Source organism: Leopardus geoffroyi, chromosome B2 (genome assembly GCF_018350155.1).
Source record: "Leopardus geoffroyi isolate Oge1 chromosome B2, O.geoffroyi_Oge1_pat1.0, whole genome shotgun sequence".
NCBI lineage: Eukaryota > Metazoa > Chordata > Mammalia > Carnivora > Felidae > Leopardus > Leopardus geoffroyi.
The window spans coordinates 3,491,572-3,713,112 of NC_059332.1; the positions used below are offsets into that span (position 1 = coordinate 3,491,572).

A 221,541-nucleotide genomic window follows, 5' to 3' on the forward strand; every position below is an offset into this window, starting at 1 on the left:
AATAAGACGAAAGAACAAACAAACAAACAAGCAGGAACAGATCTATAAATATAAAAAGCAAACAAACTTATGGTTGACAGAAAGAGGGGGCTGGAGGGGTGAGCGAAAAGGGTGAAAGAGAGTGGGAGATGCAGGCTTCCAGTCATAGAATGAATAAGTCACAGGGATCAAAGGTACAGACAGCATAGGGAATATAGTCCAGGGTATTACGATAGTGTTGGGTGGTGACAGATGCAGCTACACTTGGGTGAGCACAGCCCAACAGAGAGAGATGTTGAGTCACTATGCTGAGCACCTGAAACTAATGTAATGTTGTGTGTCAAATACGTTTCAATTCAAAAAATCTGAATTGATTAAAATTAAAATGGACAAAGGATTCAAATAAAAACTTCTCTAAAGAAGATGTACAGGGGCGCCTGGGTGGCTCAGTTGGTTAAGCATCCAACTTCAGCTCGGGTCATGATCTCATCGTTCGTGGGCATGTGCCCGCATTGGGCTCTGTGTTGACAGCTCAGAGCCTGGACAGCTAAAGAGACTGTGTCCCTCCCTCTCTCTCTGCCCCTCCCCTGCTCATGCTCTGTCTCTCTCTCTCTCTCTCCCCCCAAAAAAAACATTTAAAAAAAAGATGGCCAGTAAGCGCATGAAAAAATGTTCATCATTACTCATCAGAGAAATGCAAAACAAAACTACAATGAGATATCACCTGCTAGGATGGCTAGAATTAAAAAGAAAAGGGAAATAAATGTTGGCAAAGATGTGGAGAAATTGGGACCCTCGTATAATGCCAGTGAGAATGTAAAACGTAAATTGCTGTGTAAAACAGATGACTTCCTCAAAAAGCTAAACATAGAATCACCATATCAGCTAGCAATTCTACTCCTAGGTATGTACCCAAAATAATTGAGAATAGAGACCCACTCAGATACTTGTATTTCAATGTGCATTGCAGCACTGTTCACAACAGCCAAAAGGTAGAAATGACACAAATGGCCATCAACAGATGAATGGGTAAACCAAATGTGGTGTGTATCATATATATATACATATATATATATATATATGAGATACATATACATGTACATTTATATATGTGTATATATATATATGATAGTATCCAGTCATAAAATGGAAGTTTTCATACATGCTAAAACATGGAGGAACCTCAAAAAGTGAAATGAGTGAAATAAGCCAGATACCAAAGTATAAATATTATACGCATCCACTTATATGAAATGCCTAGAATAGGCAAATTCATAGAACAGAAAATGGATTTGAGGATATGAGGAGTCAGGGGAAGACAGGTATGAATGGGTTGAGTTTCTAGTTGGGTGATGGATAAAGATTTGGAAATAGTGATGGTTGGAGAACATTGTAAATGTAATTCATGTTTTTAAATTGTACACTTAAGAGTGGTTAAGATGGTATGTTTTATGTTATACACGTTTTACCACAAGAAATTTTTTTTAAGAAGAAAAAGAAATTTGGTTTTTTGACAACATCCCCAACATGATAAAATTAGTCAACATTGGAAAAAAAAAAAAAAAGAATTCTGCGGTGGCAAATGGCAGACTGCAAATCGTTGCCTGAAAATTACTTAAAACCAGCTGTTTTTTACACAATCCACTTGAAATACGGGGAAGGAAAAACAGGGTGGTGGTCTGGTGGTTTCTTCTCCCAACCCCTCTGATCCCAGCTGTATCCTAAACTTGGGCTCGTACGTTTATTTTAGTCTGCCTTGTGAAACAATTGTACTGTACAGGCACTCAACTGGGGGGGAGGGGCAAAATCACAGGGATATCGAGGTTTAGAAACATTGTGTAGGTGTACATGGGGTTGTACAGAAGGTTTCCCTTACTCATTGGAGATGAGAATGAGGCCCTTTAAACCTCCTTCTTATCCAAATTTGAACCTAACTCCACAAGAGTAATGGACAGACGCAGTGGAACAGACACTTCTATAGGAATAGAACTCAGGCTTCTCCCTGAAGGAAGCCACGAGCATAACCACCCACACGCATGCAAAACACACAAAGCACAGCACACCTCTCCGTGCAAAATGAACAAACCTTCTGGAATCTCTAAAAGTAAGAAAGAGAGTTTTCTTTGAGCCCAACTTAGGGACAGCTGCCGGGGAAACCTGTTCTTCGTGGGGAAGAAAATGTTCCGGAGAATGAACGGTCTTTACAGGGCGATATGCTCTCTTTCCCATCTTGTAAGAGCTCAAAAGATTGTAGACTAGCCCAGAGGCGGGAATCACGTGTGTCGTCGCCACGGAGCGGAGTGAGCAGGAGCGCTGACCGCATCTCCAGGACAAGACGGTTTCCTTACACTACTCATCCACGGAGGAAGTACACGATGCACGGTGGCCATAAACGAGGCTTCGGCTGTGAACAAAGCTTGTGAACAGTCACACTAACTTAGAAACTTACAGTGGCTTCCCCGCGGGGCACCTGGCTGGCGCAGTGGGAGAGGAGCATGCGCCCGAAAGCATCGAGAACACGTCGGAAGCGTGAGCTCCGGCTTCCCCTTCCTGAGAGCTCGCAGTGCTCGAGGCCAGTGGCTTTGTTGAACCTCGCCTGGTGCCCACGAACGCGGCCGACCCAGGCAGCTGCTTCTGCTGGCCACTGGCCATCTCGACCTCTGCGGTCCGCCCCAGGCACTCTTTTCTGTATGGTTTCACAACAAGTAGACAAAAACGGGACCCTCGAATGTGCCACCTGTGACTTTGAGGCACCCGTTCATCTTCCTCTTGCTTGGGTGTGCTTCAGTGAGAAAACCTGAGAAGTCCTAGGAAATCAAGAGATCGGCCAAGCTGTCCCGTTGGAATTGTTCAGCCATTAACATGGTGACTTTTTAAAATAGGCTGTTGGTTGCTATCTTTGGATTCGAACAAACAGAAGACACTTTTGTGAGAACATAACTCTGCTGAATCAGGGTTTTGGCCAATGACTCGTAGAACAAGTTGGAAACCTGATGCATAGGGTACCTGTAGCTAGTTGGGATTCCTCCCTCCACACCTGAAAAGGGTTTCTGAACAAGACGGAGGCAGCGCAGGTGTATTTTCCTTCCTCTGATTTGCCTTCTCTGCTGAAAGGATCATCCCTCCCCAGTATTTCAGACCCCAGGCCCTCGTATTTCCTGCGAGGCCTCAGATATCCCTCTCCTGAATTTTCATTCTGTTGACATTTTTCCTTTAGCAACATGTTCCAATCTCTTTCACCCTGGGGTTGTAGGACCTTCTCCCTGTGGGTGTCTGATGTTCTACAGTAGAAATGGCCTTTCATTGTTCATTTTTATAGCCCAGCTTCTGGAAAGAATGATACAGCTTGTGTCCCCTTCTTCCCTTTCCGTCACACTCCACAGAAGCAGAAAGCCAGACTGCCAGGGCTTCAATCCCCATTTTGCCACTTACCAGCAGCACGATCTTGTACGAAACACTTAACTTCCTTGTACTTCACATCCCTCATCTGTCAGATGGGGTTGCTGTGACGATTAAACAGCATAGGTTCTCGGATGACTGCGTTAGTACACATGAAGACCTTAGAACATGCCCAGAACATAGGAATTCTCAACTGACCTCTACGGTATGTGACATTGCCATCCCCCACCTTTTGATTGAAACTCTCCTCCCTTGGTTGCCCTAGATTACGTCACTTCTGCCTCTACTACACCACTTACGACAGCTGCTGTCTCCGTGCTAGGTGGGAGCCGTTAGAGGAATGGGACTGGGTCTCATCGGCCTTTAAATTCCTAATAGCCACTGTGCAGGCACATGAATTGGTAGTGCTCCATAAGCATTTGCTGAATGAATGACACAAGAAATAAAATGAGCACTCTGGGCCAGCGTCTCTTGGAAGAAAAGGCTGAAGAGTTCAGCACTTAATGAGACCTTCTCACATGCAGTGTGGGGATCAGAACCATTTGCTCGATTTCTATTCCAGAATATCCCCACAATACACTCAACCACTGCTGAGGTAGCCTTCTAAGCATAGTGAGCGCAAGCACAGGCCCTGGGATCAGACTGTTCATCTTTCAGCCTCATCAGTTACCAAACGTGTGCTCTTGGGCAAGTTACTCCATCTCTGGGCGCACCAGTTTCCTCCTAAGATAAATCATCATCATAATACACATCTCATAGAATTTTTGTGACAGGTTAAGGGGATAACACATGGGAAGTGTTTAGAACACGGTCTGGAACGTACCACCTACTCAACTTAAAAATTACTATTTCAAGTATTAAGCCGACTCCCGGTAGAGCATTTTGGCCTTGCTCAGTTTTCATTAAAAGCAAACATGAAACGAAAATAAACCGCAGCTCCCCCGGAGAATCCCAGAATTAGCAACATGATTCGCTGATCTTGAACGCGTGACTGGTAAACCCTGAGGATGTTCTCACGGCTCCCGGCCCCCAGTACTTTGCTCACAACCCAAGTCCTTGGTTACACCGCCAAGGACTCTTTGCCGTCTGAGGGCTTCTTAAAAACTTTTGCTCACTCAACAACCGAGCAGGGAAAGCAGATCTTCCTCGGAAGGAATCTGCATTCTGCTCGAACCCAAACACAAGGGATTAGTCTTAGCGGATTCCAGCCCAGGGCTGGGGACCCCGCTGGCATCAGAGCAGTCCTAGCCTCCTCCGCTGCAGCTGTCTCCACCTACGCACGACCACCACCACCCCTCTGAGAGCGTTTCATCCAGCTCGCGGGCCACATCCTCTGTGACCGAGCGCTTCCGCTGCGCTGCGGGCTCCTCCATTTCTCCCAGGTCCTTCGGGGTGTTTTTCGCGGGGTTCGCACTCGTCTCCGTGAAGCTACTCCTAGCTCGAGCCCTCCTTTAACTGCCTTGAGGAAAGGGCACGGAAGTCAGACACTGTCATTTAAACAACGTCGTTTCCTCTTAGACCAGGTGGCCGCGGAGCACCCACCTACCCCCTCAGCCCAGGACCCCCAAGCCCCCGAGGAACTCTCCATTTCCTGGCCAGCTCCGCCCCGAACCGCCGAGGGCCCGCAGCGCAGGCGCCCCGGGGCCCCGCCCCGCTACACGGGCTCAGCCCCCATTGGCCCAGAGGCTGGGGGCGGGACGCCCCAGCCGCCGAAGCAGGGGTGATCATGTGACTCGCGGGGGCGGGGCTGCGCCGGCCGCTTCCCAGCCTGGCTGAAAGGGCTCGCGTAGCCGGCCCTGTCGGCCCTTAAAGCGGTCAGTGGGCGGCCTGGCCCCAGCTCCCCTCCCGAGCCGCGCAAAGGGAGCTGCTCCTGGCTCTCGTCCGCCCCCCAGGTTTGCTTTCCTTCCCTTCCCGAAGGTGGGCCCCGAGGTCCACCGCCGCGGAGGCTGCGGCCGCCGGGAAGCCCAGAGCCGAGTGTCCGGAGACTAACCGGAAGTGCGGTCCCAGGCGGAGGGGCGGTGCCGGCGGCTGCCGGGGTAAGCGCGGCCCGCGGGGCCTGGGAGGGGCGCGGCCGCGGGGCCCGGAGGGAGTGGGAGGGGGGCGGCGGGACCAGAAAGCAGCCCCCGCCGCCTCGCCGGCCCCCGGCCTCCGCAGGGCAAGAGCAGCCTCTGCTACTCGCCGCCGAGCGGGGTCTGTGACCCCCAGCCGCCCGACGGCGGACCGAAAGACGGTCAGTGAAAAGTTGAAAGAAGAGAAGCTCGGTACGGTCGCTCCTGGAGATGATAGTAAATATTAATTACCAGGCACTTTTCTAAGCGATCTGTATCTCTTCCTACGGGGGGGGAAACCGAAGGACCTTGAAGTCCACCCCCTCCCCCAGCATCTTAAAGGTAGAGATTAGTTATATTGCACTCAAATGTGCAGAAGAACAGAACCATCTGGTTTTCAACCACCTTATAACTATTCTTGGAAAGCTACGTTGTATATAAAATGGTACCGTATACACTTGTCAACTACGTCTTGGCGTGTAGAGTGGTTAGAAGAGTGGGTCCTTGACCTTAGAAGTTGAGGTAATGCAAACGAAAGATAATTAGCAGAAAGAAAAATTTAAACAAGCAAGTGAAACAGGACTCAGGGCTTTCTTAAGTTAAAGTTAGTCATTGTCCAGAAGGATTCTTGGTGTTTTGTCTAGAGCTGGTTGGGAAGGACCTGATGGCCGCCAGCAGCAGGTGCCTCTTGGAGGAGAAACAAAATGTAAGCAAATGTGGGGAGAGGTTAAGATGTGGTTGAAGGATGCTGACCAGACTGGGGAGTAAATGGGAGCAATATTTAGATGGCCAGTTCCAGAAAAAATACAAATTTCACCAAAAAACTATACATTTCTGCGTTATTGATTTTTCCTCCAGGAGAGGGCAGAATTGCGTGCTGTGAATACTTATGGACCAGAGACCTTTTGAAGCCAGAAGGAACACTGTCTCGAGTCTTTGTTGTTACGGTAAGTGGCATACCAGGTTGCGTGTTTCTAGATAGATGTGGGTTTGGGAGGGGGAAGGAGAGGTGGGACTGAGGGCCTGCCTAGGATTGGGAGAAGATAACATGAAAAAGGGATTGATACTCTCTTAGCTCCTGAAATAGCAAAGTGATAAAACTGGATCCTATTCCACTAACCTGAATGTATTTTCTACTTCTTTCCAACATGGATACTCGCAACAGGCTTGTAGTAATTGCTTCTTGGTTGATTTGCGGCCCAGAACAGGCAGTATGCTCAGTGCTTGGGCAGACTCCGTAGTTAAAAGATCGAAATGTAAATCGTGGCTCTTCTGCTTACTAGCTGTGAGTTGTTGGGTAATTATTTAACTGCCCTAAGCATCAGGTTTTCTATCTGTTAGGTGCAAATATTGGTATTAATACCTATTTTATAGAGTTCTTGGGAAGATTAAATGAGACCGTCCATGCCATCAATTAAAAATAAATGAAGGGGGGGGGGTCAACGGGGGGCTCAGTCAGTTGAGTGTCCGACTCTTGATTTTGGCTCAGGTCATGATCTCACAGTTCTGTGAGTTTGAGCCCTGAGTCTGGCTCTGCTTGGGATTCTCTCTCTCTCCCTCTTTCTGCCCCCTCCCATATCTCTCTCAAAATAAATAAATAAGCTTTAAAAAAGTAAAAGAAGGGGGGTAATCCCTAGCCTCAGGCCTGATACAGTTGGCATTACCTGTTTTTTAGATTAATATTCTATCGCCTTTGTCTGTTTGTCTCATGCATCCTTAACCTTGCGCTTTGAAGTTCTAAACTCAGTTTCTCTGCCTGGACTTTTATTGCCTGCCTGCTTACTCTGCATACTGTGACTCTACCCATGGAAGAGAGAACCAGTGTCTTGCTAGGATGAGATAAGAGAAACCTCTTGGAAGAGGGTACCCTGAAGCTAAGACTTGCAGGATATGTTTGAGTTTGCCAAGTGGACCAGCCTAGGGCTGCTAGCCTAGCCGGTTGCATTGCCATGGGGGTTCTCAGAATTATGACGGCCCTTTTTTTTGTCGTGCCGTGTAGTCATAGGTTTCATTCAACGGCGTAGCCTAGATCCTGGGGATATTGCAGGGGACAATAGACTAAGGCCTAACCCTAATGGAAGTTATATTCTAGTGGGAGGGAGAAACAAATGAACAGGTATAAAATATATTCCACATCGTTGGATGGGAAGTGCTATAAGAGAAATGGAACAGGATAAGAGGACCCCGCTATCTTACATAAAGTGGTCCAGGGGGTGCCTCCTTTTGAGGAATTGACGTTCAGAGACTGGAATCAAAGAAGGAAGCAAGCTACCGGGGGGGGAGAGCATTCTAGGCAGAAGGAACAAATGCCAGAGTTTTGAGGCGGCTCGCGAGGCTGAAGGTAGGCAGGGGTGCCACAGGACATAGAACAGCGAAAACCAGGCTTTGTTCTGAGTGTGCTACGAAACAGTTGAAACATCTTGGAGCTAAGGAAGTTTGGACAACTAGACTGTATTTTGTCTTCTAGGTGCTGACATCTAAAAGACTGAGATGCGAATAAGAAAATGATTTCCTTATGTTTTAAGTTTTTTCTTCTTGGTGCCCCCTGTTTTATTGGCTACTTAGGGCAGATAGGCTTCCCTGGCCTGATAAGTCGGCAATACTCTGATTTCACTTACCAGACTATGACCAGACTCAGAATTCTTTGTTTCCACTCTGCTCCCCTTTTGACCTTAGCAGTCATACTGCAGTAATACACATTTTATTTTATCTTTTTAATGTTTGTTTATTTTTGAGAGAGAGACAGAGACAGAGACAGAGAACGAGCAGGGGAGGGGCAGAGCGAGAGGGAGACACAGAATCAGAAGCAGGCTCCAGGCTCTGAGCTGTCAGCATAGAGCCTGATGCGGGGCTCGAACTCTCGAACCGTGAGATCACAACCTGAGCCGAAGTTGGACGCTTAACCGACGGAGCTACAGGCGCCCCACACAGCTTAAAAGACAGAGCATTCAGGGGCGCCTGAGTTATTGTTTATGATTTAGCTAATTAAGGTTAAATGGGCTTTGAACAAGGCTTTGCACAAGAGACAGACACGGAGGATAGACTCGATAAATATTCGGGTTTTCATGTGTGTGAAGATGGAATGAAGAAAGTAATAGAGCCTGTCATTCATCGAGCATCCCTTGATTCTCAGGCATGGAGCTGGGGCCTTAGTGGCAGCGTCTCCGTTGTCATGGCAGCTCCTTAAGGCAGGCCATGGTACCTTACATACTTTATCACAGGGGAAATGGAAGCAGAAGGAAGGTAAGTACTTTCCTTACCCAGGTTCGTGCGTCTACAGGGGAGCACAGTGGGAATTTGAACCAAAACCTGATTCCAGAACTTGAACGTTCAATGTCAGCACAATATATCAACTCACTGCTACCATGTTCTTTAAAAAACAAACTAAAATATCTGTTAATTTGGAAATAATTTCAGACTTACACACAAGTTGCACAATCATACAGAGGAGCCCTGTACCCTTTGCCCAGCAGTCCTAAATGTTACCGTTGTACTGTGTTTGCTTTACGACTCTGTGTGTGTCTGTATTCACCTACATATGCATACATGTGCGTTTTTTTCCTGAACTTTTTGAGAGTAGGTTATAGCCATAATGATTCTTGTCAAACTATGAGAGAATGAAGCCCTGAAGTCTTACGACATGCTAAGCCCTAAAGTCTTAAGAGAATTAAGCCCTAAAGTCCTAAGGTATGTAATGAATTAACTGCTTTCTTATGCACGTACAATGCTTCTAGCTCCATGCCATTCTTGGGAGAACTGAAAAAACAGTTACTCAAATCATTTTCTGTGGAGCTTCATTCTTTCCTCGAACCCCAGGTGAGAGAGCCTGTCCTAAACACTCAGTAGTTCCTGTCTTAAAAACAAGGCTGTTCTCTTACCATTACAGCTATCAAAGTCAAGATATTAGCTCATATAATATTATCTTATTCAAATTTAACCCATTGTTCCACTAATGGCCTTTTCAAGAAAAGGGAAAAACCCGGTTCTTACAAAGATCAATCCACCACCCCCCCCCCATTTCATTGAATTGTCATGTCTTCTTGTTTGTGGCACACATATCCTCAGACTTTGTCTTTCATGGCCTTGACTTTTTTAAGAGTTCAGGCCACGTATTTAGTAGGATTTCCTTCACTTTGGGTTTGTCTGATGTTTCCTCATGATCAGATTCAGGTTGTACGTTGTTGACAGGGTGGCCCAGGGGTGCATTCTGTACTGCACATTCTAGTAGGAGGCAAGTTATACACCATGTTAGTGGTGACAGTGACTTTGATCACTGGGTTTAAGTCGTGGTTTCCAGGTTTGTGTCCTATGAAGTTACTCTCCTTGTCTCTGTAATTATTAAATATCTAGTAGGGAGACATTTTCAGATTGTGTCAATATCGTGATCTCACAAACTTTATACCCACTAGATTTTTACCTGAAATAATTCATATTCTTCTTTTGATTGGACATCGTGACTTTTAAAATTACATCTTTTCTTCTACATTGAATTGTTGGCTTTTTCGTATAAGAAAAACTCCCTTCTCTATTTGTTTTATATATATATATATATATATATATATATATATATATATATATGTATAGATTCATGGATTCTTACTGTGTTACTAACTTATTGCTTGTTTTGATGTTCTGTTTGTTCCGGATTTGGGTAATAGCAGCCCCCTCGGCCTGGCTCCTGGGTCCTTTTCCCATCTTGTCACTACTTTCTGAGCACTTGCTTATTTTCTGGCACAAGGGGCTCCGGGCTCATCTTGTACTTTCTAAAGCCCAGAATCAACATTTCTCCCAGGAGCCCTGATCGCTTTCAGGGGAGAATGGTGTTTAGAAACAAGACCTGAGTGCTTGGTGTGCTCCTTACTACTAAGATTTCATGCTTTCTGTGACCTTTCAGCAGACATTATTAGAAAGATAAACTAAACGTGCACTTTGACACATACATGCATTTCTGTGTTCTGTATATACTTAAAAACTTGATCTCTGGGGCGCCTGGGTGGCTCGGTTGAGCATCTGACTTCAGCTCAGGCCATGATCCCACAGTTCATGCGTTCGAGCCCCACACTGAGCTCTCTACAGTCGACACAGAGCCTACTTTGGACCCTCAGTTCCCCCCCATCCTGCCCCTCTCCCATTCATGTGCTCCCTTGCTCTCAAAATAAATAAATAAACTTAAAAAATGTTTTAAAAAATTTGGCCTCCTGATACTTCTAATTCCAGTTAAACACTAGAGTTCTCCTTTCTATATTTGTCACGCCCTTCTCTGACGATAAGGAATCTGTATGCCATTTTGCCAGTAGTATATTTACTTATTTGTTCCGTCCTAGGGTATACAGTAGGTAGTATATCTTCACCACCACAGGGGGAAATAGCCCTGCTAATTAGAGTGCAGTAATTGTTCATAGTTCTTTTTATCTTCAACTTGGGTTTATATTCTTAGTATCCTATTAAAGTGCGATTTGAGTTTGTCCCCTTCTGGGTATTCTTCATTTGAAACACTCGTTTGTTTCGCTTGTATTACATTGTAACATTTTGCTCAGGGGTCTTGCCTGTTTACTTACTGAGTGTGTGGAATGTAACAGTTGTGAAAGTAAAAACGGGCGTGTTACAAACAAGGTAGGTTCGCAGAAGCTGACTCTCCCTCCATCACCTGTGGCCACCAGTTCCGGTTTCCTGTGCTCTTAACTGTGGGTTCGCCCCCCACGGGATACTAGCCACACGCATTAGTGCCTCCTTTCACCTTTTCCAGAGCTGTCTGTGGCCAAATGAATAGATACATGTGTAAGTTTTTTATTTCTACTTCATTCTTAACACAAAATGGAGTGGATGTTTTTCTTTTTTCCTTTTTGAGGGTGGGGGGAGGGGCAGAGAGAGGGAGAGAGAGAACTCCAAGCAGGCTCTGTACTGTCAGCAACGAGCCCGATGCGGGGCTCAGACCCACAGATGGGGAGACCGTGACCCGAGCCAACACCAAGAGCCGGACCCTTAACGACTGAGCCACCCACGCACCCCACAAAATGTGGCGTGTGTTTCTCGACTGTTGTTTTTTGAAATTTATGGTATATCCTGAAAATCATTTCGTGTCAATTCACGAAGGTTGTCTTCCTTGTTACAGGTGAGTAGTACTCCGTTATACCAGGTTTGTCCAACCACTTTGCTTCACATGGGCGTTGAAGTGGTTTAAATATTTTCAAACTGCAAACCTTGGCTACGGTGCGCAACTTCATGCTTGTATATGTTTAAATTGTTGGAGATGTATCTTCAGAGCCGATTTCTAGAGATGGGACCGCCGAGTCAGATATAAATGCAGATCCAGTTTTATGAGCTCTGCCAAACTCCCGGCCAGAGCGTCGTGTCAGTTGGCCTTCCCTCTAGCAACACAAGCGTGTCTGTTGCCCCACAGTTTTGACAACAAAATGCGCTGTCATACTTTTCAATGGATGCCGGCCTGATTGGTGAGAAACAATATTTCACATACCTTTTTTAATTATTTCCTTTTTTTAAATAGACGTTTCTGAGAGTACTCATAGGTTCACAGCAAAATTGAGTGGAGAGTCCACGCAGCTGCCTTACGTCCTCCACCCGCCCCGCCCCCCCCAGCCTCCCCAGCTGTCAACCTCTGGGACCAGAGTGCTACATCTGTTACAAAGGAGCCTACATTGAGATGCCATTATCACCCAAAGGCCTTGATTTACTTGAGGGTTCGTTCTTTGTGTCGTACATTCTGTGGCTTTGACAAATGTATAATGGCGTCTGTCACCATGTATGGTGTCACAGAAGAGTTTCACTGCCCTGCACATCCTCTGTGCTCCGCTTACTCATCCTTCTCCCCAACCCCTGAAACCACTGATCTCTTTCACCAATGCCATAGTTTTGTTTATTCTAGAATATCATGTACTTGGAATCGTACAGTTTGTGGCCTTTTCAGGCTGGTTTCTTTCACTTAGCAATATGCGTATAAGGTTTCCCCAGGGCTTTCCCTGGGGAACATTCCTATTTCAGCTCTAAGCAATGTTCCGTTGTCTGGATGTGGCACCGTTTGGTTATCCTTTCATTGACGGAAGGGCATCTTTGGTGCTGCCGAGTTTTGGCAATTGTGCCCAGAGCTGCTGTAAACAACCTTGTGCAGGTGTTTGTGTGGACATCACATTTTCAGCTCCTTTGGGTAAATACCAAGAAGCACGGTTGCTGGATTATGTAAGAGTGTGTTTAGTTTTTTTGTGTTTTTTCTTTAATGTTGATTAATTTTTGAGAGAGACGGTGTGAGTGGGGGAGGGGCAGAGAGCGAGGGAGACACACAATGTGAAGAGGCTCCAGGCTCTGAGCCGTCAGCATAGAGCCCAACGCGGGGCTTGAACCCACCAACTGTGAGATCATGACCTGAGCCGAGGTCGGACGCTTAACCGACCGAGCACCCAGGCACCCCAGAGTGTGGTTAGTTTTGTGAAAAACCACCAAACTGCCTTCCAGAGTGGCTGTACCATTTTGCGTTCCCACCAGCGATGGACGGGAGTTCCTGTTGCTCCACGTCCTTGTCGGCATCCGGTGGTGTCAGTGTTCTGGATTTGGGCCGTTGTTATTTTTAGTGGTATCTCGTTTTAACGTTCAGTTCCCCAGTGACGTACGATGTGGAGCATCTTTTCATATGCTTATTTGTCATCTGTACATCTTCTCTGGTGGGCTGTCTGTTCAGATCTTTTGCCCTTTTTTCAATCAGGTGGTTCCTTGTTGGGTTTTAAGAATATAGAAATGCATTGTATATTTTGGGTAACAGTCCTTTATCAGATGTCTTTTGCAAATATTTTCTCCCAGTCTGTGGCTTCTCCCAGTCTGTGGCTTTAGACTGTGTCTTTTACAAAACAGAAGTTTTTAACCTTAATGAAATCCAGATTATTTCTTTCATAGGCCATTCCTTTGGTATTTTATCTAAAAAATTGTCTTTATTTCCCCCCGTGTTATCTTCTAGGAGTTTTATAGTTCTGTGTTTTACATTTAAGTCCATGGCCTATTTTGAGTTCATTTTTGTGAAAAGTGTAAAGTCTGTCTATTTCGTATTCTTGCAGGGGACGTCCAGTTGTTCTTGCCACATTTGTTGAAAGACATCTTTCTGTATTGCATCGCCTTTGCTGTTTTGTCGAAAGATCAGTTGACTGCATCTATATGAGTCCATTTCTAGACTGTCTTCCATTGATCTGTGTGTCCTTTTACCAATACTACATGGGTTACTGGAGCATTGTAGCAAGTCTTGAAGTTGAGTAGTGTCAGTCCTTCAGTTTTGTTCTCTTTCAATAGTTTGTTGACTATTCCGGGTCTTTTGCTCTCTGTATAAATTTTAGAGTCAATTTGTTGATAGCAACAGAATAACCTGCAGGGATTTTCATTGGAATTGAGTTCAACCTGTAGATCAAGTTAGGAAGAATTGGTGTCCTGACAGCATAGATGTCAGCATATCCATGAACATGGGATTTCTGTTCATTTATTTAGTTCTTTTTTATTTCTTTCATCAGAGTTGTATGTTTTCTTCATACATACATAAGTTAGATTAATACATAAGTTAGATTAATACTTAAGTATATCATTTTGCATAGGTGCTAATGATGTTGTGTTTTTAACTTCAGATTCATTGCTGGTGTGGAAGAAGGTGATTGCCTTTTGTATATTATCTTTGTATCCTGCATGCTTGCTATAATCGCTTAATTAATTCCAGGTTTTTTGTGGATACTTTTGTATTTTCTACACTGACAATCATGTGATCTGGAAGCAAAGATAGTTTATTTTTTCCCATTCTGTATAATTTTTATTTTCTCTTCTTGTCTTACTGTATTATCTAAGACTTTCAGTATGATGTTGAAAAGGAGTAGTAAGAAGGGACATCCTTACCTTTTTCCTTGTCTTAACTGGAAAGACTCGAGCTTCTCACCATTAAGTATAATATTAGCTGTAGTTTTCTTGTATTCTTTATCAAGTTTAGAAAGCTCCTGTCTATTCCTAGATATTTCATGTACTGTTAATTTAAATTTCTGTAAATATAAGTGAGATTGAACATCTTTTCATATGTTTGAGAAACATTTTTCTATCTTTTTTGTGTATTTTTTTGCCTATTGTTCTATCAGGTTTTTAGTGGTTTTTTTCCCTCAATTTTTAAGAGACCTTTATCTAATAGATGTAAATATTCATTTGTCTCAAATATATGTTACAAACATTTTCTTTCAGTTTGTCATTGACTTTTGACTTTGTTCTTTCCTTTTTACATGCAAAATGCTTTTATTTTAGTCAAATGGCCAATCTTGTGTCATAAGCTGAAAACCTTTCTATACACTGAGGTTATCTGTATGTTTCAGTACCTGTGTGGTTTCAACGTGTTAAATTCAGATCCCTGATCAGTTTGGAATTGATTTTGGTATGTGATGTGGGTATAGATCAAATTGTATCAGTTTTCATGTGACTATCCTGATGTTCTGACATCGTTTATTAAAAGTTCAGCGCCTGGGAGGCTCAGTCGATTAAGTGTCTGACTCTTGATTTTGGCTCAGGTCATGAGCTCAAGCCCTGCATCGGGCTCTGTGCTGAGAGTGCAGACCCTGCTTGGGATTCTCTCTCTCCCTCTCTGTCTCTCCCCCACTCATGTGCTCTCTAAATAAACAAATAAGTAAATAAATAAATAAATAGTTTAGCTTTTCCCTGGTAATTTGAGACATAACCTTTATTGTACACTAAATTTCTATGTATGTTGATATCTGTTTCTGGATTTTTATTCTATTCCACTTATCTTTTTATGTATTCCTGTACCAGAATATTAACATTAGAAGCTTTAGACTATATTTTAATGTCTCATAGAGTTAGTCACCCCCCAGTCTTTCTTTCATTGTTTCCTAGTGATTCTTGCATGTTGGTTTTCCCAAGTGAATTTGAGTACTAACGGTAGCTCAGGCATTCCTGATATGTCTGTGAAGTGTCAGAAAGTATGTACTTTAGGTTTTGGGGGCCATATGGTCTCTGCTCACCTATTTAACTCTGCCTGTGTGAAAGAAGCCATGGGCAATATGTTAATGAGTAAGTGTTACCTTGTTTCGGTAAAACTTTATGGAAACAGGCTGCAGGCCAGAATTGACCTGTGGGCCATAGTTTGCTCACATTTGGTCTGGTTCCATGAAGAAGCATATTATTTTTTGTTGTAATTGCATTAATTCACACATCTTTTTATGAGGAACCAACATCTTCATTATATTGAGTCATTCTATCCAAGAACAAAAGATACCTTTCCATTTGTTCAGGTCTACTTTTAGGTCCTTCAGTAGTGTTTGAGAGCGTTCCTCTTCTCTATTTTACAAAATTATTTATTTTTGCGTATTTCATATTTTCTGTTACCGTACAAGGAATATTCTCTATCATTGTATGCTCTAGTTGGTTGTCTGTGCACAGAAAACGGCTGTTTGTTTCTGTGGGTGAGTTTTATATCCTGCTGCCTTACTGAATTCTTTTGAGTCAGTTTTAATGTTGATTCTAGAGTTTTCTAGTTATACTCTCCTACATCTCCAAACAGATATAATTTTACCTCTTTTCAGTTATTAAACCTCTAATTGACTTTTCGTTCCTAATTGTGTTGGCTAGTACTTCCAGCTCAGAGTTTGTTAACTATGGAGATAGTGGTCATTCTTGACTTGTTCCTGATCTTATTGGAAATGACTAGTTTTTCTCACTTAGGTATTGGCTGTAAGACTAAGGAGTGTATATTTTTAATTTTTTTTTTTCAACGTTTATTTATTTTTTGGGACAGAGAGAGACAGAGCATGAACGGGGGAGGGGCAGAGAGAGAGGGAGACACAGAATCGGAAACAGGCTCCAGGCTCTGAGCCATCAGCCCAGAGCCTGACGCAGGGCTCGAACTCACAGACCGCGAGATCGTGACCCGGCTGAAGTCGGACGCTTAACCGACTGCGCCACCCAGGCGCCCCAGGAGTGTATATTTTATCGTTTAAAAGGGAGTATTGGTATAAAAAATAAAAGGAAGTATTCATTAATTCCTACTTTCTTGAGTATTTCATCAGGTGTGGATGTTGATTTCTGTTGTGAGTTCCTTCAGTATCTATGGAGATAATTATGATTTTCCCCCATAGATCTGTTAATATGCAGTATTATGTTAATGGATTTCCTAATATTGAACAAATCTTGCATTCCTTGAATAACTCCCACTTTTGTCATGATATATTACTTTCCTTAATGTGATGTTGGATTTTTGTTAGTACTTTTCACTTTAATACTGGGCTACAAAACATCTTTGTACTCTTTGTCAGGTTAATTGTCAATGTTAAACTATTTTCACAAAAAAATTAGAAGTTTTGTTCATTTTTAAGCGCTCTGGGAGATATTTATGAAACATTAGGTTTATTTGGTCTTTGTAAGTTTGTTAGAATACTCTTCTGAAATAATCTAGGTGCAGGAGTGCCTGGGTGGCTCAGTCGGTTGAGTGTCCAACTTTGGCTCAGGTCATGATCTCACAGTTCGTGAGTAAAAAAAAAAAAAAAAAAAAAAAAAAATTTAATGATCTAGGTCCAGTGCTTTTTTGTGGGGTAATTCCTTAACAACTTTGTTTATTCTGTGCATATTAGTGTTCTAAAACTTTCTGTCTCTGAAGGGGGTGATTTTGGTAAATTGTATTTCACGAGGAAACAGTCTGTTTCATAGACTATCACATTTATTTGTGCAGAAGTCTGCAAAGTGATCTGGTATGTGTATGTGGGGGCAGGGTTTGTTTGTTTTAGCTATTATTTATTCCTTACTTTGTAAGCGTGTACTTTCTCCCTTGTTTCCTGATAAAGTTAGCTAGTAGTTTATCAGTTCTTTACGTTTTTTCCAAAGTAAGATTTTGATTTATAATTAGGTTGTTTTTCTCTTCAGTTTCCTGATTTCCGTCTTTAATTTTATTTTCTTCCTTAATTTCTTTTGATTTACCTTTTTTTTTTTTAGCTTTTTTGAGCTGAGAATTTAGTTTGTTCATGTAATTCTTTTTATCGATGTAAAAATATTTAAAACTATGAATATTCCTTGGTCACTGCTTTAAATTTATTCCATAGATTATAATCTGTAATATTGTTAATTGTCACTATTTAGAAATTTTGTTTTGTCTCCCCATTTGCTGAAGAGTTGTTTTATTAGTTTATTTTTCCCCATTTAGGAGGGGCTTTTTTAATTTGATGTTTCAATAAATTTTTAGTTTGATGTCACTTTATGGAACTTACTGATGCTCTCTTTGTGACCTACTATATGACAGAATTCTGTGACTGATTCATGTGTGCTTGAGAAGAAAGTTTATTTCCTGTTATTAGGAGATAACTATCCTTAGCTATCCGTAAGATTTACTTACTAATTCGATCAAGTTTTCCGCATCATAACTTATTTTTGTTCTACTTTGTATGTCCATTTACTGACCGTGGAATGTTAAGTTTTCTTATTAATAATGTGTGTATCTCTATTTCTTGTTATGTATTGTGGTTTTTGCTTGATGAGGTTGACTGCTGTGTGATTTGGTGCAAAACCATAACTGTTACAAGTCAAGCTATAGTATATGGGTTTCAACATTAAAAGGTGCCCTTTATCACGTTTCATGTTTTTTGGCCGAATTCTCTTCCTGATATCTTAAAAAAAAAAACAAACAAACCCTACTTTTATTGTTTCTATTTGCCCCGTGTCCTTTTTTCTGTCCCTGTGTTTTCAGCCTTTTCAAATCTTTGTTTTAGGTGTCTCTTGTGTTTAGCATATAGTTGGGTCTTGCTTCTTGAGCCACAGTAAAAATTTTTTAATGGGTGAGTGAGTCGGTTAAGCGTCCAATTCGGCTCAGGTCATGATTTCACACCTCGTGGGTTTGAGCCCCGCATCAGGCTCTATACTGACAGCCCAGGGCCTGGAGCCTGCTTCGAATTCTGTGTCTCTTACTCCTATTAAGATAATAAATGTATTTATTTTAAATATTACAATATTTAATATTTTATTCAATAAAAATAATAAATTTTTAAAACAATTTTAATGGGTGAGTAAAACTCCTCATTTATTGATATGATTGATGTGTTTGGTCTCAGCGTGATCATATTATTTATTCTTGTTTTTTCAACTGCTTGTTGCTTTTCATTAAAAAAAAATCTATGGGGCGCCTGGGTGGCGCAGTCGGTTGAGCGTCCGACTTCAGCCAGGTCACGATCTCGCAGTCCGGGAGTTCGAGCCCCGCGTCGGGCTCTGGGCTGATGGCTCAGAGCCTGGAGCCTGTTTCCGATTCTGTGTCTCCCTCTCTCTCTGCCCCTCCCCCGTTCATGCTCTGTCTTTCTCTGTCCCAAAAATAAATAAGCGTTGAAAAAAAAAAATAATAATAAAAAAAAAAAATCTAGAATGTTTCATTTTTGTTATAATGGCTACCTTGGAACATAGATCTTTGTAATGCCTTGGTACCATTTTCTTTTTCTTTTTTCTTTTCGTAGTTTTTTTTTTTTTTTTAAGTTTTATTTATTTATTTTTGACACAGAGAGAGAGTGGGAAGGAAGGAGAGAGAGGAAGAAAGAGAATCTCAAGCTGATAGGACACAGCCTGATGTGGGGCTCAAACTCACACCATGAGATCATGACCTGAGCAGAATCCAAGAGTCAGACGCTTAACTGACTGAGCCCCCCAGGCACCCCCTTGGTACCATTTTCTTATTTAGCCTTTAATTATCTGGTTTTTCAGGTTTTGGTAGTATCCCTTAACTCTCACCTGCCATTAATACAATAATCAGTGAGGTTATATAATTTTTTTGTTTCTTTTCCTAGTTTTTAGTTGAATTACGTCTATTTTACTAGAATGTGAAATATTTAAGAAGACTGCTAATTCAGCAACACTTTACCACTTTTGTCATTGTGGTAAAGTTTTGTGGCATTGTTTTTCTTTTTTTGTTTTTTCTTTAATGTTTGTTTATTTTGAGAGAGATCGAGTACATGCTCCCAAGCAGGGGAGGGGCAGAGAGAGGGAGAGAGAGAATCCCAAGCAGGCTCTGATCTGTCCGTGCAGAGCCCGACACGGGGCTCAGTCCCACAAGCCATGAGATCATGACCTGAGCCGGAATCCAGTAGGATGCTTAACCTAAGACTGAGCCACCCAGGGGCCCCTAGATGGTATTTTTATTTTCCTTTTTTCTAAAAAACTTTTTCCATCATCTTGAAGGACCTTACATTCCTCTCTGCTCCTTTTCTCCTTCATGGTGCAGCCCAGAAGGTTCCTGTCCTTTCCTTTTTACTTTCCTGAAGGATCGCCACCCTGGGACTGCCTCTTAAGTGTGTGCAGGCTGAGTCCCTTCCTTCTGTCCTGCTCTGATCAGAGCTTGAAGAAAACATTTTCTACTTGGAGTGAGTTGTGTCCGTCGTAGACTGGTTCCAGCACCCCGGCCGGCCCGAAGCCTGCGTCTTCAGCCGGCCCTGCTCCCCTCGCCCTGCTGTCCTGGCCCTGCTCCCCTCACCCTGTCCCTGCTCCCCTCGGCCCTGCCTCCCCTGGCCCTGCTTCTCTTGGGCCTGCTCCCCTCATCCTGGCTCTGCTCCCCTCAACTCTGCTCCCCTCGCCCTGGCCCTGCTCCCCTTGGCCCTGCCTCCCCTGGCCCTGCTCCCCTCGCCCTGGCCCTGCTCCACTCGGTGGCTTGCCGCTGAGAGCTCACCCGAGGCATTTGGGGAAGGGGTGTGTTTGTTCGGTGCATTTGTTCTTGTCCTTACAGAGCTAGAGGCATGCCGGGGCGGTGTGGGTGTGCGTGTGGGTGTCTGCAGCACCGATACCCCCTCTCTAACTCTCTTTTCTTTCCGTGTTCTGTGTAGTTCTTCCAGAAGCATTCTGTTCTTTTTCCATCTTTAATCCGTTTTCTGCCCCTCGACCGAAGTTAGCATGAAGCCCTTGTCATGGAAGCGCATAGGTTTTTCTGAAAAATCTAGTTGAACTACGACCTACGGCTTCCCTGACCTCTCGTTTTGGCCCGTGTGGGGTTCAGGTCGGGGGCTGCTAAAGGGAACAACAGCAACAACAACAACATCAACATCAACAGAAATTGGGTTGTGCTTGAAGTTCCCGTCTTTCCTGACCTGCGTGCCGTTTCCTTTCCAGAGTCCTCGGGCAGCTGGCCTGTGCTTCCTGGCCAGGTTTCACGAAGATTCCGAGGGGGGCCGAGGATGGCCTGTGTTTACCCCGTCTTACCTGGAGCCAGAGCCAGGAAATAGGTCGTCTGCGTGGTGGCAGCTCTGGACGAGTGTCATGCAGAGCCTCTGCCCAGCCCGTGTGTTGTCTGGGTCTGAGCACTTCCGCTCTGGCTTCTGATCCCTGGTGGCAGCAGGACCCTCGAGGGACCTGAAGCCTCAGTGGCCCGGAAATGGCAGGTCCAGGCTGCTGAGGGAAGGAGTCGGGGACCGGCCTGGGCACTCTAACTCTCGTGCCTGTCAAGTGCCCGTCATCGGCCGCCTCCTGAGTTGCATGCGGCTGAAACAGAAGGCGGCTAGGGCCGGTGTAGACTCTCGATGCCCCAGAGCCTGAGGCCTGCCCGCAGCACCGAGTAAAGTTGGGCCTTGTTGCTGTGCAGGTTGTCCCCACGGCCGCGGATGGGGCGGCCTGCGTTCCTGCGGCCAGGGTGTCACCTTTGCGTGTGTCTCTCCTGAGATTTGGCCTTGGGGGCCCTTCCCCTCCATGTCAGAACCCCGAAGAGGACGTAGATTATGCAGATGGTTTTCAGATTCTTGTCCCCTTTCTGGAGAGCCACACGGGATGGGTTAGGACGATTCATCTCTCAGGACTCAGTGTAAGGGCTTGTGGGAGAACACCCTTAAGTTTTCTTAAGGAAACTTTACCCATTTTCGGAGTCGTCGAGTGAAACGCTCTAGGGCCAAGTCCACTCGCTTGTGACCGTCCCTGTCATACCCTCATGTCTTACAGAAGGCCGGCTGCCGAGAGAGACCGGATTTGCGGGGCCAGGAAGCCAGGCGCTCTCCCAGCTAGCTCCCAGGTAAGCCGCCGTGTCTGGGCCTCAGCAACGTGCGTCCTGTCTCCGGGACTGAGCCCAGGCACAGCGGCACTCGGCCCCCTTCCTCTCCCACGGGGACACAACAGTTACGGGGGGAGGGGGGGGGCAGGGGGAGTGGCGCATGCACCGGAGGTGCCTGGTAAGCACCTGCCACACGGCAGAAAGCGCACGGGAGAAAGCGTGTGTGCACGGGAGAAAGCGCACACACGACACCCAGATATCCTTGTCGCGCTCCAGCCAGAGGCCTCAACGACCCGAGTACATCACGTATCAGAAGATGGCAGGCGCGGTGGAGAAAAGCAAAAAAGGGGTTGGGAAGCCGGGAGCGTGCGGGCAGCTCCCTGCTTTAAACGCGGGGGTCAGGAGAGGCCTCCTGGGAAAGAGACATTGGAAGAAACAGAGGAATTGAGAGGGCGCCGGGCACACCCCAGGAGGAGAGGAAGAGAGCTAGGGACCAGACCGGGAGGGGCAGAGGCCCTGGGGAGCGTGGGTGAGGACAGCCCGGAGGCCATGTGGCCAGGTGGGGACCTGCGGGGAGCAGGCCGGTGAGAGAGCAGGTGGGGTAGGCCGCGGGGTCAGCAGAGCCGCAGACTGTTCGTCGGGGGCACAGAGGACTTGCCCTGTTGTCTGGGCTTTTTCTTTGTATCTTTTTAGAGAGAGTGTGAGAGGAGAGGGGCCAGACAGGGAGAGAGAGTCCCAAGCAGGCTCCGCCGGGCTTGATCTCAAGACGCTGGGATCATGACCCCGAGTCATGACCTGAGCAGAAACCAAGAGTCAGAGGCTTAACCGACCGAGCCCCCCAGGCGCCCCCACGTTCTGTTGTTTTAACACGAGTTCCGCTGGCCGCGGAGTGGAGAGTCTGAGTGTAGGAGGTGGTGACGGGAGGGTGGCCTGAGTTCTGGGGCTACCGTGACGAAGTGCCACAGACTGAGTGGTGTAAAGAGCAAATTTATTTTCTCCCGGTTCTGGAGGCTGACGGTCCAAGATCCAAGCGTCGGGCTTGGTTTCTTCCGAGACGTCTCCTTGGCTCGCAGCCGGCGAGAGAGGCAGCTGGGTTCTCGTTCTGAGAATGGAGCCAGCGAGTCTGCTGATGGCTCCGTTGTGGGGTGTGAGGGAGAAGGTCACAGGAGGACTCCAAGGCTTTGGCCGAGGACCTGAAAGAACAGGAACGGAGATCGGGCGGACGGGGGCGGAGGAGGCCGGTCTGTGCACCACCGCCCCGCCTGTGCCGAACTTGTCTTTGACGGTCAGTAAGGCGGGAGCAGACACGAGGCGTTTCGTTGCAAACCCTACTGAATAAGAAGCTCCTTTGTGACACTTCAGGCTTTGGGGGTCAACGAAGGCAGCCCCAGGCTACTTGGTGCTTCGTGCGCTGTGTGTTGTTGTTGTTGTTGGTAGTTTCTGGATCACTCTTTCCGAAGAGGCCCCCGGTCCCTCCGTGACCGCGTAAGTGTCCCGCTGCAGACACCCGCTTAGCGCTCCGAGACACGCGCGCAGGAGTCAGCGAGGTGACCTCTGGCGCTCGGCGCGCTGGTAAATAATAGGAGTATTCATTCTCTCGTGAGGACAGAAATGGGCTCACCTTGAAGATATTTTACTGGGTGGCAGAGGTCCATTTGATGGATCAGGTTGGTGACCTTGTTCCCTAGGGTACCCATCATCAAACGATCTGGGAGTGTAAGGAATTCTTAACGCTACCGCGAGAGTCATCTGGAACTTGTAGTTTGGACCCCCAAAAATGTCACGTCTGGAACGGCTTTGACGATCACGGTGACGTGATAGATTTTTTGAAATCGGAGGTGTACACTTAACCGTATTTAGCATAAGCGTGCTGTCTCTTGTTCAAGCTCACCTCCTTCCCCTGCTCCGAGCCATTGACTTCACTGCTCTGGTAGCCGTGCGTCACGTTTCTGTCTCATTCTGTCCTCCTGCTGTGGTTTCAGCATTACATTTCTTGTGGACCCGTGTCTGCACTCGAGAAACCGCACTCACTACTCCCACCCCATTCCGTTTTCTCTCATCCCCTAAACCTAAACATTAGAACTTTTTTGAGCTGACATTTGAAGCCGTGGTATTTCTTCTTATGTTTATGAATAGCTTTTTTTTTTCTATCACAACAGCCGTCTCCGTGCCCTGCACATGGAGAGCTTACCGAATTGTTGCAGGGAAATTGGAAAACTGATTAGCAGACTGATGACACAGAAAGCCCTCCACCTTCTAGATCCTTTTGACTCCTTGTTTCGTCTGAATTCAGGTGGCCACTGCTGCTGCCGCTTCTGGAGCTGTTGTGTTTTGGGTTCTGGTCCGTTACGCCTACTAGCGTGCGATACTCAACCCTCCTGCTGTTTTCGTGTCACCTGAGTGTGCGGGTGCCCAGTCCTACGCGTCACAGCTGAGGAACCATGGACTCTGTCCCCAGAAGAGTGTACATACACCAAATAACCTTTGCATCAACGTTTTCGTAGGTTACTTTAGGTGTCTGTGGATGCAAAATAACTTCTGTTCTAGCTTTGAGCACCTATTATGCGCTATGAGGAGCTGTTAGGCCTCTTGATTATTCGGTTGAAGTGAGGGGAAGGGGAAGAACCCTGGTTTTGAGATCACCCAGGTTCATAACAGAAATAATCCTGACCGGTCTTTTCCTCAGATGTGTCACTGACCGGTTTCGTATTAGAAAAGAGGAAAACTAACTGGGGCACCTGGGTGGCTCAGTCGGTTGAGCGTCCACCTTCGGCTCAGGTCATGATCTCACAGTCCGTGAGTTCGAGCCCCGTGTCAGGCTCTGTGCTGACAGCTCGGAGCCTGGAGCCCGCTTCGGATTCTGTGTCTCCCTCTCTCTCCGCCCCTCCCCTGCTCGAGCTCTGTCTCTCTGTCCCAAACATAAATAAAAACATTAAAAAAATTTTTTTTTTTCTTTAAAAAAAGAAAAGAGGAAAACTAACTGATTTCAACCCTTGTGAAAACTAGAGCACTTATGGACTCTGATGGAGAATTTCTGTCTTTTTTGCAGTGATTTTTAACTTTGAACATTCTTTTCTTAGTCACAGGAATATAGATAATATTTCTTCTTTGTCTCACAGGGTTGAAAATCCCAAGTAAGGAATTAGTGTATAGGATGCTGGAAACTTGTAGTGACGAACTGCTCATGACTGAAGGGCCTAGAACAGATGCATCTTTCAAGTTCTTACCAAGAAAACAGCTATGAAGAAAATGATGGGTCAAGAAGACCAGTGGAAAACTCCCTAGGAGAGAGCCATAGAAAATGTGCGCTTCGGAAGAGAGATATAATCAGAGAACTCAGAAAAGGAAACTATATCATGTATGCCCTCAGAAGGGTAAAAAGATTTTTATTCATGTGCACGAGATTACGCAAATAGATGATCAGCTATACCAGTGCCTTGAACGTGAGCAAAACTTGTGTGAACGCTTAGCTCTTATTATGTGTGAGAGATCCCACACTGGGGAGAAACCTTACAGATGTGATATGTGTGAGAAAACCTTCGTCCAAAGCTCAGAGCTGCTTTCACACCAGAGGGTCCACAATTACGAGAAACCTTATAAATGCAGCAAATGCGAGAAGAGCTTCTGGCATCACTTAGCCCTCTCGGGACACCAGAGGACACACGCAGGTAAAAAATTCTATACCTGTGACATCTGTGGCAAGAATTTCGGCCAGAGCTCCGACCTGCTTGTCCACCAGCGAAGCCATACAGGCGAGAAGCCGTATCTGTGTAGCGAGTGTGATAAATGCTTCAGTCGAAGCACGAACCTCATAAGGCACCGAAGAACTCACACGGGTGAGAAGCCGTTTAAGTGTCTGGAGTGTGAAAAGGCTTTTAGTGGGAAGTCAGACCTCATCAGCCACCAGAGAACTCATACTGGCGAAAGGCCCTATAAATGCAACAAGTGTGAGAAAAGTTACCGACACCGTTCAGCCTTCATTGTTCATAAAAGAGTTCACACTGGGGAGAAGCCCTATAAGTGTGGCGCCTGTGAGAAGTGCTTTGGCCAGAAATCAGACCTGATTGTACATCAGAGAGTCCATACGGGCGAGAAGCCGTATAAGTGCTTGGAGTGCATGAGAAGCTTCACGCGGAGCGCTAACCTGATCAGGCATCAGGCAACTCACACTCACACTTTCAAATGCCTCGAATATGAGAAAAGCTTCAGCTGTGGCTCAGACCTTATTGTGCATCAGAGAATTCACATGGACGAGAAACCGCCCCAGTGGTCTACATGTGAGGGTGGCTTCCTCCTAGGCATGGACTTCGTGGCCCAGCAGAAAATGCGAACTCAGACCGAAGAGCTGCGTTACAAGTACAGCGTGTGCGATAAAAGCTTCCACCAGAGCCCAGCCCTTCTGCAACATCAGACAATCCACATCGGTGAAAAACCGTATATCTGTAATATGGGTGACAAGGGTCTTGAGCTCAGCCCTCCCCATGCATCCGAAGCCTCACAGATGTCTTGATCAGACAGGGAGTTATAATCCCATAGAAGGTGTATGTACGTGTCCGAGAACTCACAAGATAAAGGACTCTAGGCGAATCTCAGACTCTCCTCGGAGCTCAGGCTTCCGTGGGGACCAGAGAATGCAACTGTGGGAAGTTGAGAAATGGTTTGCCCAGAGAGCTACCCTAGCAGGACACTTTTATCAGTCACTCGAGTGAGAAACCTTACAAATGCCCTGAGTTTTGGAAAACCCGTAGTCCAAGCTCACAGCTGATCACCCACGAGGGGATTCGTACAGGTGGGAGACCTTGCAAATGCAGTGAGTGTGAGAGAACTTTCTAGCGGTGCCCGCCCCCCCCTCATCCCACGAGAATTCACACCAGAGGACTTTCTAAATGCCCTCCGTGTCAACAGAGCTTCAGACAGTACGCACATCGCATCGGATGTCGGAAAGCCCACAGCGGGGAGAAACCCCAGCGAGTGTGTAAAAAGCTTCTAACAGAACTGTGACTTTTTTTACTCTTCAGAGAAGCCATACTGGTGAACGTGTGTCTATTTGTCTTGAATGTGGCAAATCCATTCATTGGGAGAGCCTCCTTGGGTTTGCACCAAAGAAACCCAATCTGAGGAGGGACCTTACAGAGTCTCTGAATGAGAAAAACTTCTGTCAGTGATCCGCTCTTGTGGTATCCCGGGGCACTCACACAAGTGAAAAAGCCCCTGGAGTCTGAAAAAAGCCTTGTCAGAAACTCTCCTACCTTATCGGGTCCCAAAGAACGTACTCTGCAGAGAACTTTTTGCCAGTGAGAGATCTAATTGTGTGGACTGTGTACATATAATAGGTATGAAGAGAACTGTTCTCGTAGTTAGTTGACCCATATGGTAGAGATGACTTTTAATGGAGTCAGTATGTAAACAGTTTTTAGATCCCCAGGAGCTCGTTCTGGGAGGAGTGAGGGCAGATCGCGGTAGGCCTCATGGGTAACTCAGGTAAAGATGCTTTTCTTTTATCTGAACCACTTAATGATTACTTTCGCTTTTTACAATTTGGAAATCCAATAAAGGAAAGGACCGTAACCTTGTGATAGAAGGTGTGACCTGTGTTACTGTTGGGGGAAAGGATTGTATTGACTTTGCCTCTGTCCCGTTTTTATTCTTGACCAGAATGGGGACTAGCGTGTTGATAGTAGCCTGGGAACCATTTGCTAGTAGTGAAAAGAATTGAACGGCCAGGGAGTAGTGACCCTAGATCGAAACTGTCCCCCCAGGTTCCTCCTTCGGAGGGCCAACCTCATAAAAGAGGCAGAATAGTCAGCTTTTGTATTTTAGTGTGAGTTAAGGCATCCCCTCAAAAGTTTCCTTTCCCTGAAATACCTTTGAAATGATCGCTGGTTTTCGAAATCTCCGCTTTAGAGATTGATTTCTTTCCAACTCGGAAGTGCAAATTTCAGCAGAACCGTCATGACGTTGCTAGCGTGCACGTTGTTGGGACCTTATCACGTCTCTTTCCGTGATGAGACCTGCTCTTCAGATCCTCGCAGGCTGATTAAGGGAAACCAAAAGAAAGGTTTAAGCCTGAGCAGGCACAGAAAAGAACACAGAATGATGCGTTATTAATGGAGGAGCTAAACTTCTTGATTCTGATTATCCCGACTCCAAAGCTGGTGTTCTTTTCACTCTGTTACCCTGCTGTTGGTAGCAAATCAAGCCCCATAATGATACGCTTTTCGTTTATTTCAGTTCTGCCAAGAAAAGAGAATACTTTTTATTCCCAGGGAAAGGATTGCAGTCACCACAACACAAGGTATCTGTTTGGCTTGGAATGTAGGATTCTAAATGCTAGAAGGGAAAAGTAGTTGGCAAATTCATCAGAGGTTTAAGGATGAGCACGTATCTGCAATTTACTAGATAATTATGATTATCTTTAACATTCTCTAGAAATACTATAATTAATCCAGGGATTATTAATGGACAGTTCTGAGAGTTTTTTTCCTTCTCTCAGATTAAAAGACATTTAATATAAATCCTTAAGATTCCGCCAGTATTTGGGACTATAGACTGATGAGTCAGTATGTTGTTGCTAGTCTGGGTTCTCTGGTTTATTTTAACAAATCCCCGAACTCCAGAGAGTGTTGGCATTCGGACTCATGGGTGGCCAGTGGCTACCTTGTGTGTGGCTCTAAGCTTTGATCCTAATGACTGGTTGATGATCTTGATAATCTTAGGGTCAGTGGATAGAGCATATAGTGACAATAAGGAATCTGATTCTAGGGGATTTTTTGTTTGTGTTTTCGTTTTTGCTTTTTTGTTTTTTTTGTGTTTGAAAACAATTGCTGGAAGTTTATTCGATCTGATGTGTTTTAGTAATTTTCATACACAGCTCTTACACCATGAAAAGTGGCCCAGTGTGACAAAACACGCAAGATGTATTTGTTTCTCTTTGGTGCAAATCATGCCCGTCACTAGTATATGTTTGACAGTTGTAATACTTAAAATAGTATTGGGCGTATGGCCTGGTGGTGATGACAGTTAGTCCGTATGGCTACTTGTTAGTCATTAGAACTTGGAGAAGGGGACAGAGTTTGTATCGTCGCCAGGGCAGTGACTCGCCCCTTCTTTCAACTAATCTTACCGGTAATTGTCTCTCGTCTTTAAGTAAGTTAAGGATGGACCATCCCTCAAAAGGAGAACATTAGGAGTATGAGACAGGTCTGAGGGTGAGGGCTTTTAACTGTGGGGGAAAAGGTGTTGGTGTTGTTCATAGAGCATAACCTGAGGTTGGAGAGGACCACTTGGGAGCCTGTAACCAAAACTAGAAGGTAACTTCTGGGATGGATGGAGGTTCTCTTGAGACAGTGCCAACCTAAATCTACCTCAGGTAAGTAGTTAGAGTACCTTTCAAGATTTCAGACCAAACGAGACACTTGTATTCAGTCAATGTATTCCTATGCTTTAATGTTTTTGTTTTCCCTCAATTCTGAAATAAACTTTTATTCTGAAAAACTCTATTTTTGTCTCTACTAAGAAAAGGCATTTCCCCTACACTTGCGTTAGAATAAAGCCGATATGGACGAATCCTTCCACAGTGGACACACATCAGATCATTGCAATGCCCACGTGAGTATCTTAGAATGTTGCCAGCTCTACCTTAATTAAATACACAAAACAAAGGACTAAAGTTGACATTCACATGGCCCTCCGGCCTGGTAGAGGCGATCAGGGCCATTAGAACAGCTCTAGAGTTCCAGGAGTTTTTGAGGCGAAAGCGGAGAAGTGAACGGAAACCTGGAAGGAATATTGTCTCTGCTCTGCTGTGGATGTTGGATCCTTCTGGAGCCTCTGCCGGGCATTACCTAAATAACACAGGAGAGAGTCACCGCTGAAACTGACCATATTTGGGGCTAAAATTCAGTAACAGCAAAACATCTGTTTATGTGAGTAACCTGCAACCTCAAAATCAAGACAAATTTTGAATTTGAAGTTTGAATTTAGAATCCGCCCTGGGGCGCCGTTCTACCTCTCCCCTTGGCGGAGTGGTGTCGGCGGGGTGGCTCCGAGTTTCCCCCCGTTGTCACGTGTGCCTCCGTTTGTATCTGTTTGCTCCCCTAATGGAATAGGTTTCAGGGTTTTAAGTGGCTTTTTCATTGTGAGGAAAGAAGAGGGAGGTATGACAGCCAGCGGACGAAAAGGGGAAGGGAAAATGGCCCAGCTTCGGCTTGTCTTCCTTCTGGCTTGCGGGTAGAGAGGTGTGCCCCAACGAGGCCTGCAGCCCTCCTGCTGCTCTGTCCCCGGCCCGACATTCAGGTGGGCAGTGCTGAGCCGAGCCTGGGGAAGCAGCCATTTCCCTTGCAAGTGACGGGGACAGAAGTGATGTCTCTGGAAGTGGAAGAGCGAAGGTGCGTCCCAGCGCCCACAGAGGCCGTAAGTGTTTGTCGAAAATGGTTCTTTCTCCTTGAGGGAAAAAACAGCTTGTCACGCAGTAGAAGCTTGCTCGTTTCATGCCCCAGGCGACAGCTTTGGCCTCGCCTCCCAGTTGGACTCTAGAAGCAGTGGGGCAAGCTGAAAGCGGTTGACCCTTGCCGGGCCGTCCTTCCGTCCTGCCCGGCAGGGGAACCTTGACACGGAGGGGCTGCACCTGCTAAGGTCAAGTAACTGGCGGTTAAGGTCTAGCGAGGAAAGGAGAGGACCCGTGGGGTAGCTCCTGTTTATTATGTTCCGTGCCCATTTTGAGAAATCTCCGCAGCCCTCGCGTACCTTAACTCCTGGCTCAGAAGGTTGCCTTAACATATCTGAGAACGAGGAGGAGCCTTTGTACGAAATCCTAAGTGGACCTTCCTGGTTGAATCCAGCCCCTGTTCTAAACGGGGAGCCCCGACGTGCGGGCGGAGGACGTTGGAGCTGCTCGTGGTCGGTTCGGGGGCGGCAAGGCCTGAGGGTTCGCCAGTGGGCGGTTCAAACCCTGTGTTTCTCGCCGAGCGGGGGACTGACGGAGTTTGGAACAGTCGCCGCTGGCCTCTGCCCTCCTCGGCGCCCCCATCGGATCACCTACACGGAAAAACAAAATCTGGCAGTCAGGGCCCTCCTGACCGCTTCAACCCAAATCTTTTTATCTGTCCCGCCTTTCTTCTCCCAGAGGAATAAATGTGCTGACTCCTTTAACCTGCCCAGCCCATGCTGCCACCGCCTCTGGAACCTACTTCATTTGTCTTTTCTGTAGGTTTTTAAAATTCATTTCCTTCATGGAGATTTTCCCTCATGTGTTCAAATATGTGCAGATGCCCTTTTGTACCCGGTTTAAAAAAGAAGAAAAGGTTTGGGTTGCCTTTAATCGGCTGGTGTTTTTTTTTCTTTCTTTTTCCCCTTCCAGAATTTACCAGCTTAAAGTCTATACTGCTTCCATTTCCAAGTGTTCATTTCCTATCATGCTACAATCTGCCTTCTCTCAATTTTCTACTTAGCTGCTTTCCCAAAGATCGCCGATCTTTCAGCCGAAGTGCAAGATGTGCTCTCCAGTACTGCAATTCATCTGCCTGCCTCTTTTCTCGTCTCTAGCAACGGGGGAAGGCATGGATTCTCACCCCGGCTTCCTTCCGGACGTCTGTTTTCCTCTCCCCGCGCCCTCACGCCCCCCACGCCTTCTGGCCACGCCCCCAGCCCTCTGGCCACGCCCCTGCCACCGAGCATCCACGAGGGGATGAGCTGATTCCTCCCCGCCCCCCAGCGATTCTGTGGCGGGTGAGGAGGCTTCGTGTTGCCCCTGCCATCTAGGGCTTGTGGTTCGCATTTCTCCGTCCTCCTTTCACGCTCCCCTTACTGCGGCCCCTCCACGCCTACTCCCTGTGTCTGTGTGTGGGGCCGAGTTATGTGTGCCTGAGTTCCTGTGTGTGTTTGTGTCTGAACCTGTGTCCCTGTGAATGGGGAGGGTCTCCCGGGCTGGCCTGGCCGCAGCTCTGCGATGAGAACCACATGTATAAAATGTGTCGTGTGCTTCCGCTGAGTTCTGTGTGTATATATGATATGTTTAAAATCTTGTGCATTGTTTTGTCGGTGTTAACAGTGTAAATTAAATGGAAAACCACTGGAAGGTGTTCACTACACGCACGGAAGAGATCAAGAGTTCCTTTTTCTCCAAAGACAGTAGATAAAGCAAAACGCAAAGTGCAGAAACAGATCTGCATTATATAGGAATTTACTGTACTTAAAAAGTGTCATTTTGGATTAGTGCAGAAAGGATGAGTCACTCAGTAAATGGTGTTAGTCAGATAAAAGCTTAGGAGAAAAAATCAGATCCCTACCACCCTGAGTGCAAAAATAAAGTACAGGTCGGTTAAAAGATTGGAATTCTAAGCCAAACTCTTCCATAATAAAACCAGATGGCCTTGAAGAAAGTCCCTTAACACCTCTGAACCTGAGTCTTCCACTCTCTAAAATATTTACACCATATATTTGCACTATTTAGGTAGCTAGCCACATGTAGCTATTGAGCACATAGAATTTTAGTCTAAATTGAGATATGCTACACTTATATGATACACACTAGATTTGGAAGGGTTCGTGCCAAAAAGAGAATGTAAATTATCTCCTTAATAACATATCAATTTCATGTTAAATGGTATTTTGGATATATTGTGTTAAATAAGGTATATCACTCAAATTACACTTGTCTCTTTTTTCGTTTTCCTTTCATATGGCTACTAAAAAATTTTAAATTGCATATGAGGCTCACATGATATTTCTTTTGAACAGTATCACCGTGTAGTATTTAAGGCCATCCCAAGCTTTGAAAGCCTACTGTTAGTATTTTACGGTGATTCCTTCTATTTGTATGGTAAATTACATCTTCTAGAGCTGTTTTTTGATATATTGTCTCATACAGAGTTCCCAGGAACTCGGAGGATAGCAGTGATTTCCCCAGTCTGCAGATGGTGAGGAAACTAAGCCTGGACTAAAGGTCCGTATGATGGAGTCAGAACTAGACCAGGTCCCTTCTCTGCTGGATTCTGTCACGTTCCGTTTTATATCCATTTGTATGGAACTCGATGCTCATACTGGAGCTGCTTTGAATGTCTGTGGTCGTCAGAGGCTGGCCGCAGCAGGACTGTTGTGTGAGGGGTGCTGGTGTGGGTCCCTTCTTTTGACCTGCTGTTTGCCTCCCTCGTGGGGGAGGGGGGTGTGCAGTAAGCCTCAGAGTTAAAAATCAAGCGGAAGGGAGCTGGCCTCTTCAGGTAGGAACGTCCAGCTTCTGTAGGAACCAAAGAGAAGACATAAAGAGGCAAAATCCCAGAGCAACAAAAATGAATCTTGAAAGAGGCCTATGTGAGTAAAGCAGCAGCTAGGGCCGCTCCATACAGGTTTCCTAACCCGCTGCTCTCTCTACGTGGAAGGTTCCACTGCCATACTTAGAAGAGATCAAGGGTGGTTCTTCCTCCAAAGGCTGTGGAATAAAAATTCCAAACAACTGATCAGTGATTTATATAGCAAGGAATTTTTTTTTTTTTTTTTTTTTTTTTTTTTTTTTTAAGTAGGCTCCTCGCCCAGCACAGACCCCACTGGGGCTTGAATTCCCGACCCTGAGATCAAGACCTGAGCTGAGGTCAAGAGTCAGAAGCTTAACCGACTGGGCCACCCAGGCGCCCCCGAAGTAGTTTATCTTTAAATTGGTATTTAAGTCATGGAGAAAAGGATCATTCATTTGAAATGTGCTTAACACATTAAGGGTTGGGGAAAAGGCATTAAATTCCCACCACACCCAATCTAAAAAACGGTCTGGAGGGGTTTCATTAGAAAAAATGTACTATTTTCTTAATGTAAAACATAACATCATGGTTGTGCCAAAATAAAGTTTAGGATAATTTAAAAAATAATAATCCTTTGTTGTGAAGGCCTTTCTTCACATAATATCAGTGTCAGAAATTATGAAAGAGTTATCAGACTTGACAGTATAAAAACTAAAAACTTAACGTTACTTAATTGCCCCATAGACCAGATGAGGAAGTCTACTCACCATATGTCACGGGCCAGTGTTCCTATTCATGCTATAAAAGAGCTTCTACAAATCAATAACTAAAAATAGGAAAAGATGTGAACAGGGAGTTACTGAGGGAATAAAGTCAATATACACTTGAAAAGAGAGTCACATTCATGAGTAGACACTTTTCCAATGACATCCAGATGGCCAACAGACACATGAAAAGATGCTCAACGTCACTCATCATCAGGGAAATACAAAGCAAAACCACATTTGGATACCGCTTCACACCGGTCAGAGTGGCTAAAATGAACAATTCAGGAAACTGCAGCTGCTGGTGAGGATGTGGAGAAACGGGAACCCTCTTGCACTGTTGGTGGGAATGCAAACTGGTGCAGTCGCTCTGGAAAACGGGGTGGAGGTTCCTCAAAAAATTAAAACTAGAACTACCCTACAACTCACCAATAGCCCTGCTAGGAATTTATCCAAAGGATACAGGAGTGCTGACTCGTAGGGGCACATGTACCCCAATTTATAGCAGCACTATCAACAATAGCCAAATTATGGAAAGAGCCTAAATGTCCATCAACTGATGAATGGATAAAGAAGATGTGGTTTATATATACAATGGAATACTACTTGGCAATAAGAAAGAATAAAATCATGCCATTTGCAGCAACGCAGATGGAACTGGAGGGTATTATGATAAGTGAAATAAATCAGAGAAAGACAGATACCATATATTTTCACTCATGTGGAACTTGAGAAACTTAACAGAAGACCATGAGGGAAGCGAAGGGGAAAAAATAGTTTCAAACAGAGAGGGAGGCAAACTGTAAGAGACTCTTAAATACAAAGAACATACTGAGGGTGGATGGGGAGGTGGGGGAGAGGGCGAAATGGGTGATGGGCGTTGAGGAGGGCACTTATTGGAAGGAGCACTGGGTGTTGTATGGAAGCGATGAACCACAGGAATCTACCCCCAAAACCAAGAGCACATTTTACACACTGTATGTTAGCCAATTTGGCAATAAATCATATTAAAGAAAAAAGAGTCACTTAATATTCAAAGTAATGTAAAAGACTTTGATTATTCTTGAACTTTCCAACTCTTGGTAATGTTTCGTATTAGCAAAGATTAAAACAGTAATAGCCGTATTGGTGGCAGTTTGGAAAAACAGAAACCTTTATAGATTGAATGTTCGTGTCTCCCCCAAATTCTTACGGCTTCATGGCGTTTGGCAGTGGGGCCTTTGGGAGGTGATTAGGTCATGAGGGTGAAACCATCATGAATAGCGTCAGTGCCCTTATGGAAGAGACCCTAGAGAGCCTTCTTGCCCCTTCGGCCATGTGAGCGCCCAGCAAGAAGACCGCCATCTTGAACAGAATCGGGAAGAAGGCCTTCACCAGAACTCTACCATTTTGGCATCCCCGTCCTGGACTTCCAGACTCCAGATTGTAACAAATAAATTTTTGCAGTTTAGAAGCCGCCCAGTCTATAAATAGACTAAACCACTCTTGTACATTACTAGTATGAGTACAAATAGTTTATGTTTATATATGTATATACAGTCTTATTGGAGAAACAAACTTTACACCTGAAATGGTTTGAAAGTAGGAGAATAGTAGCTTTCACATTTAATGTATATATTCTTTAACCCAGCAATTACACTTAAAGGATGTTCTATAAATATACTGATAACAAAAATCTATGTGTCTATATCTACATGGATATTTATTGTAGCCAGCTTGTGATATAGCAAAAAATTGGAAACGATTTAAATGCTAAGTTAAATAAACTATTTAAATCAACTGCGGTGACTCCATTTGATGAAATGCCCAAAATATATTTGTGTAAAGACTATCAAAGTAGGATGTACATTATTGTAAAAAGTGGTATGTTTCTAAATGCATAGAAAAATTCTAGGAGGATATTGAGAATAGTATTTTTATGAATGTTAAAAATAGAGGACATTTTCACCTCCTAATTTTTATGCATGATATATCATCTCATTATTTAAATGTTAAAATTCGGAAAAAACAGGTTGAACAGAACATTAAGAATACAACTATTTAACTGGAGTTGGGCAACTCTTAGAGCATAGCTGTACCATAAACCACTGGGACTGTTTACATGGTAGATCATGGTACTTAAAACCCAATGTCTTTTTTTAGTCGTTCATCTTTTTCTTCTGTCTGTTCTAGAGTTATACCTACCTTTGTTTTCCAAGGGATTTCTCCCTTAGTTTTCTCAACACTCTCAAATCCTCTTGGATTTGATCTGAAGTTATTTTAAGGAATATACCATTAGGAAGCAATTAAAAGTGTGACAAAATACACATACAAGGGGGCACCTGGGTGGCTCAGTCGGTTAAGTGTCCGATTTCGGCTCAGGTCATGATCTCACAGTCTGTGAGTTCGAGCCCCACGTGGGGCTCTGTGCTGACAGCTCAGAGCCTGGAGCTTGCTTCAGATTCTGTGTCTCCCTCTCTCTCTGCCCCTCCCCTGCTCATACTCTGTCTCTCTCTGTCTCAAAAATAAATAAAAACATTAAAAAATTAAAAAAAAAATACACATACAAGGGTGCTTGTCAAAATGAGTCGTAAAATGTATATGTCTAACACTAAGGGATATGCATGATACATTGCAAAAACTAAAAGGCAGGTTATACAGTGATATGTACTGAATGACTCCACTTTAATATATATAGACATGTGTAGGAAAAACATTGGGAATATGCTCATTAAAATGGTTACAGTGATTATTTCTGTTGGTTTATAGGTCTATTTCCCAAATATGTAATAGTGAACATATTTTTGAAATTGAAAATGCAAAATCCATGTTTTTTAAAGAAATTTCATAAAATATAACATAAAATTGACCACTTTAACCGTTTGTACGTTTACAAATGAAGTACATTCCCATGGGGTGCCTGGGTGGCTCCCTCGGTTGAGCGTCTGACTTTGGCTCAGGTCATGATCTCGCAGTTGGTGAGTTCTAGCCCCGCGTCGGGCTCTGTGCTGACAACTTGGAGCCTGGAGCCTGTTTCGGATTCTGTCTCCCTCTCCCTCTGTCCCTATCCTGCCCCTATCCCACATGCACTCTCTCTCTCTCTCTCAAAACATAAATAAACATCAAAACAAAATTAAAAAGGTAAAAAAAGGTAAGTATATTCCCAATGTTGTGTAGCCATCACACTGTCAATTTCTAGAACTTTTTCATCCTCCCAAACAGAAACTCTGTTCCCATTAGAAAGTAACTTCTCATTCTCTCTTCCTCGAGCCCCTGGTAACCTCTCTCGTACTTTCCGCCCCCATGAGTTTGCCTAGTCTAGGTACCTCCTATGAGTGGAATCATACGATATTTGTCCTTTTGTGTCTAGCTTATTTCACTTAGCATAATGTTTTCCCGGTGCATCTCTGTGCAGCATGTATCAGAATTTCATTCTTTTTTAAGGATGAATAATCGTCTGTTGTATGAGTACACCACATTTTGCTCATCCACTCATCTGCTGATGGAAAGTTGCGTTGTTTTCACCCTTGAATCCACGTATTTCAAAATAGTTCTTCGTATAGCTTTGAGGGCCTTGATGCAGTGAAGCTCTTATGTTTCGCCTACGAAATTTAGCTGCCAACTGGTCTCCTTTTTTTTTTTTTTTTCTTTTTAAAGATTTTACTTTTAAGTAATCTCTGCACCCACGTGGGGCTCGAACTCACAACCCCAGGAGTCACATGCTCTATCGGTGGAGCCAGCCGGGCGCCCCTAAATCGTCCTTTCTTAAAAAGATGGCCTCGTATGTCGGTAAACGTCCGGAGAGGATTCTCTGGTGCTGTGTCCCTCAAGTTCTTCTCATCTTTTTCTCTCTTAGGTATCCTCAACGTTCAAGATTTTATACGGTTTCCTTTTACGGGGGAAATAAAACTTACACGCAAAATGCTTTTAAAATAAGAGATCAGCCAAGAACTTCATTGTGACACAGACTTTGTCCAGGCGGAATTCAGAGGAGGGAGGCATCACCCAGCCGGACCCCTTGTTAGGAAAACCAGTTCTGGAAGCCCCATCGCTCAGCGACAGAATCTCTGATGGGACTTCCCACCTGAGGGCCAGAGCCTCTCTGCTGGAAGTGTGCAGTTTTCGTATACATCGTTTGTGATGTGTTCCTGTGGAAATTTCCCCACCGGGACACCCACTATCCTAGTAGGTACTCGAAAGATTTCAAGTATTAGCTGGAGGAAATGAAACACCCGCAGGGAAAGAAGCCTCCCTAGAGGGAAGAGAGGTGGAAAGGAGGTGACATTTGTTAAGCACTTGCTGTGTATGAAGTATGATCATTTCTTTCCAAGAACATTCAAATCTGGGAGTAGGACAACCACCGGAAATGACGCAACCTGGCGGTGGCTTGGCCAGAAGGCGTCTTATTCGGGGTTTGCCTGAACGCGCGGGGCTGTGAGTAGGTTGAATGCGGCCCGACCACCGTGGAAGAACTTTTTCTTTATGTAACAAATGGTTGCTGAGGCTGGACATGATTGTAGACAATGCGCAAATATCAGTGAAGAGAACGTGCATTTGTGAAGTTTGCATTGTGATAGGAGGGTGGGGTAAACACCATAACAAACGGTCGCAACGTTCACACGGCCTGGTTTCGGGGAACAAGTCTGTGAAGCCTGGTGTGTTGTAAAAAGAACCCTGAAAGAGAATCAGGAAGTCGGGTGGTTAACCTTTGCTCTTCTGCTTATAAGCCACATGCCGGTGGGTAACACATGTAGCCTGTTGGGTCCCCATCTTCTTCTTCAGTAAGATGAGTGGAATTCAATCAGTTGGTCCCCAAAATATATTCTCCTTAGCACTCTGTGATTTCTTCACTTTTAATTTAACCAAAGTTTACAGCATTGCCTCAGCACCCCCTCCGCCCCTCCACCCCTCTGCCTACCTCTCCAGAGAGGTACATTCCGGTACATTCTGAAACAAGTCTCCCGAACTGAACAGTCTACGAAATGTATTAACTCCGAAGTGAATTCTATGGGGAATAATAGAACAGCAAACATGATTTGTTTTATCTTATTACGTCCCTCTATGGAACTTAGCGGATTGATTGCTATGACCCAATAAAGCAAGAGGGAGATATTAAAGATGCGTCACTGAATGAAAAGATAGACTAAGGCTACTGTCACCTTGAGTTATACTTTGCAGAGCAAAGGGCATTTTGGGAGAATTCCAGGTGTGATCACTGTGTCCTCACCGTAAGACCAAAGGTCCATTTCCGGGATCCTAATTTGAATACAGGTACAGGTAACAGTGCTCGAGAAACTTCCCTTTGATCGTGTTTTGAGTCTGGTCAGTAACACCCCTCCTTTTTCACATGATTGATTGACTGATTGACTGATTTAACTTAATAGACTATTATTTAAAGCAGTTTTAGATTTGCAGAAAAAATCATCACTGGGGCACCTGGGTGGTTCAGTCAGTTAAGCGTCTGACTTCAGCTCAGGTCATGATCTCACAGGTTTGTGAGTTCGAGGCCTGCGTCAGGCTCTCACCGCCTGGAGCCTGCTTCGGACTCCGTGCCTCCCTTTCTCTGCCCCTGCCCATTCATGTTCTTCTGTCTCTGTCTCTCAAAAATAAATAAACATTTAAAAAGTTTGTTTAATCAAAAAAGAATAATCAGAAAACAGGGAAAAAACCCACAAGAAATAGAGTTCTCACATCCCCCATCCCCCTCTGCACACAATTCCTCCCGTTTGTCGCACTTTGTATCACGCTTTGGCTACTTATTATTACTCTCCAAGCAAAGAAAATTACATCACACCTTAATTTTTCTGATCGCGTTTTCCCAGCTGGGGCTCTTTCCACGGACACATTGCTGCCTATTTCGCACTACGTTCCAGCCTTCCAGACCTTTCCATCTACGCTGTATCCCAAAATACTCAAGTCTGTGCTGAGGACCCTTAAGTGGATGTTTTGACTTTGGAATCTCCGAGATCTTATTTTACTCAACCGGCATTTTAAATTCTTCATGTTTCGTTCCTTTTTTTTTTTTTTTTTCCCTGAAGAAATTCTGTCTCAAGACTGTGACACAGAAATCCTGCCTGAGTCCCAGCTTGCCGGCCAGCTCTATACACATCAGCCCATCAATAGGTAAGGGATGAGATAGACAGACGATGGATTGACTGAGGACTGGTAGATGGATCTAGAAGAGGGGGAGATCTCTAGAGAAAGGAACTGAGATAGAGAGATGAGAGAGAGAAGAGATATTACATATGTTCTGCTTCTCTGGAAGAGCCATGATTGAAACAGTCACTCATGTTTTTCAGCATCTTGTCCCACAGCAATAGCTAAATGGAGCAAGGAGGCCGGAAGTTATCAAATGACATCCAAGTTAATCCTTTTTGGCCAGAATGTCATGTGGGCGTGCCCGTGTGACTCACCAGGAAGTGCCGGTGTTAATCCGCCCCATTGTTACTGATGCTCAATTTGATCCCTGGTGTAAGTGGAGACAGAGGTCATTTTGTAAAGACTTTTCTCTTTGCAGTTAGCAAGAGATCTCTGCGCTGCTGCTTTGGTACGTGAGAATATCCTATTTCCGGGCAAGTACACTTTTACCTGATCATTGAAGGATCCACTGATGCGCCTTCAGACTGTCCCCTAAATGGTTTTCCTCTCTGCGTTTCTCTTACTGGAATCTTTCCCATTGAAGGTATCTTCACCTGTACAGAACCCTTCCAGGGGCTTCCCTATCAACCGGAGTGTTAGCAAAAGCTCTCTTATCGACCTGAAAAGAAATTCGGTCCAGATGTCCTTCACTACTATTGTTATTATTATTATTAATTATTTTATTATAATCACACTTTCTCGGGGTAAGCAGCAGTCCCGCGCCCAGCTCCCCACCCAGTCAACACTCTGAGGTTCCTCTCTAAGAATAATATCTGTATTGTCAAAATTTGTTTTCAAAACATAGGAACAACAGAAACCAGGAAACGAGGGAAGATTTCTTCAATATACATGCCCGGCAAAAGGTTCGCTTCGTGAGTATATCCCACGGTCTGGACTGGGGAAATGACATGATCACGTTGGACAAGCGAGCTCCTCGCGTCCCCGTCTCTGTGGCGCAATCGGTTAGCGCGTTCGGCTGTTAACCGAAAGGTTGGTGGTTCGAGCCCACCCAGGGACGGCCCTTTCCCTTTAAGGACTCCGGTTTTCGGACATTTTGTCGGACAAAATCCGCTTGTGAACATTCTCACAAATAAAATGAAAACCGAGCTAACGTAGCTCCCCAGGGCGTCTTGCGACAGAGGGAGTGTTCCCGTGTTCCCGGATTATTTGCTTGAAAGCCTTCAGGATGCAGCCAGACGTGGGCGCGATCCCGTCATTTTGTCCCTAATTCTACTGAATTTGTTTCCAGATTCCTTCTCCCTCAGCTGCGTTGGTCCATCCGGCGGCGTGAACCCCGGCCGTCCACACCCAGCTGGCCCAGGCTGTCCCCGAGTCAGGTCCTCGGGCTCTGGACGTCGGGAATGGGCCGCGGAGGCAGAGTGCAGGCTTCCATCGAAATCGTCTGACTTTCCTCGCTTATAATCCCCCAGAGGGTCCCTGACACTTTCCATAAAAGGCATTTTGACAAGATCTACCAAAATTACTCTGCAAATCCACTTCTGGGAACGTACCCAATTGCTGCATTTGTACAACTAAAATTGACCCATGTCAGGGTTACTCGTGGCAACATTCAGAAAATAAAGTTTTAAGTGTAAAAGAAGGTATTTTCCTGCCCTCAAAGGGCTTGGTCTGCAGGGAATCAAGCTGCCGGTTCCCCAGAAACTCATGGTCTTCCACCCATTCTTATCTTCATTTCTCGCTCAGCCTGTGATTTACGAAGTTTTCCAGGCTGCGGGTAAGCTCTTTGTGCGAACTACTGAACCGGAGCCTTGGATGCTGACCTTGAATATACTGACACCCGACGCCACCCAGCCTGAGAAGTTTATCTCATTCAAAAAATTCCGAAGCCCCATGTTTTACTTCCTAAATTGTTAGCAACCTAAGGGGAAGAGATTTCTCACTCTTGATATTCTCTTTATCTACCAAAGGTGACAGTGGCACTGGGAATCCTGAATAAGTGAATATGACAGCTTGTCAGATTCTGACACGGCATTTATCTCGCTCACTTGGGAAGACATCATGACCTGAGGAAGCGACCCACAGGAAACAAACTCATGAGAAATGAACACAAACAGGGGTATCAAGTTCCCAAGACTGAGGGTGTAATGTTACACAGATGTTTTTATCAGACGGGGATGAGAGGGTTAGGGACGTGGGAAATGTGACAACCGACAGCCATCATTTTGAACCGTGAGGTCATTTTTATTCTCCCACATAAAGCGCACCTATCGAATAAAAGTCGTAACGGGACTAAGATTTTATCATTTTAGAGCCAAAGAAGTGGATGAATCTGCTTCACCCAAACACACGAGTAATTATATTGAGGAGCGGCGGTGGGGGGGGGGGGGGGGGGGCAGGGAATTAAATTGCACAAGCAAAATCCATTATTATTATAGTCACTCTACTATTTCCTGTAAGTTTAACAGACTGGATGGCGACTAGTGCTTTTTAAGACTTTTTCAGTGATCTCTACACGCAACTCAAGATCGGGAGTCGCTCACTCCATGGACCAAGGCAGCCAGGCGCCCCGGACCGGTTTCGATTTCCAGGAGGCTGCGTCCAGGTTTCCGAACACTTCAGTCTTCCGTTTCTCTTAGTGGCTGCCATGGATTCTGTGCAGCTTCTAAAGCTGCTTTGGTGTTGTTTGTGAGCCCTCCCCCTTGTCTAAGCCCTGATTCGTAGAAGACCACCCGAAGGGCACCGTGCCTAGCTCCTAGGCTTTGTCTCCCTTTACAGTGGTTTGAACCCAACGCTCCATCCATGGAGCTTTGTTTCCAACAACAGGAGTACATCAGGCTCATTCAGATTTCTGTTCACTTTCCAGGAGCGATATGGAAAACTTGGTGAAAACTGACCCCTCTCTGAAGAGTGTGATGAGGGATCAGCTTCATAGTAAGCACTACTTACCTTCCCAGATAAACCAAGCCCTCCCATGGCTCCTCCTCCAGCCCTTATATATTTCTACACGATGCCTGTAGTACCTCTGGACATTATTTCTTGAATATGTCCCTTTCTAGTGGCCTACAACTCTTAATGCCAAGGGCCGTGTGTTATTACCTACTATCACTATGTCCTCATGTAGTGACTTGGTAAATGTGGAATTAGATCATTGATAAAGTGGGCTAAGAAATTAATCTGATAGACAGAAAAGAGTTCAGACTGAAGGTGGAGAGGGAGGGGGAGGTGGCTCTGAGACCAGGAGATGACATTAATGGGACATGAGGAGACAGAAGTTAGAACTTATAAAATGCACCCCCCCACCCCGCACCAATAAACTACAAAAGTATACAAATATATATATTTTTTCTTTTCTATAAATACATTTGGAAGGTGGCTCCCACCCAGTCCCACCCCATTAACCCATCCCTGTTAATCTTTTCTAAATAAAAAGGATGTGGCCGCTACCCTTCACTTACAGTTGGTAAAAAAGTTGCCTGGACTACACATTCCCACTCTAGCTTGAGGTAAAGGCTCTTCCTGAGGCCAGAAAGTGGGATTTTTAGAGGCTCCCACTGGGCAGGAGGCAGACGGCCAAGAATCAAATGAAACAGGCATGTGCAGTAGTCATACTCATGCTAGTATGAATTAGGGGCCTTTGCCAGGCAACAGGAGTGGGAGCGGGGAGGAGAGGCCCACAAAAGGTCTGTCTGAGCACTCATCAGAGACTCCTGGTCTGAGAAAGATAATAAAATGTCTGCCTGAATAGACATTATCAGGGCTACGAGATAGAAGGGGTCTCTCTGCCCTTCATGAGTCCCTGGCTAGTGAGGGTTCTTCCACGCTCTCTGAAGGTGGTGGAGCTCCGAAGATCTTGGCAAGCAGCCCTCGGTTGGAGCGAGCCTGGTCCTGGACGTTAGCCAGGCGAGCCCGTTCACGTCCCCCGGGCCGAGCTGCCTTCCGGGCTCTCAGCTCCTGCTCAGTAGGACGCTGGGCAAAGGCCCAGGTGCCATTCGGGCGGGCGGAGTCCCCATCAGCAGCAAGGAAGCGCTGTCCCCGTTCCACGCTTCGAAGGTAGAAGTCAGTCTCACGCTTGGCCTGGGCAACCTCGGCCCTCAGGCGCTGCCTGCGTACCTGGCGCTCAAAGGCAAGATGTTCGCTGAGGTGGGACCACGTGAAACGGTGCAGGTACTGTGAACAGCAACAACAACAACAAAAACGAGAAAGGACGTGGGTAGGGCGTGGCAGGAAGGCAGAGGAGAGGAGAGCGAGTGGGGCCAACGGGAGGTAAGGGAGCAGCCCCGGCTAGGGCTGGGAAGGCAGACAAGTCCGCCCCTTACCTTGAGGTTCCACAGGTCGTAACGGAAGGGGCTGCGCCGTCGGGCTCCCATGGGCGTGTTGTGCAGACTGGCCGCCACGCGCTTGGCCACTCGCTTGTCCCGAAACTCCACCCAGCCCTCGGTGTAGTCCTTGCTGTACTTGGGCCGCTTTTTCCCTCCCGTGGCCGAGGCTGCCGCCGCCTTCTTCTTGCGCCTCACGAACCCGTCTGCGCGCCGAGGACACAGCAGAGGTTTAAGGGGCCCACGTGGCTCCCAAGGAACTTCACCCCCCACTCGCCCGCGGGCCAGGATCCCACCTCCAGGCCTTTGCCCGGGAAAAGGACTCCAAGTTCCATCCATTCCCCGTGCACCCTTTCCCCACGTCTAACTCCTTTCCTCAAACGTCAACTCCTGCATCAGATCCGCTCCGAACATTCTACTTACAACTCTCACACGCCCCCAATCCCGATTCGATTAGTGTCCGCGCGGGAGCTGGGGTCAGCTGACCACACAGTGTCTAGACCCGGGCCGCGATGACAAAGGGGATGGGTTCAGTGTGTGAAAAAGCCTCTGAGACTTTTATTCAGGATGTACTCACTCAGTAAACTGGTAAAGCTGGTTCAGGAAAGAGGGCTGCGCGGGGTCGACATCAGAAGCCAGAGTTCACCACCCGAGAACTACCCATCTGTGCTCAAGGCGCTACCCACACCTAATCCCGTCTCCTTAAAGGCTTGCGCACCACTCGTCTCCCCGGGCGACGGCCTCGAGTCCCGTGCCCCACAGCGCCTCGGACGCGCACAGCCCGGGCCACGCGACGCGCGGGCGAGTCCACCCTGCTGCCCGCACAGCCAGGGCCTACGCTCTTACCCTCGGGCTGGAAAAAAACGCGCCCGACCTCGCCATAGGCGCTGAGGAGGTTCCGTACGTGCAGAGGCCGAAAGCGGGGCGGAAGGTGGCCCAAGTACACAATACCCGGCACTACCCGCTTCTTGCCGCCGCAAGCCGCCTCTTCGGATTCCTCCTGCTCCTCCTCCGCTTCTGGTTCCTGGTCTCTCGCTTCCGGGGGCTCCTGCTCCGCAGCCTCCTTCTCCAACTCCTCGGCCTCCATGCTGGCGGGGACCAGAAGCACGACAGCCGTAAAGCGCCGCGCCGCGCCGGCTGCCGCGCACCGAGTACGCCGGCCGGCGGCGAGGGGGCGGGACCGACGCGGGCGAAGATAAATGGAAGAACCAGATTGGGTGGAGAGAGCGGAAGTGGGGGCCGAAGCGGCCGCGAGATCCGAAGCTGGCGGGTGGGAGCCGGGAGTCGAGCAGGCCCAGAGGCAGGAGCCGAGCGGGTGGGTTCCCAAGTGTTAACGCGCCCTAGAGAACGCCTTGGTGAGGTGTAGAAAGGCGGGAAGCAGGCTCTTCTTGGAAATGCTGGAAAACTGGGAAGTTGGGAGAGGTTTCTGTGTGTCAGCGATCAAAACAGCATTTTACCCAAGGGACCCGGCTGTGCCTCCGGTTGGGGGCTGTTCCACCTTTTACAGTTTACTGCAGTTTTTAAAATTGTCTTGAGTTTTGAAATTTGAATTATTTTTCCAAATTTAGCTGCGAGTGTTGAATGTTTCTAAGTTTTGGAAATGTAGCTTCGCAAATACAGGTTTTGGAAGTGAGATTTGCATTTGGAAAATTTCAGTTGTGACCTCAAGTAGTTTACAAGTATTTTGTTTGCTTTAAAGTATTCATTTTAGATTTGATTTCGTAAAGATGTCCCCCAAATGTTCATGTGTAACAGTTACTGCCCTAACGTTAAATACGTGCTTGGCGCCTATCATACATTTGTACTGATACGTGATGCGTGTTTATATTATAAACACCTGTTGGCACCTATACACGCGGCCCGGAGTCTGGGGGCCCCCCGGGCGGCGCGCTTAACCCTGGTCTCGCGAGACCTGTCTGTGCGGACGGCCCCGCGGGCGGTCTTGGCACTCCTGCTGAGACCTCTCTCCCGCAGGTGCCTGGCTCCGCCCTGTCCCGTCGCACGCGGACGCGCCCAGCAGGGGGCGCCGTCGCCGTGCTCTTGGAGCCGCTGTTCCTTCCACGCGCACCTGCAGTGGGGCGGAAAGGGGCGCGGCCTGGAATGCGGACAAACCCTCCAGCCCGCTTTCCGGAAGGGGCCCGGGGCGAGTTTAAGCGTAACTTAGACCCGCCCTCGCTGCAGCCGGACGGAAATTCCCATCCCGCTGGAACAGGCGAGGGCGCCGAGGAACCCAGAGGACTGCAGCAGGGGGCGCAGGTGTCCGTCCACAAGCTACCTTCCTAGGTGACAGCTCCTGCCAGAGAGCCTCCCAGTATATTCCTGCAGGAACGCAGCGCCACGCTCTTCCTGGAGTGGGCGAAAGATCTAATAAACTCGAGTTCCTACACGCCGGTTTCATTAATGTTACGAAAGCAAACTTTATCATTTGCCCGCCGCTCCTTTTTTCGAGGCGGGAGAGGGCGGTAAGAGGCACAGACTCGGTCCCGTATGCCATTCTTCCGTCCTCGAAGCACCGAGCAACTACGGATGAAGTGAGAGCACATCTCGGCACTGCTTCAAGAGGCCGGGGTGGGAAGGGGGGCATCTGCGGAAATAGATGCTTCCTGTTGTACCCATGTGATGGCTGCGATGGTAACGTATGCTGTTTTCTCGACCTTGTGTGTGTTTCAAGTTGCCATTAATTAAATGTTTATGCGCTTAAATATCAGCATAACAGAGAGTTCAGAAAGACCACCGGGCCTCCAAAATGAATTGTAAACTTTGGGTCAAGACGTCCTTCCGGTTGTCCGCCCTCCCCATGACCCTTTCCCAAACTCCATGAAAAGTCAGCCTTCCTGGAGACCCCGACTTACATAAGCAGCTTTTTGTGTACGTATGTGGGGGTCGTTTACTATTGTTTTTATCATTTTTCAGTCCTACGAGTTCATCTGTCCGCCCAACTGTAGTTGTTCAAGTTTTCCTACACCCGCTAAGGGACCAGGTGTGCAGTGTCACCGAAAACCTTTCAAAAAGGCCAAGTCCTTCGAGCCGGATTCGAACCAGCGACCTAAGGATGACCACAACCACACGCCTACAGTCCTCCGCTCTACCAACTGAGCTATTGAAGGCTTGGTGGTAAGACTTGTTAGAATACCTTAATGTTTCTCCCAATGGTTTTGTTTGGATTCTATTTTTAAAATCTAGTGGGGATTTTTTTCTAGGGTGCTGGAAATGTTCTAAAACTGATAGGGGTCGCGATCATAGAGGTATATTAAAAAATCAATATTCATAAAAACTTAAGTTTTGTGCTTTTTACTGCTTGTTTCAGGTCTTTAAAAAAGGAAACACCACCATCCATGTTCTATATCCTGCTCCCTGAGGCCCATCACCCTTATCCCTACTGCAGCCCTGCTGTCCCGGCCACTTAACGCCTGTTATAGTGGCCAATAAATGATAACTTATCCTAAATATAGATAACTGGGTTGAAGAAGGCTCTACTGTCTTAAAGCAGAGACACTGCCAAGTTCATTTTGGAAACATTGCATTTCTCCTTGTTGAAAGACAAGGAAAGTGTACAGACGGAAATGTGCTAGACCCAAACCACGAGGGGCATCGTGTATGCGAGTGTATGTCTAGGAACTGAGTGCCTCATATTAGAGTGGACCAAATAAATGAAATACGCCCCTCCCCAATTTTGAGAAGAGCAATGTAGACATTTATTGGGGGGGGGGGGGGGAGATGCTATCATGCATTGCTAATGAACACCTGTAATGGTATTTGGCTTCCTGGTTGAACACGGTTGGAGAAAACAGGAAGCCATCTGGACAGACATTTCTCGATGATGTATCCTTAGAAAAGATTTCTGGTAAGTTTATCTATAAAAGAGTATTTCTTATTTAAAAACACTTCGTAACTGTAGCCTTGAAAAAATACATTTTTCTTCAGAAGATCCTACCCGGTGACTTCTATGAGAAATCTGCCAACACATAATTCATATTAAATGTAGTTATTCTGTTCCCTCTCATGAGAAACTAAGAATATATGGTCTAGTACATTTCTCTCCTTTTTTTTTTTAAGTTTATGTATTTATTTTTAAGAGACAGAGAGAAAACGTGGGGGAGGGGCAGAGAGAGCTGTTTTCAAAAGATACCACTGAGAAAATGAAAAGTCAAACCACAGACTGGGAGACAGTATTTGCAGAACAAACATCTGATATACAAGACTTTTATCCAGTATAAAGCATTCTCACAACTCAATCAGGAGGCAAACAATTCAATTTTTTTAAAAAAAGGGAAGGATCTCAACAGACATTTCACCGGAGATGTGCAGATGACCTATAACTACCTGAAAAGGTACACGTCATTAGCCAGGAGGGAAATGCAGATTAAGCCCCAGGAGATGCCTCCACACATTCATCAAAGGAGGCCGAAATCTAAGACGACCCCAAGATTTTCACCCACCTCTTAGAATATCTGAATAATCCCCTCCCCATAAATGTGGGTGGGACATGTGAATGTGTTACAGTGTTCGTTATGATTCTGAATGGCCAATATTTAAAAGACTGTGCTAAGATGTGGAGAAACGAACTGCAATGAGAATGTAAAACGGTATGGCCCCCTTGGATAACAGCTGGTAGTTTCTTTGAAAGTTAAATACACACTTCCCATAGGAGCCAGCAGTCCCATGCCTATGTTATTTACCGAAAACAAATGAAAACGCACGTCCACACAAAGACTTACATCCGAAATATTTATAGCCACGTAATAGTCGGTGAGGACCGCCATGACAACGCGCCACAGGCTGGGTGACTCAAGCAACAGAAATTTATTTCCTCACAGCTCTGGAAGCTGAGGCCCAAGATCAAGGTGTCAGCAGGGTTGATTTCTTCTGCGGCCTCTGTTTGGCCTCAGAAGGGTATCTTCTTGTTTCTTCCTTCCACGGTAGTTACTTTGTACTCACATGCTCCTAGCGACTCTCTCTGTGTCCTCATCACCTCCTCTTATAAAGATGCCAGCCAGATCGGGTCAAGGCACACAATGAATGCAGTAACGTCTTTCAGGGTCCGTCTCCAAGTACGGTCTCATTCTGATGTACTGGAAATCAGGGCTTCAACATAGGAGCGGGGCGGGGGGGTGGTTATTCGGTCCATAACAAGCAGTTTTGTTATTAACAAGAAAACCAATAACAACTTTCATTAGCTGGTGAGTGAAGAAACAAATCGTAGTACATCCCTACCATGGGCTACTGACCAGTAAGAGGGAATGAACCATGGATATACACCCGGTGAATCCCAACAGCACTGCTAGGTAAAGGAAGCCAGGCTCCCAGCCGCACACTACGCGAGTCTCTCTCGAGACTTTTGCAAAAAGTACTGCGACGGAAAGCAGATCAGTGCTTCTGAAGGCGGAAGGAAACTTTTTGGAGGGATGAAAAGGTTCTATGTCATGATGGTTGTGGTAGTTCTATGACTGAATATAATTTTCAAGACTCACCGAACTATACACTTAAAAAGACTTAAAAGGAATGGATTTTACTATGTGTGTGGGGGTTTTTTTGTTTTGTTTTGTTTTAGAGAGAGAGAGAGTGCACAAGCAGGGGAGAGGGGCAGGGGGGAGAGAGAATCTTCAGCAGGTTCCGACACCAGGGCTCGGCTCGATCTCACACACCACGAGATCCTGACCTGAGCCAAAATCAAGAGTCAAATGCTTAACCAACCGAGCCCCCCAGGAGCCCCTGACTTTTACTGTGTTTAAATTACATTTCAATAGAAGTAATTAAAAACAAAAGAAAACTGGTCATCCATACGGAAACTTCAACACCAACTCGATGCCATTGCTAAGCAGTCTGTTTCTTGCTGCCCACGGCCTCCTTAGCACCGATTCCCAACTTACTCTGTTTACTTGTTCTTTTACCCATAGTACTTACTATTTGCAGCGCATTATGCAATTACACAAATTTGTGTTTATCCTATTTTTAAATCTCCAGTGCGTTCAAGCTGATGTTTTGTATCACATACAAGAGTTTTAGTCGTCCTAAATGTCACATTTGGACAGACCTAGTTGCATTTATGAAAAGCCGCGTAGAAACAGATGCAAATCCTTCACCAGCGAAGGAACCAGCGTGCGTCACTCAGAGATGCTAGACTTTCAGCAAACTGACGTTCTCATGGACTTTTATGTTGTCTCCCCCCAGGGGAAGCCAAGCGTGTTTGGCTTTTAGGAAGGAGGGTGGGCAGAATCGTTGGTGGCTGCGTGGTGAGCTGTAATGGACACTATTGGTTTTCAAAAATCTCCTGACATTGTGTTGTACCATATCTAAGATTAGAGTTCTTTACTCCTTTAGAAATAGATGTGGCCGTGTGACACAACTGTTTTGACAAATGAGATGTCCCTCCTGGAAGTTGGAGAGCCAGTGAGCCATCCACCACACCCCTCTTGACCCTTCCCCTGACAAAATATGATCTGAGTTGTTGGGGATCCACAAGGAGCCCACTAGGCAAACCATGACTGATTTATATGACGCCGAAGAGTTTCCGGTTACGAGCCATCATGATTTGCAGAGGGGGAATGCTTGTGACGGCAGTGTAACCTACCCTACTCAGGCGGACACATACAGGAAATGTGCAAGTCTGAATCCACGCAGAAGGCTCATTCTCCTCCTAGGAAAACACCCAACAGAAATGTGTGAGCTTCTGCACCAAGAGATATGTATGGTAAGAGGGTTCAAAGATTCGTTGGTTGGTTGGTTTCCAATTGTCCGTGTTCTATCGCTGAGTGAAAGAAAAGTTCAGTGACGTTGGCCGAGAGTCTGCCTGCCAGCCTAGTGTCATTTTGTATTACTTTAAGAGAGGTGAGTTTTTCTTCCAGTCACTCCAAGAAACGGATTCCAGGAAAGTATTCGGGAAAAGCTGCTCGTCGTAGGCTCAGGCTCTTTGTGGAATTTCTAAATGTGTTGAGCTAAAAGTGGAGCAAATTTATCAGAGTGAATCCAGATCTTGGATGGGATTTGAAAAGGCTGTGGCAATTTTTCAAGACTGAAAACTGCAGTAGTTGGGACTCCGGCAAAAAGGATGTAAGTCGTTAGACACGAGGCGTTTCCCCTGCTCTGTCCTGCGTCGCGTGGGCCACAGGACTGCCCTGTTCTCCTTTCCTCTCTTGCAACAACATTCCAGAATTCAGCCTGCTTAAAACTTGGTAGCTTCTACCGGCCGTTTGGTTGCTGGGAACAGGCTTCCCCAAAGACAGACTGAAAAGGACAGCAGGAATCTTCAAACCCTCCTAATTCCTTGCTGTTCCTGAAAATTACCATTCGAGATCATTTTGAAATGTTGGGTTTTACACCAAACTATTAGCAAACAGGCTGAGCATGATATTCTACGAGAAGCTACACAACTGTCTCAAACATGCATGCCATGTCTAAGTTCACGGCCGAAAGCTAGAGGAAAGCTGTGGGTGGTCTCGTCCCCCTGACGGCGCGCAGCAGACAGGGCTTCCGCAGGCCCAGCTCCTTCGAATTAAGCAGTATCCGCGATCGGCTGGGAGCAGAGCAGGTGTCTTGGGTCACGAGCGAACCCGCGTGTACAAGTTCGACCTCCTCGTTTGTCTGCACGCGTCCCAGCGCGGGGACATCCCCAAGGTGCAGGCGGCCTCCCACCCGCGCACTCGGTTCATCTGAAAGGTGATTGTCCTCCACTCCTGGTGTGTTTGCAGAAGGGACAGGAGGCTTGGGCTGGTCCTGTCCGCTCTTCCGTCCTTCACACCGATCTCTGCGAGACACAGGAGCGGGAGAAAGGAGAACACATCTCGGGTTTGTGCCCAAAGGTCACAGGTTGCGGGCAGGGTGTGGCTCTGGGGTTAGACGGTGCCACGGTGGTGGCCGTATCTGGGCGGTGGGTACGATGGGAGTTCGTTATGCTGTGTCCTGGGTGTGTCTGAAATTTCTCCGACAGAAGGCTTCTTCAGACATCACCGGGCTAACAGGGCCCCCAGCGGCGGGCGCGCACCCCAACGTCGGAGACACTCGCGCGCCCTCGCGGTTGCGCGGCGCGGAGCCGGCGCCGGGGCCGCGCGCGGGGAAACGCTGAACCTGGAACCCGGGACGGCCGCGCGCAGGGAGCCCAGGGTCGAGGCCGCGCGCGCGGAGCCGGGCGGCCCTCGCGAGCGTGTGAGTTTCACAGGCGAAAAGGTGAACGGAGACTCGTGGGAAGGGCTTCCCCAGCCCCTTCCCCCCTTCCCTAGAGCCACCGCGTTGGCAGTCTGTTCCAACGCGCTTTGTGCTTGTAAATAAGAGAGCGCGTTCAGGTTTGAATCTCAATTAAAACCTGAAACTGCACAGCGCGGAAAGGGACTATTCCCTGCGTTCAGTAAGGGTCTAAATGTTGCTGTGGCGTCGCTGGAGTGGTCTACGATTTCCAAAATTGTCGTCCTTCGAGCCGGACTCGAACCAGCGACCTAAGGATGTCCAACTATCGCACCTACAGTCCTCCGCTCTACCAACTGAGCTATCGAAGGACTCCTGGGAGGCACCCTTTCAGGATTCCTAAAATAACGTCGGTCCAGACGGTCTCTGTGTTGGTAATGTTCACGTGCACTTTTCACAGTGCAGCCTTAAGCTGACTTCCTAGACCCCGAATGTGTGATCTGGATGGACAGCTGGTTCCATGGGTTTATAAAGACATGAAATTCATTGGGTTATACATATAAGACATTAGGATATCACTTACGTAGCTCTCAAGCAAAACCCCTAAGGCTGTCCCCTGTCCTCCTCCCCCAGGAACAATATAGCTGAAGGTAGTGCCCTCTTATTATGGACCGATTTCCTTCCTTCCTCTCTGGTTACCTACTCCTTCTCTCCAAAGTGTCAAAGTTTGCTCAATAAATGTTATGGTTGCCCTAAATACAGACAACTAGGTTGGAGAAGATCCCTGGGTTGTGAACAGAGCAAGGTCCCATGCATTTTGGTACATTGCAGTACTCCACAGTGAAAGTCCAATGGGAAATCGTGTCTATTCTTAACTCTAATGATGAAAAATGTGGAGTGTTGTGTGTGTGTGTGTGTGTGTAAATGTTCTTAGTTGGATAAATATGATCTGGGTGGTTCACATCCCACTGCATAATTATAGTAGAGCAATTAAAATGAAACAAAAATTCTTAAAATTCTTAAGTGGAAATATAAATATTCCTTACCCAAAGAAAATCAGACAACATTGAGGTTCAACAGAAATTGATCAGTTTCCTTGCACCTGCTACAGAAACAGACACAAGTAGAGAATTTGCTAAACTACCTGGAGCAAAAAGGCTTTCCTTTGTAATATATTTAAGGAAAAGATTAAGTGGGTTTCTCTATAAAATAGCTGTGCTTCTTATAATAAAAGTTCTACGAAACCATATTATTGGAAAAAAAAAATCCAAATTTTTCTTCAAATGGCAATTGCCAGTGCCTCCTATTAGAAACATTGAGAGCTCATAGTTGGTAGGGAGCTCAGTAATTAAGTCCCTTTCCATGAGACGCTAATGAAACGGAACCTAGTAACGTTCCTTTCAATGTTCCTAACCTAATAGAGGATTAGCAGCTAGAGAAAAAGGGTCCTAAGAAGTGGACGGTTTCTCTTAACATTATCAGGTGTCCTTTCTGTGCTTTGAATACCAAGTAGAAAACGTTGCCAACAAGTGCTGAAATTTCAGGATGGTGATGGATTCATCGCTGGGGCCACACTTAGAGGAACAGGAAGTTCCCGGAAAGGACACAGGAAGGAGTAAGCCCACCTTTCCTCCTTCTCCAGCCTTTCATTCTCCTCCTAGCTTCCCTTTTGGCAGTAAATCAGCAATGTGGTTCACAGACTCCCATCTCCTTTATCACAAGGCAGATTAAAAAGGGGTTTTTGTCTTAGTCTGCTCAGGCTGCTGTGACAAAATGCCACAGCCTGGGGTGGCTTAAACAACAAAAATTATTTTTTTCTCACAGTTCTGGAGGCTGGAAGCCCATGACCAAGGCCGTTCAGTTCCTGTGACAGCTCTCTTCTTGGCTTGCAGATGGCCCGTCTCCTGGCTGTACCTTCACAGGGCAGAGAAAGAATGGGCTCTTTGGGGGCTCCCCTGTAAGCCACCAATCCCAGGGGATCAGGGCCCCGCCCTTACAACCTGGGAAACCTTAGTTACTTCCTTATTCCAAATACAATCACCCTGGGGGTTAGAGCTTCAACATGTGAATTTGGGGGGAACGCAATTCAGTCCAGAACAGAGTTTAGAGTGGAGTCTGGTAACAACTGGTAAAACGTCCATGTGAGTTTTAAAGTAATATTCTTGATTTTCATTTGGTCTCTGTGGAAGCCGAGTGTTGGGAAATGTAACACCCAACACAGTGGGACTGGAAACTAACTCCCAGCTCATGGCTGCAGGCCCCCAGACAAACCAGTCGCTGCCGGTGCGGTCAGTCATGCCAGTGTTCCGTCCATGGACCTGAGCTGTGGAGCAGGCCTACTTTCTGTCGCTAAAATTCCACACCTACACCCTTCGTAGAATCATAGGGAAAATAAATAGGGAGGAAAAAGTGAGCGGAGGCCAAATGGACTTCTGCAGCAGGGTGAATTCTGTCCAGGAAAGAATAGGGGAGACACATCCAGATGCTGGGGACAGTCAGGGTGGGGCTGGCCTGGAGCTAAGTTTTGAACTGAACGGTGGGTTTCTACACACACTCGGAAAACCCGAGTTGTGAACTCTCTTTCCTAAGTTGTGGGGAGGCAAGAAGGTGGAAGTTTTCGTCAGTCAGAGGGCTATTCATCCGCGTTTTTATCAGCCCTGATTGCAAAGAAAAAGCAAAAAAGGAGAGCAGACGTGAAGGGCATTTTAAGGATCTTGGAAAGGGCTGTTCTGCATAGGGACGGAGAGTCACTTTCTTAATTGAGATGTTTCTCCTCCGTTTGAATTTTGATCGCTTGCTTCAATTTCACTGAGACTAAAAAATAACACTAAACCAAATAGAGGAAGTCTCTAATGATGGAATATTAGGCAAAGAAGTCGAAGGTGTAGATGGGGCTGAAAGCCTTCATATGGCTTTCCTGCACGTGATGGGCTCCTGGCAATGCCCAGCGAATCCTGCTCTTCGGAGCTAGCTCTGTACAGTAAGCAGCACCTAGTACAGTACCTGGTACTTAGTACCCAATAAGTCCTGAAGAAAAAGAGGTGACTACTGCCTTTGTCTTTTTGCAAAGACTCTAGGTCTCAGCCTGCAGGCAGAATTATCTTAGCATCCGATTAATGTTTACCTTGGAAAAATGCAAAATAACTTTTACACCCTTTAATCAAAATCAGAAATATAGAAGCCAGAATGAAAGGAGAAATAAACTGGGACGCGCGCCCCCTCGTGGCCATGTATCCACAGGCGGGGATTTTCTTTTTTTTTTAAGCCAGTTTTTTTAAGGGGTATTTTTTTTTTTTTTTTTTTTTTTTAAGGGATATCTGTGGGGACTCCGGAGAGTCTGTTTCTGAAGCCAGCAGAGTCAACTGGTGGAAAATGTAGGGGTGCAGGGATTGTCAGGGCCTATTGCGAAGGCCAAAGCCGAGCCTCTTTGCTCGAGAAACTTAGTTTCCCCTCCTGGATGCACCTGCAATTTCCTTCCATTCCCTGTTTCCACAGATGGACGTCCAGGGTTAAACTCTTGCCCAATTTCTAAGACAAGTGTTTCTGAGGACTCCACGGCCTGGATTCCAGCTGCAATCTGAGCTCTTTTACCGACAGGGTCCAGAAGCGTAGGACAGGTTGTAGGTGGCGCCGAGGGACAGAATCGCCATTGATCTGCGGCCCCGCACCCCAAACAATTGGCTAAGACCGACTACAAACAGGTGGCGCGACACGTTCTGAATGGCCTCCAGATTTCAAAGTGGGGAAGAGAGGCGTGGCGGCGTGTCCGGACGGGGAATTAGCTCAAATGGTAGAGCGCTCGCTTAGCATGCGAGAGGTAGCGGGATCGATGCCCGCATTCTCCAGTTTTGCGTTCTCTTCCCCGCTGGCTTTTGCTTTCCTGCTCCTCTAAACAGACGGAGATGATGGAGACATCACCAGCTGGGAGCAGGGCCCAGGTCATAACAGGGAAGGCCTTCAGACAGTGCCAGGATAGGAAGGCTGAGGTCTTTAGGATTTGGCAGACGTTTTGCAGATTTGAATATTGGTCCCTGCCACGTGGACTTACGAATCGACACTTCAATTATTTATGCATTAATATTGTATTTTTATTCTCAATCTATTTCCCACACATCTGACCTATGTAGGGCCACCTCAAGTTCTTAAAACTGGAAGGAAGGATTCCCATTTCTTAGTGAGATGGTGAAGAGCCACATAATCAAGTATATTTTAGACTTGTTTTTTTATGTATGCAGTTTTCCTCCTCTGGAGTTGGGCGGCTATATCTTTGGAGGTGGTGGTGATGATGTGGATACTGATACCGGGCTGTGGCAGAAAATGGCCCAGTCACAAGAGGGTGGAGAACCTCGGTGGTGCCTTCAGAAGCTCAGGCCAGGACTCTCTAATACACTTTGCATCCAGAGCCCAAAAGTTATCTTTGAAAAGAAAATCGGACCAGTTTTCTTCTTTACTCTTTTGCCCCAGTTCGCTTTCAAAAAACAAATTTCATCAGGAGCTATCGGTTAACACCAATCTTCAGCCCTTAATAGGGATAGTTTCCAATATGGTTTAGGCAGTGGTTCTCACACTACCCCAATGCAAGAAGCCTGGGCTTCTGTGTTCTGGTATACACCAAAGCTTGAGAATCATTTAAGACTAAAAGTTCTGGAGCACAGGAAGGAATGCAAAAAATTCAAAAAATACAAAAAATTACCAAGGACAAAATTCGCACACAACTCTTCTTTACTTGATCTAATTAGTATCTTTGTAGTTGAGGACTCTCCCACTCGGGAAGTGCTCGGTATCCCATTTTTGAGACAGGGCGCAAGTGGGATTAATATATTTTAATGACATTGGCGCAAAATTAGCAAATGCTTTCTGTTGATAAGCGGAATCTCTATCTTTTGAGCTGATTCCCAAAATGGGTAGAAAGTCCTACCCATTTCTCCCACCTTGTCTGTTATTTTTAATTCTAGGATTTTTGTTTCTCTTCTATCCGTGGTTCTCCACCCCTGCGGCACATGAATGCCACCTGGGAATTTTTAAAACTACCAATGCCTAGGTCGCACCTTCAAAATGGCCCAGGCAGAGGCGCGTTGTAAAACCTGCCCAAGTGATTCTGTGTCCACCGACTTTCCTCAGGCAGGGTTCAAAACCGCTGTTACACAATTAAACCGAGAAGGGGGAGTAGTACCCCTGAATCCCCGAATTTCATCCGGCCCTGACATTGTGGGCGGCTGCCTGCAGTCGAGCAGGAAAAACACCGTCCGGGAGACTCGCGACTCAAATTCCACCAGGGGGCGCGCGTGCCCCACCGATTACCCGCAGGTCGCGTCCTTCCTACGCAGGTACCGTCCTTCCTTCCCGGGTCCCGGGTCCCCCCGGTGGGAGAGCGCGGACGCGTCAGCGGACCCCCAGCCCCGTAGGGCCGCCTCTGCTCCGCCTCGGCAGGGCCCAGGACTTCTCTGCGGCTCCCGCTGTATGTGAAGTGTGCGGCTGAAGCCTGTCTGATCGCGCGTATTAGTCGTCGTTACAGAAACCAGTAATTTTAAAAATTAGATTCGTTGTACAACGGGAATAGTCTTAGGAGACGCACACGGGGATATATGTAGCTTAAATGCACCTTTTTGAGGGTGAGGATTCAAAAAAAAAAAAAAAAGGACGCAAAACACGAATTCCTTCGAGCCGGATTCGAACCAGCGACCTAAGGATGCCCGAGGAGCATTCGCCACTACAGTCCTCCGCTCTACCAACTGAGCTATCGAAGGAATCACACTGCTGAGCGTTCCCGCCGAGGATGCCTTCTCTGCGCGCGCTTGGGAGCCCGTAGGCGCTGGTCCCTTCGCTCGGCCGCGTGGTTTACGGGTCCGCCCTGGCCGCGTCCGCTCTTCTGTTCTTAATCCCGCGCCCCTTCGCGACGGACGCTCCAAGGTCCACTGCCCTGGACGAAGAAGGAAACGGGAGCCTCCACTGGTTTGCAAAAAGCAAAATAAAATAAGGAGGCACAGAAACGGCTAAGGACTTAGCGATGAGCGTTTTCTATGATGAGGAATGAATGTCAGTAACAGATTTTGACTCAACTTAGAAATAGGATTTGAAGTGACTTAAATTCTAACAGGGTCACTAACAGAAGGAGGGGGAGGAGGAAGAAAAGAAGTAGAGGGTTAAGCTCTCCGAAACGCTAAATGTCCTTTCATTGACATTTGTCTTTGTAGACAAAATGGTTTATCACACGAATTCTGAACTCGGCAAAAACATCGATAGGGGGCCAAAACCACGTTTTTAAATTCTTCTCTATCTTCACGCAAGGTAGAAACTAATGTCTTTCAAATACTAGTTAATTTTGCAAAGTGTGAGGTTCTGACCAAGTTTTCTGTGACTGTCTGAAGGTCAAAACGGTCGGTTACTCTCTTGTTACTGAAATCGACCTGCGGTGGCCTCCGACATCAGGAATGTTTTGTCCTTCTTCACATTCCATTAAATGTCATTACACTGTCACCCGATGGAGCCACACAGATGGGGCAAATGACCCCCCTTGGGCAAGTAGATCCTTGAGACCACCTGTGGGACAAAGAAAAAAAAAATTTTTTTTTTTTTTCTGAGTAAGAATGAAAAGCAAGTTAATCACTTAATTTGGCCATTAACCTCTTCAAGTCTTCACGAACCATCTACTTGAAGAGAGGACAGTCCGAATGAATTACATATAAAATTTTATCTCCACCCTAAGCCCAATTGACTAAATGTTATTTTATAGGTGTATTTCATAGTATCCATTTTGTCAACGCACACCTGTCAAAAAGTTAAATGCATCGAAATGTAATAAAAAGCTGCCTTTCATTTTGTCCCGCTCCACGTGAGAAAAGATTCGGAGATGAAAAAGACGGGCCTGAAGGGAGCCTTGAGAGAGGGGGGCAGGTGGCGGTACAGGCAGTAGATGCGAGGGACGCTGAGATGTGTATTTTTGTAGGTGAAGAATCTTGCCTGATTCATGTATGTGAATCTATAACATTCCTTTCTATAGATCTGGAAAATAAAATGCAACCCGGGGTGAAACCGGTTAGAAGCAGGAAAGTTTTGGGGTCCCTTTACGTCCTTCGGGAGTGTTCTCAGACGCAGGTGAGCGTGCGCGCGCCGAACTCCCGGACGCGACGGTCGGAAAGCGGCAGGAGTTCGGGGGACCTGTCGGGGGGCAGGTAGGCCCACCCAGGAAAAGAGAGCGCGCCAGGGCCCCCCTCGGCCGAAGGGGCTCCACACGGCCGCGCCCCGACGGCCGTTTTGGGCGCCCGCCCGGGGGCACTCGCTCGGCCGCCCACTTTTCTGGCTTCTTCACCCGCCCCCTCCGGACGCCGTGCTCCCTTCCTCCAGGTCGGGAGCCGGGGCCGGGGCAGCGGACCGCCGGGCCGCACGGCGGACGGGTGGCCGGGGGTCACGTGGCGAGCGGCGGTCACGTGGCGGGAGGGCGTGGCGCGACGTGCGGCGGGGGCGACCGGGGCCGCGGAGCCGTCCTGAAGGTTCTGTAGTTCGCGCTGTGCACTGCGTAATTTTCCGTCAGATAAAGGTCCTTTCGTGTCAGGTGGGGCCCACGCTGCCTAGCGACAGGTCGCTCTTTCCTTTGTCCCTGCAGTAAGGTTTCCCGCGCGCGCGCTGGCCGGGGGCCCCCGCGGGCTGAGCGAGCTGTGACCCCGCCCCACATCCCGGGGAGAGGGAGGTGGGGGGCGTGCCGTAGTGACCCTGGCCCGGGGGCAGAGACCGGCTCGCCCCAGGTGCAGACTGCGCGTGCCCCGGGGGGAGTGCAGAGCCGCTTCTGTGAAATGTGCTTTAAAGGTCACTGCGTTGTAAGACTGCAAGTATGGGCATTGAACCCTCCTGTAGGTAGGCTCTGTTTAACACAATATAAAAGTAAATAACGAATTTTTGTGGTAGAAATTAGGGCAACAGACATTATTTAGTAGCGTGTATGGTATAATGGAAAGAACAAAGGCTTTGGGGCCACTTAGGCCACTTGGGTTTTTTTTTTTTAATTGAAGTATAAACAGTGGTATGTTAGTTTCAGGGATACAGTGTAATGATTCAAAAATTCTATGCATTCCTGTGGTCACTATGATGAGTGTCGTCACGATCTGTCACCGGACAATATTATCGTAATCGTATTGGCCATATTCTCAACGCTGTACTTTTCACCTCCCTGATGTAATCTTCTACCTGGAAATTTGTACCCCTTTATCTATTTCACTTATTCTCCTGCCCACCTCCCCCTGGCAACCACAAGTTTGTTCTTTGCAACTTGGCGTATTTAAAAGTTTGCTTTTTTGTTGTTTCTTTGTTTTGTTTTTAGATTCCACACATAAGTGAAAGCATATGGTATTTGTCTTTGAATTATGTCCTCTAGGTCCATCCACGTTGTCACAAATGGCAAGTTCTCATTTTTTTCGTGGCTGAGTAATAATCCATTGTATATACATAGTACATCTTCTTTATTTGTTCATCTATCGATGGACGCCTGGGTTGCTTCCATATATGGGCTACTGTGAATAATGCTGCCATAAACATAGGCGCGGATATACCTTTTCAGATTAGTGTTTTCATTTTCTTTGGGTTATTAGCCAGTAGTGAAATTACTGCGTCATAGGGTACTTCTATTTTTAACTTTTTGAAGAACCTCTACTGTTTTTCCACAGCGGCTGCGCCAATTTACATTCCCACCAACAGTGTACAAGGGTTCCTTTTTCTCCACATCCTCGCCAACACTCGCTGTTTCCTTGCCTTTTTGACTCTCGCTGTTCTGACAGGTGTGAGGTGATATCTCAGTGTGGTTTTGCTTTGTATTTCCCTGATGATGAGTGATGCTGAGCACCTTTTCATGTGTCTGTTGGCCATCTGGATGTCTTCTTTGGAAACATGTCTGGGTCCTCTGCCCATTTTTAATCATATTGTTTAGGGTTTTTTGGTGTTGAGTCGTGCAAGTCCTTTATATATTTTGGATATTGGCCCTTTATTGGACATATCACTTGCAAATATTTTCTCCCGTTCGGTAGATTGCCTTTTCATTTTGTTGATGGTTTCTGTCACTGTGCAAATGCTTTTCGGTTTGGTGTAGTCCCAGCTTACTTTTGCTTTTGTTTCCCTTGCCTGAGGAGACAGGTCTAGAAAAATGTTGTGCGGTCTGATGTCAGAGAAATTATTACCTCTGTTTTCTCCTAGGAGTTTTATAGTTTTAGGTCTCACATTTAGGTCTTCCATCCATTTTGAGTTTGTTTTTGTGAATGGTGTAAGAAAGTGGTCTAGTTTCGTCCTTCTGCATGTTGCTGTCCGGCTCTCCGGGCACCGTTTGTCGACAGGCTGCCTTTTTCCCATTGGATATTCTTGCCTCTTTTGTCCTAGTGGGCCATATACGTGTGGGTTTATTTCTGGGTTCTCTATTCCATTGGCCGATGTGTCTGTTTTAGTGCCAGTACTATTCTGTTGTGATTAGTACAGCTTCGTAGTGTATCTTGAAGTGTGTATATGTTATATAATGTACATGGTATATGATATGCATGTTATATATGTATATATACATATATATATATCTTGAAATATGAATTTTATGGGTTTATGATACCTCCAGCTTTGTTCTTCTCTCTCTAGATCGCTTTGACTCCCGGTGGGGGGGGGGGGTCTCTTGTGGTTCCATACCCATTTTTTTGCATATTCCATGGAAAACGCAGCTGTGTTTTGATAAGGCTCGCATTCAATCTGTAGATTACTTTGGGTCGTATGGAGATTTTAACAAGATTGATTCTTCCAGTCCGCGAGTGCGGAACATCTCTCCATTTGTCTGTCTTGCCTTCGGTTTCTTTCATCGGTGTTTAAACAGTTTTCGGAGTATGGGTCTCTCACTTCCTTGGTGAAACTCCCTAAATTTATTCCTAGGTTTGTAATTCTTTTTGGTGCCATTGTAAATGGAATTATCTTCATAATTTCTCTTTCTGCTACCTCATTAGTGTTCAGACCACTCAGGCCACTTTTGAATCCTGTCTCTTCCCCCCTATGTGACCTCTCTAACTTCCCAGTGCCCTGTCCAGAATGGGGGTGATGATAATAAAGATAATACAGGTCCTAAGAGGTATTGTCGTGAATATCCTATGAAATAGCATTCGTAAAGCAGAGTGTATGGGGTGAACTGCTCAGTCCCCCCACCTGCTCAAGCAGGGGAGCCCTCACAGGGCGCTTTGAAAGGTTTTCATCTGGGCCACACCTTTGGGTAAGTCAGAGTGGAAGGTTCAAGAACATACCACATGAAACAAAAAGGTAGCAATAGGTTCAGCAGTGGGGGCAATGCTTTATCCTTCATGAGACCCCTGTGTGACAGGCCTGAAAGAAGGAGGCAACGTTCCAGGGTTGGTTTCATTGTTCTTTGGCGCCATGGTTTAGGCCTCTTTCCCAGAGGCCACGCCCTCCAGTCCAGTCACGTGGACAGATCTCTTGAGCCATAATCTCTGAGAATTGCTGCAGTCCTTCCTTACATTTTCCTTATTTCCTGTTCAGAGAATGATACTGTTCTTTGTTTCTGGAATGCCTAGGCGGTTGTCCCCGGGCTGCTTGCATAGATGAGCACGCGTGCCTAGAGGGTTCTTCCTTTCTCCTGGACCTGTGGCCTCTGACACATTTCCTCCTTTCTTCCTTTCCTCTCCTCACCTAGCGAGGCTTCCAGAAGCACGCCTGACAGATTGCTGTCGGAGCTTCCGGAACAGGCTGAACTAGAACCTCCTGTTGACAACAGTGTGGTTTTGTCCCCCTTTGCTTTTTCTCAGAGACTGACCTCCCGAGTTCGGATCTGTCTCTGGGCTTACACAGCCTTGTAGTCGGTGCCCTCAAATTACGGGCTGATTTGTATTTTCTTTTGTCTCTTTCCTATCTGGCTCCATCCAGCACCATTCCAGCTCTAGTAATGAACAGTCTTGCGTTCCGCTTCCTGAGTGTCTGTCCTGAGGAAAAGCCACCGTAAGGCGGTTTTTCAGCTAATTTAGTCGTGTTTATCATACACTGTTAGATGTATAGAAGGTGGGGTTGGGTTTTGTACAGACAGTGCAGCTAAATCATTCCTTCAACAACCGTTTGACTACCTGCCATATGCCAGAGAAGCTTCCGAATTCCAAATGCCACAGTGTGTTTTGGGTGGGGTTTTTTTTTGGGGGGGGGGTCTCCCCAAAATTCATGTGAAAGCTTTACTGAAGTTTACACCGAACCTTCAGCGTGGCTGTATTTGGAGTAAGGAAGTCAATCGGGTTGAATGAGGTCACGGGGATGGGGCCCTGATGCAGTGGGATTAGTGTCCTCACCGGAAGGGAGCTCACCCCCCTCGCCCTTCTGCGCAGGGACACGATGAGAAGGCGACGTCCACAAACCAAGAAGAGAGCTCTTACCACAAACTGAATCAGCTGGCCCCTCGACCTTGGACTTCTCAACCTCCAGAACTGAGGAAATAAATCTCTGTTGTTGAAGCGCCCAGTGGTGTTTTGTTTTGGCAGATTGGCATAACAAGACCCCCCACTCCCCCGCCAAACACCCTTTGCAGTTCAAGTGTTTTATCGAAGCAGTTAGGTTAGCTGCTCAGGGACAGCCTTGGCCTTGGAGGTGATGCCACAGGTCTTAGATTCAGATATTCAATTTTCAAGTATGTCAATTCAGTTTTAACAATATAGCCAAGGACTAGTAAGAATAGGAAAAAGCAGTCCGTTCCAAGCAACTCAAAGGTTGTTTATAAGCCAGAAATGCAATAAGTTCATTGACAATCGGGTGTGTTTATTAATATTAGCACTATTTGTTTTATCCGTGATAACCCAGTATAGTCCTCGTGGCACCCCAGAAGCCAAAACATTCAGCAGGGGTTGCAGGGTGAGGAAAGGCGGTTCAGGCTTTCCACTAAGACTTGGGGTTCGTCTGCCCACAACACGTGGTCCGGAAATCCTCGGTGATTGTAGACTCTCGCAGGTAGAACATCCGAACCAGATACGAGGTCTTTGTTCCTCGGATTTTGCTTGGTAAACCCGGGTGATTTCGTAACTACCCGGTCCCGTCACCGTCACCTACTTCTTTAAACCCGCCACGCCAAGCCCCTTCATTTCCTAGCGCCAGCTCAAACACAGCTGGGGGTTTCACTGCCACTGAATCAGTTACATTCTCCCAGCGGGGAGATGACAGGCTTCTTGAAGGCCCGGACCACGCTGCGTGTGTTTTCATCCTGAGCGTCCAGCACGAGAAGGGTGTTCATCCGTTGGTCTGGAAGACAGTCAAGGTCAGTGTACCCCTCTAGGAAAGTTCCTTCTTGTTCATCCATGTCATGTCGACTCTTGATTCTCGGTGTCATTGGGTACATGACGGCGGGATCTCCAAACTCTGGGGAATCCACGTGGCGTAAAACATGTGACTCCCGTGCCCGACGACAGATGCAGTTGAGCGGAGCAGGTGAAATGCTGAATAGTTTGGGGACTGAGTGCAACATCACGGGGAGCGAGTGATGGATCAGGGATAGTCATCCAGGCGCCTGGATAAAGAGACAAGGAAGCTTTGGAAGGGGGCGCGTGGAGAGCGGTAATTTGCGGTGACTCCACGGCGCCCAGAAGTGGACAGTCTTTCCACACCGTGATTCCGCGGGGCTGGCGCCAGCTCAGTGGGGCACAGCCAGCCAGCAGCACCGGCGTCTTTACAGCGACACCAGCAATGTTACCGTCTCTTTTTGCTCTGATTATACCCTAGCCGACCTTTCATATGAATTTGGCCTTCACACACACACACACACACACACACACACACACACAGGGCCCCCTAACAGTTTGTTTCTTGGTGTAAATCTACCAAGTCGCCCTCTGACTTTAAAAGTTTTTCTTGACTGTCGTTCGCACCCCCAGGAAGTCCCAGAAATCAGGCCACTTCTCCGCTCCTGCCCTGTGACCCCTCCGGGCTGACTTGACACCTTTGGTCACCAAGAGCCTCCTGACGTGGTCTCCTTGTGACCGCTATTGTCCCCTTGAGATCTGTTCCCGACACGACAGCCAGTTATCCTTTTCAGAGGTGGGTTAGACCCTGTCACTCTTCTGTACAGAAACTTCTGAGATGTATTCCTGCCTCACTCACTCGAAGTCCTGACAGCCTGCAAGGTCTCACATTTTTTGAGACCACACGGCCACAAACATGCCTTTGCCTTCGGCCTGAGTCCTCTATTTAGAAACTCTCCTCGAAAATGACACCGTGGCTCCTGTTTGCTCAAAAGTCCCCTTCGGGAAGCCTCACCTGACAACCCCGTTTCCTGCGGCAGCGTGCCCCCGACCTGATCCCAGCACCCTGACCACCCTCTAACGCCGCTTTTCGTTTAGTTGTGTATTTACTACGCGGAATGTAAGGGGCAGGGGTCGTTGCTTTGTCCACTGATAAATCCCAACCCCCAGCGCACCGCCTGACACAGAGTGGCGCTCAGTGAGCGTGCAGAACGAACAAAGGGACGGGTGTGTTTCATTTGGGGGAATCGGGACCCCATCCCTGCGGAGTCTCCATGCCTGGGAAGAGGAAGGGAGAATGGCAGAAAAGGCCGGCGACGTCAAGTTTCTGAACCCGAGACACCGAGAAACAGGGCTTCCAGTAAGATGCTGACCCCTCGTGGTACTCCAGCCGGGCCAGGCCACCGAATCCGTCGTGTTAAAACGAAACAAACCCCCTCGGAAGCCCTGGTTCCTAAAGCATCAGAGATTCAGCTTCACTAGGGCCGAGCTGGGGCTCAGGACTCAAATTTGCAAAGCTCGCCAGGTGACTCACATGTCCAGCCAGATGTGGATACTCAAGTGAGAGCATTTTCATGAGTTGTCCTGAGGCCTGAGGAGAACATCGGGTCAAGGTTAGGGAAGTGAGAGGAACGTATGTGGTTCATTGTGCTGTGAGAATCAATGAAGAGCTGTGTATGTGTGTGGTTTCTCCATCACGGTCATGGCTGTTTCATCAGTCACTGCCAGTGAATCCACGAACGCTTCAGAGGAATGATAAAGTAAGACAGGCGTGATGGAATTTTCCTAAAGGGACATTTGGAAAAGTCTTGGTCAATTTGACCACGGGAATGGTTTTCAAGTCAGTCAGTGGTGGCAAAATCCACTCCTGTCTGGGGTAATATCGTCCATGCACAGAGCTGACTCGACCTAGTCCCAACCAACATGGATTTGTAGGAGGAAAAAGAGGACACAGTGAGCGAACCTCGGTGGCTGGACTGGGCAGGTTTATTCTAGAGGGTGGAGAGCTCAGAGGAGTTGGGGGTAGAAATGCAGTTTGGCTTTTGAAAAACAAGCCAAAATAGTTAGATGTTATTTTGTAAGCAGTTGCAGTCTATTATGGACTGTTTGGTACCTTCCACAATTAGGTGTATTGTGCTGTCTGGGTGCAGGTGATCAGAAACCGAACCAATGTGTAAGGCAGTGGAAATAGCAAATTCGCCTCCCGTTATTCCGGAATGACGCTTGGGCCAGAAAGTGGAGTTGCGTATCTCAAAAGTCTGCTTGGACATTGTCACCTCTGACCTCTGCCCATCAGACTGTTCCCTGTGTTTGGATCGTTTTTTTCTCCACCTTCAGACTTTAGCTTTGCCAACATCTCTGCGTCCTTCTCCCGCCATCCTAAGCCTTTTTTCGTGCTTCAGAATCATCCCAGGAGCTTAAAAATACAAAGCTCATGCCCTACCACAGACTTGCAATGTCAAGGCAAATCTCTAAGGGGCCAGAAAAATGCATTCCCCGCTAGGGGGAGATGAGGCCCCCTCTGCAAGAGTAAGAGAGCAGGTTAGGCGTAGCTGAGCAGAGCCGTGAACCGCGGCCGCTGCCGGTGATTCCATAATTCCACACATTTAAAAGCGTTGACCTCCCAAACTCCTCTTGCTTGACACTGGGGGGACCTTGCTTCGGAGGTGAGTGGACGGGAAAGGAGTTGAGAATACACAGTGAAAGGAAAAAGTAGCCGCCCAACGTGGGGCTCGAACCCACGACCCTGAGATTAAGAGTCTCATGCTCTACCGACTGAGCTAGCCGGGCAGTTGGTCACAGGTCTTCCCCAATCTATTATGAGCACATACGAATTCTTGGCCCTGTTGCGACTGTAGGGTTCTAGGTCTTGTCTGATTGTTTTTGTCTTCCAAAGAAGACGACGTGAACGTCAAAGTATATAAGCATTATCTGCTATTCTTGCTGTGCAAACCGGCTCACTTTCCCTACCTCGCCACCCTCCCCCCCCCCCCCCCCCCTTCTCACCGACCTGCTGTGAATACGGCACAGAAAGTTTCCCGGATCCGAGGGCCGGCATCTCTGGGTGCTGCGCGAATGCACCCCCATCGCTCTTCCAAGCCCAGGCGCCCCTGCGCCCTCTTTGTGGCCCAACGAGGCACCTCTGGCTGTGGATGTGGCCCCGCAGGCAGTCTCTGCGGGCTTCTCCTCCCACCGCTTGTTCATATTTTGTACTTCCCCACCATCCAGGCTCACACACGCAGAGAAGGGAAAGGGGGTGCAATTTCATTTTAATGTGTGTTTTGTTTACCACTGACCTCAAAAGTTCACTGAACATAATAGATGGTAAACAAATACCTGCTTAGTGAATGTACCAAGAGCACCCCCCAGGAAGCGAGAAAGCGTCCCCTCCCAACGAGGAGGCAGAACCTCAGTCTCCTGAAAGACTGGGGAGGGGGGGGGAGATAGTCACCCCTGTGCGAACGAGGAAAGCCGAAATATCCTGGACGAAGGTTGCCAGAACCCCAACTCTAGAGCTCATTGTCTTATTTTTCCATAAAAAAGTGATGAATGAACGATGGACGACACTGAATGGAGATGTGACTATCGTCTTCCTGCACTTTGATCGGATCACAACCGTGGAGTTGGAACTAACTTGGAGAACCAGAAACATCTGCCTCTGCGAGAGTCACTTTAGAGCCGATGGAACACGGAGTAAAAGCCAAAATTAAACAGTGTTTGTTTCTTTTTAGTAAAAGTCACTTATTGGGATCGAGAGCGTATGCAGCGAACGCGTTTTCACGTGAAGGTCGAGTGGTTTCATTGAACCGTAGCTGCACCCGTTTTTCTGTAAAACAAAACAAAACAGGGCTCGTCCGGGATTTGAACCCAGGACCTCTCGCACCCTAAGCGAGAATCATACCCCTAGACCAACGAGCCGCACGCTTTCTGGCTCTTCTGAATATATTAAATATTTAGTGAATTTCTTTATTTTATCTTTTGCATTTCATTCATATTCGGGTAAATATAACTACGACCGACCCTTACTCTGACCCTCCCGCTCTGTGGCTCCCAGAACTTCGCCGGCTCATCTCGCGACCCAATAATCCCTGTAAGGAGTGAACGGAGCCTTGTTTCTCAAGGGCCGCCGGCCCATCCACTGTAAGAAAAGGCCGTGGCCGCTGAGAGGGCAGCAGAAGCCGGTGCTGCTTGTCACCTCGCGGAGCCGGTCTGTGGGACGACCCCCGGCCGGCCCCCTGCTCCCGGGGTCCCCCGCAAGTAGCCGAGCGCGGGCGTGGCTCGGGGGGCCGTGGGGACGCGGGGTCGAGAATTCAGAGGAGATGAGCTGTGTGGGAAGCGGGGGACACAGTTAAGGAGCCGAAAGCCGGCCGTGGCGGAAAATGAGGCGGACACAGGGGCGTCCCGTCCAGAAATGGCCAGAACGCAGGGGCCGCGGGCGTCGGCAAGCCGGCCCCCAGGACGCGGACGGAAGCAGGGTGGGTTGTGCCCAGCGGCTTGGTCCTTCCTCACGGGGACATCCATTCAATGACGACAACAGGCTTCTCTGCACTCGGGTTCCTCCCCCGCCTGCGTGACCAGCGCTGCCTTCAGTCCGCACGGACGCGAGCCCGCGCCGCGGTGACTGAAGACACTTGTTTGCTCTTTTCGGGGGCAGCGTTCGGCGACGCCGTTTTCCGCCTAATGAATTGAATCACCCCTACAGCGTCCCGGTGCCCTTCTGCTTCTCGGGGCAAACTCTCCGAGCGTGCCCGCTTGCCGAGATGCGCGCCCGGGGCTCCCCTGGGGTGGTCTGCACTTGAAGCAAAAAGCCGCTGTCCTCCCCCGGACCGTGGTCCCCCGCCGCCGCCGCCGCCTCTCCGGGGGACACAAGGGGAGGTCAGCATTCAGGGCGAGTAGACACCGAATGGAAAACGAACCGCTGGCCCGTACGGGGATCGAACCCGCGACCTTGGCGTTATTAGCACCACGCTCTAACCAACTGAGCTAACCGGCCAACTGCGGCAACCGCCTTTCCAAAGTCCTTACAAGAATGTACTCTGGTTATTGTTTATTTTTTTATACTGTAAGTGATGTGGTGTATCCAAGACGTTGAATTTGGCCCCACCGACCTAGACTTCGTCATTCTCCCAAGACTCATCCTACTTTCTTCCTGCGGTGACGCAGCAACGAGGTGGCTAGCAATACCCCCTTATCCTCCCGCCCACCCCTCTGTATTTTCAGGCCAAGATTATCTCTGCCTTTAAAGGCCAGCCAGATACTACAAATAGCCTTTTATTGATAGGTCCTGGGCTGATTGGCAGGTTGCTCCGCTTAGGCCATCTCTTCCCTTGGGTGTTTTTTTCTCTAAGTTGCCAGTTTTATTGGTTTCAGATAAAGATTTCCCAAAATACCTTAGAGTTGTCCTGTTTCCCTCTCTACATACATGATTCTGTATGCAGTGGCTATAAGAACGCCTTAGAAAGTTAACGAAGAGGAGGATACGAAGTCTAATGATAACACATTGTAAAATCATAGCCATAGCTTCCGATGGGGCAGGGAAAACAGTTTGGAGATGCCGGGGATCGAACCCGGGGCCTCATACATGCGAAGCATGCGCTCTACCACTGAGCTACATCCCCAACGATACAGAGCATCTCTTTATAACTCTTCCCAATTCTTTCAACCTTATTTTTTTTTTCCCCCAGCAATTAAGATTTTCTTCAATACTAAAGTTAAATTTTCCTTTATTGCTTCAGCAAAATCATGAAATGGTTAAAGGGACAACATCAGTATTCCGAGCGGAAGAAGCTTTCCGGCCATCGGACCCTTGTCAAGCACTTAACCTAGAGATCGAAGGAGGGAACCAACGACTGAAAAATCTGAGAAAAAGGAGAGAGGACCTCTAGTTTCAAAGTTTCTTCCTTTCCTTTTTTCCTTTCCTTAAGGACGGCTGAGGGGCACTGCAGCCACGTTAGGCTGACTATGGGCTGATAAGATCACTGCAAATTTGCAGCTGAACTGAGAGAGAAGTGGAAGAAACGAATGAGCCCCAGAACAAGGGATATATGTTTCCTTGAAGATAATAAACTGGCTCTAGAATTAACTACCCGAGGAAAGCCTTCCGCCTAGATAAAAGGATACTAGTAATACAGGGGGCTCGAGACCGCACAGAGCAGAAGGTCTTCTAGGGTCACAGTTTGCCTTGGGACTCAGGGCGTCCAGGGCTAAAATTGAGAAGCTTTAGTCACCCCACTCCCCTCTCGGCCACTCCCACAATCCAGAGTTTCCAGCCCAAAGCCCTAAGCGGGCTTCCAGAAGGATGGACCTCCTCTCCTCGCGCCTGGCGCCGGAGGCTGAGAAGACGAGGGAGGAGTGGGGCAGCAGAAGGCCTCCTGCTTTCTCTTGGACCCTTGTTCCCAGCCCCTGGAAATGTTAGGGTGCCCTAGAGTCTGCAGGGCCCGTTTTCAGTGATCACTAGAATCTCTTGCCCAAACTGTGCTGGTCCGGAAGGACACCCACTGAGAAGATGATTAAGTAAACAGAGATACCTAAGTAAAGCTGCGACTGGTTTGTTTGTTTTTTAAGTCCTGAAGTTTCAATTCTATGACGGAAGTTTCCAGGGTATATTGTTCAGGAACTTTGAAACACCTTAATAGATGCCAAATTATAAAGAACGGGAGAGGGAGCATAAACCCCAAGTTCAAGACAGTGTGTATCCGGGAGAGATGAAGAGATAAACGACCCTGGAGGGACACACGAATGTGGGTCATTACTGTCTAAGCTGAGAAATGCACACGCGGACGTGCGCGGTATTCTAACTGGTGCCCTTTAAAGTGCATACACGTGTAAGGTGTGAGCAACAGAGGACGCTGGGTATGTGGGCACTCTGTATGTTTTTGCAACCTTTTGGCACATCTAAAACTATTCAAAAATTAAAAGTTTATTTAAATTTAAAAAGTTAATAAATAAATAAAGACAGCGGAGACCCAGCACAAAATCAAACCGCTTCCTCTGGCTCTCGACCCATATTCAGATATCCAAAGTGCCGCCTAAAAGGTGATTTAATTGCCCCTTAAAGCGCTGGTGTCATGTTGGCTTCCTTTGGAAAGTGCTCTATTTGGGCCCAAATGTAGAATATTTGAGATATTTTTCTGGGAAGCCTAGAAACTGAGGACCAGTTGCACAGAATTCTATACAGTATAATATCTAGTATTGATCCATGTATATAGAGAGAAAGAAAACATTATAATAAGGGGCAACATTATAATTCATATAATATAGTTAGATCAGGGTATTAAAGAAGACTTTCATTGTGACTGAGTTTCTATGCTAATTAGGGTATTAACAAGCATCTTGTGAATGAATACCTCTAAACCGGAATCACCGGTGAAACTTCCAGAAGAGTTTTCTCCTTCAAGTTTGCAGATAAATTGACTATAGTTGATGTGTTAAGGCTTCAGCATGTGAGCCCGGATAGCTCAGTCGGTAGAGCATCAGACTTTTAATCTGAGGGTCCAGGGTTCAAGTCCCTGTTCGGGCGTCAGCACTTTTATGTTGTGTTTGTTTCGTTTTGTTTTTTCCCGTCTCCATTCCTGCATTTTAATCCCAGTAAATAGTAACAGGAAGGAAGATAATCTCAAATCACAGGCTCTGATGTCACTAAAAAATGAGAGGGGATTCTGAGCACAGCACAGAATAACCTAGGACCTGTTCAGAAAACAAGAAGGGCCTTTCAGACAGGTGTCTGGAAGGCACACCCACAAAACATTTCCTCCAGAGCATAAGGGAAAGTCTCATTGACAATGGTCACAAGTTATCAAAAGTCAAACTCTTATTTGAAAAGCAACAAAAGCACAGAACTGTTCCCTCCGTCCCACGCCGGAGGGCTCCTCTCTGCCGCGGCTCTGCTCGGCTCCGGGGAAGCCCAGGTAAACTACTGGGCTACGGGGTCAGCACTTAGAACTCAGGGGCTGGTGGCCTCGGCTTCCACACTTTTTTGGCCATGACTCGTTTGAGCTTTAGTTTACATCTGGACCCAGACGTACAAAGACAGGAGGAAGAAAATGGCCTGAATTACCACTTACTCTTACGCATTCATTGCCTTCTGATATTTCAGACTCTATCCTCTTCTTTCCAATTAAACACACACCATTAAACTGATTTTGCTCCCCCCTCGTTGGGAAACACGGGGCTTGGAGAAATCACAAAGATGAAATGTGACATATAGCACAAGGTGACGGGTCCTGTGCTGCATAACCTGTCCCTTGCCCTAAATCCAAGTCCCCTCTCCTAGAGTGACCCCAAACCTCAAGTCACCCGAGCTCACTGCCATCAACACCATCTCTGCCCTGCTAGGAACCACGGAAGGAACAGAACTTGAAAGCCCCTGAAGGAGACTCCATTTGGGAATCGCCCAAAGAAGAAATTTCATCCTAAGTGATCCAGAGGATGTCAGAGAAAGGGGATTTTACAATGCTATGAAAAAAAATCACCAAAGTTGCTACGAAACCTCTGGAAAACCCTAACAGAACACTTCTTGTCCGGTGCCTTGGGGACACCGTAGGCAGAATGTCAGCTTCATCATATGAGGGCCTCGGGCTCAATCCTCAGAAAAAGTATAGCACTCTGCAAAAACAAACAAAACACAAAACTGCAGAAGTAATCCAACACGATCGTCACTCTTATTGCCATTAGAGTCACACAAGAAATATCTTCTCTAAGCGCCTGTCGCTTCATGAAATTGTTTCCTGCCTATAAGGAAACCCACTTGGGTTGTGACCCCACAACGTTTCTTTATAACACTCAGAGCTTTTCAAAAGGAAAAAACACCTCCATTAACGTGACCTAAACACAACAGGGCAAGCGTCTCTCACAACCTTTTAAAAATAAGCAGCGGGAGGAAGTCACAAAATCGAATATTAAATCCAAAAGGATTGCAACGTGGTCTCAGGGCACCAGGCGGTAAAAATAATAAATGTTGAGTGGCTACACTGTTCAGGAAGACGAAGGACTTACCAGACAGCAGTGCGTGTAGTTAGACGAGAGTCAAAAGACTTCCTTTCTTTTCTCAGTCTTTGGGGGAAGCTTGGGACGGAAAGAAAAGGCAACCCCTTGAACTTGCACATCTTGCACCCTGGATCTTTAGTGGGCTGAGAGAGCAGCCACAGGGTGGGTGTCACCTGGGCTCCAACAACAGGAATCCACCTTCTGCAATCGCTTGATTGACCGACTTGCCAAGAATGTTGTTCCAGTTCCAGTAGGCAAGCGACTCATATAAAATTATAAAATGGCACCGGATTAAGCTAACAGACGAACTGTATTTCCATTCGACACTATTGTCCCGATCTCTTAACGGGTTTCCATCGGTTTTCAAACACCGAATACTCAACTAGTCCTCATCATTTGCTTTACCAGACAAAACCACATGTGTGGCTGGCACCCTCCGCTCAAGAGACCCAGCTACCCTGAGGTTGGTGCCCAGAGGAAAACAGCTACTAGAAATGCCCATGGGTCATTTACCCTTCTGTTGGGCAGGTGAGTTGAGGCGAACCATCAGATTTAAACTCCCCAAGCCAAGTTTTCTTTCTATTGTTTATTGAAATGTAAAACACACAGCAAGAGTGTACAAATAACAAATGTACATCTCAATAGATCTGTGGATGTTCTTTGATGCTTCTGGTCTATTGTATTGAGGAGAACATACCCTCCACCAACTCATCCAGTCTCTGAAGACTTTGTGAAAGAAAGAAAGAAAGAAAGAAAGAGAGGGAGGAGAGAAAGAAAGAAAGAAAGAAAGAAAGAAAGAAAGAGAGAAAGAAAGAAAAGAAAGAGAGGGAGGGAGGAAGGAAGGAGGAAAGAAAGAAAGAAAGAAAGAGAGGGAGGGAGGAAGGAAGGAGGAAAGAAAGAAAGAAAGAAAGAAAGAAAGAAAGAAAGAGAGAAAGAAAGAAAAGAAAGAGAGGGAGGGAGGAAGGAAGGAGGAAAGAAAGAAAGAAAGAAAGAAAGAAAGAAAGAAAGAAAGGGAGGAAGGAAAGAAAGAGAAGAAAGAAAGAAAGAAAGAGAGAAAGAAAGAAAAGAAAGAGAGGGAGGGAGGAAGGAAGGAGGAAAGAAAGAAAGAAAGAAAGAAAGGGAGGGAGGAAGGAAGGAAAGAAAAAGAAAGAAAGAAAGAGAAAGACAGAGAGGGAGGGAGGGAGGAAGGAAAGGAAGGAAAGGAAGGAAGGAAGGGAGGGAGGAAGGAAGAAAAAGAAAAAACTCAACTGGTGAAGCAACTCGGTGTTGGGACGTAATCCTTCATGAATCTCTCACATTTCTTCATGTATTGCTAGCAAGGCAATGAATGCCCCCTTTGTTCTGGATTTTCTTTCCAAGGATGCTTGCACAGCAAACACTCTTGGAAGACAGACAATGTCTCTCCAGAGCAATGGACAGGCTTGCTTACATCCATGGGTTTAGGGTTTCTCTCTTGTAACAGAACCCACACGTGTACAGATGCCATGGTTTTGCCCTCTGCAAACTAGAGCCAGGGAACCAGAGGAAAAAATGCTGATAATCCAGTGATTGCTATACTAGAATAATAGACTTTCCATTGTCTCGGACCCAGGAGTCTCGTGAATTACACCAGCGTCCGTGAAACTGCATGCGGCAGGTTTAGCTGGCACGTTGGGTAAAACTTTGGACCCTTCACATTTCTTGGTGCTCATCAACCCCACGCTCCCTCCTTCCTTCTGCATATTCCTTACCTTGGTTAGTTACACAACCACCCACATGAATCCAAAGCTGGAAGTTAGATGCCCTCTCAGACTCCTTTCCTTTCCTCGCCCCACTCCTCCGTATCCAACCCATCACCAAGTCTACCCTTTAAATACTCAAGAGGAAGTGGGGGCAGAGAATTTTGTGAAAAGTTCCTTTCCTGCTCCCATCCTATCACCCAAATTCAGGCTCCCGCCACCTCTGTGGGGAGTATGACAATCATTGTCTAGCTATCTTTTTCAGCAAAGGGGACAGCTGATTTGCTACTTCCTCATCTCTAGGGCTGAATAAAGCAGTCTATTTTCCAGTCAGGAAACCTCTCCTTCCAACATCCTCCCTCTAATTCCACCATCCAAAGCCCAAGTGACACAGAGGTTTTTGTGAACTGCAAGTCTGGACAGGCTTTCCCCCAGGGCTGAAGCTTTTAAGACAGACGGGATAAAATCTGAAATCCTTCGCAGGAGAAAGGCCCTTTGTGAATTGCTTTGTGTCTAATGTATTCTCCCCCATCCCATGCCTCTTTGCGCTTGTGCGTTATCTAACCACAGCTTAACCGGTCGCTGCCGGGGCAGTGGAATCAAAGGTGGTGCTTAGAGCTAAGTCCTTTGTGCAAAGGCTCCTTTAAGTCTTTCTTCGCAGGGATGTATGATTTAGAAACTGTGGAGCCAAACCTCGGAGCCTTTCACTTGTGTTTTTTTTTTTTTTTTTTTTTTTTTTTCCTACTTTTCCTCAGATGGGAGAGCTTTTTCTCCACCTCTGGAGAAAGGCCTTCTCACTCTCTGTTGAGGACAAGGCCCTTGTGCCTGAGCTGTAGCCGTGGCCACGATCGAAGCTCTCTAACTGCTGAATAAATCAAGGGATTGCCCCCTAAAATTATGTCATCATGCCTGAGTCCCCCCTTTCTCCTCACTTTGCAACCCCCGACTCCCTACACCCACCAAACTTTCCCTTCCCTTATCCCGCAGCTGGAGGGTGCGGACAGCACTCCTTAGCACTCACATCTAAAGGCATTCGTACACACAAGTAGATGCAGATATGTTATTTACATAGCGGATTACACATTGAGGTCGATGCACAAGTAACCAAAGTTCATGCAGTCAATAATACTCTATTACACAGCTGCCAGTTTTGCTAAGAGAGTAAATCTGGAACATGCTCATCACCCAGAAGGTTTTTTGTCACTGTGTAAAATGACAGACGTTGGCCACACAATGGCAGCGATCATTTCACAAGGTGCACAGACACCGAGTCCCTACGTGGGGCGGCTGAAACTAACACAGTATTCGTCAACTGTACCTCGGTCAAAAAGTGAATTAAAAAACGCCTGAAGCCATGGGCTCCATTCTGATTCATTTTGGGGTCCCTCCAACACTTCATGTGATCGGCGTTACCCCGGTTCCCCGAAAGAAACCTGAACGGGCACAAGCAAAGTAATAAATTGCCACTATCCACTTCTCTGGGGGTCCCTCAACGGGCCAGACACCGCGTTAAGCGCTTTTGCAGGGTTTCTTACCTTGGGGACTGGTGAACATTTGCACCTTTCAGATCTCCGAGCTGGAGCTGAAATCTGGCTGTACCCTTAACCTAGGAACGTAGGGAGCCAACCACCGTCAGGAGTGTCTGTGGTTCCGTCACCAGCAGAAGTCACAGACATTTTCCCACTGAGGAGAACAAAGGCAGGAGAAATGTGGCTTCAATTACACCTTCTCACGACCTGCATCCACTGCTAAACGCCTGAGGCCCCCGGAAAGGAACTCACCGCTGCCTTGCTGTCGCTGTTGTATTAAAAACAAAAAGCAGGGGCGCCTGGGTGGCTCAGTCGGTTAAGCATCTGACTTCAGCTCAGGTCATGATCTCACGGTCTGTGAGCTCGAGCCCCACGTCGGGCTCTGTGCTGACAGCTCAGAGCCTGGAACCTGCTTCGGATTCTGTCTCTCCCTCTCTCTCTGACCCTCCCCTGTTCATGCTCTGTCTCTCTGTGTCTCAAAAATAAATAAACATTAAAAAAAAAAAAAATTAAAAAAAAAAAAAAAAGCAGCCTTAACCACAGCCAGGCCCCCAAGGCCCTGCAGGCGCTGCGTTCAGCGGACAGAAATTTCCTTAGAGACTCAGGTTATCTCTACCTTCCCGCCCTCCACAAACCCAAAAACAGAGAACCCGGCACTCCTCGCAAACCCCAGGGCAGCTCTCCCTGCCCACGGGTCCTGTCCCCGGGCGGTTATATACAATCACCTTTTGGCACCCAAGACGTCTCCAGACTTGTTTCTTGGCCGCTGGCTCACGACCCCCAAACCGCCCCCCCCCCCCCCCCGCCAAACCCATCTACACTGCAGGCCTCACTATCTCCAAGTCTCACGGACGGGACCGGGACGGGCCCCGGGGGGCGGCGCCAGCACGGGAGGCTCTGAGCAAGAGAGGAGAAAACGTGGGAGACCAGCCCGGAGTCCTGAACATTCTGTCCCCCGGTTCCCAACCGGCGGTGAAACTTGGGGGAGGGGAACCCAACCCCTAGGGGATGGCGGCTGTCCTCTCTGTCTCTGTCTCTCTCGAGCCGCCTGCTCTGGTGTCTCGAGATCGTACTTTTCCCTTTTTTTTTTTTTCAACGTTTATTTATTTTTGGGACAGAGAGAGACAGAGCATGAACGGGGGAGGGGCAGAGAGAGAGGGAGACACAGAATCGGAAACAGGCTCCAGGCTCGGAGCCATCAGCCCAGAGCCCGACGCGGGGCTCGAACTCACGGACCGCGAGATCGTGACCTGGCTGAAGTCGGACGCTCAACCGACTGCGCCACCCAGGCGCCCCCGTACTTTTCCCTTTAATAAACTTTCCCGCTTGTGTGGCTGGTTGTGCTGCACGCCTGTTCTTGAATTTCTTGTGACAAGACCAATACCCTTCGGGGACTCCTTGGGTGGGTCTTCCCAGGTCACCCCAGGGGTGGGTGGAGTCCCCAGGCCCCGGGGTCTTCCCAGTTCACCCCGTAACAGAACCGGGAGGGACAGGGGTGGATCCAGAAAATACGTCTCCGTCCTTCGGCTTTCTGGCTCTGCCAGGACCATTGACTCACTTTCGAGGGTCAGAACTGTCATTCTGGAAAACTCTGTATCGCTCCGTCTATTTGGTGTCAGACACCCACGTGCTTAAAATATTCACGGACCAGGGTGTTAACTGAGGAATTTGCAGACAGGAAAAGTGGGCAGAGAGGTTTCAGGACCGATATATTATTTCCTAATTTGCTCTCCCCGCTTAGAAATATTTGGCTAAGACCCTAGCCTCTCTGTACAGAAAAAAAATAATAATAAATAACCCTTTTCTAGCTTTGTGGTGCTAGAGATACGCTGAAATTCTAAATTCCATATGACCACTTGATGAGGGAAACGAAGGCAAGAGAAATGCCGTTTAAATCTCCTTGCCTCTTGCAGCCGACTGCTAGATGTGCAGACCGTGACCTTGAGGACCTCATGGCCGCCCTGCTGCCTTAATGTTTTTGTTTCATTAAAGACTAAAAGCAACCTTATCTTAACAGCAGCTGCCCCTCAACGTCCTGAAACCTTGCTTCCAAATTCCTCCGAGACTGACTTATCCTCACGCCCACTGACTTGAAAGTATGTAGCCAGTCACTCCTCACAACCCCCCCCCCGGGGCAGCCCTCTCTGCCCCCTGGGTCCTGTCCCTTTGCTGCAGTAAAATCACCTTTTTCCACCAGAAAACACCTCAAGAATTCTTTCTCAGCCATTTGCTCATGAACCTCACTTTATAATTTTATCACTGTGGCTCCCTTAGGTGGGGCTGTGAGTTTTTTCATCTGGACTCTGAGCCCCAGCGCTAACTTGGTAGTTCCTCTCCTCTTTCCTTTTATTTCAGGGGCTTTTGGAGGAACAGTTTCATGTCAGTTGCTCAGGCTGCAGGCCTCTGGTGCCCTGGCTCCTCTGCAGGGAGGAGAAAGGCTGCCTTTTGGCTGGAAGTTAGTACCCTGGCAGGAATGTTAAGACCAGAAACTTGATGCCCTCTCTTTATTCCTGTCCTTATACCAAGTTGTCCGTCTTGGGCGTGGGACAGCCACCTAAGTCACCAGGACGGCTGCCACTCTTAAGACTCCCTTGTGAGGTTTCCTCCTCATTGGTCTAATGTGGGCCCCTCCAGATCCCTGGTCTAGCCGCCTGTGGCCCAGAGAACGCCACTCAGAGCCGGCCGAAACCAGTCCGTGCATGATTAAATTAGATCCCAACTGGGGACTGTTTCCTAGGGAAGTCGGCTGTAAGGACGACATGTGTTGGAACGTCTCTTAGACCCTGATGGGTTTCTGTCTTTACTATTTTTCATCAGGGCCCCTACTGACTACTGAAATTATCATTCCTGCAGGAAACCAAACAAATAGACTGAGATACCCTATGTCCAGCTGTGAATGGCCCTAAATCATGCCCCGGATTTTAAGGCCTCTTGTAAAATGTGTTTGGCCACTAACCAGGCTGATAAACTCCCTCCTGATACACTGAGGACTGTCTAAACAGGCCTCCTCTGTAAGGAGCCCCCCCCCCCCGGGTAGTGGGTAGCGGGAGTCTTGTTTCATTCTCGCCCTAATAAATTTGGTGCCTGTGCCGCTCTTAACCTTGTTCGTGGGTTCCATCCTTCGGCTCCATCAGAACATGATCCTGGATTTTTAAAAACGCAGTACATCCCCCTGGACTTTAGTGTCCTTTCATTACTACCTGTCTTCGCTGGAAATCACAACTGTTTAGCATGTGGATAGCTTGCATTTGATTGTTTCCTAGTGGTTATCTTGGGCAACTTCCTTAATTTACTCAGAAACTGGATGGATTACATTTGAAATTTATACCACTGATCTTTCCAACAATGAGGGGCTTTCTAACCCCCCGAGTGGTAGACCTGGGTCTTAATAAGGATTTTACCACTCACTGCCTGACCTCAAGGCAAATTATTTAATCTGTTTGTCTCAAGTGTCACTCGCTAAGTGTAAAGTAAAACGGGGATAATAATATTCAGCTCATAGGGTCATGGAAATAAACTTACGCATGGAAATCACTGGACACAGTGTTTGACACACAGTGAGCACTTGAGAACTTCCTTACTGTAAAAAAAAACAAAAAACAAAACAAAAAAAACCTGCTAGAATTTACTTGGTGATGCATTTAAATCATTCTTTGGATTCAACAATTTATTGACCACCTACTATGCACCGTGTTCTCTTAACCTCTTTGCAAATGTCATTGCTCTTTCTAGAAGGCTTTCTTTCCCCCACTCCTTCTTGCTTAAAGGACTTCTTGCTAGACTAACTCCTGTTTTCATTTTGCTGCTTAAGTGTCAAAACAACCCAGGACCCCTTCCTGCTCTGGCATCACGGTCAGGATCTTCTGCGGCATTAGCCCCACACCAGGCACAGTACCGTGTGGTGACTTTACTGCATTTGCCTTTGGACTCTGAGGACAGGGCATGTTTTTCTTTGACCCCGATCTGTTGCTTGGCAAAGAGAAGTCACAGATACATGTTTGCTGGTTACCAAGCAAAATGAGGTGGGGACAGTTGAGCAGGGGGACAGTAAGACAGCTTGATAAAATAGTTTCATGCTACTCAGTGACAGCCATTTAGCGGATCTTCCTCCAACTTTTGTCCGTCCCTTACAGCCTATCGCCTGCCCACACATCGGTGCCCCCACACCCCCCTCCACAACTCAGATTGTTACTCTCTGTCTGAAACTCTAACAGTACCCCATAATGTTCAGAGATACTCTTGTCCACCCTCTTTCCAATTCCTCTTCTGCTTCCTTGTTCTCCCTCAGCGAGCCAAACAGCCAAACACATTTTCACCTCCTGCCTGCATTTGCCGTTCCCTCTGCTGGAACGCTTTTCCCTCCTGTGGACCTCTCTTGTTCCTTTATTTCATTAAGGGTTCCGCCCAGGTGTCATCCTCATCAGGGAGGACTTCCCTAACCACCCTATCTACTTAGCACCCACTTTTAAGGCCCCTCGTCACATAAGTTTGGGTATTTTCTACCCCTCCCCCCACCAGAATAGAAGCTTGGCGAAAGCCGCCTTTGTTTTGTTTGTTGTTGTGCCCCTAGCAACTTGGACGATGCCCAGCGTTAGAAAGAGTAAAAAAGGGAATAACATTGTGTAGAAGCAAAACTGTTTGCATATACACAACATATGGTTTACTTATGTAGAAAGCCCAAAAGAATACACACACATATTACACGAATGAGAGTTTAGCAAAGATGCTGGATACGAAAATCAACTAGCTAGAAAATGCAGGAACTAAAAACATACCACAAAAATAGCATCAAAAAGTATAAAGTCCCTAGGAAATATTAACAATAGACATTTATGGAGAAAATTATAAAACTTTATTGAAAGACACTTAAAAAGGTTAAATAAATGAAGAGCTACATCATGTTCAAGGGAAGACTCAACATTGTAATTAGTCTATGAATTCAATAGAAGTCCAATAAAAATTCCAGCATTTTTGTTTTGTTTTAGAACTGGTCAATCTAGGGGCGCCGGGGTGGCTCAGTCGGCTAAGCGTCCGATGTCGGCTCAGGTCATGATCTCGCGATTCGTGAGTTCGAGCCACACATCAGGCTCCGTGCTGGCAGCTCAGAGCCTGGAGCCTGCTTGGGATTCTGTGTCTCCCTCTCTCTCTGCCCCTCCCCTACGCACACTCTGTCTCTCTCTGTCTCTCAAAAATGAATAGACATTAAAAAAAATTTTTAAATAAAAGGACTGATCAATCTAATTCTAAAAGTTGTAGCAAATCGAATTCTAAAAGCCGTTAGCAAACGGCTGAGGATGGCCACGATGCTCCCGAAGAAGACAAGTTTGGTGGAGATTTTATTTTGGAGGTGGGGGTGAGATTTGTCCTGAGATACCAAGACCTCTTTCTAAAAGCTGTAGTGCTCAGGACTATACTGCACTGCCGTGGGGTTGGGCAAACTGACCAGTGAGTCAGAAGAGAATCCACGCCCGCCCTGCCCCGCACCCACCCACCCCCAAGAGACTCCGTTTTCGAAAGAGCTGGTGTTCCAGATCCATGGGCAGGAATGAACTCTTCAGAAAATGGTGCAGCGACGACCACTGCTTATCCACCTGGACAAAATATTATATTGAACTTCTATCTCATACTTTGCACGCCGATCAGTGCAGAGAAGACTGCGGACAAGTGTGAAACGTCAAACTATGTTTAAGGTGCAGTAAAGAACATCTCTAGGGCTGTGGGTAGGAAATGATCCCCCTCCCACCAAGCTAATACATATTCAGCTTTTATAAGATACTTTTCAGGACCAGCCACTTCCAGGAGGACACGGGTGACAATCAATCCACACAACACCCGACAACATTCAAACTACCCCCCCCGCCCCCCCCAAGTCAACAGTCTCCTGTTGCTCTTCTGAAAAGGTGACGTTCTCGGGAGGCGTGGATATTTCGCATGAGCTACGCGAGATCTTTTCACGGGTCAACTCTGACGTGGGGGAGAGGAGCTAAAAAGTCCAGGATGGCCACTGGGATCGCCCGCCAACTACACACAGGAATCCTGGCTCTTTGGGGCAACGCCATCTTGACGTTCCAGCCAGAAGGCCTGAGTGTGATCACCCGACAGGAGGCTGGGGGTGCCAAGGCCGCGTCATGACTATTCCAGGAAGGCCAGTGTATGCTGCTCGCCTCAGGAGAGAAGCCATGAGGTTTTGCTTCTCCATGCCGGAAGGCTTCTGAGCCCCGGGGGGGCTGACAGGAGACCCCTCCCGGGAACCAAGAATAATCTTCAACAGTGAGGACACGAGGCGCCATCTCCCCCCATTTCAATCGGGCCCCGGAGACATTCTGTCAGCGGGACTTGCACTTGCCACAGGGGACAACAACAACGTGTCTTGTATGCCAACGGCGGAAGTTGGAAATAAGAGCCCAAGTTCTACACTTTTATAAAAGTTGATTGAAGACAGACAGTATCTCGAACAGCAGAGTCGCTAGAAGTTGAGTTATGAAAAAAGTACATTTCATTTGGCGTCCCCGCTGCCTTCTGCTTTCTGTGACGGGGCCGTGGAAGCGTCCGGGTTCTTCCCGGCCTTGTCCCCGGCCTTGTCCCCAACTCTGTCACCCTCTGCTTTCCCCTTTCTCCCCTTGGGCCGCTTCTCGGCCTTCCTGGCAGCGGCCTTTGGAGGCCTGGCTTCCGGTTTTGGGGGAGCGGGTTTGGCAGACAGCCGCGCAGATCTCCTCTGCGGCTCACCCTTCACCTTGGCTTTGTCACCTTTAGCATCGCCTTTTGCCTTTCTCTTGGGCATGGTGGCGGGTGGCTTCGCCAGGCCAGGGAGGGCGGCGGCTTCTGCCTTCCTCACACTGCTTCCGGGAAGATTTCTGTAACAAACACAAAGCGTGTAAGCCATTACGGGATGGACGGACAGACGGAACTACTTTAACATTCAAGGTTGACTGTATTAGAATGAAGAACTTGTACAAATCGAAGATAGTATAAAAAAGTAAAAGGAGGGGCGCCTGGGTGGCGCAGTCGGTTAAGCGTCCGACTTCAGCCAGGTCACGATCTCGCGGTCCGGGAGTTCGAGCCCCGCGTCGGGCTCTGGGCTGACGGCTCAGAGCCTGGAGCCTGTTTCTGATTCTGTGTCTCCCTCTCTCTCTGCCCCTCCCCCGTTCATGCTCTGTCTCTCTCTGTCCCAAAAATAAATAAACGTTGAAAAAAAAAAAATTAAAAAAAAAAAAAAAAAAAAAAGTAAAAGGATAGGTTCCAAGCTGGGCAAAGATATTCCTAACACACAGAACTGACAAGGGATCCGAATCCAGAATATACAAAGAATTCCTGGGGCGCCTGGGTTCAGTCAGTTGAACCTCCAACTTGGGCTCAGGTCATGATCTTAGAGTTCACGAGTTCGAGCCCCGTGTGGGTCTCTGTGCCGACAGCTCGGAGCCTGGAGCCTGCTTGGGATTCTGTGTCCCCCCCTCTCTCTGCCCCTCCCCAAGTTGTGCTCTGTCTCTCAAAAATAAACATTAAGAAATTAAAAAAAAAAAAAAAAAAAGAATGGCTACAGATCCATGAGAGAAGGGCAAAATGAAAATTTTACAACAATGAGCAAAAGTGTTAGCAAGAACTTCTTAGAAGCAGCACGAATGGTGAATAAGCACGTACGAGTATGCCCAACCTCACTAGTAACACAGAGAAAGTCACACTGACATTTCACGGCCATCAAATTGGTGGAAACTAAATGGCCTGACAAAATCAAGCGCCCAGCAGATGCGGAACAATTAAAGCATCATGCACTGCTGGGCTGTACTGTTTATTTGTGTGTAAATTAGTGTATTAAATTTGAAAATATCCTGAAAAGCAATTTCACTTCTGGGTGTTTACCTAGAGGAATTCTTGGAGATGAACACAGGAAATCCCTATGAGAGTGTTTACGAACGTCTACACCACCCACTGGCCTTTCGGTAGCAGAAGAGATCAATCCATTATTAGCATCACTGCAAAGGAACGCGAGTCAGCAGCACAAACGAAGAGATTAGGATGAATCTCAGGCACGTAATGTTGAGCAAAAACAATAGATTGCCAAATATGTACAGTATAGATCCACTGACAAGCATACAGCCAAGCGACATGTCTACATCGCAAGCGTGTAGTAAAACCAAAACAGAAAACAACAACGACAACAAAAGAAGGGATAAAGGTAAAAATCGGGACAAGGGCCACATGGAAGGGCGTCGAGAAAGAGCCGGTGGCTGGAGACGGGGTGGGGGTCCAGGGGAAGGGGTGAGGTAGCACTCTCTTCCTTGGGCTGGGGGTGGGACAGGAGCGCACAGAAGCACACAGAACAGAAGGTGATTTATTTGGGGTCGGGTAATTAGGACCCGGGGCTGTGGATGCCATTCCCAAGTGGCATGGGAACTCTTTTAAAGCTTTAGGCCAAGTCCAGCGGCTCAGACCTCTGCCCACCCCCCACCCTTGAACCATTTCCTGGGGAATTCTGTAACCTCTGCCCTGCCCCACTCCACAACGTTTTGAGGAAAAAAAAAAAAAATTACCTTGTCCCTAAACTGCTCCAAAGTTCTGTTGTGTTGTTTTTGCTGGACCTCACTATCTAGATACCTTTGTGGGCAAACCTGATCCTTGAGCAAACCTGGTTTTGATTTTATGTTCCTTGGCTAACAAAAGGACCCACCTGTAAATCGTGCTAAAGTATCAAATTAGCCAGTTTTCTCCCCACTTTTTCACCATGACTAGAGCCGCTGAAAATTTTGTTTCTCCCTTCCTCCTTGTGCAATAGAGGGAGAAATATATTCGCATGAAGAAGAAAGAGCCAAAGTGCCTGAATCAGTCAGTATTGCCCTTGGCACCTGGTAAGGGACTTTGGGAACAGGGAAGGATATGAACAGGAGGGACAGTTGTATTCTCACGCTGAACAGCAATGCAGCGAAAAGCTAATGTGAAATCAGCAGGACCCTTCTCTCCCCTTGCAGCCCTTCGCCCGCCTCTAAATATTCTAAATTCCTGAGGGTCACGAAGCCCCTGCTGCCACAGAAGCCCAGCATGGGTCTGCTGGTCCGGGGGACTCGCCCGCCCTCGTCCGAGGACACGCGTCCCCAGACATTCCGTGAACTTCAGCCTAATTTATCCTCTTTTTATTTCCTCTCCCAAAGGCACCACTAAAGAAATGCTTGAACAATTCTTAGAGGACAAAAGGGATGTGTGTGTGCGTTTTAACCCAAATTCTGGCGCAATACGGAAAGTGATTTTTAAAGAAAATAATTGAGGAGGCTAGAGATCCCACAGGCTAACGCTGCGTGTGGTGACGGTGTGCCTGGAAGAGGGACAGGCAGGGAGGCAGCTGCTCTTAAGATGAAGGAACCAACGTTGAGAGATCTTTTACGGCATGAAAATCATTTGGTCTGGTGCTAGGGTGACTGGGTTTATCCCTGTTGTCCTGGTATAATTATTTTTAAAAAAGTTTTTTCTTAATGTTTATTCATCTCTGAGACAGAGAGAGACAGAGCATGAACAGGGGAGGCGCAGACAGAGGGAGACAGAATCCGAAGCAGGCTCCAGGCTCTGAGCTGTCAGCGCAGAGCCCAATGCGGGGCTCGAACTCATGACCTGAGCCGAAGTCGGACGCTTAACCGACCGAGCCACCCAGGCTCCCCGGGTACGGGGGGCTTTTGAGGGCAGTGAAACCATTCTGTATGTTACCGTAATGGTGGATACGTGTCAGACAATAAAATATAGAATTCACAGGGCGACAAACATTCCATCGTGTACGTCAGAGGGAAGAACTATTACGGGCTGGCAGATAAATCTACCTAATGTTGTAACTGCGGGAATCCAGAAATAGGACTTTCCATGGCTATCTCCAGGGCAAGAAATGATCAAGACACCGCAACAATGTTTCAAGTTTTAGGAATTTAACAGTCCCCCTTTGGGAATACAGCTTTGTCCTTGGAAGTGCTATTGCAACAGAGAACAGAACAGGAACCCAGTGAGACTCTCAATCACTGTCTCCCACGTTGCACACCTCACGGAGAACTCTTCGTTTAACCAGAATGCTTGTTCCGCAACGATCAGGCTCTCTCTCCCTCAGCAGCCCCCGGGGGAGAGGCAACATCCTTTCCTTAAAATGCTTCTGTTAGCTACGAAGATGTGCATTTGTCCATTAGCAAGAGACCTAGGAAGTTGAAATTAACTGGCAGAAATAGCCTAAAACACCTAATAGTCAAATGAAGAGTAAATCCTAGCTTTCATGTGCAGGAGAAACCTGCTAACGCCGACTTCGAGGCAGCTGTGCTATGATCCTCTGGGAGACGCACTGCTGGGGATTCTCCAAACTGTGTCAACAGGATACGTGATACATCCATCTCAGCCTCCAGAAGTGAGCTGAATTTGCACCCCCCCTCCCCCAATTCATAGGTAGAAGTCCTGACCCCCAGGACCTCACACTGTGACTGCAGTTGGAGGCAGGGCCTTTAAAAAGGCAGTTAAGGTAAAATGAGGACGTAAGGGTGGGCCCCAATCCGACAGCATTCCTGTCCTTATAAGAGGGCATCGGGACACAGACAACACAGAGGGGTGACCATCCAAGCTAAGGAGAGAGGCTTGGGAAGAAACCAAACCTGTCAACATCCTGATGCCGGACTTCCAGCCTTTAGAACTGGGAGAAAATACATTTCTGTTGTTTCCGACACGCAGCCTGTGGCATTTTGTCACACAGCTCCGGCACATTAACGCAGGAGGAGCGAGTGCAAACACCCTACTGACCTAGAGCACATCCCGGGTGAGATGCCCTGTGAGGTTTGGCACAGCTCTCAAAATCCTCCCCCCATATGGTTTTTTCTCTTTCCTCGCAAGCCTGTCTCCAGTATCCACGGAGCAAATCCCGCCCCAGCCAATACATGCCCCACCCCATTCCCAGCAGACTCGAACAGGGCGCATCTTACCAGCATTTACTGATCTGGATTTCTGGGAGCCAGTTCTAACTTGGGTTCTGGTCTCAATCCCACCCCCAAAGTCGCAAGGCCACCTTCTCTCTGCCTCTTACTCAGGGCAAGATAGTGCTTTGGGGTTGGACGGGAGGCCTGGAAGAAGGCTGCTAACACCAAGTTTGGGGAAGGGAGAATAAAGGACATGACCGAAGAAAAGATGGTGTGCAAGGTGAGCCGCAGGACAAGAGCCCACCCGGCGTCAGCCGCCATCTAGGGCCTATCTGTTCTCCACCTGCCAGACCATGTGATCAGTCAGGGCCTGCAGCCCGGGCTTCCATCTGGGGTTAAGTGAGGGGCACTGGGGGAGGGAAAGGTGAGAAAGGGCAGAGTGGCTAAAAGGGTGGGGCAGCTGCATCTTGCCAGGGTTCTCCTGGTCTGAAGAGAAGCAGAGAGCCACGGGTTTCTAAACGAAACTGTCACCCATTTGCAACTGGTTGGCTTGGGGCACCCGCCCACTGGCATCCGAGGACAAATCTCCGACATCTCCCAGGCCCCTGAGACCCCGGCCTGCTTTCTGGGCACATTAACTCCCTCCTATTTCTGAGTGGCAGGGAAGAGACTGTAAATGAAAATGTCTTAGATAAATTTCTATCGGCCACCTGCCGAACCTTATTATCTTGCTAACAAGGGAATTAACAAGATGATAAAATCATGTCTTTTTTTTTTTTGGCAGAGACAGGATGAAAATGGAGGAGGGAGAAAGAGAAGGAAAGCTCATTAGGTACAGACTGCCCTTTCTTATGCCCATAAACACATCACATTGGCATCAGTCATTTCAGGGAACCCAGAGCCCCGCGGACTGGGAGACTAGGCTTGGCCGACCCTTAAAAGCAGCCGTAATAGAAATAATAAAAGCAGTGGTGGTCGTGGTAGTAATAATCACCTACGAAGGAAATCCTGAGGCTGTCGGGTGGGATACCAAGGCTTCTGTGCCAGAAAAGCCTTTGATGGATCCAATTAACACGCAAGCAGACCAGGGCTCCGAGGTCAGAGGCCAAACACCGGGGCTCAAGACCCGATTCCGAGCAGGTGCGGCCCGTGACCCCAAGCTTCGAGGCGACACGCAGAACCCACCGCGGGTCCGTTTCTTAACTTTCTTCGGGCGGGGAGGGCAGAAGGCCAAAGCGCAGGCAGACCCGGGCCTCCGGGGTCCCCGGGGCGGCGGGGAGGGGGACTTCCCGCAGGTGAGGCCCCCGGGAGTGGGGGAGACGGACGCCGAGGGGGGTGGGCCAGGCCAACCCACCCGCCACGGCCCGGCCGGCGCAGTCCCTTCGGCCCCCCGGCCGCCCCCCCCCAGGTGTCCGCCCCAGCGTCCGGGCGACGCGCCGCCGGAATTCCGCCCCTTCCCAGAGACTCACGCCCGGGCCGGCGGACACACCGTGATTCCGGAGGCGCGGCGGCCGGAGGGTCCCCGGTACACGACCGCCTCGGCGGCGCACCCGAGTCCCGCGGCCGTCCGACAGGCGCGGGGCTCCCAGCCGCGGCCCGGGCGCCGGTGCCCTCGGCTGGGGCGGGGCCGGCGCGGGCCGCGGGGCCGGGGGCGGACGCGCCGAGCGGGCCCCGCCGGGAACAGGAAGGCGGCGGGCGGCGACGAACCGCTTCCGGGGCTGCGGGCGGCCGCGCGGCCGCGTGCGAGCCGGGGAGAGCCGCGTCTCCGCTCGCGAGACGTCAGGCCGCCGCCCGGGTCCGCGGGACCCCGGCCCAGCTCGGGCGGGGCCGCCTCCGCACCACGGCCCGGCGACAAGACGACAGAAGGCGGGAACGTATGAAAGAAGACCTGAGAGTTTTAGAAAATAAAGGAAACAAAATGTTAAGGAATCAGCTACAAAACGGAGAGAAGAAAAGGAAGGCTTGTTTCCGCCCGGTTTCGAACCGGGGACCTTTCGCGTGTGAGGCGAACGTGATAACCACTACACTACGGAAACACGACGGCGGGAGGCTCCCTGAGAGAGCAGTTCTCCCTGCAGAACACGCCGCCCGGCCTGCCCGATTCCTGCAAACGAGCGTCGTTTGTGTGCGCATGCGTCCGTGCCCCCGTCTTGTTCGCACCACACGAGACCGTGAAGAGCGCAGGCCAAAGCCTCCCAGTGTACAGACTTGAAAACAAATCCCTAACAGTTTATTCTGGAAATGCCCAGGTTGGGAGAAAACAAGAGAGAGGCTTCAGTGCTCACGAGTGACCTTTCTCGGTTGCTTCTCAATCGGAATAGGCGCGCCCCGGGACCGTGCACAGGCCTCGGGCTGCTCAGCGCCACCCCGTGGCCGAGACGCGGAACTTGCTGTGCAGGGGCGTGAGGACCCCCCCCCCAGCTGGGGTAAATGGGGCGCTCTTTGGCCCCGGAGAACCTGCAAGGCAGATGTCGCCGTGCCCGAGTTTTCGGGCTCCACGGCGTGCCGCGGTGCTCTGCCAGGGAGAGGCAAAATAGCACGACCCGCCTCGAGCCAGCCAGGAGTCGAACCTGGAATCTTCTGATCCGTAGTCAGACGCGTTATCCATTGCGCCACTGGCCCGCACGGAGGCGTTTGCCGCCGCGGATACTTTCGTGAGGACGCAGGCGCCGGCGGGTCCAGGCGAGGCGCGCTCGCGCCCGGGCCGCGCTCCCCGCCGCCCCGCTGGGCTCCCGGCCGGTCACCTGCAGCCGGCTGCTCGCTCCGTGGCGTCCGTGCTCCCCTCCGCGGCGTCTTCTCCGCCCGCGACACCTCGCCATCCACGCGTTCGCCCCGCAACCAGGGTTACCGTCGGAGGCGCTGGAAGTGGAGCCCTGAAGAAAAGCGATGTGGTCCCTTGTCCATCGACAAGATGACAGGGAAGCACTACATAAGGAGAATAATCATGATGAGCGTTTGGAGGAAAACAACAAGACCGGGAAGACCAGGAAGGCCCGGCGGAGACGGTGATTAACGAGAGAGAAACGCGGGTATCAGGGAAAAGAGCCTGGAGGGGCGAGAGCGCGCACAGACCCCCCGCTTGCGGGGACCGTGGATGTGATCTGTTGGGACTTGGAGGTCGTGGTGGGGTGGCGTGATCTGGCGTGCTCTCTTGTCTCTCCTTCGGTCGTTAAAAAATGTGTTTCAGTACTTACCAAGCAAGGCTCTGTGCTAAGCACCTGCTTGCCTGCGCGCCTCCCGCTGGGCCTGCGACTCCCAATTTGACACCTTTGAAAGGGGCGTCGTCAGCTCGCACGCGTGACTGCGCGGTGTTTGCTTTCTCAGGAAGCGAGTAAGCATCTCCCAGGTGTGCGTTTCAGTCTCCAGAATTCTTGAGAAGTAATCGTCGTCCCCATGCCTGGGTGAGCATCGCGGAGAGGTTGACGGCTGTTAACCGAGTGAAACTGCCTGACATTGAGAACATATCCACTGAGTGTAGAAAATAGTCGTTTTCAGTTCATAAGGTTGCATCGGCCCTTAAGAATAATACAGGTGTCCCTGCTCTTTCTGCATAACCTTATAGTAGACCGAGTTAGGAATCTCCCCCTGGACAATGGAACAGGAGACCTCTGGCCAGGTTTTCTACTTGTGTGCCTAGGGCACTTTGCTGGTTATGGACTGCCTCACAGAATAATCGTTTCGGCTAGAAAGAAAAAAAGATAAGTACGTACGATTTCAAAGGGAAATCAATTACATTGAAATAGGTTACCAAAATATTAAAAACGTATGCTGTGGCAATATTTTTGCTCCTCTATTAATGCACTAACAATGTACAGCAGGTCTAATCAATACCGTAATTTCAAAGCACTAATGAGCATCCAGGATATTTAAAGAAATTTGTAACAACTGTAGTTTGATGTGAAATACTTGTGATCTCCAAAAATGACAACATAAAAAGGGCTGAGATACAACAGTACTTTGTTGCCAACACTCAAGATGGAATAAAACACAAAGTTTCAGTATCAAGTTCGTCAAGATAAATATTTATTTTCCCATCCGAGTTCACAGACTGTCGCCTCCCTATAAGAAGCAAAAGGAGATTTCTGTTCTCAAGAGCAGTTTGGAAACATGAGCACTCACGCTTGAATTTTGAGAAATGAAGCACACTGGGGTACTTCTCGGTTCTAGTTTACCCTCATCGCATACCCAGGATGGGCAGGCAGGCCAGACCCCAAGGGGTCCCTGGAGCCGCGGGTCGCGTCTTGCACCTCTAAAATGGGCTTCAACTCAGCTAGCTGGAGGCCCCGTCCACATGTTCTCTCCTCGGTGTCTGCAGAGACCTCCCTTCGTTGGGCAGGTTTTGAAAGCTTCAGCGGCCTCCAAGTTCTCCGCGATGCTCACAACCTGACATGAGCCGAGGCATGCTTTCACTTTGTTTTTGGAGAGCTTTCTAGGGGTCACCTTTTCTGAGAGTTCCAGTTTCTAGCATTCAGTCTTTTCTTCAGTGGTTGTATCAGTCAGAGAAACAGAGTCCAGAAAAAAAAAAAAAAAAAAAAACCAACAGAACTAGTAAGAGAATATGAATGAATGAATGAATGAACGAACGAATGAATGAATGACTATTTCAAAGCCTGGCAAGTCTGAAATCTGCCGAGCAGGCCTGTAGTTTAGAAAATCTCAGGCAGGAGCTGATGCTACAGTCTTAAGACAGAATTTCTTCTTCCTCCGGGAAGCCTCCATTTTGCTTTTAAATAAAGCCTTTCACCTGGTTGGAAATAATAATTCATGGGAAATAATCATTGGTTCGGCTGGCTGGCTCACCCGTATTACTGAGGATCTTACAGTCAACTCATTGTAACCACGTTAACCCACGAAGATATTTACAAAGTATCTTTACAGCAACATCCAGATTAGTGTTCAGTTGAATAACTGGGTACTGTACAGCCTAGCCAAGTTCCCACATCAAGCTAACCATCGCAATGCACTGTTCTTCCGGTTTCTCTCTCAAGCATGTGGACCATGGCACTCTCTGCCCCTCCCGTGTTTCTTTACATTATTGTCAGCAGTCTGTGACACAGAGATCCCCACCTTCTCCAGTTTCAGATGCGAGGAACAGAGCCAAGTGTGAGAGGCCCTTCCACGGGCTCTGCCGGCCACACTGGGGATTGCGTAGAGGAGAGAATTCGCACCCAGAGTTCTGGAAGCAATTGTTCTAAGTCTCAGTTTTCCCCCCACGATTTGTCTGCGGCTTGTTAAACAGCCGCTTTGACTTAGCAGCATTTCACTGCAGATTTTGACCGCTGGTGACCAACCAAAGGAAAAACCCCGACCAAATACTCACCGCTCTGCTGTCTCTCTGATAATCTGCCACAGTTTGGTCAAAGCCATAGTAGGTGTGGCTGTGCTCTTTATGTTGGCTCCCAGCACACTAATAATATAATGGCTAATCTTATCATATTAAAGAACTAGGTGCTTATTTCATGGAGGCTCAAACCGATTTCATGTTTCATAGACTTTCAGGGTTTTTACTACAATGAGAAATCTAGCAGAGTCATGGGCTTTTATACCCCAGCCCTCCACTGTGTGGAGGCGGTGGTTAAGTGCCAAGGGCTGCCTTTTAGAGTGTGACAGCGAAATCCTTCAAATGTGGATACAATTTAGAAATACCGAAAGGCTGATTTCAGCATTATCCCCAGGAGAACAGATTTCGGGCAACACAGCCAATCGTAATTAGAGGTTTCATCTGGGAAGTTACATTCTCGAGTTATGGCAATAATTTGTAAACTCTTGGGAGTTGCACTAACGCCCTTTGTTCAAATCTTATTCCCAAGGACAGATTGATTTTACAGAGAATAGAATAAATTGGGGAAGAGTGACAAACACACAAGTCCCCATGACAATATAGAAGTTCTTGTGAATGCTCTCAATTTGACATCTTAATCAAAACAAATCCTTTGCACCAGTTTTAGGACAAGAAAGCTTCTCTCCCTCTGTAGCTGTGGAGGAGAGGGGGCTGCTTCTCTATCTCTTGCTAAAACTAGATGTTAATTATGAAGTCTCCTATTTCTAAAGGTGCGGCTGTGGGATTCCATTAGTTAGCCTTATAAGCAGAAGCAGGCAGGTGGAACCCAATTTTAGGGAAAGCCATGGGGTAAGGAATGACTGGAGTTTTCATTAAAGACCGTGACACTCAGAACACAGAGCTCGCTTCCCGAGGGAACGGTTCTCGGTGCTGGAGGAGTTGTGGTGGAAAAGCCGGGCGTCCCCTCCCTGGGGCCCCGGGTCACACTCCCCGCGGAGGCGTGAGAACCGCCCTCCCCGCAGTTTCTGGGACAAGATGCCTTCCGGCGCCTGCGGGAAAGGGCGTCAGTTTTCCTGCAGCCGCGCAGTTTCTTAGGTCTTCTGGGGGCGAAGCGGGGACTGATTCATCTTTTGGGCCTAGAGAAGCCTCTAGGCTGCTCCTGACCCTCAGTGGTGGGAAAATGCACACATACACACAAGGAAAGCAAACATCATTCCTTTTCTATGTCGATTTGGAAGCAGGCAGGCATGCCGGCTCCGTGGCTTAGCTGGTTAAAGCGCCTGTCTAGTAAACAGGAGATCCTGGGTTCGAATCCCAGCGGGGCCTTTTGTGGTTTTCCCGCTCCCAGCAAAGAGAATGCGCGATCAAAGTATAACATCAGGGGTGAATTCCCCTATGGAATTTCGTCAAAGTGTTTTATGTGGGTCTCAGGGTGGCCACTCTGCATAGAGAGAAAAGAGTTTGCGTTTCTTTCAGGAGAAAGAATTTCCATCTTCCTTTGTGTCAACACTTATTTTACACTTTTTTTTTTTTTTTTTTTTTTTTTTTGCAGCCAATACTAGAGGAAACTAAGGAAAGCAGAAGGCAAAATCACCAAGTTGAAACTACAAGCAACATCATAGTCTCTGGTCACCCGATCCTCTTTCCTGGGGGAATTCCAAACCAATGCACTCTTACAATCAGCGGGCAATATTTGCAGAAAGCGCAGCCTCCGGAATGATTGCTACATGTGCAGCATCTCAATTCACAGCAGCCGCTAAAATCCAACCACATCACGCAAGCCGCAAATAACTGATCTAACGGGTGGTGTTGTGCTCTGACTTTTTCGGAAAGGAGCATCAAACTCAAACTATTTGTCACCGGTGATTTCAGAAAAGAAGGCGTCAGGAAGAAGCAACTGTCTGTACGTCACAGAGTGGATGGATAGCCCGCTGGGACAGGCGGACTTGAAAATGGCAGCCCCAGGCTGACTCCAAGCCGTCCAGGAAGAGCCAAGGCGCAGACTCTCAGGCTGAGTCATGGTGTAGACGTCAGCACTAGAACACTACTTCACCCTGCTCCTGAATTTCACTTGACCTTCACCCCCTGCTCCATCAGGGTCCAGGAACACCTTTACCGGGATGCTTCCAGCCCAGAGGCCCTTGACAGAGTGCATGATCTGTACCACTGAGGTAATGGTGCTGGCTTTTGGAGCTCTAGAATATTCCAGGTGAGGACTCTAACCATCTCTCCCCAAAAGCTTGAAAGCCTTTCTACCTCTCCATATATGGACCATGAAAGTGATTTATGTGTACAAGTGGAAATGATTTACAATCCAATGTTTGTTTAGCCCCCCGGTGCCTACTTGTCCAGAGCCAGTTCTATGGCAAGCGCCATGCCAATCGCACGTGGGTCATGAATGGTGCTGTAAAAAGCCTGGGGGGGAGGGTGCGGGGTGCGGCAGACAGTTCAATGGCAGTTGCAGGGTAGTGGCGGGTGATAACACTGGGAGTGGGGGCCCTGGGGGCCGCAGTTCACTAGCCCAGACTGGTGGAGGAAAGAGGTGGGGGAAGACTTCACGAAGAAGTGACGCCCATACTGCGCATGGAGGAGATGTAGAGAGGGGGCTGGACAGAAGGCGTGGAAAAGATGCTCCTGGCAAAGGGGACCGTGGGTGGCTACAGGTGAAGATCCGAGGAAGCAATGGCGGGTGGGAGGAGAGGGGTGGACTGCGTGGTTGTGTGTGCAGATCCTGAAACTCTCATAAAGACCACAGATGGACTTGACCTGACCGTAAGTCATCAAATGCTTCATGGGATAAATTTGTTTGCTTGCTTGCTTGCTTGCTTCATGTTTTGTTTTGTTTTGAAAGACCACGTGCTACTGGGGCACCTTGGTGGCTCAGCCGGTTAAGAATCTGCCTCTTGGTTTCTACTCAGGCCATGATCTCATGGTCATGGGTTCAGGCCCCCGGCGGGCTCTGCTCCGACAGTGCGGAGCCTGCTTGCGTTTCTCTCTCCCTCTCTCTCTGCCAGTCCCCTGCTCAAGCCCTCTCTCTTTCTCTCAAATAAGGGCGATCTCCAATCTCCAGAGTTCAGCACAGGCCCCAGCAGAGAGCAGGTGCTCTATTGTAACAAAAAATATCATTTATCAGGTGTTCCTGATTTTCCAGGCAAATAAAGTGTTCTTTGCCAAGCACTTTTTATCTACTAAGTCACGCAATCCTCACAGCCTACTTATGAAGTTATGTTCAGTTATTTCCTTCCCTTTACAGAGGAGGGCACCAAGGCACGGGCTTACAAAGTCACTTGCCTGGAAGGTCACATAGCTCATCAGTGGCAGAGTCAGGGGCCCCTGTAGCCTGAAGACCATTGAACCCGTTCGCCCTCCAAGTGTCTCTAAATGCTTCTCTTTGCACCTGTTGGCCATTTCCTCTTTTCTCATATGTTGCCAGGGCCCCAGGGAGGACACTAAATGGGCAGAAATGGACTGGGTGTGTGGCCACCTGGGCGATAAGGAGAACCCTCGTTTGCTTGTTCTTTTCTAACCTTACTGAGGACAGTCTTTCTAAGCAATACCAACTCGCTTTTCTTTCAGTGTGTGTATGAAGGTTTCTGTGAATTTTGAGGAATTTGGGAGAGGGCAGAATGATTATCAGTGATCATAAAACAGACTCCCTCTGTTTTCTGTCCTTGTAACCTGGGATTGGATCGGATTTCTTTTAAAAATGGAATGGTGAGGAGAAAATTCCAGTGGCCTGTGCTTTTTGATTACTTGGGGCTTTGCAAGAAATTATGTTAGAATAATATTCACTGTCTAAGTTTTGAGTTCAAAATAGAAGCACTGTTAATATTTGTAGCTGTAACTATTGATGCTTAAGATAAGCAGTCTGAACATCAGGAAACTTGAATTTGAGGGATATTTCTGAAGATGTCACTAAACGTGCATTTCTATGTGTCTAAATCACATTCCCTGGGTCCTAGATCCAGTTCTGAAGTCTAACCTTTTTAACTGTCAGACCCTCATCACCTGTCATTTGCTCCTGCTCTATGTCAAGGAAAGATTCATAATGGAAAACATAGGAAGACATTCATTGATGGCATTTTTTTTTTTTTTTTTTTTGTGGTGGCCAGGCGTTGAACCCAGTCTGGGAGTCATCCCTGGGTGAGTAGGCAAACCCACGCTTGCAGATCTCTGTGCAGCAATTAAAAGCAATGGTCTAGATGTGCATACGGCAACATAGGTAAACCTCAAAACTGTGGTAGGATGGAAATGAGGTAAACATTGAATGGGATACGATGGATGAATGGATAAAGAAGATGTGGTATATCTATACAATGGAGTCTTACTCGGCAATCAAAAAGAATGAAATCTTGACATTTGCAGCTACGTGGATGGAACTGGAGGGTATGATGCTAAGCGAAATTAGTCAGAGAAAGACAAATATCACATGACTTCACTCATATGAGGGCTTTAAGAGACAAAACAGATGAACATAAGAGAAGGGAAGCAAAAATAATATAAAAACTGGGAGGGGAGGCACCCGGGTGGCTCAGTTGGTTGAGCTTCCTACTTTGGCTCAGGTCATGATCTCACAATTTGTGAGTTGGAGCCCGGGTCTGGCCCTATGCTGACAGCTCAGAGCCTGGAGCCTGCTTCAGATTCTGTGCCTCCCTCTCTCTCTCTGCCCCTTCTCCACTCATGCTCTGTCTCTTTCTCTCTTAAAAATAAGTAAACATTAAATTAAAAAAAAAAAAATAGGGAGGGAGACAAAACATAAGAGACTCATATATGGGGAACAAACAGAGGGTTACTGGAGGGGTTGTGGGAGGGGGGAGGGGCTAAATGGGGAAGGGGCATTAAATATACTGGTGAAATCACTGTTGCACTATATGCTAGCTAACTTGGATGTAAAATAAAATAAAATAAAATAAAATGGAATAGGATATATGAAACAGTGTCATTTATGTGGATTAAAAACGAAAGCACTGAAACCAAAAATATATGTTCCACAAAAACATTGAGAAGGAAAAAGATACCCTCTCTCCAGAAATTTCTTATGGGGGTGGAGGATGGGACATGAACTTGAGAAAAGGGTATTATTAAAAAGAAATCTATAAGCAAACAAAAGAGGGCCCTGCCGACATCGGCGCTTGTAATTTAGGGGTAGCATTCATTCAATTCCTCGAATGTGAGAGGAGAGACAATTGCAGAGAAAGGAAATGAAAACTACCAGGCCTTACATCATCTTGTACGTACCGAGTGCTTACATTCGAGAGCATAGACAAGAATTTTTTTTTTTTTTTTTTTTTTCAGTTGATCATTCCGCTGTTGGAATATTGGAAAAAGTAGCGGGCCACCTTCCATAGTAAGGATTCGAAAAAAAAACGACCGTTCTGTCAGGAGTGGGATTCGAACCCACGCCTCCAGGGGAGACTGCGACCTGAACGCAGCGCCTTAGACCGCTCGGCCATCCTGACTCGCTGGAGAGCGGGCTTGCTCCGAATTTATTTGTGTCTCTACCCACACACCAAGCAGGTCCGGATGCGGAACCCTTCCGGGCAGGAGTGAAACGAGCGCTCCTTCGTGAGCCGCGCGCGGGACGCCGACCCCGGCGTCCCGCGCGCAATAAATACCACCCGGCTCGGGGCGCGGCCGAGTGGCACCTGCCGTGCGACCGCGGATTCGATTCCAGGCCCCCGGGAGGGGCGGGGCGGGATGCCCGGGGAGAAGGGCGCCCTCCCCCCACAGGGGGCAGAACCCTGCTGAACTCGTGGCACCGTGTCGCTGGAATACGCGCTTTCTCCCGGGAGGTTTTGGGCCGCGGCAGGTGCGCGCAGGCTGCAGCCCTGCCCGCAGGCGCTCGCTAACCCTCCCCCTCCTCCCAGCGGGCGCCGCCCCGGGAAGCGGCGTTAGCAGGCGGGCGAGTGGAGCTTCCCGTTCTGAATTCGTTGAACTCTCTACACTGAGGATTTGCCGGCATTACTGTGTGGATGTTCTACTGCGGGGCACAGAAGAAGTTTCTGCATCTAGGAAACCTGGCACAGGGGCCCTCGATGCCAGGCCTCTACTGCAGCAGCTTCTCTAAGCACACTTCACGTCTGGTGGGACCTACCTCGGGGCTTCTTGCCCAGTGTTAGCGTCGGGATGCTGTGGTCAGGACATCGCCGACGGGGAGTCGGGGAACCTGACCGTGAGTTTCAAACAAAGGACTAGTGAGTCAACTGGCTGGAGGCTTGCGGACAAGTCGTTTGGCCCGTGTTGGCCTGAGAAACGGCTTTCCTAACAGTTTCATCTAAATTTATTTGAAGAAATACAAAGCTTGAGCGCTTAAATGAAGCATCAAATCCCCGTCCCGAGAGAACCAGTTAGACGCAAGTAATTCTCAGTCTCACCCAGACCTACCGAGTCAGACATTTGGGGGGTAGAGTCCAGGAATCTGTGTGTAACCAGCACTCCAGGGGATTCTGAGATGTGCCCAGGTTTGAGAGTCACTGGCTGGAGGCACAGTAACCCCGCAATTCTTATCAGAGAAACTGCTCTGGCGTGAGCAGGTGCCATGTGAAAGCGCGCTCATACTGCCAACATCCTCCCCGCCTCATCGAATTGGGGTGCCTGAGAGTTCCACCTGGGGACTGTATTCCTTACGGTGCCCCCTTCACCCCCGGGTGATTCTAGTGTGCACCCAAGTTCGAGATCATTACTTTAGGATTTAGCTTCAGAAAAGGGCTGAATCCCTTAAGGGTGAGGTGGAGGGGCCGCATTCAGAAAACGTGTTCAGGCCTCCGTGGCACAGGGCTCTGGCCCCAAATATTTGTAAAACGTGGAGTGCCGCCGGCCAAAGCACAACTCACGGGGGCTGTTCATAGGCTCCGTGTGTGTGCGTGTCCACCTGCGTGGGATGTCTGAAGGTGGATCGTGGGAGATGGCCAGAGATGATCATCAGCAAAGGAGGGTTTTCCCCGGCACCTGAAATGCCAGGGCCCAGCCTTTCCCAGAGAGAAGATGGAAACGATCGAGAGAGCACATTCCAATCCAATGGTCGGCGTGGTTGCACGTGAGCATTTTGTGAAGACGAATAGATCTGTCCGGGATGCAGATACGCTTTCCGGGTTCCAGAAGCCCAGCAACACCCAGGCTCGTCTCTTTTAGGAGATTCAGGAATAAAGCCAGAACATCCGGAGACTCACCGTTTCCTCCAGGCCCCGGTAGCCGGGTGCCAGCTGGAAAAAGAGCCTCAAGGCTCATCAGATAAGTTCTTCCTCGAGGGTGTGCTTCATGCAAAGAGGCTAGAGCTGGGGGTGGGGGGGTGAGGGGGAAGGAGGAAGGACACAGACGTTTCCCAGGAATCTGCGGTCTGGTTCGCACTGTGCCTCGTGACCGTTTTCCTTGAATGGTCAGGGAAATCATGGATCCTGGGGAGGTCAAGAGTCCTGGGGGGAGGGGAGGAGAGTCAGAGAGCTGATTAAAATCTATGGCTGTCTGTCCTTCTATTCTCAGAGACGGGTTCTTGTGGCAGCGCCGTCTGTTCTCGGTGAGGTTTCACAAATACGTCTCCGGACGCACATTATACGTTACACCAGCAAAGCAACTGCCTGAGGCTCCCAAGTATTTTTGAAAGACCTGAGACTTTTTCTTCGACTTTCTGAAAGTATAATTTGAACAAACATGAACACTCGAGTCGCGCTATATGATGTTTTTCTCCCAGGGGTGCCGTGTAGGGTGGCCGGCCTGGGGAGGACAGTGTGGGGTGAGAAGTGTTTGAGGAAGGGGTGTGGAAAGGAGGGCACTGGGTGTTGGGGGAATCCACGAAATGATGGAAGGGGCCCTTTCTGTCTGGCTCTCCAAGTGCCCGCCCTTGGTCCAAGTACAAGGTGGCACACTTACTCTTTTCTTCTCCTGACCCTCTTCATGCCTAAGAAGCTCCTGAGCCAACGGGTCCCACCTTGATAATATCTCGGAGTCTTTAGTCCTCCTACTCAACTATAGTTTGTTCAGTATAAGATGTCCTGGACAGATAGCAAGGACACCCGCTTTCGGGTTCTGGCTTAGGTACAGACTATATGTTTTAATGAATCACGTTATGTCAGGGGCGCCCGGGTGGCTCAGTCGTTGAGCTTCTGACTTTGGCTCAGGTCATGATCTCACACACTCTGTGAGTTTCGAGCCCCACGTCGGGCTCTGTGCTGACAGCTCGGAGCCTGGAGTCTGGTTCAGATTCTGTGTGTCTCTCTCTGACCCTCCCCCATTCACGCTGGGTCTCTCTCTGTCTCATAAATAAATAAACATTAAAAAAAAAAAAAAAAAAGAAAGAAATCACTTTATGTCTCTTGGCTTCAGACTCTCATCTCTGAAAGGAGGCAGATGGAGTTAAGTGTTGACAGTCACTTCTCATGCATTAGAGTTTCTTCTTGATCCCTTTCCCAAATACCACCTGTGTGGTCGCCTGATTTACAAGCCTTTATGCGGAATGACTTTACAATAATGCATATGTGGAAATGTCATTATCTAGATATTGTTATGTAGGTCTTGAACCCCAAGTCCGTAGGAAGACACTGAAACCAAAACCATAATCAAAACCTAAATGGAAATGGGGCCTGGGAGGTGACAATCACAAAGGTGAGTGAGAGTTGTTGACAATATCACCTGTCACAATACACAGTGAATGTGATGGTAACAGACCTGTCTGGTGTTCAGAATTTTCCCCTAAGAGAGAATGCTGGGTTTTAAATTTGCCACAATCCTCTGTGAGGGTAGTCAGCGGACTGAAAATTTAGAAAAGTTGGATTTTATCTTAATCATGAGAAATATATGCGGGGCAATAATGGAAATAATATGTTAGTGTGGATGTAATCGGGATCTGGATTTCTTGCTTGACCCGTAACGGATCTGACTTTGATGACTCCTTAGCAGAAGCCACGCATATGAGGTGATATGCCCACCATTTGGTGAATCTTTGGAGACTCACGTTCAGAGCTGGTTGAATTGCATTAAGGTCGGACCATGTGCGAAGGAGACCGCTCCCGATCCTTGCTTGCTTGGGGCAACACAGGGGAAAGCGTTCAGCTCACTGAACTACAGATGTCCTCAGGTCCTCCTCAAGTGGGAATCCACAGGGCTTCCCCTCTGGGGGAGTGGTTTTTTTCTTTTCTTTTTTCAATGTGTATTTATTTTTGAGAGACAGAGAACAAGCAGGGAAGGGGCGGAGAGAGAGAGAGAGAGAGAGAGAAATCCCAAGCAGGCTCCACACCGCCATCCCAGAGCCCGATGTGGGGCTCGAACTCACGAACCGGGAAAGCGTGACCTGCCTGGGCCCAAACCAAGATTTGGACGCTTAACCGATTGAGCCACCCAGGCACCTCTGAAAGAGGGGTGTCTAAAGATCACCCAAGGTTTTTATTTTTATTTTTCCAATTACTAGGCCCTACAATTCACAATTTCCCCAATATTTCCTCCTCCTGGAAAAGTACTGTTAAAATTTCAAGAGGTGGCTTCACTCACCGACACCCGTAGTCAGTTACCTCTTCAGCAGTCGATATGGGGTCACCACCCACACAGAGGCTGAGGGGAGGCAGCGACTGGCACCCTGGCCTTTCTGTAAGCAGCTAGACCCTCCTGGGACGATAGCCCTTGCTCCGGCCTGCCCTCGGTGAGCCCACTGCCGTCAGGCCTGCGGGTGAGTCTTGGCTACCTAGAACCACGCTGCCGCGGCCGGGCAGCTGCACTCCCCGGCGGTTTCTTTCCTGTTCCTGTCTCGGTTCCACTTGTTGGGATAAAGAAAGGAAGGTTGCAGATGCCGCTTTCAGCAATCAACAGACTTATTTATTAGGTCAAGACCACGGGCGACACCCATGCTGGAAACTGGAAGAACACCACGGAAGTAGAAGGGGTGAGCCCAGATACACCTGCGGTCCGTTGGCGTGACAAGCCCCAAGTATACGGGAAAGCGCAAACACAAGCAGGTGCGGTCAGTCTAGCTGTGTCGAGCGCAATGACACAGCCTCCGGGGACCCCGGGGAGAACGGCACGCAGGAAAGCTGGGCGGGGAGAGTGACCGGTGGCGGGGCGTGGGCATGAGCTGTGTGGGGAGCGGATGGAAGGGGGGTTTGAGGGGGCCAAACCAGACGTTGGGATGAGGGCTGAGGGGCCCTGAGGCCGACACCGGCTGCTAGAGAGGGGACATCACTGACCAGGGTTTCTAGAAAGGCTCTGAGATGGAGAGATTCTAAGTCAAAAGGAGGAAGAGAGCTGGAAAGTTGTGGGGCCCAGCAAGTGAGGCTGGAATGACTCCAGGTGAGGGGGAGACAGGAGGCCGCAGAGAGGAAGGCAGGATCCGCGTCGTGGCGACGCACACAGCTTGGGTTTTGTCTCCCGTTTTCTCCCGGGATCAGATCTTCTGTCCGGCCCCCAGCCCTGCTCCCTTCATCCCTTCTCCACGCCCCCACACCATTTTTTTCAGATCCCACAGAAGCAGGGCCAGTTCCCTTTACTCTGTAGGACATGTCTTAGAAAATCCGAGAGACAGGCCCTAAAACTCTAGGAGCAGGCCAGGTATTCGTCATTGGCCTAGGTTCCCCTCCCTTTCCTCCACGGCGATGTCCCCCCAGGTTCCTTTATGGGACTTCAGCCTCGAATTTTCCCTTCCCAGAACCTTTTGGGTTTCCCGCTTGTGTAAAACCTGTTCCTCTACTCATCCCTCTTCTGGACACCGAGATGTTTCTGTCGTAACCACATGCCAACCTAACCCCATCTCGATAGCCGAGCTGTCCCTCCCTATAGATGTGGCCTGGGGGGGGGGGGTAGGAGGACACTAGAAACAGCTTCAGAGTCACGCGCCTGCCCCCCGAGTACCAGTACAGAAACAGATTAGGAAGGCCCTACACCCCACGCTCTCTAACAGCAGCAACATAACCTTCCCAAGACCAACTGATCCCTACCCAACAGGAAGAAACAGGGGCTGGGTGAGGTCGGGGGCTGGCGACTCAGAGAGGACTGAGGGGAGGGCTTAGCATCAAGGAGAACGGTTTAGCTGGGAGATTCCTTAAGGTGCCCCTTGGCTGGGCTGGGGAGGGATTAGCTTAGAGTGGAGGGTATCCGTATCCCCAGAGGCAGAGTCCTCCCCCACAGGGGACAGCGGGATCTCCTTGGCAAAGTCCTTGGCATCGACAACTACTGTGACTCTCTCAGGCCCATCAGTGGGTGGGCAGATGGTCAAGGGCTTTTTACCACAAGACCACAGGCAGAAGAAAGGCCGAAGGGGACCAGAGAAGGAGGCATTGGAGAAAGCGTAGATATGGGCTCCGTTGGCCATGTTGTAGAAGGAGACGTCTCCTGAGTCATAGTCCAGGAAAATCCCAACCCGGCGGGGGGGCCCTGCCAATGGGAGAGGGGTCCGCTGTGGGGTGAGGGCCCAGTACCCGTTCCCATACAACTCCACAGCCCAGAACCCGTTCTGAGGAGTCATGGGGTCAAACCCTTTCTTCCCCACGTTCTCCCTACACACCCCGACCGCCCAGTCGGCCCTGTCTCCCACCTCCACCTCCCAGAAATGTCGCCCTGACGTGAAGGTCTCACGACCCAACACACAAGGCCAGGAGTCAAATCTCTCTGGTTTCTCGGGCAGTTTCTGGCGTGAATCTTCTAGCCGGACAGATTTTGAATCCTCGTACAAAAAGAGGTGGGGATGGGCGGTGTCTGGATCCAGAGTCACGTCAACTAGGGACGGAGAGAGAGCTGGTCTGAGCATCAGTGAGCATTAGAGGCGACAAGCATAGTCTTTCTTCTCAAAAAAAAAATTATATATATATAGGGGCGCCTGGGTGGCTCAGTTGGTTGGGCGGCTGACTACAGCTCAGGTCATGATCTCACAGTCTGTGGGTTCGAGCCTCACGTCGGGCTCTGTCCTGAGGGCTCAGAGCCCGGAGCCTGTTTCCGATTCTGTGTCTCCCTCTCTCTCTGCCCCTTCCCGGCTTGCTCTCTGTCTCTCTCTCTCTCTTTCAAAAATAATAAACAATAAAAAAATTAAAAACATCTATCTATCTATCTATCTATCTAGACTGTTCTAGACTTTGGTAGGTCTCCTCAGGAGGGGACGTGCTTGGCCTGTTCTGCTGTCTCTATTTTCCTCTTCCGTCAAAAGCCACAAGGTGATGTGTGAGTTGACTCTCCCCAGGGCCTCAGGGGTGCCTGTTTCAGGGGCTTGTCTTCGAAACATGTTCCAAGGGCCCTCTCTGTACCTCGAGGAAAATGTGAGGCCCGTTTACACCATCTTTCCCCTATCTATCTTCACCACGAAACCGTGTTAGTGTTTTCATGTCCAAGTATTATAGAATCCCTGGGTGTCCAAGTATTGGACTTGGGTGTTTTATGTCCAAGTATTATTTGAATCCCTGGGTGATAGAGCCTCAGAGCCCTTGAGAAGCTCAGTCACTCACCTGCATGCAGGGTGGCCTTTTTCTGTTCTGCAATGAAAGAGAACGAGATGGCCATTGACAGGTTTCTAGTAAGAGAGGGGACACCTTGTTGGTGAACTAACGACAAGAAGAGAGAACTTACTGAGCTCTTCCAGGAGTTTCTCTGGAAAACAAACAGAAATACCTTAATGACAAAGGAATAAATGGTTCATCTCTACCTGAATACTGACGCTTTATCAATAAATGAGGAACAAGGATTACGGTTTATTTATTTTATGTTTCTAAGAAATGTGCAGGAAGTTCCTACTGGCTGCGGATCAGATCTTTAATCTCTACTGGGAAACTGAGTTAGAAGTGAGGAGAGAGTCTGAGGGTGGGTAGTGAGTGCACATCAGGTCTAATATCTCAGTTTGCATTGGTTTTGACTGCTTCTGCACCCCAGACCTTCATATTGGGGATCAGCGGCTTCAGGTGCCTTATAACGACCCCCCATCTTGACTTCCAGAATTCTAGACCCAAATATCTTCTGAAAGGACTTGGGTCCACCCCCAGTCGGAAGCACTCCTGACAAGTGGCCTGTGACTCACCTTTAGAGCTGAATTCATCCTTTCTCTGTCGGGCTCTTTCCCTGTATAGTCTCCAAGTGCCAAATACGGACCCAATTGTAAGAAGTCCCAGGACCATCAAGATGACAGCCACTGCCACCATCCAGGGAGTCAGCCGTGGGAAGAAGGGAGCTGAAATGAAATCCCCAAGAAGGACATTTGTCGTGCGGCTCTGAGCAGGTCTGCCTCTGCTCCCGATTGCAAAGGGGGCTGCAAGAGAGGACGGCCTGGACCTCCCCCGTTCCTCCCACGGCAAAAATGAGTCCTTCCAGTGCTGCTCTAAGCTTTTCAGAAAAATTTTGATCTCCGGTAGGGGAGGGCAGTGAAAGAGAGGAAGGAGCAGGATGGGAGCCAAGGGGATGCAGGAAGTAAATAAGGAAAGGGACATGTCACCTCTGTGTGCCACAGAAAGGGACTCAATGACCAAAGAATAAGGAAAGGTCCCTGCCTGAGCCAGAGATGGTCGGGGTTGGGGGGGGGGGGAGGGTGATGAGAAGATCTGCTTTCCTGAGGGCCCTCGAAACCTAGACAGAGCTCTAGCATGGGAGGGGGGAGGCCAAGGGGCAAGGGTGGAAATGGGTTTTCCTGTTACTCAAGGAGAGAACGCTCTGGACTAGGAAGGCCCCCAAGGACAGAGCTTCTGTATCGAAGATATGTCTCCTAAAATGGAAAATCTGGGATTTCGATGAGATCCAGGGAGGGTTTATGTGTTCAGAATCCCTATTCTTCTGATGACGTTGGTGGGGCTCCCTCACGTCGGGGATCAGGAGCTGTGTCATGAGGGCATGGCTTGGGCAGGTGCCCTAGGTGATGTGGCCCTAAAACTGTCACGTAGGGACCCAACGCTGATTTCACTGACCTGGTATGGAGATCTCTGCTTCCTTCTCCTGGCCCAGAAGGAGGTTCTGGAAATGGCAGGAGATATTCCTCGTGGAGGTGTCCCTGATGATCACGGAAGCCGCCACCGTGAACAGCCCTTCTTCATCAGGATTCCTAGACTCTGATGTGGATGGAAACCACTCTCCCTCGGAAGTTCTCCACTGCACCTGGGGCTCTGGGTACCATCCCACGGAGGTACACTCCAGCCGGATCTCTCCGCTTTCTTGAACTTCCATATGGATTTGAGGAGCAGAGCCCAGAGCTACGGAGAGAGAAGCTGGCCTCACTCCTTTAGTGGACACCCTTCTGGGAACCTTATAACCATAGGGTTACACAGTCTGAGAAAGGCACACAGAGACTAGGAACGAGAGGGATTCATGTTCTGTTTCATGACACGAGGAAACAGACATCAGTGAAAGGAACGTTATCAGAGAGGGATGCCATCTTGGGATTTAGTGTTTGAAATGTAAGCAGGAGTGTGAGGGACAGACATAGGAACAGAGTCAGCGGGAACAGCAAGACCGATGGCTTAGAGGCAGGTTAGGGAGCTCCAGAGATGGGAGAGGGCTTTGTGGTTGGAAGTATTATGAAAAGACTTCGAGGAGGAGAACCAGGAGTGGGTATTTAACACAGAAGATGTGAACAGAGAACAAGTATCCCTGAGGAGAAGGGGGATTGGAGGTTCCCTGCATTAAGATTGTAGCTGACAGGGGCGCCTGGGTGGCTCGGTCGGTTGAGCGTCTGACTTCGGCTCAGGTCACGATCTCACGGTCCGTGAGTTCGAGCCCCGCGTCGGGCTCTGGGCTGATGGCTCAGAGCCTGGAGCCTGCTTCCGGTTCTGTGTCTCCCTCTCTCTCTGCCCCTCCCCCGTTCATGCTCTGTCTCTCTCTGTCTCAAAAATAAATAAAAACGTTAAAAAAAGATTGTAGCTGACAATTTAAGTTTCCCTTCCGTGTGATACTGATTCAGGAATTTTGTTAAATGGTTTCAACCTCCTTGCCCCAGTGTCCTAACATATATCAACAGAAAGCTGTTCTTACCCTTTCTGTTTTCAGCCTAATTATATTCTTACAATTCTACAGAGTATAGAAAAACACCAAGCTGCAGAGGAGAGTCCTTAAACACCTGTCCACAGCTCTTAGTTTAAATCCACCTTTCAATTTGTGTGTATATGTGAAGATGCGTATTCTTTTCATGAAAAGGGCTGCCTGCCACTTTCAGGAGATTCTCAAAGATGTCTATCACTTTAAAAGAGTAACAATAACAGTTTCATGTATACGCTGTCTCACTTTATTTCATTCTTGCCAAACCTTGTTTGACAGATGCATTGCCCAGTTTTATAGCAGGAAATAAGGCTCAGAAAGAGATGAGTTTGATGGCATTCCAAGTAAGCGGGAAAGTCAGACCTCAACGCATACTTTCCTCCTGAATGCTTACCATTCTCCTTAGTTTGGAATTTGGCTTGAAGCAGAGAAGGGAAACAAAACCCAAAAACTTTTCTAGGTGGATCAACAATGTTAGCGAGCAGCCACCTCTAGGATCCTGGGAAGCCCGTCCCTAGGCACGAATCCACGCGGCAGCCTCAGGTTGCAACGGAAAAGCGCGGCACAGCGTCCCTCACCGGAGTGGTGACAAGCAGACGCAACCTTCATGTTGGGGCCTGGGGCTGGATCGAGCATATTCTGGCGCGCTAACTAGAGAGGATGTTGTGTAGCCTCGCAATCACAACATGGGGCCATCTCTCCAACGCCTTCCCGCTGACCTCCCACCCTCGGCCCGCCAGCCTTTTCCGCCCTACAAGGGATTTCTCGGGACGACGAACGCGGTGGCTTCCAAAGCAAGGGAGCCGCGGGAAAACGGACGCCGCCCGGAAGTCACCGGAGAGGGTCGAACCCGCGCACTCACCGGCCACCTTCAGGTGCACGCTGGCCTCCCCGTAGCGTCCGTCCTGCCGGAAAAGGCACCGGTACTCGCCGTCGTCCGAGGCCCGGACCCGGTGTATGCGCACGGCGACGCGCCCGGCCGCGAGGTCGCCGTCCAGCAGCGTGGCCCTGCCGCGGTACTCGGCCGTCTGCTCGGCCTCCCGCTCACGGCCGTCCCGGCGCACCAGCACCGCGGCCGCCACCTTCCCGCGGAACCACCGCAGCTCCATGCGCTCGGCGCTCACGTTCGGGGACAGGCGGCAGGGCAGCTCGGCGTCGTCCCCCAGCGCGGCCAGGACGGGCTCCGCGGGACCGATCACGTCGAAGGGAGCTGCGCAAACCGGGCGTGCAGGGGGGAGCTGAGGACTCACACGGACGGAGGGCCGTCTGCTCCACCCGGATCCCGGTCGAGGTCGGGGCGTGGCGGGGGGGGGGACCCCAGGGGGCCAGAGACGGAGCCCGGGGGGACCTACCCGAATCGGGCCTGGACAGCTGGCAGAAAGTGAGTACGAGCAGGCACGCGGGGAGGCGGGAGTTTGGAAAAACTGCCATGTCCAACCTTCCTGGGGCAGCAGGTCACCGGGTGTCCTGCGGGCGTCAGAACTTGCGCCTGGGAGATGCAGGCCGGGAGATGGCTCTTTCGACGCCCTTCTCCGGCCTCCTCCCCACCGCTCTTTCCACGCGGATCCGCCCGCTCGCCCCCTCCCACCGCAGACTCCCGGTGCCAGCGCACACCGCCCCGTGTGGCCGAGCAGGTGCACAGCCGAATAGGCCCTAAACCCCTAGAAGAATCCTAGGAGAAGGGAATTGGGAGGCATGGTACCCATTAATGGGTTGCGTACCAATGTACCGCCTGCTCTAAAAAGCCTCCCCTCCCCCCAATACAGTAATTTGGTATTTGCTTTCAGGAATGATAATAAAGATGAAGCGATGGAGGCAGAGATGGAAACCAGGGGACTGAACCGGAGGAGAGAAGACGAAAGTCGGGGGAAGGGAGGGGAGCTGGAGAGTAAAGGGCAGGGGGTAGAGGGCCCAGGACGAGGGAGAGAAAGTGCTCTCTGGGGGGGGGGGGGGGGGAACCAGAGCGGGCACAGGCACTGACCTCTGATCTTGGAGGAAGAGGCACCCAGGAGCCTGGTTAGCAAGTGACCAAGCTGGCTGTGGCCCCAGGAGCCAAAGTTAAAGGCGGGGAAGAAGGAAGCGGGAAGTGATCTCAGGAAAGCCTGCCCCCAGCTCCCAGGCCTTGGCTCTGGGGGGTGGGGTGGGGAGGGGAAGTTTTCCAGAGAGATGAAGGGTCCCTGTCTTTGCAGTCTTCAGCTCAAAGACCAGGATCCAGAAGGATGGGCTGGACTAAATAAAAGGGGATAGGGCAAAAAGGGAGGGTCAAGACAACACTAAAATGAAACGGAAGGCGTTGGGCTGGTGAATTTTCCCCCTCAAGCCTCACTTCTTTTATCCCGAAGTTGGGGAGGCACTGGGAGCCTTAAATGAGATTAAGCCTGTCAAGTGATGGTAAGGATCGAGAAGAGGGGAAGTTGTTACTCTGTTGTTTATGTGGGTTGAAAGTTCAAGGGTAGACTGGGAATGCACGTGTGTGATTCAGTTTTCACTGCCTCAAAGTTGCCTTCCTGCAAGCAATTCGGCCTGCAATTCCTTATTTTGGGGTTAAACCTCTTATTGTCATGAAAAAAAAAAATTAAAAACATGGGAAAACATTTTTTTAGTTATTTTTTTTAAGATTTTATTTTTAAGTAATCTCTACACCCAGTGTGGGACTCAAACTTACAACCCCAAGATCAAGGCTCTCCTGCTCCACTGACTGAGGCAGGCAGGCACCTCTGGAAAACACTTTTACAAAGCAGAAATCACTCATAATGTCACCAACCAATGACAGCCTCTGTTCACATTCTGGCAGAATTGAAGAAGCTTTTGCATAATCGGAAACATTATTTATACTTACATAATACCATATTGTAGGTTCCTGTAATACCCAAGATTGTGGGACATCTTAGTGGTTTTTTTTTTTAATCTACTATAATTAGTGCACTTTATAAATACATAAATCTTTGTCCCCATCTTTAATACTTCCTGACAAACTTTCTGATAAATTCCCAGAAAGATAGTCATCGGGTCTAGGAGTTGAATTATGAGCATATTGCCAAAGTTAAACCCATCACACTGTTAATGGGAATGAGCCTCTCACCTAATTCCTGCCAACACTGAGAACAATTATTCCCTAGTCATCACTAATGGGATGGGTGAAATGGGTCAAATTATTATTTTACTAGACATTTATAGGACAGCGAGGCCGATCACTTTTCGTATTAACTATTTAATATACTCTGGAAGAGATTTTTCCAGGCAAATTGCCCCCCCCCAGACATTCTGATGCTGTTTCCTATTCTTCTGTATGAATTTTTTATAAATTAAAGCTGTCAACCCTGTATTATATTTGTGGCTCATATCCTTCACCACCCCAGTTTGTACTTTGCCTTTATTTCAGGTTATGATCAAGACCAACAAAAGAGGGGCGCCTGGGTGGCTCCGTGGGTTGAGCCTCTGACTTTGGCTGAGGTCATGATCTCAGGGTTCACGAGCCCGACCCGACCCGCATCGGGCTTGAAGCTGTCAGCGTGGAGCCCGCTTCCAATCCTTTGTCCCCCGTCTCTCTGCCCCTCCCCCGCTCACGCGCGCGCGCTCTCTCTCTCTCTCTCTCAAAAATAAACATTAAAAAAGAAAAAAATGACCGATAAAAAATAATTGCTCCGGTTGACTTACAAGACTGCTAGAATGGCTTTTACTAAATGGAAATCGGATCATGTCACCTCTTGCTTCAAAACCCCTCCATGTCTCCTTAGTGGCCCCAGCACCAAATTCAGACACTTAATCTGGTCAAGAAAATGTAGGATCTAGTTGTCTCCCGGATTCCTTCCTCTCGGCCTCTTCTCCCTCCCCTCCGATGGCCTATCCACCTCTCGAAGAATTTGGAAGATGGGGTAACCTCAGCCCACAGCACCTTTCCAGGCCTCGAGGTTCCGGTGCTGTCTCCCCTCTTCCTACAGCATCTGCAGGACAAAGTCCTGCTCCTCCCTCAGAAGCTCATTTAAGGGCAACTTCTTCCAGAAGCAAGCAGGTGCACCCTTTCTTCTAGAGCTGCTCCTTGGTTCCCTGGGCCGGACCTCACTGTGGTCCCAGCCGAGCACCCTAACCAGAGGGGCTTCAGGAAGGAGCTCCCAGCGCTGCCCAGCTCAAGTGAGAAACACTCTTAAAGTCTTGGGGCTTACCCATAAGTTTGAGGTAAATCACACCATTTTACTTCATTATATACGAGATTTGTTTAAATGTGACTCTGGATAACCTAGGCCCCCTCCCAGCAAAACTGAGTCTCCAGGACCTGGGCCTGGTTTATCCTGTGACACAGAAAACTTCCTGGTCCTCTCTGCTGGCACACAGCTGACCTGAGTCCTACTTTGACAGGCACATGTGTTTAGTTTTGTCTTTTGTTTCCAAGTCCACCTTCCTCTCCTAAACTGAGCTCCCCTTCAAGTTCTTACTCTCTGACTTCTCATCAGCACAAAAGCCAAAATAGAATTTGCAGCTGACATCAAACTAACTGGTCGTTGGCCTTCCTCGTTTGAAATGCTCCTGTCTCATTCTCAACTCCCCTTTGTGTTTAACTTCTGAAAAATGTCATCTATAATGGGTTTCCTCTCCTCAACACGCTATGACTAGACTCCTGACCCCTACTCTACGTTGTCAAAAAAGTCTCACAGGGAATTTTGGGGGGGAAAGAAAAAAAGAAGAGCTTTCTCCTGCACCCAAGGGAGCTACACGGAACAAGGAAGGGGCCAGGGAGATAGAAAGCGATGGTATCTAGAACTCAAGGTATGTGGCAGCCCCAGTTTTGACGGGGTAACATCTGAGTCACTTCTACATAAAGGAACACCTTGGCTCATCCCAGGCAGGATGTCTGCGTCAAGGCTCACTCCGGGAACAGAGATGCTAGACACCCCTGTCTCTCCGGGCTCGCATTGTTTGTGAGATGCCTGAACCATGCGGGGCTGCTATGGGGAAGGTCCTGCCACGCCCAGGGCCACTGGAGACCCGAAACAGACTTTTCCCTCTGAGACGCGAAGATCAGATCGTTTGGGCCGAGGCATGTGACCCGCTCCCTATGGAGTGAATCTCATGGCCAAAGGTCAGGACTTATCTCTTCGGCCCTTTCCCACCACTGCTCAGATTTCCCAGTGTCCTAGACTAGTCAGAGCCAGGGATTACTCTCATCCTCGTTCTACGTGACCTTCACCAGCACTTGACTGAGGCAACCACTTGCCCCTTCTGTCTTTCTTTCAAGTTTATTTATTTATTGTCTTAAGTAAGCTCTGCATCCAGCATGGAGCTCAGACTCCCAGCCCCGGGATTAAGAGTCGCGTGCTCTTCCCACTGAGCCAGCCAGGTGTCCTGCTTCTCTTTCTAAAACTAGTTTATTTTTCATTTTTTAGAGGAGCGAGCGAGCAGGCGAGAGGGGCAGGGAGAGAATCTCGAGCAGGCCCCATGCTCAGCACGCAGCCCGACGAGAGGCTTGAGCCCGTGACCCCGGGATCATGACCTGGGAGTCAGAGTAAAGCAGGTTTCCCTCAACGACGTGGACGGGCATCATCCAATCCATGGAGGGCTGAGTAGAACAAAGACGGAGGAAGCGTGTTTGCTCTCTGCTTGAGCTGGGATGTCCAGCTGTCCCTTCCCTCAGACGCTGGCTCCCTGGTTCTCAGACCTCGGGGTTTGGAGCACTTTTCCAGGGGCTCCAGCTTGTGGGGGGCAGAGCCTGGGGCTTCTCTGCCTCCACAGTCACATGAACTGGTCCCTCGTAACACATCTTTTTCTAGATGTCTGTATCTACCCTGTTGGGTCTGCTTCTCTGGAGAACCCTGATACAGTTCTTTTACATCACCGCTACAGATAGGTCACTTTTCTTCACTCTTTCCAACTCCATGGTTATGTAGCCGTAATCTTATGGAAGGGCCAACACAGTTAGAAGCAAAGAGTCCCAGAGAAATGAAGATCCGCTGATGTGCGTACCATTGCGCTCTTTGCGTTCTGCAGTAACAGGGAGGTTTTATGGTTTTATAAGAGGTGCAAAGCCTTATTGATGGAACCATGTGGGAGAACCCCAGAATTCTCCAGGCTCTTGTAGGAATTTCTTTGGAAAATAAATAGAACTAAAGCAATTGAGATTTGAGTTAAGACGTGGGAAGGAGGAGGGGATGTGCTTGAGAATCATACAATGGAGTGACTGTTCCCTTCTGTGAATACTTGATTACCGAAAAACTATCAATACATCACAAACAAGGAATGCTTTTTGTTGCAGTTTATGTTCTTAGAAATCTGCGGGAAGTTCCTTTTGGCTTCACTTGCTAAGAGAGGTTGCTGTATCTAGGGAACTTAAGTGAAAGTCTGCAGCCAAGTTTGGGATGGATGGGTAGGAAGGCTGGGAGACCGATAGGGGCTCTGCCCTGTCCGTGGCCACGCTGGAGCCCAGCAGCCAAGGCGGACCTGTGGCCAAACCCAGTTAAATTTGATGGTACCTGTTACCGCAGCACAGATCTCACACACTGTGGGGAGGCTGGGAGCTGGGGTGTCTCAGTGAGAGGGGTGGGAGGGATTTATAGGATTTCAGTTTGTGGTGGGGGTTTGGGAGAGGGTCAAAGAGGGAAGGGTTGCTCTGGATGAATGCCGCTGGAAATCGGGGGACTGGTGGCAGGACTGAATATTCTGATGTTTATTAGGACATGGAGGAACAGAGTGGGCTGAAATTGTAATGGGTAAAGAAGCGGTTAGCTGAGACGGGGACGTGTGGTCGTTCTTGTGGTTTGCCTGTGGTGTTGCATTTGTGTCTGCATGCCGCACATGATTACACAGGGGACTTGTCTCACTCCGTCCCAATCCCGGAGTGGTCTTGTCCGTTCTGGGAAGCAGCTGTCATACCTGATTTTGCTTTCTCAGAGCCCACATTCTCCTTCAGATCTAAAGGTATTTGGGGTTTTATTTATGTATTATTTAATATATTTGGGGTTTTATAACCTTTAGAATCCCTTCCAATGTTACATATGTATGTATTTTGAGAGAGAGTGAGAGAGCGAGCGAGCAGAGGAGAGGCAGACAGAGAGGGAGACAGAATCCCAAGCAGGCTCTGTGCACAGAGCCCAACACAGGGTGCGAACCCACGAACCACAAGACCATGACCTGAGCCGAAATCAACAGCCCGACATTTAACCTTAACCGACCGAGCCACCCAGGCACCCCCCTCCCTCCCAATTAAAAAAAAGTTTCTTTATCTATTTAAGTAACTGCTACACCGAATGTGGGGCTCAAACTCACAACCCCAAGAACAAGAGTCACCTGCTGCTCTAGCTGAGCTCCCCAGGGACCCTGAATCCCTTCCAATTTTGAAAAGCCTAGAATCATAGTTCTAGACTCTAGACGGGGATGACTTTTGACTAGAAGTCATCTTAAAAGGTTATGGAATTCGAGCATGTCTAAGGTTTAAATGCCCACAAGGCACAAACACCCTGCTGAGCAGCCTCATCTGGTGAAATATACAGGACTCAACCTCAGCCTTCCTCTCTGGGTGCCTCCCATGCCATTTCATTTCCAAAATAATATTCCCCAAATGAGAAGTCTCAGGCATGTGATGACCACTGAGCAGAGAATCAGTTTTAGATGTAAGAGAGGAAAAAAAAAAAAAAAAAAAAAAGGCCCTAGACATTTTAATGATGAAAAGTAGAATAGGCCACCCAAAATACACCATTTTGTCACAGAAATGATTTTGAGCTGAAGGCAATTCTAGAAGGGGCCAACAAAGATTTCAGTAGAATTTTAGTCCTGAACACTGTGGGGAAAATGCATTTTCTTCAGAATTACCCATTATGTGCATTTAAATTCTGCCAGGAAAAACAAACAAACAAACAAACTATTTTGTTTTAAACTACTTTTTGTATTTAGTAGCTTTTTGTATAAATTAAACAAAAGGTTTTTGAGTCAGGGAAAAAAAAAAAGGCAGCCAACACAGGAAAAGTTCTTTACTTTCCCCCTGTTTTGCCTAAAGGCAAGATATACATTATTTTACCAGAGACTGACATTTACCAGCCCAGAGAGGAACCAGGAGAATCTCCACACCAACCATTCTCCATTACTTTCCTCCCTTATTAGTACCTTCCCAGCTTGTTGGCCTTGGGGCCTAAAATTGTCTTCCTTTGTCCTATCACCTCTGCAAATGTACTCTCCTTTATTGAAGATGGAAAATAAGTTGGAATTTTGTTACCATCGTGAGCTTGTTTTCATTTAGGTTTCCCTTGCGATGTGCGCTGTGTGAGTGAACTGTTTTTCTCTTGTTGGTGTTTTCGTTAAGAGTCCTAGCCAAAAACCTAAGATGGGAAGAGGTAAAGTTTTGCCTCCCCTCCAATGATATAGAGAGAAAGGGCAGGTATCACTCTGGCAATATTGATGATCTTAATTAAATAAGTTACCTAGGAAGTAGTGCAAGGACACTCACACCCTCCTCCGTCCCGCTGAAAGCAGGTAGCAAATCTCCCATATGAAATATACCCTCCCTAACAAGTAAACAAGTAAAAAGACAGCCACATCACCAGGGACCGGGACTTGAGAAAGAGCCAAGAAAGAGGAACCGGCGGGACTGTTCTGGACCCCAGGGTTCTCTAGCTCTCCGCAAAAACAGAAATTGACACGAGGCCAAGAAACGGTTCAGGCAGCGTTTATTGGGGGTCTATGCTCCAGACCAGAGAGGCGCCGGAACAAACGTCCCAGCCGGCTCCCGGAACAAAGGCCGGCAAAGCCCGCAAGGGGGCTGAAGCGGGGAAGGAGGGACATCTCAGCAGGTGGAGGTGGAGACAAAGGAGGTTGGGGCGCAGGCGCAGTGGACAGAACATGCTTCCGCAGCACGTGTCTTATTAGCATGTTAAGTATCCACCCACGGCGGGGAATATTGGTATTCTAACGAAGAAAAAAGTAGGTGAGGGTCCGTGCTGGGGTCCATCTTGGCACAGGCTTGGTTTAGTTTGGTTTCTTCATTTGAGTTCTTTCTGGAAAACATCCTGCCCCCACATCCCTATGAGATATAATGCTCAAAAGCATGTAGCTCTCAGCCTTTTCTCCTAAGGTGACAAAAGCACAGAGCAATGGGCATTGTGGTTAGGGCGGGGAGGGGGGGAGGTCCCAGACACAGCCCCTGGTCTACCTCACCCCTCCCCACCTCCACCGGAGAGATTTTACCCTCCTTATTCCTAAGGAGGAGGGGCCGAAGGTCTCATCTTCTGAAACTGCTTCTTGCTGAGCGGGGCGTCGTCCCTGTCCTACCAGGAGGAGTAAAACTCTCCCGCTGACTGCTCTCACGACCTGTAAGGACCTTGTGCCTCTTGGGGCGGGATAGGTGGGGCCCTTGTGCCACTATCTGTTTGACAAGAAAGTGCCGTCCTCTAGAAGACTCAAACTTAACCAAAAGATTAAGGAGGTAGGGTCTGAATAGTAACAGAAGAATTTTTTTGCCACAAGAGGGCCCAGGAAAGAACGGAATCAGGCAATGTTAGGCATATAACCTCTGAGTCCTATATAGTTTGGGCACTGGGGCTCTTGAACCCATGCAACGATCTGGCTTGTCTGTAAATCTCCTGGGTATTTAGTTCGACCTCCCCAGAGGCATTGATGTACGTACAGCATGTGTCGTTGACTACCGCACAGACACCCCCTTGTGTGGCCAGAAGATAATCTACAGCTAACCTATTGTCAAGGGAATCTAGGGACGCCTGGAGGCCCTCTGAGGTGTCGCCAGCGCTTGAGGCCAGGTTTTCGATGACCTGGGTAAGGCTTTTTAAGGTCGTCTCATGATAGGCAATCCCCTCCCGGGGGGCAGCCGGTCCCGTGGCTTCTCCAGCTGCCTCCAAGATAAGCCCGAGTGCTCTCTTACGTCTGCCTTGAGAGGTGACGTTATATATAGTGGCGCCTAATCCTTCTGGGCCCAGTCGTCCCACAGTGCATTGTCCCCGGAAGTGGACATTATCTAAACACGCGTAGGCCACTGCCCGAAGAGGCCAGGAGAAGGAGGAATCGGGGCTCCCTTCATAGGGCAGTTTATTTTGTGGCGGCCCACAGAGGAACAGATATCCAGGGGGGGCACAGGCCCGGCGGGCTGAAGAGGAATTAAACCAACTTCGTAAAAGGGGACCCCACTTAGGCGTGCTCTTGCACCTGGGGGACAGGGGCCCTCCGTCCATCGGCCCCCCACCTAGCTCTGCGTCCTCCTCTATTCCCTCGTGGCTATCGAAGGCAGATGGGGTCTGATAGGTGAGCCTCCAGGAAGGGGTTGCTGTTCCTTTCCAGTGAGTACAGGAGAAGTTAGGTTGGTCGCCCGGGGGAAGCAGAGAGGAGTCCACACACCAGTGAGTCTGGTTGGGGACACACGAAGAGCTTGCAATGGAAAAGGACATGGGATAAATGGAGGGCGAGCTGCCCGCACTGGAAAGGCAGGTGTTGGTCTCGCAGGGGCAACAGGGCCGCCCCTGTTCTTTACAGAGAAGAGGGCGCTTCACCTGGAGCCCAGTTTGGTTCCAAGTGTCTGTAAGGGTCACACACGTCATATCCTCGCGGTCCTTGAGTTCCGCCACCAGGAGTGGTGTGCTCCTAATGGGTCCGGAAGTCAAAGTGAGAGGCACGTCCTCGTTTGTAGGTTCGAACTGGAGCTTAGGAACCCCATCCCGTGGGCTGGGATGGCAGATCCAACAGTTAGAGAGATTATTTCCCGAGGCCACGATGCTGGAGAAGTTGACAAGTGAATTTTCTCCCCAAGTTTCCCTCCCTTTGTTATTTCCTTCCCAACTCATCCCCAGGAGAAGGGCCAAGAGAAGGGCCCACATTATGCAACCCATCATTGGTTCTGGTCTTCTAGACCCAGCAGGGGCAGAACAGGTGTTTGCCAGAGTGGAGTGCCCCGAAATGTACCCACAGAGAAGAAAAAGGAAAACAGAGGCAACAAAAAGAAAGGTCAGCAAACCAATCCACCAAGATAGAATCACTTATCTGACTCTGAGGCTCGCTTCTTGAACCAAGTATCTGAGGTCTCCCACAGGCTCACGTGAGGAAGATGGTTCCAGGCCTTCCAGGCGTTTCTGAGGAGGTCCAGGAGAAAAAGATTTTAGCCTGGAAAGATGTCCCCAGCTAGGGATTCCTTGCAGCTTAACTGCCACTGGCGTGACTAAAAATCACCTGGTAAGGACCTTGCCACTTGGGAAGCAACTGATTTTTTTCTGGGGAGCCCTCCTTACAACTTGGAAGGAAGGCCTGACCCCCTGGATTAATTTGCAGAGGTGAGGGCTCTTCTAAATCACCTCTAGGGGTGCCGGCAGCCTATGATTAGCAGAAGCCCAACTGGCTTTTGGCACTCGGCCTAAACAAAGTAATCAAAGGCCGCAAGTTCTGGCTTATCTTCCCGCGTGGTGTAATACGGGCTGGAAGAAGGGTCTCCCGTGTCATTTCACTGGAAGAAGGGTCGCTCCTGTCATTTCAAATGCGCTGAGTCTTAGGGGTGGTGGGAATCCTGAGTGGTGTGAGAGGAAGCAATTTGACCCAAGGCTCTTCAGTTTCTTGACAGAGTTTTGCTCGCATCTTTTTAAGGGTCTGATTCATCTTTTCTACCTTCCCTGAGGAATGGGGGTGCCAGGGAGCATGTCATTTATAACTTATTCCCAGGGCTGCTGAAAGGCTCTGGGTGACATTAGCCATAAAGGAAGGCCCGTTACCACTTTGGAGAGACTTAGGAATTCCCTTTTAGGAGGGATTTACAGACCTCAGTTGCCTTCCCAGACCCGGGTGGGAAGGCTTATACCCATTCAGTAAAAATATCAACAAACACGAGGTAATATCTGTAGCCTGCTTGTGATGGCATCTGGGTAGAATCCACTTGCCAATCTTGCCCAGGAAATGCCCCCCGGTCTTGGACCGGCGTGAGAAGTGGGGATAGATTGGACGGCTCTGTGGTTTATTTTGGGTGCAGAAGTCACAGGCAAGGGTAACTTGGTTTTATTGTCTACGTCCCTGACCTAGAAAGACCTTTTGCGCCAAGTCCCATTGGACATCTCTGCCATAATGGGTGGCATGCATCATGTCAACGTTTGAGCTTTTCTTGTTGGGCTTCCGGAATGAGAATTTTGTCCTCTCTCATAAGCTACCAGCGCTTTATTCGTATATTCCTGTCTCTCTGTGTCCTCCCATGCCAGCAGGGAGCATTGAGGGTGGCCGGGGAACTCAGAGCAGCCAACTATCAAGGTGGTAATTTGATCTGGGTTTTGTGCTCCATGGACTGTGAACAGCTGATCGGTCAGCCTGACTATTATTTTCTTTGCTTACAGAGGTCCCATCCTTCTGACAACTTTTACAATGGACTACAGCCACCTAAACGAGAAGCTGTACTGCCTCTACAAGAGTGAAGATTGGGTTCTTACGTTTTATTGGTGAATTCTTGCTGTTAACATTTTCCTGTCTTTCTGGACGACCGCAAGGGCGTGTAGTACATGGAACCCATATTTTGAATCAGTGTAGAGATTTCATCTTTTTCCTTCCCCCAACTGCAAGGTCCTAATTAGGGCTATCAGTTCAACCTTTTGGGTGGATGAAGCGTTGAGGTGAGCTCTAGCCTCAATGACCCTACTTAGGTTCACGATCACGTACCCTGCCTTCCAGATGCCTCTCCACAAGTGTCCTGTCCATAAATGACACCATATCCAGATTGTCAAGGGATTTGTCTTGAAGGTCAGGTCTGCTAGAAGTCTGTTCTACTGTCTCCATACTGATGTTGGAGACCCTTAACCTCCAGGGTGAAGCAGGGTGCAGTCCAGTGGACCTTTAAAATATCTGGGGAATCTGGCAAGAGGGCCCGATACTTAGTTAGCCTTCCTCCAGTCAGCCCGTGGTGCCCTCTAGTTTCTAACATCGTCTGAACCTGATAGGGAGTTAGGCTGACCCGGGGTAAGCTTACTGGCCTCGCTAAGAGAGATGTGGCCATCACTGCTGGGCCGTCCCTGTGCAACTGGGTCTAGTTATTTTGAAAAGTAGTCTCTGATCAGGGTCCAGCTTTTGAGTTAGGACCCCCAAAGCCTGCCTCTCATGGGTAGATGAGGTAAAATGTTTATCCAAATAGGGGAACTCCAGTGCAGGGGCTCCATCCAGCCCCATTTTCAAGGCTTTAAAAGCCCCCCAACACAGTCTATTGTAGGGGTTCCCTTTCTTCCCCCTTCAAGGCCTCATATAGGGGCTTTGCATCAGGGCCGTAACTGGGGAACCAGATACAAGAGAACTCTCTCGTGTCAAGAAAGCCACGGAGTTGCTTTCTAGTTGGCAGTATGGGCAGGCGCTGCTGGTCCTCTTGGGATCCGTGGCCAGGACATGGGTGCCTGGAGATAGGATGAAGCCCAGATATTGGCCCTGTTGTTGTGATATGTGAGCCTTTGATGGGGGAGACCCTGTATCCTCTGTTAGCTAGAAAACATAAGGTGTTTGCAGTATTATAGTCCGAGGACTGCTTAGTCAAACTGGCTATTAACAAATCACCATGTTGTAAGAGGATCCCATCTCTCAATTTTAATTCTTGTAACTCTTTTGCCACTATATTTCCAAATAGATTGGTGGGGGGTGTCTCTAAGGCCCCAGGGAAGCACCATCCGGGTGTGCTGGGTAGTGTCTTGAGTATCAGGGGTTTTCCATTCGAAGGCAAGTAAATAGTGGCTCTCCTCATAAAGGGATGTGCAGAAAAAGGCACCCTTCAGGTCCAGGATGGTAAAAAAAACTTAGCATCGCCTGGACCCTGGGTAAGCGGAGTATACGGGTTGGGTACTACCAGGTGTACGAGAACAGCTTTATTTATGGCCCTCAAATCCTGTACAAAGCAATATTCTCCACTGGGCTTCCTCACTGGGAGGAGTGGGGTATTACATGGGGATTGACAAGGCTTGAGCCATCCATACTTGAGAAATTTTGAAATTATCAGCTGGATTTCTCCTAAAGATTTACTTTTTACGGGAAACTATTTTTTTCTAGACATGCTGCACTAGGTTTTACCTTTCCCTGAATGGGGGAGACTTTTTTTTTGTTTTTTTTTTGTTTTTTGCCTCCCCTGGGACATGAGTCTACTTGGTTGTTTGTCCTCAGGAGTATCTGCGGCTCAAGCCTGGGACGATCCAGTAGTGCCCACGGATGAAATCCCAGTTTCTGGTCTATCTCCATTTTAATATCACCCTTTTCAAGGTAAAGAGTGGCTCCAGATTAGTTTCGTAGATCTCTCCCCAGCGGCAGGGCAGAGCATTCCGGGACCTACAGAAAGGAATGCGTAGAACAGTTGATCTGGCTTCACAGGCGAGGGGGAAAGTAAACGATCTCACCTTTGGCCACATCTCTCCCAGTTACCACATGTCACCCTTGGGGAAGGGCCTACAGGTTGGGTCAGGACAGAGCAGGAGGCTCCAGTATCTATACGGAATTTAGTTTTCCCACCTGCCACGTCAAGGGTGACCGAGGTTCCGCTAGTACAATGGTAAGGGGTCAGGTGGGTGCTGGGGTGGGCGGCTCCTGGGGCCTCTTTGTGGTTGCGCGGCCCCTCTTCCGAGAGACTGGCCGGGGGTGGGAGTCCGTGTGTGCCCTTGGCTCTCTGGGGCGGGCAGGCTCAGGTCCCCCCGCCTTCCTGCCTGCATTACGCACACTTGTTCCGATGGTTCTGGCAACGGCCTTCTGGGCCTCCTGGGGTCACCCTGAGCAGGGCAGCCAGAACCTGTGCCTGTTTTGCTACCCTTGTCTTTACTGGTCTCCTCTGCGCTGTCTCCGTTATTAAAAACCTTGAAGGCCTACTCCACCGAAGGTGACAGCAGGGACTGAGAACCTGCCTCTGACGTCCGTAGCTTCCCCCTAAGATCAGAGGCAGGCTGGGCGATAAAGCACACAGTCAGTAAAGACCTCCCCGCGGCGACTCTGGGTCTCCATTTGGGCGTCTGCGGAAGGCGTCCATCAGTGGTTTAGAAAGACAGCTGGATTCTCATCCTTTTTGCCGAGTTATTTCCCTCCCTTTGTCATAATTAGCTGGTTTGGCTAGGCACTTCGTCATCCCTTCAGACAGGCAGGTAATAAAGTGCCTCTGCACCCTGGGGGTTGTGCCCTCCTGATCCTACTGTGGGTCCCAAGCAGGGACAGCATTTCATCCGGCCCCAAGCACTCCGTCCCCTGGATTGGCAGACCCTAAGACCCCAGGCTGTCAGCATAATCCCCAGCCTTCCGAAGGATCTGTCTTCCTCATCTAGGGTGCAACAGTAAGGCCTGGGATGACATCTCATCAGGTGTTTGTTTGTTTGTTTGTTTGTTTGTTTTGGAAAAATGACCCAACTTTTCTTTACACAGAACCAGGTCTGTAAGCAAGACAGGAAACTCTGGTAATCCATTCCTCGGGTATGTCCTTTCCCTAAGGGGAAACAGATCCAGTTGGGGCCTGTGGTGGGTGGGTGGGCACTGTGGGTGCTAGTGGGACTTACTCCAGAGAAGGGAGAAGGATGCAGGGGCAGGGAAGCTCCTTATGAATAAGGAGGTGGGGAGACCTTGGAGGAAGGAGGGGAAGTTGTTGGGGTCAAAGTCGCAGGGGTAGAGGGGGTTTGGGATGGGACTCCTGCAAAGGAGTACTAGGTCCCACTTGACTAGAACAGGGGATTGTCTAAAATGTCTGGTTTTGGGGTGCCTGAGTGGCTCAGCGGGTTAAGCGTCCAACTCTTGACTTCGACTCAGGACGTGATCTCATGGTTCGTGAGTTCGAGGCCCACATTGGGCTCTCTGCTGACTTTGCAGAGCCTGCTTAGGATTCTGTCTTCCTCACACTCTGCCCCTCCCCTGCTCGCTCTCTCTCTCAAATAAATAAATATAAATTTAAATAGATAAGTAAATAAATAAAATGTCTGGTTTCAACCCAGCAGTGAGAGGGGTGCCGGTGGTAACGATCTGAGGCCACAGAGACTCTGCAAGAATTCCTTAATTTGGGGTCTTGGTGTCTCTCCCTACTTCTGAGATCTTTTGCAAAACAAATCCAACTGCAAGATAGTATTAAAATTTAAATTTGAGCATACAAATTTAATGGTCCATTTTGGAGCCACTGTTCCTGGTTCTTGTTCGCCTAAGATATTGGGGCCAAACAGTGCCATGCAAAAAAAAAAAAAAAAAAAAAAAAAATTTGTTTTCCTTTTCTTCAAACCATCCAATTTAAACTGATCCCAATTATTTATTTACTTATTCTTAATGTTTACTTATTTTTGAGAGAGAGAAAGAGTGCAAGCAGAGGAGGGGCAGAGAGAGAGGGAGACACAGAATCTGAAGCAGGCTCCAGGCTCCAAGCTGTCAGCACAGAGCCGGAGGTGGGGCTCGAGCTCACAAACTGTGAGATCATGACCCGAGCCCAAGTCGGATGCCCAACCGACTAAGCCACCCAGGCGCCCCTGATCCCAATTATTTAAAAAAAATCCTAGAAGGGAGTCCTTTGTCCCATTTAAGGTGTTGCACATGTTGGGAAGTTGGATGGGCCTGGTGACTTATAAAAAAAGAAAAAAGGTGAAAGCTGACTAGCAGATAGAGTCACACTGTGTGATTCTGGGTGAAGCCTGGGTGATTCTGGGTGAATGGACCTCTCCTTGTCCCAGTTGGGCCATCGGTAGAAGCAGGCCAGTACGACCAGAGAAGCCTGATTTCTTAAAACAGGCGGCTCCCCGGTACACAAAAAGATTAACCCTGAGGCCCCCCGAATCCGGACCAAGGTCTGGATTTCTTCAACCTGACACTGGAACGAAGTCTGACTTCACCAGGAATTCTCCTTCCCTCTTAATAAGATAAGGTACCAGATGATTCACAAGACAAACAAAAAGGAGAAAGACAAGATGGTCAGGGTCAAGCCAAGACTGACTTAGGAAGTTAACACTTACACAAAGACAACACAGAGTTAGTTCTCAGGGCCACAGCCCCATTCGGAGAGACAACAGGTAAAGAACACAGATCTGACCCCAAAGAAAATCACAAGAGAGTCTGGAAGTAATTCCGGCTTTCCAACACACCCAGGAAACTGAAACCAGCCCCAAGGAAAGCCAGCGGAGAGGATACCCAGGCTGGGCTCAACCCACCAGAGGCCCTCCAGTGAGCCTGCAGGGGACCACCACTGGGGGTTAGTGTCAGGGGACCGAGGACACTCAGGCTGAACCCACCAGAGAGCTCCCAGTGACCCTGCAGGGGACCAACGCCGGGGAGGTCAGAGTCGGGGGACCGGGGACACCCGGCCCCGGAACGCTGGCCCAGACAACCTTGCTCCGTCCGAGAAATGCAGACTATAGTGACAGTGACATTGGGAGACGGGCAAAACCCGCGGCCGCCTGCGCGGCCTGACACGAGGGGCAGAGTCCCGGCGGCGGGAGGCACGACTTACCGCCGCGGGGACGCGGGACTCCAGCTCCGAGCCGCTGGTGAGTCGCACGGCAGGAGGGGCTCCCTCCGCGGTCCGCAGGCTCCGGGTCCTCGGGCCGTCACCGGGGCTCCCTCTCGGGGTCCCTGCGTGGTCGCCAAAGTACGATCCCGACCCCACGGCTCTTTGGCTCTCGGCGCAAACAGAAATCGACATGAGGCCGAGAGAGGCGCTTCCCGGGGCTTATCCTCCGGCACCAGCGCGGCGCCAGGCGCAGAAGTCCCTGCCGGCCCCCGGCACCGACCCGCGGTTGGCAAAGCGGCTGAGGCGGGAAAGACGGAACACCCGGGCTGGCGGGGCGGGGAGAAGCTGGCGCGCAGGCGCACTGGGCAGCACGCGCCGCCACCTGCCCCGCCTGTCTCATTAGCATGTTAGGTCTCCACCCCTGGCTGTATTTGCGTATTATAATGAGGAGAGAGTAGGTGAAGGGCCGGCGCCGGGGTCCACCTGGGCGCGGGCCGGTGTAGTCCGGTTTCCGGTGCTGAGTTCTTTCTGGCAAACATCCTGCTTCCGCATTCCTGTGAGGTCTCCGGCCCTAGAACGTGTAGCTCAGCCCGCTCTTCCAGGGGGATAAGCCCAGAGCAGCAGCGAGCTCCGTGGTTAGGGCCGGGTGGGGGGAGGGGACCCAACACAGCCACTGTTCCATCTCGGACTAGTTTAGCCGGCGAAGTTAGGGAGGGCCTCCCAGAGGAAGGGAGGGATTTTCAGAGACGGGAGGACGAGGCAAGCACCAGCATGTTTGGGGGCCGCCTGCCCAGGGCCCCCGCATTACTTGATGAGGGAGCCAAAGGCAAGCTGACACCCCGCAACACCTCACTACCCACCCTCCCCACCCCCACCCCTACCCCCCAACCGCCAGGTGGGATCTCTGTGACATTCCTCAGGCACCGGGGCTGCCCAAGAACAAAGGAAAGGGGAATGCAAATGGTTAACCGGTAGAGATCACAGTCGTGCAGGACGTGAGTCTACATCAGTTTACAAAATGTCTTGGTAAAGGACAAGAAAAAGGCAATCTTATCAAGAGTCTAATCTTCAGAAACTTATATTTTCAGTTTCCCAGAGCCCCAACGTGACCTTCCCCTCCCTAGCGATGTGGGGAATAAAGGCAAGAAGGAAATGGTAAATAACATTGAATTTCTGTGTAACCTGCGGCCCACTGACAAGTACTTGAGGCAAATACAGAGTCTGACGTTTCTCCAGGAACCCCCTCCCCTCTTAATGTTAACGCCTTACTAGAGGGACAACAACCTTAGCTTGACCGTGGCCGGGGCTCCGGTATCTTAAGCGCCCCCTGTAGTATTTGAAAGTCCTTCTGGGGGCCTCCCTGCCTTTTACCTTGACCTCCCCCAAGTCCCTAGTATATGACCAGTCACTCCTCACGACCCCAGTGCCGCTCTTCCTGCGCACGGGTCCCGTCCCCGTGCCTTAATAAAATCACCTTTTTGCACCAAAGACGTGTCAAGAATTCTTTCTTAGCCATCAGCTCCAGACCGCCACCACTCCAAGACCCCATTAGTAGTAATCATCATCATCATCATCATCATATAATGTTTTTGCTCTCAATCTCTCAAAGTTTTCAAGATGACATGACTTGTGATACTCCAACACTGAGCACAGCAGCAGCTGTGAAGGTGCAGCCCATCTTTTAGGAGAAGCCAGACATTAGACTTGCAGAAACCTTAAAGAATGCCACATTTCTCAATAACATTTATTTTGCTTTGGAAACAAGTGATTTTTCGTAAAACATGTTTTTCCTATTAACTTCTCGTCGGTTTATTATTGCTATTTTCATATAAATTATAAATACAGTTTTTAAATGCTTCAGTTTCAACCTTCAATGCCATAAATGTTCACAGCTATAACCCGAGTGAGCAAGACTCTTTGGGGTCCTCAATAATTTTTGAGGTATCTTACTTAAGTGGCCTGAGGTCAAAACGTTGGAAACTGCTGCTTTGCCCACTGAACCTGAACCTTGCGATCCACTCGGGGCAGTTCTCACCAGCTCAGCTGCGACCTTAACCCTTAAGCCATACTCAGTCACTGAGTACTGACTCCCAGTTTATTGAGGGGACACCCGAGCCAGGCCAACATGGGTCTTCATTTTTCATCTTTCTTCAGCTCAGTTCTAGGCTAGGAGTGCAATCTGGAAATCTCCGGGTGGGGGGTGGGGAGGAGGGATAGAAAGGGGACCACCAGCTCTCCAGCCCCCATAGCTGTAACTGAGGCTGGACAGCACCCAGGCCCTTGTCCCCTCCCACCCCCCAGGCTTGGCTTCCCCGTCCCTGACCTCCTGTTATGGTTTCCCTCCCCTTACAGTGGGTCCTGTGTCCCTCACCCCGAGTCCACAGAGCCCGGTGCCCGGGCATCAGGCTGACTGTGTCACGCTGATGTTAAAACCCGTCACTGTCTCCCGCTTTCTTCCGGGGGTCCGGCCCGTGCCCCCGTGGTCACCAGCAAATGAATCGGGAAAGCAACAGCCTGATGAGGGCCAGGCAGGGCTGGGCCTGAAGAGGGTGTCCAGGAGGCCTCTGGAGGCGGTTCTTGACATGACCCGTTTCCTGCCAGGGGTGCCGGGGCCCTCTACTTGGCTCTGAGACCAGGGAACTGACCCTGGTGGCTGCGCTGGGTCCCCGTCCTGTGAAGGATCAGGCCGCCCTCGGGCACCGCGACCCCCCGGGCCCCTGTAAAGGCTGGGCAGATGAAGAGGGGGCTGTCATCAGACCCCAGCCTGAAGAAGGGTCTCAAGGGCCCAGAGAAGGGTGAGTGGGGACACGTGTAGATGTGTGACCTGTCCCTCATGTTATAGAAGGAGATATCTCCAGCTTCATAGTCCAGAAAGATGCCCACGCGGCGAAGGCGCTCTTTCAAGGGGAGGATCTTCTCGGGGGAAGACAGGACCCGGTATTGGTTTCCGAACATCTCCAGGGTCCAGAAGCCATTCCGGGGAACCAGTAAGGCCTCTCCTTTCCTCTCGACATTGTCTCTACAAAGCCCCAGAGCCCACACCATCACGTTTTCGACCTCCACCTCCCAGTAGTGCCTCCCTGAGGAGAAGCTCTCCAGGCCCAGGACACAGGGCCGGCAGTCGAACCTCTCGGGGTTGTCAGGCACACTCTGCCTGGAGGGGCCTCGCCTCACACCTCTCCGGTCCTCTGTCAGGAACAGCTCAGGATGTGCCGTGTCTGGGTCTAGGACCACGTCAGCTGCAGAGGAAGTCTCCCGGTTAGGTCTGGGGTCTCAGGAGACGGTGCTACTCCCGGACCCCAGAGAGGGCCCAGGAAGGTGGTGGGAGATCCCCGTGGGGAAGGCCCCCTGCCCCTGCTCCCGGGCAGGAAGCCGGCTCACAGACTTGCTGGGGCTGCTGGTCTGTCCCCCGAGTGAGGGGACACTGCCTCAGGCCGGGGACAACCCTAAACAGTGGGGGAACTTTAGCAAATGAACTGAAGTTAGTGGCCCCTGCTTTCTGTCATCATCCTCAGATCTGCCCCCTTGTCTATTCAAGACGGAAGGTGTCTGGGACTCTCTTTACCTAGGAAGTTCCCAAGCGGGGCCTAAACCAGCCAAGAGGCCCGCTCTCCCAATGAAGCAGTTAAGGCCAGTTTTTCCCTGCGGATTCCTGGGCGGCAAGAGGTCCTTTCGCGGGTTGGGGGTGTTCCACCAGCTTAACCGGGCGACAGCTGATTGAAGTGACTCACAAGGGCATCCTTCACAGGGGACAAAGACAGGAGAAGGTCTCCACAGGCCACCCTGCTTCTACTTTATCAACACGGGTGTGAAGTCTCCGTCGGTGACCTCTCTGGACACGGGGAACGCTTGGGCCGCCTGCCATCCCGCGGATGGCTCCCCACCACGGCTGTCAGTACTCAGCCCAGCTACATTTCTATCGCGTTAAAGTGACTTTCTCCCTTCCCCGCGTTGTTGATATGCCTGACTCTGACAGTTTGGAAGTTTACCCAAAGAGGAAAGGTCCGAGGACCATGGGATCTGGAACCTGGGAAGCAGAAAGGCGTTTCTTAAGAGCTGGGACCCAGGGCTGCGGGGGTTACTGCCAGGGAGCTGACCCCAGCGCCCCCCCCCCCCAGCTGGCCTGCACCCCAGTTTGTGTGCGCTCATCGGCCCCGGTGGCTGGCCAGTGGGGAGGAGTTGTGGATGTGAGGGAGTGTCGGAGGCTCACCGGCATTTAGCAGGGTTCTTCTCCATCCTGCAACAGAGGGACAGGCAGAGGTGAGCTCCGGGAGGGGGGACAAACGGAGCAGAGCACCGACGACGGCACGGGACACGTCAGGAAATGCCACACTTACGCAGTTCTTCTTGAAGTTGCTCTGAAAGATAAACAGACGCACGTGAGTGTCCTCAGTGGAAGAAATAAGAGAATCTGAGTTTGAATCAAACGAGGAAGGACGGGCCTTTCGTGGACACCACGGGCCCCCTCCCCTCCTGCCTATGGGACTGTCAACGTTCCACAAGCAGTCTGTGAGCCCGGGGGGGACCTTCTGTGTATTCGTGGGGTTTGCTTCTGTTCAACAAGACAGCCCTGTGGGCAGGGGGGTGGCGGGGCCTCTGCAGAGTGGGAGCAAGCTGCGAGGGCGGGGCGGGTCACAAGACGCCACCGTTCCCAGCCCCTTGCTGCCGCCTCTGTTTCTGGCCTCCCTGTGCCCGGGCTTCTAGCTGTCAGAGCTGTGTCCCCCTGTGACCGTGACCTGTCCTCCTACTCTTTTACCTCTGATCTCACGTTCTTTCTCTTTTTCCACATCTTCTTTCCCCAGCTCCTGACATGCAGTTTCTCTCTCTTCATTCTCAACCTCTTTTTCCCGGTGGACCTTCCTGGCGAGACACAGGACTCCAGCGACGAGGAGCAGCAGAGAAGGCGGGAGGGCAGCGAGGCCCGCCATCCAGGGGAGTGTGCTGGGGGGCAAGGATTCTGAAAAGGGAGCCCGAAAAGCCCCATGTCGTGAGAAAAAGGAGCCCCAGGATGAGAGAGCCCCATTGGAAGAGCTCCCTGGGGTCCCTGCTCTGCTGCCTTCGCTCTCAGAAACCCCAGAGAGGGCCCCTGGCCCTACCCCGGCTCATCCCGCGGCGATCGCCGGGGCTGGGGGCCCCGGGGGACAGAAAGGCAGCACACCTGAGTCACCGTGGGAAGGATCGGGGTGAACCAAGCTAACTGGCCACCACCAGGCACGAGCTACCGTCCCTCCCTTCCTGCCTGAGATTTTGCAATCCCCTATTCTGGGCCGCTGTCCATACTGTCTGCAGTCTATCCTCAGCACGGCAGCCAGCGCAAGGTCATGTCGCTTCTCTGCTTAAAACCTTGCAGTGTGTCCTATCTCACTTGGACCAACTCACTGACGTCGCCCCGCCTGCCCACAAGCCACACCTGCCCTTTGGGGTTCCCCCAAACTGCTAGACAGGCCCCTGCCTCAGGCCCTTTGCATGTGCTGCTCCTGCTTCCTGGGTTGCTGGGTCCTCAAATATCTGCCCGGTTCATTCCTCACTTGCCCAACCGCCGTCTTTTCAGCGACAACTTCCCTGAGCATCCTCTTTGTAATTACAACGCCCCCGTGCCCCCTGGCGCTCCCCTCCCTCCCCCCGATTAATTTTCCTACGCTACTGATCGTCATCTGATATAGTCTGCAGTTTAATTAATTATTTCACTTCTTGCTCTCTGCTACTCTAGAATGAGGGTAGGGCTCTTTATGTATTTTGTTCACTGATTTATCTTTGCTTTCTAGCACAGGGCCTTGAGCACAGGTGATGCTTGCTAAGTATCCGTTGGACGAATGTGTGTGCGTGTCGATAGAGTCCCGCCCACCCCTCCATTCCCTTGAGAAATTCCACCGACAGGAAGGGAGACCAGGCAGCACCTCCGGGTGTAGGTAGCCACTTGTCCATATCATTCTCCACTTGTGACTGTTCTGAGTGTTTAAACATGGCCACAGGGGCCCCTGGCTGGCTCAGTCAGAAAGAGCAGGTGACTCTTGATCTCGGGGTCATGAGCTCAAGCCCCACGGTGGGTGCAGAGATTACTTAAATACATAAATACACTTTAACAAAAATAAAACAATACAAATTGCTGCAGGATCAGGACCAGAGCAGAGAAAAAACCACCAGATCGACCCCCAGAGAAGACTGTGGTTTTCCCCTTGGGACGAGGGGAGCGGCCTCCAGCTCCGTGGGGCGCAGGACCCCTCTGCCCCACGTATCTACCTCCCCAGGCTCCAGTCTGTCCGTCTGAGGATTCTGCCTCCACCTGATGGGCCTCCAGAGGGCAGGGAACCAACCTGGAATGAAAATCACAGTTCCCTTCTCCTGGCCAAGCAGGGTGTTGTTGACGGAGCAGGACGCGTTCCTCACAGAGCAGTCCCTGATGATCACGGCCACGGTGACCGTGAAGAGGCCGTCGGCGTCCACAGTGTAAGCCTCCTCCAGGGCGGGCATGATCTCACCGTGAGGGTCCCTCCACACCGCGTGGGGCTCTGGGTACCACCCTACGGATGTGCACTCCAGCCGGATGCCCCCGTCCTCATGGCCCTTCATTTCAATGAGGGGCTTGGAGCCCAGGCCTGGGGACAAAGACCAGGGCTCAGCTAAAAAGGCAACAACAGTGTCTTAGCCAAAGTGTCTTAGATCAGCTCCCAGTGAGGAGAGCCCAGGGAAGGAGACAGACGGCCAGTGGCCAGTGGCCAGAGAAACTGGTTATGCCCACAGCGCCCTTGCCATGAAGGGGGGGGGGGGGCGGAGGAAGGGAGGGACAGAGGGAAGGAAGCAAGAGAACACCAGGAGACCAAGAGGCCAATGGATCGTGAGAGCTCTGAGGACAGGATGACACGGCACTTTGCTCTGTGCTCTACCTATGACCCCATCACAGTGGCACGCATCCGACTGTCTCCTGAGTGTTCGTTGACCGATTCGATTCAGTGAGAGAGGTTAGTTTGCTCACTGCTGGGTGAGAATGTGCGCTCTGGCCTGAGACGGGCAGGTTGAGGATTTCACTTTCTGTCCTGGGAGGACTTCTCAGTAGCATTGGCTTCCCGAAGCTCCAGAATCACATGACAAGGACAGAAACCTGCCAGGCCAGCAGAGTCTTAGGAAGCTTTTGACCTCGAGACACTGTCCCTTCTCTCCTGGCTAATTAGGGTTTCACACGACCGCAGGTCATAAGGAGTGGTTGGATTTTAGGAGAATGGACAGAACTAGAATATGAAACCTACCCTTCCCCCGATTCAGGGAAGTTTACCTCCCGGGGGGCTCAGTCAGTGAGGTGAGTTCCTTAAGTCCCTCCACAACATCTACCTAGTAGAAAGATCTGGATGCTCGTGGGATCCTCGAGAAACAATATCACATCTTCAATGTCAGCAGAACATCACACAAAATCCTGAGCCCAGACTTTTTCAACTTACTCTATCTTTAAAAGAGAATACTAATGCAAGACCTGAAAATGCACAGTCTTAGGAGACTTCTGCCCCATTAGCCAGGGGTCCAGCGATCATCCAAACTGTTTTATTTTATTTTACTTTATTGTATCTTATTTTATTTTATTTTTATTCATTTTAGAACAACAGGGCAAAATAAAATTCCAGTTTATTGCTGGAATTATTGTCTCATCCAAACTTCTAAGTAATTCGTTTGTTCGGGCTAAACACCCAATTAAAAGATAAAATTGAGACAAATTAAGAGGCAAAAAGACAAAATTAAAGCAGTTGCTTAAGCCTTAGTGCTACCTGCTGCATCTGATTTTTTCCAAGAAGAAAGAAACAAAGAAACAAAGAAACAAAGACTAGTTGCGTATGGAAAGGCTCACACAGAAGCTCTGAAGCATGACAAGACTCAAAAGAATTGGGCAGGTTGGAAGGAAATTCTACAAAACTGGGTTCAGGAAGGGCAAGCATTAGACAGCAGACTTGAGGACGAAACCAGCCAGCCAATTAACCAAATGAGAAAACAAGAAACGAACCAACAATTCCACAATTCAGCTCGGAGCAGGGCAGGCCAGGCCAGGGTCGCGTTTACAGGGAAAGGACAGAGGGTTCCCACCGCCTACAAACCCATCCCGGTCACCTGCGCAGGGCTGCTGTGAACAGAGTCAGAGCACCAGGGTGAGAAATCTTCCTGCCACAATATTTTCTATTAACTACATACAAGGTTGCCCTTCTCAGTAACAAAGATGGGGGTTCCTACCATCTGTGAATCGAGGCCTACTTAGCGGGGACCTCACTGTCCCCTAAGCCTTACTTCCATGGGTCTGATCCACTGAGATGCCATTGATTTATGTGTATCTTAAAGGCTTTTCCAGTCTTCAAATGTTTCTTTTAAAATATAACACACTGGCCCCGACGGTGAGATCATACCTTAAAACCATTATTAATAAACTCCTAGAAATCTCGGTTTAAATGCCACTTCTAGGGGCGCCTGGGTGGCGCAGTCGGTTAAGCGTCCGACTTCAGCCAGGTCACGATCTCGCGGTCCGTGAGTTCGAGCCCCGCGTCGGGCTCTGGGCTGATGGCTCAGAGCCTGGAGCCTGTTTCCGATTCTGTGTCTCCCTCTCTCTCTCTGCCCCTCCCCCGTTCATGCTCTGTCTCTCTCTGTCTCAAAAATAAATAAACGTTAAAAAAAAAATTTTTTTTTAATGCCACCTCTATTCTGAAACCCTGCGAGATTCCTCTCGGTTCCATTCCCACGGCTTTCCCTTGGGGTCAGCAGGCGTGGTGATTAATCACACTGTAATGAACTCATCTGTACACATCAGTCACTCTCACTACGGTCAGTATTTGGGCAAAGCGGGGGAAAAAGGCAAAATCAATGTTTATCAATGGGGCGCCTGGGTGGCGCAGTCGGTTAAGCGTCCGACTTCAGCCAGGTCACGATCTCGCGGTCCGTGAGTTCGAGCCCGACGCTCTGGGCTGATGGCTCGGAGCCTGGAGCCTGTTTCCGATTCTGTGTCTCCCTCTCTCTCTGCCCCTTCCCCGTTCATGCTCTGTCTCTCTCTGTCCCAAAAATAAATAAACATTGGAAAAAAAAAATCAATGTTTATCAAGACAAGGGATGTCCATATGTCATAGTTTGCTGGACAGCCCTGGTGGATTCCAGTTGTCCCCATGCTTCTTACTCTCAAAATCAGACAGTGTGAGTGACAAAGTACGTGGTCCCCCATCTAGACGCCAGGGGCCAGGGGCCAGGTGCGGTGCCAGATGGGGCCTCACACCGGGTCCCTCTGCCCAGAGGGGCACAGCTCACCCCCTCCGTTCTGCTTCTGCTCAATTGCCATCCTTGCAGGGAAGCTGGCTCTGGCCATTCTCCCCACCCCACCCCCCCAGCACTCCCAACCCTTTCGCTGCTTTCTTTTCTCTACAGTGCTCACCACCACAGGATATAAGATCCAGTGTAATTAATTATCACGTTTATTGGCTGTCTGCACTCTCTAGAATGTGAGCTCTATGAGGGCAGGAAACTTTGCATATTTTGTTCACTGATTTATCCTCGGTTTCTGGGAACAGTGACTCGAATATAGGAAGGGCTTGTTGAGCATTTGTTGAATGAACTTGCGAATGTCTGTGATGAGAGGGAGCCCAAAGGTAAATTTTCCCACTCTGAAATTTTGATATCAGCAATTTCTTTTTTTCCACTCATTCATTTTACAACTATTTTTAAAAATATTTCTTAATGTTTATTTAGTTTTGAGAGAGAGAAGAGAGAGCAAGCAGGGGAGGGGCAGAGAGAGAGACACAGAATCCGAAGCAGGCTCCAGGCTCTGAGCTGTCAGCACAGAGCCCGACGCGGGGCTGGAACTCACCCACCACGAGATCATGACCTGAGCCGAAGTCGGACGCTTAACTGACCGAGCCACCCAAGCACCCCTACAACTATTTTTTAAGTACCTACTAGATGTCAAGCAATCCGCTAGATGCTGGAGATATAGTGGTGAATCACTGCTGGTGTTACTCAGTTCCTGATTGGTTCTGGTTGTGATTTGGACTATAAAGCTAAAAAAAAAAAAAAAAAAAAAAAAAAAATCCGGTGACAAAAGCCTGAAAAGGTACTCTGGTGCCGTCCACCAAAAATTTTCAGTTCACCTGGCCACATGGTTGGGATTGCGTTTCCGCTCTCCTGTGCGGTGAAGGACGGGACTGGCTTTGGTCAATGAAATGTGAGCGTAAATAACATGCCGCCCCTCACAGGCAGAGGCTTTGTGAGCCAGGAAGGGATTTGCCAGGCTCTTTCCTTCTGCCAAGGGGGGAACTGCAAAGCTCCAGATCCCCGAGGAAGGTCCCTGTGAAGTCGAGCCCCACCTGACTCATGAGGACACGTTTCATGGTCAGCAACGGACCTTTGTTATTTTAACGTACTGAGTGCTGAGGGCTGCTTGTTACCAGAGCATCACCCAGCCTGCCCTGACTAACACACACATCAAAGACGATTAAAAATTTGGACTGACCACAGGCTCACAGGAAAAGGTTGAGGAAGCAGATCGGAGGCTCAGAATGAAGACAGTGCAGGCATGAGATGATGAACAGCACCTAGGGCCTCATGCAGCATGTTCATGTATCCATTCAATTACTATTCGTTAAGCACCTACTATGTCCCAGACATGGGCATACAACAGGAGCAGAATAGGAAAAAAAAAAAAAAAATCCCTCTAGTGGAAGAGACATAATAAGCAGGATGAATAAGCAAAGTGCATACTACACCAGAAGGCTATACGTGCTGAGGAGAAAATTCAGGAAGGGGAGTGAAAAGGGTCAAGGTCAGTGTTTGACCCTCCCAGTCATGAAAAGCAACTGACTAGAAAGAAGAAATGGGTTGGGGCGCCTGGGTGGCTCAGTCGGTTGAGCGCGGCTGACTCAGACTTCAGCCCAGGTCACGATCTCAAGGTTCGTGAGTTCGAGCCCCGCGTCGGGCTCTGTGCTGACCGCTCGGAGCCTGGAACCTGCTTCGGATTCTTGGTCTCCCTCTCTCTCTGCCCCTCCCCCGCTCATGCTCTGTCTCTCTCTGCCTCAAAAATAAATGAGTATTTTAAAAGAGTTAAAAAAAATTTTTTTTTCAACGTTTTTATTTATTTTTGGGGCAGAGAGAGACAGAGCATGAGCGGGGGAGGGGCAGAGAGAGAGGGAGACACAGAATCGGAAACAGGCTCCAGGCTCTGAGCCATCAGCCCAGAGCCTGACGCGGGGCTCGAACTCACGGACCACGAGATCGTGACCTGGCTGAAGTCGGACGCTTAACCGACTGCACCACCCAGGCGCCCCGAAAGATTTTTTTAAAAAAGAGAGTGAATTGAATTCAAATGTGAAAAGCTTGTCTTCGGACCTGATGGCAAATGTATGGAGCACCATATACTATTGGTAAGAGTATATATTGGTACAAGCATTTTGGCAACCAGATTTGTCGTATCTCTAAAAGAGGAAGCTGAGTATTTCCCATTATACAGCACTTCTGGGAACACGTGTCAGTTGGGGGTTTTGAGAGGGGGCATGTTATGAACTGAACTATGCCCCATCCCCATTCACGTGTTGGAGCCCTCACGTCCAATACCTTAGGCTGTGAAGAGATCAGCACAGAGAAAGATACCAGGGGTGGGTCCACACAGAGGAAAGGCCACGTGAAGACACAGAGAGAGGACCACGCGAGGACACAGTGAGACGGCAGCCATCTGTAAGCCAAGGAGAGAAGCCTCAGGAGACACCAAACCTGTGGACGGTTCGACCTTCGTCCAGAACTGTGAGAAAATTAATTTGTGTCGCTTAAGCCGGTCTATGGGGTATTTTGTTATGGTGGGCCGAATTCGCCCGGTCAGGAGAAGGCAGGGCTCTATTCGTCGATATGAGTAGCGGTCACATGGGTTACAGTTCATAGTAATCCGGTAATCGGTACATTCATGTTTCATAAGCTTTTCTGTCTGTGTATTGTATTACACACTAAAAATGTCGAATTCTAGAACAAGTTACTAAGGAAGACCCCCAGAGATCTCTGAGCAGGCATAAGAATTATCTCTAGAGGGGCGCCAGGGTGGCTCAGTTGGTTGAACATCTATCTGGCTCTTGATTTCCACCCAGGTCATGAGCTCGAGGTTCGGGGGATCGAGCCCCACGTCAGGCTACACGCTGACTATGCAGAGGCCGCTTGGGATTCTCTCTCCCTCGCTCTCTGCCCCTCCCCCTCCCTCAAAATAAAACAAATAAACTTATTAAAAAAAAAAAAAAGAACTATCTCTAGGGACTAAACATTCTCCCTGGCTCAAGGCTGTAGCTGAGTCCCGTGCCTACGTCTCGAGAACCGATGCCCACAGCGTAGCAGGTGGTTGATGCCCACAGTGGTCCTGGGGCAGGAGGAAGCCACTTTCCCCGCTTAAAGAGGATCCGAGGCACAAATGTGCCGGTCTGCCACGGGCCTGAGGTGAGGAGAGAAACCTTCCCTGCGAGCGACACTGAAAAAGCCACCGAGCCAAATGAAAGGACACACCTGCAACCATCAGCCGCATGATGGCCTCATCGTAGGACCTGCCTTCTTGGAAGTAACAGTGGTAGATGCCATTCTCGTGCGCTGTGACATTGTGTATGACGAGCGCCACGCTCCCCTGTCTGATGCCGTCGCTCACAAAGGTCGTCCTTCCTCGGAACTCCTCCAGCTGTTCCTCGGTCCTCTCTCGTCCACCCTTGTACACGAGCACTGCCCGCGAGAAGTGAGTCCGGAACCACCGCACCTCCATGTCCTCAGCGTTCTTCTCGGGGGACAGGTGGCAGTGAAACGTGGTGTCTTCTCCCACCATGGCCAGGACTGGGTCAGCTGGACCCACGACAGTAAACTGGGCTGCGGAATCAGACGGGGCACAGCCATCGGATATGGAAGGCAGGAAAGGAAGTAGATACTCTGGGGGGACGACTTAGGCTTTCCCAGGGCCCAGGGGCTTCCTGAGCTGCGGATTCTGGGGGCCAGCAGCCCCCAGCAGCCGAGGTCTGGGCACCAGACACCCGGTGGGGTTCTCCGCCCCTGGGGCTGCTCCTCCTTTGTGAACGAAGTACCAACAGCACATCCCGAGGACCTCCCAGACCCCGTGCTTGCAGACACGGTCCATCCCCCAGTCTAGCACAGGGCCTGAAGTGTAGCCTCAACTTGAGCGAGTCCCAACTGAAATGTGTTGTAAATGCAAGATACACGCGCACGCAATGCGGAGATGTTAGAATACGAAATGTTGTCTATCTCACGGGGAGGGATTTCCCATCAGCTCCAAGTTCAAATAGCGCTGGTCGGGTTATTTGGAGTTAAGCCAGATACCCTATGAAAGCGCACTTCGTCTGTTTTCTTTTTACTAGTTTAAACGTCGCCGCTCAAAAAACGCAAACCCTGTGCGTGCAGCCCGCCTCTGGGGCTCTCACCGGCGGCGCTGGTGTGAAATCAAGGAGCCGGTGCAGAATGGAAGGTGCTTGACCCCAACTGCAAGACCCTCCCGACTCGGGCGTGCATTTTCCCCTCTGCAAGGCTGCGGGAGCCGGGGCGCCCCCTACCTGAGGGCAGGGCACACCCGCAGAGGAGCGCCAAGAAGAGAAGCGAGCCCCGCGCGCGGCAGCGGGGGGCGGCCTCGGGCTTCATCAGCGCCACCGACCAGGCACCCGGGAGAGTCAGCGCCCGACCGGAGGCCTGGGGGCACCAGACGTGGAGAGACCGGCCGAGGAGACGGGGCCCCAGCTCCGATCCAAGTCCAGCTTTCCTGTAACCGCGGGGGGATCGTCAGCGCGCCCCACGTTGTCTCCGGGTTCAGGTACCTCCCGACGGATGGACTCATTAGACGTTCCCTGGATTAAGCCAACGACACAATGATCGGGGAGGCAGTTTTCCGCCCTCCCCGGCTCACTTCTCCGGCCAGAGTTGAGTTTCTTCAGCTGTCACCTGATATTTTTCCATACCCTTCCCCTCCCCCCCCCAAACCCCCCAGGAATCCCGGGGTGCGCTGGGAGGTACCACCGGGAAGCGGCTCCTCTCCCGGGGACCCCGCCGCCCACAGAGTGGGTTCCCACCTACCGCCCCACCCCTGCCCCCAGAGGGGTAGTGCTACCCCTCCTCCCTCCCTTTCCGACCTTCTAGAATTAACTTCTGCGTTCTCTGTTCTCCTCTGACGCTCAACTAACTGATGATTTTCCTGTGGTCCGTCTTCTGTCTAATCTCATAGTCACAAACAGAGAACAAACCGCCCTGAAATCGGAGAAGAAAAAACAAAAAACAAAAAAAATTTACCTTCGCCTTCCATTACTCGCGGAGTGCCCAGCGGCAGGACCTGAGACTAGGTCCACTCTGACCGCAGAGTCCCAAGATCTCAATGAATGGTCTAGAGCCCAGGATTGGCCGACTGTGGATGGGCCCAGCCAATGGTATCCCTGAGCCTACTCTCTCACCAGTTACTAGGCAGAATACACAGACAGTTTTAAAATCTCACTGCTGCAGACAGCCTTTTGAGATGAGCTGACCTTTTAAAATTTCCTTTTCTGTTTTCCGAAAGCAAGGTAACCACCAGGAGAGATATCTGAGTGTGCAGCGGCTGGAGTTGGGGGTGATGAGACAAAGACAAGCAGCCCTCTTTCCAAAGCCAGAGGAATCTGTCCCAGTTGCTGGGTTTGTGGGGAGCAGGGAGGAGGGCACTGGAGAGAGAAAGAGGGAACGCAGGGAGGGGTGCAGAGGTAGTAAAGAAGGTGCCGTGGCCATTACGGGTGCCCTGTCATTCATTCAAAAACTATTGAGTGAGGGATGCTAAGGATGCGAGTTTGAGATGCTGAGTCACCCCCGGGAGGTGACATACCAGCGGGGACAGAAAGGTGGCACTGAACAAAGGCCTTCTCCTTGGGCGTCACGCTCTGTCGGTCTGGTTGAGTCCGACATCCTCTAGACCCACACGGGCCCCCCTCCCATGCCCCGCAGACCTCAATCCGACCGTTGTATAGCTTTGTTCTAAAGTCACCTTCCCAAAGCACATCTCTTCATGTTTCCCCAAGGGCCCAAATGCTTCCCCGAAGGCCTCCAACTCCCTTCTGCTTCGATTCAAACCTGTGCCGCTAACGCACCAGCAACGGCTCCCCTGGCCTCCTACCCCGCTGCTGCCGGCCCAGCTCTCCCTCGCCCAAATCCTTCTCCACTTCCGCCTCTTGAATCCCCGCCCCGCCTTCTTGTCCCCTCCAAGAACGACTCCCGGCGTTCCCGGTCTGGAGCGTCCTCAGACTCTTCTGACCCCCGAGACTTTGCCTGTTACTATATTCTGTCCCGCGTTATCGTAGGTGAGGGACCTTGCACCTCCCCGCAGGTAACTTGCACCCTGGGATTCCTCTGTCCCCCTCTCCCCTGCAAGTCCCAGCGGGGGGCGCCGCACACGGCAGTTGTTCAGTGCGCGAGTGAAACAGCTAAGTGCCACGCCATGCCCCGGCGGGCAGTCAGATGCGCAAGGCCTGCCCTCTGGCCTGGCCTGGGTAGGACGTCCCCACCAGCTCCGGTCCATGGGCGGGGAGGGGGCAGCGGGGCCTTATCACAGGGACGCCTACCGGAAGACAGGAAGTGAGCACGGCTAAACGGATGGGAGTGGAGGGAGGGCCGAGGGAGCTGACCAGGCATTCACTGCACTCTCGGGGGCAGAGCCTTGTAAACAGATGCCGACGATGTCCAATCCCACCCCCCTCCTCCCCGACCCCCTCAGGCGGAAGGTTCCTGCAAGGTGGCTCCCCAGGGGCCTGCTTTCCTTCTTCCCCCCCTGAGAGCTTTCTCTAACACAAGGAGGCTTGCTGCTTGGCATGTACACAGCCTGCCCTGGAAGTGCAGGGGAGTTAACCCCCCCAGGGGCGGATGGGGCTGTGGGTAAATGGCCCAGGCTCCCCCCACCCCTGCTGCGAGGATTCTGAGAACACTGGGTGGGATTGAGCCCCATTGCCCATATGGTAACCAACTAGTTAATGTACCCTGTATGCCATTTTTTCACTTGGTTGACTTTTTTTTCCTTGTATTTATTTCTGAACTTGGTTTCCCGGGGGGGGGGGGGGGGTCATTTCCCAGGTCGACGACCTCGACCTTGACTCAAAAGTCAGCTTTTGGGGGCACCCGAACTAAGACGGAAGGAACGAGGTGGAAACGTTGTCACACGCTTTGTCCAACAGCGAGAATGATCGTTTCTGGAGAAGGGCGCTCGGACGTATGTGCCTGTTTTCTCTACGGAGTGACATTGCACACCCTGTCATGTGTCATTTCCTTTTCTGCGAGCTAATAATTTATGTCCTGTGCTCATTTCTCTACTGGGCTGTTTTCTATTGGAAGGAGATTCGATTTTTGTGTAAGGTGTGAGTTGTATATATCCCCCCCCCCCCCTCCGTTTTGTCATGTTGTCTTTGCTGAAGGATCTACTATTCACCACTTCTCGTCGCCTGTCACAGATTCTGGCCCACAGGCAACACGCAGGAAATGTTTGTGGGGGGAGACAGCTTGGTGGGGGAAAGACATCTCTGGAAGGAGAAGGCTGGGGATTGCCGTTCTGTGTCTCACCGTCCCTGCGAAGACACAAGTCACCGGCAGAGAATCCACAACCTCCTTGGAACAACCGCTCTACCCGAGGCTGCGCGGGGTCCCGACCTGTGACGCCCGTCCCAGGCCCCGGGCTGTCCCTGCCTGGCTGAAGGGGGAATTCTGATGATACAGGACACGCGTGCCCCAGCGCTCTCTGCAGGCGCACAGACCCTCTCCGTCTGCAACCCTAGGCACCGCCGAGGCCCGGCAGACTCTCTCCCTTGGCCGGTCTCCACTGTGCCTGGGGCTGGGGACACAAGCCGGTGGACGTGCGCTCCAGGCGGATCCTGCCACCTTCATAACCCTTCGTTTCAGTATGAACCTCTGTCAGAACCCAGCGCCGGACAAGGAGCTGTGAGCCAGCGTTCTCGGAGCCACCAGCATCAGCAAGACTCAACAGGCATCGGAGGGGACGCTCACACTGGGAACTTCAGGAAGGGGTCACTGAGGAGCTGTTCACAAAAATGCGGGATGGCGCTATACCCAGGGCCAGGAACAGGGGACCCGTTACCACCCACCCCTAACCCAAAGGGGAGGAGGCAGAGAGGCCGTTTTGGAGACCTAAAAGAAGGCGGTCGTGCAGGCAGGGTCTCTTAAGAGGAGCCGCGAGCTGTGGAGGGGAGTGTGGCCAGCGAGCAGTGGCCCTGCAGGGACAGAGCCCAGGGGGATAGTGCTCCCACAGTGCTCCCTCCTCTCCCCTTCTTCCATTTTCTGCCCTGGCTCCCCATTGACCAAACCCAGCCAGAAGCCACAGGCCAAGAGGGCGTCCTGAGGAGAAATGCAACCCTTGGACATGGGCCCGGACTCAGTGTCCTGATGACCATAAGCGATTTCAGGGAACATCGACATCAGACGTTATCACTGTGACGGATCCAGCCAAAAACGAGAGACCCCGCGACAACTGCGTCCGAACACGGAGAAAACCGTGAATGCTGTTCCACACCGCAGCCAGGCCCAGCCATCCTCCTGTCCTGGCTTTGAGAGACCGCTGCCCCTCCTCCAGTGACAGCTTTAGCCTCAGGAGATGCAGCCCTCCCCCAGACAGGATTTATGAAGATGCCCACCTGCAGGACCGCCCCTGCCCCACCTCCCTGACAGCATCCCCTCCCTGAACCCTCCCCCAAATTCCCTAACATGAGCCCAGACTCCAGGCCACGTTTTCTCTGATGCCTTCTTGCTGAGACGGGGTTAGAGGCGTCGGAAACCACTTCTCCACCGCAGAGGTGTCCTGGGGGGCCTTTGATCCGAGAGTGGGCTCAAAGGCGTCGCAGAAACAAAGTGGGAAGGCAGCACAGGCTTCCTACTCGTGACCAGCCGGGGAGTGGGGGGGGGGGGACGAGTTTTTGGGTGCGTCTGGAGCAGGAACTCTGCATTTGTCCCCAGGTCCCACAGAAAAACGAGCAGGAGCCCTGGGGGCCGCGTGCCCAGATGGTGGGTCTGAGCAGCCAGACCAGCTCTGGACTGCTTTGCTTACTTTGTTATAATCTATCCTGTTCATCCTCCTCTTCATCCGTATTTCTTTCTTTCTATGAAAAAAAATTGTAAATGTCTATTTATTTATTTTGAGAGAGAGACAGAGAGAGAGAAAGCAAAGAGAAATTCGGAGAGAGAGAGAATCCCACGTAGGCTCCGTGCTGTCAGCACAGAGCCTGATGTGGGGCTCGAACCTGTGAGATCCTGGTCAAGAGTTGGATGGTTAATGGACTCCACCACCCAGGTGCCCCACTATTTATTTATTTCCGGCCCTGATTGTTTGTTTGTTTGTTTCGTGCCTTTTAAAGTAAGTTGCAGACATCAATGCATTCCGCACCCCGCCCCCCCGTGACTTCAGCACCCCTGTCGTAGAACACAGTTCTGAAATGCTCAAGGCACTGACACTGTACTTGAAATACGTGTAGGAGTAACTCGCAGTTTATGCTCTAAAATGATCAGTGAGGGGCGCCTGGGTGGCGGAGTCGGTTAGGCGTCCGACTTCAGCCAGGTCACGATCTCGCGGTCCGTGAGTTCGAGCCCCGCGTCGGGCTCTGGGCTGATGGCTCGGAGCCTGGAGCCTGTTTCCGATTCTGTGTCTCCCTCTCTCTCTGCCCCTCCCCCGTTCATGCTCTGTCTCTCTCTGTCCCAAAAAATAAATAAACGTTAAAAAAAAAAAAAAAAAAAAAAAGATCAGTGGGTTGTGTTTATCTGGGCACCCTTGGCTCTTACATGCCTGGCCATTCCCAGCCTTGTCTCCAGTCTGGCCCTAGGTACCTGGCCTTTCCCAGTAAGAGTCAGGAATGCCTCCAATAGGCTCTTGTGAGCAGGGGGCCTCGGGGACTGCCCCTTGGGATGCCTTCTGTCCAGTCTTTGACACCGGCTGGGAGAAGCGCTCCCTTCTCCATTGACATCACAAGAAGGGACTAGATGCTCTTGAGGACCTGTCCGACGACGTAGGGCCCCACAACCCCCTTGTGAACGAGTGAGGAACGACGGAGTTCAGAGATACAATAACAGGGGAGTGAGAGAGTATGAAGTAGCTTGGAATGTGGAAATCTGCCCTTCCAGGCCTCAGGCCGGGCTAACAGACAGGTTTGCTGAAGCCAACTGCCTAGTTAACAGGAAATACTGTTTCCTCCAAAGTCACGCTGTCCCTGCAAAGCCGCACACAGCCCCCTCCTCTGGGCGCTTCCTGCTTTGTCACTGGGAAACTGTCTTTAACTTTCACACTCTACCAAAAGCTTTGATGTTGGAAATCGTACCGATAAGAATGAAACTTTCTGGAGGACCCCCACTAGTTTGACCCAGAGAAGCAGCTTGATTTCCAAACTAGATGCTAAACTTCAGGTAAGGGCCCCCAAAGGTGCATTTCTGCCCCCCAGATACTGGGTAACTAACATACCAGAGTCCCTGACTGTTGGTAAGGTCATGTGTGTGTTCTTGGCCCAGGCACGTTGATTCTAATATGAATTTGCCAAATCTTTCTGATGTTTTTAGATTTTTTTTTTTTTTTAACTAAGCTCCATGCCCAACGTCGGGCTTGAACTCACAACCTTGAGATCAAGGGTCACATGCTCTACCCACTGAGTCAGCCAGGAACCTCTGGGTTGGGGGCTATTTAAAGAGGGGTGGACCAAGCCGGGAAAGTGAGGAAACTTTTGGAAGTCCTACCTCCCTGAGGAACCATTGCTATTTCTATGTATTCTAGAACATGAAGGTATAATATATATATATATATACACCGCTTTGAGTATCGTTAGTCGCTGTAACAAATATATTCCGAAATATCAGGGGCTTAATTCAACAGTCATTAACGTCTTGCTCACATCATTGTCAGCACGGTTGCCCCTGGTTGGCAGGTAGGTTTTGTTGTGTGACTCCTTTCATCTGTGAGTCCCCATCCCTGACAGCAGAGTCCTTCACATGTGGCCGGAGAGAAGAAGAGAGAAAGTGGCTTTGGCCCAGAGGTAACGCACCTCACCTCCGCCCATGTTCCCTCGGCGAGAATCAGTCCGTGGACCCACCTAGAAGCAAGGGGTGCTGGGAAACGTATTCCCAGGCCAGATGGCCAATTACCAGTGACAACTCCATTCTGTGGGAGGAAAACCCATGAATTCTGATGGACAGGTTTCTCAGCTTCCGTGGGGAAAGCTGTTATTCAGAGCACACCTAAAACAACAAGCCCCACTGTCCAATGATCTGCTGTGGCAAGAGCAAAGACATCTGGCAGACTGTCTCTTCTGCTTCTATTTTTGTTTATTTGGGGGGCTATTGTTAACCCAAAGAGGGGTGCTCTGCAGAAATGTTGGTCTCAGCCCCAGGGATGGTAATTTCTAGCTGGCAGAGTCAGAACACTTGAAAAGGCTCATGGGAGGTGGGGGCGCCTTGGTGGCTCAGTCGGTTAAGCATCTGACTTCTGCTCAGGTCACGATCTAAGGTCATGATCTAACGGCCAATGGGTTCTGGCCCCGCATCCGGCTCTGTGCTGACAGCTCAGAGCCTGGAGCCTACTTGGGATTCTGTGTCTCCCTCTCTCTCTGCCCCTCCCCCGCTCACACTCTGTGTCTCTCTCTCTCTCTCTTAAAAATAAACATTAAAAAAGTTAAAAAAAAAAAAAAAGAGAGAGAGAAAAGAAAAGGCTCATCGATTCATTGAATGGAGCACATACCTTTAGACCCTATTTCTGTTTTAAAAATAGACTGTCCCCGAGGCCAATTTGCGGAATTTGAGAAGTTTGACTTCAGGATATCCAGTCTCCTCTTGGTACTCAGTTTCAGATGCCCAGGGCCTGCTGACTTTTTAACCCTATCCCTTATCAGACAGACTTCTGTGAGGCAAAGTCTCTTGTATTTCACATTTGCATCCTTGAAGGAAAATGGAGTCAGTGCCTGAAAGACAGGGTTTGTGCCCAAACCGATGGTTGAATAAAAACAGAGATGAGAGAGAGAGAGAGAGAGAGAGAGAATCATTATCTACCTTAAAAACTCATCTGCGCTTTTATATCGCATTTGAAATTTCTTTTACATTGCATTTGCAATCTGCGATTTCTAATTCTTGGATAAAAGGCTATCTCCCTCATGAAATAGATTTCAGGCAATAGTGAGCAGGTTGGAGATAAAGTTTCAGGTGCTAGGGAGTCTTCTCAGCCCTGGGATTATCCTTCATCCAAATCAGGCCCTGGAGTTAAGCCTGTTTTCCAGGCTTTCCCTGGGGCGGGAACAGCAAGGACCCTCTCTCCTCAGGTCCTGAACTTCACGTTCAGCAAGATGATTCAGCTGCTCAGATTCACAAAATAGGAACCTCAGACATGGACAAACTAGTCCCCCACCCGATCAATGGCAAGGATTTACCATTATATATATAACAATGGTACTAATATTTACTCTACAGTGGATGTATGCATATTAGACAGGTTTCTCTTGGTTTTGTTTTTAAGATTTTTAAAGCTAACTTACTTATTTTGAGAGAGAGAGAGAGAGAGAACGCTTGCAAGCAGGGGAAGGGCAGAGAGGGTGAAAGAGAGAATCCCAAGCAGGCTCCGACAGGGCTCGCACGCATGAACCCAGAGATCATGACCTGAGCCAAAATCAAGAGCCCGATGCTTAGACGCTTAACCGGCTGAGCCACCCAGGCGCCCCCAGACAGGTTTCTATTGTAAGGATGCCTCAGATAAACACCGAACATCTCGGGCGATTATATCAACATTTATTTTCTCTTCCGTGGGTGTGCAGGTGTCTGGGGTATAGCTGGCCTGCGTGGGGCCGACTGGGTTGGACTCCAGGCTGGACGTGGAACTCCGGTCAGCTTAGAGGTCTCTCTATTCTGACAGCAGGACCTACAGGACTCGGGTGTCCCCCGTCCCGGCAGGTGGCAGCGCTAGGGAGCCACGCCACACCCTGAAAGCACATTCGGAGCCCTGGAGCATTTCCCCGACCTTCCGCTGGCCAGGCCCAGAGGTAAGGAGCAGGGCACCGCACAGACACCCGCCTGGAGCGGGGACCTGGGGGCAGGGGCCCGTGCAGCACAGGAGAGCCTTGTCCGCAGAAGCAGCGTGTGCTAACCAACGCACGCACGCACGCACACACGCAAGCACGTGCATGCACACGTGTGCACGCAGGCACACACATGCAAGCACGCGCACACGCCAGCGCGTGCGTGCATGCACGTGCATACATATGCACGCACGCGGGCACACACAAGCACGTGCGCACACGCATGCACACGCAAGCACACACACGCGCACACGCATGCACCCCCCTCCCCCCAATCCCACCACCAAAGGAAACACAGTCGAATCACTATTCTCGTCGCCGGCCACTGGGCCATCCGGTCAAACCAACTCTGGAAAGTCATCCCCGCTCCTCCTGTCCTCTACCACCAGCATCGAGCCCACCAGCAAGTCCTGGCGGGGCTACGTCCAAATAAACCTGATTTACATTCTGTGATTCCGTGGTTACCACGTGGTCCAAGCCTGCATTTCCATCTCCGTTTTTTGAACAGTCTCCCTCCTCCGCACCTGGCCCCAGGTACCGACACATCACAGGAGAGGGAGGTTCGACCTGGCAGGCTCCCCCCAGGTCCCCCAGGGGTTCTTGTGTTAGAGTGGGCAGTTAGTTACTGACAGGATGCCCGGAGGCCAGCACGGAGGAGGCCGTGCCCAGCTGCAGGGAGGGTCAGAGGCCCGTCCGGGCCTCACCCCCTGAGAAGCCCCATCACACCAGATGGCCCCAGATGGCAGCACCAGGACAGGAAGCCCCCAAGCAAGCGAGGAGGAACCCCCCCCCAAATCCTGCTTCCTGCTCTAAGTTATATTCTACCCCCTAGTTAACAACTGTTAAAAAAAAGGTAGAAATCCCAACCCCCAGGGCGCTGAGCTCCCTCTCTCTCTGTCTCTCTCTCTCGAGCTCACCCGCTCCCTTCTCATGAGAGTGTACTTTTCACTTTAGTAAACTTTCCTGCTTGTGTCGCCTGTCCGCTGTGCTATGTGTCTGTCCTTGAATGCCTTCTCATGACAAGACAAGACCAAGAACCTTTGGTAACCCCTTCAGGTCTGGTTGGGTCCAGGGTCCAGGGTCCAGGGTCCGGGCTCTCCCCAGTTCATCCAGCAACACTTGCAGCTTAAATAAGACCCAAATCCCTTGCCATTCTCCAGCGCATGCCTCCCTCACTGAAATAGGGATCTCAGTGGTCTGGGTGGGGACCTTATTAAAATGCAGAGTGACTCAGTAAATCTGGGGTGGGGCTTGAGACTTAGCATTACAAAAAAAAAAAATTCTTTTTTTTTTTTAATGCTTATTTATTTTTGAGAGAAAGCCAGAGACAGAGTGTGAGCAGGGGAGGGGCAGAGAGAGCCAGAGACACAGAATCGAAGCAGTCTCCAGGCTCCGAGCTGTCGGCACAGAGCCCGATGCTGGGCCCGAACGCATGAACCGTGAGATCATGACCTGAGCTGAAGTTGGACGTTCAACCGACTGAGCTCCCAGGGGCCAGGAGACTTGAAATTTTCAGTGAGGTTGGTGCGTGCATTAGACTCCCGGACCCGGGGTGGGGGGGCGCCCTCTGTGGTCTGCCCCCCACTTTCTCTTCGGCCACACCCCTTCCAAGGCCTTCTCTCTATTCCTTTTCCACTGAAGGCTTTCCTGCTCCAAGGACTCTGCCCCCTCTGCCTGCACAGTCTCCTCTCAGCTCTGCACTTGGCTTACTCCTCCTCAGTCAGGTCTCAGCTCAACCGTCACCTCCTCAGATGAGCTACTCCTGACCACCCCATCTTGCTGGAGGGTTTCTCAACCAGCACTGTCCACATTGTGAACCGGACAGTGGGGAGCTGTCCCGTGCACTGTAGGACGTTTAGCAACATCCCTGGGCCCTCCCCTCTAGGTGCCAGGAGCCCCCCTCCCCCATTAATAATCAGTCATGTCTCTGTATGTCGCCAAATGTTCCCTGAGGGGGTGCAAATCATCCTCAGGCCCCGGCTGCCGCCACCGTTTTATTTCCTTCATAGGTTTTGTTTACTTGTTCTTGTCATTGTGCAGTGTGAACTCTGTGGTGGTCTTGGGCCACCTCTTTCTCTGGCACTTTGAACAGTGCCTGGTATATTGCAGGTGCTTGGTAACTATTTGTGCAATGGAACGACGAAGGAATGCATCTTTCTTCCCAAACGAGCACTTCATGATTCGTGCCCTGCCATTTTATAATTCAGCAGAGTACTGGGAAGGTTTTCCTGCCATTTTTTTCAGCATCTTAAAAAATTTTTTTTTATCAAGGAAATTTTCAAACATGCACAGAAGTAGAAAGAATCGTATAAGGGATTCCTCAGCCGTCCATCCCCGGCTTCAGCAACCTTAACGTTCTGCTAGAATGGAAAGCATTCATCTCTCTGCCCTCATTTTTCTCCCCACACACCATGCGATTTTATCCATAAGGATAAATCTTTAGTAGTTAAGGACTTGTGGGGCGCCTGGGTGGCTCAGTCGGTTAAGTGTCTGACTTTGGCTCAGGTCGTGATCTCGAGGCCCGGTCATGATCTTGCAGTCCGTGGGTTCGAGCCCTGCGTCGTCGGATTCTGTACTGACCGCTCTGAGCCAGGAGCGTGCTTTGGATTCTATGTCTCCCTCTCTCTGCTCCCCGCCCCCCCCCCGCCACCCCTCCTGCTCACACTCTGTCTCTCTCTCTCTCTCAAAAATAAATAAACATCAAAAAAAAGTTTAAAAAAAAAATAGTTAAGGACTTTTTTCTTACATAACCACAATGCCTTTATCATGCCTAATAAAAATTAAGTCTACTGTAGTTTCTTTGAGTCATCTAAACCCAGTCATACATAAGTTTCCCCAATTGTCTCAAAAATGTATTTTTACAATTGGTTTGTTCAAATCAGGGTCCAAACAAGGTCCGGTCATTGCCATTAAATGTGTGTCACATTCAATGGTGTGTAAGAGTCGGGATGAAAACTAGCTTTATTAACTGCTAATTGCTGCTTACTCTTTTATAGGCACTACGCTACTGTTTTTTTTTTTTTTTAATTTTTTTTTCAACGTTTTTATTTATTTTTGGGACAGAGAGAGACAGAGCATGAACGGGGGAGGGGCAGAGAGAGAGGGAGACACAGAATCGGAAACAGGCTCCAGGCTCTGAGCCATCAGCCCAGAGCCCGACGCGGGGCTCGAACTCACGGACCGCGAGATCATGACCTGGCTGAAGTCGGACGCTTAACCGACTGCGCCACCCAGGCGCCCCACTATGCTACTGTTTTATCGATGCATTATTGCATGGAATCCTTAAAACACCACTTTTATTTTTTAATTTTTAAAATATAATTTACTGTCAAGTTGGCTAACATAACGTGTATCCAGTGTGCTCTTGGCTTCAGGAGTAGATTCCTATGGATCATTGCTCACATACGACACCCAGTTCTCATCCCCACAGGTGCCCTCCTCAATGCCCATAACACATTTGCCTTTGTGCTCCCACCCCCCCAACAACCCTCAGTTTGTTCTCTGTATTTAAGAGTCTCTTATGGTTTGTCTCCCTCCTTCTTTGTTTGTACCTATTTTTTCCCCTTCCCTTCCCCCATGGTCTTCTGTTAAGTTTCTCAAGATCCACATATGAGTGAAAACATATGATATCTGTCTTTGACTGGCCTATTTCACTTAGCAGAATACCCTCCAGTTCCATCCACCTTGCTGCAAATGGCAGGATTTCATTCTTTCCCATTGCCAAGTAGTATTCCATTGTGTATATAAACCATATCTTCCTTATCCATGCATCAGTTGATGGACATTTGGGCTCTTTCCATAATTTGGCTATTGTTGAAAGCATGGCTATAAACATCGGGGTACAATTGCCCCTGTGCATCAGCACTCCTGTATCCCTTGGATAAATTCCTAGCAGGGCTATTGCTGGGTCACAGGGTAGATCTAGTTTTAATTTTTTGAGGAACCTCCACACTATTTTCCAGAGCAGCTGCACCAGTTTGCATTCCCACCAACGGTGTAGAAGGGTTCCCTTTCTCCACATCCTCGCCAGCATCTCGTTTTCTGAGCTGTTAATTTCAGCCACTCTGACCAGTAAAACACCACTGTTAAATAGTACATGGTGAGTGCATTCTACAGTAGAGACATCTGAAGCTCAGAGCCACCAAGTAAGCTGCTCTCCTCACAGACAGAGGAACAGGGTCTCAGATCTAAAGCCAGATGTCTCATCCCAAAGTTTCTGCTTGCAACTGCTATGCTGTTTTCATTATGCATGATAATAGAGAAAACAGTGGACAATCATTTAGGTTGTAGATGTTAAAACACAAAGGAAAACATTTTCAAGGAATATTTTTGACTTTATGGAAGGAATGCACAATGCATTATGCCACCAGCTGGCTGTGACCATGATGTAACATAGCAGGTGTATTTCCGCTATACGGTGAAACTCCATGCTTAATCTCCAAAAATGACCAGCCGAAGAATTCAAAAAGGATTTGTTGAGTCACTGGGCATCATTCAATACAGGTCAGATTAATTTCTGGGTAAATTTTAAGTTGAACCATAAAGTTTGATATTTGAAAAGAATTCTAAACCTTGGCCACCTGAGATGCCCACAAAATGCAGAAATCCTCTCAAGTACATCCTTCACCGGCAGGCATCAGATCTCTGCTTAACCCCCCCCCAACCCCCCCCCCCCCCACCACCAGATTGGCAGCTCATTACCTTACAAAAGGAACAAGGCTAATTGTGAGAAAGCTTTTTCCCTTACAGTGCAAAATCCTCGTACCTTTTTTCCATCTTTTGTTGTAGCTCTGCTCTGTGAAGCTAAAATATTAATCCAATCTCTGAAACAGTATAGCCCCAGATGTCATGATTATAGTAATAAACTCCCTGTCTCTCTCAATTTCTTTTTTTATTGTTCACACTTAGGGAGCGCTCGCTAAGGCCTATGCTAACTCATTTGTTCCTCATCAGAACCTTGAGGTGGCGCTGCTGTTCTCATTTTACAGATGAAGAGACGGCTCGGAATCCTGCCTGATCACTCCCTCCTCCCCTGCCTTTATCTTTCTTCCATGTTTATTTTTTTCCGCATAACATATGGGTCACCATCCTTGCTAGCACGTTCCTAGTCTATTTTCTCTCCCTCTCACTAGCGCCGACTCCAGGAGACCAGACGATCCGTAAGGTTTGGAGCACTGCTCTAGCCTTTTGTCTCCGTGTCTGAGCTCCGACAAGAGGACTGCACCCTTGGCATGTTGTCCAGAATAACCACAGAAATGGATTTAATAAAACTGTAAAATACTGGGAAGGTCTAGCACTCTTGATATCCTCACCCCGAAAATGTGCCTCCTCATGGATAGAGCAGGCTTTCTGGTTTTAATCCACAATATTTCAGGCTGAAAATAAAAGTGTTAGGAAAAAATGAGACAGCATCTATAACACGTTGTTAAATGTGGCAACAAGGAAACTACAGACCCCAAGCGGAGACACTTGGGCGGAGTCACCAAACCAGGGCTTTCTTTATACCTAGCCTGAAACTGCAGTTTCAACCTCCCCCAGACAAGCAGTCTTAACTGGTCACTTACGAATTTTCTGGTCTCCACCAACGAGGTAATCTGCTACAGGGGTCTCTCCATCCGCCACCCCCTCGCCTAACAGAAGGTGACTTTGCGGGAAGCAACCTTTCCTTTTCTTTTGCTAATAATCGCCTGGCCCCTCCTCCCTCCTGGAAAAGCCTCCCATTTCACACAGCCTCTCAGAGCTCCCCCTCTACCTGCTGGACGGGATGCTGCCCGATTCGTGAATCGCTTACTAGAGCCAATTAGATCTTCAAATGTACTTAGCTGACTTTTTGTTAACAGATGCGAAGTTTCCTAACTGCCACCAGAAAGTTATGATTTCCCTGCAATAATAACCTGCTTTCCCCTTCCCTTGCTCTGTCCACCTCGGTCGTGCTTTTCGGCCGACCTCCAGCGCTCTTTCTCCCCTCCCCCCTACTCTGGCCCCCGCAGGGTCCCCCTCCCCCCTCCCCCGCAGGGCCCTCCTCGCCCCTCCTCTCCTCCCGCCCCGCCCCCCCCACCACGCTCAACGGCAGGCTTCTCCGCCCCCTAGTGGCCGCCACGCGTGTCTGCACGCGCCCTGCGCGGGGAACAAACCACCTCTCCGCCAAGATCACCTCTGGTCCCGGAGGTGGCCGGGCGGGAGCCCCAGGGCATCCCCAGGACCGAAGAGTTTGGGTTTTGCCCTTAAGAACGTTATAAGGTAGCAGGATTCCCGCACAGAGAGTCGAGACACCGAAGCTTTTTAATTTCCAGGAAGCAGCTTTATTCGCGCTGGCCCCGCTTCGTTGGGTTCGAGCGCCCAAGGTCACGTGGCATAGTTTTTAATATATTTTTTATTTCTTGGTCTCCCATATACGGTAACACACACAAACACCTCGTCTGAGTAAGTGGTCTCAGCTTACAAGGTCACGAGGGGTGTTGCACGGAGGCGCATAGCCAAGGTCACCTTGAAGTTTTCTGCCCTTTCTTCTCTCTCCTTGGGGAGCGGGCCCTACCACAATAATAGAATTAGGAGAGCCGTGGATAGGTTTGAACGCTGTGGGCCACACGCTCAGGACTTAATCTGGGGGCTCCCTGTTTCCTCGGAATTGAATCCCACGTTGGGGATGAAGAGTTCTGACCTGTCCAGGGGCGGCGAGGAGTCACCGGTGGGTGAGTGCCTTCTGCCTCCCCAACCTTGCGCCCTGGTTTCTCAGAGAGCAACCACGCAGATCCTGTCTTCCCTCCGCTTCCTGGCGCGGGGGTCGGTGGGTCCCCTGGGCCTCCACAGGACAGGTCCACACCTGGAGGGAACCCTGAGCAGCGTCCCTCCGTCCTGTCGTTCTGCTCCCTGGTTCCTATGTCTTCGATCTCACATAATCTCACAGTTTTGTTTTTGTTTGTTTTTTTTTTTTTGTACTGTGACGCACAGTGAGAAATACCTTTTATATTATAACTTGGGACACACAATCAAATTTATAGATACTGTACACTCTTTTTTTGTCCTTTTATATTTGAATTTGCTTATCTATCTGTCATCTCTCCTGTCTACTCTTGATGTCACCTGGGGCTGGGGAGCCAACGGTCAAGGAAGAATTCTTGAGATGGTTTCAGTGCAAAACAGCGCCTTTATGAAAGCACGGGGACAGGACCGGTGGACAGAAAGAGCGGCACCTGTGTTGGTAGAAGCGACTGGAAGGTGTTGGGGGCTGGGGGCTAAAGATAGCGCAAGTCTCTAAGGAATCTGGCAGCAGTTTTAAGCACCTTGAGGGGCCAGCTGCTGCTAAGGTTAAGTTATTTACTCCTGCCAAGTAGAAGGTCAGTCGTGAGCCCCCTAGGATGTGGGTCAGCGGGCCATATGCTCCGGGAGGTAATTGCAAAAGTGACCCAGAGCTAGGCTCTGGTGGTAAAGCAATAAAGGAAGTCCTCGAGGGCTGGAGGGGGTCACAAGCTGCCTGGATGCTTGCCAGCCACAGCAAGTCTGGCCATTCATTTTCTCTGATCCCTCTTCTAATCCATTCTGTTCAGCTTGCTTAATAAGAATCTGCCATTTTGGGGGCACCTGGGTGGCTCAGTCAGTTAGGCATCTGACTTCACGGTCTGTGGGTTCAAACCCGGGGTCGGGCTCCTGCTGACAGCTCAGAGCCTGGAGCCTGCGTTAGATTCTGTGTCTCCCTTTCTCTCTGCCCCTCCCCCCCCCCCCCATGCTCTGTCTCTCTCTGTCTCTGAAAAATGAATAAACCTTAAAAACAAAACAAAACAAGAACCTGCCATTTTTAACAGTTTTGAAGTGTAAATTCAGTGGCAATTCAGTGAGACCATCACCAGCCTCTATCTCCAGAACTTTTTCATCATCTTTTTTTTTTTTTAATTTTTTTTAATGTTTATTTATTTTTGAGACAGAGACAGAGCATGAATGGGGGAGGGGCAGAGAGAGAGGGAGACACAGAATCGGAAGCAGGCTCCAGGCTCTGAGCCATCAGCCCAGAGCCTGACGCGGGGCTCGAACTCACGAACCGTGAGATTGTGACCTGAGCTGAAGTCGGATGCTCAACCGACTGAGCCACCCAGGCGCCCCCTTTTTCATCATCTTAAACCGAAGCTGTCCCCATTGAGTAAGAACTCTGCCCCCTTCCCTCTTAGCCCCTGCTGACCACCATTCTACTTTCTGTCTCTGAAGTTGACTGTTCTAGGCTATTCCTCGGGTAAGGGGAGTCATACAGTATGCTACAATGTCACCGGCTGTATCATGTAGCTGCCCGAGTCCCTGCTTCCAACCCTTTTGCCGATATACCTAGAAGTGAAATTCCTGGGTCAGATTGTAATTCTAGGTTTCATTTTTCAAGGACCCACAACATCGTTTTCCACGGGGTTGTGTCATTTTACACTCCCACCAGCAATGCGTAAGAGTTCCAATTTGTCCATATCTTGCCAGCACCTTTTTCTTTTTCGGTAATAACCACCATAATGGGTGTGAATCTTTTCCTTAGGTTTCAAACACACTTTAATGACACTTGACCCCCGTCGTCTACCCCTTAAACACAAATTTATGTTGGCATTGCAGAGGCGGTCTGAATCGTGGCCTACCTAGTAGGGTGGGGAGGGGAGACTCAGAGGGTGGCCCCCTGCAGGAATCAGGAGAGAACCCAGCCCGGGGGAGGGGAGACGACCCCACGGAGGTGAGGTGGTTCCATGAAGATTTCAGCAATGTGTCTTGTTAAGGAGGGTGTCAAGTCCTCAGTAATGAGACGTGTGAGAGGAACAAAGACGTTTGGAGACCCAGGTAAGTACTGATTCCGCGGGGGAACTGCCAGCAGGTAGGGGATGGGGGGCAGGGCAGGAGACAGTGTGGAGGAGGGGCCTGGCAAGAACCAAAGGGTTTATTCCTGGAGTCCCTTTCCTTAGATCTTCAGGACTAGATCCAAGCTTCTGGACCAGATACTAGGAAGAAACAGAAACCATGGACACAAAGACAAAGCCAGCTATCAGAACCATGCTTCAGGATCATAACAAACAGTAAGGGTGATTCGATGCTAAGACTGCAGCTTTGAGGGGCCCTGAAAACTCTCTCGCCTGAGCCTCACGTCGTCGGAAGAAGGTAATTAGCAAAATCAGGACTATAAGGCCTGGGATCGTGGGCCTCCCGCTTTGGGAAAGAAAAGGCTACCCAGGCAGCAAAACAAGGCAAGAGGGAGAAGCAGCTTGGAGCTCTGGGAACTTGCTAGGGAGAATGGATAACAATTTCATTTTAAAATATGATCCTGAATTCCTCCAATATTAGCAAAAATGGATTATAAACAACCAGACAGAAATCAGCTGTGCTGTGAATGAGCATTAAACACGAACTAAAATACAGGAACCAGGAAACTTTTATGAGCTGAAGTGTGTCACTGAGTTTTAAGTCTCAGCTGCCAAAAATAAATAAGAAACAGACATTCGTAAATTTCAGGCGCGGGTCTGAGTTAGTTCACACACTCATTTGCAGCCCCCTCTGATTTTCGCCATAACTTGGGATGATAACAATGTTACTTTTTCCCCCTGATTTTACTTATTTTTTTTTTTTAAAGGCGTATTTCTAACACCCGAAATAAGCCAATGCATTTAATTCTGTGTGATGACACGGAACTCCAAATCTGTGGAGGAAAGTAGCAGCGGACACGTGTGAATTTTACCTCCAGTCTCCGGCAAACCAGGCTGTGAGCGTGCCAACTTCATAGGGGTAGTAATCGCAGTACCATCTACTTCTTTAAAGTTTATCTACTCTTAAAATGTCCCCCTGCACCGACCGTGGGGTTCCAACTCCCAACCCCTAGATCAAGAGTCACGTGCTCTTGTCGCTGAGCCCACCGGTGTCTCCTACACTAACTAACCTTTCCTGAGAGCTCATGCTGTCCGGTAGGCGTCGTTCTAAACATATGTGAATATATAAGCCCGTTTCGAGCACATTGCATTTATCAACACCAGCCTAGGAGGTGGGCACTACTAACATTATCCCCATTGTATAGGTAGGGGAGGAAAGCAGAACTTTGAACTTTCGGTCGACTATGGCCACACTGAATTCTCTGCCAGCAGCGCACCTGTACCCCCATTTCTTTTCCTAAGTGGCCTCAGCTTCTACCGAACCTTCGGAGGTTTGTTTTCTGAAAGCCTGGTTCACCTCACCTCCCCATGAGGCGGGCTCCAGCATATCCCTCGCCCGGGTCCCTAATCTCGTCCCCCCACCCCACGGAGTGACTGCACCGGACATAACCTACCAAGGGTGCACCGCTACCTGCGAGGTCCTTCAGTCCTGTATCCAATGTCCTTTACAACTCCTAGCCCGCACCCCGGGCGCTGGGCCCATTTTTCAAGATTAAGAAAGGGAAACCCTAATTTCCAGAGACAGGTACGGGGATCACTTTCCCGCATGTCCTTTTCTAGGAGTTCAGAGACACCTCTCGCTCTTTGAGGCGATAGATGGTCTGCGTGATTTCACGTCTGCAGAAAACGTTCCCTGAGATGCACGAGCGGGGTGTCCAACTTTCAAGACAGGTGCTTTCACCAGCCAAGCCCCGGCGCCAGAATGGCCTACTTGCTCACACGGGAAGAGAGTTCTTGCTCTTTTTCGGGGGCAGTTTGAGACCCAGTGAGAGACCCTGAAGGACCCCTGGCAGCGGGAAAGCAATCGCGTCTCCCCGCCGCGCAGGACAACGGGGGGCGCGGGGTGGGGGCGGGGGCGCCGTGGTCCGCCGGCAGGTGCGGCTCGGGTCCCCGCGGGCCGCCCCGTGTCAGTCTCCGCCCCCCCCATCCCCGAAACACCGCGGGAACCTACGAGCAACTCGGGAAACAGATCCCAAGCCCGCCTTGGTTGCACCTCTGACTTGGGCGGGGGTGGGGAACACAATTTTTCTTTGCTGTCTCCCCCCCACTCCTGTCCGGAGCGACCGACCTTCGATAGCCATATTTCTAAAAAAAGACCAAAACAACAAAACTCTCGCAAACGTGTTTTTTTTTTTTTTTTTTTTTTTTTTGGTTTGTTTGTTTTTATAAAGATGGAGAAAACCAGGAGTGAAATAGAGAAGGAAGGACCGTCAAGTAGAAGCAACTGGGACGCAGAGTCGGGGAGTGATTGGAGGGCCCGCGTTCCACCCGCGCGGTCCTCACCGGGTGCGGAAAAATCGATTCCACGGATCAGGTTGACAGGTAAAGAAAACGCACGGCCCGTCGGGGACCTCGTGGCGCAACGGTAGCGCGTCTGACTCCAGATCAGAAGGTTGCGTGTTCAAATCACGTCGGGGTCAGTAGTTTTAGTCTCTGGGGGAGGCTCTGGTCTGAGAAGGGAGACGGATGGGGGTGTAGGAAGGTGCCTTCTTCAGCTTTCTCCGGCCTTGGAGCCCCTCCTTAAAATACCTCTAAAATGTAAATAAAAGGCGAGCATACGCAGGAACGTACGATATTGTTACTGCATCTGGGGACCCATAGAGACCCACTGCAAACGTTCTCGATTTCACTTTTCACCGGCTCGTCCGTTAATATGCCCAACCCTCCCTGCCTTCTCTCCACACGCTCACTTCCGTGCTGGCAGACCCATCTCTTCATCTGTAGGTCCCTCCAACCTTCGCAAGCTTAGCAGGTGTTCCCAGACGACCGCTTCTGGTAGGCGACCTTAGCTCACCCGCTCCACACATGGGCCAGCCTTTCCAGACCGGGGCGGTCGCATCGCCAGGCCATCCATCCTTGGCTCTCTGCGATTCCCTACCACTGCGAGGCACAGGAGAGGTCAATTCCTTTCCAGACGCGAGAAAACCTGAACGTTTTTGTTTGTCAGATTGAGTCTGTAGGGAGTGAACCACCAATTCAGAGAAAGTCTTCGGGGCTGGAAGTTCCGCGAACCCTCTGAAAGTCAACATAAAGTATATGTGCGGGAATGTGCGTTTTCCTCTCACCTGGGGCTCAAGACTTCCGTCCCCCCCCCACCCCCCAAAGATTATGAACCATCACACCACAGCACAGGGGAAAGTGCAAGCACGTTTCCTTCATCAGAGTCTATTATTTTGTATAACTTAGAATGGCTTTAAGACACGACAGTGGGATACAGGCAGGCATTCTGTTCCAGATCTAACGTACACATTCACACAGTACACAGTATCAGATGTCACATCGAATCACGCCTTTGTGCCCCGGAGAAGCATACCCACAATAAGCTTTTCCATTTCTTCTTCGCCCTTCTGTTGGGCGTTAGTTCAGGCCCAGGGCTAGTGAATTACAAAAGACAAATCATTACTACTCCAAAGAGAAAAAAGAGAACCCATTTTCCAATTCCACAGGTTGCAGGGGCAGCGGGAGGAATGGGCAAACCAGACAGAAATTGAAGGTTAATTATGAAGAGGGACGGCCCCGGAGCAGAGTGGCGCAGCGGGAGCGTGCTGGGCCCATAACCCAGAGGTCGATGGATCGAGACCATCCTCTGCTAAGTACGGTCCTTTTCGTCCCAAAGCAATCTTTAGCTCAGCGAGAGGGAAAGAAGAGATTGTTCATTCTTGTTTCAAATCTAGTGCGATGTTTGACTCTTTAAATTATATGCATGTAGAAAGGAGGCTAGACATAAAAACCTAACAAAATTTCCCATCTGCCGTCTATATGCTCGGTGATGTCTGTTAAGGCCCTTTTTTAAAAAAACCTATGAAAAGGTGCTCCGCATCACATGCCATGAGAGAAATGAAAATTAAAAATCACCTCTTAAAATGTCCAAAGTCCGGAACACTGACATCAAAGGCTGGCAGTGATGTGGGACAACAGGAACTCTCATTCACTGCTGAAGGGAAGGCAAAATGGCACAGCCACTGTGGAAGAGGGTAGTTACCATACCGTCCAGCAACTGCCCTCCTTGTCATTTGCCCAAAGGAGTCGACATATGTGTCCACACGGAAACAGGAACACAGATGTTTGTAGCAGCTTACTCATAATTGCCCAAATTGGAAGCCACCAAGATGCCCTTCCGTAGGTGAATGGAATGAATAAATTGTGGGACCTGCAGACCCATGGAAGATTGCGCAGCATGAAAAAGAAATGAGATACCAAGCCACGAGAAGACACGGAGAAAACTTAAATGCCTATTACTAGGTTAAAGAAGCCAAGCGGAAAGGCTACACATGATATGATCCCAACTGTATGACGTTGTGAAAAAAGTCAAAACAACGAAGACGCTAAACGATCAGTGGTGGCCCGGGCGTGGTGGGTGGGTGGGTGGGTGGGGGATGAATAGGCAGAGAGCGCAGAGGATGGGGGAGGGGCGTGAAAAATAACTCTGCGCGGTTCTGTAATGATGGATCCGCGTCATTACGCATCTGTCCAAACCCGCAGAATGTATAACACCAAGGGTGAACTGTCACGTCCGCTATGAACTTTGGGTGATTGTGATGTATCCAAGTAGGTTCCTCAGTTGTAACAAATGTCTCCCCGCTGGTGGGGGATGTCGGTAACAGGGGAGGCTGTGCACGTGTGAAGGCACGCGTGGGTACCGTCCTCTCAGTGTCGCTGTGAATCGAAAACTGCTCTTAAAAAATTAAATCTTGAAAAAAAAAAAAAAAAGAGAGAGAGAGAGAGGAAAAGAATTGGTATTTAGAAATACTCTTTTTTGTGAAACTTCGATGCCTTTGAAAGGTCTTCCTTCTATTTGATATTGATCATCTCACGTGAGGACTAGTCGATTTTGAAAACCATTGACCGATGTGATGTGAAGAAAATTTACATAGGCAAAAACAGAAATATGAACTACAGTTGAGGCGTGTCTTATTAACATTTTTGTTATTTTGTGTCATTACAAAAGAACGTTTTAAAAGGGCTTAAAAATATTTATATATATAATTACAGCGGCCTAAAGGAAGATGGAGATTGTGAACCTCCAAAGGGGAGGTGGATAACCAAAATGGCGAGCCAGCCAGGAGTCGAACCTGGAATCTTCTGATCCGTAGTCAGACGCGTTATCCATTGCGCCACTGGCCCCCACGCGTGCAGGCACGATTTACACTTAGGGAAAAAGGTGGTGGTGGAGTCACTAGGTCGCTCTAAATATGAATGTGTGGAATCTTCTCTTCCAACTTCCTTTGTCCCTGTCACCAGGATTTCCAAGCCCGAAACCTCAGAATTCAAACGAAAGCGTTCTATTGGCTCTTTTGTTTTAGTTCACTCACCCAATAGGATTCCTTCGCGGTCAGTGAGAATTCCTCCATTTTGATGTGCCGTGCAAACGTCTGAACGGATGTTTAATGGTTTTAAAAGTTGGCTGTAATTGAAGATCAAGTACAAGAGCAAATACATAAAACTCGCCCGTCGTAGTCGGCAGGATTCGAACCTGCGCGGGGGGACCCCAATGGATTTCTAGTCCATCGCCTTAACCACTCGGCCACGACTACGGCTACTGTAACGCCTTTTTTCCCCCCCGGCTTCCTCCATGTTACCATATATCATGTATTCTAGGCTACTTCAGGATTTAGTAACCCAAGAGGACGAAACAAACGATCCCCTCTAATGACACCAGAGAAGACTCACCCAACCTGCGTTCCAGCACGTGGCCACCTGAGAATGCTTTTTGGGTCTTTTCTAGAATGCAAATCAGCGATTTGTGGCGATAATCCTCTGTAAAGAATTGCCTTCGAATAATCCTTTAAAAACCCTCGTATTTTTGCCGCAGTAGGACGTTAATTCTCAGCGAATCACCGGACAAAGATGTCGTCACAGACACCCCATGTCTTCACGCGCCGAACCCAGTGCCTGGAATACAGCAAGGGCTCAATAAATTGTCAGCTGCTATTGTAACCATCGCGTTCAAATTCAAGAAAGGGGACCCATCAAAATGTTCCACAGGGAAACCCGTCTCTTGTGCCTTGGTAAAGCTCAAAAGATTTTAAAGCGGCTGATGGAATGTTGCTGGATGGGATAGGGAAGGAGAAAATATTTCTGGCAGTCAAATCTGCTTCACTGCATGGGGCCCTCTCTCCCAAGGGGGAAAACAACTGTATCTGATACTCTGTGGATGATAGTTAAACCGTATTTGCAAAGATCACCGTCAGAGCGAGAACAGATCCCCAGGATCGCCGCGTTTCTGAAACTACACAACGATTATTATCACAATCTTATCTGTATGTGTAGGAGCGTGGGTGTATTAGTGTGCAAATAGGAGATTCTGTACCTCATCAATAAGTCCATTCTGTGAACACAAGAAGGATAAAACATGACTGATCATCCATGCTCATGTGCTGAAAATAATCTCCAGCCCAGGCCTTTCTTCTGGGCTTCATAATATATGCCGGCTTGGTAATTTCTTTTTGCACGTGCATGGGCATCTCAAAAGCCCTATGTCCCAAAATGAATGCTCTTCCCTTTCTCTGCAAACTCGAACCTCCTTCAACAACCCAGATTTTATCGGGAGCCAAAGCCAAAGACTGAGAACTCCCCCTAACTTTCTTCCTTTCTCTACTCTCTCCCCACAGCCCGTAGATTGTCAAGCCTTCAGTTCCACCTCCTAATTTTTTTTTCCTCAAATCTGGCTCTTCCTCCCGAGCCACAGGCCCTTTTTCTTAGGTCGGGTTCTTACAGTTTTTCATAGGAGTGATTGCAACAACTTCTTAGCAGTATTTTGGCCTCCAGGCTCTTGTCTCTGAATGGGTTCATTTCTTCATTCTTTGAAAAATTTTATTCTGAGCACAATCACGTGTCATGCATTCTGCTAGGCGCTGCTCATTCAGTGGAAAGCAAGAAAAATACAGCCCCTCCTTTGAGGGCTTTCTAGAGTAAACAATGGTAGAAGTGAACATTTACAATTGGGTATGGCAAGTGAGAGGTCCAGGGAGCCACGTGGCCTATTGGAGCAGCGCTAGGTCCCAGACGTGACCACCTGGGGTGGTTGCCCGGAGAGTCACTCATTAGACTCCGAGTTGCATGAAGACAGTTTCCGGTTCTGCCTTTGTTACCTCTGAACGGGTAAATGGGTAATCAATGAATATATGTGGAATGAATCATATTCGAGCTCAGATCTGAAGGATGTGTGGGAGCTGGCCAAATTGGAAAGGTGCATCGTGTTCTAGACCTAAACCTCGAGGAATAGGAGAGAAACTGAAGAAAGTTCTGTCTGGCTGGAGCATGGCATTTTGGAGGGGCCCAGGGAGGGGCAGCGGTGAGAGAGAACACCAGAGACGCAGTTTGGGGCAGATGGCGTAGGTCGGGCTGGGTCACCACCGATCGATGTCTTTACCTGAGCGTGCAAATCTGACTGTGTCCCTTCCCTCCTTTAAAGTCTTAAAAGGTACTTTGTGGCCTATAAAAAGGGCACAAACGGCAGAAGAGGCCCTCGTCATGGGAGCCATCTGACCTTCTCAGCTTCCTTTCCGGCCGCGCTGTCCAGGGAGCCCGGGAAGTCCTGAAGCCAGGAAGCGTCTGCTGGTCCTCACAAGGTGCGGGTTCTCGGTGCTGAGCCTCTGCCTTTGATTTGCGACATTTCCTTAGTCCCTTTCTGTTTAGAACAGCATCCCAACTTCCTGTTGCTGTTACTGTTCTGACAGTGACTTAAAAAAAAAAAAAAAAAAAAAATCCAAGCCGGTTATCTTCTAAAACGTCTCACATTCTGACTCTGTCTCCCTGTCTCCGGAGGCAACTTTTAATTTATTCCTCCCTGCTCTCTAAACCAGAAGTTAAATCGCAGTGATGGATTAGATCGTTTTGATTCGAGGACCTAGTTCCCATGCAAAGGCGTTTGTCGGGGCATCCAACTGACAGGGAAGCCGGAGCGGTCCCCTCCGAGCTTTCTTCTCCTTTGCAATTAGCAGGGAACCTTGGGGGTGGTCCTGTACCACCACGCGCGTGCTGTTTCCCGCTAACCCTGTTAAGGGTTTTAAGATCCTTAATGCTCTTTGCTGAGTCTCTTAACTTCTCTGGGGATTGCGGACGGTGGTGGGTCTTCTAATCCTACCCCTTGCCTACATTTGTTAGAGGCTGCCGTCGAGCGTGACCTCTTTCCTGCCTTCCCCAGCCTCCGGTCTTTCCTGGGGCGCCCAGGGCCGCCGCGCTTTCTCCCGCGTTCCCGGGGGTGCAGGTGGGCGGGCGCTCAGCAGCGCGGGGCGGGGTCTGGGGCGGGGCCTGGGGCGGGGCGCCGAGCGGGCGCGGGGGGCCGGGGAGCGCCCCCTGCAGCCGGGCTGGAACCCGGGCTCCCAGACGGGCGCCCCGCCGAGAGGGACGGCGACGGGCCGGCAAGGTCCGCGTTTCCGAGAAGCTCCCGGGGGGCAGCTGCCGACCAGAAGAGGGGGTGGGCGACATCGAGGGCCAGTCACTCGCGGGGAGGGCAGCGGGGTCACAAACGGAGGCGGGGGTGTGGAGGAGACCTGGGAGGAGGGGGTGGGGGGTAAAACTATCAGGTTAGCGTCAGAAGGAGAAGAATCTGTTCACGGACTGAACCGAGAAAACAGCAACAAGTAGCAGGAAGGGCCTGGGGTGTAATAAGTGAGCCCCGCAGCAACCACGAAGGGATTCGAACCCTCAATCTTCTGATCCGAAGTCAGACGCCTTATCCATTAGGCCACGTGGTCCTCCTGCGGCATGAGGGGGTGTGTGGGGAACATTTGGGGAAGGAAAATAATCTTGGCGCTGTGACTGCAACATCGTGAAATCATTATTGCAAAGCAAGGCGTTTCCAAGGCCTCAGAAGTCGGACAGTCTGGACTCCTGACTGTAGGGAACCATCCAGAGGTTGATGGAGGGAGGTGGGTGCGGGGGTGGGTGAACCAGGTGACAGTCATCAGCAGGGCACTTGTTGGGAGGAGAACTGGGTGGTGTGTGTAAGTGATGAATCCCTGAATTCTGCCCCTGAAACCAATATCACTCTGTATGTTAACTAACTGGGATTTCAATAAAATCTCGAGGACAAAAAAAGAAATCTTACAGTCTAGTGGGGGAAACAAGTTGGGCCGCAGGGTCAGAAATGTTGTCAAGTTTCCAGCAAGATAACTGCGGAGGAGAAGAAGGTGAAGCGACAATAACCAACAGACGGTGCTTTATATTTCGACCGCACCTGGGAGCAGAGGCCACAGCCCTGAGGGGACCGTGAGCGCGGGGCTGAGCCGGGAGAGGCAAAGACCAAACCGGATTGCTCCCTGTGCCCTGGGACCACCGTGGCAGGGAGAGATGGTGGGATAAACACAAGAACTCATTTCTGCGAATCCCTCTCAGAACAACTCCACAATAGAAGTTCCGATGGGACAAGTTGGGGACAGGAGATAACGGCCACAAGATCTTGCCATCTGGAAGGCCGAGGGAGGTTGTCAGACTCCAGAAAGCGGGGGCCTAAGCAAACAGTGTGGGAAAAGCAAAGAGGCAGTCGCATTTACCCGTGAACCGTCCATCCTGGCACCCCAGGGCGGGGCTCAGGAATTGTCAGCAGGGGCTTCCATCTGGAAACTTCCAAGTCAGGGGCAGAGCTGTGTGTCCCACCGGCCCCCCTTCACGATGTTGAAGGCCTAACCCCCAGCCCCTCAGGATGTTACTGTATCTGGAGGTGGGGCTTTTAAAGACCTAGACAAAGCAGGGGAAGGTCATATGGGTGGGCCCTGATCCAACGGGACTGGTGTCCTTCTAAAAAGAGATTAGGACACAGACACGACAGAGGAAAGACCCAGTGAAGATATCGGGAGAAGACACCATCAGTAGACCTGCTGACAGGGTCGATCTTGGGTTCGTAGTCCCTGAAAATGCCAGAAAATAAATCCGTTGCTTAAAGCACCCAATCTGTGGCACTTAGCTGTGGCGGCCCCTGCTGGCTCAGACATTGTCCATCCTCCAACCTGGAAGGGGATGATCTCCAGGCCGGAGCAGTGATTTTCCGCCTTTCCGCCGAATCGCAATCTCCTGGAGACCTTGTTGACATACAGGCAGCAGAGGCCCACCCCCAGAGTCCCCGCTTCGGTAGTTCTGGGGCGTGGACAAAGATGTGCCTTTCTAGCAAGTTCCTAGCTGAAACTGATGCTCTGCTTCAGGGGACCGTGTTTTGAGCCTCACTGTAGGAAGATCAAGCACAGGCTACTAAAAAGTGGGAAGAGCTCGCGATATAGCCACCGGATTTGAGTTGCTGCTCATGTACAAACTATACAGACCAGAAGGCCGCACATTCTGACGGGGAGGAGCCGGAGCCGGGAGAATTTCCAGAAGTGACGTCGTTTACGCTGGGCTTTTGAGACCCAGCAGCTTTTCAGCAGGTCGGGGTGGGCCTGGCGGGTGCTGAGAAAGGCAGGGAGGCGGGCCGGTGCGGGGCCAGGAGTCTGTTTCAGAAGGGGGAGAAGTCTCGTGAATGACGGGTAAAGCAGTCGTGCCAAGTTTTTGGCCATCACGATTCCTGTTTCACTGCGGATCTAAATAGTAAGCACAGGAGAGTTCTCAAACCAGGAGAATTCTGAAGAGTTGGAAGGACTGAGCCTGAGAAAGCACTGAGTTTTCCTGAGAAGGGAGCATTTGGGTTTTTGTATTAATATTTAATGTGGTCAGTTCCTTTACTTTCTTAGCAAGGCATTAGCCAAGCTGTGGATAGTGGGGAGAAAGCTGATCCAATCCACCCATCAACAGAAGAAAATCTTTAGAATCTGGAGGAGAGGAGACAGGATTATTTAAATCCTAATTTGGCAGATAAAGGGCCTTTTCCCCGTGGCCTCGTGGCGCAACGGTAGCGCGTCTGACTCCAGATCAGAAGGTTGCGTGTTCAAATCACGTCGGGGTCAATTGCAAATAACCTTTTTTAGGGTAAAGAAGCGAGGCGATTTCCCTCCAAGGTATACCCAGTAGGTGACTTTGAGAGGCCTCCCAGGAGTGGTGATTGTTAAAAAACAAAATTTACTGGGCCAATTTTGAAGATCTTACTGACTGTATTCAACCTTTCAACCCCGGGGCAGCATCCTCTGTAGTAGAGAGAAAGGAGCTCCAGGGAGCTGTACAGAATGAGACTCTTATAGGCAGAAGGGCCTGGGAACGAGGAAGTTATACTAGCATAACACAGGCTGGTTCAGGCAGAGCCCGTTCCTTTACGGGACGACGGGCGTCTATCAGGCAGGTTACCTACCTCGTGCTGACCCAGGGATTTCTCGCTGACTGGTTCAAGATTCCATTTCTGGGACATGCTAACACTGTAACTGGTAAGTCTAGGTCTCGGTGTGGCGATTGGGCTTAGCACAGGTGACTCCATCTTGGGCCCGTGGTCCTGTTTTTAACATGACAGAAAGGACAGAATATCGGAGTTTTGTGGCACGCGTTGTGATTCTGCTTTTGTCCTTGGCTTGCCAGGGGAATCTCGCTGGGGGAAGAGCCCCCCCCCCCCCCCCCCCCCCAATGGACAGTGCGTCCTTTGCAACCTTCTTTAAAGAAAGGTTTCATGGAAACACTCTCTTGGACAGTCACCACGTCAGGGGAGGCACAGTCTTCTGTTTCCCTCTTTCTGCTCTGGTTGCTTTCTGGACTGTTCCTTCGCCCGGCTGACTGCAACAGGGTGTGCCTCCTTCTCTGCTTCATTCCCGCCCCGCCCCCACCCAACCAGGAATCTAGAACCATCCTGGGGACGTCCTTTTCTTCACTCCCAGGTCTGAGCAGGAGTCCCACTGAGTGTGATTTCCTAAAATGTCACAGCCCATCTCCTTCTCTGTTCCACCAGGACCTCTTTTCTTCCATCAACATCTCTTGCCCTGGGTGTTGACAGGGACCTCGTCCCAGATCTCCTCGTGTTCCGTGAAATCCGAGTCCTTATGGCGCATGTTTGTACACGCAGATCTTGTCTTGATTATCCTCCTCCTTAAAACCAAACAACCCAGCGTCTGTCGCCCAGGCCATTCGGTTCCTCAAATACCTGTCGCTCCTTCCCAGGACAGGGCCTTTGTCCTTGACCTTTCCTCTGAAAGGAATGTTCTCCCTGGTTTGCTGCATGATTCTGTTGCCAGGTGAGCCTGGGCCTGGCCTCAGCCAGCTCCATGGGCCTCGCCGAAGGTTCTCGGTCTTGGTCACCAGAATGAATTCAAGGGCAGACAAGTAGCACAGGAGTGGGAAAGTTTATTAAAGCGGAAAGTACACTGTGGAGATGTGAGAGCAGGAGAAGAGGGGGTGGGGAGAGGAGGGGGAAGGGGGAAGGGAGAGAGCGAGCACTCAAGAGCGAGCAGGGAGGTTTGCGCTGGAACTGCCCATGGGGGGTTGTGTTTCTATATATATATATATATATATTTTTTTATTGACAGTTGTTAATCGGGAGCCGAATATTTATTCCGTGGGGGTGGGAAGCAGAGTTTTGCTCTTTCTTCCTCACTTGCTCGGGGGGCTCCCTGCCATGGCTCCTCCCTTCGGCCCCCGCGTGATGGGGCTTCTCGGGGCGTTGGGCCCGGACAGGCCTCTGGCCTTTTCCAAATCCCGGCAACAGAAGAAAACAAAACTGGACCGTATGAGCCCGAAAACTCCACTGGATCAAGTTGCATAGCGTGTCCGTTCCCCTGGCCGGTACCGGCTTCCTCCATGCTGGCCTCCAGGCCTCCTGTCAGAGCCTAACTGACAGCCTGGGGGGACACAGCCCCACTGACGTGAACACCAGTGATGTGTGTTATACTGAAGATATCTGCTTCCGATAGAAATACGGTAAAATGTCTGACGTTCGAAGGTTCACTAAAAAGTTACATGGAATAGAAACCAGTAACTAATATTTGACGGGTGGTGTTATGTTGTTTTTCAAACCACTTTAATGGCCATCCTCTGAATTTACCTTCGACGCCCCTGGAGGAACGTAGGCACCCTTTAGGCACGAGTAAACAAGAACGAGGGCATTACGTGACTTGATCAGGTTGATTTTCTGAAGAAAAGGTGCAAAGAGATAGAGACCAGAAGGAGATAGAGGCGTGTGAAAAACTGGCTCTCACATGCTTCGTATCATCCGGACTATCAGAGCCCATTACCTCCCAGAAAACCAAACTCGAGGCTCACTTTGGTAAAGATAATTTTCATGGGTCGTCAATGGTTTTCTCTGTGTTGGCTTTTTCTCCAGACAAGTGAAAAGTCCTCAAAAGCAAGGGATATAACTTCTATTTATTTCCAGGTCCCGCTTGGCTTTTGGTTCCCAAGCCCCACACCGACCTCGGCGGCCAGCGGCCACCCTCCAAAGGGCAAGTCACGGGGACGTGTGTAAGGGATAGGATTCGGGAGAATTCCTACTTTCAGCATTTTCTGTACCATTCTCGCGTCTGATGACCACAACCTTCTTATACAAACTTGGGTCTTCACGGCAGAGTGACGATAGGTCTTTTTTCCAAAATGTGGTAACTTGTTTCAACCTCGAATTGAGCGCTTTGACCCAGTAATTAACCGAATTGGCTTGCATCCTAACGGAGAGATTTTTGGAATTTGTTTTCATTAACGATGTAAGGGGGGAAGCGGGGGATGGAGAAAAGACATTTTTATATGTTGGGTATTTATACTTGTTTTTCACCTTCCAAAGCCTCCAAGGGCCGCATATCAGCACTTTCACTTCTTCTAAGTCACAGGTTTTCTTAGAATGTTTAGGTATAATTTTTTCTTTGATTGGGTTTAGAAAAATCCTAGGGAAAAAGTGTACAATCTCTTCGCTCTACTTTCCAGAGACTGTATAACTGTAGCTATAAGGACAAATATGGGGCAGAACACACGCAGAGCATTGGTGGTTCAGTGGTAGAATTCTCGCCTGCCACGCGGGAGGCCCGGGTTCGATTCCCGGCCAATGCAGCGTCCGCATTTTACCCAGCGCGCGGTTGAAAACATTTTGACCGAAAACTTACAAGCTAAAAGTACCTTAAAGTAACAGTGTTTCTTGTATCCCCGTTTGGCTGAGAAAGATCAAAGCAAGCCCTCCTTTGGCAATTTCAGCTTATAAATGATGCCAATTGGCATGCATTTGGTTTTCCCCATGTCCTGAGACATCATCCTGCTGGAGCTGGCGTGCACTCCGACCTCAACCGGTCGGTCTTTGCGGGGCGAATTGTAAGCCGCTGGCATTTGAGGGGCGGAGCGTGGCAGTGCACGGAGCCGGGGGTATCCTTTCTCAGTCTTCGAGGCAATCGCTGAAAAGCATCCAGACGTCTCCTAAGTAAGAAGGCGCCAAAATTTACTGCCTTGAAATTCAAATTTGAAAAGCCAGCCTGGTGTGGGGAGCAGAGTGGCGCAGCGGGAGCGTGCTGGGCCCATAACCCAGAGGTCGATGGATCGAAACCATCCTCTGCTATCTCCTCGGCACCCTTCTTTGGCTCAACCTCAAATTTTAGAAAAAGGGAGTGGACCAGATCTGGAGGTGTAAGAATCCCCAAGGCAATTTGGGACAAACACCTGCTTCCTGTCTTTGCTTCCCTTTGGTCCCTTGTAACTCAATTTCTGTGTTGGGTACCCCCGCACCTGTTGGATGGAATGCGACGTCCGCAGGGGCTTTGGTATTTCCCACGACAGGCAAACGTTACAATTTGTAATAACTTCTGTTATCAACGACTCGATATTCAAAACCTTGTTCTTTTTAGTATGATGACAGGTGGTCCAGAGCTGTTAGACCAGCAGGAAAATCAATTTACGAACAGGGAAGATATTATTCCTCATGGGAATATATCCAGACAGCTGGGGAGCAGTCGCGTAGTCGTGGCCGAGTGGTTAAGGCGATGGACTTGAAATCCATTGGGGTCTCCCCGCGCAGGTTCGAATCCTGCCGACTACGGAGTAGTGTTTTCTTTCCAGGTGTTACACCTGCTAGACCAACTTTGGAAGCTGCAAAGCACAAAACAGCACGAAATACACCGTCTTCCTGGGTAATATTATCTTTGTCCTTGAAACTGTAAGCAGGTAGTTGTCCTTTAGTATCACAGCGGGGGAAGAAAATTTTTGAAAATGATTGGGGAAAACATTAGGGATTTCTTCTGAAACCACTATACAGATGCCGAAAAGTGCCCAGGCTTTAATCTTTTTTTTTTTTTTTTTTTTTTAATTTCCAATTCCCTATCCAGCTCGGGTCTGACTTCTGAAACCGAAATCCGAAATTTGGGCACATCCAGTGTCCACTCTTTACTCGTGAGCACATTTGATGTTTTGGAATCAGTATCTCAAACAGGAGATTTCCAATCTTCCCTCCTTCTGGAGCCCTCTTATTCCACTTAGGAAGCCAGAACTGCAGAGAGGATGCACAGGATAGAGAATTTTCAAAACCGTTTTCAGTTTTTCAGACATTGGCTTTGTTTTCAGACGTTGGCTAAATCTTACTAAGAAAAAAAAAGAACTGTGGTGCTTGATAAAACTGGCAGATACACAATACTGTATATGCAACAGAAATAAGAGTAAATATAACAAAAATTAATCTTTTATTACACTTGCAATTGATCCACTAGAGAAAGCGGATAAGCAAAAAGAACGACGTAAAAATACTTAGAAATGTAGAAGTTCTTCTTAATCCTTGAAATTAAATTCCCATGCTACCTTTAACTTTTTTTCTTCTTGAGTTTTCTATATTCGTACATGTCCGAAGAGATATTTTAAGCGTTGACACTTTCCTCTATAAGCCTATAAAGGCAGACAAACGTTCATCGTCCAGGTTAGGTATTCAGGAAATGCACAGTTTTGATTTCTCTAGGAACATTGGCACTCAAGTCCTCTGTGGGCCCTGGTGAAAATTCTAAGCAAAGACGAGCTCTGTGGGGCTTTCCCCCCCGTGGCTGAACAAGTCTGTTGCCCCCTTGGATCCAGAGAACGTGGACCTTCGGCACCTGTTCGGGACAGACATCCAACCACGCGTATGCGCTGCGCTGCAAAGAGCTTCCAAACACTTGCCAGGGGACACGGCTGTCATCGGCCCCATGGTGTAATGGTTAGCACTCTGGACTTTGAATCCAGCGATCCGAGTTCAAATCTCGGTGGGACCTGCCAACCTTTTAGTATCTTCTCTTCTCTTAAATCACCCCCGTACCTGGACTTGGCCAGAGACACCTGTGTACTTGGGCACCTCAGCACTCAGCATCCCAGTTAGCAGGGCGACACTGCCCTGCAGAGCTGCGTGGCTTGTGCGCTTTTCTGGAATTCTGTGTCCTCCTCTGCATCGCCCCCCCACCCCCCCCACCCCTTCATTGGGAAACCAGGTTATCCTCTGGATGCCCTAAGTACTCCTGTGTCACACCCCGGACCTCAGTTCCGGGTTTGGGTTCCAGCAGGTTCTTGGTCTTAACATTGTTTACGCATGCGAGCCCCAGTTGTCCTGTTTGTTTTGGAGCATCTGCTGTCTAGCAGATTTCCCACTGATATTTAAAAAATATAAATACTGCAGTCCGTAACATGCTGAATAGAATGACAAGCCCTGCATTTAATATTCATAGATATTCCCTCAAAACACACGTGTGGTGGCCCCATGGTGTAATGGTTAGCACTCTGGACTTTGAATCCAGCGATCCGAGTTCAAATCTCGGTGGGACCTGCTTTGGTTTTGGTCGCCTGTCCCCACGTTTCAATTTGCCAGTGCATCCTGCTGTGTGTGGGGGCATGAACTTTACACTTGAGCTTTCTTCCCCAGAAGAGCCTCCTGTGATCCCTTACTCTCTTCTCAGACTTACGAGAAGCGAAGTACTTTGTGTCCTCGTGGAAAGCATTCTGGTCTCCCTGGGTTCCTGAGGTCAACCTGATCCTCTTTAGTCTTAAGGCCCTAACGGCTCACGTATCAGACGCCACCCCCCACCCCGCCTTTTCTCCCCCGCGGTTCACACAAATGGTCTGGAGGCTAACGCTGACCTTGAAAACGTCCAAGCCGTGGAGTGAGACCCCAGCCACCCCTTTCCAATTTCTCTAGACAAGAGGCTCTCTCTTAACGTTCCTTAGATTGAATTTACGCCCGAACATCTTGAAGATCAAGTGACCAGACTCAAGAGGATACGCGTCTTCCCTTGAAGGTTTGTTATACAGAGATCCCGTGGTGTGACGGTTAACCCTCTAGGCATTGGATCCTTCCGTTGCCTCTCCTGTCCTTAGTTCGAGCACATCTTCCAGTGATCTCAATGACAGCAAGAGAAGAGCCTCTATAAACTCCTCTGGCCTCTAAACAGTGTTCCGGAAAAAGCCCTGCAAAACTTCTTCACGCCTATTAAGCCCCAGTCATGGTCATGTTTTAGAACCTCTGTATTAGTTTCCCCTTGCTGCCATAGCAAATTACCGCGTATTTAGTGGCCGAAAACAACACGAATCACCCTTCTTACAGCTCTGGAGATCAGAAGTCTAAAATCAAGGTGCCAGCAGGTTTTCTGGAGACTTCGTTGCCATTTTCAGCTTCTAGAGGTCTCTTCCCCGGATCACCTCTTGCTTCTGTGGTCACGTTTCCTATGATTAAGTCTGACCTTGCTTTGGGTGCTCTTGGAAAATCCAGGATAATCTCTTCATTTCAAACTCCTCGATGTAATCGCATCTGGAAAGTCTCTTTTCCCAGGTAAGGTAATGTATTCCATGGGTTCTGGGGATTGGGATGTGGGTCTATGTGAGAATGCATGACTCAGACTACCACAGCCTCTATTAACGAATGGCAAGTATCTATTAATGCTCTTTAGATTGATTCTATTGATCAGGACTTTTTTCCAAAGGTAAAATATGCATCCAGCTTCCAGACACGTCTTTTCTTCAGTAGACACTCTTCTGTAAGGGCTCCATGGTGTAATGCTTAGCATTTGAACCCAGATCTGGCAATCTTATGGTCCCTTGTGCTCTTACCTTCTCAATGGCATTCCCTCGCTGCCACGGGATCTCAGGGCCATCAGGCCTTCCTGACTTTGTGGGTTATTTGCTGTATAGATTGCCACAGATTGGCACTTACAACAAGATACACCTCGTCTAACAGTTGCGGTGGGTCTCTAGGGCCAACGTGGCCGGGTCTTCTGCTTCCCGGTCTTTTGTGACCTGCATCCAAAGTATTGGCTGCCCTGGAGTCACCTCAAATCTCAAGTGGGGGAAGGATCCCATCGTTTCCAAACTCACACGTGTGTTGCAGGATTTAGTTCCTCAAAGGTCGTGGAACCGAGGGCCTCAGTGGCTGGCTGGCTGGTGGCTGGAGTCTGTCAGTGGTTCCTTGCCTCATGGATCTTACCAACATGACAGCTTGTTTTCTCAAAGCATGCAGGCTGAGACAGCAATAGGGCAAATGTTTGGGTAAGCTGGAAACCACGATCTGGTGTCATCTAATCACGCAAGTGACATCCTGTCACATTTACTGTGTTCTGTATGTTAGGAGCAAGTCACTAGGTCCAGCCCACACTCAATGGAAGGAATGACACAAAAAATATGTCTACCGCACTGGATTTCCAAACCCTGGAGATCCCAAAGCAGAGTGAGACCCGTCTGGTTCTGGCCTTCTCCTAGGACTCATACTTTGCAGGTAGCTCGTTTTTTTCCTTTTGCTTAGTCACCAAGTGCTCTATTGAGAGGAATTGCTGGGACCTTCGCACTGGGAACATTCCTTCCAGCTCTTAGTGATTATAGTTTTCCTTTATCTATCTTTCTTTACATCATGTTTTACAATTCCCGTCCTGACACTCCCAAGCCCAGATAAATTCTTTTTCTTTCCCGCATCATTTTAGAATTCGTCACTCACTTAAACTTAAAAACAGTGACAACTTTGTGCCTTTTACCTGTTGTATTATATGCACTGCCAAGGGATCCCTTTTCTCCACAGTTACCAACACTTGTTATCTATTGACTTGATGATGATAGCCATTCTAATGGATGTGGGTGCTTGTGGTTTTGACTTGCATTTCCCCGATTATTGGCGATGTTGAGCAGGTTGGCCAGTTAGATGCTTTCTTTGGAGAAATGTTCCATAAAAGGGAGGTCTACACAAAACGACGTCCAGAAGCCCAGGGAGCAGGAAGACTGAAGGTAAAGGCCGACAAGTCTAGTTGGAGGAGAAATGGTTTCTCAAGGGGATTTAGGGACAGATGCGTGTCTTGGGTGACCCCACCTCCTGTGAGACCTGCTTTTATAGCCTTGGAGGCTGGGAGCACACAGGGAGGACTTCCTGGAGGAGATGTTGGAGACTCACAGTTGTATCTCCAGAGCTGACTGAGGACATTGTGCCCGAAGGTGTACTTATCAGGGTGGGGTTGGACAGAAAGAATGTGTGTGTGTGTGTGGGGGGGGGGAGTGTGTCTGGGGGCCGTGCTCAGGAAGGCTTCAGGTCCCAGGGTGGCCGTCATAGCAGAGCTGTCCGAGATGGTGCCAGTCTGGTCCATGCAAATGTCTATATGGTTCTCCGGCCATTTTTAAATAGGACTTGATTGTTGTTAGGTCCATTTTTAAATAGGACTTGAGTTGTAGGAGTTCTTCCTCTATTTTGGGTACTAAATCCTCCTCCGATATATGGTTTGCAAATATTTTCTCCTATTCCATCGTTTGCTCTCTCATTTTCTCGATGTCTTTTGCCCCGCAGACGCGTTAGTCCCACTTGTTGACTTTTTTCTTTTGTTGTTCGTGCTGTTGGTGTCTTGTCCAAAAAAATCGTTGCTGAAATAAATGTCAAGGAGTTTTTCCCGTTATGTTTCCTTCTGGGAGTTTTATGGTTTCTGGTCGTATGTCTATGTCTTTAATCCAATTCCTGTTAATTTTTGTGAGTGCTGTGAGATAGAGACGTCCACTTTCAGTTGTCTGCATATGCTTATCCAAGCATGGATCCATCCAGGATTTGGCTTATATCCCATATGAAGCTTGCGTGGCCTCGAAGATGTTGCTGTACATTCTGTCTGTACCAAGGTTGTTGACGGTTTTTTTGTTTTTGTTTTTAATCATGAAAGACTGTTGTGCTTCGTCAACAATCTGGCAGACAGAGGTGAAACGTGAAGGCATGTTTGTTTTAATAAGGTCTTTAAAAACACCCCTTTAACTGAGATTCCCCAAGATTCCTGGAGGCGTGTGCTCTTCCTTGGGGCCGCTGCCAACAGACCCCTGATCCACCTGCCGGCGTGTTCCCGGGATCTGTGGCCGGTGGGCATCGAAATAGGCAATAAAAAAAAAAAAAAAAAAAAATGACAGTAAATTTTTAAAAATCAAACTTACTGGACGAAACAAACAAAACAAATAGAACCAGCACAGAACACAGCTCCCTCGGATGGTCCTACCATCCTTCCATACAGTCCAAAAATCTTTGGCCTGACATTCGGGACAGGTTACAGTTGGACTTTCACGCCTCCCTGCCAGCTCTCGCCCAGTCACCCTCCAGGACTTCCTGGAGAGGTGACTGTTTCTAAGAAGCGCTCATGGTGCCCAGGACGGCCGTCCTCCTGGGAATCCTGCCGAGGAATCTCCCGCGCTAACAGGCGCAATCCGTGATTCCGATGGACGGGCCCTAAGAGGGACGACGAAATCCAGTTAGATTTTTAGAACCAAAGCAGTCATTAACTCCCTTCCGCCGTCGGAGGCTCCCATGTTTCCTTAAGAAGAGTGTTTTGTTTCTCGTCGGGTCCACATCCTCCTCCCCCGGACGTTAGTCTCTTCTTTATTTTGTTTTTCGCTTTGTCAAGGTAAGAGGGCCCCTTCCAGGGAGCCAAGGGATCTACTTCACGAATAACACAACGGGAATGACAAAAATAGACCTGTGTGCGTGACAGCAACATAATACTTATCCGAGACGCCGCCAGCGGGTGACGAGGTGGCCGAGTGGTTAAGGCGATGGACTGCTAATCCATTGTGCTCTGCACGCGTGGGTTCGAATCCCATCCTCGTCGCGGCTGTTCCCCTGCGACCAGGGCAGTGAGGTTTTAGCTCTTTGCGAGCGAGAGGGGTGGCCCGATCTTGTTGGCAGCGCTTGTAGGGAAAGAAACAGAAACGGTAACTTTGGCTATTTGCAACTTACCCATTTCACCGTTTTACAGAGGGGGCGGAGGGTGGATTTGCTCCCATCGCCTTGATGGGAACGGCCGCCCGAAACTCCGGTCCCGGAGCCTGCGTCTTCCTTCGCGGGTCAGCCACTCGGCCCCTCCGGCCCGCGGTCCCGACGGAGGTCGCAGGCCGATTCCCTGCGCCCCCGCGCCGCCGTGACCTCGCATCTCCCAGGTGAGGTCCAGCCGCCAGTGCGGGTGCCGGCGCACAGGTGATGCTGGCGCCCCCTTCCGGCAAAAGGTCCTTTTGCAAGCCCCACCTCGCACGTACCTTTCGCGTAAATTCGCAAAGAAAAGCAATTCTCTTATTTATTTATTTTTTTAAAAGTAGCATCCTAGTCCATCAGGGGGCTTGAACTCCCGACCCCGAGATGGAGAGTCACGTGCTCTACCGTCTGAGCCAGTCAGGCGCCCCGGCGTCATTCTCCATTTTGTGTTTTGGCTGAAAGAGTTTAAATCAAAGATCTTTTCCGAGCGCCCCAGCCTCTCTCTATTCGTTTCTCCCTTCTTTGCTCACCTTCTGCTATTTGCATCTTAATTGTGGCACATAATCCCATAAAATCTCCCCCGTCACCTGCTTTCGCTTTACTATGAACTAGGCAGCAAGGGTCGGGTATACCGCGTACAACGACACAATATGTAGGGACTGGAGAGATGATCTCTTTGAAAACTTCCCCCTGTGTCACCTGTCTCCATTTTACAGATGAGGAAACTAAGGTAGAAACCAAGCCAACTGTTTTAAAAAAATCGTGTAACGGGCCTTTCCTTCTTAAGGTTCGGGCGGACCAAGTTCTTCCGGTGATGAGATCTTTCCAATATGCCCCGATCTTGCAACTGACCCTGTGACTTTTGATATCTAGAAAATTCTTAAGTACGTTTGTCATGAGCCAGCGGATCTTCGAAAAACCTCACGAGGACTGAGGCCCACGGAGCACAAAATCTGAAGCAATGATCTGATTTTGAATTTTATCTAAGAATATCTGGCTTATAGGGTATATGTAGTTTGAAGATGGCTTACAAACTCCTAAATGAAAGAAAGCATCAGACCATTAAAAATTAGATGAAAAAAATCGCGAAAGAAACCCTGATAAAGTTCCTAAGCAAAAATTAAACACTATCACATGGCCCAAGACACCTGGTATCTAAACAAAACCATAGCATGGTAAAATACAGCAAACCGGAACAGTGTGTCACTCTTACGACATGCAGAGAATATGTTCAACTTTTTAATCCATCTTTCCATTAGCCTGGCTAAGTGATGGATGAAGGGAAGGTATCTCATAAAAGTTAATTGGCTTCATCTCAGTGATATTTAATGCTTCAAAATTCAAGATAATTGATCTCCTGCCAAGACCTACGAAGGACACACTGTGGTTGACCAAAGTTGGATTTTTTGTCTTGTTACAAGGCGGGGGGCAAAATATGGTGACCTATTAAGTGACTCAGTTGCTCGATGGTTGGGTGCCTTAATAGTTTTTGTCTCCAAGGTGAGCGGATCAAAGCAAAACGAGAGCTAAAATGGGTTTGAAAAAATGCAGCGGTCCCTCATGTGAGCCGGGAAGGAGGGGAGGTTTGGTAACTTTCGTTACATGCGCAACGTTATTGCTTTTCATCTGCGTTCATTGCTTTTCATCTGCGTGCAGACATGATTACGGACAGTGTTTTGTTTTCATCTTGCTTCGTCATGGTCACAAAGTGGCCTTGCCTGTGATTAGTGTCCCTGGAAATTATTTATGTTCAACAGGAATTTCCTAGGGCTTAGCTGGGAACGCCAGGCCAGCTCCTAGCAACACTAAGGCTGAGCTCTGAGCGTCAGACCAGTTCCTGGCTATCAGTGGCTACTCTTCTCTTTCTCAAAGTGTGTAGAATTCATACACGTGAGAACTCATTTTTAATATGGAATATTAAGATAAAAGGAAAGGATGAATAATTGCTAAAATTCAAAATCAGCACAGAGCCCAAAGTGGGGCTTGAACTCACAGAGCATGAGATCACGACCCAAGCCAAGGTCAGAAGCTCAACCGACTGAGCCACCCAAGTGCCCCTCATTCCTGTCTTTATCCGAGTCCTTTGCCTCGTAACTAAACTCCTCAGTTCCTCTTCAAGAGATGGAGTGTCGTCCCTTGTCTCTGGGCTGGGGCCTGAGGATGACTTGGGTCAATGAGATATTAGACACAAGTCAAGCAGGGCCTTTAAATACGTTTGCCATCTTCGTGAGAGGACGTCCCCTCCAGGGAGCGGCTGCGATTTCACTCATGGTCCCGAAAGGAACACGCTTCAAACTCACCAGAGCCCCTGCAGCAGGGGGCCGAGGAGCCAAGTGGAGGTGTACCCGCAGCTCAAAAATGCAGCCTTCGGTTAAGCTTGGCTTAGGTCATTCACCTTCAGACGCTCGAGTAATAAATGCTCGCTGGAGTGTCTTCTATGCGTTTGGGTTTTGCATGTTTGTTACGGGGCAGTAGCTGACTGCGACATGCAGTCTTTGCTGCTTCCCGGTCATGATACAAATCCTGACACTTTCAAAACTATCTTTTCTAATATATCCTACAATTTACTTATACATTATATAACCCACTTATTCCCCTCTGTGTTTTCTGCGTTGTTCCCTTCCCCTCGCCCTCTCCCCCACGTCGAGTCTCTTAAGGACACGGACTTCTGCATACTTTGTTTACTGCGATCCTAGGAACTTAGATCCTATATCCTAGAAGCTTAGTGTGCTCCATAAACACATATTACACTTATGAATCTGTTCTGCCCCTGTCCAGCAGGGCCCGATGCCCTGTGTTTGTAATCCACATCCAGGAATCTTCAGGAATCTTTCTTCTTTATTTCTGTTCTTCCAGCCACTTTCCCCACCCATCTCTAGCGAGTGTTATTTGTTTTCTGAATCCCCTTCTCAAAGCGGAAAAGCTTACACATCTATTGGGGGGCCCATATATTCTTATTCTCTGGATTTGGGGACAAGCCCCTAAGCTCCAATGACCATTTAAAGTTCGGGATGTCTGCAGATGGCCCTGTCGTTTTTGATTTTCTTCTCCTTGACACTTTTCTGCTCTGGAAAGGCTGTCTACTCCTTTTGGTATCCTTTGCTGTGAACACAGGAGAAATGGAAAGAAAAAGAAGAAAGAGGGAAAGAATTTCTATCAGGGACATTTTTGTCTTCTTGGATCAGGATTTCTACTTCCGCGAATCTCCTGGAGAAGGTGTGGGTGAAAAAAGTCAGTGCAGAGGGTTAAAGGCCAATCCGGTCGGGAGGGGGAAGCTTTTGCGTGTTCTCAGGAAACCAGAAACATGCGAGCAACTTGAATGTTTCTTAACCATACCTTTATTTGGTTCTTTTGAGATGATATCCTTTCTCTGGTTTAGAAAGGGATACTTAGTGTCAATGGCTCATTTTGTGAGGAAGGAGGCAGTGAGTGGTTTCTTAGGACATTAACGCACTGCAACTTTTTCTCCTCTGAGAAATCTCAACCTCTGGGCCCTGGCGCTCAGGCCGCAACTTTGCTTTACAATTTGGACTCGACAGCTGTCTAGAGAAACCCAGAGTCATACCAGAGACCTAAAAGAGAGGCTGGGGAGAGGAAGAGGTAATTATTCCCTTGTGTTAACAGTGCTCTGGCCTAGCAAAGACATTCATGCACTCCATGTGATTTGAACAGACTTTCACCAGGAAGTCAAGAATTGGAAATTACTCTTTGTTCATCCTAAAGTTTCAGATTCAGTTATTTAGGCACAAAAATGTGGGTTTTTTTTCTTTGTGTGTGTGTGTGTGTGTGTGTGTGTGTGTACTTTGCACCACTATCTCCTTCTGTCTTCCTGTTTTCCCGCACACTCTGGAAACAGCTGGGTTCTTTTCTTGACCTTAATTTTTCCGTTCTGTAATTCAGGTTTGCGTATGACCTGTTCTCATCCTTTTGATGGCAACACGAGGGGGGGCAAAAAGGCAGTTAAGAGGGGAAGAGGAGGGGAAGAGTGAAAACCAGTAACACAGGCTGCAGCGGCAGCCGGAACCTCCAAGGACGCACAGACTCAGCCCCGAAGAGAAAGAGGCCAGAGAAGAGATTCGGGGACAAACGACAGGTTCCCACGGTGCCGGCCCCTGGGCCCCGCGTCAGTCTGAGGCTCAGCGCTTTCGCTTTACAGATCCGACTCCCCTGGAAACACTGGTCCTTCCAAAGCTTTTGAAAATGGCCTGTTGAGGGTAGGAAACGGGTTTGCAAAACAGGTGACAGGTGGTCCCTCCCACCGCGTGAGATATGGCCACTTAGAGGGGGAGGGGGGGAGTAAATGCATTAAAAAAAAAAAAAAAAAGCCAGCGCTAACCACGAAGGGATTCGAACCCTCAATCTTCTGATCCGAAGTCAGACGCCTTATCCGTTAGGCCACGTGGTCCCCAAGTACACGCGCGTGTCGCAACACTTGGAAAGTATAATGAGCTTTCCGCCGGGTCCTGAGTCTCAAAAGAGCGCGCCCGCCGCCCGCGCTTTCTACACTAGATTACCCGGGTTATTTGAGGCCCCGGAGTCGGGACTCACCGCGGGTAGGATCTGACAATCATGATGGGTCCAGCGTGGGGAGAAAAGTCACTCCCCTTCCCACCCCCAAGCTGAAAACCTGTTCGTGGGACCGAAGAGATGCCAAAGCAGCGCATCTCGTCTGCATCCGGGGATAGAAGCGAACTCAGAGCGCCTTCCCTGTTAATGCTCCGCCACAGTCACTCGTCTCAGACCCTCGGTGCCGGGCCGCCCGCCGGCCCCGCGATCGTGTCACCGCCCCCGCAAGGCAGTCTGCACCCGCCCCGGCGTCCTTGTCGCTGTCTTGCAGGCCCCGGGGCCTACCAAGTCTCCCCTGCCCACACTCTGGTACTCTGCGAGCGTTGTCACCTGCCACCAGAGCGCTTGTCACAGGGTGTCTCTATCTGGAGAAGAAGAGCGTGCTTTTCGTTGGCGTCGCTTAGGCCCTTGGAGTGGTCCAGGCTCATTGATATTATTTGAGGTTCCCCTACATGAAGAGAGAAACACTGTCGCGGTGTCACAGACATGGTTAACGAGTCTTGCGTTTGGTAGATGACTCAACACCGGAACGTGTTGCAATAAAACCGTTCTACGGCCGAGGTGTTTATAGAATTGATGATGCTCTGTAGAGTGCTTGGCCCAATAAAGTGGAAGAGATTTACACTTATATTTTGATATTTTGGATGGCTTCTTTCGAGTTCATCAGTGAATCTGTGTGACCTTGTTTAAGGATACTGTCGACCATCTACACACACTGCATTTCCTTAATTTTCTTAAGTCCCAGACCTTGGGGGCACTGGCCCTCTTGGCTCATTTGTGATAGATCTTGGCTTGTGTTGACTAGTAAATCAGCAGCTTCCGGAGCACAGACATGGGATCATTTACGTAGTCCTTCTTTCCCTGTCCGTGGAATAACATCAGGCAAATAGTAGGAGCTCAATAAACCTGTGCTCAATCTCTCACATACATATCTTTTGGGAATTTTGCCATCGCCTCTCATGTGGGGATTATGGAGCTCAAAGATGCCTTCATCCCCCAAAAATCTGACTACGGATTTGTCCCGGTGGAGACCTGACCGGGTGGAGACATGATCTACGGGAAGATTCCCCAGCGAGGATATCCAGCCCAAAGAATTGTGTTGTTTATTTATTTATTTTGAGAGAGAGCGAGCGAGCAGGGGAAGGGTGGAGAGAACCCCAAGCGGGCTCCACGTTGCCAGTGCAGAGTGAGACGTGGGGCTGGAACTCAGCTGCCGAGCTGAAAAACCAGGGGGCGGTTGCCAAAGAATTTTTGCGGATGACTGCTCTCTCAGTTTCCATGACATTTCCCCTCAGGCATCAACACAGTTTCTGGTGAGACCCGAGGGACCTCTATCCCAGATACCTGTGGCCGGAGATGATGGTGAAAACTTTGGACGTTTGCTGGTGGTTGACCAGACACGTGCTGCTGATACAGACCTGGTTATGCGACGGAGGCCAGTGAGGGCTGAGTTGGGGTTCGGTCCGTCTGTCACGTTGGCCTGCCTGTTTGCAGGGGTGTGCAGATGTTTTGGCCTCTTGGTCTAGCGTGCTTTACGGGTCATTTTCTCCTCCCTTGGCAACGATCACGTTCGCCAAGTTCCAAGATGTTAGTACGCTTATTCTTGTCTGTGAATGGAGAGGCTGAAGAAAGGATTTTTTAAAACCGCATACGTTATGAAAGACATTGTTGCATAGTTCGCAATGAAACCAAAAACCAACACCCCCCCTCCCCTGCAAAACAAAACAGAACAAAACAAAAACAGTCAAAGATCAGGCCACCAACTTGAAAATTCCAGAGATTTTCTTTCTTTTTAAACAAATTTTTTTATGTTTATTTATTTCAGAGACAGAGAGAGACAGAGCATGAGAGGGGGAGGGGCAGAGAGAGAGGGAGACACAGAATCTGAAGCGGGCTCCAGGCTCCGAGCTGTCAGCGGGGCTCGAACTCATGAACTGTGAGATCATGACCTGAACCAAAGTGGGTCGCTCAACAGACTGAGCCACCCAGGCGCCCCTCCAGAGATGTTTTTCTACTGAGAAAATGTGATCCTATTACTCCTTTGATCAAAACCGGTGGCGATTTCTTACCGCCCATAGACAAATTCGAAACCTGTTTGCACTGCACCTTCCCTTCCTTATGCCTGGCCCTTTCCCTATCGCTTCTGCCACAACTCAGAATTCCAGTGTAGGCCCGAACATTTCCAGGGCTCCTTTGACATCTTTGAGCCCAAACGGCCTGTGCATTTGCCTCTTCTCCCAAGATAAGACCTCGGGCCCGTTCCTCTGTCCAGGTACATCCCGTCAGCCCCTCAGCCTCATGGGTTTCCCTCCCTGTCAGTCCTGGAAGCTGTTAAAATAAGCCAATCGATCTTTTGGAGGGAACCAGGGGTCGCTCTGCCCCCTGGTTACTCCGAGGCTTACCTCCCGCAGCCCTTGCTGGCTCACTCGATTGGAGATTGCAGCCGAGCGACCTTGCGCGGCATGCGGTGCCCTCCCCTTCCAGGCTGTGCGTGCGTGTGACCGGAAACGGCTACCAATCTCATCTGTCCAGCGTCGAGCATGGCCTGTCCGGCCGTCTGGTGTACTGTGGGGGGCAGACCGCCTCCAGCTACAGGGTGAATGGGAGGTGATCTGAATACAGCCACTTTGCTGAATACAGCAATCTCTCTCCCCTCCATGTTCGATCGCACTGAATGCTTTATAGTTCTTTAGAAACCCTCAACTGTTATGCCTCCTTGGGCTTGTTTCCACCCCCCCCCCCCCCCCAATCTGGAAGCCTCTTCCTGGCTGCCTGCTAAGCTCTTATTCAAGTTGGGACTCAAAATCTGCCACCTTTCCCGACTTGGGCCATTGCCAGGGCAAGGGTGATGCAGCGAATCTATTTCACTCGGTTTCCACAGATCTCTGTAGTCGCGGTGACGTCCCTCTGTCAAACTCTGGAATGTTCGCACGGTTCCTGGCAAATGATGTTATTCTATGCACCTGAGGCGGTGGGGCACTATGAAGCCAGTTGTCAGCTTATTTGAAGTAAACTTGGAAATTGCTGACACGTAGCTGGTGTGGGGTAGGTATGGCAGGTAGGTGACCGGCTCCCTTCCAGAACTTGGGCTCCAGGACTCAAGTGGACTTTGTTTGGCAACCACAGCTTTCACTGGTGCCTGTAGCTCACAGCCGGAGAGGAGAAGAGTGTGTGCATCATCTCTGAAGACGGAGGCCGAGAAAGACTTCTCTTGTCTTTGCTCGTGCGTATCTTTGTCCCTCTGTGTCTGCACCCTTCCCTTTGCTGTCATAAATCTTAGCTTTGAGTATATGTTGAGTCATGTGAGTCCTTCTGGAAAATCACTCAACTAGTGGGTGATCGTGGGGCTATCAGAAACCGTCATTTTCCCTTCTTCCCGCTGCACTTTGTGCATAACCTTTTAAAAGAAATATCTTATTGTACTATACATACTTGTATACTTGTTTAAAAGCATGTCTAGACTGTAGGTTACTTGAACACTTCATGCTTAGCACAGTATCACGTTGAAACAGGGTGCTGTCGAAAAAAAAAAAAAAAAAACAACCCACCAGACACCGAATAGAAGCGAGGCAAGATTTTATTCACGGCCGGGCCAAACCTGATCTCCTGATCTTAAGGAGAAAAGTGTAGAGAATGGCCCCGAACAAAGGTAGCAGTGAGCTTATATGGATTTTAGCAAGTCAGAATAGGTCATTATTTAGTTACCCAATTGCAATTTACAGCATTTCATGGTAGCCAATTCTATTGTGACACACAGACCTTAGTTTTGGTGGGAACCTATCAATTTAAAGTTCTTTGTCCTAAGAGGGTTTAAAATGACCAACTGTAGTTAGACACCTAAGATACCGTGGGGCAGTGAGTTGGTGACTTTTTACATGTTGGTCTTGCCTAGGCCAGATCTTGGTCAAAGGGGTGGGGGAGCGTTTTGCAGCCTAAGGTATCTATTTCCCAAGCAGGCAAAGTTACAGAAGCGAGACAGGGCGGTTAATTTCCGTGTTAGGGAACTACATAAGCTTTTATCTCAATTATTCATGAAAGGTGAGTTTAAGCCGAACTGATATACAATAAGCTTTCTGATATCTTATAAGTTGACCTATTACATTCCCCACTCCTGTTTGTTAGTTATTCAAACCTTTGAATAACCTTATTTTGGCATCTGGGGTAATGGGACCTATTGGCTACGTGACACCATAAGCTTTATAGTTCCTATTTTTCAATTTACGAACTGAAGTAGTAGTTTTATCAAACAGGGTCCTATAGTTATAGCTAGAAAGAGGAAGATAAGGGGTCCCGTAAGGGCACTCAGGAGAGTCGTTAGCCAAGGGGACCAGGAAAATACAGACTCATACCAATTTTGGTGAATTTGTCTTTGTCTTTCTCTTTCCTCTAGTCGTGGTCCGATCTGACTCAGGCTCTGCTTGATAATTCCTGAATTATTGACATAAAAACAGCACTGTTCCCCAGGGGCCATACAAAGCCCTCCTTGTTGTAAAAACAACAGGCCTAGGCCCCTCCGATTCTGACGTACCACCTCAGCTAAAGAGTTTACAGATTCAGACAGTTTATCAATATTCCTTCCTAATTCTGATATATCCTGATCAATTCGTTTGCTTAGTAATTTGAAGTTCTGATCCCCTGTGACGAAAGCGGCAGTGCTTACGCCAATGGATCCTGCGACCCCCCCAGTCCTACAAAGAGGGTCACTAGGATAGGAGAAATGGGTTCCCGCGTAAATCGAGACCGGGGAATGAAACCTAGGTGTTGGTTTGAGATTTCTGCCCATTGTTCATCTCCTAATTTTGGAAGCAAGGGAGGTGGTCTTCCAAATAGGATTTCAAAGGGGGGACTGCCTCTTACGTAAGGTATACAGCGCACTCTGAGGAGGGCAAGAGGAAGGACGCCTACCCAGTTTTCGCCAGTTTCTGGAATTAATTCAGTCAAGGTTTCTTTTAGAGTTCTATGCATTCTTTCTACCTGCCCTGAACTTTGGGGGTGGTAGGCACAATGTAATTTCCAATTTATTTGTAAGCTTTTGGCCAACATTTTAGATATGTGGGCTATGAAAGCCGGGCCATTATCTGACCCCAGACCAGTAGGGATGCCAAATCGGGGAACCAATTCACTGAGTAATTTCTTAGCCACTATCTGAGCTGACTTTGTTTTCGTGGGGAAAGCCTCTACCCATCCAGAGAAGGTGTCCACTAGAACGAGGAGATAATGATAGCCATAGGGCCCATGTCTCATCTCAGTGAAGTCAAATTCCCATAATTTCTCCAGGCATCTGTCTGCGTAGTCGCCGTCCCGAAAAGTTAAACTTGGGAGATGGGTGAGTCTGAGCACAGGCTTTGCATCGGTCGACTAGGCTTTTTACGATTTTATTAAGGTCTGGAATAACATAGTCTCTTTGGGCTAGTTCAGACAACTCGGTTGCCCCTAGATGTGTGGGGCTGTGGACTTGTGGGAGAGAGGTCTGTCCTATAGCTTCTGGTATGAAGATGCGTCCATCCTCGAGGTGATACCAATGCTGGTCATCTCTTTTTGCCCTCAAGGTTTTTATCAGGCGTAGCTCTTCTTTGGTATAAAATGGTTCTGTGGGGAGAAAGCGTGGAGGCAGCAGAGGCAAAATTTTAATCGGGAGAACATGTCTTTCTGCTGTGGCCTTGGCCGTTGCATCAGCAACAGCGTTTCCTTTTGCTTGGGGCGAGTCTGTTTGGTGGCTCTTGCGATGTATAATGGCCACCTTTTTAGGAAGCCATAAGGCTTCCAGTAGGGCCAGGATTTCTGTATTTTTAATTTCCTTCCCTCCTGAAGCGAACGGTCCTCTTTCCTTATATAGAGCTCCAGGAACATGGGCGGTGGCAAAGGCATACCTCCTATCAGTGAAAACGTTCACCGTTTTTCCCTTTGCCCATCTGAGGGCCTGGGCTCGAGCCATCAGCTCTGCTCTTTGGGCAGAAGTGTCGTGCTCAAGGGCTTGGGCCCCGATAACATGGTCCTGAGTCACCGCAGCTGCACCTGCGTGTCTGAGTCATCTTTGACAAAACGGCTGCCATCAGAGAACAGCTCGAAGTCCACCTTTGGCAGAGGTTGCTCTCTTAAGTCCCCCCTCAGTCCCGTCAGAGTACTCCCGGTTTCCAAGCAATCGTGGCGTGGGGCCTCTGAGTCGCCATCCGGCAGCAACGTGGCTGGATTTAAAGCCTCTGTCTTCAGGAAAGTGATGCGTGGAGGGTCTAGACGCAATACCAGATCCTGGAGGATTCGTGCGTTGATCCATCGGTCTGGCGGGGAGCGCAGCAGGGACGCTACTGCGTAAAAGGTCCTGTGATCTGAAGGTCTTGCCCAAGCGTTAGTTTGGAAGCTTCTTCAACCAGCATGGCAGTGGCGGTAAACCGCTCTGAGGCAACCGGGCCACCCGGTGGCAACAGAGTCCAGCCGCTTGGACAAGTAGGCTACAGGTTGTTTCCAGGGGCCCAGAGCTTGAGTAAGGACCCCGGATCTCATGCACAAATAGTTGGAAGGGTTTGGTAACAGCAGGTAAAGCCAGGGCTGGGGCTTGGGTGAGGGCGCTCTTGATTTGCTCAAAAGCCCTATCTTGTTCTCTCCGGACCATCTCAGTTCCTTCACCCCCAGGGGCGGAGTACAGGGTTTTGCCATTTCAGCAAAATCAGGTAACCGGAGGCGGCAATACCCAGCGGCCCCTAGGAACTCCCTGATCTGCCTTTTAGTTGCGGGTTTGGCAATGTTGAGGATAGCTTGGATTCTTTCCCGCCCCAGCGATCGCTTGCCTTCATGCAGTTGGTAGCCCAAGTATATGACAGAGTCCAAGCGAATTTGCGCCTTCTTTGCGGAGACTTTATATCCCAGGACATCTAATTCCCTTAGCAGGTCCTCCGTAGCCTTTGTGCAGCTAAGGAGTCAGTGGCTAGGAGCAAGTTGTCTACATATCGTAACAGCCTAACATCTGGGTGGCTCTCCCGGTAGGGGACCAAATCTCTCCGAAGAGCCTCATCAAATAGAGTAGGGGAGTTTCTAAACCCTTGGGGCAGTTGAGTCCAGGTTAACTGTCCGTTGTAGGTTCCATCTGGGTCTGTCCATTCAAAGGCAAAAATAGGCTGACTGACCTTCGCAATCGGCAAAGCAAAGAATGCATCCTTTAAGCCCAGGACGGAGTAAAGGAGGTAATTTGGTGAGAGTTCACTTAGGAGAGTATAGGGGTTGGGGACCGTAGGATGAATTGTCTCCACCCTTTTGTTAACTTCTCTGAGGTCTTGTACCGGCCTATACTCTGAAGTCCCAGGTTTTGGGACAGGAAGCAAGGGAGTATTCCAGGGGGAATGGCATGGCGTTAGGATCCCAGCTTCTCGCAAGCGGTTGATGTGTTTGGCAATTCCCTCCCTCGCTTGCTGGCTGATGGGATGGATATTGCCTCACCCGGATGGGGGTGGCTGTGGCAGCTAGCTGGATCACTAGCGGCGCTTGTTGAATGGCTAGTCCGGGGGGGTTAGTTTCAGCCCAAGCTGGAGGAATTGTCTCTTTCCACTTTTCTATTAATGGAGAGGCTTTCCGCTTCAGTTTTTCCAGGAGTAGATATTCCTCTGATATAGGGCAAGTAACTAGAATGGCAGGTGGCTACAGGTTCAAGTCTATAGAATTTCCGGTAAAGGAGATTTGGGCCTTAAGCTTGTGCAACAGATCTCTCCCCAGAAGGGAATATGGGCAATCCGGTATGAGCACAAAGGAATGAGTAATAGTCCCTCGAGCTAGGTCAGTGATTCGGGCACGGGTCCGCGGGTAGCCTTGCGTTCGTCCTGTGGCTCCCTGAATGTATACCTTTTCTTGAATCACAGGTCCTAAGGGTTCTTTAAGAACAGAATACATAGCCCCAGTGTCAACCAGGAATCTGGTTTCTTTCCCTTCTACGTTGAGGGTAACCACAGACTCCTGGGGATTCAGGGAAAGGGGAGCTGTGGTGGCGTCATTGTTCCTGGGCGACCAGGATGGGAGGCTTTTTGTTGAGGCATTTATCTTTCCAATGTCCTTCTTCCTTACAATAAGCACATTGATTTTTTCCCAGCTTTGCTCGGGGTCCTTTCTGGAGGGGTTGAGGCCTTCCCTGTCCTTTGCTGTTGCCTGGGGGGTTTTCCCCAGGCTGCTACTAGGGCTTTCCCTATTTCCTTCCCTTGCATAACGGCAGGGCTGTCCCTGCTCTGAAAAACTCGCTGGGCTATTTCCACCAACTTTGAAATTACCTTTCCTTCGGATCCTTCTAATTTTTGGAGCTTTTTACGGATGTCTGGGGCCGACTGAGAAACGAAAGCCATATTAATGGTTTTACGGTTCTCTGTTGCCTCGGGGTCAATAGAGAATCTAAGCGGTAAGCCTGGTAAAGCCTTTCTAGGAAGGCTGCAGGCGACTCATTCGGTCCTTGGACCGTGTCCTGAATCTTTGTCAGATCGGTGGGCTTTTGTGCCGCTGCGTGAAGCCCCTGTAACAGAATCTGGCCATACTGGAGTAGACGCTCCCTACCGTTATCCGTGTTAGGGTCCCACTGGGGCGGCGCGGAAGGGAAAACGTGCTCAATTCCGTGAAGGTCTGTGGTAGGCATTCCATCCGGGCCAAGGACTGCTCTCGTGGCTTCCCGGGGCACTCGGGCCCTTTCCTTGAAGTCAGTAAGACCTGCAAGAGTTGGTGACAATCTTCCCAAGTAGGTAAGTGCGTGGGGAAAATAGAGCGCAATAAGTCAATTAGGCCCTGGGGGTTTCAGAGAAAGGCGGGTTCTGAGTTTTCCAGTTGTAGAGGTCCGAGGTGGAGAAAGGAGTGTAGACAACCATCGGGCGTGTTGGCTGCCTGTCTGGACCGGGAGCCGGAGCCGTTTGCCTAAGAGGAAGGATGGGAACTGGGGCATCAGAGGACTGGTGTTCTCCTCTCTAGAGGGCTCCTGATCTGGTATGTGGGGGACTAGTCAAAGGATCTCCTGCGGCTTTTGGTTCCTGGGGAGCTAGTGGGGTCTGGGGCTAAGGAGGTGGTCTCTGAGAATCGGATAACAAGTCCCTCCCTTCGGGTATCTCCTGAAGCACTGGGTAAAGCTTCTTTGAAGGTTGAGTGAAGGAAGCAAGGGTTCGGGAGTTTGGAGGAGAACAGGAAGGGGAGTGGGGAAGGGAGATGCCAGATGACAGCTTTTGGCCCTGTTTCTGGCACTTTCTCGTACAGGAAGGTGGGTCATTTAGGAGGTCGACCCAAGTCACAGCATATGGCTTCTGGTCGAGATGAACATCATGACAAATCCTGCGGACGGCATAAGCAAGGTTAAGATTCTAGGAGCCCTCTGGGGGCCAGTCAACCCCAGAGAGCATCGGCCAGTCCAGGGGGCAACATGTCCGCAGCCAGGAAGGCTTTAGGTTAAAGCCATAGTTCTTTCCTCTTTTTTTGAAACCAGAGAAGTTATTTAGCATGCATTTAAGGGGGGAGCAAGGCTCGGACGAAGACTGACCCATGACGGAGGTTAAACAGTGGGCCACACCAGAGATAAAGATAGGCTAACAGGACACGTTTAACAGGGCACACAGAGCACTGAACATAGAACGAATGGTTGGGGTGATCAAGCCCAACCCAGACGGTCCGGAGACCCAGATGGGGCTGGGACGTCTCCACCAGACACCAGCCAGGGGGAAGTTAAGCTGCATCCAGCCTTCCCTCCGAGAATCAGATCAGGCCAGTAACAGAAAACAGAGAACAGAAAACAGAAAATAGGCGCCGCCTCACGTACCTTGCTTAAGCCAGGTCTGAGAACGGAAGGCCGGGGCCGAGGAACGTGTCTAGGGAGCTGTCCCCTAGCTGTTCCGCTTCAGCCTCCGAATTTCGGGTGGTCATAGAATCTCGGTGGAACCTCCAAATGAAACAGGGTGCTGTCGGGAAAAAAAAAAAAAAAACCCACCAGACACCGAATAGAAGCGAGGCAAGATTTTATTCACGGCCAGGCCAAACCTGATCTCCTGATCTTAAGGAGAAAAGTGTAGAGAATGGCCCCGAACAAAGGTAGCAGTGAGCTTATATGGATTTTAGCAAGTCAGAATAGGTCATTATTTAGTTACCCAATTGCAATTTACAGCATTTCATGGTAGCCGATTCTATTGTGACACACAGACCTTAGTTTTGGTGGGAACCTATCAATTTAAAGTTCTTTGTCCTAAGAGGGTTTAAAATGACCAACTGTAGTTAGACACCTAAGATACCGTGGGGCAGTGAGTTGGTGACTTTTTACATGTTGGTCTTGCCTAGGCCAGATCTTGGTCAAAGGGGTGGGGGAGCGTTTTGCAGCCTAAGGTATCTATTTCCCAAGCAGGCAAAGTTACAGAAGCGAGATAGGGCGGTTAATTTCCGTGTTAGGGAACTACATAAGCTTTTATCTCCATTATTCATGAAAGGTGAGTTTAAGCTGAACTTATATACAATAAGCTTTCTGATATCTTATAAGTTGACCTCTTACAACGTGAGTATATGAACAGGGATCTTTTCTGAGAGAAATATAAAACATACACTTTAAACATGAGCATAGAGAGCACCTCTGTTGGAGACTGGTAAAGGGAGGCAGGCAGTAGAAACACATTTACCAGCATCAACCACATAAGTGGTTTTCTCAGGTCAGAGTTCAATCGTGGCCACCAAAAGTTTGCACTCTGTCTCAAACTGTTACTTATTTATTCCAAAGTTTCCGACTCTGGTAGTTGCAAAGATTTGGCGCTGGGAGGGCCCAGCAGATTGGTCTATGGCTTTAGCCACGTGGCCACAGCTCACTAACAAGTAGAGCTTTTCTGAGTTACATATAGAAGGAAAGAAAACGCCTTCTCTCGGCTTCCATCCCTGTCCTCACCCTTACACTCAGCTTATTTTAGCGTTTTCCCAGGTTCATAGGGCAATGGGACTGTCACGATCCCTTTGGCAACCACTAGAAATCTAGCTTGTGTTGGGGGAACATCTTAATGATAACTGAGTATCCATGACCGACGGTCTTTTTCTCTCTGGAGAATGTAAACAGTTTCACGTTTATTTTCAGGAAATAATTTTCACTCCAGAATGAAGCAAAACGGGCTCTATTTTCTTCCCCTACTGTGAAACGAGGCTACTTAGAAACTAAAAAGTAGCAGGAAAAGCAGATAGCAGAGGATGGTTTCGATCCATCGACCTCTGGGTTATGGGCCCAGCACGCTTCCGCTGCGCCACTCTGCTCTCCGGCGAAAGGCGACTCCTAATAATGCTCTTAACTCTGTTCAGAGGCGATTACAGACACTGGAAAAACCGGTTCAACACCTCGGTTACCACAAACTGCCAATTCTCTTCGAAACAATATCGCTACCAGAATCAGAGAGAACAAAGCCGGACGCAGAGACGGAAGCGTTACCACCCCGTTGAAATTCCGGAGGCAGAGGGGAGAGGCGGCCAGATACTCAGCGAGGCTTACAAGCTTTACTAAACAGGGAAGGAAGGGGAAGACCGGGAAAGGCACGCGGGCGAGAATTCCGCCTCGGAGTCACTAACCAGGCCCGCGGTCGCCGTTGGGAGAACACCCTCTCGGGCTCGGTGTGGGGGTGACGCCCGGCCGCGGGAGGCCCGGACGGAGGCTCGGGCGGGAAGGGCCGGTCCGCGGGGTCGCCGCAGGCCAACGCAGGCGCCCGGCGATCGGCCAAGGCCCCTCACGCAGCAAAACGTAGAGCAAAACGCTCACTTTTTTTAATCTGACGCACCGAAAAAGTTCCGAGGTCCCACACAAGCCCCCGGACCCTCCAGCCGCCTGCGCGGTGGGCACGCTCCGAGGGTCCGGGCCCCGCCTCCAGTGACGTCACTGGAGTGAGCCGCGGAGGGCGGGGCCGGGCAACGGCCCTTCCCGCGTGCGCGCTTCCAGTCCTCAATTAGGTCCGCATCCTGCACATATAAGGAGGTTGCCTCCACGCTTTTCATGCTTTCTCCGGAAGGTGACTAGGCGGTGCTGACATGTCTGGCCGAGGCAAAGGCGGGAAGGGTCTGGGCAAAGGGGGCGCTAAGCGCCACCGCAAGGTTTTGCGGGACAACATCCAGGGCATCACCAAGCCCGCCATTCGGCGGCTGGCCCGGCGCGGCGGCGTGAAGCGCATCTCCGGGCTCATCTACGAGGAGACCCGCGGGGTGCTCAAAGTGTTCCTGGAGAACGTGATCCGGGACGCCGTCACCTACACGGAGCACGCCAAGCGCAAGACGGTCACGGCCATGGACGTGGTGTACGCGCTCAAGCGCCAGGGCCGCACTCTCTACGGCTTCGGCGGCTGAGCGCCTCGGACCTCCTGCTACTACCTCCACAAGCACAAAAAGGCCCTTTTCAGGGCCGCCCACGTTTTTCACGAAAGATCTGTAGCTTTTGGTTACTTTCTAGGAGTTTTGTGTTATATTGTGGGCCCAGCTTCCAAATGTGTATGAGAATTGTTAGTTGTCCGCTCTGTCGTGCCCCTTTACCTTAATCCGAGGGCTTTTAACGTTGGAGCTTAAACCGTGCTGTGGCCCTGCCGCAGTCGGTTTGTCTAAGCCTTGGGCTGCCCATCGTTTTGGGTGACAGACAAGGCCACATGGTATCGTCAGCATTTCCAAGGCGCTTCCTTCGTTTTCGAGCACTTTCGAGTTCGAAGTCAGGTGGGTTTGGTTCTGGAATACTAGCAAGGGGATGCCCACGCGGGAGGGAGCGGGTGCGCCTTCCCTGCAGGGCTCCCGCGTCCAAGATGGCGGGGTCGGCGGCGGGAGGACGGCTGCGGAACAAAGACGCGTTCCCGCCGCCCGCCTGGCCCCGCCTCCTGCCCCGCCTCCGCCCCGCCCCTGGGCTGGGCTGCGCTCTGCCAGGCTCGCTCCGCGGTTCCGAAGGCCCCGGGGTCGTGCGCTGGGCGGCTGGGGGGTCAGATCTGGCAGGTGTGGCGTGGCCTAGCGGGCGACATTTTATGACGTATTATGAAAACCTCACGGAGATAAGGATGTTACTTAATGGTCAATATGTAAATGTCACCTAATTTTAAGGAGATGTGGTGGCATTTTAAAAACGTGTACACATAGGCATCAGGATATTTCACCCCAAATTGCTAAGCGTGGGGAGGGAAGTGATGAGGGAGCGTGGAGCGAGCTGAGGGCAAAATACAGGCTACCCCTCCCCCGCCCCCGGGTGGGATATATGTGACATTCCTAGGACACTCCTGGCTACCCTAGAACAAAGGAAGGGGGTGTAAGCGCTTGCCATAGTGATGTGGGAAGCTAAGGCAAGCGAAAAACTAAATTCCCTTATTGCCTACAGCCATTGGCAGGTCCTTGAAACCGGCAGTGACCTCCCTCTAGGAGCTCAGCTGGCTGGATGATGACACTTTGCTAGGGGCAAAAGAGCACCTTGGCTTAACATTATCCTGACCGCCCCCCACTCCCCACCCCTGAACCTGTAAGTCTACTTTAACCTATAAAAATTCCTTTGGAAACTTCCTTTATCTCAACTGCCCCAAGATATATGCTGACAATCATACTCTAAGCATGTGGCCCCCTGATGTATATCTGAAGGGTCTCATGACTGAGGTTTTACTACACAGTGATAAATGGTGTTTCCCTAGCAACAGCTAGTCCCTCAAGGTCCTGGAAACCTTGCTGACAAAATTCCTTAAAGACTTTATATCCCTGACCACCTTCCATCCTGAGGGTATATAAGAAGTTACCCGTCAGGACAGCTCTTCCTGCCCAGGGTCCTATTCCCTGCTTTAATAAAATCACTTTTTTTTTTTTTTTTTTTTTTGCACCAAAGGTGTCTTCAAGAATTCTTTCTTGGCTGTTGGCTGCGGACCACCCCTCCATCACCCAAAAATGTCATCGGAAGTATTCCACTTCCTCCAGGGTCTTGAACTGGACTAAACTTTACAGGAGGACATACTAACAGGCGAAAAAAAAAAAAAAAAAAAAAATCCAAAGGTTTTATTACCTGCGTCCAGAGGCCCGGTAAGGAATTTGAGGCCCAAACAAATGAGTAATGCAGGGCAGTTTTTATACCTTCTAGACAGGAAAAATGCATTCGTGAGGAATGGACAGGATTAAAAACACACATTTGAGAGCTTTAATTAGTAAGGACTTTTAAGAGGAATTTGGCCTGACGTAGTACATTAGTGAAATTAACCAGGATTGTTTCTATAGCTTTCTTGGCTTTAAAGTTCCTATTTCTGGTGATAATGATGTGTTTTTACTTAGTCCAGTGAGGGGTTCCTTTTATATGGTAGTTTTATTTCCACATTTTGAGGGGACCGAGGAGAGTCTAAGTGTCCTTGCATGTGCTTTTTCCCACGTAGCTTCAATTCAACATAATACACCATCGTATATTTTGGACAACTTGCCCTTGGCCCTCTTGTTAGCTAGTGAATGTAGGGTATGAGAGAATTAGAACACTCTCGGATAATCCCAATGATTTTAGCCACTGCATCGACGATGGTAATGCCAGTCGCTAAAATGGATAAGAATATAGAAGGAACCAGTTTTGAGGAGAATCACAGGTTCAGCTTTGGACATGCAGAATTTGGGATACCTATTACATTTCTAAGAGGGAGGTAGGAACTAGGCTAGCTAGATATATGAATCTGCAGTTCAGGGAAGAGATCTGGGCTGGAAACATTATTGGGAGTTGTCAGGGCATAACTGCCCTGATGCCACGAGAGTGAAACAGCCAGAGAAGATGAGATCTCTTAGGAAAGAGGGTTGGTAATGAAGAGAAGCAGTTCAAGAACCGAGTCCTAGGTCAGATAAGTAAGGAGTGTTTGCTCTGTATTCATGATATGTGGATAGATCACTGATGGTTTTACACGTGTTTCTGTAATTCTCCCTTTCTCCTGTGACTCTCAGAAGAAGCAGAAGAAAATAGTCTCATTTTACAGATGTGGAAAGCTGCCCTCAGGCATAAGAGTGTGCAATGACAGTGGAGCTCTCACTCAAATAATCTGTTGAAGTTAGAACCACGGGAGATCACTTTGGGGATCCACCAATAGATAATATGCACCCTTCTCAAAATGGACAACTTCCCCGTATATTTTGCATGCAATTCCAGTGAATCCTCAGGCCTCCCGAAGCCTGTTTGTGGAGACCAACGTTCAGAGCTCTGTGTCTGAAGCTGCTTTTCTCTTCCCTTACCTTCACCAGCTCCTGATCTGAGAAAGTGGACCCTGAGAACACACGTTTCTGATCTGTCGAGCTGGTGTTCCCCTGTTGTTGTGGAGATGCCGTCTATACAATAATGTAGAGGAAGTTAAGTCATCAGCCCAGAGACTTCCCTTGAACTCCACACTCAGAGGCCCAGCTACCCACTTGACTTCTCTATTTGGAAGTCCATGAATATCCATTTCCAAATCCAACACCACCACTGCAAGACCAGCCTCTCTCGTCAACATCTTGAATCTGGAAAACGGCGAGTCCAACCTTTCAGCTGGAGTTGTTTTCGACTCTCCAGTGTATAGTAGGTCCTGTCAGCTGTACCTGGAAAACACAGCAAGAAGGCTAGCATTTTCCTTTCCGGCTCTTTCCCATCACCGCTGCTCTGGCCAAGCGGCCGTCACTCCATCGTTATTCCTGCAGCCCCATCTGCTTCCTCTATCCTATATTTCACACAGCAGCCAGGGATTATAATAAAGAGTAAATCAGATCAAGTCGCCTCTCTGCTGAAAACCCTCCAACGGCTCTTCATTTCACTTAAAGTGAAAGTCAAAGTCCTTACTCTCTTGGCCCTTGTTACTTCAAACTGTCTACTCTCCCTCTAGGCCAGTGACACTGGCCCTGGAACTTTCTCAAATAGGCCAAGTACATAGATCTTTTAAAGACTCTTCTTTCTACATGGGCCTCTCAGCTCCCAGATCCTTGGAGGCATCACTCCTCACCTTCTTCACTTTTTAAGTCAAATATCCTTTTAGGGAGGCTGTCTGTGATGGCATGCCAACCCCTGACGCCCCCCAGTCTGTTTTCTCTGCTCTTGAGAAGCTTGCAGTCTATTTGGGAAGTCAACAACCCCCCCCCCCCCCCCGCCCATGAAATGTGAAGCAGAAATGGACACCATAAAGGGTGTCCAAAGAGCATAAGTCAAGTCCGTATTGGGAGTCCTAAGCGGATGCTTGCCCAGGAGGCTCACTGCCAGGCTCAGGAGGCCTGTCAGGCCCGTGACGGGGATCTGGGCTTTACTCTGGACAACAGGAAGCTGTGCAAAGTTGTGTCTCCTTTTGTCTTTCCCTACAGTTTTTCTCACTGTGGAACAATTATCTTTTTCAAAATCAGTTGTTGCTCTTAGCATACTGGATTTCAGTGGTGCATGTGTATCTCTTTCCCCATTAGAGTGAAACTGTACTGAAACTCTCAAGTGCCTGGATGAATAGATAGGAATGAAGTGAAGGTTAAATGGATTTACAGTTAATGAAATGAAAAAGGCTACACAAGCAACCTTGCAGAAAAGAAAAATATTTCTAGAAGGATCCATTGAAATATACATTTTGTGTGTATCAGCAGTGACTTTGGCAAAGTGCCCTGCTTTATCCCTTGTGGGCCTCTACAGGCTTTTGGGATCTAAGGGGTGATTTTCTTTCTTATAAACAAAACCCAGTATAGGCAACTTTTAATAGCTTAGGAGGCTTCTGTTGTTTTGTGGAACGTGAGGTGATTCCACCAATATAATTGCACATTTCCCTTTATTAGCTTTATAATTTATAATTCTCAATGTATACAAAGGAATATCTGAACTACGTGTACATGTTATAAAGGATAATATGATGATGACCACATTAGAACCCAATTGCTGGGGCACCTGGGTGGCTCAGTTGTAAGCGTCCGACTTTGGCTCAGGTCATGATCTCATGGTTTGTGAGTTCGAGCCCCGCGTCGGGCTCTGTGCTGGCAGCTCGGAGCCTGGAGCCTGCTTCGGAGTCTGTGTCTCCCTCTCTCTCTGCCCCTTCCCTGTTCACGCTCCGCTCTGTCTCTCTCTAAAAATAAATATTAAAGAACCCAATTGCCAACCCGGTTATACAAATATTACCAATCCATTGCTTTGGCCTAATTTTGTCCTCCTTCAACCCCACCAGAGATAGCCACAGTCTTGAATTCTGTCATTTTCTTGCCTTTATTTCTTATCCTTTTAAAATCACACATGCATTGAAATCTAAATAATATGTGGCTTTGGTGCTTAGTCTTTGCTATCAAAAAATGGTATGTGTGGAAGAATGCCCTATTGTTCCAGACATTTGCAACTCCATCTGGTGAGAGGATTTTATTTCCTGCCCTAATGGCATTAGGCTTGCTCATGTGATTTGCTACGGGCAGCGAATATGAGTGAAAATGACATGTGTCGTTTCAGTAAGCCATTGTGTGATCTGTCCCTACTCCTCCAGCATGGTTCTTAGGCTGAAGACAGGTGGAATTAGAGCAGTAACTCACCCACAGTCAGTAAACATGAGCAAAACAAGAACCTTTATTGTAGTAAGTCACCGGGATCTGGGGATTGTTTATCACGGCACAATTAGCCTAAATGGATTGACACAGTATTAGATCACATCTGGTTTCTGGGAATTGCTTTATTCTGAGTTGCCACGTTGTCACGTGTGGCTAAAGCTCGTTTGCTTTCGTAGCAATGTTAGAGCGTGTGATCATGCCTGATTATGTCACAATTCATCTGTCTATTGGTTGACAGTTGCTTTGTTGACTGCCTTAAAAAAATTACGGGATGCTTTGCTGGAATATGAAAGATCAAGTAGAATTTTCATTGTGTGGATTACTTCATAATATTCTGCTAATGATATTAATATGTGTGTGGATTACTTATAATAATAGAATATAAGTCTTCAAACATGTGGAAGTGAGAAGTAGGTATAATTTTAGGGGAAATAGTCAAGAAATCTGTTTTAACCCGGGCCCCTTCTCTGATTAGCTGAGCTGATTCAGAGACATTTTTTAAAATTCTGAAATGAAGGGACTTGAACAAATCAGTGGTTCCCAGATGCTCATCTAAGAATAGTGTTAGTCCCGGCCACTTTTCTCTGTATTCTGTGTCAAAATGAGAAACGTAAGGTCAGCATAGTAAGTTTTCCTTAATATTAAAAGTTAATTAAATTTATTTGGTAGAAAGGACCACATTTATTTGGTATAAAGATTTCTCATTTTGCGGTTATCTGTATTTCCTTCGAGGATCGTTCTTTTTTGAAATGAGATTGATTGTCTTTGAAGTTGTTGGCAACAGCACAGCCGTCTGTAGGGCGGCCCTGGCTTTCCCTCGTCTGGGAAGGACCACAGGCAGCAATGTCGTGATTCTCTTCTAACTTTAAGAGTGCCAGCTGGTTTTCTGAAGATGATTCTTCGTTCTGGCCGGACACCACAGCGAGGTTAGGCAAAGAGAACAGGAGGCATGGGAACAAAAAAGGGAAAAAAAGTTACTAACGGCTCTTGTGTGTTTCCAGCGTCCCTTCCTCATACTCCAACGCACACCTTACTGTTAAATGAGGTGCCGCTGGCTCAGGCGAGGCAAGAGGAAGTCCCTGGAAAATTAGGCACGTGTTCCTTGAACTGGCAGGCAGAGGTGGGGAAGTCTCACAGCCACAGGCACTAGGTTGTCCTTAAAAGAGTTCAGGGTGGAGAGATGATTCCAAGGAGGGGTTCAGACTACTAGAAGGGGTTTAGATTGACAAAGAACCCTACCTGGTGTCCCATGCCTTTATACTTTTGTGGTCTTCTGCCTTGTTCAAGGCCTCAGGACTCAGATACTAACATGGGCACCTTTCCTACCCCTTCAATCAGAGGCTTTAGCCATGGCTGCTATCTTGGATGACTTTCCCCTCTGCAGGGACTGTCCTAGCGCCCTTACTGTGATCTTTTATTGATCATCAGCAATGCCATGCAGTAGGTACTAATTATTATTCCCATTTTAGAGGCAAGGAAATGCTCACAGAAGGTTTAAGAAGTTTGCTCAAATGTAGCCTTGAAACAGGCTGCCAGGACTGTATCTTTGGACACCCTTTATGGTGTCCATTTCTGCTTGTGTATTTCTTTTCATGAATATGTTATTTTCTAAATGTACTTAAAATTAGCTTTGGAGAGCCAGAACTGAATGCCTTAATTGCATGTGGGGCCGAGAGAACCTTCACAAGCCCCATTACGAAACGGAGCCTCTTATTTAATGCTCACGGAAATTTACCATGTAGGCATTTGTAGATAAAGACGTGTAGCTAGTAAGTGGAAAATGAGATTTTTGAGCTCAGTTTTACACCACCAATGCTCATGCTTTCCCCCTCTGCACCACAGCGCCAGAAAAGTTAAATTTGCTACCAGGTGATTCTTACCTTCCATATCCGTGATATATATTCCATATAGTATTTATTGATGTAAAGGGCTGCTGAATCTCAATTCTCAGGACATTCGCTTGTACAATGGAAGATTCCGTTTCACGGGTGATTGTAGGCTGAAATCAGGCGAAGGACAAGCACAGAAATGTAAATTCCTTTGAACTCCTCTTCCTTGAACTAAAATCCTAGGGAATGAAGAAGTAACTGGGGACAAGGCTATCCAGGACACAGGGAGGCTTCGGAAGAACTCTGGGACTCCCCCCACCTCCTGTTACCAGTTTTAGGTAGCGTCTCTTTCACCCTCGTATATTAAGCCGGGTAGAAAACCCCAGTGGATAGAGTTCCTGATCTTTTCCAAGAGGCAATGTTTAGCTACGTGGAATCGGGAGGATGTGGATTTGAGGACTAGCAGATCCGCTAAGAGTCTAGAAAGTCAAGCTGCAGAGGGCACATCCCGCCATTAGGTGCCGCTGTAGCCACTCACAAGCCAACAAGAAATTACAAAAAAGTGGTTTCATTTTCCTCAAGAATGGTTAACACTTGTTTTCACTTAGGGCCACTCAAAACTAGGACTCCAGGTTTTCCTGAAGGGAATTCCCCCAAAGGTAACGGAGGACAAAATGAAGCCAAAAGCGGTAAAAAACAAAAACAAAAACCTCTCGAGGTGGGGGCAACCCTAGGTCCAATACCTCCAGCAGTTGTCGGGAGAAGCCAAGCCAAATGCACCATAATCAAGTTACTTACACATTTGCTTCTTGATGGTCCGCACACACCAGAAGTTAACCTTTGTTCCCAAATTCAGTTTACCAATACTCAGCAAATTAAACGTGATGAAAACAAGTTGCAGTTTCCAGAAGTTGGGGAGATTACAGCTCTTTAAATGAGAATATGGGCGGCTCTTAAAAGAGCCTGAAATCGTTGGTGCTGTGACGGTGAACAAATTTACTTGGAGCTGGTGTACTTGGTGACGGCCTTGGTGCCCTCGGACACGGCGTGCTTGGCCAGCTCCCCGGGCAGCAGCAGGCGCACGGCCGTCTGGATCTCCCGGGACGTGATGGTCGAGCGCTTGTTGTAATGCGCCAGGCGCGACGCCTCGCCCGCGATGCGCTCGAAGATGTCGTTGACGAACGAGTTCATGATGCCCATGGCCTTGGACGAGATGCCGGTGTCGGGGTGCACCTGCTTCAGCACCTTGTACACGTACACCGAGTAGCTCTCCTTGCGGCTGCGCTTGCGCTTCTTGCCGTCCTTCTTCTGCGCCTTGGTCACCGCCTTCTTCGAGCCCTTCTTCGGGGCGGGAGCGGACTTCGCTGGCTCAGGCATTGCGTCCCAACAACACCCCTAGGCGAACGCGAGGAAAATACGCCTACGAGCAAGCGACCTCTTTTTTATTTGGTGTGTATGCAAATTAGGGATCGCAGAATTACGATTTCTGATTGGACTCTTCAGTATCTTAGCTTCTGATAGGCTGTTCTTTATCCTAAACTCTCATTGGCTCTTCCCCATAGTTCAACCATGAATAATTTGACCTTTCTACCAAAAACGTTCTATGTAAATTAGAAACATTGTTGTTTTGAACGTGCTTTTTGATTGGCTAGAGTTTGTGTTCGGGCAACGGCATAGGCTGCTTTACCAAACCTCTGCAGAGTATAATAGTCTAGCTTCTTGCGAGGTAGGCTCAGTCCCTTCTTTTTCTGGCTTTGTAGTCACAGCATCATCATGTCTGGACGCGGAAAACAGGGTGGCAAGGCTCGCGCCAAGGCCAAGACGCGCTCGTCGCGGGCCGGGCTGCAGTTCCCGGTGGGCCGCGTGCACCGCCTGCTCCGCAAGGGCAACTACTCGGAGCGGGTCGGTGCCGGCGCGCCGGTGTACCTGGCAGCCGTGCTGGAGTACCTGACGGCCGAGATCCTGGAGCTGGCGGGCAACGCGGCCCGCGACAACAAGAAGACGCGCATCATCCCGCGCCACCTGCAGCTGGCCATCCGCAACGACGAGGAGCTCAACAAGCTGCTGGGCCGCGTCACCATCGCGCAGGGCGGCGTCCTGCCCAACATCCAGGCCGTGTTGCTGCCCAAGAAGACCGAGAGCCACCACAAGGCCAAGGGCAAGTGAATCTATTTAAGTTCCAGTGTGCATTAAAGCTAAAAACTTTTATAACCCAAAGGCTCTTTTCAGAGCCGTCCACGTTTTCACAAGAAAGAGTTTGTAACTCAAATCGAGGCAACATAATTGCGTAAAATTTAAATGGTTGCAGCCTTTGGTTACAGTTCATTCATTGCAATTTATTTTGTTGACGTTACTTTGGGATCCTGGGAAACGGGACTTCTGAATAAGCTTAACAGTTTTAAGTACAGCATTGGGTTAGTGCTCTTCTGGATAGTTTGGCCTCCCATGTTTCCCAAGTGTGCGCAAGTAAAACGCTTAAATAACCACAAGTAAGGAGGATAGTCTAATAAATGAACCCTGTGAAAAATGGCGGGTGGGCACGGTGACCCAGAGTCCCTTAAGACACTTAAAAACAGCAAAACTACAGGATCGAAAATCGGAGCAAGCTGTTTCAATTCTGAATTGAAAGAAGCAGTATGCTATTTGGCCACCTTAAGGAAGTCCAATAAACATTTCTTGTGCACTGGTGATCTCCCGTCGTCTCCGGGACGAGGCGTTTTACCTGTGGTTTCCCAGAGTGGACACAAGTGGCAGTCTAGGCCACTCAAGGTTCAGTTCAGTAAAAATAACCATCTGAAACAAAATATACATAAATCTGTGATGAAAGCGTGGTCCTGGGAACGTTAGGCCCCATTACGTAGGTCTCAATCAGAATTGGCATTTTTCCCCGACCTCCAAGTGATTTAATTGGTTTTGAGATGAATTGAACCAGAATATTAGTGTTAAATCCTAGGATCGCTGACTATGACAAAGATTACAGGGGATTGAAATGATGAACTAGTCATCCAATCGGAGTCTGTTTTAATTCACCAATCAGGTCGTTCACTCTTTAGCCAATGGTTTCATTGCGCGGGACTTTTGAAAAACGCGAGACCAATCGGAATGTTTCTGAGTATATATAAAGGCAACGCCTTTGGCCTTGCTTGTCAGTTTGGCTTACTTTCTCGCTTTCTCTGAGATGGCTCGCACGAAGCAGACGGCGCGCAAGTCGACGGGCGGCAAGGCCCCGCGCAAGCAGCTGGCCACCAAGGCGGCCCGCAAGAGCGCGCCGGCCACCGGCGGCGTCAAGAAGCCGCACCGCTACCGGCCCGGCACGGTGGCCCTGCGCGAGATCCGCCGCTACCAGAAGTCCACCGAGCTGCTGATCCGCAAGCTGCCGTTCCAGCGGCTGGTGCGCGAGATCGCGCAGGACTTCAAGACCGACCTGCGCTTCCAGAGCTCGGCCGTGATGGCGCTGCAGGAGGCGTGCGAGGCCTACCTGGTGGGGCTCTTCGAGGACACCAACCTGTGCGCCATCCACGCCAAGCGCGTCACCATCATGCCCAAGGACATCCAGCTGGCGCGCCGCATCCGCGGGGAGCGGGCGTAAAGCTTTCCCACTCTTGATTTCGATCAACTCAAAGGCTCTTCTAAGAGCCACCCACTTTTTCTGTAAAGTTGCTGTAACTTTGCCCAGTTGAAGCCGTCTTGGGGTTTTATTGATGGAGACTTGATTGCCCTGTTGGCCTTCTGTCTTTAAGTTGGTTTGGTGAATGGCGTTTGGCTGTCTTCAGAAACTGCTCGCTGTTTTCTGCACCTTGAGGTGTGCCCTAAACTGCTTAGTGGATAGGTGGTTAAAAGTTCTAAGGTAGTACCTTTTGGCTCCGGGGAAGGGGCATGTGAGTTCGGGAAGTCCGGGCTGCTCTGGCCTGGCAGTGGGATGATCCACTATTTCATACGTGGCTGGTTCATGGGGACATGTGGAAGTTGGGGATCTTTACTCCCAAAAAGTGAGCTTGGGTGCTGGTGCTTGTACGTTTGCTGTTTACACAAAGTTCCCACCGGTTTGGGTATTTGCAGTTGGAAAACTGGAGCTGTGGACATGTTTAGTTTTTTCATGTTTGAAACCTCAATTTGACTAATTCCTATCCTTATCGTGTAAAGTGAGCTTTTTGGCTTTTTTGTAAAAACTTAGAACAGTACAGCCTGATCGTTGACTGTAGAAGAATTAGACTCAGGATTTCTAATGAGCTTACTGGCCACAGAGCCTATAACAGTCCTGGTCGTTTCTTCAGTCTTTGGCTCATAAAGCGTGTGCCCACCAGCAAGGGCCTCATTTGTAGGGATGAAGATTCTCATCACCACGTGCCCTCCACCCCCCATCCCCCCAGGCCTGGTCAGAAGCTGCATTGTACCAAGTTCACCTTAACGTGCTTGTCACTGACACCAGTTTAAGAAGCCCATTTTTAAAAATGATATTTTTGGCCTCATCAAGAAAGCTACCTGTGAACTCTCACCAGGAATAATCATTTGCAAGCAGCATGCTTCTTTATGTCATAGAGTTAAATGTTCTCCAAATCAATTGCAAGTTCCTGGGAAAATAGTTTGATTTAACAGCAGTGATCTCAATATTGATTACACAGTACAGACAATTAGAGGTTTGGTGAAAAATATCTTTGCCTGATGTCCAGTCAGGACCATTTTAGTTGTAGTCTATGGGTTGCTTCTAGGCAATGGTAATTATGAAAGCTCAGATGCTACCAACAGGAAGTTAGGGTCAAGACCAGATGCTACATAAATTCCAATCTTGTGGTTAGCTCCTGTTTAACTTCTGACTCCCAGTTTAGCAAGGAATTATATCTGTAGAATCAGGTTTGTAGCTTGCTTTCAGAGACTATATATATATATATATATATATATATATATATATATATGTATATATGGATTTTCTGGCTTGGTTGACAACTATTAACCTCGCTGCAATGAGTCAAATAGTATCTGGCTTTTGTAGGAATTTCTGAGGATAGGGCCAATGTGAGTCTATGCTGAGAGACAGGGCTGCTTTGGGCAACTGACAATACGAGATTTAAAAAAATTTTTTTTTAAAGTTTATTTATTTTCAGAGAGAGTGAGAGAGTGAGCACCAGTGGGGTAGGGGGTAAGGGGCAGAGAAAAAGGGAGGAGAATTCCAAGCAGCCTCTGTGCTGACAGTACAGGCCCCAAGGAGGGGCCTCAGCTCATGAACCGTGAGATCATGACCTGAGCCCAGATCGAGAGTCAGAGGCTCAACCGACTGAACCACCCAGGCGTCCTGGTAATACCAGATTTTAAGGGATGCTACAAAAACGAACATCCTGGACTTCTGGGCCAACACTGGACTCGGAGCGCTGTTTGGGTATTCACCTGGTCTTTCTCCGTGGCCTTTGTCAATTTATCTTCTCCCCCACAGCTATTCTTTTCATTTTTCGAACTTTTTTATTATGCGACATTTCAGAATATAGGCAAGAAGAAATAATGGTTTGATAAACTCTGTATACACTGCACCAGCTTCAACATCATCAACAGTAGCCAAATATGTTTTATCTGTTCCTCTTGATCATTGTAAAAAAAAATCGTATCATTTCCGCTCTCAATATTTAAAAACACGTCTACCGGGGCGCCTGGTTGTCTCAGTCGGTTGAGCTTCCGACTTCAGCTCAGGTCATGATCTCAGGGTCCAAGAGTTCGAGCCCCGCGTCGGGGTCTTGCTGACAGCTCGGGGCCTGGAGCCTGTTTCAGATTCCGTGTCTCCCTCTCTCTCTGACCCTCCCCCGTTCATGCCCTGTCTCTCTCTGTCTCAAAAATAAAAAAACGTTTAAAAAAAATAACAAAAACAAAAACATGTCTACCATTTTAAAGCCCAAAATGATCCGTGATGATTCCAACAAACATTTCTCAACACTGATGAATTTAAAAATTTATCTACTCCACACATATAGTTGTTGAGAGTTTACAATGTGCTAGCTGCTGTTCTGTGCGTTGGGAATAATGCTCAGAGAACAAAACAGAATTCTCAGCCATCGTGGAGTTTACACGTCCAGGAAGGACAGACAACAAATCAGATGAATATCAGAGGTAGTGTGGTAGATGGTAAGGAGAAAAATGAAGGTCGAGTAAGGAATGTTATGGTGAGTTGAAGTTTAGATAAGGCACCTATGAAGACAAGGATACAATTTCAGCATAGATTTGAAAGGGGGCGAGGGGAGAGGAGAGGGGAGGGGAGTCCTGAGGTTCTCCGCTCCCCCCTCCCCCACCGCTGCATGGAATGGGCGGGCCCCAATAGGAGGAGGTGAAGGCGGAGAGATAAAAAGCCAGATCAAGTAGGGCCTTGGAGATTTTAGCTCTGAGATGCAAGGCCTTGGGAACAGTTGAACATAGGAATTTCTGTCTGTTTCTCAGTTAAGCAGGTTCTGTTTTATACTTAGGTAGTCCCAGTTATGCTCCAGGACAAAAATTAGGGAGCACTTTTCTTTCTATCCAGGTCTAGCAAATAGAAGCTGACCTTTTAGCATTTTATACTTAAGGAGAAAAGAGCAAACCTGTGCAGGTTAGAGGTTAAATGCAATTCATATCCTGATACTTCAGACGGGCTAGGTTTATGGCCACAGGCAAAATGTGTACGCTCAGGTAACAAACTCCATTTGTTTGAATTGCAAATTCAAGATTACAGACATGAACGTCTTCCGGGACTAGGCCAGAGGTCCGTGTATCAGGAACAGTGGTGAGCCCCCCCAGCTGTATTTCGCTGGGTGAGCCAATCAGCAGCAGTGTTTCTGGTTGAATCTACGCCCACTGGTGGCCTGTTCCAAGCTCTGGGTGGCATCTGGGTTTCCCTTAGGTCACTTGCCAGGTAGAGATGTTAACAATCCCTGTCTCGGGGAATTGTCTAGGTGGTAAAAGAGCCATGACTTCATGAGTTCAAAAGTGTAATTTGGTGCCTGCATAGATCATTTTATTTAATCCACACAATAACTCTATGGGTGAGGGGCCATTATTAGCCCAAATACAACGACGAAGAAATTGAAGCATAGTGAGGTAAGCTACTTCACAGAGGCGCTCATTTTGATAATTCAGCCATGGGTTTTATCTCCGGTGCTAGACAATGGATGGCCATTGTGTGTTACGTGCATATTTTTATTTTGCTTTATCTGAACACCCATCAAAACCTTTTTGAGTGCTTACAACACGCCCCACGTCATTGGAGGTGCCGGAAATAGAGCAGTGAGTCACATGGGTAAGGTTCCCTTGGGGTGGAGCTCACGGACATTGTCCTTGTCGTTGTGGGAGACAGGAAATAAACAAAAATAAACAAACACAGTATTTTGGTGGGTAAAGAGATTCAGGGGTGGAAGAAACAGGCCAAGAAGATTAAGGACTGCCAGGGATGGGTGGTGGAGGGTTGTAGTCTTAAAGAGGGTGGGTGGGGAGGACTCCCCCACTAACGTGCCACCGAGGCAGAGGCAGGAAGCCTGGGAGGGAGGTGGTTCTGCACGCATCTGTGAGAAGATCATTCCACAGAGAAGAGGACAGTGATGACTGAACAGGTCCTAAGCTGGGAGCATATTCAGGGTCACGGTCTGATAAGCAGGCAGAGGACAGGGTCCTCTGTGTTCTCAAGCTGGGGTTCCCAGGGAAACTCAGCATTGATTCACGTGTTTTTAATATTTTTTGAAAACGTATCACTCCAGGTTCCCGAGCGCACAATGAGGATGGTGAACCGAGAGGCAAGGGCAGGTATAGACGAGTGTTAAGATCATGGAGGACGGCCAGCCTGATTCAGGAAAGGGTCTTAATTGTGTGATAGTGTACTTCAAATCAAAAGTAAGAGATCTGAGGTTCCACATGAGAGAACAGAGCTTTTTAGAACAAAAGGCGAGGACTGAATCTTCTGGAGGTTCGGTGCCTGACGAATGTTACCCTGATGGTGATATCTTCGGAATGAGTTGAGAGAACTCACCAAGGTAAAAAGTGCAGAAGTCAAGCCCGAGGCAGGTCAGGCTAGAACTTGTATACCAGACGGTGGCCCTCAGAATGTACATGGAAACAGTGGGCTGTCACTGGACTCCAAACTCAGCCTGACCTTGTTCACGGGCTTTGAGTCTGACCTTGTTGGCCTCCCTCTACCTTCCTAGGTGTTTTGCTGATCTCCCAAGCCTGTGCTGATCGCACACCGCCTGCCCCGGCTTCCCAGTGGCGGTGATCACTGTTCATCTCAATGGGGAAATTTGATTCTAACTAGACGGGTACCATTTTATTTTCTTCGCAGCCGAAGCAATTATTGCCAATATTTACAATTCAGTTGTGTTGTACCAGGAAGCTCCAGTGTCCCCCTGAAGAGGTAGGAACTCATCAGTCTCCCTCTGTCTTTAAAAATTTTCTTTTTGGGGCGCCTGGGTGGCGCAGTCGGTTAAGCGTCCGACTTCAGCCAGGTCACGATCTCGCGGTCCGGGAGTTCGAGCCCCGCGTCGGGCTCTGGGCTGATGGCTCGGAACCTGGAGCCTGTTTCCGATTCTGTGTCTCCCTCTCTCTCTGCCCCTCCCCCGTTCATGCTCTGTCTCTCTCTGTCCCAAAAATAAATGAACATTGAAAAAAAAAATTAAAAAAAAAATTTTCTTTTTTAATGTTTTTATTTATTTTTGAAGGAGAGAGAGGGAGAGACAGAGCATGAGCGGGGGAGGAGCAGAGAGAGAGGGAGACCTTCTGTCTTTAGGTAAGAGCTGTGGCAGGGACAGCCACACGGTTGTTCCCTGAAATTGGCTTTTCCTCTCTTATGTAGTAATGCCACTCCCCCGGCTTCTTTTGTAGCTAGTGTGGCCATCGAGTATTTTTGGCCAAGGGCATATTAGCAAAGGCCGGGTTACCCCATTCTCAGGATTTCAGTAAATGGTGGGGATGCCCGTTTCTCCTTCCTTCAGGATAGAATGTGAACAAGAGAGTTGTAGCTGGAGCAGACCTCTTGGGCTGCAAGGGTAAGAATGACAGCTAGAGTAAAAAGGTAGGAAATTACCCGCATGTCTTCTTTAAAAAAAATTTTTTTTAAAATGTCCATTTATTTTTGAGAGAGAGAGAGAGAGAGAGTGCCAGCGGGGGAGAGGAAGAGAAAGAGGGAGACACAGAACTCAAGGCAGGCTCCAGGCTCTGAGCTGCCAGCACAGAGTCTGATGCGGGGCTCGAACTCATGAACGGTGAGATCATGACCTGAGCTGAAGTTGGACGCCCAACCAACTGAGCCACCCAGGCACCCCCCAAACCCCATTCATGTCTTCGATCATACTACCAGGCAGGCCATTTCTGGGCACACAGCCTCCCGTATTGGCTGCCCGTGACATCCCAAGCAGCCATGCCCTTGACGAGGGTGTTTGTCTGCAGAAGGCAAATGGGGCTAAAGTGGAAGTCACCAAGGGGTGGTCAATGTAAGCCTGAATACTGAGTACCTCATAAATATTTGGTGTGGCGCAAATTCTGGCATTTCTCGCTCTCCTTCATCTCTTCCCACCTCCGTGTAGCACACGAGCTCTGCTTACTTTCTCTGTGTGCACCATGTCTGACAGGCAACAAATTTGTGATTTTTAGTAACTACAGCTTTTGAATTTTGTCTCCATCTCATACAATTTCTTGCTTACCCACACTTCTCGTAAGTTTCTCACTTAGGAATTACCCACTTAACATTTCTTATGAGTTGGCGGCCATCCAGTTTGTTGGTCTTGGGTTGGTCCTCCATAGCAGAATTCAATAGCAGAATATATTTGAGAATATTCTCCAATGACAGAGCCAACGCACATTACACAAAGGGAGATGAGCTCCTTAGGGAGACCCCATGCCAGGCCCCAGCTTACATTTATACACCTGTTCATGAGAGAGAAACCGTCTTTTATCTACTTTAACCAGTGACTATTTTAGGTTGTCTGTCACTCCCAAGGGTGTACACAAAAACCAGTCCTTAAGAAGATTAATGGACAAGATCTATGATAGCGTTCCTTTCTGCATTTCAGTAAGATCCTACATTTTAGTTAGGCACCGAACTTCTACACAATCCCCGTGAACCCAAAATGAGACATGGCCCGATGAAAAGCATAAATAAATATATAGCCCCTGTTGTTAACTCTAGTCCATAAATGCAAACTCTGCGTGGTTTTTTTTTTCCTGCACATCGAATCTTCTCTCCCTCTAGCCACGTCCTCTTCCCTTGTCCTTGTCCTACTCAAGATTAAATCCACTCGACTTTTGGCAATGCTAACGTGACCTTCAGACAGAGGTTTGCCCTTTCTGTTAGTCTGTGAGACTCCTATTGAAATGTCCATTTTAGACTCGGAGCCCTGTGAGGTCAAAGATTATTTCTATCCTGCTCACTGAGCTCTTCCCCAAGTCCCTGTCACTCTCTGAAGCTCACTTTCTGAGGCTCTCAACAAATAAACAAACTCAGAGCCCTAGTCCTTCCCCCTCAACACGTCATTTAGGGAAGAAAGTTAGGCACACTCAGATCTGTGATCCTAGAACACTGCGCACTAACCACCACCCTCTCTGTTCCACACTCCCTGATCCAACAGAGAAATGCCTAGGAGGGTGGACTTACCAAAAGTGAGGACAGTAACTGAAAGGCTCTTGATGACGTGAGTCTCAAAGTATTTTGTAAATGGATAGGGGACAGTGTATTCTGTTGAGGATTCCTATCAAGCCTCTTAAGGGAAGACGGCCCAGGCCTGGCTCCTGTGCTGGCTGGCAGACATCACTGCAAAACAAGAGGTGGTGTTTCCAGGCTGTTCTCTGCCGCTTCTTTACCTTCTCCTTCCTCTTACAAATCCTGTTTACACTGTTTCAAAGAAGCATGGAATGCCTCAATTACTTGCAGAATAACAACTAAAGTTTGGGGTTATTCTTCAATAGACATCTATCCTTTAAGTTCAGTGGTTTCCCTCCCAACCCCTTCCATTTACTAGGAAATTAGTTTCTCACGCCATCAGGTATATAGCATCCTATTGTTTCCCACTGAACAATGACTCAGACTCACCAAGCACATTGTGCTTTCTACACAGGCTTGCCTATAAAGGATGCCAATATGTAGAACTCGTCCAGGCTCGTCCGGACAGCCCAAGACTTCTCAGTACAAGCCCTGGCGAAAAATCTGCCAAGTTAGTTTCATTTTCTGAAACTCTCAATAATCAAGCAGCCAAGCACTGCCTTGTTTTCGAAACAAGTTTTTCTGCTCAGGGCTTGCTTAATACCATCTGTTTCATGAACACAAGCTACTGAGAAAACTACAATGGGAAAGTAAAGACCGAGAAAAGCATTTCAACTGCCACATGGCTCTTGCCTAACACTACCAACACTCCAGGATTAAAGCTCTTTATGTGAAAGGTTGAGCGGCTCTGAAAAGAGCCTTTGGGGTTGGGTAACAGGACGCTTACTTGGCAAGTCTACTTGGAGCTGGTGTACTTGGTGACGGCCTTGGTGCCCTCGGACACGGCGTGCTTGGCCAGCTCCCCGGGCAGCAGCAGGCGCACGGCCGTCTGGATCTCCCGGGACGTGATGGTCGAGCGCTTGTTGTAATGCGCCAGGCGCGACGCCTCGCCCGCGATGCGCTCGAAGATGTCGTTGACGAACGAGTTCATGATGCCCATGGCCTTGGACGAGATGCCGGTGTCGGGGTGCACCTGCTTCAGCACCTTGTACACGTACACCGAGTAGCTCTCCTTGCGGCTGCGCTTGCGCTTCTTGCCGTCCTTCTTCTGCGCCTTGGTCACCGCTTTCTTGGAACCTTTCTTCGGGGCCGGGGCGGACTTGGCTGGCTCAGGCATGGCGCACAAACGCAGCAAAAAAGTCTAACAGACTGAAAGCTGAGCGTCAGGCTGGCCTACTTTTATATGCCTCGTATGCAAATAGCGGCTTAATCTATCTAACTCCTGATTGGAGCAAATCTGCCAGTAGAAACACCTTATGCAAATTAGGTGATTTTAAATCTACTTTCTGATTGGTCGTTTGTGTGAAAGCAAGTCTAGGCCCTTTTCTCCACCATCAGAGTTTTCCTTTTCAAAACTGCAAAAGTATATGTTGTCAGTAATACCTGTTTATGAAGTCTTGTGTCTCCCTAGATCCCGACCTAAAGAGACAAAAACCTGACAAATTTATGACATCGTCCTGCCGAATTGCAGTTACCCGGTTACTAAATGCAATAAAGAGAACACAAAAGTTAAGTATTTAAATTTTAAGAAAATTATGCCATGGCATTACTAGTTTGGTTTGCTCAAAGTCGGCAAAATTTAGGCTTTTTCACGAAGCGAAGGACCGTCACATTTCAACAGCGGAGCGATTTTTATGTTTATGAGCACAGTGTCTGGAAGTGATGCCAATGTTTGTTGGTGTGTTGGTAGTTATGGGATACGGCGCTTCCTTGGCTAATATAAAACGTGGCTTCAAGCTCAGAAACTGAGAAATGACAAAGGACGATACTGAACCGGATCAATCACGTTCAGACGGAGAGCTTTTGAAAGCTCTCAGGAACTGTAGAGGTTTCACTTTCGCCTCTTCCCAAATTCAATTCCAGACAAGAGGATTAAAACAAAACCAGTTAAGGGACCGTGAAACATTAACTACAGGCTGAATAAAGGACGGAGGACTCTGGGAACATAGTACATTTCAGGATTACGAGATTTTCTAAAGTGAGTCCTTGTAGCCAATCAGAAGGCCCATCAGGTTGCTCAATTCACGGCGCGGAATTTGAAGATTCGGACCAATCAGGAGGACGTTGCCTTTATAAATAAGAGCCAGCGCAAAGGGACTTTCAGTTAGGCGTCTGGTGTGCATTTTCCCGTTATGGCTCGCACGAAGCAGACGGCGCGCAAGTCGACGGGCGGCAAGGCCCCGCGCAAGCAGCTGGCCACCAAGGCGGCCCGCAAGAGCGCGCCGGCCACCGGCGGCGTCAAGAAGCCGCACCGCTACCGGCCCGGCACGGTGGCCCTGCGCGAGATCCGCCGCTACCAGAAGTCCACCGAGCTGCTGATCCGCAAGCTGCCGTTCCAGCGGCTGGTGCGCGAGATCGCGCAGGACTTCAAGACCGACCTGCGCTTCCAGAGCTCGGCCGTGATGGCGCTGCAGGAGGCGTGCGAGGCCTACCTGGTGGGGCTCTTCGAGGACACCAACCTGTGCGCCATCCACGCCAAGCGCGTCACCATCATGCCCAAGGACATCCAGCTGGCGCGCCGCATCCGCGGCGAGAGGGCCTAAGTTCTGAACGAAGGCTCGCCGACCTTAAACCCAAAGGCTCTTTTCAGAGCCACCTCTCGTTTCAATTTAAAGAGCTGTATCCTGGGCAGTAGTGTCCGCGCAGTACATCCTCTCCGGGAGCATCTCTCTCCCCCCCCCCCCCCCCACCCCAGGCCATGTGGGAGGACATCTAGGGGCGGCGGCATTTGCCGAGATTTGAGTAGCATTGGTACCCGTCGCGGGAGCTGACTCCCCAGCTTCCTACTCTGGCCTCCACCTGAACACGAGAAACGTCGGGATCCTTACCTTGATTAGGCCGAGTGCGCCCTTTGAGGCCTCTTGGCACTGCATCCTCCAGCGGAGGGTGTTTGACAGGTCTTGGCTTTTCCTTCCTGCCTTCCACCATGTGGAGTGAAGGGTTCATACCGCCGCCTTGGGCTGGTGTATTTACCCGGTCTACGAAGTAGTAGCGGCAATTTACGTCCAATCCCGAAATTGACCACTCAGGATTTGGGAAATGTACAGAGCAGCTGGCTAGATGCCACTTTTAAAGGGCAGCAGTTGATGCCGGACCTACCCGGAACCCAGGCGTGGGTTTTCACATTTCGTTCTGAAATGACAGGAAGCGGAGTGGGTTCCTGCGTTTGATAGGGCATGCGCACACTGATGTTCATGCAGGCGTGCGGAGTCGTGCGTGGGAGCAGTGAGGTGGCGGTGCGTTTATTTCTTTACTGAGCAATACATCCTCCAGTAAAGACCGTCATCCTTTCTGGGCTGGAAATGGAGGTCGGGTACCGGTACCCCAAACCTGGCTTCCACAGCAGTTCCAGAGTTCATGCAGCAGCACTAGCCGCAGTGTGGGCAGCAGCCTGTCTGTAGAACTGCGCGGGGCGCCAGTGCACCAACCCTGGGGCCTGGAGTGAGAGCTAAATATGTTTAGCTACCCCCCCCCCCGCCCCCCCGGAAATCGGCTTGTTGCAGCTCGTGACTGACTGAACAGTCGAGGTTGTGCAGAATGTGTCTACACCCCGTATGAGAACCATGTAGTCTCTAAGGCAGGACTCAGAGCTTTCACAGGTGGTGGTGAATAATCTGTTAATCCTCAAAGAACCAAGGAGGCAACAGCTCCCAACTTTGCTCAAACAAATTCAGAGTCCTATGACCATCCCCAGCGCCATGCAGATTTGTACGCGCAGTCGGGTCTTAGGGACATCGGTAATGGGGAACTCTTAGCCTCATCCCAGGGTTTATCCTGCCGTGAGGTTTAGGAAAGGCTGGAGGTTTTTCAGGAACCAAGCGAACAGCTCTGCGTGTCAGTGGAAACACAAATCCCATGGCCGGAGCCACAGGTCGGGGATACCAGCATTTACTCAGCAAACACTGGAGTCTCTTGGTGGGGTAAATCCTCGGCTACAGAACCCAGAAGTCAGATTTCAGAAACAATGGGAACTATGGTTCAGTCAGTGCAATACTTTTGAACCTTGAAGCAACCTGGCAAATGATAATAGCAATACCGTGGGATTCCTTTGTGACTCTTCAAAAGGTTATTAGGCTCCCAGATAGCATAGCAGCACTTTTGTGTCTTATAAAATGTCATTTAAAGGTGGACTGCAGGAAATACAGAATAACACGAAACTGCCAGGGGTGGGGGCAAAACAACCCGGTACATGGAAGTTCCTGACAGCTTTATTTGCAGTAGCCCTAAATTAGAAACCACTTGTATCTTTCAATGGGTGGATGTGAAGTGTTTTCATACACCCACGCATGGATTCCTGCTGGGTGATAAAAAGGGAGGTTAGTGATCCAGACAACAGCTTGGGTGGATCTCAAGGGCTTAAGGTTTAGTGGAAAAAGCTACTGGGGAGGAACCCATTTTCCTCTACCCTTGGAGGTTCTTTGGCTGTAAATTGCTATAGAAACAAATTAGCAGGAGAAAAACAAACTCAATTATGTACGTGTGGGAGCCCCATCAGAGTATGAGACCCAGGGATAAGTCTGTCAGTTGAGATTGATTGATTGATTGATTGATTCATGCATTCATGCATTCATTCATTCCAGTACTTATTCATTTATCTTGAGAGAGAGGGAGAGAGAGAATCCCAAGCAGGCTTCTCCCTCAACACAGAGCCTGATGTGGTACTCGATCTCACGAACTGTGACCCGACCCAAGATCAAGAGTCAGATGCTCAACCGACTGAGGCACCCTGTCAGTTGAGATTTATAGGCCACCCTGAGCTAAAGGCACAGGGACCTGTGGCTTCAAAGGGAAATAGGGCAACCCACAGGTAGGTGTTTCATTCTGGTTGGGCTGCCCTCACAGCAGGGCGACAGAAGAGACCCCTGAGTTGGAAGATGTGCCGTCACGTAGGGATGATCTGTGTGGAACCAGCTTGTCCGTTGGCTTTTCTCATTTGTGAAGTTTCTGATCAAGGCCTTTGTCCAATCTCTAGATCGTTTGCCCATTTTTGTTATCGATTTGAATAAATATTGATTAATTAAATTAACTAGATAAATGTGGATTTATGTATTCTGGATCCTAGCACTTGGTCGATTTTAGATTCATATCATTTTCAGTTCTGTGACTTGTAGTTTTGCTTTTTACGTAGTCGCCTTTATAAACCAAACTCCTTGCTTTTAAGACAGTTGCACGTACCCATCTGTTACTTTACGTCTTTTCTTTTTTCTTATTTTAAAAATGTCCTCTCTAATCCCAGGTCATGATGATATTTACTTATGCTGTTTTCTAAGAGTTTATGTTTTGTTTTTCACATTTCCGTTTTTAATCCTTGGGGTGGGGGAGCTTTAATTTCATTTGTTTTCCATGTGGCTACCCAGCTTTCCAAGCATCATTTACAGACAGCATCATATTTTCCCTACAGGTCTCTTTAAAAAAAATTTTTTTTAATGTTTTTATTTATTTTTTTTGAGAGAGAGAGAGAGAGACAGGGCATGAGCAGGGGAGGGGCAGAGAGAGAGGGCGACACGGAATCCGAAGCAGGCTCCAGGCGCGGAGTTGTCAGCACAGAGCCTGACGTGGGGCTCGAACTCGCGAACTGTGAGATCGTGACCTGAGCCGAAGTCAGAAGCTTCGCCGACGGAGCCCCTCAGGCACCCCTCCTTGCAGGTCTCTTATGCCACCTCTGCCCCATCTAAGTGCTCCTGGGCGTGAGGGTTTCTGGGCTCTCTGTTATGTTCCGGTGGTCATCGTGCCCGGAATTTTACCACTACATTGTTTTAACCATTATGCTTCGATGATCTTGACCATCTGGTAGCTGAGTCCATCTTATCACGTGTCACATAGAAGGAGATTAAGTATCGATTTGATTATGAATCCAAACTGAGCATCTTAGAGATAAAATAATTACTCCTTTTACTCTGGAAACTACGTTCTACTATGGCAAATGTAGTTTAAGTTCCCAGGTAAAATCTCAGTCAAATTTTCACAGTGTGACAAAGGAAGGTTAAGGCTACTTCAGTTAGGTTTTATTAGTCTTGTATTTGTTTCCTGTGGCTGCTCTATCGAATTAACACAATCTTAGTTGCTTAAAAAACACCCCGAAATTTGTTAGCTTACACTTCTGGAAGTCAGAACTCTAAATGGGTCTAAGGAGTTACAATGGAGGTGTTGGTAAGATCGCATTCCTTTGTGAAGGTTTAGAGGGGAATTCTTTGGCTTGCCTGTTTCAGCTTCTAGAGGTCACCCACATTCCTTGGCTCGTAGCCCCTTCCTGTGTCTGCCAAGCTGACATGGCTCCAGTCTTTGCTTCCATGGCCACTTCTGTGACTCTCATACCTCCTTTCACAACAATCCTGTGGTTGCACCGGGCTCCCTTGTGTAATCTGGAATCATCTCCTAATCTCCAGACACTCCATTGAAATGTTTATTTATTTTTGAGAAAGAGAAGTTGGAGAGGGGCAGAGAGAGAGAGAGAGAGAGAGAGAGAGAGAGAGAATCCCAAGCGGGCTCCACATTGTCAGCGCAGAACTCAACATGGGACTGGAACTCACGAACCATGCGATCATGACCTGAGCCAAAATCAAGAGTTGGACTCTTCTTTAATTTTTTTTTAATGTTTATTCATTTTTGAAAGACAGAGAGAGACAGAGCACAAGCAGGGGTGGGGCAGAGAGAGAGGGGAACACTGAATCTGAAGCAGGCTCCAGGCTCCGAGCTGCCAGCACAGAGCCCAACGCAGGGCTTGAACTCATGAACCGTGAGATCATGACCTGAGTCGAAGTTGGACGCTCAACCAATTGAGCCACCCAGGCGCCCCAAGAGTTGGACTCTTAACCAGTCGAGCCACCCAGGCGCCCCACCCCAGACCCTCCATTTAATTCCATCTGCAAAGTCCTTTTCGGTCAGGTAACATATTCACAGGCTCTGGGGATCTGGACCCATCGTCATGGGTGGGCTGGGCTGGGTAGTATTCTGTCCGCCATGACCACAAGGACTAAAGCCTTTTTGCCTCTGTGGGGGTTCAGAGCATGCCATCTCAATATGTGCTGCTTCGATATTGAAGTGAAATCAAGGGGCGCCTGGGTGGCTCAGTCGGTTAAGCGTCTGACTTTGGCTCAGGTCATGATCCCCAGTCTGTGGGTTTGAGCCCCGCGTCGGGCTCTGTGCTGACAGCTCAGAGCCTGGAGCCTGTTTCCGATTCTGTGTCTCCCTCTCTCTCTGCCCCTCCCCCGTTCATGCTCTGTCTCTCTCTGTCCCAAAAAGAAATAAACGTTGAAAAAAAAATTAAAAAAAAAATTAAAAAAAAAATACCCCTTATCTTTCTTCAGCCTCCCTAAAGCATTTGAACAACTTTTCCAACCTAGTGTGTAAATACACACGCCTAGCCACGTTTTTGGGTCTTCGTTTTCCTGTGAAGGTTCCCGTGCACAGGTAAAAGAAAATTTGTTTTTCTCCTGTTAAGTTTACCTCTCCTACACATCACTGTTGTGAAACAACTTTAAGTACCTAAAATACACAAACTCTACCAGAAAGTATTTAAAACCATTTAGTACTTTTTTTTTTTTTTTTTTTTTAATTCAAAGTTAGGAACCAGAAAGGCTGACTCTGGCTGATCACACATGAAGGACGAGGGTAAAGGATAGACGACTGCGTTCAGGGGAGGGCTGTGGGACCAGGCCTGAAGATACTTCCGGGTCTAAAACCCCACACTCTTCTGCAGAATCGGCCTGGGGCTATGGGTCATCCATCTATAAGCCATGATTTTCCTTTACATTTGTGTAAAGGAAAATGGTGAGAAAGGAAAAAGTTCTAGGGGGGGCCAGATAATATTATTTAAAGGAGAGCAATTCATATAAAAGTTTATTGGCATCGCTTCTCGGCCTTTTGGCTAAGATCAAGTGTAAAAGTTTATTGGCGGCCTTTGATAGCTTATTCATTTGACTGACTCAGTCATTTCACTGAAGAGTCTCTGCTGTCTAGTCCTTCCATTTCGAAGAGAAGTCTTTCGAAGGTGAGACCGATTGGTGGAGCCTGGCCACATATATCTCCATGTGGCTGGGAGGGAGCCTGAGCGTTGCCCTTCAGAAGCCTCGGTAAGTGAGGCCAAGTTCTAAGCTGGGAGCCGAATGCATTTATAAAGGAAATCAATGGACCAGTGGTTTGCAAATATTTTCACTCCAGGTTCCACGGTAAAAACAAAACAAAACAAACAGAAACACATGTACTTGAAACTAAAATTTTATGGGGTGATATTTTCATTTTTTACACAAGGTGGTTGATATTTTCTATACATTTCCTTGCTTTTTAAAAAAATTAAAAAAAAATTTTTTTTTTTTAAATTTTTGTGAGACAGAATGTGAGCAGGGGAGGGGCAGCGAGAGAGAGAGAGAGAGAGAGAGAGAGAAAGACACAGAATCTGAAGAGGCTCCAGGCTCTGAGATGTCAGCACAGATGCGGGGCTTGAACTCACAAGCCATGAGATCATGACCTGAGCCAAAGTCGGATGCTTAACCGACTGAGCCACCCGGGCACCCCTGCTTTTTTTTTTTTTTTTTTTTAAAGGCGACATCAATGGATAGAGGTAAATCCAAATTTTAATCTTAGATTCAGAAGTGCAGCCAATAATTCTGAATAAACATACCACTTTCACTCAAAGTAATTTGGATTAATTTGGATGATTAAGTATTTTCATAAAACATCTGTTGCCATAGCTATTTTTCACACTGTATAAGTGAATCTGCTAAAAATATAATACCATACACTTTTAGGAAATCTACATTGTAGGTAAGTGTAACCCTAGCTACGGAACTGAAAAACCGTTTTTTTTGTTTTTTTTGTTTTTTTTTTTTTTTGGCATGACACATAAGAAAGGAAACATGAGCCGGAATAGCTCAGCTGGTTAAGCCTCCACTTTGGTTCAGGTCATGATCTTGTGGTTTGTGGGTTCAAGCCCCATGATAGGCTCTGTGCTGACAGCTCGGAGCCTGGAGCTTGCTTTGGATTCTGTGCCTCCTTCGCTCTCTGCCCCACCCCCGCTCTCTCTTTTCTCTCTCTCTCTCTCTGAAAAATAAAGATTACCAAAAAAAAAAAAAAAAAAAAAAAAAAAAAAAAAAAAGAAAGAAAGAAAAGAAACCAAATGTGGAGCTCCCCCCCCCCAAAAGGCTGCTGCTAATACCTCTTTTATTTTCTTTCTCTTATATAAACACATGCCGGCAACATAAAGTTTAGGAATTCTATAGCAACAATTGCTATCCCAGTAAACAGTGATGAAAAACTGGCTCGCTTTCAATACGTGTAAGCTTATGAAAGTAGCGTTTCTGTGAGAAAATTTTGGGTTAGGGTTGGGACCCATCAAATTATTTTCATTACAAATTAAGGGCTTGCAATCTGCATCTTAAAAGTCTGCAGTGGTGGGGGGCGCCTGGAGGGCTCAGTTGGCTGAGCATCTGACTTCAGCTTGGGTCATGATCTCACAGTTCGCGGGTTCGAGCCCCGCATCAGGCTCTGTGCTGACAGCTCGGAGCCTGGAACCTGCTTTGTATTCTGTGTCTCCCTCTCTCTGTCCCTCCCCTACTCTCGCTCTGTCTTTCTGTCTCTCAAAAGTAAACATTAAAATAAATAAATAAATAAATAAATAAATAAAAAGGCTGCTGTGGTGATTGGCACTCACAAGCCTGGTATTTGTGTAAAGGAAAATGGTAAGAGGAAAAAGTTCTAGGGAGGCAGATAATATTATTTAAAGGGGAGCAATTCGTATAAAAGTTTATTTGTGGCCTTTGATAGCTTATTCATTTCACTGAATCATGTAGTCATTGCACAGATATTTACTAAGTGAATAACATGTGCTAATAACTTATCTGGGTCCTGAGAATGTTAAGATGAAGATATTGTCCAAGCCTTCCAGCAATCTCGAGGGGAAAACGTATTAGTCATCACCAACAACTGTTTCAGGGTGTAGTAGCACCAAAGTTGGAGAGGGGACTCTGAAGTTGTGTTGGGTACTTGTGTGGAGGGGTGTGTTTTTGGCTTGGGAGAATCAGGTGAAGTTCTCTTGAAAGGGGTGAAGGGATCCGGATATGCCCCCTGAAAATATGCCGCTTTATAGAAGCGCTTATACAAAGCGTAAGGATGAATTTTGTGTTGAAAGCATTTGGGTTCCTGAAATCTCTCTTTGCCTAAAAGCAGATCTGCTGGAAGCCGAGCTATCGAACCAGCCTGATGGCAGGGCCCGGGCGGTGGACGGATGGGGACTGCAGGGCGGCCCACAAGTACAAGTACAAT

General features: G+C 48.9%; 10 protein-coding genes, 6 long non-coding RNA genes and 28 other non-coding genes across 60 annotated transcripts; 20 read left to right on the top strand and 24 right to left on the bottom strand.

The window, feature by feature from the left end:
* Positions 1–5,108: 5,108 nt before the first annotated feature.
* On the top strand, positions 5,109–28,898 carry ZNF322 (zinc finger protein 322). 5 transcript variants are annotated; one of them, XM_045500485.1, is made up of 5 exons: positions 5,109–5,414; positions 6,071–6,152; positions 6,285–6,373; positions 21,351–21,420; positions 24,519–28,898. In XM_045500485.1, the coding sequence occupies exon 5, from the start codon at positions 24,701–24,703 to the stop codon at positions 25,907–25,909; it is 1,209 nt and encodes a 402-aa protein (XP_045356441.1). In that variant the 5' UTR covers positions 5,109–5,414; positions 6,071–6,152; positions 6,285–6,373; positions 21,351–21,420; positions 24,519–24,700; the 3' UTR covers positions 25,910–28,898. The 5 variants fall into 5 exon arrangements, with proteins under 5 accessions (XP_045356441.1, XP_045356440.1, XP_045356439.1 ...); XM_045500484.1 differs by having other exon boundaries at positions 6,071–6,132; XM_045500483.1 differs by lacking the exon at positions 6,071–6,152.
* An 11,554-nt stretch (positions 28,899–40,452) lies between these two features.
* TRNAN-GUU lies at positions 40,453–40,526 on the top strand. The gene has a single exon. It is a non-coding gene; the product is annotated as a tRNA-Asn (tRNA).
* A 1,160-nt stretch (positions 40,527–41,686) lies between these two features.
* On the bottom strand, positions 41,687–44,958 carry ABT1 (activator of basal transcription 1). The gene is made up of 3 exons (XM_045500524.1): positions 44,632–44,958; positions 43,786–43,991; positions 41,687–43,636 (listed from the first exon to the last, which is right to left on the bottom strand). Exons 1-3 carry the CDS (start codon positions 44,870–44,872, stop codon positions 43,256–43,258), a joined length of 828 nt encoding a protein of 275 aa, XP_045356480.1. The 5' UTR covers positions 44,873–44,958; the 3' UTR covers positions 41,687–43,255.
* Positions 44,959–45,742: 784 nt separating this feature from the next.
* LOC123609525 lies at positions 45,743–50,569 on the top strand. Of its 2 annotated transcripts, none has more exons than XR_006717797.1 (3): positions 45,743–46,416; positions 46,699–46,899; positions 49,337–50,569. It is a non-coding gene; the product is annotated as an uncharacterized LOC123609525 (long non-coding RNA). The 2 variants fall into 2 exon arrangements; XR_006717796.1 differs by having other exon boundaries at positions 45,747–46,416; positions 49,750–50,569.
* Positions 46,804–46,892, bottom strand: TRNAY-GUA. The gene is given in 2 exon segments: positions 46,804–46,839; positions 46,856–46,892. It is a non-coding gene; the product is annotated as a tRNA-Tyr (tRNA).
* Positions 50,570–52,186: 1,617 nt separating the features above from the next.
* TRNAY-GUA lies at positions 52,187–52,274 on the bottom strand. The gene is given in 2 exon segments: positions 52,187–52,222; positions 52,238–52,274. It is a non-coding gene; the product is annotated as a tRNA-Tyr (tRNA).
* Positions 52,275–55,675: 3,401 nt separating this feature from the next.
* Positions 55,676–55,748, top strand: TRNAA-AGC. Its single transcript has one exon. It is a non-coding gene; the product is annotated as a tRNA-Ala (tRNA).
* Positions 55,749–57,558: 1,810 nt separating this feature from the next.
* TRNAY-GUA lies at positions 57,559–57,650 on the bottom strand. Its single transcript is given in 2 exon segments — positions 57,559–57,594; positions 57,614–57,650. It is a non-coding gene; the product is annotated as a tRNA-Tyr (tRNA).
* Positions 57,651–66,856: 9,206 nt separating this feature from the next.
* TRNAK-CUU lies at positions 66,857–66,929 on the bottom strand. Its single transcript has one exon. It is a non-coding gene; the product is annotated as a tRNA-Lys (tRNA).
* A 1,056-nt stretch (positions 66,930–67,985) lies between these two features.
* Positions 67,986–68,057, bottom strand: TRNAP-AGG. The gene has a single exon. It is a non-coding gene; the product is annotated as a tRNA-Pro (tRNA).
* Positions 68,058–69,058: 1,001 nt separating this feature from the next.
* On the bottom strand, positions 69,059–69,132 carry TRNAI-AAU. Its single transcript has one exon. It is a non-coding gene; the product is annotated as a tRNA-Ile (tRNA).
* A 553-nt stretch (positions 69,133–69,685) lies between these two features.
* TRNAA-CGC lies at positions 69,686–69,757 on the bottom strand. The gene has a single exon. It is a non-coding gene; the product is annotated as a tRNA-Ala (tRNA).
* A 1,365-nt stretch (positions 69,758–71,122) lies between these two features.
* On the bottom strand, positions 71,123–73,899 carry LOC123609545. Its single transcript, XR_006717818.1, has 2 exons — positions 73,134–73,899; positions 71,123–72,147 (listed from the first exon to the last, which is right to left on the bottom strand). It is a non-coding gene; the product is annotated as an uncharacterized LOC123609545 (long non-coding RNA).
* TRNAK-UUU lies at positions 71,586–71,658 on the top strand. Its single transcript has one exon. It is a non-coding gene; the product is annotated as a tRNA-Lys (tRNA).
* A 1,993-nt stretch (positions 73,900–75,892) lies between the features above and the next one.
* On the bottom strand, positions 75,893–76,664 carry LOC123609533. 2 transcript variants are annotated; one of them, XR_006717806.1, is made up of 3 exons: positions 76,624–76,664; positions 76,378–76,525; positions 75,893–76,275 (listed from the first exon to the last, which is right to left on the bottom strand). It is a non-coding gene; the product is annotated as an uncharacterized LOC123609533 (long non-coding RNA). The 2 variants fall into 2 exon arrangements; XR_006717805.1 differs by lacking the exon at positions 76,624–76,664 and having other exon boundaries at positions 76,378–76,616.
* Positions 76,665–81,200: 4,536 nt separating this feature from the next.
* HMGN4 (high mobility group nucleosomal binding domain 4) lies at positions 81,201–88,833 on the bottom strand. 4 transcript variants are annotated; one of them, XM_045500597.1, is made up of 2 exons: positions 88,726–88,833; positions 81,201–83,225 (listed from the first exon to the last, which is right to left on the bottom strand). In XM_045500597.1, the coding sequence occupies exon 2, from the start codon at positions 83,150–83,152 to the stop codon at positions 82,868–82,870; it is 285 nt and encodes a 94-aa protein (XP_045356553.1). In that variant the 5' UTR covers positions 83,153–83,225; positions 88,726–88,833; the 3' UTR covers positions 81,201–82,867. The 4 variants fall into 4 exon arrangements, with proteins under 4 accessions (XP_045356553.1, XP_045356552.1, XP_045356550.1 ...); XM_045500596.1 differs by having other exon boundaries at positions 88,706–88,813; XM_045500594.1 differs by lacking the exon at positions 88,726–88,833 and adding an exon at positions 86,979–87,687.
* Positions 88,834–88,991: 158 nt separating this feature from the next.
* LOC123609530 lies at positions 88,992–95,337 on the top strand. Its single transcript, XR_006717803.1, has 2 exons — positions 88,992–92,608; positions 94,070–95,337. It is a non-coding gene; the product is annotated as an uncharacterized LOC123609530 (long non-coding RNA).
* On the bottom strand, positions 89,200–89,272 carry TRNAV-CAC. Its single transcript has one exon. It is a non-coding gene; the product is annotated as a tRNA-Val (tRNA).
* Positions 89,786–89,858, bottom strand: TRNAR-ACG. Its single transcript has one exon. It is a non-coding gene; the product is annotated as a tRNA-Arg (tRNA).
* Positions 93,770–93,843, top strand: TRNAT-AGU. Its single transcript has one exon. It is a non-coding gene; the product is annotated as a tRNA-Thr (tRNA).
* A 2,556-nt stretch (positions 95,338–97,893) lies between the features above and the next one.
* On the bottom strand, positions 97,894–97,976 carry TRNAL-CAG. The gene has a single exon. It is a non-coding gene; the product is annotated as a tRNA-Leu (tRNA).
* Positions 97,977–102,296: 4,320 nt separating this feature from the next.
* BTN1A1 (butyrophilin subfamily 1 member A1) lies at positions 102,297–125,312 on the bottom strand. 4 transcript variants are annotated; one of them, XM_045500459.1, is made up of 9 exons: positions 124,817–125,312; positions 109,418–118,493; positions 108,789–108,925; positions 108,299–108,646; positions 106,374–106,655; positions 105,497–105,646; positions 105,052–105,072; positions 104,931–104,957; positions 102,297–104,211 (listed from the first exon to the last, which is right to left on the bottom strand). In XM_045500459.1, the coding sequence occupies exons 3-9, from the start codon at positions 108,865–108,867 to the stop codon at positions 103,538–103,540; spliced, it is 1,581 nt and encodes a 526-aa protein (XP_045356415.1). In that variant the 5' UTR covers positions 108,868–108,925; positions 109,418–118,493; positions 124,817–125,312; the 3' UTR covers positions 102,297–103,537. The 4 variants fall into 4 exon arrangements, with proteins under 4 accessions (XP_045356415.1, XP_045356416.1, XP_045356414.1 ...); XM_045500460.1 differs by having other exon boundaries at positions 108,789–116,486; positions 117,614–118,493; positions 124,817–125,310; XM_045500458.1 differs by having other exon boundaries at positions 108,789–118,493.
* A 1,970-nt stretch (positions 125,313–127,282) lies between these two features.
* On the bottom strand, positions 127,283–140,336 carry LOC123609416 (butyrophilin subfamily 2 member A2-like). 4 transcript variants are annotated; one of them, XM_045500457.1, is made up of 9 exons: positions 139,880–140,336; positions 138,919–139,033; positions 138,349–138,636; positions 137,306–137,653; positions 131,131–131,412; positions 129,573–129,773; positions 129,154–129,174; positions 129,027–129,053; positions 127,283–128,055 (listed from the first exon to the last, which is right to left on the bottom strand). In XM_045500457.1, exons 3-9 carry the CDS (start codon positions 138,431–138,433, stop codon positions 127,433–127,435), a joined length of 1,587 nt encoding a protein of 528 aa, XP_045356413.1. In that variant the 5' UTR covers positions 138,434–138,636; positions 138,919–139,033; positions 139,880–140,336; the 3' UTR covers positions 127,283–127,432. The 4 variants fall into 4 exon arrangements, with proteins under 4 accessions (XP_045356413.1, XP_045356410.1, XP_045356411.1 ...); XM_045500454.1 differs by having other exon boundaries at positions 139,794–140,336; XM_045500455.1 differs by lacking the exon at positions 139,880–140,336 and adding an exon at positions 139,635–139,787.
* Positions 140,337–158,068: 17,732 nt separating this feature from the next.
* On the top strand, positions 158,069–158,140 carry TRNAW-CCA. The gene has a single exon. It is a non-coding gene; the product is annotated as a tRNA-Trp (tRNA).
* A 1,100-nt stretch (positions 158,141–159,240) lies between these two features.
* TRNAM-CAU lies at positions 159,241–159,312 on the top strand. The gene has a single exon. It is a non-coding gene; the product is annotated as a tRNA-Met (tRNA).
* A 1,459-nt stretch (positions 159,313–160,771) lies between these two features.
* Positions 160,772–160,844, bottom strand: TRNAR-ACG. Its single transcript has one exon. It is a non-coding gene; the product is annotated as a tRNA-Arg (tRNA).
* Positions 160,845–161,172: 328 nt separating this feature from the next.
* TRNAS-AGA lies at positions 161,173–161,254 on the bottom strand. The gene has a single exon. It is a non-coding gene; the product is annotated as a tRNA-Ser (tRNA).
* A 3,092-nt stretch (positions 161,255–164,346) lies between these two features.
* TRNAR-UCG lies at positions 164,347–164,419 on the bottom strand. Its single transcript has one exon. It is a non-coding gene; the product is annotated as a tRNA-Arg (tRNA).
* A 2,106-nt stretch (positions 164,420–166,525) lies between these two features.
* TRNAW-CCA lies at positions 166,526–166,597 on the top strand. Its single transcript has one exon. It is a non-coding gene; the product is annotated as a tRNA-Trp (tRNA).
* Positions 166,598–169,530: 2,933 nt separating this feature from the next.
* TRNAG-GCC lies at positions 169,531–169,601 on the top strand. The gene has a single exon. It is a non-coding gene; the product is annotated as a tRNA-Gly (tRNA).
* A 424-nt stretch (positions 169,602–170,025) lies between these two features.
* On the top strand, positions 170,026–170,097 carry TRNAM-CAU. Its single transcript has one exon. It is a non-coding gene; the product is annotated as a tRNA-Met (tRNA).
* Positions 170,098–170,492: 395 nt separating this feature from the next.
* TRNAS-UGA lies at positions 170,493–170,574 on the top strand. The gene has a single exon. It is a non-coding gene; the product is annotated as a tRNA-Ser (tRNA).
* A 1,123-nt stretch (positions 170,575–171,697) lies between these two features.
* TRNAQ-UUG lies at positions 171,698–171,769 on the top strand. Its single transcript has one exon. It is a non-coding gene; the product is annotated as a tRNA-Gln (tRNA).
* Positions 171,770–172,242: 473 nt separating this feature from the next.
* Positions 172,243–172,314, top strand: TRNAQ-UUG. The gene has a single exon. It is a non-coding gene; the product is annotated as a tRNA-Gln (tRNA).
* Positions 172,315–175,775: 3,461 nt separating this feature from the next.
* On the bottom strand, positions 175,776–192,854 carry LOC123609526. Of its 2 annotated transcripts, XR_006717799.1 has the most exons (6): positions 192,758–192,854; positions 191,066–191,204; positions 189,826–189,975; positions 184,853–185,727; positions 184,179–184,184; positions 175,776–175,790 (listed from the first exon to the last, which is right to left on the bottom strand). It is a non-coding gene; the product is annotated as an uncharacterized LOC123609526 (long non-coding RNA). The 2 variants fall into 2 exon arrangements; XR_006717798.1 differs by lacking the exons at positions 191,066–191,204; positions 192,758–192,854 and having other exon boundaries at positions 189,826–191,053.
* TRNAS-GCU lies at positions 176,512–176,593 on the top strand. The gene has a single exon. It is a non-coding gene; the product is annotated as a tRNA-Ser (tRNA).
* TRNAR-UCG lies at positions 181,066–181,138 on the bottom strand. The gene has a single exon. It is a non-coding gene; the product is annotated as a tRNA-Arg (tRNA).
* TRNAM-CAU lies at positions 192,454–192,525 on the bottom strand. Its single transcript has one exon. It is a non-coding gene; the product is annotated as a tRNA-Met (tRNA).
* A 414-nt stretch (positions 192,855–193,268) lies between the features above and the next one.
* LOC123609512 (histone H4) lies at positions 193,269–193,692 on the top strand. The gene has a single exon (XM_045500593.1). It carries the CDS (start codon positions 193,288–193,290, stop codon positions 193,597–193,599), a length of 312 nt encoding a protein of 103 aa, XP_045356549.1. The 5' UTR covers positions 193,269–193,287; the 3' UTR covers positions 193,600–193,692.
* Positions 193,693–193,799: 107 nt separating this feature from the next.
* Positions 193,800–196,969, top strand: LOC123609541. Its single transcript, XR_006717814.1, has 3 exons — positions 193,800–193,956; positions 195,095–195,285; positions 196,471–196,969. It is a non-coding gene; the product is annotated as an uncharacterized LOC123609541 (long non-coding RNA).
* Positions 196,970–198,755: 1,786 nt separating this feature from the next.
* Positions 198,756–201,998, bottom strand: LOC123609486 (histone H2B type 1-C/E/F/G/I). Its single transcript, XM_045500564.1, has one exon. It carries the CDS (start codon positions 201,960–201,962, stop codon positions 201,582–201,584), a length of 381 nt encoding a protein of 126 aa, XP_045356520.1. The 5' UTR covers positions 201,963–201,998; the 3' UTR covers positions 198,756–201,581.
* A 239-nt stretch (positions 201,999–202,237) lies between these two features.
* Positions 202,238–202,855, top strand: LOC123609478 (histone H2A type 1-B). The gene has a single exon (XM_045500555.1). The coding sequence runs from the start codon at positions 202,359–202,361 to the stop codon at positions 202,749–202,751; it is 393 nt and encodes a 130-aa protein (XP_045356511.1). The 5' UTR covers positions 202,238–202,358; the 3' UTR covers positions 202,752–202,855.
* A 43-nt stretch (positions 202,856–202,898) lies between these two features.
* Positions 202,899–213,839, top strand: LOC123609395 (histone H3-like centromeric protein CSE4). Its single transcript, XM_045500408.1, has 3 exons — positions 202,899–204,170; positions 212,159–212,240; positions 213,390–213,839. Exons 1-3 carry the CDS (start codon positions 203,764–203,766, stop codon positions 213,822–213,824), a joined length of 924 nt encoding a protein of 307 aa, XP_045356364.1. The 5' UTR covers positions 202,899–203,763; the 3' UTR covers positions 213,825–213,839.
* Positions 211,227–212,417, bottom strand: LOC123609515 (histone H2B type 1-C/E/F/G/I). Its single transcript, XM_045500599.1, has 2 exons — positions 212,009–212,417; positions 211,227–211,332 (listed from the first exon to the last, which is right to left on the bottom strand). The coding sequence occupies exon 1, from the start codon at positions 212,396–212,398 to the stop codon at positions 212,018–212,020; it is 381 nt and encodes a 126-aa protein (XP_045356555.1). The 5' UTR covers positions 212,399–212,417; the 3' UTR covers positions 211,227–211,332; positions 212,009–212,017.
* Positions 213,840–221,541: the final 7,702 nt, after the last annotated feature.

Bases quoted from the DNA above. Each gene is read 5' to 3' on its own strand.
- ZNF322 (XM_045500485.1), top strand. From the start codon at position 24,701: ATGTGCGCTTCGGAAGAGAGATATAATCAGAGAACTCAGAAAAGGAAA.
- ABT1 (XM_045500524.1), bottom strand. From the start codon at position 44,872: ATGGAGGCCGAGGAGTTGGAGAAGGAGGCTGCGGAGCAGGAGCCCCCG. The intron at 43,992-44,631 runs GTAAGAGCGTAG...CTCGGCGCGCAG, and splicing joins CGTTTTTTTCCAGCCCGAGG to ACGGGTTCGTGAGGCGCAAG. The intron at 43,637-43,785 runs GTAAGGGGCGGA...TGCTGTTCACAG, and splicing joins ACGACCTGTGGAACCTCAAG to TACCTGCACCGTTTCACGTG.
- HMGN4 (XM_045500597.1), bottom strand. From the start codon at position 83,152: ATGCCCAAGAGAAAGGCAAAAGGCGATGCTAAAGGTGACAAAGCCAAG.
- BTN1A1 (XM_045500459.1), bottom strand. From the start codon at position 108,867: ATGGCAGTTTTTCCAAACTCCCGCCTCCCCGCGTGCCTGCTCGTACTC. The intron at 105,647-106,373 runs GTCAGTGAAATC...ATTTCATTTCAG, and splicing joins AGCAGAGATCTCCATACCAG to CTCCCTTCTTCCCACGGCTG. The intron at 104,212-104,930 runs GTGAGTGACTGA...CTCCGTCCCTAG, and splicing joins AAAGGCCACCCTGCATGCAG to TTGACGTGACTCTGGATCCA.
- LOC123609416 (XM_045500457.1), bottom strand. From the start codon at position 138,433: ATGAAGCCCGAGGCCGCCCCCCGCTGCCGCGCGCGGGGCTCGCTTCTC. The intron at 129,774-131,130 runs GTTGGTTCCCTG...CTCCCTTTTCAG, and splicing joins AACTGTGATTTTCATTCCAG to AATCCTTGCCCCCCAGCACA. The intron at 129,175-129,572 runs GTAAAAGAGTAG...TTTATCTTTCAG, and splicing joins GAAAGAACGTGAGATCAGAG to AGCAACTTCAAGAAGAACTG.
- LOC123609512 (XM_045500593.1), top strand. From the start codon at position 193,288: ATGTCTGGCCGAGGCAAAGGCGGGAAGGGTCTGGGCAAAGGGGGCGCT.
- LOC123609486 (XM_045500564.1), bottom strand. From the start codon at position 201,962: ATGCCTGAGCCAGCGAAGTCCGCTCCCGCCCCGAAGAAGGGCTCGAAG.
- LOC123609478 (XM_045500555.1), top strand. From the start codon at position 202,359: ATGTCTGGACGCGGAAAACAGGGTGGCAAGGCTCGCGCCAAGGCCAAG.
- LOC123609395 (XM_045500408.1), top strand. From the start codon at position 203,764: ATGGCTCGCACGAAGCAGACGGCGCGCAAGTCGACGGGCGGCAAGGCC. The intron at 204,171-212,158 runs GTAAAGCTTTCC...GTAATGCGCCAG, and splicing joins CGCATCCGCGGGGAGCGGGC to GCGCGACGCCTCGCCCGCGA. The intron at 212,241-213,389 runs GTGTCGGGGTGC...ACTTTCAGTTAG, and splicing joins TGGCCTTGGACGAGATGCCG to GCGTCTGGTGTGCATTTTCC.
- LOC123609515 (XM_045500599.1), bottom strand. From the start codon at position 212,398: ATGCCTGAGCCAGCCAAGTCCGCCCCGGCCCCGAAGAAAGGTTCCAAG.